The 285545-nt window shown below is 35.3% G+C and overlaps 5 protein-coding genes across 5 annotated transcripts in view; 2 read left to right on the top strand and 3 right to left on the bottom strand.

Moving 5' to 3' along the window:
• Positions 1-8637: 8637 nt before the first annotated feature.
• LOC148949163 (uncharacterized) lies at positions 8638-36795 on the bottom strand. The gene is made up of 6 exons (XM_089092852.1): positions 36693-36795; positions 24698-24748; positions 21818-21976; positions 14644-14863; positions 11951-12053; positions 8638-8948 (listed from the first exon to the last, which is right to left on the bottom strand). The coding sequence occupies exons 1-6, from the start codon at positions 36767-36769 to the stop codon at positions 8746-8748; spliced, it is 813 nt and encodes a 270-aa protein (XP_088948978.1). The 5' UTR covers positions 36770-36795; the 3' UTR covers positions 8638-8745.
• Positions 36796-37685: 890 nt separating this feature from the next.
• LOC148949162 (uncharacterized) lies at positions 37686-38078 on the bottom strand. Its single transcript, XM_089092639.1, has one exon. The coding sequence runs from the start codon at positions 38076-38078 to the stop codon at positions 37686-37688; it is 393 nt and encodes a 130-aa protein (XP_088948765.1).
• A 1275-nt stretch (positions 38079-39353) lies between these two features.
• Positions 39354-40936, bottom strand: LOC148949161 (uncharacterized). Its single transcript, XM_089092638.1, has 2 exons — positions 40021-40936; positions 39354-39889 (listed from the first exon to the last, which is right to left on the bottom strand). Exons 1-2 carry the CDS (start codon positions 40934-40936, stop codon positions 39354-39356), a joined length of 1452 nt encoding a protein of 483 aa, XP_088948764.1.
• Positions 40937-61174: 20238 nt separating this feature from the next.
• Positions 61175-194257, top strand: LOC148949160 (uncharacterized). The gene is made up of 17 exons (XM_089093214.1): positions 61175-61418; positions 88587-88844; positions 101174-101274; positions 106595-106704; positions 112077-112369; positions 119663-119961; positions 124629-124945; positions 134067-134260; positions 142307-142417; positions 144508-144630; positions 153420-153543; positions 169417-169596; positions 178522-178685; positions 181861-183447; positions 187960-188174; positions 190602-190711; positions 193876-194257. The coding sequence occupies exons 1-17, from the start codon at positions 61299-61301 to the stop codon at positions 194190-194192; spliced, it is 4623 nt and encodes a 1540-aa protein (XP_088949340.1). The 5' UTR covers positions 61175-61298; the 3' UTR covers positions 194193-194257.
• An 11049-nt stretch (positions 194258-205306) lies between these two features.
• The window catches only part of mIF2 (mitochondrial translation initiation factor 2), a 196561-nt gene continuing 116322 nt past the window's right edge, over positions 205307-285545 (top strand). The window contains exons 1-9 of the mRNA XM_089093213.1: positions 205307-205431; positions 214736-214862; positions 221359-221464; positions 239803-239894; positions 242937-243025; positions 246649-246809; positions 252743-252919; positions 257148-257197; positions 272385-272599. Of these exons, the coding sequence (XP_088949339.1) occupies positions 205403-205431; positions 214736-214862; positions 221359-221464; positions 239803-239894; positions 242937-243025; positions 246649-246809; positions 252743-252919; positions 257148-257197; positions 272385-272599 (1046 nt within the window). The 5' untranslated portion in view covers positions 205307-205402. The remainder of the gene's footprint in view (positions 205432-214735; positions 214863-221358; positions 221465-239802; positions 239895-242936; positions 243026-246648; positions 246810-252742; positions 252920-257147; positions 257198-272384; positions 272600-285545) is intronic.

The following is a 285545-nucleotide window of genomic DNA, read 5'->3' as shown; positions in this document are numbered from 1 at the left end:
GATAGTCGTAGTCAGAAGTAATCATAGTCGTAAGCGGTTGCAGTCACAGTCGCAAATAGTCGCACCTATTAGTGGTCACAGCTGAAGTCGCGGTATGAAGTAGTCACCATTACAAATAGTCCCAGTTGTAATCACAAGTAGTCGCAGTCACAATCAGTCAAAGCAATAACTAGTCGTAGTCACAGTCAAGAGTAGTTGCCTTTGCAAGTAGTCGCAGTTGTAGTCACGAGCAGCCAAACTCGAAAGTAGTCACAGTCACAAGTAGTCGAAATGGCAGTTTAAGCAGTCATAGTAGCAATAGTATTACTGGCAGTAGTAGTAGCAGAAGTAACAGTAACCATGAAAGTTTCGACCTCATTCCCTTAGTCGTTCCTGGACTATTGCAGATACACCCTTTTGATGTCTTGGATACACATAGTGTATGTAAACAATGGATGAATTTCCTGTCATCCCCCGAGGCGTAGTTATTGAAACTTTCGACTATTTGGACAGAATAGCTTTGTCAAAATTCTAATCAGATGTCTTTGGAACAACAGCAGCTAAAAAGAACGAGGGAGGGGGACTGACTGCCATCCAATCATTTTCAGCTCTTAAAAAGACTCTAGAACTTTCAATTTACAATCAAATGAGCCACGTTTAAAACCTCCAAAGTTTCTACGACATCTACTTCCATAGGAATTGCCAAGAGAAAAAAAATACATTCAAGGCATATCGCTCTTTGCATAAGCAGCGCTATTGCACTGCCTAAGACTAAGAAATAATAAAACTTTAGCTACATTGTCAAACTGGGCTTTGAAATTTAGAAGTAAAAAGACAATTTGAGAGGCTTCAATTTGATTCGACATCAAACATGCCGTGGAATAAACATAAAACTGATTTACACCACAGAAATCACAATCATCGAAAGCAAAACTGGAGGTTTTGCAGCCTTTTTCTTGAAAAACCAAGAATGACGTTTTAGCAAGGGTAGTATTGATGTATCTCCCCCTTTTTTCTCTTTCCACCAGCACTAACAGTTGACTGGAATATAACAGAGGGATGGCTAATGTCTTATTTGGAATGTAAGGCCCATATTACGCGCTTTATATCAATTTGTTTAGGTAGCATCAGAGTCAAGTGCGATGCAGCACCAAAATGCCACTTTTTGATATTGCTTCCAGAGCATGGAAGATTAAGAAACAAAAGTTACATAATTGGCCCTTTACAAGCTTAGCTTCTTGGGCGTATATAAATTTTAAGTTTGTAATTGTATTGTTTTTTTTTTAGTATTAATAAATTGATTGATTGATTGATTGATTGAAATAGCCGTTTGTTGAAAATCTTTTACTGCGGGTTTGCAGTCTCCCATCACAGTTTTATCACTAGCAGCAACCTTGTGAAGAGCAAAACGTGGCCCATGCAGACCGAAAATTTTAAAATGTATTTTAAAAAGAAATGTCTAGAGCCAATAAATTATAAATCCACGCAAATAAGAATCTAGTGTCTAATGCAAGGATTCAAGAGAAGAATAATTTAAATTATGAAAATTTTTGTTATAAATTTCAAAATGAGACTTTAGTCCTTTGAACATACCGTAGCACCAAATTGAAATAAAAGCCGTAAATTGCCGAACGAAAATTGCCGTTATCGTTGAACAACGAAAATTGCCGTTATCGTAAATCTGTTGGATAGTGATTTACTGTCCCCTAGGTTAAAAAATATAAACAAATGTATTTTGTGTTGGCTGCACTGATTGTGTCCCACTTTTTCTCCAAATACTAGGAGGACACTGGAAAATCATGGAGATGAGTTAGAGGTAGATGATTTGTTTTTGTCTTACATATATTATCAGTGACTGGCTATTCTAACAGGCTGTTCAATTTTTTTCCAAGTTTGCTTTTTTGTGCACTTTACGCCTGACTAAAATGTTCCTGAGAAATGTTAGCTAACAATTTTTGTTCGGGAGCACATTTATTTCTCCGGGCAAACAGAAGAAAAGGGTTCACTAACCCTGACTTTCAAGTAAAACAGATTGGCGTTCTTGACTCAGCTATTTTTTCTGAACAAGTTCTCTATCAGAAATAGTGACATCCAGGTTTATTACCCAAATTCTGTATAAAAACCTGGTTTATAAGATCTTATTCAATTCTAATTCAGATTTATATCACCAGCTTTTTTTTGGCAGGTGGAGGGGGAAAGGCTCTTGGATTTAATAAAAAGGCAAGTCACTAACATACCTTTGCTTGCCAAGAATATTGATTATATGACTTTATTGCTATTGTTATTATTGTAACAGCTCTACTGCTTTCGGTAATCTTAATGGAAGATTTTTTTCTCAATAGACACTACATAAACAAATTCTTTCTTCCGTTCATAAAACTTCGGTTTATATAAATCCCAGCCTCCCCCTTACTGCTTGGATATAGTCTCATTCTAAAACTAAAATTTACTGAGTTTTTTTATTATATAGTTTTTTTTCTTACTTATTTTTCTCTTTAATCAATCCAATTGTTATTGGGGAAAGTTGTTGTAGAATTCTAAGTGCACCGTTCAAAAACTGGTTATTGAGCCACGCAAAATGATCAATTGCCTGTGATGAACGAACCACGGCCCCTATTAACCAAAAATAAAAAGACACTTTTAAAACAAAGGAGCTAGTGAGAAAAATTGCCATTTGTAGCGGATTAAGGAATGATAACTATTATTTTGATTAGTCTTAATGGTAAAATGTTATTCTGAAAACCAGCTGATGAAAATTTCGAAAAGACTTTATCCCCTCATAAAAAAACACCGAATGGAAACAAAAAGTACCCTGTTGGAATCAATATTACCGAAAACCCCGTAGAGAAAAATTGCAGCCCCCATGAAAAACAACAAGGAAAATCGTTTTTCTCTGCAGTTGTAGTACGATGTGTCTCTTTTTTTTTTCGTCACTGCGAGCAAGGACCTGGAACACCTGCGAGCAAGGACCTGCGAGCAAGGACCTGCGAGCAAGGACCTGGAAGGAATTAAAGACGTACTTGACCCAACACTTCAATATCTTGTGACTTTTTAATTACAAAAAACTTAATAATTAAAATATAATAAAATTTTTGACCGAAAACTGCATTTTCATACACAAGATAATATGACACATTCATTGTCTTTTGAGAAGAGGAATATACTACTACTGGGCATGCTACTAACAACTCACCGCGGCACCACACCACCTGAGACTAACACAGCTACGAACGGTCCTCCTCCCTCCTAATGTATTCAAAGCCTCCCTCTTCACACCCTCCCAAGAAGTTCTCATTTCCCTTCATAATTAATTGATTCTGCTACCTAACTGTCTTAAATGTCGTCAAGCATAATTTCAAATGACGCCATATGTGGTAGATCAGAATAATAAATATTATATTTATTTATTATATTATATATATATATATTATATTTATATTATATACATTATATTTATATATAATTACTATATTATATTTATTATATTATATTATTATATTATATAATTTATAATATTATATTATATTTCAATAACCAGCTCCTATTTAAGGAGGAGGACTGCAAGTCTTCTGTACGGGGTTTTGGGCAACGGTGATTGGTTTGCTATAGATATAATAAGTAATTATATATACTCTCTTTAAGCGAACAATAATTATATATTATATGCATAATTATATACATATAAACATATATTAGACGCGTATGTATAATAGTATAGCATAATTATATAATATTTTTGCTGAAAACGCCTCCGTGATTTTTTTTTTCTTTCTGAAAATTGGCAAACTAGCATATTTTGGCCTGAAGAAATGATAGGTGGGAAAACAGATGCCTTGGGAAAGTTCGTCTAGAAGTTTGCCATAGTGTCACAAAAACGTTTTTCATTGAAATGATGACACATTCACATACATTTAAGCAGCAGCTTACATCATTTTTTTTCTCAGGAGGTGATCGTATAATTTCTAGTATCTATGACCCATCAAAAATTAATATGCCGATTGAACCCGAACAACTAAAGTAAAATACATGGTATAAAAATCTGAACTAAGGGTGAACGAAAACGAAGCACAACAAAATCTTCTGTTAGAAAATAGTCGAAAACGACCATCCCACTGACCACGCCATATATAATAGCCGACCACACCATCCCACTGATATGATTTTTTTTAATCAGTTGAATCAGTTTGACGTTATGATATATCTGGATATTATACACGAAGGTTATGTTTTCTATTATATCTTAAAGTAAATACTTATAATCTTAAGATTCAAAATAATAGTCACCATTCCTCAATCAGTTGAAATGGCAAGTCTGCCTAACTTAATGATTTCTTTTCAAAATGCTTTATTGAATTATTCTAGTACAAAGATATACAAGTAAAATAGGCGTGAAGCACAATAATTGAGAACTAACACACGACACAGGCAACAAAAGAGGAAGAGATACAGGAACGAAGGAAAGAAGGAATATAAAAACAAGACAGGGATAAGCACAAAACACAACACACGAGCAAACAAAGGAACAAACACATTCACCACAAGTGCTACCGTCTTGTGGTGGCGCAATGGGTTTGATCTCAGCTTGGTAATACGAGACCCAGAGTTCGAACCACGCTGTAGCAGCAGACTGCAGGGCCAACGCTAGGACCTCAGTATTCACAAAGTGTCCTTAATTAAATTCAGTTAAATGCAATACAAGAAACTGTTGTTGACATGCAATCATCAGCTGAAACTGAGATTGTCTATTAAAAACGAGCGAAGAATACCAGAAGCTCTCCCATTTAAAATGAAGCAAGAAGGTTGGCTTCATTTTCTCTTCAACTTCACAAAACTCTTCCAAGCTTCTTTCGTTAAAAGTCTTCTTAATACAAAACTAAATGACATTTTTAAAGAGGTAACTCCGCTGCCCATCACTAAACAATGCTTTGGTCGTAACGCTTTTGGAAATTTATTTTGCTTTTCCGAAGACTTATTGATATATAGTAAAATATTGTCCTGTTTTAACTTGACTCGCTTTAGGACAAATGCTATTAAAATAAATGCCAAAAAATTGTTTGAATTCTGGGAATTGCTAATGCCCTGTGAAATTAATTAAGCTAATTAAATTAATTTATACAGAAGCATTGGAGTCACCTTTTAATAAGTATCCAGAATTGTAAAATACTAGCTTTTCCACTTATTTGAAAAAAAATTGTCATAAATGAAAGTTCAAATAGGGATAAAATCCTTTTAATAGACAGTGTTCACCAACAGTGATAGAAATTCACAAAAAATACCAGATATTTCGGTCACATATACAGTGACTGTTTGTGGAACACTGTCTATTAAAAGGATTTTATCCCTATTTGAACTTTTATTTATCGACATGAAAAGGCAGTGTGGTCTCTGAAATTATCTAAAAAAAAATTATCAAAGAAAATCCTAAAGAAATTCACCAGTAAAATTCTCTCTCATGATAAAATAGTAAGGATTACGTCAGAATGTTCCCTCGCTGCGATCTATTAAATATTCAAATGCAGGCGATGCCTAAAGGAAACATACAAGTATGTTTCGAAGCGTGACCATATTGGCTTATTTCCTGCCAAACTTGCTTATTTTGATGGTGACTGGCAGAAACCTTTTCCTTCACGACCGGCTTAAAACTTGGCTTTTTTTGTGACATGACTTATTTTTTGGCGTGAACTGCTTTTTCAGGATGGAGCTATTTTCTTGTTTATAAAAGTTCTCTTAAAAATGTTTCTGACAGTGGACGACATAGTCCCAAAACTGAATCGCCTGAGCCTGATGGAGAAGAAAACGAAATAGGTGTAATATCACATGCATTCAGGTTATACTAATAATGACCAGAAGCCAAAGAAAGATTTGGTTTATTATTACATAAAGTTATAATTGCTCTATGTGCAAAGTATAGTGTGCATATGTAATAGTTACTCACTTGAAAACAAACCGTTTTATCAATACTAACCACCAAGCTAGAAAAAAATTGGGAAAGGGACTGTTTTGTCCAACCAATACACAAGGATAACCCATAATTCACACTGATATGATTTTTTTAAATGAGCAACGGATTCAGGAAAATTGCAAAAATGCTGTCACAGAAACGATTCATTGCAGCCATTGAAACGTGTAAACTAGTGTTAAAACTAAATAAAAATAAGTATTTTCAACTAAATGCAAGGAGCAACACTAAAACTGAAAACAAAGCGGATTTATTCCGTCTTTGGGGGTGGATGCCTACTCCCTCAATCCTCGTTCTTTACGCTTAAAACTTCAAGCTCTTTAAAAGTACACCTCATTCAAATTCAATGGACCTTCTCTTTGAAGTCTTTCTTAAAGTATTGTGACCAAAAATCTAATTTTAGTATAAAAAATGGGAGAGGAGGATGGGGCAGCCCCCCTCATATACAGAATAATTTCTGTTTATTTTAAGTTAAATTTAATTTCTGACCGTTTTCAGATTATGCCCGGATTTCACATCTTTCCCCAGGGTGAGACTCCTTTCATTTATGCTGAATTAAACAGTTATATCGAAATTTTGATCAGATGTGTTTGGGGAAAAGGGGGTGTAGGAGGAAGGCTAGTTGCCCTTTAGTCTATTCGATCAGTTAAAAAAGACACTATAAGATTAATCTCCGTTGAAATGAACCCTCTTCGGATTTTCAAGGACCCTTGCTTGATACGATCACCCCTGGGGAAAAAAACAGTAAATGAAGACGAAACGAATCTGTCATCTTTCTTCCCCAAAAAGACATAGTTTCACATTTTTATTAGAAAAGAACTTGAAATCTCTACAATAAGGCTCTCTAATAGGCTGTGGATGATTTCAGATTAAGATCACTTAACTTCTTTTGGGAGTCACCCCCCCCCCCCTTTTTTGAAAATAGATAACAAATTCTGAGGGTCGTAGCTTTTGACGCATTATATTAAACTGAAGGGGGTCAACCTAACCATTGTAGCGGAACTTAGGTTGACTTGGCGAGAGTGTCAAGACTAGGGGATCTCTTGACACGGGCAGTGAACGGGAATGAAAACACCTTATTTCGTTCTCTGTCTATGTGTTTGCCAAGCTCAGGCAGTAATTTTGATCTTTTTTGGCGACCTATACGTGCCCTTCGGGTACCCACACTTAAATTGAATCAGGCAAATCGTATAAAGTCAAGTCTTTTGATGTAGAGTCCGTGCAATTTTGAATTAAAATCAATTAGTTGCAGGCATCAAGCCATGGCTAATTGTAGAAAAAGCCAAGATAGGTAGTCCGAGTGAGTGAGAGGCAAATCTGGGATAAGCCATTTTTAGGACTTTTTTAAGTTTTCCTATTTGGGATCAGCATCAATTCTATTGATGTGTTTATTGTTGTCAAAATTCAGTTTTTTAGAGTTTCGGTTACTGTTGAGCCGAGTCACTCCTAACTTACAGTTCATTACCACGAACCAGGGGTGCAGCTAGGGTTTTGAGTTTGGGGTGCAGCTAGGGTTTTCAATATAAAGTTTTTAGCTACGGTGATTCCAATGATGCTGTGTTTATTTCGACCCAACACCATGTTTGAAGGGTTTCAGACAATTTTTCAAAAAACATACCAATAAGTTAAGTCGAAGTAACAGTTACCACTGCTGAATCTGCTTCCAATAGAACTTCTTCCTCACTTTATAGTTTCTTTTTCGCAACGCAATTTAAAATTTTAATGTGTGCCTGACACCACAACCATGATTAGAAAATGAGCTGTATTGTGAAACAGGCCGCATAAACTCAAAACTTTTCAATTTTCAGCAGAGGCCTCAACTATGCCGAATCCTATAATCACACAGGTTTCCCAGCTATAGAAGGAAACAAAGCAAATGAACAACAATATTTTGGGCATTCAAAATTATCAAAAGAAAAAAAATTCATCGATCAACTGCTTCTTCATTTGAACCGAAATTCTCTCCCTGAAGCACCTTTCTCATATCTGGAAAAAGTGAGTAGTCATTGGAGGTCATACTTGGATAGTATAATTGGCAGGGAAGCAATTCAAAGAACTATTCATACAATTAAACCATTGCTTTAATTTATTAGTGACAGACAATTTCACTTTCAGAAATTTCCAGCTTTTAATTTTACTAATTTCATCACCGAAAGTCAGCGCCTTTTGGAGTGAAAGCGATAAAGGTGAGTACTTCAAAACATTTCCCCGAATGTAGTTTATGTTCGAATGTATTTGTCCGACTCGTAAAAACGTAACAAAAATGAATATAAACAAATTTTTATGCATTTTATTTGTGCCCCCCCCCAAAAAAAAAACTTTTGTAACAACCCCCCCCCCCCCAAAAAAAAAAAAAAAAACACAAAAAAACTGGATAAGGCCCTGGAGATGACACAATGATTTCTAGTTTCACCAACTTGGTCTACTTGTACATATATTTAACAAATAAAAACAAAGTAAAGATGTAAAAGATGTGTAAAGCCTATGTGTATGTTCTGTATCTATTCTTACAAGTTGTATTAAATCAACTAAAAAGAATAAGCCTTTGATACATGGAAATGGCAATTCAATAAGTTTCACGACCATTTCGACCTCTGCGCAAAAAAATTAAAACTAATTTTGGTTGAATCGGCTCAAAACTTAAGAAAACGTGCCCAAATTACGTTGCATAAACATGTGAAATTAAACTTCAGTCTAGCAGAAGCCTACAAATTCCAAAACACAGCCTTTATTACCGTTTTGTTACAATCAAATTTACTTCTTAAATCATAAATATTCCAGGATTTTTTAGCGATAAAGCTCGTCGGTTAAACTTTCTGTACTTCACTTTCTGCTTTACTATGCATTTTCTTATTTTTCTTCGTCATCTGTGCCTTTACTTCCGTTTCAGTTTCTATTTGAAGAATTTGAAGTGGGCGATATTGAGATTTGGATTCACTCTGCCCCAAAGGATCATGATTTTCATCAAACTCCAGAGAGGATGCATTCCTCTTGCCAGTTATAACAATATCTACAAAAAGAGGAAAAAATTGACAATTAAAGGCTGAAACACGAGATCAACCGGGCTATTTATGAACAAACAGAATAACTTTAGCACTAACTTGTAGCAAAACAGTAACGCTACAAAAAGGTGTATCCATCAGGTGGACCTTTTTCCAATTTGGAAATTTTGAATTAAAAGCTCCTTAGCCTGCTTGGAAAAATATTTATTGGTCTGTAAATTTCTTATTGGCCAATAAACACCCAACACTCCACCAAAAAATCTTTCAAGAGCTATTACACTTAACTAGCATGACAAAAATTCAGTTTTGTTAAAGTTTTAACAGAAAATTACATTTACATGAGAAGAAGAAGAAGAAGGATTTATTGAAAAAAAAACATATCAACAAAAAATTATTGCTGCCTCCCCTAAAAAGCAAAGCTTGTCCGTGGGGGAGATGCATTCTCAAACAACCAGAAACTCCAAAAGACCCCAATTTCAGAAAAAGAACAACTTCATAAAAACTACATATTAAAATATTCATTACAAAAATATACAACTTGTAAATTAAAGCCGACTCTTTGGCCGCCATGATAGTCATTTCATTTTGAGTTTCTAAAGTGTATATACAAGGCGTAGCAAAACTCTTGACGTGGAAGAAGAAGGATAAAAAATTTAAAATCAGCATGCCTGTTTAACCCTAAACAGTTAAAATATCGAAGTTGACAAATTTTCTGTCAGAATTTGTTCCCGAGTGTTATCTTATCACGCAGAACAGTGGATGATTGAAAAAAAATATTAAGGCAGTAAACTAAATCCTATGACTAATTCGATTTTGTTTAAATTTTAAAGTAATGTTGTATTTTATAACATTTTCAAGAACCAAAGGTTTTGAACTAAATAGAAACTCAATTAAAAGCGAAGTTGTGTTTAAAAAAACACAACAATTGGGTTATTGAAAAAGTTATGAAGCCATATAATAAATCCGACAAGAATAATTTATTTACTGGAAGAAATGAAAATAAAAAATCTCATCTTACAGACATTTATTAAAGTATTTGGAATATAATTTCTTACGATACACTTCTTGTTGAGCCATTGTAGCTAATATAGTCGAATACTTGATTTAATGAATACTTTATTCCAAAACCACCTCACAACTTCAAATGACTGAAATGGCGTTTTTGTCAAGTAAATAAAAAGATTCAAAATAATACATTGAATTTGACATTTAATTTGAATTACAGTGATTTGAATTACATTGAAATACAGCGAATTTGACATTTTTGGCTTATTGCCTGTAATACTAAGAAAAATTAAAGGGGGAAAAAAAAATAAAGAGACAACCTGTCATTTCATACTATCTGCTTGCACTGTACCACTTGATAAGGGTGGGCTGGGGAGATAAGAGTGAGTGGATGGGGAAGGGGGAGTTGTGCGTTGATAAGGACGGGGATTAGATTTACAATTAATATTTTCTTTTATATTTTTATTTATTTAATATTATTTTTAATTTAGTTTTTTCTAATTTTGCTTTATTTGTAATAATTCAAATTAATTAATTGAATTAACGTGCAGGTAATTACCTAGACTTTCGTACAACCACAAACCTCACAGTTTTTTTTTTCCAGAAACAGAAACAAAAAGAAAAACGTCAGTTTTCTCCAGGGCGAAATTACTGTTTTTATTTATTTGTAAATTTTATGGAGATTATGGAGATAATGAGGAGATAATGCTGAATGTGGTTTGTTTTAAATTTTTGTTGAGTAAACGAACTCTGAACAGCACAGTAAAGAAATAAAGATATATTCAGAAATAAATATTTATTCAGAAAAGAAATAAATATGTATTCACATTAAACAAGCTGGGCACCAAAGCAATTAATTCCAAATTGATTGATATGCCATTTTTTGATCCCAAATTAATCAGCAAATTTAATATCATCAATAGAAAGATCAGAAGCCACACAGAAAGGGAACGGTCTCGACACTACAGTAAACCAGGACCATAAAAAAGCCGAACAGGATTTGAACACAAGAAATATTGAACACTGGACATAGGAAAGACAAAACACTCAAACACAAAAGACAAAACACCACAAAAGATAAACACAAAACACTTTCCTTTATTTGCATGAATATATTTGGGCTAAGCGGGCAAAGTGAACCTTCCATATATTGCAGAAATTTTTTGAGCACAAATAAAATTTGTGAGCACAGAAATTTTTTGAGCACATTCCCTATAGTGAATGTCAGTGCATAAAAAGGGGCGTCTCAACAATGCAATAAAGAAAGGTAAAAGGTTTTAAACAAAAAAAATATTGGATAGTATTACATAGTATAATATAATATCATTAGATAATATAGTATCATATAATAATAGCAAATACGCATATATTACATATTATAATATATAATATTGGGTTTAGTATAGGAAAACACTCAAATTACGAACATACTAGATGCATGCCTCCATTGCTTTTGCAATGATTAAACTAATTATTAAACTAATATCCGGCTGTTTGAATAGTTTACAGCTTCCGAACGTAGTTCATCGTCGTGGGGGTATTTCAAGCGTAACTTTTCCCAGTTTTGAGCCTCTCGAAATTCAGGGGCGTAATTTTCTATGGGGCAGGGGAGAGGGGCGACTGCCCTCTCCATACCCCAGTTTGGCCCCCACCCCCAGCTAAAAACTCAGTTTCTTCAAAAATCTAATCAAAACTAAGATAAGCCTGCATAATTCAAACATACAGAGAAATGGGTCAGTTTTCTTTAGTATATCTTTGCCATTATGATAATATATGGCTCGTTTTTCACTGTCATTGTCACTTGATTTGGAAAAATTGGCTCCAAATTTGGAGCCTCCCCCCCCCCCCCCCACAGGAATTTGACAAATTTACGCCACTGTCGAAATTAACTAAAGGGAATACAGATTACATGACACCAATACAGCAAAGGTTTCACTAGGAAGAAAAAGACAGAGCAAAGAAAAGTGATAGAGCATTAAAAGTAACAACCCTACATTGAACTTACCTTCAACAGATTCCATTTGCTCGGATTTGTCCTCAACATTCAGAATTTTTAATATTTCTTTATAAAGTTGGTAGAGAACATTGTCAGGATGTTTTACTTCTGTCTAAATGAAATAAAATAAAAAATTAAAATAAATATTGAATTTCTTTTAGAAAGAAGAGAATATAAAACTCTCTCAAAAATATATTTGACTGCAAACCACAAGCATAATAAATGTTAAATTTAATTTTGTTCCAAAGTAAACCTTCTCTAAATTTTAAATTTTTTTCTTTTTCCTTTACAGAGATTTTGCAATTAATATTTTAGATGAAAAATAAATCAGGCTGTTTCTTCACTTTTGTATTTTGGCGAACTCTATTGATGAAACTTAATAAAATGAACCGAATTTATAAAAAAAAACATATAAAGAAGGACCAAATAACTATTTACGGCCCCTCTGCTAAAAAAAGAAGCTTTTTGACAGTCAACCGCGGAGATAAAATTAGAAAGAAATATAAATATTTCATATTCCTTGAAACAGTTTTTTTACCTTTTTTCACAATTTTATTTTCTGTTTTCTTTGTATTTCCGATTTCATTCGCTTGTCAGTTTTTTGTTTGTGTGTTCTTTTTCCATTCTATTGGCTGCTATTGATGAAGGAACTCAAGAGTCAAATCACTAAAGGATCTTAAAGACCTTAAGGCGGGTCAAAATACACAGTACTCTTATATTTATCTTTTTCTGCGTCATTAAGATCCTTATTTAAAAAAAAAAAAATCCTCGGTCATCAAAAGACCTCGTTTTATTTTCATTTTCAAGGAAAAATCGCAATGAAGTAATTTAAAACACAAGTGTCCGACATAGACTATTGGTTTAATTATTCGAGCAAACTGATCTTCTATTTCGCTAATTGCCTTTTTCCAACCCCTTTAACCATTTTGCAAGTTCAACAAATAAAAAAAGATGAAATAACGATTGACTTTATTGGAGATAAACTTTATCAGCCTTATCACTACGAATATACCACAAGAGTTGAAGCCGAAGCTCGGAATGCACATAAGAATCGAACGGAATATATATATATATATATATATATATATATATATATATATATATATATATATATATATATATATATATATATATATATATATATATATATATATATATATATATATATATATATATATATATATATATATATATATATATATATATATATATGTATATATATATAGACTATTTTTTAAAAGTTGCGGCATCAAGATTCCCTAAAGACTGGGAGCTAGGTCCTTCAATTTCTTTGATATTGAACAAGGTCGTAATTTGACATCAAAAGTCCCTATAATATACAGCAAAGGTCTGCTATTTCTTTAAAATCCAAGATGGGCTCTAATTTGATGACTGAATTTGGCGTCTCTTGATCGTTCTTCACAATGAGTTACACCAGTGAAACATTTCATGAAAAAAACCCACCGTCGACTAAATATAGAAAAAAAAAAGTTACACTAGTTATAATCTGTATGTCTTACATAAGGGATACAAACATAAAATTTGCTATTTTAAAAGAAATCATTCCCATACCAGGACCATGACCAGCAAATCGTCTTGTTGTTTGGTTTTTGGGACGGGGGTTAGTGGCGTGACTCTGTAAGCTCAGAGTTGACCCAACTCTAAATGGGTACCTGGAGAATTCTGGGGAAGGCAAGCAAGAAGGTTGTGCGAAAGCACAGGAAGGTTGGGACCCAGCCCCCCACATGCATTTGCTGGCTGAAGGACCTTCGAACGGAAATCAGCCCCACCGGTTTTGACAATACACGGGAAGCGTCAGATGATTTACCCCCAACCAAGCATTGCGCTACCGGTTGAAGGCGTCAAAACAGGAGATCAGTACCTTTGCGACGCACACCATTGATCGTCTCGTGAAGTAGTAGTAGTAAAATGTAGCAGAGACTTTTCCACTTCCCGATATAGCTTATTTTGCCGCAATTATCAGCATCTCTGATTTTAAACGAATGAGTTGAGTCTCTATGCTTGTGAATTGTGGACGAATGAAATAGACGAGCAGTGTCGCCTAGCCACCTCTGAAACCAATTCCCTACGAGTATCATCTACCACTACAGTCTCCAACTCTAAGCTTTTAGCCAAATAAAATTCAAATTAATATACATCAACGCAGGGAAAATATTACTAAGAAGAAAAAGATTACTAGATTCCATTTAGCCAATGGAATCTTTTTACGAAATTAGGGTCCAAATTTGAGATCTTTTGTCAAACTTTCTGGAACTTCATAATTTTAGAGCTGGATAAAAGAAAAACTCAGATGGCTAAGCGATACACAACGCATGGATAGAACTTGCCTCCCAAAGTTAGTCTTCGACTAAAAATTAAATCCTTCTTGTCCCAGAAGTCCCCCATAGAGGTGAAGAGAACTTTTCATCCTACAACAGCCCCTTCACCTAGCCGAATACAGAAGCTCTTACATAAAGCTTACCAGTAAACTGGTGAAACAAGAGGACCCAAAATGACCTTCGAGGACGGTAGGGACTTGAATCAAAAAGAGATAAATTTTAATTTATGCACAGTCTATTTTAATATTATGTTGAAAATACATTCAATTCTATTTTATGCTCTGGAACAGGCGTATTAACGTTTCACATAGAGGATGAATTTAGCAAAATGTCAGCTAAAAAAAAAGAGTCAAGGAAACCAACCTTCAGTCCTAAACAGCTGCATCTGTTCAGATTTAGAGTTTTCGACATACATTCAGACAGCCCTCTTACTGCTACCACAAGAGTTTTATACTTCTTGCAAATAGGCACTAGCAATTTGGACAGAGGGATAGGATCACAGCTTTTTTCCAAAATTACGACGGTGATGCAGCCAGTTGGGAGTAGGCGCTGAAGGCTAGCAGCTCCAACAGTCAAAGAGCTTCTGCAAAGAAAATCACAAATTTATTGTGTCCTATTAATTTCATTGCTACTACTAACAACTCACTCTACCACAAAGCCGCCTGAAGCCAACGCAGCTGCACAGGCACCTCTTCCAGTCCAATCTATTCAAAGCCTCACTCCTTACCCTTACCCTTGAAGTTTCATTTTTTTTTAAATCCTTGGTTATTACTTCTTCTTACCCCATTACGAAATGACCTAGTTTTCACTTGGCCCCAGTTGGAAGGCAAAAAAGCATAATTGATCGTAATCTGTCATATTTCGTTCGTATATATGTACAAATATATATTTCTCAAAACCAAAAAAAAAAAATGCGTAAAGAAGAGAAAACGAGGATAATAAAAATAGAACAAAACTATGCAAATAGTTGGGTCGAAACCTCAGCTACACCCTTCTTGCCACAGAGGCTAAAAAGGCAGAAATGAATGCATCAACACCACAACCCCCCACAACAGTTAGCATTCTTTTTGGTGAGTGATAAGAAAATTCTCACTGTTCTACCATATTCCTAAATTATGTGACGAACCCCGATGAATTTCAAGAAAACGTAACCTTAATGTCACTTTTAAAAATTTCAACAAAAATACAGGGCTTTTTCAACAGGGACAAGGATAAAACCAGCCCTATTCTAGGTAGTGGTGTTTATAGAATTCCCTGTTCTTGTGGCTGTTTCTATATTGGGAGGATCCACCAGTAATTGGGGGAGAGGTTATCGAAACACAGGTCTTCAGTTGACAAGGCCATGGGGCTACATCAAAAGCCAGAGGCTTTTGATTCCGTATTGGCTCAACACGTCTTTGACAATCCACATCAGTTCATTTTGTTTGATAAAACATCCATTATTGCCCCCGTTAAAGGTCTCATACAAGTTTCCAGAGAGGTTATCGGACTTGACTGCACAAAAGCATGTGCCCAGTGTCATGGTACCGACTGCCAAAATTAAGAAAGCATTGACCCTAGCTGCGCGTCAATGAAGTGTTTGTTAAAAACTTATTTGGTTTATATTCATTTTTTAGATTTGTTTATCCTACAATGGATGAGCTGTCAGAGCAATTGATTGATGTAATGGCTCATCCAACATTTGTGTTTCTCAAAAAATTAAAAATATAATAATAAGCATGAACTTCCAATAGGGTCTTCCAATAAATATACCATTCCAACGATTTTCAGCAGTTAAAATTCCCATTTTGTTTTGATAAATCATTATAAACAATTTTTGTTAAATCTCAAACAGTTTACTTTTCACTGTGTACTGTTGCCGGAAGGAAACGCTGAAAAATAATACACTGCAAGAATATTTTGTAAATAAAAAAGTATATCCGCCAAAAGGTCGCCCTTAATAGAGATTAATTTTAAAAATCTTTTTCCAAAAAACGAGTTTTTCAAAGAAAAATAAAGAGCTCCACTAAGCCGAAAATGACCAGAAAGAAAGACGAAGTACCTTCCAAGCGTACAACTTCCACAAATCACCATCAATAATAAATGAAACTCAAAACGAACAGAAATTACAATAAATGACCAAGTCAAATTCAAAACGAGCAAAAATCAAATATATATATATATATATATATATATATATATATATATATATATATATATATATATATATATATATATATATATATACTGATATTTATTCCTTAAAATTTTAATGATTTTTTTATTATTTATTAAGCTAAAAAAGATGAAAATATTTAAGATCTATTTTGTTTTCAGTAACGTGCAAGTTATGTTCTGGTTTTGAGAGGGCATGGGGGTTGTCAGGCCTACTCATGTTAATTTTTACCCATTTTTAAGCTTGACTCGGTTATTTATTGTAATTTCCGTTCGTTTTGAGTTTCACTTATTTTTTTTATGGTGATTTGTAGTAGCTTTATGCTTGGAAGGTTATTTGACTTTATTTCTGCTCATTTTTGGCTTAGTTTTGTTTGAAGAGCTTGTTTTGTGGAAAAAACTTTTTAAAATTAATTTCTGTTTGTTTTTAATTGACATAGTCTTTTAATGGATTTTATAGTTTTCCGTTTTTTTTCTATAAGAATTTATAGTTTGCTTGCTATTAGTATGTTCGAGAATTTTTTTTTTTAACAATTTTTAATCCTGACACAAAAAACATTGTTAGACTAAGGTAAATGCTTTCTGGGACCGACTTGAACAATAGAACTTGAAACCCTTACTAATGTATTATGCCTATCGCCATTGAAAACGTGGACAAACCTGGACTCTTTTGGTTTATTAAACTGAGGTGCAGAAGTAGTAGTAGCCCCGAAAGTTTAAAATTAACGCCCCCAGTTGTTCTCCATCCATTGCTGAGGTTTCTTATTAGCAAACATACACACAGTGCCTTTTGATTTATTTTTAAAGATACATTTAGTTATAAACTATAATGGGCCAATTGCATAATTGTGGCGGGTTGACACACCCAATATCCCTAGAAACATAGCTGCTGGACTGTTCTACTATGCTGAACAAAATGACTGTCTCATAATTTTGATTGGATGTGTTTGGAAAATAAATGGGCTTTGGGAGAGCCAAAGGTTGCGAAATATGATTTTTTGAACAGGTATAAAAACGATCGGAATTAATAAGTTCATTATAAATGGGGCTTAGATAAGTTTCTCCACTATCGTTAGCATCTTAATAGCGCTGCCTAAGTAACAGTGATGTGGGCACAATGTATTATTATTATTATTTTTTTTCTTTAGACCAGGGCACTTCGTATAGCAGGGGCTGTCGTAAAAACTCAGTCGTATAGCAGGGGCTGTCGAAAAGGGCTCATTCGATTGGAAATTGAGAGGGCTAGTGCCCTTTTAAATAGTCGAAAGTGATTGGAGGGCAAACAGCCCCCCCCCAGCATAAAGCTCCTATAAAAAGGTCTTCAGGGTTGAAATAGCCCCTCGGAACCTGGAGGCAAGACTCCTAAGTTATGCCCCGAAGGCATATAAGGTTTTTATGGAATGGGTGATTGTTTAAACTTTGGATATGTTTCAATTTGTTGGAAATTGGAAGTTATAGTGCTCTTTTTAGGAGTCAAGCGTGAATTGAGGGCATCCAGCCCCCCCACCTCCCACGACAATCATTTTCCAAAAACAAACAGCCAATCAAAATTTTGTGATGTCTGCTTTCTTCAGCATTGTTGAAAGATTCTGTAATTATGCCTTTGGAGAAAACAACTCCCTCGCAGCCCCCAGAACATGGGCCGTTGGCTAGGCAATTCGTTCACTGTTACACATAGTATATGTTATTGAGAAAGGTATGTATGTTTGACCTTTACTTTCCAAAAAGACAAAGGGCTTTCAGGTGAGCCTTTCAGAGAAGGTTGAGGGGAGTGTTGAACTATATCAAAACACGTTATGTGTATACAGGCTGTCAACAGGGGCGTCCCGAGGCTCGTTTCATTCGGGGGCGATCTTCGTAAATTTTACCGAATTGCTACCTGATTTATGCGGAATTTTCTGCAGAAATAAAGAATTTTGCCAAATTTCGGCCGGTTTTGCAATACTACGCCACCCAACTTCCAATAAAATTAAGTAAGGAAATTTACAGAGACCTATATTATAGATTTGCTTCTTTTTTTACAGTTTTTTTATTTATATATATATAAAAAAAACCTTCACATACGGGAAGGGATTTTGGTGTTTTCAGATTGGTTTAATTATTTCCATATTTAGTTTTAGCTCTTAATGATAGTTTATGCAAAAAGAACACTAGCACTACTTATGCTAATTTTTTCCTAAACAAATTTCTTATTGTTTTTTTTTTAATATTTAAGTTGTCTTTTCAATGTCTATTTCTTATTGGCGACTCAGTATATATCTAACTGAGACCCTCTTAGATATATTTACCGAAACTGGGCTCTTTTATATCCTCGCTTAAAACGGGGATCCACTAGAAAAAAAAAAAAAAAAAAAAAACTGGATTACACATAAACGAAGGTCCAAATTCAGTCTTGTAAATACTTAAATACATACGTAGATCGTATGTATTTAAAATATCAAAGGCAATAAGAAGCAACTAAACCACTAAAATTAGAACACTCGTCCAAATCATGAACCACTTCGTTCTGAATCGTTTGAATTCTTTTGTTATTAGTATAAAAAAAAAACTTCCAAGATTGCTTATCCATGTTCAATAATCCAGGTTGAATAATCATACTTTAAATAATCTTTAATACAGACATCGGGAACAAATTGCTTTCTAGAAATAAACCTAGGCTCCTGTAACCTTAGACAATGTAGCTTCACAAGGCTTCTTCCGATTTACATTACAATAAACAACAAATTCCAGGTACCTCGTTTCACAAACTTGATTAATTACAAAACCAACGAAAGAAATATTTTTCAAAGAATTAATAATGACACGAGTATGGTTAAAAGTCATATAACTGACTGAAGAAAAGAAATAATAATACAATGTATTATTATTATTTTCTATTATAATTTTTTTTTCTTTAGATCAGGGCACCTTGTATAGCAGGGGCTGTCGTAAAAACTTCGAAAAGGGCTCAGTCGATTGGAAATTGTGGACAGGATCTTCCAACTTCCTAAGGCATTATTAATGTTCCAAACTAAGTTACGCATAGCATGTCTTGTCAAGTGACCTTTTCTGTATCCAAAATGACTATGCCACAGTTGCCCAACAACTGGAGGCCTTCTATACAATCATTGATGCAGTGGTAGCTGCTACCCAGTAGAGAACGAACCACGGCCCATAGTAACCAAAAGTTAAAAAACGCATTTTAAAAGAACATGACTAGTGAGAAAAATTGCTATTTGTAGCTGAATCAGAAATGGTAACTATTATCTCGATTAGTCTTAATAGTAAGACATAAAACTGGTAACTATTTTCAGAACATTATCATCATCTGGTAACATTATCAGAAATGGTAACTATTATCTCGGTTAGTCTTAATAGTAAGACATTATTCAAAAACAAATTTATGGCCATTTCAAAAAATAGCCTGAAAACGGCATCGGATCGAACCAAAAAGTACACCATTAGAATATTCATGTCCAAAAACTTTGTAAAGGAAGCTGAATAAATCTAATAGTGGTACTATAATGAATTAGTCCTTTCCTTACGTTTATGTTCTAAAATACATTAGAAAAAAAGCTGACTGCTGACAAAGGAAATTTCTCCTTCTAGTTTTCTAATTCTCTTCTTTGAAAAATCAATTCTCTTCTAATTCTCTTCTTTGATTTTTCCAATTTTTCTTCTTTGAGTTTTCTAAATTTCTCTTCTTTGAGACAGGAAGCGTTGCCGAATATGAGAGGAAGACGCCTCTCAAAAATTTGAAAGGAATGCTCGCTCGTCTTCTCTAGAAACTTACATGATTTTTATACCAATTTTGAGGTTGATTTCTAATATAATTTTTGAATTTTGGTTCCCTTTTTTTTCTTTCGAATTTGATGAATATTATGGCACCATTGCCTATCTCATTACATATCTCCATTCCCAAAGAATAATGCTGTCCTCATCATGTTAAAAGGATGGTATTTTGAGGCAAACACAGCTACGCACGCTCCTCCCCCATCCGAATCTATTCAAAGCCTCTTTACTCCCTCCCAGGAACTTCAAATTTCCCTTAAATATTTCCTTACGCCATCCTCTCACCCCAACAAAAGATCACCTGCTTTTCGTATAGCCCTAGACGGTTGACTGAAAAGGACAATCTTTGGCAATTTGTCATCCTTCTTCCGCAAAACATGCCTTAGGCATGCCAACCTTTCTCTCATTGTGGCCCTAGACAGCGGGATTGAACCACACTTCGTACAGCCTACTGTTTCAAATATGGTCAGTCAGTCGGGTACCCAAAACAATCCACAAGAAATTTCTCTGGTAAACATCTAGTAAATCTTACTCCGCTATTTGGAGCACCTATGCTTCAGAACCGTATCTGACCACTGTCATCACTTTGGCTTTCAAAATTCTAATCTTGGTTCGTAGACTTACCATCCTCCATCTTTACTAATAATACTATCAAGGTAAGTGAAGCTATTCACTTGATCGATCCTTCCGACACCTGAAGTCACATTTTCATCTTCACTTATTCCTTACCTTTGCGGCTTAGTCTTCTTAACATTAACTGCCAAACCTATTCTGGTACCCTGAAGTCGTAAAACCTCTAACAGTTCATTCATTTTGCTTACACTTTCATCTAGTGAGCTTAAATCATCAGCATAACCTAAGTCCAGGAGACTTTTTCTTCCCCATTTGATTCCTTGGTCACCCATTGTCTTTCCTGTGCTCCTTAAGACAACGTCCATCAAAATAATACATATAAACGAGAATTGAACACAGACTTGCTTAACTCCTGATTCATTAAAAAACCAGCTGCTAACCTCATTTCCTACCTTAACCGCAGCAGTGTTATTCTCCTACATAGCAGAAATCACTTTAATGTGTTCTTCTGGTATACCATACAAGGATAAGACCTTCGCTAAAGATCTTCAATCAGCTGAACCAATGCAAGTCATTTTGACAAAAACAAAAAAAAAACTGCATCTTCAAATATAAGATGATATAACGCATATATCTTTTGACAAGAGATAATATAATACAATTTCCTGTGCATTGGAAATAACTGGACGACTAATTTAAGGCGAACTGAATGCTCCCCTTATATTACATTAATGGAAGGTCTTATTAATAATTAAAAGAGACGGGTCTAATCAATTTGAATTTATAATAAAATTATTTAAGATTAATAAAATTACATTATTTAATTCAAATTAGTAAAGGGTGCTATTAATGATTATAAAGGGGAAATAAGGGTTTGCAATTCGTCATCTCTTGCTTATTTCCATCTTTTGGCAGGGGTATGACTCTTTCCTCCTTAAGAGAGTCCGGAAACTGGTATTTCTCTAAAAAAAAAAAAAATCAAAGATAAAATACACGGTAATAAATAACATCTAACAGCTGCAAAAGCTACAGAAAATACCTCAATGCTGTTCTTTTGGACTCCAATTCTTCATGATTTGGTTCGTCCTTTGACAAAATCTCTTTCTTGAGTTGACGACGGCGTTCTCTTCTTTTTTCTTTTGGTGTGTTTTTAGGAAGTGGGATGTTAATACTGGGTCGTCGGAGAGCACTTAAATGCCTGTAAATAAAAGATATGAAAGATAGTTTTTGAACGAAACGCAAAATTATGTTCAAGAAGGACCGAAAAACTCATTATATGTCGAGGAGCAGAATAACTTCGTTTTTTGCTAGTTGATTTTTTCTGATCAATTCTCTTTTCTTCCTGATTTATCCTTTTTGTTAAATTTTAATGCCCGATTAGTAATCGAATTAGATTACAAAACACTTTTGACTCCGGGTCAGGATATAGCAATTCATTTCCTGCATAAATCTCAATTCATACAGGGTAATTTCAACAAGTAGTTTTTTACGAAAACTAAAATTTTGAATTATTCGCACATATTCTAGTAAGTTCTTTGAATTAAAATCAAGTTGGTGGACAGTGATGAAAAAGTTAAGAGTCATGGCTAATTGGAGAAAACGCCGGGATAGATAGTCTGAGTGACAGGCAGAGCTGGCATAAAGCCTTTTTCAGAATTGTATAAAAATGATCTCATTTAAATAGTTGATAGATAGTCTATCATCCATCCATCCATCCTAGGGCCGAACTAAGGTAGATAGTCATGGAATAAGGGTAATTCAAGTAGTCTTTGACTTTCTATGAGGCATCTGATATGAGATTTATGTTTGATATGAGAGCCAAAGCCGTTATCTATTTAACTTAATTAATTAAAAAAAAAAACTTTCCGAAAAAGACGTTTTTCAAAGAACAGTAAAGGCCATATTAAACTTAAGATCAGAAGAAATAAAAACCTACTATAATTAAAACTCAAAACGACCAGGAATTACTGTTAAAGACTATATGAAACCCAAACCGAACAGACATTAAATAAACAATCACTAAGAAAAAAACATACAACAGCTACTAATATAAATGAATAAATAAATCTTAAAACGAGTAAAGCATTAATTGAATATGCAAATAAAGCTTAAAATAAAGTTTAGAAAAACCATTTAACTTCTCGTGTTTTGTGTTGGATAATTCCTTTTAATGAAACTTGCACCATTAGAGTGTGAATTTTGTTTTTTGTTTAAATGGATCAGAATAATTTTTTTTTAATTTCAGGAAAGGGCAGTCCCTAAAAATGTTCTAGCATGACTGCTAGAAAAATGCTAAAATCAATTCAAAGGGATGATTATTTGAGCGAGTCGGCCCCTTTGGGCGTTCCCTGTGATGTCACTTGCTTTGAGTGACAAGCTCGCCGAAAAAAGGGTGTGACATTTTACTGTCTTTTCAGTCAAATTTCGCATTCAGCCACAAATTTTCGACAGCTTTCAATGATGGCTAGCCCTCTGTCTGAAAGAATTCCTTTTAGGCAGTTTGTCTTTATGATGGTCAGCCAACGCTGAAGTTCGCAAGACAAGGCCGTATCCAGGGGGGGGGGGGGGGGGGGGGTTTACCCGTTTTGAACCCCCCCCCCGAAATTTTTGACCGAGTCAAGAATAAGTCGAAAATTAGTAAAACCTAGGTAAAAATCAGTAAAATTAGTCGAAAACTGATTCAAAAATTAGTAACCCCCCCCCCGAAAAAGTCAAAATTAGTAACCCCCCCCCCCCCCAAAAAAAAAAAAATCCTGGATCCACCCTTGTCGCAAGATAATTTTTAAGGTAACCCTTCTAGGTAACTTTAACCATTTATAAGTTTTATGGAGCAATTTCGATTTTCGGATATAAATCAGCTCTTAAATACTCTCAATTAATAGGAAAATACTCTTAATTAAGTGCCTGTGTTTTTCTCCAGTCGAGATTCTTTTAGATTATCTCAGCCTATTCCAGTTGTGTCAGTTCACAAAAATTCAGGTGGATTTTCTTTTCAAGATCTACAGGGGGGATACTTTTGTTGTTTTTCATTTTTTTTTCAATGAAAAAAAAACGAAAAAGACATTTTTAGTGAATATTCAGAAGATACACTTCTTGTAATTTCATTTAAAAAGGCCGAAAATAAACAAAAGTGCCTATGAGATAAATTATTTCTTTTCCCTGACATTATTCACTTTGTGTATATTCAGTCAAATATAGACATCACATTAAGCTTTTTAAGCTTTTGATTTTAAAACTTGAGATTCAGGATGGCGATCCCAAATATATTTTAATGTTTACGATTTTCCCAATACTTTTCCGGAATCCCAACATTTCTGAAATTTTCTGTAACAAAATAATTGGCGATGTCTGTAAACTCTGAGCTCTGAAACAATCGTTTAACATTATACAGCTGAAACCAATAGTCCATCCAACCAAGCAAATTTTTCTTGCTAAATTTTTTCTCACTTGATTTGCTTCTTGAAAAAGACAAGTAGACAAATCTTTCAGAGCGTTAACCTTCTGAACGTTTAAGAACGTATATATATTGAAGATAAACTATCTTTGGAATATTACAGCAAGATTAGAACGTTAAGAATATATATAATTATGTAAAATTACTAACAGTTCACTGCAGCACCAAGCAGCACCAAGCTGCCAGAGATAACACAGCTCCGCATGCTCCTCCTTCGGCGTCAGGAAATAGTGAATGAAGCTAGTTTTAAGAAGACAGCAGGATTTGGGAGCCTTTAAGGAATTTAATTTTTATAAGAAAAACTCTTCTTGAGATAAACCCTCTTGAAAGTTTTAGAAATTGATAACTAAAGAACTTAATCAATTGGAAAGAAATAAAATCAAAGTTTTGCTCCACCTACAAACTCTGTAAATCCAACTAAAGGTTGCTACAACACACAAGCAACATAACCTAGTCTCAACTTACCTTTTCAAAGTCTCAAGGACGGCATTTTCTTCTGTTACTGAGAATGCTGGCCTAAAAAAAAAAAAAAAATATTAAGACTAATTTATAAACAGAGTCATAATGTTTCAAAAACAAAAAAGTTAGAACAAGACTAGCTTTTCTCAAGAACAGTTTTTTAGGACCTGGCTGCACTTTGTTCCAACAGTCCCCATGTTGATCTACTCTACCTCCTATGAATTGAATGTTCCCCTGAAAATAAATCAAGTAAACAACATGTTTTGGAGGGACTTTAGGAGCAAAAGAGCTCATGCTCCAGAAAATAAACTCAGAGATACTCTTATTAGTTACAGAAAAAATTATATCAAACAACCTTGATATTTTCATTTTAAACCTTGATATTTTCCTTATAAATGGACTCGGTCGAGGGCAAATCTGGGAGAAGCTCTTTTTAGGATTGTTTAAAAATTATGCCATTTCATTTGTTAATAGATAAGATAGATAACAGAAACAACTTGACATTTTTCTTCTTTTATCATTTAATATATTATATTATCATGTATTGATGTATTATCATGTAATATATTTAATATCATTCATTATCATGAATTATATTATCATATATTATACATGAGGTATAATATAAACAAAATAACATTTTAATCAGATACAAAATAGCAACCCCTATCTCCTCAAGAGAAGGGGAAAGGGACATACCGTATAAAACTCAAAATAAACAGGGCAAGAAGTCGAGTAGATGAAGAATGCACTGAATAACCAACAAAACTTAAAATGAAGAATATCACTTATACCTTGTTCGAAAAAAACCCAGCAATAATCAAAAGACTTTATACTGCTCTAAGCCATCCCCACCTTCAATACGAAATTTTAGCTAAATCATCTTAATATATTAGTGAGTGCAATTTATGCCAGGATCTAAGCTAGAACTGGAAGAACACAGTAGAGTACTTAAAAAGGGAAAAACTATTAAGATTTTATACCTTAAAAACTTTTAAGGTTCTATCCGTATTACTCCTCTCTGATGTTATCACAGCCACTCTTAGAAGCTCCCCCCGGCAAAGGACGTCCACCTCTTCCCTATCCTTCTTCTCGCTACCTATTCTTCTTCTTAGCTATTCTCTTCTCTAACCTCAATTTGTAAGGCTTATCTGAAAAAAATTTATGGGCCGACACCATTGAAAAAGGTATTAAATCAGGGTAAAAAAAAAAGAACTGGTCGCTGAACCGTTAAAATTTTCTTTCTTATCAAACTTGATTGAACTTAATTTTTAACCTTCAATTAACTGTGTTTAATCATTTGAAGCCAGGGGAGAATCTCCAGCATTTTTATTGGGGGTGCAAGAAGGGTCCATATCTGGACCCTTCTTGCATGTAAGGGCATGGGATGTATGATACTTTTTTCTCCACATTATTGGAAGGACAACTGCCCCCCACTTGCCACCCTCAAACAACGTCCCTGTTTGAAGTTCTATATAATTAGTTATAGTGGTATATAGCTGTGTATCAGGTAGCTCAGCAAGGTCGTTTTTATTTTATTATTGTTTTCACTTTACTGGGTGTTTTGTTTTTGTGACCATGTGGAGAGTTGAAGGACCACCTCTTTATTCCAGCATTTAGAGATTGTGCTATTTACTTTTATTGTTGATTGTATAGCCCATACACAAGTTCATGTCACAGTGGGTCATTATTTAAATATTATTGCAAAAAAAAACTTTTTGTGGATATCAAATGACTTGAACTTGATGACATAAAGATTCTTTGTTTTGTATTTTAGACCAGCCCACCCTAGAAATATTTTAGGGGGTGCATTTTTTATGGGGCAATCATCATTTTGGGATTATTTAAGCATCGTTATATAAATACTAAACATATAAAAACAGGGATTGAGAGAACTGGGACGTTGCAGCCTCCCTCACATTTAAGAGAACCCTTGACCAATTAAGTTTCTCATAATAAACCTTAATTCAAAAGTAACCCTTTTCAAAACAAAGCAAAACTCTAAAAAACGAAGTTTGAAATATAATATTTGCTCTGATGGAATCTAATGTTTATGGTTATTTGAATTACGGTATGCAAAATTCATTTATTTTAAATTTGCCATTAAAAGCTATTAGCATACAAAGATGCAATAATTTTAGAAAAAGAGATGCGATCTTGATGAAAATTAAACATTGAAAATCAAAATCTACAAGCTATTCTATAGCAACTATCTATAAAAAGATGAAACAGAGCAATTTCGGCCCGTACTGGTGGTAGTGGTAGTAGTGTGCATATAGTGTTTAGATGTAGCTACTCCTAGATAGTATGCACATATTGCCTTTGGCTGGTTGAACCTCCCTTTAAGCATGCCCTAGAAGTTTCGACTTAATACTTTAAGCTGTTCCTGACATATTACTGATATACACTTCTGACGCCTGCATGCAAATAGTGTGTTTTGACTTAGTTAAACACCCTCCTAAACATTCCATGAAAGGTTCACTTTAATACCCTTTGCCTCTGTAGAAATAGTAGTATACACATAACATCTTTTGTTTAGTTCAATATCTCCCTCACCATTCCCTGAAAGCTTCAACTTACTGCCCTAGGCTGTTCCTGTGATTCTACCGACATGTCCTTTTGGCAACCTGCATGTATAGGCTACAGTGAGTTTTGATTTAGCTAAACATGTCTCTCAACATACCCTTAAAGTTTCACCTTAACATCCTCAGGCTTAGTAGTAGTAGCAGTTGCAACAGTAGCAGTAGTAGTACTTGTAAGTAGTAGTATCAGTAGTAGTAATGAACATAGTAGATTTTGGTTAGCTCAACATCCCCCTCAACATGCCTGGGAAGAATCATCTTAATACTCTGAGCCTTTTGGTTATTTCAATGTCCCTCTCACTAGGCCCTAAAAGAAACAACTCAATACCCTAAGCCATTCGTGGAATATTGCTGATATACCCTTTTGACTGTCTATATACACATAGTAGGGTATGTTTGATTTAGTTCAACATCCCCTCAGCATTTCCTGGAAACTTCTCCTTAATACTCTTACCCTTAGTACAAGTAGTACCGTCAAACGGGGTTACATTGAACCTTGTGAGTTACTTTGACCAAAACAATAGTTCCCTTGTGGCATCTATTGGCAAAGCATACAATCTCTGTATGTCATCCACAAGTTGTCATTCAAACCTGAATAACATCAGGTCTGATACATTCCAGTTTTTTTCCAGTTTAGCACGCGTATTGTTGTCTAGTGCTGATGAGCACTAGACAGCAACATTTTTCCCATTTGTGCATAGTTTGTAAAAAGTGATATACTTATTTTTAGAGATGTGCAAGGAAGTTTTAATTGGTACTTATGTGTTATATAATACACACTAGAAAACTTGTATCGCGTACATGAGACAGTATCCGGTTTTCACGGTGTTTATACCAGACAATTAGCTTTGGCTCGGTGGGAAACTACATTATAGCTATATTTTAATTAAATATTTAGTTGGTATTTTGATTAGGTTAGGTTAGTCTAGGTTACGTATTTAACATAATGTGCTCTGGGCGGCCCCCCTTCCATAATTCTTTGTTGTAGTTTTCATAATTTTGTTACTAAAGTACTGCAATTTCATCATATTTTGTTTTCTTTCATTAGCATTTACCAAACTACACTTCACGAGTGTGTATGATATAACACATAAGTATCTTCTAATTTTGTAAACTAATAGAAAAATATATAATGTTTAAGACCAGGCTGTTATTGATTTGCTATAAGGCCAATTTTAACAAAATTTCCATTTGTTAGCAACATTTTCCATTTATTTAAGTCTGATTTTCTTACTGAGTATCTAGTCCCAATTGATTTCTTCCAATTCTTTAATTTGATCTATTTACTTTTTACAAGCTTATCAACGTCTGGAAATAAGAAGACATTGCTTTTTTTTGTTTACCAGCAAATTGAACCCATTTCTTGCAACTGCTTGATGTAGAATTCTCTGGACTGACTAAACGAATCCGGAGCAGAACTTTTGAAGAATACAAGATGAAAAACTCTGCCAAAAAAATCAGTCCAAAAGGAGGTGTTTCCAAGGCTCTTCTGGGAAGAGCTGATAAAGGATGGCAATCAACCTTTAAAATGGGTTCACATCATGCTTTGACAGACAGCATTGCATCAAAATTCCTGATATGCGATCAAATAATGAAATCCATGGTGCAGTTGGTGATTTTGTCATAACTGTCTTTCAAAAAAGGCGGTTTTTCACTGTTGGTAATATATAATGTAAGTAAAATCTGGCAAAGCTAAAATGAAGCCAAATAAAGAAAAGGGAGCTGGAAAAAAGTTACAATAATCCCTGAACCTAGACCTTATCTGGGATGGGGAACAGTGAACATGAGGGCGATGACAATTCTTCTTTTAAAAAAGACTCAGGTCTCCCAATCAAACTGTCTGACTACTATGCTGTTTTCTATGAGAAAGATTTCTTTATTAGGCAAGGAGAAGACTTTCATGATGAGGGGATGGTGAGGTTCAAATTTTTGAAACATATGAGCAATGCTGACTTCAGTTACATTGTTAAAAAAAATATTTTTCGCTGGATCACTCGTTCACAAAGGACTTGGCCCCTTCCAAATTGCAGGGCACTGTGAAGATATAAAGTCATGCAAAAAACTTTGTAAAGAATAAAAGTTCAAGCCTCTGGTTTTCCTGGATTCTTTTTCGAGTCATGTTTTTCAACATGATCTTAGTCTAATTTTCTATGTTTTTTTCTGAAGTGTTCAATAGAAGTGACCTTTTTTATGTTGAATCTAAGAGAAACCCAAAGCATGACCAACTATGAACAAGTTAGTAACTTACATGAACAGGACATAAAATAAAATAATGTTGTTCAAAGTGTGGGTAACTTTGAATAAAATTTTCAAAAAAAAGAAGAAAATCATGGCCACTTGGGAGGGGATGACAACGCCCACCCTCTTCAGCAGTCCGAAATAATATGGAAATAGTTTTATGTATAAGTAGTAGGTAGTATAAGTAGTAGTAATAGTATGCACATATTACCTTTTGGCAGTTGAACACCCCTCTCAGCATGCTCTAAAAGTTTCAACTTTACAATTTAAGCTGTTCCTGAAATATTGCTCAAATGTACTTTTGAACACCTGTATGCAAATAGTGTTTTGACTTGGTTAAATATCCTCTTAAAAATTCAATGAAAGTTTCACTTTAATACCCTTAGCCTCTGTGGTAGTAGTAGTAGTATGAACATAGCATCTTCTGGTTATTTCAATATCCCCCTCAAACTAGCGGATCCAGGGGAGGGGGTGGGGGCGACCCTTTCCCCCTCTTGGAATGGGCAAGAAGTTCTATTATTAGGTTTGTGACTTGATTGCGAGATCAACTCTTGGATCAACGCATGTTTGAAAAGGGTTAACGACACTTCATCTGCCTGCCTTAAGTCTTTAGCGAACTGTCAAGTGTTTGGTGTCATTCAAGCTTACAAGGCATTTTGTAGCTTGTCATCACTTAAATCGTTGAAGCTTGAAAAAGTGTTCATATCAAAACCTGTTTCTTTTTCAGTAACTAAGCAATTTCTTGAAATGACTGCAATAACAGACACGCCTTATGGTTAGTTGCAACTCTAGAAGGATTCGAACAGTATAAAACTTTTGGATAATATTAACCAGTTATGAGGTCAAAGCAAAGACATCAGTCAACTGTAGACAACTTTTTTGGTTCAAAAGCTAGGCCATTGGACAGTTGATAGAAATAGCTGAAGATAGAACTAATAAGAATTTCAGTGTTGATGGTAATTCCAACGCAGTGACGAATAGTGAAACTATGGGTGATTCGTTAGCATCAATTGCAGTGAATAGCCCCAAGCCTAACACAAACAACGAAAATATAAGGGCTTCCTTCAAAACGATACGGTAAGCTATATTGATAGAATTGACCCTATTCAGTTCACAAGGAGCAGGGCAGGACAAAGAGATTTTTCAATTGTACTCACTTAGAAGAATTCCATTGGCTAGTACTCTCAAATAAGATGAGAGGCTTAGCCTATTCCGTAAAAATTGCGTTTTGTTTAACGTCCGAGGGGTTGGAGGCTCCAATAATATGAAAAAGTTGGTAAAGAAGCCCCTTGTAACTTTTGCTAAGCTAACTGGAAAAGATGGCGACCTGGTGTCTCATGAAAATAATCAGTACCACCGTTGACGCAGAGAAACATTTTCTTCTAAAAGATAATAACCCTGAAACCAGTATTTCAATCCTGGTAGACGAACAGCGCTGCCAACAAGTGAATGAAAACAGAGCGAGATTGAAGCAAATTGTAGAATCAAATATTTTCTTGGGGCGAAAAAATATTGCTTTTCATGGCCATAGAGACGACGTAGAATTATTAGCAGAGAAGGGCGCATTGACAGATGAAGGGAACTTTCGAGAACTTTAATGTACTGTGTAAATAGTGGCGACATTACTTTAAACAACATTTGGAAAGTTCAGGTGCAAATGCTGCTTATATAAGCAAAACAGTGCAGAATGAATTAATTGAGTGTTGTGATAGAGATTCTTAAAAAAATTTTTGCACGAGTTCATTCTGCCAGGTTCTACTGGTTGTTGATGAAACAACAGATGTGTCACACAAGTCACAACTAAGTATATGGAAAATAACAAACAACAATTTGCTGATATGAGCCATGACTTATCAGCGTGATAATGGTCAGCAGTCAATTTTTCCCCTCTCAGTTGGTTTGTGAATCTACCCTCACCAGAGAAGTGAAAATATGAAAAGCTTTATGGGTTTGTCTAAAAGAAAGCAATGCAGGCACATGTAGAATACCTGAAACACTAGAGGAAACTTTACAGAAACACAACTGCAATGCTTATATTTTCCCAATATTTCAGCGGTTTTTCAGATCCTCCTAACCCTATTTGTCAGTGTGCCGTATGTTGAACAAAGTTTTTCTACCTTGAGAAGATTGAAAACATAGCTAAGAAATAAAATGATGGTGGAAATCTCGCTGGACTTGCCCTTCTCCATGTTCACTGTGATATTGTAAGAAGTATAGAAAGCATTATTGATAGATTTGCTAATAGTGGAAAGAGGAGGAGAGAATTCATTATATAATATTGATAGTTTTTCTATAAATGTGGTTTTATGGATAGCTTTACAGAAATGACAGCTAAATGATGAATAGACACAGAGGCATGTAGCTTTCAATATGAATAGGTATGTATGGTTTAATTTGAAATGAGAATTTTTTGCAACAAGCCCCCCCCCCCTTCTTAAAATCCTAGATCTGGTACTGTCCCCTCAACATTCCTGGAAAATTTCAACTTATTACTTTAAGGTATTTCTGAGACACTGCTGATGTGCCCTTTTGACAACCTATTTACACAGGGTGTGTTTTGATTTCGTTCAGCCCCCTAGACATTCCCTGTAGTTTCAACAGAATACCCCATAGCCTCACTAGTAGTTGTAGTCATCATAGTGGTAGTGGCAGTATGAAAGGTTCAACAAAACAGTCTAAGTAGCTACTGCTAGCTTCAAATACTTGCTCTTCCAATGTAATATTGAAATTACATGGGCCATCCAGGGTAGTGTGAACCCTCATAAAGAACATGCACAAACTCCCAGCAGTATTTCTTCCATACAGGGGTTGTGAGTCTGGGTCCTTGATTTTTGGTTTTGTTAAGAAGAACTCTATTGTTTTGTATGAGCCTAAGAAGAACAAAACAGTAACTTTAACCTCTTCAATGTGCAATATAAACACAATAGATTCAAACTCAGGCAAGCTGGAGATAGGCCAATTTTACATTGTAAACAAATCTGGCAGTTTAAGTCAGATATATGCTGACTACCCTTTTGGCTGTTGAAGCCAGGGCACTTGCAATCTTCTTTGCAATGGTAATCTAGCACTAAGGTAGCACGAGGTAATCTAGCACTAAGTTTAAATTAAAGGCATTTTCTGCACCAAAAAAAGACTTAGCTTTGTCTTTGTCAGTGCTAGGGATTAAACTCCATGACAGCTTAAATTCAGATGGTTCCTGACAAACTCAGCACTATTGTTACTTGACAGCAAGGTTTATAGCAGAGAAGTGCACAATTTAATACAAACACAATGAAAACATTTTATATTATAATTAGGGTAAAAGACCTCTTTTGGGGAAAGACCACTTTTAATTGGCATTTTGGAAAAATAGAGATGGGTTTTTTGGACTACCCCTATTTGACTACAGCATGATGCAATGTAAGGGTAGTAGCAAGAGCCCCACCTTCTTGGAGAACTTTCACCAATAATTTGTCAGCATAAATTAAAAATGTGGTTTCTGTTTTGACAAGCAACTGAAAAGAAAAAAAAAAAATTTAATATTTGTGATTTATGGAATAAAAAACAAGCTATAAAAGTTACATTTTTAGAATCAGAAGAAAATCAGCTTTCTGTTAATGTTTGAATAAAAATGAAACACTGCAAGGATATATACATCAAAATATGATGGTTGGTATTTCTGAAGAGGTCTTTCTAGATAAGCCAATAAACTAATAATTTCAAGGGTTTGATCTTAAATAATTTTAATAATAACCATATTGATGCATAGCTTTGGTTTTTAGCTATTCATTGATATATACAGTTCTTCTCAATGCCTATTTGGTAATGTAAGAGTTTATGCTTTACATAATTTTGCTCAATTGGATACTGGTTTTTTACCCCACTTATTGAATGTAGAATTTTGTTGTTATAAATTGGTTTGGAGTAGGCTACATTACTTTTGAAAAATTGATTAATAAAGTAATGGTATATTTTTAACCACTTTCCAAAACCTGTACAAGTTTTGAAAACTTTTTTGTGTGGTTACCAAAATAAGATATATTTTGGGCCTCTTTAAGGGCTCAAGGTGCAATTTGCCTCAGAAGCCATTATTGAGTTGTGAATGATCATAAAAAAGGCCATTAAGTGATATATTTACCTTCATCCTAGCTAAATTTTGTTGCAAAATGCAAATTTACCATTCAAAGCAAGGAGCTGATGATGCTAATTTTGTTTATCTAGGAGGTTTCCTTTAGAAGTGACCAACTACTATAGATTAGATCTTTTGGTAAAATTTAGACAAGTAGCTTGTCTAAATTAGACAAGCTTCTTTTTAATATGTTAAAGCGGGTTACGCTAGGAAAATAAAACTTTCACTAATGTTTACACAGCCAAAAAATACTCTGGGAAGGTATTGCCAAGCTACTATGACTCTTCTGAATTCTGTGTCTTAGATATTTGCCAACTTAATAGGTCTATAACCATTGCAAAGATTTTTAAAAGTCATTAGAGGTCAATGCCCTTGACTTCTAATGACAAGTAGCTTGTCTAAATTTAGGTAAGCTTCTTTTTGCTATGGTAGAAGGGGGTTAGGTTAGAAAAATAAAACTTTCACTAATGTTTGCAGAGCCAAAAATACTCTGGGGAGGTATTACCAAGATACTATGTTAACCCTCTTCTGATTTCTTTTTCAGTAAATTTTCAGAAGTTTATGTTATTGACTTACAAATAAAGTGAACATACTACTTTGTCAGAAATGAATTTTACCCCCACCCCTATATATACCAATTCAGGGTATATATTTTCACATTAGGGAGGAGGGGGTTAAAGTTTAAACTTACCTCTCATTTGCATCAGAAATAAACTTTACCAGAACCCCTCTAATGTGCCAATATATACCCTGAATTGGTATATATATATATATATAGGGGTGGAGTAAAATTCATTTCTGACAAAAATGATTGTTATATTTGGAAAGAGCATAAAAAAGATATCTAGTAGTATGTTTACTTTTTTTGTAAGTCAATAATATGAACTGCTGAAAATTTACTTCTGTGTCTTAAATATTTGCCAACTTGATAGGTCTATAGCCATTGCAAAGATTTTTAAAAATCATTAGAGGTCAACACCCTTTAGAGGGAGGAGTGGAGGTAGGTAGGCATACTTCAAAACACCTTCCATGACATAGGAAGACATAAGAAAGTCATGCTTACTCCCCTTATTTACCCATGCCCCAGCCATTTAAACATTTGCCTCTCAATTACTTGGACTATCTGTCTTGGCTTTTTCTCTTCCTACAGTTAGCCATATCTTGATGCAACCTACTGGATAACTTCATCTTGGATTGAAGTTATCAAGTATTTTGCAGCAGGTTCTGCCAAGACATGGCTAACTGTAGAAAGAGAAAAGCCAAAACAGATAGTCCAAGTAATTGAGAGGCAAATGTTTAAATGGCCAGGGCACAGGTAAATGGTGGGAGTAAGCATGACTCTATTATTGGACACATACTTGTTTGTTAGTTTTAGGAAAAGGCATGCCTGCCTAGAGTTTTAGGCATATTGACAGGAATTGAAGTTATCAAGTATTTTGCAGTAGGTTGCATCAAGACATGGCTAATTGTAGAAAGAAAAAAAGCCAAGACATATAGTCCAAGTAATTGAGTGGCAAATATTTAAATGACTGGGGCATGGGTAAATGGTGGGAGTAAGCAAATCTCTCTTATTGGACACTTACTTGTTTGTTAGTTTTTGGAAAAAACATGCCTACCTAGAGTCTCAGGCATGTTGACCAAGAATTTAAAATTGACATAAGACCATTAGATTGCCTGTAATGAGAGGCAAACCAGGCATGCCTGCCTATGGTCTTAAGAAGGTTGACCAAAAATTTAGAATTGGCAGGCAGGCCAAAGGCCTTGGTAAATTTTTACCAAATCATATTATTGACTTATAAATAAAGTAAACATACCACTCAATGCCTTTTTTATGCTCTTTCCAATTATAATAATCTTTTTGTCAGAAATGAATTTTACCCCCACCCCAATTTATACCAATTCAGGGTATATATTTGGACTTTAGGGGGGTAGGGTAAATTTATTTCTGATATAAATGAGAGGTAAGATTAAACTTTTTTCACCACCCCCCTAATGTGCAAATATATACCCTGAATTGGTATATATAGGGGTGGGGGCTATAATTCATTTCCAATGAAAATGATTATTATATTTGTGAAGAGCATAAAAAAGGCATCAAGTGGTATATTCACTTTATTTGTAAGTCAATAATATGATTTGGTAAAAATTTACCAAGGCCTCAACCGAGTCTGTTGATTTTGAATTGAAGTTATCAAGTATTTTGCAGTAGATTGCATCAAGACATGAGTAATTGTAGAAAGAGAAAAAGCCAAGATAGATAGTCCAAGTAATTGAGAGGCAAATGTTTAAATGCCTGGGGCACAGGTAACTAGTCTATAGTCTGTTATAGTCTCTATAGTCTGTAAATTTATCCCTGAATTTTATTTTCCTAACCACTTTCCAAGATGAACCAGATATCAAACATTGCTGCAGCAACACGCCTCAAGGCCAACGCAGAGACCATAGTAGTCAAGAAACATCCTTAATCCAATTACTTTACTTACTACTTCTTGACACCGATGTCAAACAGACTTGTATCTTGGCAAGAATTTGCCCTTTCCAAGGCATTCTAAACTTTTTTTTTTCAATACTTTGAACCATTCCCCAAGATAGGCTAATTTCTTGTCAGCTTGATTCTTTACTTTATTACTAGCCAATTTCACAGCACCACAATAAAATAAGCATGGAAGTGTGGTCAATAGGCTATCTACCAAATCATATTATTGAGTTAGGAATAAAGTGAATACACTATTTGATGCCTTTTTTTATGCTGATTATGAATATAATAAGCATTTCTATCGGAAATGAATTTCAGCCCCCGCCCCCCCCCCATTCAATGCCTTTTTTATGCTGATTACAAATATAATAAGCATTTCTATCGGAAATGTATTTCAACCCCCCCCCCCTATATAGGCTATACCTAACCAACCCCGGAATGGACATATATAGGGGGGGGCTGAAAGTCATTTCCAATAGAGATTCTTACCATATCTATAATCAGCATAAAAAAAGGCATCGAATTGTGTATTCACGTTAGTCGTAACTCAATAATATGATTTGGTAGATATTGACCTGGAAGTGTTATCTCTTATACCATTCATAGTCGAAGGGATTGACTAAATAAACATGTTTAAGTTTTTTCTTGTTATTCATTTTGAAGAAAATGATCATGTGAAGTATACTTTGAATTCACCCGTATGTTGAAGATGTTGAGGATTAAAAAACAACTCAGAAAGGCCGAATTTGTTTTGTATCTTGAAGTAAATCCGCAAATGGCGACAAGATGGATGCTTGGTGAAAAATAGCACGGGGTGGGCAGTATCTAGATGAAGAAATGTTTTAAAGAATTAGTGCTGTATTTTTTGAAAAACTGATGCAAAACACAATTTTCATGTGCACAATCGTTTCATGCTTAGCTTCCTAAATAAGCAGAATATGGCATTTTACTATCTCATAAAAAAAATATCCACAAGGCTCTTTTTTAAATAGATGATGATGATGATGAAAGTAGAATACTCCCCTCTCACTTCAGGACTTGAGAGGCTTTACTTCATCTGAATCTAACTGACATATTTTACTATAGTGTATTTATTCGGTTAATGTCTTTTATGAACTTGAATATTAATTTGAGACCTTCACCAAAGTCTTTTGAAGATCTTTCACTACGTAGTAAATGGTCTGGTACCACTATTCTTCTTTCTATCATGAATTTCCTTACTTGTTTTCTTTTTTCCTCCGTTTTCAGACATTGAAACACCATATGATTCACGGTCTCCTCTTCTCTTCAATATATACATGGTCCATCTTCACCTTAAAATTTAGCTCTATATGCTCGCGTTGCTGCATGACCTGATATTAGTCTAAATTATAGTCTCGCCTCCGGCTTAGTCCACCACACACTGCTTCATTAAATCGTGTGTGATTCCTGTCCATTATGTATCTATATTAATTGAAAATGCCTTTATGTCTTCGAATGCCTTTTCATTTAATAGCTTTATAATTTTAGATATTCTATTTACAATCTTTGGAGTAATGGTTTGCAAGACACGTCCATATCCTTCTGCTGCACTTTTCGCCACTTCGTCTGCTAATTCATTTCCCTTATATCTGCATGCCGTGGCACCCACTCAAGCACAATTTCGATTCCCTTATCCAGTACTTTTTTTATTTCACTGTGGCAATATATAATTTCTCCAGCAACCGATTGAGACGTATAAATATTTTTCAATGCCTCTAGGCCACTCTTAGAGTCCAAACAAATTCTATTGATTTCCCCATTTAACCTGTTCTCATTCACATATCTCAAAGCTTCGGCGATAGCTAATACTTCAGCTTGATATACTGTTGTTGAAGAGTCGAACTGCATCATATTCCTCACATTCCTTGAGGGAATGACAAAGGCCGCTCCAACTTTTTGATCTTTCTTGGATGCATCCGTAAATATATCCACTGCTTCGCCATATTTTAAATCTTTCGACATTCTAAAGGACTTCGCCACGTCAAGACCATCCCATAATTCAAACTCAGTTTCACAAGGGAATGTTCTAGCTTTCCATTACGGGACAATCTTAAGATTCAGAATTCTCAGCATTTCTGTCACACTGCACTCATTTGTGTACCGGTCCCCAAGGCCCTGACCTGTTGCTAATCCATGCATCGTTCTGCTTGGACACCAAAATCGTCCTTCTTTAAGAAGCCTGGAATTAATCGAATTGCAGTTGTCTGCAATCCAAGTCTGTCTCCAATATTTTGAAGCTAGGACTTCTCTCCAAGCAGATAGATTGACAAGTCCGCTTTCTGATAAAAGGAATGACCTTGGGGTGGTTTTTCTTGCAGAAAAAGCTATTCTGATCGCACTGTATTGAATTGTCTCTAATTCTTCCAGCAATGACTTACTGCCTGCGCAGTATATCAGGCTACCATATTCCATCTTGGTTCTTATGTATTTTAGATAAAATTCTACCATGAATTGTGGTTTTGGACCAAAATTAGCACCAGAAAGCATCTTCATGATATTTATCCGTCTTTCGCATGCCGTCTTCAAAGTTTTTATATGGGGTTTGAAAGTTAGGTTTTTATCAAAAGTCACACCGAGCCACTTAAATTCATTTACAAATTCTATTTGTACGCGGTTCAGCATTAAGTTAGGTAGTGAAAAGTTCCTTTTCCTGGTTATCAGCATTGCTTTGGTTGTCTGAGTTGAAAATTTAACACAGTTTTCTCCTGCCCATATTTCCAACGAGTTAAGTGTTTCTTGAATAGTCTTTTGTCCTTCTTCTATGCAATTGGTGATAACCCACAAACCATTATCATCAGCAAATATACCAGCTCTTTCACCACCAATGTCCAACGGGATGTCAAACTCACTAATATTATAATAATCAGGCCCCAAAGCCGAGCCTTGAGGGACCCCTCTAAGCCTCAATATTCTCCTCGCTGATGTTGCTTTTCCTATCTTCACATTTACTTCTCTTTTCATTAGAAAATCATGTGAAAAACCAAGTTAACGTCCTTTAATCTTTGCTTCTAGTACCCCTTCCAATATATGTCTGTGAACCATGTTGTCAAATGCCATTTTCACAACAAGTAATACTGCTATTAAAAACTTCAAATTGTCAAAGGCAAATTATGTGTCATTTATAAAAATTGTAAATACTTCTGTTGTAGATATTCGTTTTCAAACGCCACTATGATCTTCCTGTAATATCTATGAGGTATCTCACACCCAGTTTAGTCGTACTGACTCTCTTCTCTACTAGGCTTTACCTAATAAAAGCCGTATAGATATCTTTCTGTAGTCTTTACCTGTGGTTGAATTTTTTAATTTATTTTTGATAATAGCAACTATTTGATCTTTCCATATTTTTGTGAAACATCCTTTGTCCCAAACAGTATTCATGATATCTAATAATACACTTGCCCATCTCTCATCCAACTGTTTGACATATTGAGGATAAATTCCATCGTTTCCTGGTGCTGTTTGTGGCAGTTTTTCAAGCACTCTTTTCAATTCTCCAAATGTAAATGATTTGTTGTATTCTTCTTCATTACCTTTCTCAGTTAGTCTCTTTGCTTTGGCAATTGTTTGTGCTTCCTGGTTACTTAATTCATCTTGATTGCCTATCACCGACTCCACATATTCTGCTGCTCTATCCGCCTTCTCTTGATCTTCAGTAACTATCACGCCATCTACAATCAAAGGACTGTTCTCAGTGTTTTCATTCTTCACATTAATTAAATTTTTCACCACACGGTAAACTTGATTTGCAGGTTCTCTGAAATCCAATCTTTCTAAAAAATTTTCAAAAGATGTTTTCTTTGTTTCAATGATTTTTTTTCTAAATGTATCACATATTCTTCGACACGACTTGTAATTTTCAAACTTTGGTGCGTGGTAATACATTTTCCTTGCTTTGGCTAACTCTCTTTTTGACATAGTACAGTCTTCATTCCACCATAGGCTAAATTTATGTCTTTTTGTCTTCCTCCTGTCTTAGGGATCACCTGTTCTGCAACTTCTCTCAGTTCATTTTGGAATGTCTCGATTTTAGCTTCAAAGTCTTTCTGACAATTCACTTTACTTCTAATGTCTATATTTTTCAATTTTTCTTTAAACAAATCCCAATTTGCTTTCTTTAGATTCAGCTTCCTATACGTCTTGTTTTGAATTCTTGTAGCATTGTAGGAATACAGCTCTGTGATTATTGGGTAGTGATCACTATACAAACATGACACTTTGTCATTCTTTATTTCTACCTTTGAGGCTAAGCTCGCTGATCCTATAACGAGATCTATTGTTACTGTTCTTCCTGTCCTTCCATTAAGTCTGGTTGGCAAATCTTTGGGAGTCAAAAGAGAAACTTCACCATTCTCTAACAGGAAATCTGCTAAAATTTTTTCATTTCTGTTTTCTAGTCCACAAGTGCACCATGCTCTATGATGAGCATTAAAATCTCCCATTATCATCACTTTCTCTCCTTTAGGTACTAAGTCCAGTATTTTTTGTAAGTTTTCAGGTGTTTTCAAAGAATTTCCATCGGGAATATAGACATTAAATATATTCACTTTCAATGATGGCGACAGATATAACTTACATTCAACTACTTCCATCTCACAAAGATCATAAAGATTAAAATAGATAGGAGTGTAATTGAGTGGCTTCTTGATTCCAATTATGACTCCTCCACCATCTTTATCCGATCTGTCTATTCTAACTACTTTGTAGTTCCGAAACATAGGATTCATATATGGTCTTAAGAACGTTTCTTGAATACAGAAAATATAGGCATAAACACTGGTACAATAGTCCAGCAGAAGATCTTTATTCACTTTAACCATAAATCGAGCATTCCATGAAATAATTTTCAGCCTTTGTCTCAAAGTGATTTGCCTTTACACTGTTGAATTACTGAACTACAATCCAGCTCTGCAAGTCCTAGGTTTTTGATAAACTTACATAATTTTTCAACCCTCTCTTTTAACAATAAGATTGCCATATCCAATAATTCTGGTGATATCAAAAGTCCAATAAAAACTTTGTTTTCAGCATTGTTTATAGCTTGCTTAACTCTAAATTGTGACACATTGTGCGCTCTCACTGAATGTTCTTTGTAAACATTCTTATTGACAACTTCAGCATATGATCTGTATACAGTTTCTGTTCTCCCGTAGCTCATCTGGTGTTTCTCTGCCACTTTCAACACTTCCAAATTACTTCTTCTAACACTACATAATGAGGAGGTAGAAGGATGGTTTCTTTTGCAATGAACACACCTGAAATAGTCTGCTTTCTTTTGTTGTTCTAAGTTATTCAAAGGACAGACAGCTGACTGATGTTTACCAATATATCTCAGATAAAGATCTTCTTTGGCTCTGTACTTGTTCTTGATATGTCCATGTATTTGATATTTGCGGCACTGGCTTAGTTGTCTATTCTATTCTTGCACAATTCTTTTCATACCACACATCCAAACTGCAAGTGGCAGGAAGTTACTTTCAAAAGTTAATAAAATTCCGAAGCTGTCCTCTAGCTTCCTTGATTCACGATTGATCCGCTTTTGTCTTTTTGCACTTATGACTGAAATTTGACTGTCAATACTTTCAATTACCTTTTGTTCTGACAGTTCCAAGGGGATACCTTTGATAATTCCTCTCACAGTACTGCTTCTTTTCTGAATGCCCACATTTAATCCTCCAATCACCTTTATACTCTTCATTTTTTCACAACCTTCTTCTGTTTTAACAAATATGATCATCTTTTTTCTTTCGTTGAAAGTTTCAAATTCAAATCGATCACCTTTCAGTATTTCTTTCAGGCATTTACCAAGGCTGATGTCTTCTGGAAGTGTCTTCGATGTATCTACTTCATTAAGCTACGCTATCAATCCAAATCTGTAGAGATCTTCTTCTGGGACTTCAAACTCCTGATTTACAGTGAACTTCTCCTTTTGGGGCATCTTCTTGCTGGCATCAGCATGTGAGTAAGTCACTGAATCTATTCTTTGTTTCATTTGGGTAGCTCTCTCGAACTGAGGTTGTGCACCGACTGATTCAGATACTCTTCTTTTCACTGCTATCTTTTTTGGGCTATTGACAATGCCTTCTGCTTCGTAAGGGCTTATGCAGTTCTCTAAACTCACATCCAGATCACAAGGCAAAGATGGAAATTCTTGGTCATATAAAGGGGTATATCGGTTTTGAGTAGCAATCATTGGCACATAAGGTGATGAACTAGGTATACACAGATTTGGATGATGTAAGTTTACTGGGGGGCTGCTTGGTGCCTGAATTGGTACAAAAACTTGTCCATATTGATTGACCATATGGATACCCTGTGCAGCTTGCATCATGTATGGATTATTCAGCAATGGAGGTGGAGCCACTGGCTCCATTCCTCTAGATTCTGATTTATCTCCACACCACTTTAAAAGTCTGTTTAAAACTCAACTAAAATATCCAATTACCACCAATAATCACAAAAATAACACAAATATTCTCACCGATGACTATCTCTAAGCTCCACTAGGATTGAGTTCAATTTTGAATTTATTCTTGTAGGCCATGACTATTTGGTCTCTGATTAAATTTACCAAAAGTGTCTGCCTCTTCATTTAGAAAAATGTCCAAGCCCTGAGCAACACCTGCCAAATTTCAGGTGCCAGATTATGTCTATTATGTTACAGGCTACCATAAATTAGTAGGGTATATGCTGAACTGCAACCTGAGAAATGTAGAACACACTTTTTGAAACTATTAAAAAGACAAAAGACTTAATAAGTTCTTATGAATCACCAATACTCACTAAAAGATTTTAAACTTGAAGTAAAGAATTTATCCAACGGTTTAATCTTTCTTTTAAATAGCTTCACATGAAATGTAAGGTTTCAAACTGGGAGATTAAAATTTATACGATGCCAAAAGTAATTCCGTTGAAGACTTGATGTGAGGCGCAAAATTCACTGAAGAGCTTAAATAGAAAAATATAAGCATTATCTGTGTACAGGATGTTTTTAACAATATAAAATCTCTTTAAATTAGAAAAAGTTGTGAGGCGCAAAATTCACTGAAGAGCTTAAATAGAAAAATATAAGCATTATCTGTGTACAGGATTTTTTTAACAATATAAAATCTCTTTAAATTAGAAAAAGTTGTGACACCAAGCTACCCCAAGGAGGTCAAAAGAATTTCAAGAGGGATAAAATTAAAAAAAAGGTGGCTAAGATCTAAATAAGCTTATTAGCACTATTGTGGATTTGAAAGTAATATCTCTTATTAACTGGCAGAAAATTCCACGGCTGTTAATCACAATTGAAAAAAATAAGGTGATCTAGGAAACTCCCCTTTGGAGCAAAATATACAGAGTGGTAAAACAGACTATTAGTTTCTAAAAACTTTTTTTTTTACACAACAGAACGTTAAGACAGTCTGAAATCCAATGCCGTGTAACGACCACTTTTGAACGGCAAATCATTGGAATACATTTTACTGAGAAAAAAGGTATTTACCCTTATTCTCAAAATCTATTCGAAATTTATTGCATTTATTACGACTAAATTTACAATATGTGTTAAGACCAGAGCTACCACGTGCTTATTATAAGATGACTCAGCCATTATAGCGAAAATACCCACTAATTACACAATTTTTCAAGCAAGAACTGCGCTTTTCGCTTCAAAATTTGTCTTAAAAAAACAAGAAGATTTGAAGAATTCTATCCACAACAACCACCTAAAATGCCTGAGCGATGCACATGCGCGTACGTAGCTTCTTCTCTTGGGGGGAGAGGGGGGGGCAGCTCATTCCGTGACGAAGGGTAGGGGGCTGAAGTTATGTTGCCAGTTCACAAAACCTTTTATTGCCAGTAAACTCTATCATACCTATGAAATCTTTATTAGTAACTTTTCACCAAAAATTATAAATCATCACTAAGCTTCAGTATAAATCAATCTTCTTGGACTAGAGGTAAATCTTTCCAAGACATTGTGGATAATTGCTTCTTGTTTGACTTTTATTCTGTCATTCGAACTGTTTTATTCCAGCCTTTTGAACCTTCCACCCTTTATCAACTGCTTTTTTAACCATCTACCTTTTTTCAACTGTTTTTTTTCAACCATATCCAGTGTAAATTTGAAGTTTTAGGGGAGGCAGCTGCCCTCCTATGCCCCTTTTCCGGACGCCCATGGTGATGCAATCGTTGACAGGACTAATTGAAATTGGAGCATCAGTAAAATAATGTTAGTGAAGATTCTTCCTTTCGCAATGGGATCTTTTGGGACGTCTAGAGGTTTTTTTCCGTGACAATATAAATTCTTGATTTACAATCTAGATTGGAAAAATTGCGGTTTCCGTGAACATCCAGGTTGCCAAATAAGGTTTTCCAAATCAGGATTGTTGCTTAGATAGTCAAAACAAGAATCTGGGTTTGAGAGCAAGATTCTCGACTGAGACCAGAAAAACACGCAGTAAAAATAAGAACTTTTGATCATAGATTGTGATGTAACCTTCAGAACTTGTTGTTTCTAAAACTATTTATCATAAATACTGGTCTACCAAAAATGGCAGTTGTTAATGACAGTTTTGTTTTTGAGAATACATCCTACTCCATATGCTACGGTAGGAACTGTCCATCCGAATATAAAAATAACAGTTCCTGCAGTATCATATCCAAGATGATTACTCATTTGATTGGAAATTGAAAGTTGTAATTCACTTTTTAAGAGTCAAAAGTGATTGGAGGGTGGCTAGGATCCCCCACACTCTATTGATTTTTTTCCCAGAGGCATTTCATATAGAATGGGTCGTCGTATAAACTTCAAAGGGGGCTCATTCGATTGGAAAGTGAGAGTTCTAGTTTTCTCTTTAAGAGTCAAAAGTGATCGGAGGGCAACTGATCCCCAAGCCCTGTTTCCCCAAATACATCTGACATCTGATAAAAAATTTGAGGTAGCAATTTTGATAAAAATAGTTCAAAGATCAGATAACAAAAACTATTTTACGCATGGCCATTTCGTTAAAAATAGTTCAAAGATCAAATCAAAAAACTCCTGTGTCGACAAAACACTCCCAGGGCCCGGGGCAGGCGTTGTAAATATTTTGCTGGGGGCATATATGGTTCTTATGGAAGGTATGCTCGTATAAACTTCGGAAGGCTCATATGATTGGAAATTGAAAGTTCTCGTTCACTTCTTAAGAGTCAAAAGAGATCGGAGGGCAACTAGACCCCCTCTCCACACCCTTTTCTCCTCCAACCCATTCGATAAGAACTTTGAGAGAACCATTTTTTCAAAATAGTTCGAAGGTCAGATATCAAAAACTGCTGTATCGACATATCCCTCAAGGGCCTTGGGGGCATGCATTGTAAGCTATGTCCTGGGGTCGAATGCGGTTCTTATGAAAGGAATGCTCGTATAAACTTCAGAGAGGGTTCATTTGAATGGAAATTAAAAGTTGTATTTTGTTTTATCAGAGTGAAAAAGATCGGAGGGCAACTAGCCCCCCACGCCTTTGGGTTTATCGGATGGATAAACCCATCCGATAAAAATTTGAGGTGACCATTTTGTTAAAAATGATTCAACCATCAGATACTAAAACTCCAGGGTCGAAACAACCCCCCAGGGCCCAGGAACAGGCGTTGTAAATTATACTCTGGGAATATATTGGTTCTTATAGAAGGGATGCTCGTATGAACTTCAGAGAGGGCTCATTTGATTCAAAATAGAAAATTCTAGTTCACTTTTAAAGAGTCAAAAGAGACCGAAGCTTAATTAGTCCCCCCAACGCCCTTTTCCCCCAAACCCATCCGATAAAAATTTTGAGATAGCAATTTTGTTAAAAATAGTTCAAACATCAGATAATAAAAACTTCGAGGTTGACACAAATCTATTTTTTTTACTTTGATATTGTTACTATGATACCAGTTTTGATACTTTGATGAATATTTAATTTTTTAAAAGTTTGATTTTGAAATAAGGAATTTTTAAAATCTTGAAACTTTTTGCAATCAAAAACGAACAAAAATTATATTAAAAAAACTTTTTGAAAAATAAGTTTTTCAAAGAAAAGTAAAGGCCATTTTAATCTTAAGCTAAGCAGATACAAATACCTTTTAAAGTTCAAAATCAATGCGACCAGAAATTACTATTAAAGAATAAATGAAACCCAAAACGAACAGAAATTAAATAAACAATCATAGCAAAAACATACAACAAGTAATAATATAAATAAATAAATAGATTTTAAAGCGAGTAATGCTTAGATTGAATATGAAAATCAAGCTTAAGACGAAAAAAATATTTTCCTATTGAAGTTCAAATGAAACTTACAAAGCGAACAGAGATTAAATAAACAATCAATGCAAAAAAAAACATGCAATAGATATTAATGTAAATTAATAAATAAATCTTAAAACGAGTGAAACTTAAATTGGATACGCAAATCAAGCTTGAAACGAACAAAAATCACTAAAAACAAGAGATTGGGTATGACCTCCTTCTCTCAGTGTAAAAGTCTAAAACCTACTGCGTCATTGGCGCTTTACTGAAAACTATATGCGTCTTGAACGGTGTGCGTGTAACTGAACCACCGTGTAACTGCACCACAAGCAACCGAACCCATGTAACTGAACCACCGTGTAACTGGACCACCGTGAAACTGAACCCCCGTATAACCAAACCCCCGTGCAACTGAACCCTCGTGTAACTGAACCACCGGGCAACTGAACCCCATTTAACTAAACCCTCGTGTAACTAAATCCCCGTGCAAATCAACCCCATTTAATTGAACCCCCATGTAACTAAACCCCCGTGTAACGGAACCACTGTGCAACTGAACCACCGTGCAACTGAGCCACCGTGTAACTGAACCACCGTGAAACTGAACCCTCGTGTCACTGAACCCTCATGCAACTCAACCACCGTACTTACATTGGGTAAAACACAATAGGGGTATGAGCCGTAGTTATTTAACTATGGTATAGTTATTTAACCTTTAAACTGTTTTAAATAAAATGACCGTCCCAAAATTTAGAACGGATGTATTTGGGGGAAAAATAGGGTGGGATGGAAGCCCTCCGATCACTTTTAACTCTAAAAAATTGCACTGGGAATTTGGATTTCCAATCGAATGAGCTTTCCTCCCCCAAGTTCATACAAAAATTTTTCTACAAAGACCTTATGTGTTAGCAATGAGAAACTACTTTAACTTACAGCCCTTGCCCCAGATGCTGCTGGTGGGGTTGTTAACCCAAAAGGCATGGTTATTTGATCTTCAGACTATTTTGAACAAAATGTTGACTTTTATTTTGATCGGATGTATTTGGGGGGGGGAGATGTCGGTTAAGAGGGAAAGGATGATTGTCCTGTGATTACCTTCGATTCTTCAAAATTGAACTTGAACTTTCCATTTCCAATCGAATGAGCCTCTTTCACAGTTTTTTACGACCATCCCTTCTTTAAAAACCTTAAATTTTAACAATTGGTAACTTGGAATAACATACAGATTGCTGATATAGGTGCATCAGCAATTTTTTTTGGAACAGCTTAGCGTATCAAGATGAAACTTCTGGGGCATCTACCTGCTACTACTGCTATTAATACTGCTGCTACTACTGTTGCTACTACTACTAATTCAACACTATTATTACTACTACTGCTCCTACTACGAGCTCTGCTACTAATAAACTAGCACTATTGAGACTACGCTAATCAAGTTGAAAATTTGACAGAATGGGGTATTTGAGGTGGAACTTGAACTAAACCAAAAGACACTATGTGCATGCAGATTTTCAAAATGGCGTAACTAAAAAAGGGATTTGTGTATTAAGTTGGAGCTTTTAGAGAGTGCTTAAAGGGAAAGTCAATTCACCAAAAGGAAATATGTGCGCGCTCAGCCCTGGATTTACCACTACACCCCTAGGCCCGGACCTTGGGGCGCATAATGCCTGGGGGAGCAATAAATTATCACTGAGTAATTTTTTCCTGACAAAACTGGACTGATGGGATTCATCGTCGCCAGGTGCATTCTGTCGCCTCGCTGCCCATTCACAGAAAAGTAATTTTAAAACAACACAGGAATTCCATGGTCACTTATAAACTGTCAGATGTCTCCCAAGAATGGAAGCTGAGAGTTCGGTATTACCCCTCTCTTTCATCACTTTTCACTCATCAGTTGTGCTCTGTTAATTGCTTTTATGAGCCCCGAATTTTCGGGAATAACCCCGAAAATCTTGCAAAAACGGAGCGGCAAAAACGCTTGGTTCTTAAGCGTCAAAGCTTTAAATCCGGCCCTGTGCACGCTACTGCTAATGCTATTACTATTTTAATTACATTCACTACTATTGCAACTAAGACAAGTACTACTACTACTAGTTCGACTGCTGCTTCTATTGGCACCACTTGTAAGCTAAAAGTATTAAGATGAAAATTAAGCAACTGCATGAACATATAGGTTATCAAAAGGATATATCGGCAATGGGATAGCAACAGCTAATTGTATTAAGTTGAAACTTCTAGAACGTGATGAGAGGAATCTTCAGCTGACCAAAGGGTAATATGTTAAAAATACTGCTGCTACTAGCATTAGTGCTATTACTATTAATGCTACTACTAATACTATTTCTGGGACTACCATTACAGCTGTACCTAACGGTAATGAACGGTGTAAAGGTGGAATTTCCAGGAAATATTGAGGGCGGGAGGTCAACTGAATCACATCACGCCATCTGTATACAGGTTGCCAAAGGGCGCATCAGCAATATCTAGGGACAGTTTGGTGTAGTGAAGAAAATAAAAGGTGCTATGTGCACACTGCTACTAATTCTACTACTGCTAATACGCAAGCTAAGGGTATTAACGTGAAGCTGTCAAGGAAAATTTCAGTGGATATTAAACTGAATCAAGTTGACTATGATTGTCCACATTCTCAAAAGGGTTACACAGAAATATCTCAAGAACGGCTTCTATTAATAAGTTAGAACTTTCAGGATAAGTTGTGGCTGGGGGACTTCAAACTAGCCAGAAGGTTCCTTGTATATGCTACTAATATTACTAGTAGAATTGCTGTAACTAATAACGCTAAGAGTATTAAAGTGAAATTTTTAAGGAACGTTTAGAGGATGTTTTAATTAAACAAAAATATCATTTGCACGCAGGTTTTCGAAAGGGTATATAAGCGATGTCGGTACATGTCAATTAGCTGAAACCACGCGATATATTATATAGGGAAGATGCTTAAGAAACTAGTCAAAAGGGGGTTTCTTTCAATAGAGAATTTGATTGCAGACCATTGTTTGTCACTGCGTTTACAATATTTAAACTTTTGTTTTTTTGGGGTTTAGGGGCAAAAAATGTACCGAGTTAAGTTAGGTTACGCATTTAATATATGCTATGCTTTACCCCCCACCCCTAATGTGCAAATATACAGCCAAAATTTGTATCTAAACTATTATATTTTCATCCTATTGTGTTTTATTTCATTAGCATTAACCAAACTTCACTTCTTACGTGGGTTTCAGCTCATTGGCATTTACTGCGATATCCTAAATATCAGAGGCAACGCTGTAGAGTTGCCTATAGTAAAGGCCATACGACTCCACTGTTTTATTATTTATTAATAATTTTTCCCCAGAGGCACTTCATATGGAAGGGGTCGTCGTAGAAACTTCAGAGGGGGCTCATTCGACTGGAAATCGAGAGTTCTAGTGCCCTTTTAAGGGTCAAAAGTTATTGAAACTCCGGGGTCGACACAAACCCCAGGGCCCAGGGACAGGCGTTGTAAGTTATACTCTGGGGATATATATGGTTCTTATAGAAGGGATACTCGTATAAACTTCAGAGAGGGTTCATTTGATTGAAAATAAAAAGTTCTAGTTCACTTTTAAAGAGTCAAAAGAGACCGAAGGTTAATTAGAAACCCCCCCGCCCTTTTTCCCCAAACCCATCCGATAAAAATTTTGAGATAGTCATTTTGTTAAAAATAGTTCAAACATCAGATAATAAAAACTCCGAGGTTGCCACAAACCCATTTTTTCACTTTGATATTGTTACTTTGATTTCAGTTTTGATACTTCGATGAATATTTGATTTTTCTTTAAAGTTTGATTATGAAATAAGGATTTTCAAAAACTTGAAACTTTTTGCAATCAAAAACGAACAAAAACTGATTAAAAAAACTTACCAAAAAATAACTTTTTCAAAGAAAAGTAAAGGCCATTTTAAAGTTAAGCTCAGCAGATACAAATACCTTTTAAAATTCAAACTCATAACGACCAAAAATTAGATTGAATATGAAAATCAAGCTTAAAACGAAAAAAATATTTTCCTATTGAAGTATAAATAAAACTTAAAACGAACAGAAATTAAATAAACAATCAGTGCAAACAAACAGACAATAGATATTGATGTAAATTAATAAATAAATCTTAAAACGAGTGAAACTTAAATTGAATATACAAATCAAGCTTGAAACGAACAAAAATCACTACAAACAAGAGTTTGGGTATGACCTCCTTCTCTCACTGTAAAAGTCTAAAACCTACTGCGTCATTGGCGCTTTACTGAAAACTATATGTGTCTAGAACCGTCTTGGAAAGTATAAACAACATCAAACAGAATATTTTATGTATAATGATATTAATTGTTGAAAGATCCATCAGTTCAAGAATTCATGTCACTGTAATTTTATTTTTATTTTCGATGGTGTAAGAACTGGAAAAGAAAATATTTGTAATATAATTCGTTTTCAGTTAAGCGCCAATGACGCAGTAGGCTTTTGGTTTTTATTTACAGTTAAGAAAGGAGGCAGTATCCAAACGCTTGTTTGTAGTGAAACTATATCCGTCTTGAACAACTTTAAAAAGAGCTAATAAATTAAACTAAATATTTGATGTATAATAATATTAATTGCTGAAAGTTCATCAGTTCAAAATGTTATTATAATTTTAATGCTTATTTCCAATATTAAGTACAAAAGAAAATATTTGTCATAAAATGGGTCTTCATTAAAGAGCCAATGACGCAGTAGGTTTTAAACTTTTACAGTGAGAGAAGGGGGTCATACCCAAACTCTTGTTTGCAGTGATTTTTGTTCGTTTCAATCTTGATTTGCATACTCAATTTAAGTTTTACTCATTTTAAGATACATTTATTAATTTACATTAATATTTATTGTATGTTTTTTTTGCATTGATTGTTTATTTAATTTATGTTCGTTTTAAGTTTCATTTATGCTTCAAGAGGAAAATATTTTTTTTTCGTTTTAAGCTTGATTTTCTTATTCAATCTAAGCATTACTCGCTTTAAGATCTATTTGGTCATTTATATTATTACTTGTTGTATGTTTTTGCTATGATTGTTTATTTAATTTCTGTTCGTTTTGCGTTTCATTTATTCTTTAATAGTAATTTCTAGTCGTTTTAAGTTTGAATTTTAAAAGATATTTGTATCTGCTGAGCTTAAGTTTAAAATGGCCTTTACTTTTCTTTGAAAAATTTGTCTTTCGGAAAGTTTTTTTTAAATTAATTTAGATAACAATTACCCGCTTACGAATCTCCATCGCGGCATTCATTCAACTGTCTATAGCCGTTGTGTACCATTAAGCGAAACAGTACCGCAGTTTCTTATCATTTTGGGTTTGAATTATTATAGGAATTTATTTATGCTAGTCTTTGGTTTAATATGGCTCTTTTTTTTTATTTGAAAAATTGTTTTCGAAAGAATCTTTTTAATTAATTTAAACAAAGTGCAAGAAGAGTGATTTTTTTTTGTTATCTAAATTCTCAAAGTTCCGATATTTTCAGCACAGATTTTTATTACTCATCGTTCAGGAAAGGCCTGATACATCTACGTAAGAAAAAAAAAATCAAACCAAAAGTTCCCGAACACAAAGAGAAAGTAGCTTTTGTGTCAGCTCCACCGAAGCAGGTAATAAAACTTTTTCAAACTAAACGATGAACAACTACGAGCTTAGAAAATACCACAAAATGAAAACAACAAAATAAGCAAAGTGGTAAAAAAAAATTACAGTATGTAGACGGTGAGAGCCACCATTCCCCCCCCCCCCACCAAAAAATATGCCTTAAGGAAAATACCCCGCAGAAAATAACACCTCACGGAAAATACTCCCCTCCCAGAAAATACTACCCGTGGAAATCCCCCCCCCCCAAAAATACCGCTTGTGGTTGGCTAGTCTCCAATCACTTTCGTCTTATAAAAAAAGACTAAAATGCCTGGGGATTATCAAACAATTTGTACCTCCATCCTCCTGTCGTCTCTCTCTTAGAGCTGATTCGGTATTTATTTGAAGGCTCAATGAGAGCTGAGATGTTTTGGCATCAAAATGCACCCTTTGAGGTATGTCCCTCTCTTTCTAGCTACAAAACAATCAGATAACCCCATTGCAGAAGTTTCAGTTCCTTTTTAAGTTTTTTTTTATTTGTCTATTGCTTACAGATAGTATTTGTCATTGGGAAACACACGGAAATTTTTTGTGTGGGGGTTTGTTGGAAGATCTTTCATGGGAAGAAAGTATTTGCAAGGAGGGGAGGGGGGCAAGATTTACACATAAATTCCACTTTTCCACTTCCCTTAGAACTTCTCAATTAAACTAAAAAATAACACGACTGAAAGAAGATTTTTAAATTTTGAAAACCATAATTTCCGCCCGGGGGGTATTTTCCAGGTGAGGGGGTTTCCGTGGGTGGCGGAGGGGAAATTTTCCACGGGGGAGGGGGTAAACGCTTAGACCCATAGAAAGTGACAGGGTGAAGGGAACCCCCATTAACAGACATAAAAAAGAGAAAACCTGTATTTAAGAGTATATGCCGTCCGATTTTCTTTGTTTTTGTGACAACAAAACAGAGCATTTTTATAAATCATCTTGACAGTAATTTATATATAAGACTTAAAAAAGCAAACAATTCCAACAAGGTTGAACATGTAAAGATTCTAACTTGTGTTTTACCCAATGTAAGTACGGTGGTTGAGTTGCACGAGGGTTCAGTTACGCGAGGGTTCGGCTGCACGGTGGTTCAGTTGCACGGTGGTTCAGTCACACGGTGGTTCAGTTGCACGGTGATTCGGTTGCACGGTGGTTCAGTTGTACGGTGGTTCAGTTGCACGGGGGTTGAGTTGCACGAGGGTTCAGTTAAAGGGGGCTCATTTGCATGAGGGTTCAGTAGCACGAGGGTTCAGTTGCACGGGGGTTTAGTTGCAAGGGGGTTCAGTTGCACTGTGGTTCAGTTGTACGGTGGTTCAGTTGCACGGTGGTTCAGTTACAGGGGTTCAGTTGAATGGGGTTCAGTTACAAGGTGGTTCAGTTACAATGGAACAGTCTTTGAAAGTATAAACAAAATCAAAATGAATATTTGATGTATAATGATATTAATTGTTGAAAGATCCATCAGTTCAAGAATTCCACTGTAATTGTAATTTTATTTTCAATGCTGTAAGAACTAGAAAAGAAAATATTTGTAATATAATCCGTTTTCAGTTAAGCGCCAATGACACAGTAGGCTTTTGGTTTTTATTTACAGTTAGGAAAGGAAGCAGCATCCAAACATTAGGTTGAAGTGTAATTATATTCGTCTTTAACAACTTTAAAAAGAGCTAATAAATTAAACTGAATATTTGATGTGTAATGATATTAATTCCTGAAAGCTCATCAGTTTAAAATGTTACTATAATTTTAATATTTATTTTCAATATTAAGTACAAAAGAAAATATTTGGTCATAAAATTGGTTTTCAGTAAAGCGACCGTGACGCAGTAGGTTTTCGACTTTTACAGTGAGAGAAGGAGGTGATACCCAAACTCTTGTTTGTAGTGATTTATGCTCGTATCAAGCTTGATTTGTATATTCAATTTCAGTTTTAATCGTTTTAAGATTTATTTATTAATTTACATTAATATCTATTGTATGTTTGTTTGCATTGATTATTTATTTAATTTCTGTTCGTTTTAAGTTTCATTTATAATTCAATAGGAAAATATTTTTTTTTAGTTTTAATCTTGATTTTCGTATTCAATCTAAGCATTACTCGCTTTAAGATCTATTTATTCATTTACATTATTACTTGTTGTATGTTTTTGCTATGATGGTTTATTTAATTTCTGTTCGTTTCGTGTTTCATTTATTCTTTAATAGTAATTTCTGGTCGGTTTGAGTTTGAATTTTAAAAGGTATCTACTAGTATCTGCTGAGCTTAAGTTTTAAATGGCATTTACTTTTCTTTGAAAAACATATTTTTCGGAAAGTTTTTTTAATTAATTTCGGAAAAATGGATAATTATTTACTGATTCCACGGCGACAATCTAGTCAGTAGCTGCACTATTGAAGAAATTGAACTGACAACGTGGGACGATCAAGTGCTTAATTTTCGTCTTTACTGAATGATGGAAGTTAATGAGGCCGTTCGGCGTCTTTCAGTAAAAAGAGAAATTAAGCATGAACGGCTAAAGTAGCGGTTTTTATTCTTAATTCCAGTCAAAATTGTCGTTTTTTTCAAGTAAAATATCGAAAAAGATATTATTCATAAAAAAAAACACCTAAAGGTTTTTTCAAAGTTGAAGAGGGGGAGGGGAGTGTTTCTTTTCAATTCATGCCAATGTTGGACTCTAGATCTAAACCTAAAATTTTATTCAGCAAGCTCAACTAGTTTCTAAGATAGTAAAAAGCATTCAAACGAGCTTTGTCTAAATTTTCCCCTTAATAATTCAAATGATGGCAAGAATAATATTCCAACAAGTGATAAAACCAAGTTTAATCTATTTTAGCTCAAAAACTAAAACCCTAAAGCTGATGAGGATATTTTTAGGCAAATTCAAACTAAAGCATGCAAATTTATGTGATTGCAAAGTTATTACATTTGTATACTGAATGTTTTATTTGGCTAATTATGCAATATCCTACTTTCCTTTTTGAGGAGAAACTTAAGTCATTTTAGACAAAAGGTTAATTTAAAATTAGCCCATAGGCGAATCCATCAGTTACCCATAACTCTTCCTACAAGACAAGGGCCAGTCCATTTTTTGTCTTGTACCTAATACTTTTCATGTTGAAAAGTATCTCCAAACCTTTATTTGGAAGTAGCCTTTTTCATAGTGTAAGACTTCTAGCTCCTGGTTACCCATTTTATTGTCTAAATTATATCCAGTTTGATTTCAAGATGAACTTTCAACGTCCTTCTTCTTCTTCTTCTTCTATTTAACAGCAGGTGGGCTTTTCAGTAAAACTATTTAGCCCTTTTCCTTCTGCTTCACTCTGTGGGCTACAGAGCTACTGGCTTGATTGCCTCATATTTATTAGATATATTCAGATATCTTTCAGCAGATCTTTTGACTCTAGGAGTTCAAATATAAGATGATAGATGTCGATTTCTATGCTCTGTGTGCAGGTATAGTTGGCTAGGCTCTTGACTGATAGTGGGATTTTGTGGTGTTTGAAGTATTTTAACTGTTTAGAAAGCAAGGTATGTTGTGCAGACATCAGCATATTACATTCAAATAGGCAATGGTCAATTGTTTCATTATTCATATTACAATGCCTGCAAAGAGGGGACAGGGGAATTGAACCGCTTGAATTAGAAATCTTATATGAGAATGCAAGGAAATTTAGTCTATTTGTTCCAGAACGAATTCTATGATAAATTTTAGAAAGATACTTATTGGGAAAGGGGGAAAGGATACGATTAATCTTATTAAAATTAATATCTGACAGCCTCCATCGGTAAATATCTCTAATTGGGATTGGTCTCCCACTTGGCTGGTCAATATTTATAGCAATTTTTGCTATTTCATCAACCTGATGATTACCACTTATGCCAGAGTGGCTAGGAATATACTGAAAGTAAGTGTTTATGCCACTTGAAGCAAGATTATCAATAATACTGAGACAATGATAAGTGTCAATGTCCAACTTATATTGAGGAGCTGAGGCCAGCAACTCAAGGCTTGATAAAGAGTCGGAATAGATGATAATATTATTCAATTTTTCAATCAAAGATTGGTTTTGCTTAAGGTGTTCTAATGCCATGATTATGGCATTTAACTCAGCAGACATTATAGATAAATTATTGAATAATCTCTCGCCCATTACAATTTTCAGGTGAGGAAGGAAAACACCACTTGCAACCTTCTCGTTCATTTTTGACCCATCAACAAACATTTGGAAGTGATTTTTATAGGTAATTGTATTAAGTTCTGCAAATTTTTTCTGAACAAAAGCAATGGGGGTTAAATCTTTATTCCATTTTGAAAATTCAGTATTTATTATGGGAGATGACCAATTCCATGGAGGTGATTGGGGGAAAGTAGGTGCAATAGACTTTGCTGGTACAGGGAACTTCTTTTGAATATTGGCATACTCATCTGCAATACCTCTATACATGGCTGGATTTCTTAACCAATTATGTAATGTGTGTGAGCTATTTGATTCAATTTTTGTAAGATGTTTTATCAAGAGAAAGCTACGTCTATCCCTTATTGTTGTTAATCCACTCTCCATAAGCAGGAACTTGGTGCTTGTGGGTTTCCTAAGACCAAATATGAGACGTATTATATCATTTTGTGTTGTTTCAATTTTTTGCATCTGGGTCTTTGCACATGCACCATATACAATGAGCCCATAGTCAAAATGGGGTCTTATATGTGATTTATTAACTGGAGTAAGGTTTTCTCCTTACAACCCCAGGGTGTGGAAAGAAGTCTTTTTAGTATATTTGCTTTTCTATAACATTTTTTTATTGTGTTTGAAATGTGGAGGTGGAAATTAAGTTTTTGGTCAAGCATGAGACCTAGGTAATTAATATTATTATCTTCTGGAATGGTTGTTTTATTTAGAGTTAGTTTTGCATTAACATGGTTTCGCTTCCTGTGAAATTGGATTATTTTTGACTTGGTGGGTGCAATGGGCAAATCTGAATGTTGAGAGAATTTTTCAAACTGGAAAAGTGACTTCTGCAGATTTGACTGTGCTATCTGAAAGGTGTTGCCAGATGAACATAGCACCAGATCATCAGCATATTGTAGATTCGTGTGGGGTAGGTTCATGTCCCAGAGATATAGGGCAAATAGGAGGCAACTGAGGACTGCTCCCTAAGGTAGGCCTTTGGATATTGTTTTTTGGGGTGAAGAGGCTGAACCAACACAAACAATGAAACTTCGCACTTCTATGAAGGATTTAATAAAGGATACTAGCTTGGGAGGTACTCCAAGGTTTGCAAGTTTATTTAAAAGGATTTGGTGGTTCACACTGTCATATGCTCCTTCAAAATCAAGGAAAGCTGCCACTAGGATATTATTTTTTGAGAAAGATTCATTTATTGCATTTGTTAGCAAAATGAAAGCATCTGTTGAGGAGTGGTATTTCCTGAATCCAGTTTGAGTGTGTGGGATCATGTTATTTTTCTCAACAAACCAGAGGAGTCTGTGATAAATCATTTTCTCCATTATTTTCCCCATCACAGGTGTAATCATTATGGGCCTATAAGACTCAGGGTTATCTTTTGGTTTATTTTTCTTTAGGATTGGTAGGAGGGACGAACATTTCCATATATTGGGGAACCTAGAGGATGCCCAAGCGTGATTATAACAATTTAGCAGTTCTTGTTTGTATGAAGGTGTGAGATTCTTTATCCATGTAGGGTGTATATTGTCATAGCTGCTGCTAGTTTTGGACCTAATATGATGTATTGCATTATTCAATTCCTGGATTGAAAATGGATTAGTTATGTACTCGGATCCTGGGCGTGGTTGGTAACTAGGGTTCATAGGAATTGTGGACAGATTGCTTTGATTGTTTGATGTTAGCTTATTAACAAAAAGAGTTGCAAATAGGTTAGCCTTTTCAATATCATTGTCATAATGGGTATTATTATGTATAAGCTCATACAGGAGTGGGTTGGGAGAAGTCTTTTTCCCGCATATGTGGCTTATGACTTTATGTATAATTGGCTCATGCGTTTCTCTGGAGAGATTATTTGCAAAATTATTCCAGTATTTATATTTAGCATCTATTATAGTCCTTTTTAGATTAGATTCTGCTTGTAATTTTTTTAAATATGTAGTAGGTGTTGGTTTTTTTATGAATTCTGTCCTAGCTGCCTTTTTTATCTTCCATTTATTTAGGCACTCATTTGTCCACCATGCTTTAGGAATTTGTTTAGGGAATGTTTTCTTAGGTGTTGTCCTGGGGATTGTATGATTAGCTGTATTTATTAGTAAAGATGTCAAGGCTTCAGCATGTGTGTCAACTGTTGTATTAGAGATGCATGAACTTTTGGTGAAACTTGTAATTTCATCATTTAGCTTATTTTGGAAAATAGACCAATTTGCTTTAGTGTTGATATATTTGGAGGTATGAGATGAAGTTTCAGCAGGTTCATTTAGGGAGCGAACTATAGCAAAGTGGTCTGTACACAGACTATCAATTTTATTTATGTAAATTTTGTTCAAAAATTTAAAGACACAATTTGTAGGTCAATTGTGGAGAATTTGGCACTTTTGGGGTTAAAATATGTATTTAGGTTTGGAGGGGTAGCAACAGCTAATTCATTATTATTTGAAGTCACATGCTCAATAAATTTACCAGCTTTATTTGCTGGTTTATTCCCCCACAAAAGGCTGTGGGCATTGAAATCACCACAAATAATGATGTTTTTTAACATATTAGAATTATTTATATAATTAAAGAAATCCTTGGCATCTGAAGTTTGGCCATTAGGGTTATAGCAGCTTATTATGTAGGTTTTTAAATTATTCAGCCAAACACTTATACCAATTACATCAACATCATTTTCAAAATCTGGAAAATTGATGCCACAAAATTTTATATTATTATTAACTAATAAAGCTACGCCACCTCCTTTTCTCTCTGAAGATCTATCCTTTCTCAGGATAGTGTATCCCAGAGACTTAATTTGTTGATTTTGGGTTAAATTTGTTTCCTGGAGGCAAGCAATATTAATGGAATTATTATTCATAAATGATATTAGTTCATTTAGCTTATTTTCTGTGAGTGATCTTACATTCCATTGGAGTATTGATAAATGTTGTGTTGTTGATTTATTCTTCATATGACTGTGTATCAATGTTCAGCTTTGTTAAAAGTAAAGCAAGATCTTTTTTTGCTTGAATGAGCATATCATCTGGGATGTAGATTTTTGCCAATTCTGCAATAATTTTTGTTTTCTGTAGTTGATGTATGTTCATGGCCTGAACTGCATTACAGTTTAGAATGAATAAGCATATATTTGGGGATTGCATTTTTGGTAGTGCATCCTGTTTGTTAGTTAAGGGATTGATTCCTGGTAGTGTTTCCGGTTTGTTTCTTCTTGGGAGGGAGGGCCAGGCTGGCCTCATCTCACCGGAAAACAAGGCTTGCTGGCTTGGTGATTCCTTCTGATTGGGATTTGAGCTAGGGGGCTTAGAAGATGTTGTTTTATATGGGGTGCTTGATGCATTTGGGGCATTTGACTTGGGGGTTTTGGTTGGTTTCATTACAGGCTTTATTTGGTATTGTTGGGCAGCATTTCCTTCCATTGCTGCAAAGGGGTATGGGATGGCCTTCTCTGTTGATATTTGGAGTGTTAGAGCTCTTTTCTTGTATGCAGGGCATAATGATTTATTTGTAGATTCATGTGGACCTTTGCAATTGATGCATGTAGGCTGGGTGTTTTTGCAAGTTGTCAGCTCTTTAGGATGGAAAGATTTACAATTACTACACTCTTGGAGAATTTCATTGCATTTGTTTGTCGTGTGTCCCAGTTTGAAACACTTCTGACACTGAATAGGCTTAGGTTTGTATTCCTTGTGTGGTTTGATTTGCCCAGATAGGAATAATTTTTCTGGGATATCAATTTTATCCTTTAGTGTGAATAAGAAGAATCTAGTAGTTTTTATGCCATTAGAGTTAGGTTTTCCAAGTTGGGTAACATCCTCAACTGGGATTGTGTTTCCAGCCCTATCTGAGAGGCCTTCTTTTAACTCCTGAGTAGATATCTCTGGGGGAACATTATAAACTACAATTTTTGTTGGTGATTGTTTTGGGTTCCAATTAGATGCAATAATTGGGATATTCAGAAGGGATTTAAGGTTAATTATTGTATCTGCTGATTTCTGATCTTCTACAGCTATAAGCAGAGATCCATCACGGTTAATGTTAAGAGAGAACATTGATTTTAGCAATTTAAAAATTGCAACTCTTATTGCAGTGATCATTTTTATTTCAAAGGGGGTAGTGGGAGTAATTTTAAGGTAAATTCGTAAGTTCTTGGAGGGAGGATCTTGGGCAGGGAGAGGGGAAATGCTTTTAATTGGGGAGATTTTTTTCCTTTTTTTAGAGCTTCTAGAGAGGACCTCTTGAAACCCAGTATCATCATTTATGGTTGCATTAGGACCTACAGTTATCATTGTCCTATTCTCCGAATTGGAGCCATCATTAGAACTTTCAGATAATGTGCTTGACCAGCCAGGATGGGTATCTTTCACTATGGAATTTGATTTGGGATCTGGGGGGACGTTTTTTTTGGAGGACTTCTGAACATTGCCTCTTGGAAAAAGCTTTAAACACAAATATAAAACTAAAATAAGAAGGGAAACTAGATGATATCAAACCGTCTGCACTATACTATGGGAAGGATAAACACCACAGTATAGCCCTGAGGATGACTTGAGCAGGATAGGTTTGGTACAACTACTGATTAGAAGCGATAATAATCAAGAAAATATATTTCGATTTTCTTGTACGGTTGCTGTTGTTGTCCTTCTAATCAAAGCTCAACGTTCTATTGCTTTTCACCGTAAATGTTGGACATCGTCGTTCCGAGTTTTACTCGAGCAAACACGAAAATAAGCACAACGGTGAACTTGCCGGCCATCAAAAACGGATTTTAAGCAAAACGGCGTCCAAAAACAACGCACAGCTCAGGTTCTGTTCTTGCCACCTTGCTCATTTCCGTGTTTACCTGAGTTTTGTTTTTCGATGTTTCTTATGTCGTCCTGATATAATTGGCAACTAAGCAAACATTTTAAAATTTTAAACGAATTTAATAAATTCAACGGCAAAAATATTCTTAGGCCTATTACATTCAACAGGAAAAAACTAGTGTTTAAAATTAGTAGATGCTAATGCAATCGCGACTACTGCTTTAAGTGTATATCGTTTATACTTAGAGAGCTAAATCGTTAAGAGAACTGTTGACTAACTTAAAATGGAAAAAACTTATTTGGAGCAAAAACATGCTACCTCTGAGATTACTTTCTCTAGTATTTTCATAGGAAACCCAAAAAGGAACATGAAAGAAGCTTTTGAAGAGGCAGAAAAAATTAAGGTAAGTCAAACTTTAGTGCTTTTATTTGTTGAAATCTTATGGAGCCTAGACATATTGCCAGATTCCAAGTGGCAGCCTGTAGACTAGACTAGTATATTACTAGTATATTAAGCTAAAACAAAACATTTGTCGTAATTTTTTAAAATCATACTTAACCTAGGCTTTTTCCCTTGAGAAGGAAGGATTATAGCCTAGGCTAGATCTAATAACAAAAGAGAATGAAACTCAAGAATAGCAGTTCTTCAGCAAGAGACATGCTAGATTTAAAAGATAGACATTTTGGTAAATTTTGTGTTGTTCATATTATTGACTTATGATTAAAGTAAATATAGGGTAAAAAACCAGTATCCAGTTCAGTAAAATTAGCCTATGTAAAACTAAAACCCTGACATTTTCTTACCAAAGAGGAATTGAGAAGAATTGTAGGCCTATATGTCAGAGAAAAGCTAATAATCTAAGCTATACATTAATAAGGTTCTCACTAAGATTATTTAAGATCAAATACTTGAAATTAGTAGTTTATTGACTTACCTACAAGGACCCCTTTTTGGAAATACTAATTAGGCTATCCCATTTTGATGTATATATCAATTTTAGTGTTCCAGTTTTATTCACATATTAACTGAAGGCTGATTTTCTTCTTGTTCTAAAAAATTAACTTTTATTGCTTGATATTTATTCTATAGGCCTAAATTGTAAATATTAAATATAATTTTTTCTTTTCAATTGCTTGTCAAAACAGAGACCACATTTTTAATTTATGCTGACAAATTATTGGTGAAAATTTGACCAAGAAGGTGGAGTTCTTGTTACTGCCCTCACATTGCATCATGCTGTAGTAAAATAGGGGTGGTCCAAAAACCCATCTCTATTTTTTCAGAATGCCAAAGAAAAGCAGTCTTTCCCAAAAAGAGGTCTTCTACCCTACCACTTGATGCCTTTTTTTATGCTCTTTCCAAATATAATACTCATTTTTGTTGGAAATGAATTTTACCCCCACCCCTATATATACCAATTCAATGTATATATTTGCACATTAGGGGGAGGGAGAGTTTAAACTTACCTCTCATTTACATCAGAAATAAAATTAACATAACTCCTCTAATGTGCAAATATATACCCTGAATTGGTATATATAAGGGTGGGGGTAAAATTCATTTCTGACAAAAATGATTATTATATTTGGAAAGAGCATAAAAAAGGCAGTGAGTGGTGTGTTTACTTTATTTGTAAGTCAATAATATGAACAGCAAAAAATTTACTGACATTTTTCATTTCTCATTTTTGTAACTTCCAAGTTTTGTTTGCATTTTCACAGTTTATCCCCTGTCCCCCTTTAATGGTCTCATTTAGGCTAGGCCTAGCCATAGGCTATAGAAAGAAACTTATCAAAAAATGATGTAATTCTCATTTGATGATATGCATCAATCATCAATGTATCAAATTTACTTGTTTTTTTTTTACATTTTATTTTGAAATTAGAATAGGCTATAGTTTTCCTTATATTCTTTAGATGCATTCTGTGAGACTCTACACACCAATAAAACAGTTTGACATTGACAAGAATTGCAAAAAGTATGGACATTTTCTTTTATATCTATACCACAATTTAAAATGTATTTTCTAGTCATTTATAGGGATTAAGTTGAAAACAAAATACATTATAAATACATAATAGTATCTGCACATCAGAGAGGGGGGGGGGGCCTGCACAAAAATTATTTAAGTGAGAGGTCAGATAAAATAAAAGTAATGTAAAGATACAACATAAAATTGCAAAGAAAACAAGGACAATTAACAGCCAGTGAAAAAATGATGCAAATATTTCAGTCAAGACCTCTTCTTGACCATTCTCAGTGTAGAATAAAACTGATAAAAATATAAAAAAACAAGTCTTAAAATAAAAACACAAAACTAAAATTGGACAACCCTTTCTCAGTAATGGTGAAAGGGTAACTGAATAAAAAACACAATTCTAAATGGCATTTCACAATTTCATTTTATGTAAAGCACTCTTAAAGGCCAATTGCTTTCCAGTTAGATTATTATTGGAGATTTTATTTGATTACACAATATAATTTTGTGGATGTATGTAAAAACGATCAGAATGAATAATTTCATCATAAATGAGACTTAGAAAAGTTTCTCCAGTATCTCTTTTTAGAGCTACATTTTGGTGAATGTGCTTTTTTATTTCAACTGCCTCCCTGAAAACTTGCGTGAGACCTTTAACGGGGGCAACAATGGAGGTTTCGTTAAACAAAATGAAATGGTGTGGACTCTAATACACATGTTGAGCCAAGGCGGAATAAAAATCTCAGGCCTTTGGCATAGCCTCATGGCCTTGTTGATTGACAACCTATGTTCAGATAACCTCTCCCCCAATAGCTGTTGGGTTCTACCAACATAAAAACAGTCACAAGAACAGGGAATTCTACAAAAACAGCTACCGAGAAAGGGACTGGTTTTATCTTTGCCGCCGTTGAAGAAGCTCCGTATAGTAAGTGAATTTTTAAAGGTGACATTAGGATTATGTTCTTTTAAGGATTCTTTTCAGTTTGTCACTCAATTTTGGATTGTAGGATAGAACAGTGAAAAGTTTCTTATCATCCACCAATGGGACAATATCTGTTGGGGTTTGTGGATTTGATGCACTCTTTTCTGCCTTTTTTTGTCTTTTTTCTATGATGGTCTCAAGTATTTTTATGGGGTAGGCATTGCAAAATAACTGCCCCTTACTCACCCCCACATCCACCTCTGGGTTGTAGAAACTTCAGAGGATGCTCATTCAATCAGAAGTTGAGAGTCTATTCCTTTTTTTATAAGTCAAAAGAGATTGGAAACCACCATGCTGGGAGTTATTTTCTGGGGGGGGGGGGTAAACGCATAGACCCACTTAGGGTACTGGGGCAAAATTTGGGAAGATGTTGAGGGGTATGTTGAACTAAATCAAAATAAACTATATGCATCCAAGTTCTTAAAAAGGTGAATCTGCAATATCTTTGGAACAGGTAAATGAGTTAATTTGAAATTTTCAGGGTTACTGCTACTATTGTGGCTGCAATTGAGACTGGTTGCGACTTCAACTGTGACTAATTCCTACTGTGGAAACTTGCAGCTGTGACTGCTACTGCTACTACATTTATTTTTTACTACTACATTTATTTTTTTACCCTCCTCAACGCCTCACTCTTTAACGCTAAAGTTTGACTTTCTCACAACACTATTTTTGTTAAACAATAAAAACCTTTAGCGTAAAGAGCAAGGCGTTGAGGAGGGGACAGCCCCTTTCATATACGGAATAATTTCTGTTCGTTTTAAGTTTTAATGTTGCTCCTTACTTTCAGTTTAAAAAAACTTTATTTTTTTATTTAAAGGCTGCAAAAGCAGGGGGTTTGGGGGGTGGCAGCCCCCCAACTGTACCTCCTAATCCTTGTACGTTTTAAGGTTCGAACTTGTGACTTACAAGTTCGAACTTGTGACTTACAAGTTCGAACTTGTGACTACTTTAGCATTAGTCAAACTTAATTTCTTAAACCACATAGGCCTGACATCACATAAAGAAAGAAAAACGAGCAAAAATGGGGTTTGTATAGGCCAAATGAAGATACTGAAAAAACAAAACGAATATTTTGAGAGGACAAACGCCTCTCTTCTTCAGCGCGAAACGAAACGATGTATCAATAAAAGCTAAAAAATTAAAAGAATTAAAACCAACTACCTCGCTTTTATGGTTGTTAGGTAGTTGGTTTTAATTCTTTTAATTTTTTAGCTTTTATTGATACATCGTTTCGTTTCGCGCTGAAGAAGAGAGGCGTTTGTCCTCTCGAAATATTCGTTTTGTTTTTTCAGTATCTTCATTTGGCCTATACAAACCCCATTTTTGCTCGTTTTTATTTCTTTATGTAGTCAAACTTACGCTAAAGTTTGACTTTCTCACAATACTATTTTTGTTAAACAATAAAAAACTTTAGCGTAAAGAGCGAGGCGTTGAGGAGGGGGCAGCCCCTTTCATATACGGAATAATTTCTGTTCGTTTTAAGTTTTAATGTTGCTCCTTACTTTCAGTTTAAAAAACTGTATTTTTTTTATTTAAAGGCTGCAAAAGCAGGGGGTTTGGGGGGGCGGCAGCCCCACAACTGTACCTCCTAATCCCTGTACGTTTTAAGGTTCGAACTTTTGACTCAGCCTCTTTAACTCTTTAGAAAACGTAGTTTTTTCAAATAATTTCCAGATAGAAATTATGGTTTTGAGGAGGACACTCCCCCACAGCCCTCAGGGCAAGGGTTGTAATTTATGCCCTGGGGACATGTAAGGTTTTTATAGAAGGCTTTGTTGTAGAAACTTCAAAAGGGGCTCATTCGATTGGAAATTCAAAGGGCTAGTGCCCTTTTTAATAGTCGAAAGTGATTGGAGGGCAACTAACACCCCTCTCACGCCCACCTTTTCCCCAAACACATCCAATCAAAATTTCGAGATAGCCATTTTGTTCAACGTAGTTGAAAGTACTGCAGATTAGGTCTTTGAGGATGACACCCCCCCCCCCCCCCCCCCCACAGTCCTCAGGGTAAGGGTTGTAAGTTATGCCCTTGGGCATATAAGATAATTTAGGTCTCATTTGATTGGAAATTTAAATGGCTAGTGCCCTTTTTAATAGTCAAAAGTGATTGGAAGGCAACTAACACCCCTTCCATGCCAACCATTTATCCAAACACGTCCAATCGAAATTTTGAGATAGCCATTTTGTTCAAAGTAGTTGAAAGTTCCGGAAAATATATCTTTGAGGATGACACTCCCCCCACAGCCCTCAGGGTAAGGGCTGTAAGTTATGCCCTGGGGGCATATAAGGTTTTTATTGAAAGCTTTGTTATAAAAACTTGAAAAAGGGCTCATTCGATTGGAAATTGAAAGGGCTAGTACCCTTTTTAATAGCAGAAAGTGATTGGAGGGCAAATAACCCCCGTCTCACGCATAACTTGCACCCTAACCCGTTCAATAATATTTTGAAATGTCCGTTTTGTTCAACAAAGTTAAGTGTCTGGGGATATTAACCCTCATAGAGCTTTCATGGAAAGGGGTGTTACGTATACCTGGGGGGAATATTTATAAGGTTTTTATAGAGTGATGTTGTAGAAACTTCGAAAAGGGTTCATTCGATTGGCAATTAAGAGGGCGTGTGCCCTTTTTAATAGTCGAAAGTGATTGGAGGATTGGAGGATAACCCTCTCATACCCACTATTTCCCAAAACACATCCAATCAAAATTTTGAAATATTCATTTTGTTTGACATAGTTAAAACGTCCTGACATTATGTTTTTGAAGATGACACTCCCACCACAGCCCTCAGGGCACGGGTTGTAAGTTATGCCCTGGGAGCATTAAGTTTTTTTTTATATAGAAAGTATTGTCATTGAAACTTCAAAAAGGAATAATTCGATTGGCAATTGAAAGGTCTAGTGCCCTTTTTAATAATCGAAGGTGATTGGAGGGCAAGTAACCCCCCTCTCACGCCCACCATTTCCCCATACACATCCAATCAACATTTTGAGATAGCCGTTTTGTTCAACGTAGTTGAAAGGTCAGGAAATTATGTATTTGAGGATGACAACCCCCTCACAGCCCTCAGGGCACGGGTTGTATGTTATGCCCTGGGGCATATAAGGTTTTTATAGGAAGTGTTGTTGTAGAAACTTCAAAAGGCTCATTCCATTGGAAATTGAAAGGGCTAGTCCCCTTTTTAATAGTCGGAAGTGATTGGAGGGCAACTAACCCCTTCTCACGCCCAGCATTTCCCCAAACACATCAAATCAAAATTTTGAGATAGCAATTTTGTTCAACATAGTTGAAAGTCCTGTAAATTAGGTCTTTGAGGATGAAAACCCCCCCCCCCCGGGCAAGGGTTGTAAGTTATGCTCTTGGGGCATATAAGGTTTTTCATTGAAAGGGTTTTTTGTAGAAACTTCAAAAAGGGCTAATTCAATTGGCAATTAGAAGGGCTAGTGCCCTTTTTAAGGTGAAAGTCGCTAAATTCATTGCAATGTTAATTTTCCTATGCTACGAAAAGAGATCTTGCTCTCTGACCCGACATACCAGCACAATGGAATTTTGCACACGTGATCTTTGAAAAAGGATTTAAAATTTGGTCGGTTTCTTTTCTTGTGAAATTCCCAGGTAATAGAAAAAAAAATCTAATATGAAACCAGGTAGCTTTTTTTTTAAAAAAGGTCTGGAGCCTCAGAAATGGAAAATTTGAAGCAATCGAAAGTACTCTAAATTCAGAAAAAAAACTTTTAAAATTAATTGGCCGGATTGAAAATTCTAGATTCTTTTAATTTATTCCTCCACGATTGTTTTTGAGTTTTTATATTTTGGACTCTTGCATGGCATGGATGAAAGCGAAAAAGTCAATATTAACTTCAAATTGTAGCTCTTTTTTATATAGTTTATTCCACACTTTTCAGCTTTGTAATCCGATTTGTTAATTTTATATATAATTATAAATAAAATAAAATTTTTACTATGTTTCTCCTGTCCTACATAACCCCACTTTACACCCCCTGGCTGGAAACATACCCAAGGCTAGGACAGGTCATACTCATACTTGCGTTTAATTGTCTACTTGACTTTAATTGCATTGGAGTTTGTCTGCTGAGAGCAGGGTTGCCACTGGTGACACTTTAGTGTCACTTTTGACACTTTTTTTTAAATGGCACCTTTAAGGACACCTGACACTATTAGGACACTATTTAGCAAAAGTGGCACTTTTTTTGCTAAGTAGCACTATTTTATAAAAAAAGATTTTTTTCAGACAAAAAACCGGAAGGAAAACTGTCAATGTAGATATGCATCGATATCATTTTTCTGTCAGTTAAGAATCTTATCTTAACTCCTCGCTCGGCAATTATTGGATGCAAGAATCTTTCTGTGTGGTGAAAAACATAAACGTGTTTGTCTCTATCTGTGTGTGAGAAATTTTTATATTCTTATTCTTATCACTGATAAGCAAAGATCATCCAGTGATCTTCGGTACGAAATACTTGGCAATGAAGAGGACAGAGATAGACATTTAACTGCAATGTGGTGGAGAAGCCTTCAGTTGTTTAGTTCAACTATTTTGTGTTGTTGCAATAATTTGTAGGCTCATAAACGATAAGTCAGTCAAGCAGTTTGCAATTCTTGAGTGGGTCCGAATTCAATTTTTATGTTTTATTAGCTGAGGGCGGACTACAATTCAAAGAAGAAAAGCTAAGAGTGTATTTTTGCGCCACTATGTTAATAGCTGTTACTATGTTAACCAGTCACTGGGCCAGTGACTGCTCAATTTTGCGCATCTTGACATCGATGTCCGTGACTGGAGCTCTTGAAGCCCAGTGACTGAAGAGCTCACTGGTGATATCACACAACGACTCAGCAACGCAAAGACATCCACTGAGCTCACTGGTGTTCCACAAGAATATCTAGTGACTGGATCAGTGATGCAAAAATGCGCTCTAACATTTCCGTTCATATTTTTCATATTTTTTCTTTGAACTCTTGGCAATGGACAAATGAATATTCATACATAACCATCATTCTAAAAAAAAAAATTGATACCAAAACTTCCATTATCTTAAATCCTATGCAATCATTAGCAAAATCATAATCTAATTTCACTTTTTTTTTTCTTACTTAAATTTATGGTACATCACTAAATAAATTGAATTTGAACGCACTTCCTCATTTTGTTTATTTTATTCCCACTAATATTTTATTGTAAATGTGTTTTCACGCTGATATACTAAATGCTCGTGTTTTTTTTTATAAAGATGCTTTCATATTGATACTTAAAATGTTAGTTGACTGTTCCTATGTCCTAGTCCCTGGAGACATCTTAAAAAAAATTTAATGGGAGTGGCGAGAGTTCTCGTGAAACTTATTCTATTCAGGTTGTGATAAATAGATTAGATGATATAGCTGTCTTATTGATTTTTCACTAGTTTTTGCCAAATAAATTATTTGAAAGAGTTAGTGTCTGAGCCACTATTGGTTGTGTTTATCATAGGGTCATCAATAGCTACTATCTATGTTCGTGGCATTCTCTACAGCATTTTCGGAGAAAAGAAAAGTTTCAAGCACCTGAATGCACTGTAATAATCCAGATCATTTTATGGAAAAACTGGATGAAAAACTCTAAATGTAGATGAGGATTGTTGTCCTATTTTCCGTTTTCTCAAAAGAAAAAAAACTGAAGGTTTTTCCTCTTTTCTTTTTCCGTTCCTTTTCACGCTAAGAATAAAGACTGCTCAGTAAAAAAAGAGAAGAAAGTACTCTGTGGGACGAGTTCCCATTTTATACAGTAAGCACCATTTGTGCTGTAGCGGGTTTTTAGGAGGGGGGCTGGAAAGTTGACAAGAGTGGAAGTGCTGCGCAAAGCCGGAAATTAGTACCAACTGAGTAAAATCAAAATTTCTTTTTTATAGTTGATAGATGGCATTAGATACGACATTTCATGTTGGAGAATTTAAAGATGTGGGAAACCGCGCGGGGATGATCCCAAGCGGATTGGCAAATATTTTTAATATGAAAAGCTTGTTGAAATGAGCGCGAGCGTCGCGAGCCGCAAATTTATGGAAAATGACACTTTTTATACAAAATTGACACTATTTTGCCACCCAAAGTGCCACCAAAAAAACTGGCCGAGTGGTAACCCTGTACGTTTATAGGTAGTTGAAGGAGATGATTTTTTTTGTCAAATTGATCTCAAATCATAACATCTAAAAAAAAAAGATCAGACGAGTTTGGTATTGGAAAATTTTTTAGTTTCCCTCAAATGTCTGCAGTATTCCAAGAATGATGAGATGCCAAAAAAAAAAAAACAAATAGAAACGTATCCATGATCAATATCCTAGAAGAAAGGTACGAGTCCATATCTGTTCTGATGGGCGATCATAACCCACACAATAGCATTTTCTGACACGCCGAAACCGGAGGTCTGATTTGCATTAGGATTTGTTAACTTTTTCGGAAGTGTTCCTTTCTTTTTAGAAAATCGGGCTCCCTGTTTTCAAAATCTCTTAATACACCCAAATCCCTTTTTCTTCTGAGGCTTGGAGCCTTTGGTGAGTAAATATTAAACGCAATGAAATTTATATATTTGCAATCTGCATAAAAACACAATTGTTATCAAAACTCCATTTTTGAGTTTCGGTTACAATTTAGCTGAGTCACTCCTTAATTACAGTTTAACACTATGAACTGTTTGATAAAACTTATTGGGCTAACGTCCTATTTTTTAAATAATCCTGTAGCAAACCGGAGTTTTTGAAGCACGATTCATGCTATTAAAGTGTAAAGTGGACTCAAATCATGCTATTTGAGTCCAGTTGAAATGTGCACTATCTTAGAAAATTCTCTTTTTTGGGGAAGCTTTTGGTTCCTTTACGTGTACGTAAAGGACTGAAATACCCTTACAGGCGCCTTCTTTTCTTCGATATATTCTCTTACTTGGTTATTCAGCGTGAGCAGCAAATTTATGGCAAATCCAGGGCAGAATTTTTTTTGAAACGCTTTTTGGGTCTCATTACAAAAAATTACGTTCATCGCATAAACATAAGTTGTTCCCATAAAAGGATTTTCGTTATTAATTAGAAAAAATTTAATTCAGAAAGCAATATATTTTCACCGTTAGTACTGTTAGATTTAGGGTAGTATTAAGATTAGGTAGAAATGTTCTACCTACAGAAACTCACAAAAAATGTATTAAAAAAAGCGATTGTAAAAGTTAAAAGATAATTTTTGTACATAAATTGCTGCGTGTTCATTTTGCAGACAAGAAAGCTCAACTTATTTCAAAGTAAAAATATGTTTCCTTATTTTTATAATTATCTTTTTATACTCAAAATTCAATTAGCATTTCCCTTTTTCTGCTATAATTTAAATATTTGAATTGAACTTATACTGAACATATTACTTTCAATGGTCCTATAATCAAATTTAAAATGATATTCAAGAAACTTAAAACTACTCTTGAAGTTCAAACCGTGCTGATTGATATAACCTATTTAGGGTGAAACCTTTTGAGAAATAGCACAAAAAGTGCCATTTTGGTGCCATATGACACTTGCAGATGGCAGAATTTACAAGAAGCACGTAGATATGAGAAATAGCTTTTGAATGAGCCATTAAGTAGATCAGTGCTACCGATGCAAAAAGTAATTTTCCTTGCTCTTGCAGGGAGGGGGACTGTAACTTCCTTGTACAAGGTGTTGACCATTTTGATTCTAATCAAAACCACCATAAATTTCTTTTCGCAAAAAACTTTTACTTTTAAGACGAACAGAAATAATAGTTTACGTTCCTGAGTCAGTGTCAGATGGAAATTTTTCTCACTAGGCAGTTTTTTTTTGTCAAAACACGTTTTTTAACTTTTGGTTACTATGGGCTGTGGTTCGCTCTTTACTAGGTTGCAGCTATCGCTGCAACCATGATACCTTTCCGGGACATGCATTGAAATGCATTAAAAAATGAGCATAGAAAATGACAGAAAAAAACAACAACAGCGGATACCGATATTCCCGATACGATACATGTGATACCAATACGCCCGATACCGATACGCGCGATGTCGATACCACATACAGCCCTTCCCCAGGGACTATGGAGGGTCATATCGTCATCAAAACCATATATATTGGACCTTTGAACTATGTTAAAGAAAATGGCTATCTCAAAATTTTTATAGGGCTAGTTGGGGAGAGGAGGCCTGTAGGGAGGGGGGGCTATTTGCCCTCCAATCTTTTTGGTCCCTTACAAATATAATTCCCTTTCGAATGAGCTATTACACACCTCTCTATGATGCTCTGGCCACCCCCTAGCTCTGCTAGAAAAAGGGAGACAGATCAGTGCTACCCATGCAAAAAAGTCATTTTCCTTGGTGTTCAAGGTGAGGAACTATAATTATCCTACAAAAGGTTTTGGGCCATGCTGATTCCAATGGTGCACTTTTTATTTCGATCTGCCATTTTCAAGGGGTTTCAGGTTCTTTTTGGAAATCACCATAAATTCCTTTTCGCAATAAACTTCTACTTCTAAGATCAACCGAAACAATAGTTACCATTCCTGATTCAGTGTCAGATGGCAATTTTTTTAACTAGACAGTTTTTTTGAAAACACGTTTTTAAAATTTTGATTACTATGGGCTGTAGTTCGCTCTTTACTAGGTTGCAGCTGCCGCTGAAACCATGATATATTAGTCACCTTCTCAAATTTGGTTAAGGTGCTTTGCGTGTTTCCTCATGAAATTCCCAGTTCTGTAAAATTGAGCAGACACAGAGAAAGAATGACAAATAAAAATAATGAAGAAAAGAAGAAATTTTGGAATATTCTAAAATATAGGCAGAATATTTGATGTGGAGTATTTACTGGCATTTATTTTTACCATTTATTTTATTTTATTCGTGTTTCTGGGGGGTTGACATATTATAGCAGGGTAGTAAAAGATTAACACTGGGACTGTGGGAGTGGTATTTACCCTGAAGGCAAAATTTTTAGACATTTCAAGGTTTTTTGAACAAAATAAATGTCTCAAAATTTTGATTCAAAATAATTTTTTTTATTTATAATAAAAATAACAAATAAAAAAACAAACACACACAACACATCTTTGCACGTGTACAGTGGTGTTGTTTGGGGGAAGGAGGGCACTTACCCCCCAATAATATGGAGAGTAAATTGTTATATAGCCCATGTCCCTTAACCATCTTGACGCCTCTTTTAACCCCCATCCCAATAAAAATGCTGGAGCAAGGGGTGGATCCAGGACCATTTTTAGGGGGGGGGGCGGCAAAATAGGTTGATCCGATAAAATTGCATTAGGAGGAAGTTTAATTAACGCAAACTTGCGTTAATTAAGTAAATTACATTACTTTAGACGACGTTAGGGGGCACGCACCCCCTGGATCCGCCACTGGCTGGAGGTATGCCCTTGCACGTGCACAGATACTTTTTTGGGAGGAATATAATAAATATCCTTGTATAATATGATAGAATACAATAATATTAAAAAGTTCCTGACCAATAATAAATAAAAATTTTATTCGGTAACTAAATAAGACAAGCTAAAAATCAAACGAAATTTAGGATTTCTTGGGACCTTGTGAACTTCATCGAACTCATCAAATAAGGCAATTTTATGAAAACTTAGAGCCCAAAAATTCTAGAGTTTTTTTTATTCCTAAAATTTGACTCAAACGAGACCCACTCCTTGAAAATATTGACCCGAAACCGCAATTTGTGCCCTAGATCATATAATTTCTCTGAAGAAGTTACGAAAGTGGAGAAGCCCTATATGGCCGTTTCTGGCAGCATATATGTCACAATTCATGTTACAATTTATATGTGTGTATTTCAAAGTGGCTAAATATATATACAAAAGGGAACTAATTCAATTAAAAAAAATACTTTCTAATTACGAATTCAAACTTCGTATCTAGAAATGATTGTTATCAACTAGGTCAAAAATAAACATTTGAAATTTATACATTATGCTCCTTATTGACTTAATAAATCTTAAAATGAAAACATCAAGTCCTTCAAATTAGCTAGATTTAAATTTATTAATACAACTTATTTAAAAAAAAAAACAAATTAAGAAAAGAAACACTTAATTGTTAAGTCAAAAGTGGTATAAAAGATTTTAGACAAAGTTAGTTCAGTCGTTAGTTCATTACATTTTGGAAAGTTGTTTAGGGTGATCAAATAAGAAGAATGCCTTGTTCCGAGTTAGGAGAACCAGAACGCAAGGCCCCAGTAAGCAAATATTTTTGATTTGGTCATTTTTTGTTCAAGTTTGTATTAGTGCAAAGATTTCATCTAGCGTAAGAAGAAAATTACAACTGATTTTAAAATGTAAAATAAACTGGATATACTATTATTTTATATTCTGTTTTTTTTAATGTTCCTTATTTTGCTTATTCCAATACCATTTAAATTGTCTTTACGGAATACTGATAAGGGGATTCAGATTTGAAATAAAATCCCTCACTGAAAGTAAAAAAATTAGATATTTAGAAAGCAATTTGTAAAAATTTATGGCATTTCAGCATGGTTTCAGGTATAAATATACAAAGATGGGTCGTTGGCCAAAAAGTGTTTTTTTTTCATCTCCTTCATACTTTAACAATTAAGAATGGCTAAGCATACCTTAAATAATTGCGACTAATACTATTAAATGACTACATCTAAAATTTGCCTAGTTTGGGTTCTGAATAAGTGCCGCATGGCACTAAAAACGGCACTTTAGGTGCCATTTATAAAGTGGAAAAGCTTGGAAGTATAAAACAGATACCAATGTAATATTTATGTGTCCTAAGCTCTTCACTGGAAGTTTAAAAATCACCCCTTCCAACCTCCTTAGTAAGTTTCATAAATCGTCTGCTCACCAGCTGGCTGCTGCAACATTAGCAGGGCTAGTAAGCTACCACAGCATTGTAGAGATATGTTTAATGGCTCATTTTATAGCTATTGCTCATATCTACGTGCTTTCTATAAATTAAATAAAAAAAAAGTTCTTTCACCTGAAAGTAAGGAACAACATTAAAAGCTAAAACGAACAGAAATTATTGCGTATGTGAAGGGGATTGCCCCTCCTCAACAACTCGCTCTTTACGCTAAAGTTTTTGAGTACTTATAAAAAAGCTTTTTATTTTTCTAATTAAACGATCCTTGTGTTTCACGAGTCGTTCTTAAAGAATTGGGACAACATTCAAACTTTAGCGTAAAGAGCAAGGTGTTGAGGAGGGGGATATCCCTTTCATATACGTAGTAATTTCTGTTCGTTTTAAGTTTTAATGCTGCTCCTTACTTTACCCTGAAAAAAAAACTTGTTGTTTAATTAATATCTGATCGTTTTTTACAATGCAAGGAAGTCTGGCCTAACCTACAAGGAGAAATCACCCTCCCCACGGAAATATCCTCAAAACAATTCAATTCCGGTGAAAATTTACCCCGGATAATTACCCTTAACTACTCTACGTATAAAATTGAGACGAAGGGAGAAGTCCTAGTTGCCCTCCAAATTTTTTTGTCACTTAGAAAGGACACTAGACCTTTTAATTTCCGTCCAAATGAACCGTCTCACGATATTCCAGGACCGCTGGATGTATGATCACCCCTGGGAAACACACAGACAAAAAAAAGACGCATCCGTGATCTTGCTTCTGACAAAAAAATACAAAATTTCACATTTTTGCATCTAGAAGCTTGAAACCTCTAAATTAAGTTTTTCTAATACGCTGAACCTGATGATGTAATTTTCATTAAGATTATATTACTTTTAGGGATGTTTCCACCTTTTTTCGAAAATCAGACAAATTTTCTCAGGCTCGTAGCTTTTAATGTGTTAAAACTAAACTTTATGAAACTTATATATTTGAAATCAGCGCAATAAGACAATTCTTTCGATATATCTCTTGGTACCAAAATTCCGGTTTTTAGAGTTTCAGTTACTATTGGGCCGGGTCGCTCCTTACATACAGTTCGTTACCACGAACTGTTTGATTCAACTATCTGTAGCTGCCAAATGGCACTCTTGGTCAGGGACAGATCTACAGAAAAATCTCGGAGGGGGGAATGAGACAAGGGCACCTATAAGTTAGATTTTGGGGAGGACCAAATGTGACAAGTGCGCTAATAAGCACAATTTTGGGGGAGGACCAAATGTGACAAGGGCGCCAATAAGCACAATTTTGGGGGAGGACCAAATGGGACAAGGGCGCCAATGATAAAAATTTTGGGGGAGGACCAAGTGTGACAAGGGCGTCAATAAGCAAAATTTTGGGGGAGGACCAAATGTGACAAGGGCACCAATGAGCAAATCGTTAGGGGAGGACCAAATGTGACAAGGGTCAATAACTGACCATAATTGACCAAATTGACACATTTATTTAAAAAAAATAAGTAAAAAACGGAAGAAAATAACAAGGAATGAAGGCGCCAGAAAAATCTTGCTCCCCCCCCCCCCGGCCTCCTGAATCTGACAGTATTTTTGGTGTCGTGTCTCAATTGGAAAAGCTGGGACTAGTGGGCTACCAGAAAAAACATAGAGATGTTTAATGGCTCATTCAAAAGCTATTCCCAATTTCTGGGTGGTTTTTATCAATTCTACCATTTGTAAGATTCATCTGGTATAAGATTCAACTACCATTTGTAAGATTCAAATTTGAATGGCTCATTTAAAAACTAATGCTCATTTACGTTTAAATAAATTCTAGCATCTATAAGTGCCATATAGCAACAAAAATGGGACTGTTAGTGCCTTTCATGCCTTTTTTTTGGGGGGGGGGGGGTCATCTAGCGTTTGGTGACACTGGAATTTTTTCAGTGTATTACTAAGAATAATTAACTGAATTTGTGTAGCTAGTAAAATTAGTGTAGTAATAAGTGCCTGATCTCAGATACTGACAGAAAATACGATTACAGAGCTTGAAAACGAAAAATATCGTCAAACCCTAGATGGCCACGGGTTGCAGGGTTGCCACTGGTGACACTTTAGTGTCACTTTTGACACTTTTTTTTTTTAAATGGCACTTTTTGGGACACCTGACACTTAGGACACTTTTTAGCAAAAGTGGCACTTTTTTTGCTAAGTAGCACTATTTTATAAAAAGAGAATTATTTTCAAACAAAAAACCGGAAGGAAAACTGTCAATATAGATACACATTGATATCCTTTTTCTGTCAGTTAAGATTCTTATCTTAACTCCTCACTCGGCAATTATTGGATGCAATAATCTTTCTGTGCGATGAAAAACATAAACATGTTTGTCTCTATCTGTGTGTGAGAAATTTTTATATTCTTATTCTTATCACTGATAAGCGAAGATCATCCAGTGATCTTCGGTGCGAAATACTTGGCAATGAAGAGCACAAAGAAAGACATTTAACTGCAATGTGGTGTAGAAGCCTTCAGACGTTTAGTTCAACTATTTTGTGTTGTTGCAATAATTTGTATGCTCATAAACGATAAGTCAGTCAAGCAGTTTGCAATTCTTGAGTGGGTCCGAATTCAATTTTTATGTTTCATTAGTTGAGGGTTGACTACAATTCAAAGAAGAAAAGAGCAAGAAAAGTTAAGAGTGTATTTTTGCGCCACTATGATAATAGCTGTTACTATGTTAACCAGTCACTGGGCTAGTGACTGCTTAACTTTACGCGTCTTTTCATCGATTTCCGTCACTAGAGCTCTTGAAGCCCAGTGACTGAAAAGCTCACTGGTAACATCACACAACGACTCATCAACGCAAAAACATCCACTGAACTCACTAGTGTCCCACAAGAATATCTAGTGACCTCTTCAGTGACTGGGCAAGTGACGCAAAAATGCGCTCTAACATTTCCGTTCATATTTTTCATATTTTTTCTTTGAACTCTTGGCAATGGACAAACGAATATTCATACATAACCATCATACTAAGAACAAAATTGATACCAAAACTTCCATTATCTTAAATCCTATGCAATCATTAGAAAATCACAATCTAATTTCACTTTTTATCTTACTTAAATCTGTTATATCATTACATAAATTGAATTTGGACGCACTTCCTCATTTTAGTTATTTCATTCCCACTAGAGCCGGAAATCAGCACCGACTAAGTAAAATCAAAATTTCTTTTTTTATAGTTGATAGATGGCATTAGATCCGACATTTCATGTTGGAGAATTTAAAGATGCGGGAAACCACGTGGGGGTGATCCCAAGTGGATTGGCCAATTTAAAAAGCTTGTTGATAAGATTTTTGGAAAATGACACTTTTTATTCAAAATTGACACTATTTTGCCACCCAAAGTGGCACCAAAAAACCGGCTGAGTGGCAACCCTGGCTGAGAGAATCACATATAGTGTAGTCGCTTAGTCAAAGGTTCGTGCAAAATTGGAAAAAAGTGTGAAAGTTGGTCAACAGGGGCAGTTTGATGTGTTCTTTTGAATGAAACTGAGACACAAGTGATCCGAACACTTTAAGAGGGGGGAACAGGGGATAAAAGCCACCCAAAATAGAGAAAAGAAAAAAAATTCTTTTTCCCTATTTTAGCTTGATATTCAGTGTGTATACTCGATATTTGACAGAAATTGAAGCACAGTGATGGAAAAGATGCTTGGATTGTCCCACCATCAAAGGGAGGGGGGGGTGGGGGGGTGAAATTCACCTAACAGGAAGGAAACGAGAAATATTTGTTTTGGTCCATTTAAAATTGGTATTCGGTATGTTTATTCAATCTTATATAGGCACTGATTTAATGCCATGATGAAAGTGCAGAGGATTTCCTGGGAGGGGGGAAACAGGGGTAAATATTTCCCCCAGGGGAAATGCTAAAGAATGTAAACTTCTGATCTGCTGTCTCTAAGTTTGTTCTCGCCATTTCAGGAGGCATTCTCAAGATCGAGTGGTACCGTATTACATCCTAAATCCTGGATAGGGGAAATGGGGGAAACTGGGGGGGGGGGGTAGGGAAAAATGTCAAACTGAGTTTCTTTTCAATTTTGGCTGTGGCGGTTATGATGACTCTACTGGGAGTAGATGGCAAACACTGGGCAAAGGAAACCGGGGATGACAGCTTTGACACGCAAAACTACAACTGCCTCCCCCCTCGTTTCCCCTCCTTTATGAGTCAAATGCACTACTATAACTTTCGTTTAAAGATATGACTTTAATCACTGAAGGAAGAAATAAAAATAGGTAAAAATAAGAAAAAAAAAGAAAAGTGGTATGCAATTGGTGCCCTGGTTCAGCAGCCTATTCGTTGCTGGGGTTAGATCTGTAGCAGACTCCATTACAGGCACACAGATAAGTGCACGGTAGTGAAGCCTTCATGCACTTGCATGATGGATTGCAGGCTTTCTTGCAGCTACATTTGACCAGTTCTTTGCACGCCTTGGAAGCTTCGGATAGCGTCGTCCAGACAGAATGCCACTCATCATTTACGAGCTTCCATCAAAATTCAAAGGGGGAAGGAGGATTCTGAATTGGGTCGGCTGCTCTTCCCCAAATTCAGTCAGCCTAAAAGTGTGCATGTCTGGTGTGCTGAAGAAGGGCGACGGATATTGGGGGGATGCGGTCAATCTGCCGTCCCTTGGAAAAAAGCACTTTTCTCGCTTCGTCAACACTCTGGACTTCGCTTGTCCTCTAATAACATAAAACTACAAATCTGTCCAGTAGCTCTTGCGTTCGCGGTCTCGTGGCAGACGACAAATCCAAGAACATGTCAGTTGCATTGGGATAACTTTTCCAGACATTGAAGGCGTTATTCTTTCCAGTGCCAGAAAAGGAAAATAGTGTATCGCAGCCTGTAAACGCGTAGAAACCAGGTTAAGCTTTTGACTTTTGAGGCCTGTAAGTGAAAAAAAATCGTAAAAAACTATCCTGATTCTCCCACAACAAGTGTAAAAGACTATTTGACAATCTTTACAGACAGCAAGCCTAAAGGAATAGGAGAGTGCTATACCAATGTACGAGGAGACATGAACTTTGAGGCTGCGTGGGGTGTTATGGGGACAGGTGGAGGCTACGCCACGCTATCTGAAATATTTGGCGTCCTAGGCATCTGCCCTATGCCAAAAGAGACTTCCATGAAAACTGAATCGGCAATTGGCACCGTATGGATGGAAACGTTGACGGAAATCTTACAGCAGAACGGAGAGGAGTCACTGAAAATGGCTGTTCCCGAAAACAGGTTTCTGAATAGTTCCTATTGGACTACAAACAGTAGTGTGTGACGGGGAGTGGAACAAACACAGCAAGGGCCATGACTACACAGTCGAAGGATGTGTAGGGGTCATTATTGACACTTTCACTAAAAAAAAACTATTATATGTGGGGATAAAAAAATTAATATTGTTATATTTGCTTCAGCTGTGAAAAAGGGCAAAAATCCTGCCAGTTATGTATGCTTCATAAATTATAAGGGTCCATCTAAAAGTATGGAGACATACGTTCTTGTTGAAGGTTTTCGCATTAGTGAAGAGATGCTCGGGTCACAATATCTTTGGTGCATTGGTGACAGAAATTCTAGCGTTTTTAAACATTTCGTGGTAACGAACTGTAAGTAAGGAGCGACCCGGCTCAGTAGTAATCGAAACTCTAAAAATCGGAATTTTGATATCAATAGATGCATCAAAAGAATCAGATTTTAATGCTGATTTCAAATATATAAGTTTCATCAAGTTTAGTGCTACGCATTCTTTAAATTTATTTATCGCTTTCAGAATTGTAATTTTCTATAAGTTACGTGCCTGAGAAAATTTGCCTGATTTTCGAAAAAAGGGGGAAGCAGCCCCCTAAAAGCTATAGAACCTTAATGAAAATCACACCATCAGATTCAGCATACCAGAGAACCCTACTGTAGAGGTTTCAAACTCCTATCTGCAAAAGTGTGGAATTTTGTATTTTTTGCCTGAAGAAAGATCACGGATGAGTGTTTATTTGTTTTTTTTTCAGGGGTGATCCTATCAACCCAGTGGTCCTAGAATATCGTGGGAGGGCTCGTTTGAGCGGAAATTAAAAGTTCGGGTGCCCTTTTTAAGTGACCGAAAAATGGAGGGCAACTAGGCCCCCTCCCACACTCATTTTTTTCCAAAGTCATCCGATCAAAATTTTGCGATAGCCATTTTGTTCAACATAGTCGAAAATATAATAACTATGTCTTTTAGGATGACTTAATCCCCCAAAGTCCCCAGGGTGGGAGGAATAAAAGTTTGGAACTTTACCCAATGTTTGGGGGTCGGAGGTTATGTGGGAGGATCTTTCCACGGAGGAAGTTTTCATGGGGGAAGGGAAATTGCTATGAAGGGGGTGCCGGGTTTCCCAGCATTATTAAAAAAAACGATTAGACATTAAATTAAAATAACAAGTTTTTCAACTGAAAGTAAGGAGCAACATCAAAACTTAAAACGAACAGAAATTATTACCTATATGATTGGGTTCGCCCCCTAGTAAATACCTCGCTCTTTACGCTAAAGTTTTTAGTACTTTCATAAGAGCTATTAATTCTAATTAACGGCCTTTGTGATTAAGGGGTCATTATTAAAGAATTGGAACAAAATTCCAACTTTAGCGTAAAGAGCGAGGTATTGACTAGGGGGCGAACCCCCTAATATACGTATTAAAAATATATGAATATAGAAGTTCGTTACAAAAGTTAATTCGTAAGTTACTTATATTTATTACTAATAAAAACGTTCGTAAATAAAATTAAACAACTTTCGAGAAAGCCATTTAACCACATAAAAGTAAAATTAATATGTAAATTTCGTTTTAATTATTCATGTACGGTGAACCAAAATCAAAACCTGCATTAACTCAAAAACTTTCAGAAATTAAATTAAAAAAACAAGTTTTTTTTTAGCTGAAAGTAAGGAGCGACATTAAAACTTAAAACGAACAGAAATTATTCCGTATGTGAAAGGAGCTGTCCCCTCCTCAACGCCTCGCTCTTTCCGCTAAAGTTTGACTCTGTCTCACCACTTTATTTTTTAAAACAATAAAAATTATTAGCCTAAAGAGCGAGGCGTTGAGGAGGGGACAGATCCTTTCATATACGGAATAATTTCTGTTCGTTTTAAGTTTTAATGCCGCTCCTTACTTACAGTTAAAACAAACTTTTTTTATTTATTTAATTTATATACTGAAGCAAAGCGTCCCTTATGGCTCGATTATTTAAAAAGAAGAGTGGGCAAATCATTGTGCAAAAAAAAAACCATACAAAATACCTCCACGGCCTTGTAAAATATACTTTAATGGCAAAAAAATAGCGTATAGAACAGCGAAAAGGCCGTTCGAACAGTCAGCGTACAACAAAAAACTATGAAAATAACTCCTCGGCTGAGTGAAACCATACGATTATCTTCAGCTAACCTCACCTTAGCAGGTCCTCACCCAACACACAGCACCGTGGATCCTAATTGTATCCTACCAAGTTCGCTGGCTGCAAAAGATGTCCTTATTTTTTTAACAATAAAATTTATTATGAAGAAGTTTTATGTCTTTTTTTGTGTACTATATTTTTGAGCCTATCAGTTTTTTGTTGGATTAAAAATATAATTATTATCACTAGTATTATTCTCTTGTAATAGATTCAATTTCTGATATGTAATGTTGGCCACGATCAAGCGAGTACCCAGACCCCTTCATTCAAATCCTCGGTCTTAGGATCGAACTGTTATCGATAGATTTTTTATAGAAATATCAGATGTCTCAAGGCTTTGTTGTTTACTATTCATTGAAAATTTATCGCTGCTCCACGGCAAAGATGGTTCTAGACGTTTACCCTGACAACTTATCAAATATCAAGACGACTTACCAACTAGTATCTCAAGAAAAGCAAGTGAAGAACACATTGATTTATCAGAAGATACATCACTGACAAATTGAAATTCTGGCCTTCAGTTGCTTATAACAATTCTTGCCGGTTTGATGAAGCTATGAAAGTCCTCCTTCTCTTCACTAGCTCATATCTATGTGAGGCCAGATTTTCGCCTGATTTACATTCAATCTAAGTACTGACATAAATTGGATATATCAAACTCACTGTAATTAAAAGTAACTTAAGCTGAAGTTTATGTTGAAACTGTAATTAATAAAAATCGGAAACAAATACATCCGTCCCATTTAAATAACTTTTGTAAAAAAAAAAACTAAAGCAGGCGTAGTTATGTAAGCAAAAAAAAAAATATTTAAGTCATTTTTCTTATGTTAACTGTCTTTCATTAATATTGGTAACACTTGTATTTTTTTTTTCATTTCAATTAGAAAAAATAATTTCTACTCGTCGATACGGAATCTGAGCATTACCAATATTAATGCTCGCAACCGCGGTCCACTTAATATTCGTTTGCGACCCACGTGTGTCGTGATCCATAGTTTGGAATTACAAGCTTAGTGTATTAATTTAGAACTTTCAGTGAACGCTTAAGGGGCAGATCAATTCACCAAAAGGCAATATGTGCATGCTACTACTAATATTAATACCCCTACTAATTCTATTACCACTACTACTACTGCTGCCAATCCAGCTACTACTTCTATTGCAACTAATACTAAGCCTAGGAGTAGGATGTTAAGGTGAAAATTCTAGGAAATGTTGAGGGGGAAGTCAAACTAAACTAAAACAGCATGGGCATGAGGGTTGTCAAAATGGGATTTTCAGGAATGACTTAGTGCATTAAGTTTGAACTTTCAAGGTATGCGTAGGGGGGATTTCAGTTGACCAAAAGTCAACATGTGGATGTTACTACTAATACTTATTCTACTACCACTACCGCTACTACTACTATTACGACTAATACTACGACTAGGGGTAGGCTATTAAGGTGAAAGTTTTCAAAAACGCTAAGGGAGAAGTTTAAACTAAATTAAAACACACTATGGGCATACAGATTATCAAAAGTGATTATCAGCATTATCATAGCAAAAGGTTGTAGTAATAAATTGAAACTTCCAGGGCTGGATGATGAGGATGTTCAATTGACCAAACGCAGTATGTGCATACCACTACTGCTACTAGTGCTAGTATTACTACAAATCTAACTTTTGACTACTACTAGTAATATTCATTCCATTACTACTGTCAATGCTGTTATAGCTAAGGCTAAGGATATGAATGTGAAGATTTCAGGGAGGGAATATTGAGGGGGAAGTTGAACTGAATCAAAATAGGCTACACTGTGCCTACTGGTTTTCAAAAAGGTGTTTCAGTGGTATCTTAGGAATAGCTTGAAGTATGAAGTTGGAACTTTCACGGGTTGTTGTTGGGGATGTTGAACTAGCCAAAAGGCAATATGTGCTATGATACTATTTCTACTGTTATGACTACTACTTCTACTTAGGCTAAGAGTATTGACGTGAAATTTCAGGGAACATTTAGGGGGACGTTGAACTAAATCAAAACACACTGTGTGCATTCAGGCTCCCAAAAGATGTATGGTCAATTTCCCAGGAATATCTTAGACTATTAAGTTGACACTTTCAGAACATGTTGAGAAACATGAACTCACCAGAAGGCACTCTTTGCATACTTCTACTACTACTGCTGCTGTTACTTCTGCTACTATTACGACAACTACTAGGCCACTGAACCTAAGAGTAGAAAAGTGAAAGTTCCAAGGAGTGTTTAGGGGAGTTTTGAACTAAGTCAAAACACACTCTATGCTTGCTGGTTAAAAGGTATATCAGCCGTATCCCATGAATGGTCTAGGCCAAGGGTATTAATTTTAAGCTTTCAGGGCATGTTAAGGGGAATATTAAACTAGTTAAAATGCACAATGTGCATAGCCTACTGCTGCTACTACTACGACTGGTACAACTATGATGTCTGCTACTAGTACTTCTGAAGCTAGGGGTATTACAGTGATCAGGAAATGTTGAAGAGGATAGTTAGACAAGTTGAAATATGCTATGTGGATGCAGGTTATTAAAAGGGAATAACAGCTGTATCCCAGGAACAGCTTAGAGTGTTAAGTTGACTCTTTAAGTTGATGTTGAGGAGAATATTGAACACCCAAAGATACTATATGCCTACTACTGCTATTTCTAATGCTACTGTTTAAATTAAGGGTATTAATGAGAAATTTTCAGGAAATGTTGATGAGTATGCTGAATTATATGAAAACATGCTATGTGTATGCAGGTTGTCAAAAGGTTGTATCATCAGCATGTCAAGAGCAGGTTAGAGTATTAGATTAGAACTTGCAGGGCATGTAAAGGGGTAAGTTGAACTAATAAAATGCAATATTTGCATACTGCTTCTAGTAGTAGTACTACTACTGCTATTCATACTAATATTACTAAGGCTAATAGTATCAATATAGAGCTTTCAGGAACTCTTGAGGGGGGTGTTAGGCAACATCAAAACACATTATGTGCATGCAGGTTATCAATAGTGAATATTAGCAATATCTCAGAAATGGCTTAAAGTGGGGAATTGAAACTATCAGGGTATGAGGAGGGGATTTTGAAATAGACCAAAAAGGCACAATTTGATTACTATTACTGATTACTACTGATACTACTGCTGCTATCACTAATACTACTTAGGGTATTAGGTTATGGCTTGGCTTCAATCATTGTACATGTTTTCTACTATTACTTCCTCTACTATGCCTACTACTATTGTTAATGCTAAGAGTATTAGTTAAACTTTCAGAGAACAGTGAGGGCAGTGTTGAACTGAATCAAAACAAACTATATATACCTGCGCTATCAAAGAGGTGTATCTGCAATATCCGAGTAACAGCTTAGGGTATTTTGCTGAAACTCCCAGGGCTAACTACCAATATTACTACCACGTATGTTGCTACTTCTGCTCCTACTACTGCTACTTTTGGACTAGATTAAAGTAACTTAAGTGCATCCATGTTGTCAAGATATCCAGGCGGGATGTCTTTGGACTAGAATAGGGTATAAAGAAATTTCGCAGAAAGCTTGTGTTGCTTCAAAATTAAATCAAAAGGCACAAAATGTATGTGGGTTATCAATAAGACGTCTCAGCATTATCTTTAGAACAACTGAGGGAACTTCAAATTTTTGGCTTTTTGAAGGGAGGGGTGAGGGGAACCATGGGTGCTTTGTCCTTTATTCCCTTGATTTGTTTTACATTTTCAGCTCTTGTGGAACTCAAAATTGAGTCGTGTTTAACTTCTAAAACACAAGTTCGAATTTTTCCTGAAGTCCCCATAGTCCCCATATTTTTAGTTTCTTTTCGTATTTATTTCTGCTTTTTCAGCTTTATTTATATTGGGGATGGGTGGTTGATCATACATCCATACACACAGAAATTGCAGAAATATTCTTAGTTTGAAATAGAGAAGCACATTCTGCAGCACAAAGATGGAAGGGGTGGGGTTGTTTGACATGCCTTGAAAAGCTTTGACATCGCAACCTGAAATTTTTTTTTTTTTTTATATATTTTAGACCCCTTCTCCCCTCACAAAAATTCAAATGGGAACACCTTGTTCAGGCTTAGTTGTTGTTTCTGAAATATTTTTGTGATTAACATAATCTTACCTGAATCACAAAGCTAATTGAGTCTCCCTCAACTAGATTGATTATAAATTTGAGTCTAATACTGCTCAAAAGTAATGCTTGGCTTCTATCAAATGTGGTATTCTTTAGCTTTGTGATTACAAATCTAAGGCTTACATAAAAACATCATTTTGAATAAAAATGCACTAAAAATTTCATTGAAAATCATGTTTCATTCTACGGATTTGAATCTTTATTATTAGAGGACACAAAGCAGAGCCCCTGGGCCCATGTCCCTTGTGGTGTAAGTTCACCAATTTTTTATTTTTTTTTGGGGGGGGGGGCAAACCTGGGTTTTTAATCTGTTTCAATAAAATTACCAAAAGACGCATTTTCTTTGAAATTCCTCCCCCCCCCCAAAAAAATGTTTTGTTCAAAATCTATGGGACAGTTCCCCCAAATTGATATCAATGCTCGTCCTTTCAGCTCCACTCTTTCCATGTCTAGGTTTGCTAGTGTAGGCCAGCAATACCTTTGTCTATTCACTAATGTTTACTGAGGTCAGTGTTTATGATGTTTTTATATGTGCACTGTTTTTTGTTCTACAGTTCAATTGACTTCACTTTAGGTGTGCTGGATCCTACCAAGCATAAATAAAGCAACAACAGCTGAGATTCTACCTGATGCTGCTTTATAACCAAATTACATTAATGTTGTTTCTCTGCATTGAAATTTTTCAGTTTGTTGGAAAAAAATGCTGCTCCAATATGTCTCAGTAAGCATCCTTGTTATAAAAAGGATTGTCCATACATTTGGCCCTTATCTATAGCAGAACATAATAAATGTTCACAAATTCAGGAAAATCTAGGAATGGAGGGGGAGCAAATTTGTTGTTATTTTGTTGTTTCCAAAGAAAGATGTTTTTCACCGAAAATAACAAAAAAAGTTATTTTTTCAAAATCTGGAGGAGAAATCGGCCTCCCACCTCTCCTTCTCTTCCATTAGTACCTTTGACCTAGAACTATCTATGGTGGCCCTTCAGCCAGGAAGGCCCACCACAGATGCCAGCCAGGAAGGGCACCACTCCTGGCTGAAGGGCCACGAAACGGAGATGAGCACCGCCGGTTTGGACCTTAAGGGTCTAGTGCCTTCATACTTACTTACTTTTTTATCTATGGTGGGTAAATTGTAACATACTAAAGTATGGTAAAAAGCATGAATTCGGTTGATTTTCTTATGCAGCAAAACAAAATTATGCTTGATGGATTTCATTTAAGTTTCATTAGCTATTCTTTTTGGAGGTTTGCGGTGTTTCAGGTCTTTTTTTTTGGGGGGGGGGGGACCCAAATTTTTGTCATCATATGATCTACCAGAGTGGGTTATGGTATACCAAAAACTACCCATAATCAGTAGTAAGAAGAGCAAATCTGTGTTTGTCTTTTTTGGGGTTCATATCCAATCCAACATTTATAAGGGCGTCTCAAATCCTTGTCAGAAGGATATGCACCAGAAATATTTATTTGATCTTGACAAAACAAGGTTGAAAGTAAGAAGTGATGTCCTGGTTATGTTGTTTTGCAATCATTGAGGAGCGACCCTAAAGTTTTTCGCATCAGGAGAACTTTCTGAAGTGCCAAATTTTATAAAAGTAAGGGTTTGGGCCTTATGTATGCCTCCTGAAGGTCAATACCCAATTTCCCACTTGTGGTGGGAAAGACTTTTAATTCTTGTCATCACACTGACGACTTTCGAAACTACATCGCTCCGAAAGCTTACTGCCATTACTTAACTAAACAGAGTATCAAACGAACGGCTACTGTCCTCCTTGAACTGTCCTTAAACCATCATACAGACCATCCCACTCCAACACATTCGATGGTTAGGACATGTTCAGCGTATGTCCCCAGCCCAACTACCCAAAATCGCCTTTGAAGGAAGAATTAATTCGTCTTGCCCAAGAGGCCGACCTCCCAACCGCTTGTGGGAAAAATTTCTGACCACCACTTCCCAGTACTGCAGAGGACTGTGACAAACACCGAGGCTTCGACTGATTTAATTTATATATGTTGTATAGTTTTTACACTCCTACGCTCAATTTTAATCCGATTTAACCCTCAAATTCATCTTTAAAAAAATAGTATCACAAAGATTGATGTGTATTTTTACTATGCTTATAGGTATTTGTCAGAATCAGACCAACCAATGAAATCAAATCAAAGTGCCTTCAAACACAAGGGAATGAAATTTCGATTCAGTCACAAGGGAAGCAAAGAATAAATCGGTTCAACTTCAGTGAAGTGCTTCCAGATACGACCAAGCAGAAAGAAGTATTTGATAAGACCGTTTTAGAGCCTGTAACCGATTTTTTACATGGAGAGGATGCATTAATATTCACATATGGAGCAACAAGTGCTGGGAAGACATTTACAATGCTGGTAATTAAATTTAACCTCATTTAAAGGGATAGAGCATAGGGAGGGAGGGAATAAGAAAAAAATCTTTATATTGATGTCATGTTAACTAGTCAAACTTAGCTGAGTGACAGAAGGAGTGAAGGGGAACGAAATTTAATCTCAATTAGAGGGAGAGGACTGGAAAGAGTGAAAGGAAAGGGACATAAAGTCTCCATTTTGTATTGATGCCAGGATAGGTCAATATCTTTAATTTGTAACCCATATGTTGTAACTCTTATGACATTTTGATGTCAAATTGATGACATTTTGACATGATGACATTTTGATGTAACTCTTTGATGCCAGGATAGGTCAATATCTTTAATTTGTGACCCATATGTTGTAACTCTTTGACATTTGTAGTTGCAGCACACTTTAAGTAGTAAGGCTTTGCCTGTAATTTTTTTTAAAGTTATTGTTTTTTTTTTTTTTTTTTTTTTTTTTTTTTTAGGCTCTTGGACGGGACAAAGAGGTTTGGGAAAGGTGGGAAAGCATGCTTTTTTTTCCTAACAAAGGACAGACCTATGAAATTACTCAGATGATCATTTATTCTAGAATTCTGACTGTTTTTATACACATGATCGTTTCCTTTAATTTTCGATCTTAGTGATTTTTTCACACTATCCTTATCTTATTGACGCATTTCTTACATTAACCTTATTGAGGTATTATGTACTTGTTGAAGTACTCCTAAATTAGGTAGACACTTGACAAACAAAACCTGGTTTGACCATTGTAATCTTTTTGATGATTTTGTTGGTTTTAAATTAAATTTATTGATAATGATTGAGCTTAATCACAGCTTTGCCCTCATTTTTTATTAGTTTACATTTAATGCTTAGGGGGAACAGTATAGAACAAGACCTGGCTATTTCTTCCGTGTTGAAATTTTTTGTTTATATGACGACAACAAAAGCATGAGGGCGTTGATTTTGGTTTCTATTTATTGCCCAGTTTCTACTTATTGCCCAGATTATTATTGCCCAGTATCTATTTATTGCTCAGATTATTATTGCCCAGTATCTATTTATTACCCAGATTTATTGCCCAGATTAAGTACTATAAGCTGCGTTTGCTTCTTTTCTTTTTTACTCAGTTTTCTAAATTAAGTTTTATCATGATAAGTTCACGTCCATTCGTATAAGAAAATGGAATATACAAGTTTAGTGATTTTAACATGGACTTGTTGAGATTTTGAAAAGAAGAATTTGGCCCTCTCATTACAATTTTTATCTAATTACATCCAAAAAGGGCGTTTTCATTAATCTGTATTTTACTACTGCAATTTATTACCATCAGTTTATATTGGAGACTCCTGAATGATTGAATAATTAGCTTAGATAGGCGGTTCATACATTCAGGTAGAATAATACTACACCCACTTTGGGGATGACTTGCTTTTTGCACTAATTTTCTAATGTATTCATCTGGTATGCAGTTTTTAATCTTTTAATTTCTCAGTTATTAATCTAAGAGTGCAAATTTGGTCAGCACATTCTCTACTCTTCCTAGACCCACAATGTTCTTCTCTTAAAACTTTATCTATAGCATATCTAGGTCTAAAAAGCATAGTCATACTAAGTAATTTGATTCCTAGAGAAACCAGACAAATAATTACCACATATATTCTTATTGCCTTTCTCAGAGAAGGGCTAAATAAGATTTTTTTTTTTTGAAGGGCTAAATTGCTAGGTACTTCTCCTTTAAAAAAAAAACATATCCATAATCTTTGGTAACTTATATCTAAGTTTTTCAAATAACATATTTGAAAAACTTATTTACCACACTGAGAATCTGGGGCCTTATTATTTTTTAACCCTTTTAATACCCTGATGAGCTGAGTCACCATCATCTTTGACTGGCATCTACAGGGTTTATCTTCACTGCTGACAAGTCTAATTTAAGGTAATACTATCATCAATTCTTTCTCGCACAATAAATCTTCCTTCAGGTTCTAGGCGAATACCCCCCCCCCCAGACGAATACCCCCCGGAAAATACCTCCCCGCGGAAAATACCCCCCTCCCAAAAAAAATACCCCCCCCGTGGAAAATAAGGCTTTACAAGTCTTAAAATTTTATCTTAGTTCTATTTTTTTAATTTCCTTTGGGCGATGGAATTTTGGTACTTATGTATTATGCGCCACTCACTCAAGTTTACGCTGTGTAAAACTCGAGAACACACCGTTTTTTTTTGTTAGTTTCTTCGTTACTTTAGAAATAAATTATTTGAAAAAAAACTACGTTTTCTAAAGAGTTAAAGAGGCTGAGTTACAAGGTCGAACCTCAAAACGTACAGGGATTAGGAGGCACAGTTGGGGGGCTGCCGCCCCCAAACCCCCGCTTTCGCAGCCATTCAATAAAAAAAAAGTTCTTTAAGCTGAAAGTAAGGAGCGACATTAAATCTTAAAACGAACAGAAATTATTCCGTATATGAAAGAGGCTGTGCCCTCCTCAACGCCTCGCTCTTTACGCTAAAGTTTGACTTTCTCACAACTCTTTTTTTAAACAATAAAAACTTTAGCGTAAAGAGCGAGGCGTTGAGGAGGGCACAGCCTCTTTCATATACGGAATAATTTCTGTTCGTTTTAAGATTTAATGTAACTCCTTACTTTCAGTTTAAAAAACAGTTTTTTTATTTAAAGGCTGCGAAAGCGGGGGGTTTGGGGGGCGGCAGCCCCCAACTGTGCCTCCTAATCCCTGTACGTTTTAAGGTTCGATCTTGTAACTCAGCCTCTTTAACTCTTTAGGAAACGTAGTTTTTTTCAAATAATTTCTGCACGTTTTTGTACAGTTTATTACTTATTATTGCTTGACTAACTGTTAGCTGATCGTGTCAGGAGTTAAAGTTGGGGGGCGGCCCCCCTCCCAACACCCCGCGCGTGATCCTTATTGTGTTAAGTCTTTTAATTACTGTAACCTCCAAAAACCGCGTACATGGTGCCACCGAATACCTGTGCGTTTTAACGTGCGAACTTGTGACTCAGCCTCTTTAACAGCCCCCCCAACTGTGCCTCCAAATCCCTCTACGTTTTAAGGGTTGACCTTGTAACTCAGCCTCTTTAACTCTTTAGAAAACGTAGTTTTTTTCAAATAATACACATAAACAGGTTAGACATGCTTTGTTATGAACATTGACGCGCAGATATTTTCATAACAAAGCAGGTCTAACCGGGTTATGTGTATTATTTGAAAAAAACTAAGGTTTTTCGTAAATGTAAATTTGGGGGATAATTTTTTCGGTCTGAAAATATCAAAAGGCCCTAACAGGTCGAATTCTGCTTCGAATGAGTCCTCATTCAACCGGATCCGTTGCCAACTGTGGCCTGTAGGCGTGGCTAAGAAAAAAAAGAAATGATGATGAATTTTAAGTGGCTATATTTGGTTTTTTGAAAACAGGGAAGGAGTGATCGGATTGAGCTGAAATTTCGAGGATAAGCTCCCGGGCCCTAGGAAAGCTTAACCTCTAAATTTCAGCCAAATCGGACAACGTTGAAGGGGGGCTGTGGTGGGAGGGTCCAAACTTCCGGCCCAGTTTACCCCATGAAGATAAAGTCGGAGGAGGATGAAATTTTGCAAGTTTCTTAGTTTGAGCTTGGGCTACAAAATGCGATTACCTCCGTCTCTCTGCGACCTCTAGGACCTGAAATCTCTTAACATTGTGGTGGGTCGCCTCTTTATAGAGGCACAAGTGTGCCTCCTTGATTTGCGCTATAGATTTGCACATTAGGGGGGGGGGGATAACCATAACGGGTCTGCATGCAAAATGTGTTTGGTACAACTATTCTGCATATTAGATTGATAAACAAATGAGTGTATTTTAAAGCCAAATATAAGGCCATGAACATAGTAAAATAACATAAATGAATATAGTAAATGGGGTGTGTGTGTTTAACCCCCCAAAAAATGCCCTCCCCATAGAAATATCCTCTGGACAATTCAATCCTGGCGAAGATTTACCCCGTAGCATTACACCTAACACCTCCACGCGTAAAATTAAACCGGACAAGACAAAACGATACAAAAAAACAAATTTCGTATATGACTTCTTGCAGGTTCACCCAGCTTAAAATTTCTTCTTAAAATTTCATCTCCTGGAAACTATTTAAAATATTCCCAGCCACTATATTCATTTATGTTATTTTACTGTGTTCATGGCCGTATATTTGGCTTTAAAATACACTTATTTGTCTATCTATCTAATATGCAGAATAATTGTACCAAACACATTTTGTATGCAGACCCGTTATGCTTACCCTCCTCCTAATGTGCAAATCTGTAGCGCAAATTTATTTATAAAGTAACGAAGAAACTAACAAAAAAAAAACGGCTTGTTCTCGAATTTTACACAGCGTAAACTTGAGTGATTGGTGCATAATACAAAAGTAACAAAATTCCTTCCCCCCTACGGAAATTAGAAAAATGGGAGGGCATTTTTTGGGGGGGTTAAACACCCAGCCCCCCCCCCCCCCCCCCCATTCACTATATTCATTTATGTTATTTTATTGTATTTATGGCCGTATATTTGGCTCTAAAATACACTTATTTGTCTATCTATCTAATATGAAGAATAATTGTAGCAAACACATTTTGCATGTAGACCCATTATGCTTACCCCTTCCCCCCTAATGTGAAAATCTATAGCGCAAATTTCTTTCTAAAGTAACTAAGAAACTAACAAAAAAACCGGTGTGTTCTCGAATTTTACACAGCGTAAACTTGAGTGAGTGGCGCATAATACACAAGTACCAAAATTCCATCCCCCTACGGAAATTAAAAAAATAAGACTATTTTCCAAGGGGGTATTTTTGGGGGGGGGGGGGGGGGTAAACGCCGGCCACCCTTCCTTCACATCCAAAGTATCACAGATTTTTTATTCTTTTCTATATCTTTTCCTGTGAATCTATCATGGTTTAGCATATTCTCAAGTTATTCTGCCCATCTCTCTTTAACTCTTTCCTTATCATTAATTGTGGCCCTACTCTGATCTTTAACTGGGACAAGTCCAGATTGACTATTCTCTCTCAATTTATTAACATGCCAGTACAATATTTGGTACTTGTCTAAAATATAAAGCACACTCGAAACTTGCATTGCGAATACCCGGTTGTTCACGCTGTCTATGCTAAACAAGAGACTTCGGTTCGTTGGGAAACCACATTCTGGTGTTTTTTAATTAAATATTTAGTTGGTATTTTGGTTAGGTTATTATAGGTTACGTGCTCTGGCCGTTTCATATTTCTTTCTGGGGGTTTTCATAATTTTGTTACTAAAGCATTGTATTTTCATCATATTTTGTTTTATTTCATTAGCATTCATCAAACTTCACTTCTCGAGTGTATTTTATATAATAGACAAGTACCCAATATTTTACTATTATGCTTTATGGCTGCGTCTTCTAAATCTTGGGCAATTTTATTGATGGCCTCTACTTCACATTTCCTTAATTCGTATTTTAATGCTTTCTCGACTTTTATCACCCAAATATTTCTTGTGTAACCCCCCCCCCCCGTCCCTAATGTACAAATTCCATCATTAATTATTCCCAATGCATTATTCCCAATTATTATTCCCAAATATAATTATTCCCAATACATTATTAATATTCCCAATGCATTTTGTCATGTATTACTATTATGTTTCAATTTAATCCTCATAAATGACTAGAAAGTGCATTTTAAATTTTAAAAGGAATTTTAAAAAGGAAAAGAACCTTACTTTTTGTCAATGTGATTTGTATCAATGCCAAACGGTTTTATTGGTGTATTGAATCTATTCCAATAGAAAATCTAATATGTTAACAATGGGCAACTTGCATAACTTGTAGCGCTTGCCCCGAGTGCTAGGGGGAGGGTCAACCGCAGTGGGATAGTTATTTTACTTCTGGACTATTTTGGGATAAAAAGGGGACGTGTTGCCCTCCGATCGCTTTTAAATCTTAATAAACGTTCCTGAACTTTCAATTTCTTATCGAATAAGTCACCTGTGAAGTTTGTACGACTATCGCTTCCGTATGAAGTGCCCCTGTAAGAAAAATAATAACAATACTTTTACAGTGATGTTTACATTTAGCAGATTTTCATTAGCTTGACTTTTATTAAATTATTTATTAGGTCTACATCAAAAGGATTATTTTCAAGCTTGCAAAGTCAAGGCCCAGTGAGATGAAATATCTCAAATATAAAATTTGATTGAAGTCTATCTAGGTCATCGCCGAAACATTAAGATTCTTACCAATAACAATTTTCAGTATTTATTCAAAGGATTAAGAAAACACAGATATCCAATTTCTCAACATGTATTGTTTGGATAATCCCCTGAGCACGGAAAAAGAAAATAAATTACCATGCAATTTGTTAAATAATATTCCATAATAACTGACAAAACCATCATTGATGCATTAACGATGTAAATTCGGATTCATGAAAACCCAGCTGAAAAAAAAAGAATCAAGATAAGCATCAATATAACAAGATGTATTTAAATGAATCACATATTTCTTTGGTGCAAAGAATTTATCTTTCGTATGCGAGTTTCGCGTGTTACTATAGTTCAGGATTTGTGAGGGGACTCCCCCCCCCCCCCTGCATGTGTCCCTGCTCGTTCGTCTTTTAGACGATCTTTCGTCTGGGACAATCGGAAACTTTTCTTGATATTTAGCTCTAATATAAGAGGACCAAATTTTCTAATTCCTGAGAACTAGTTGGCGTAGCCGTTATGCTCCCTCTCCAAGAAAAAAAGGTGTTATATCAAATTTTGTGATGCTATAAAGTGCTGTTAGACAAATAAAGCGGTTTTAGAAAATATAGAGAAAACATACGGGTTTGATATTTAGCATACTAGGATGATAGTAAAACGATTTCTTCGTATGAAGGAATAGATGGCGAAGCTCTGAACGAAGTTGGATTGAATCGGAGTGAGCCTGGTTGTGTTGACCTCAAGCGGCTTGCTGCTGTTTTGAGTTGTGAGTTGTAACACCTTGAAATACAAAATCATTAATAAAAGAAGATAAGGAGCTTAGCAGATAATTTTGAATATAGTCCGGTATGAAACAAGGTCAGTAGTCAAACAGTTCGTGGTAACGAACTGTAAGTAAGGAACGACCCGGCTCAATGGTAACCGAAACTCTAAAAAACGGAATTTTGATACCAATAGATGCATCAAAAGAATCAGATTTTAATTCTGATTTCAAATATATAAGTTTCATTAAGTTTAATCATACCCATCAAAAGTTACGGGCCTGAGAAAATTTGGCTGATTTTCGAAAAAAGGGGGAAAGACCCTATAAAAGTTATAGAACATTAATGAAAATCACACAATCATATTCAGAGTATCAGAGAACCCTACTGTAGAGGTTTCAAGCTCCTATATACAAAAATGTGGAATTTTCCATTTTTTGCCAGAAGAAAGATCACGGATGCGTTTTTGTTTGTTTGTTTGTTTGTTTGTGTTTTTTTTTTTTTTCCAGGGGTGATCGTATCGACCCAGTGGTCCTAGAATATCGTGGGAGGGCTAATTGGAACGGAACTTAAAAGTTCTAGTGCCCTTTTTAAGTAACCAAAAAAAATTGAGGGCAACTAGGCCCCCTCCCACGCTCATTTTTTTCCCAAAGTCACCCGATCAAAATTTTGAGATAGCCATTTTGTTCAGCATGGTCGAAAATATGATAAAAATGTCTTTTAGGATGACTTGATCCCCCAAAGTCCCCAGGGGGAGGGCTGAAAGTTATGAACTTTACTCAATGTTAACATATAGTATTGGTTATTGGGAAGTATACAGACTTTTTCAGAGGAGATTTTTTCTGGTAGGTGGGGGAAGGAGAGGGTGGGGGGCTATATGGAAGGAACTTACCATGAAGGCCGAGTTCATGGGGGACGGGACATTGCTAGGAAGGGGGCGCCGGATTTCCCAGCATTATTAAAGAGAAAGATCAGGAATTAAATAAAAAAAAACAAGTTTTTCAACTGATCAACTGATTGTGATTAAGAGGTCATTTTTAAAGAACTGGAAAAAAAAATTCGAACTATAGTTTAAAGAGCAGGGTATTGAACGAACTGTAAGTAAGGAGCGACCCGGCTCAATGGTAACCGAAACTCTAGAAAACGGTATTTTGATACAAAAAGATACATCAAAAGAATCACATTTTAATGCTGATTTCAAATATATAAGTTTCATCAAGTTTAATCATACCCATCAAAAGTTAGGTGCTTGAGAAAATTTGGCTGATTTTCGAAAAAAGGGGAAGAGACCCCCAAAAAGTTATATAACCTTAATGAAAATCACACCATCATATTCCGCGTATCAGAGAACCCTACTGTAGAGTTTTCAAGCTCCTATCAAAAAAAATGTGTAATTTTGAATTTTTTGCCATAAGAAACATCACTGGTACTTTTTTTTTTTTTTTTTTTTTTTTTTTTTTTTTTCCAGGGGTGATCGTATCGACCCAGTTGTCCTATAATATCGTGGAAGGGCTCATTGGAATGGAAATTGAAAGTTCTAGTGCCCTTTTTAATTGACCAAAAAAAATGGAGGGCAACTAGGCCCCCTCCCATGTTCATTTTTTCCCAAAGTCACCTGATCAAAATTTTGAGATAGCCATTTTGTCAGCATGCTCGAAAATATTATAAGTATGTCTTTTAGGATTACTCAACCCCCCTCATCTCCCGGGGAGAGGGCTGAAAGTTATGAACTTCACCCAATGATAACATATAGTATGGGTTATTTGGAAGTATAAAGGCGTTTTCAGGGGATATTTTTACGTGGAGTGGGGGGGAGGGGTGGGTCAGGGGGTATGTGGGAGGATCTTTCCATGAAGGAAGTTTTCATGGGGGAAGGGACATTGCTAGGAAGGGGACGCCGGACATCCCAGCATTATTTAAAAAAAGATCATAAATTTAATATAAAAAAACAAGTATTTCAACTGCAACAGCAGCAACGTCGAAACTTTAAACGAACAGAAAATATTACATATATGATTGGGTTCACCCCATAATCAATGCCTTGCTCTTTAAGCCAAAGATTTTTTAGTACTTTCAAAAGAACTATTTATTCTAATTAACGGCCTTTGTGATTAACCGGTCATTTATAAAGAATTGGAACAAAAGTTGAACATTCGCTTAAAGAGCAAGGTATTGACTAGGGGGTTAACCCGCTAATAAATGTATTAAAAATATATGAATATAGAAGGTCGTTACGTAAGTTAATTCGTAAGTTACGTATATTTATTACTAATTAAAACGTTCGTAAATAAAATTAAACAAGTTTCGAGAAAGCCATTTAACCAAATAAAAGAAAATTAATATGAAAATTTTGTTTTAATTATTCATGTACGGTGAGCCAAGATCAAAACCTGCATTTATTCAAAAACGTTCAAAAATTAAATAAAAAAAACAAGTTTTCTAAACTGAAAGTAAGGAGCGACAATAAAACTTAAAACGAACAGAAATTATTCTGTATATGAAAGAGACGGTCACCTCCTCACCGCCTCGCTCTTTACGCTAAATTTTGACACTGTCTCACAACTTTATTTTATAAAACAATAAAAAACTTTAGCGTAAAGAGCGAAGCGTTGAGGAGGGGACAGTCTCTTTCATATACAGAATAATTTCTGTTCGTTTTAAGTTTTAATGTCGCTCCTTACTTTCAGTTTAAAAAACTTTTTTTTTTTATTTATTTGTATAAGGCCTCGAGAAAAGTAGTTATGAGAATCGCAGCGGGATTGCAACATGATGTTCTACTTGGATAATGCTGACGATTTTTTTGGGGGGGGGGGGGGCACATAAGTGTAAACGTTGTCTTTATGCTCGTAAAAAGTAAGGTACTAAGCTAGGCGTATGAAAATAACGCAAAATGCAAATAACACAAAGTATATTGGAACAGGAGGTCTTACCTATAGTGCTATGGAGGGGGGCGATGAAACCTTTGAAGGATATAAGCTTCTTTACCTAAACAGTGCTATATCTGTCCAGTGGCTTCAGTTCATGGACAGCTTCACTTACCTAGGGAGATTTATTTGTAAAGACGGTGTGTGCAGTGAATATGTTGGAAGTAGAATAGCAAAGGCCCAGGTTTTTTTTCACAGTTGAAAACAATTTCGAGGAATAAGAAGATAAGTCTTTGAACCAAGATTAGAACATTGGAAGCTACAGTGATGACAGTGGACAAGCATGTTTCTGAAGCGTGGGCGCTCCGAAGAAGGGAGGATGACAGATTGCCAGAGATTGTAATTTTCGGCCAGCGGTTTAGGGTAAAACAAAAAGTAGGTCGTTCCCAGTTGCGATGAGAGGATGTCGTAAGGTAACATTTAAGGGAAATGGGAACATCCTGGAAAGGTGCAAAGAGGGAGCCTTTGAATAGATTGGGGCAGAGGAAGAGCGTGCCTAGCTCTGTTGGCCTAAGGTGGCTTGGTGCTGCAGTGAGTTTGTTAGTAGTTGTATAAGTTGAGCCAATTTTGTTGTTTTTCTCCACAAAAAATACCCAAAAAAAGACATTTTTGATTAAATTCCAGAAAATGGTATTTTCTAGACCTAGGGAAGGGGAGGGGAAATCTGGGAATGCACATATCCCCCCTCTGCCTTCCTCTCTCCAATTGACGCCACTCTAGCTATTGATGAAGGTTATTGGGAAGACGTAGAAAGTAGAGTAGTAAACGCAACAATTTTTTGGGCTTAGAAGAAGGTTGAGTTGTATTACTGCAGCTGTCCAGTGCCGTCTCATCACTCTTCAGTCTAAGTGGCTTCGGACAATCGAGGGAATCCGATAGACAGACTTTATTAGCAGCGACCGCCTACGTAGTATGACTTCCCAGTCACCTTTGTCACACCTGGTTGCCGAGCGGACACTTCGTTGGTTTGGACATGTTTTGTGATTGCCTCCTGACACTCCTGTGCGGGTTCTTTACGACTTTGAACCAACCAGTAGTGGCTGGAAGCGTCCTAGAGGAAGACCCAAGTTCCGGTGGGGTCATAGTCTCGGGAATTTCCTGGACCAATCTGGAATTTTGATGTCTGATGCAGAGGCCCTTGATGCAGACTACCCCATGTGGAGAAGCCTGACGACGCTCTCAACGCCATCCCGGTATGATGATTAAGTAATTAATAAGTAAATATGAGTTCACCTGGTTGTTGAGTTTTAGTAATGTAATTTTTTTTTAACTCGTTTTTTTTATGTTTAAATTAACTAGCTCACCTTTCTCATTTTCATATTCTTTTCGTTCATGTTAGCAGGGGTAAAGGCGGATCTAAAATTTATTTCCTCCTCCCCCCCCCCCTTTTTGGGCTGTCTTTTTCCAACAACTTCTATTAGTTAATATTTTTCCACTGTTTTAAGTTACACTTTGTCATAGTTGATTGAAGTATAACAGAATCAGTTAATCGATCGTTGAATAGCCAAATATAAAAAGCATAGGAATACAAATTCTTTCTATTGGATCATAGACCAGAATCATGACAAACAAGGCATAGTATAAACACGTAAATTAAAGTAAATGCAATAAATCAAGTAATTAGTATTTAGAGTAATAATAAGGTAATTAGAGTGATTCGAGGATCATAGACTAGAATCATGACAAACATGGAATAGTGTAACACGTAAATTAGAGCAAATGAAATAAATAAAGTAATTAGATTAAGAATAAAGTAATTAGAAGATTGTAGACCAGAATCATGACAAACAAGGCATAGTATAAACACGTAAATTAAAGTAAATGAAATAAATCAAATAATTAGTAATTAGAGCAATAATAAAGTAATTAGAGTGATTAGAGGATTATAGACTAGAATCATGACAAACAAGGAATAGTATAAACACGTGAATTAGAGCAAATGAAATAAATAAAGTAATTAGTAATTAGATTAAGAATAAAGTAATTAGAAGACTGTAGACCAGAATCGTGACAAACAAGGCGTAGTATAAACACGTAAATTAGAGTAAATTAAATAAATCAAATAATTAGTAATTAGAGTAATAATAAAGTAATTAGAGTGATTGTTCGAAGTATATTTTAAAAACTTGCATGCTTTTACTTGTGCTGTTTTGACGCAAAATTCAAATTCGGCAACCATGCTGTGATAGAAATTTTTAAAATAAAATTCTATTCTATAAGCTTATCTGATAACTGGATAAAAAGTTACTTTTAAATTGAAAAAGGGAAGCGACGTAAGGGAAGGAAATAAGAAAATAAATTCTGTATGCACTCTGTTGTCTGTAATTTGCATTAATACAACTTCTTTGAACTTTTTACTTACACTGATTGAAGTGGTAAATTTGTTGAGTAACTGTTAAATTAGTATAGTTAATACCACATCTATTACAGGGCACTAACGAAGATATTGGCATTCTTCCACGATCAATTGACGTTATTTTCAACTCACTGAAACCAACTTTGAGCACCGGACAATATATAAAACCAGAAAGGTAAAGCATTAGTTCTATTGAAGCCAAACGTAAATGGTAAGCCTGAAAGCGCGCAAGCAGACCGATAAGTATCGAGGTCATTTTAACAGTTATGTCAATTAATGGTGGCAAATTTTTTTCTGCCCTCCTCCCACATTTGAAAAATAACTTTGTCTAAAAGATGGCTTTGTTTGGTGTTTTCATTGAAAAATTGAAAAACAAACAGCCTAAAACCCTTTTTTGGGGTCCTTGTCGGCCAAGCGGAAAGCAGCTCGTCCCTAAATGGAGTGCAAAGATGACATAAGGGACGTTTTGAGGGAGATGGGAACTTCTTGGGAGGGTGTAAAGAGGGAGATTTTAAATAGATTGGGATGGAGGAGGAGCTTACGTAGCTGTGTTTTTTCTACCCCCGCCCCACATTTTGAAAAATAGCTTTGTCTTTTGGTGTGGTCACTGAAAAATGGCTTTGTTTGGTGTTTTCATTGAAAAATTGAAAAACAAAAAGGTAAAAATCTTGTCAGCAATGGGATTTTTTGGGGGAAGGGATACGGTTTATAATCTGCTCATGTAGCTTCTACAAAATTGTTTATAAAGCTGTATTATAATATAAATTTAATATGGTATTAGTATATTTAAATTAATATATTTTATTGAAGTTTTATGATATACCCACTACCACTCAAGAAGTGAAGTTAGGTTAATCCTAATATATACCTAAGTATGATAAATATAATACTTTATAAAAAAAATTCGGGCTATATATTTGCACGTTAGGGGAGGGGGGGGTAAAGTACAGTGGCTCTGCATGTAAAACGTGTTAACTACAATTATTCTGCATATTATGAAGTAAGAATTGTTTTCTTACTTCACACTGTCCATTTACTTTACCCTCCCTCCCCCTTAATATGCAAATATATAGCCAAAACTATGTATTTCCGATCTATTCTGTCACTTCTCTTTGTCTTTTCTCACGCTAAGGTGAAAGAAACTAGCAGAAGAAACTGGTTTACAATGCGTCGATACATGTACAAGATGAGTGGTAGGGGGCAATGATGCAAGTACCATTTTTTAAATAATATATTTTAGTCATATCTACAATATATATTTTAATAGTATTTATATTTAATATATTTTAATATTTTTTTTTTTTTATTTTAGTATAACTTTAACCGCCTTTATGTTAGTTTTAATGGAATCGGGAATTCCAGAAAAAAAAGTTAAACTTGACCTGAAGCATTCAAAATCGTGGATAAAAGTCAATGAAGGTCACATAAGCTAGGAACTATTTTGAAAGTTAATAAAATAGGTTTTTAAGCTGAATAGTTCCTTGATTTTATTTTTAAAGAAAAGTCGAGACAGTGATTGCTTGAGAAACTTGAATTCTTTAGAACATTAAATGTATGAGTGGAAGACAAGCAGGGGCGAATCTTCAACTTTTTTATTGGGGGTGGGGGCGAGGGGTCCATATCTGGATAGTCAAGTGGCATGGAATATGTAATAATTTTTTGTTCCACATTAGTGGGAGGGTAACTGCCCCCCCCCCCGTGTCCTCCTCCAAACGACGCCCCTGATGACAAGCCTTGCGACTTGGGAGCTTAACTTTTTGAAAAAGTGAAGTAGAGTTTAAAAAAGGGTGGGGTAGAGTTTTATAAACTTCTTTTTTTTTGCCTCAAAGGTTTTTTTTTGTTAAAAATAGCTTTTGTAACAAATCCATTTTTTTTCATTTTTGCCATTGTAGCGTTATCTTATGATAACGAATTGAATTTCTTTGAAGTTTTTTAACTTTTTAACCTGCTTTTACGAAAACATATCTGATGATACGAATCCCCGAAGGCTTCCAAAGAGTAAATTAAGGGGACAGAGAGATCAGTGGCGTCAATTGTGGGTGGGGGGAAAAAGAGAAAAGGCATTTGTCCCCCCCCACCACTCGATTTTGAAAACACATTTCATGGGTATTTTCATTTAATTGTTTTTTTTTTATTGATTGAAAAAAAGAAAATCAACAAAATTGACCATCCCCTCCTCCCCCACAATTTGAAAAAATATCTGTTGTGCGCACATGGTGCTTTATAGTACAAATAACCGCTGTACGCTTTTTAGTAGGCTGCAGCTACTGCTGCAACTATTGATAAAAAATAGAAGACAGAGACAAAATCATCAAGATGCCGAATATTAAGTTTGAATTGAGTGCAAAACAGGTCATTAATTGGTATTTTTTTGTTTTTTTTTTAATGTTAGAGTTTTATAACATTGTTTCTAGTTAACAAATTTGAAACATGTTTTCATAAATTTTTAATGTAAGTTTTTTGTGTTGTTCCGCAAAGTTTTTTTTTGTGTTTGGGTCTAAAAAATTTTTATTTTTTGTCTAAAACTAAAATTACTGGAAACATGAGCGGCAAATTTTACATTAAAAAATTTAGTTATCAGTAATTTGGTGTTAGTAAAGCATTAATTGCCGCCACTATTTTGTTTGTATGCATAAGATGCCAGTTCGATGATAAATGATGTTGTAAATTTACCTTTACACTAGAGTGAAAGCTTACAAGGCTGTAGCGTAAATCACCTTAATTTTTCCTTTAATATGAATTTTCCCCTTAATTTTAAGGGAAAACTGTTGTTATTTTAATTTTCCCCTTAATTTGAATTATATAGTAAATAAATACAACTAAATTTATTTCTAAAAACTGGAAAAATCAGTAATTCAAATTTTCATTTAAAAGAGTTTTTGGTAGTAGCCATTGCAAAAAAAAAAGAACATTGGTAACACATCAGCACAAAACAAGCTAATTTGTACATATGGCACCAAACGAATATGGCACCAATGAATACATATGGCACCAAACAGCGTAAGAAGGTGTAGCTTGCTTTCGGAGGGTTCCGTCTTTGGGAATAAACAGATTGTCAGTGTTTGAATTTTTACGGACGACCGGTCACGCGTTCCCCGTCGCTTGTTGATGTAATCTCTAAACAAAGGAAATTAAAGGAAAATTTCTTCACGTGAAATTCACCTATGTGGGAAACTTCTCCGCTGAAAATCCCCCCGCAGAAAATTCCGAAGTGGCAAATTCTCCCCGCGGAAAATCCACCCCCAGCTTATTAACAACAGTAATATTTATTAGTTTAAAAGTATTTGGAAAATTCCCTTCGTGGATAATTCCATACTCGGAAAATTCCCCTCTCCCATGCAGATGTCCCCCTATGAAAAACTCATACTCCGTGGAAGACTACCAACCTTGGAAAATTTTATCCTTAACCCCCCCCCCCGGGAAGAATCGTCCCACTGAAAATTCCCCTTCCTCGTGGAACTCCCCTATCTGACAATCCCCCCTCCCCCATTGTGAAGTCTAGTCCATAAATCGAAAAATACGATGATGCACTAAATCGATATGCGAACATTGATTTTTTTTTTCCTGTTTTCCATAAAAGCGTCTTGCTTTCCATAATGGAGTTAATCATAGACTTAATTTATTTTTCTCCACATCTATGTAAATTACCTGATTAATTCAATTTGGTTACATATGCAAAAACTTGGAAAAAGATATACAAATCACATTAATTTTAATTTGATACATCCCCCATCTCAACAAGATTCCGCGACCCCCATCCTTCCCTGTGCTTAATTCCCCTTCCCCCAGTCCTCTGAATATTCGCCCTAAAGATCCCCTCGGAAGTAAAATAATGATAGTATTTTTGAATTTAAAAGTAGGCATATTCTAAAAATTAGATGTCAAACGAAATGTCAAGTATTTATTTTCAACGATCTGTAAATTCAGTCTGCGCGAAAAGAATTAAAAGGACATATGGAGAGGGGAAATTTTGTACCAGAAATTGTTGCCATAATGTACTCAATAACTTCTTGAAGTTTCTTGGTGATTAGATGAACAATGCAGTAATCAAACAGTTCGTGGTAACTGTTAACGTGTTAAGGAGCGACCCGGCTCAATAGTAACCGAAACTCTAAAAAACGAAATTTTGATACGAATAGATAAAACAAAAGAATCAGATATTTTTATGCTGATTTCAAATATATAAGTTTCATCAAGTTTAGTCTTACTCATCAAAAGTTACGAGCCTGAGAAAATTTGCCTTATTTTCGAAAAAAGGCGAAAACATTCCCTAAAAGTCATAGAATTTTAATGAAAATCACACCATCAGATTCTGCGTATCAGAGAACCCCACTATAGAAGTTTCAAGCTTCTATCTTCAAAAATGTGGCTTTTTTTTTGGCCAGAAGAAAGATCAGGGCTGTTTTTTTTTTTTTTTTTTTTTTTTTTTTTTTTTTTTTTTTTTTTTTCAGGGGTAATCGTATCGATCCAGCAGTCCTAGGATATCGTAAGAGGTCTAATTCGAACGGAAATTAAAAGTTCTAGTGACTTTTATAAGTGACCACAAAAATTGGAGGGCAACTTGGCCCCCTTCCACGCTCATGTTTTTTACCTAAGTCACCCAATTAAAATTTTGAGATAGCCATTTTGTTCAGCATAGTCGAACATCTAATAAATATGTCTTTGAGAATGACTTAATCCCCCACAGTTCCCGGGGGAAGGGCTGCAAGTTGTGAACTTTTCCCATTGTTTACGTATAGTATTGGTTATTGGGAAGTATACAGACGTTTTCAGGAATGATTTTTTTCTGTTGGGGAGGAGTTTGTTACGTGGGAAGATCTTTTCATGAAGAACGTTTCCTTGGGGGAAGAGACATTTCTATGAAGGGGGCGCCGGATTTCCAAGCATTATTTAAAAAACAATAAGAAATTAAATAAAAAAACAAGTTTTTCAACTGAAAGTAAGGGCAACATTAAAACTTCAAATGAACAAAAATTATTCCGTATATGAAAGGGGCTGTCCCCTCCTCAACGCCTCGCTCTTTTCGCTAAAGTTTGTTATTGTTTTAAAAAATAGAGTTGTGAAAAAGAGTCAAACTTTAGCGTAAAGAGCGAAGTGTTGAGGAGGGGACAGCCCCTTTCAAATACGGAATAATTTCTGTTCGTTTTAATTTTTAATGTTGCTCCTTACTTTCAGTTGAAAAACTTGTTTGTTTTTTTTATCTAATCCATACAGGACAGACAGACATACATTGGAATTTATGTTTCGTAAATAAAGAAAAAAAAGCATCAAAGATTAAAATGAGGATAATTTGAAAATGATTAATGTCACAGAAGCGAGAACTGATTTCAAATAGGTTAAAACTGTTTTTCTTCGGGTGATATAACAAACTTCAAAAAAGAGCCGAAAATATTGGCTGTGGCTTAAGACTTTGGGGTAGGGGTGCTCGTTTCTGAATGCTGTCCTCCTCTTGGAAGACGTACCTGAGCTATAAATATTCTTTTTTGTGTTTTTAGGGATAATGGCTATAAAATACTTACGGAGTTGGAAGCCTTGGAAGAGATCTCTTTGTTCTCGTCACTTTTGAAGCCAATAGAAGATTCAAAATCGAGATCTCAGTTAGCAGGTGAGTTTAACAATTCATTATCAAGAGTGCTCTAATTTTGTTCTCTATATCTCTATATCAAAGAAGAAACATAGGGTCATAGAAACATACAGCACGTTGACGATATTTAAATTCCAAGTATAATGAAGATGGAACCTGACTATTTGATTTGGTTAAGTGGAAACTTACGTATTCAGGGTGGGGCGTAAAAAGAGGGACAAAAGTAAAGACTCGTATTTCTTAGAGAAAAAAATTGCTTCTTTTCCCGGTTAGATACAAAAAGGACTTGTAAGTTTTATCTGACACCAAGATGGACCACTTCGAGAATTTTCAATGGAAGAAAAGATAAAGATTGTGAAACTAGATTTTACAAGGAAATTATCTATTCTTGTTCAGAAGCAGTTTTGACCCGAATATTCCGAGAAGAAAATTCCCCTTGTCATAGGATTGCAGATAATTGAAATGTTTTGTAACACTGGAAGTGTGTTCCACAATAAAAAAAGCCATTGTGGCTCTAAATTCATAGCAAGAACGCCGGCTTGTGTTCAAGACGTCAAGAACCTATTACAACAATCGTCCCACAAGTTCGCCAGATAGCTGCCCCAGCAAGTACTTCCATGAAACCTATGCGCCGAATTATCCACAGTAATTATTATCTATTCCCCTATAGACTGCAGACTCTTAAACTGCAAACTAAAGCCAACAAGACTGAACGCCAGTAGTTTGGCCATACGATAAGCGAGTGTATTATGAACGAGAAATACTTTCTATGTAACCGATTAATAATTCGGTGAGGAGCAATAATACATGGCCACCCTATTCCTCAGAGACCTATTTGACCTCCATCGCTTTTGGCTCTTAAAGGGGAACTAAAACTTCCAATTTCAACCAAATGAGCCACCTCTAAAGTTTATGCAATCATCCTTTCCATAAGAACCCTAAATGCCCTGGGGGTATTTAGGACCAACAATGCATGGTCACCCTATTCCTCAGAGACCTATTTGACCTCCATCACTTTTTACTCTTCAAAGGGAACTGAACCTTCCAATTTCAACCAAATGAGCCACCTCTAAAGTTTATGCAATCATCCCTTCCATAAGAACCTTAAATGCCCCTGGGGCATTTAGGAGCAACAATGCGTGGCCACCCTATTCCTCAGAGACCTATTTGACCTCCATCACTTTTTACTCTTCAAAGGGAACTGAACCTTCCAATTTCAACCAAATGAGCCACCTCTAGAGTTTATGCAATCATCCCTTCCATAAGAACCTTAAATGCCCCGGGGGCATTTAGGAGCAACAATGCGTGGCCACCCTATTCCTCAGAGATAACATCCTCTGGGGTTCCTTAAAGGAGAGACTATGAGGAAAATCCACAATTGATAGACTGAAATAAACCTCAAGAGAGCAATCTGAATGGAAAATTGGGAGCGTCGTGGACAACTTCAGTGGCCGAATGACAGACGTCATCCAGTGACTAAACACTTATCAATTTTAAATCAATTTAATGCCAAATTTAAAATATCAGTCAATTTTGGATATTGGATCTTAATTCTTGTAACATATAAATAGAATCAGACAAACAATAATAAAATTTTTTGCTTTTGTTATTCTTCTTATTGCAAAAAAACACAATAAAAAAAAAAAAAAAAAAAAAAACAATAAAAATATAAATTTTGATTAGGCTACTCTTTTTATGTGCCCCACTGTATAATGAATTTAAACGAATTTAAATATAATGAATTTAATGAAAAAAAAGTCCTGGATTCTATATTTATTGAAAAAAACTCTCATTTACATTTATGTATTTTTCAGTAGTTATGTTGCCAAATTTGACAAAAAAAAAGTAGACAAAAAATTATTGAAGGTTATGCTAAAAAAAAAATACAAAATACATACGATAATATATAAAAACTATAAGATGGTGCAGCTTTTCCATGAAGGTGTAATGGTCTCTGGGTGTCAATATATTGTAAATGGTGGACTTTTTACGGGCGGGAACTGCTATCAGATTTCATTAATTACTTTGTTTATCTATCTTCCCGGTTCAAAGTGGCAACGCTGACGGAAATGAAGTCAGGCTCTAAGTCGATATACGCTTATTTACAGTCATAACCATGTTTTCACCAGGCCAGATCTGGTATTGTACTACCTCCAATATGTCCAGTATTGCTCCGCCTTTGCAGTTCTTTGGATTCAAGAGATCTGAAAGACCCTTCATCGCCTGGATTTCCCAGTCTTTTGAATCTTCTTGATTAGACTGTCAATTAACGTCTTATTATTGAATAGCGTCTTTCAATTACATAAGCTAGCAAGACGTGGTACCAGACAGCTTAAGAAGGTGTAGCTTCCCTTTTAAGGTGCAGTTGTCTTGGGAATCAATAGATTGTTAGTGTTTGAATTTCTATGATCAAAAAACTTTGTCAAATTGAACTCACCGCTTCTGCTTATTTTCACGATTCAACATGGCAACACTGACGAAAATGTAACAATAACGTAATAACCTCATAATTTTGAACAACCAAAAGAGGAATTTTTTAAAAACACGGTTTTCAGGTATGAATAGACATAAGATAAGTTGGGGGAGGGGGGAGGGTGTTTTTAATTTGATCTCCTTGATGCTTTAAGAATTCTTTGTTCAGAATTATTAACCTTTAGCAGGAAATTTACAAGTTATTGTGTACCAAATTTAATACTTTAACTCTTTTCCTGAGAATTATCCTCTTATATCTTCAGTTTTTAATTTTTTCAACGGAATCATTTTGGTTTTGATCAAAATGCTTTTTTTGTACTTTGTCTTTATTTTAACGTTTTTACTTTTTCCCCAAGATATTTTCAATTACACTCGAAAAATGAAAAATATGTTGAAGTTTTAGTAATGAATCACTTTTTAGTTTAATTTAGTTTTTTCTTAAAGGGACTCTAACCTATGTGTTGATCCATAAATTTAAAGATGTGTGCACAATTTTAGGAATTTATAGGCTATTTCAATCTATTTTCTATAGCACTAAGTAAAAAAGATCCTCTTTCACAGTCCCTCTGATAGCCATTTTTTGAGTTTAGTCTATTTTTGAGGGACAATCCAGGGTTGCCACACATGGCACAAATATTCCACCTGTGGTGCTGGGCTATAGTACGTTTTTGTCCTGATAAAGTGAGCTTTTTGTATGCCGTGGAACGTGTTTTAATCACGGAGAACTGGGATCTAGAACTTTTTTTCCTAGAGATAAAAAGGTTCCTAGAATTTAAAAATGTTTTAATCCCCGTAAAGTAAGTTTTTCTATGACGTGGAACGTGTCTTAATCATGGAGAACTAGAATCGAGGAAATGATGAATCTAGAACCATGAATCCAGAATTAGAACTAGAATAATGGAGATTAGAAACCAGAACTGATCACGGAAAACCTGGAAATGGAATCTAACTTCCATTTCAGTCGTTAGTATCTTATTATGCGAGTATAGTAGATTGTACAATTATTGTGTATAAGTCCGTTGTAAAATTTGATTGCTGAAAATCTCTTCTCAAATGCCTTGCACTGCCACATTCTTTCAAGCTGTTCATGCAGACGTATAGTAGACGTAGACGTAGTAGACAAGTAGACGCTGACATATAGTAGACGTTGACGTATAGTAGACGTAGACGTGTAGTAGAGCTCGATAAGCCTGATTTCTAACCTCGATATTACAGGCTTTTCCCTAGGTTAATTAAAAAAAAAAACGTTTTCCACAAAATAAGTTTCTCACGGAAAATTAAAGAACTCCATGAAACCAAAAATGGGCAAAAATAGAATCAAATAATCCAGCAAATATAAACTACTTCAAATCACCATCAATGAATAAACGAAGCCCAAAACGAACAGAAATTACAATAAATAACCGAGTCAAATTGAAAACGAGCAGAAATTGACATGAGTAGGGCTAAAAACCCCTATGCTTTCTAAAAGCCTGAACATTATTTGTACTTTACTAAACAAATGTTTTTTTAATGTTTTCACTTTTATAACTTTAATAAATAAAAAATAGTTAAGATTTTAAGAAATAACCTAGAAAAGTAAATCCGAAAAGTCGATATCGTAAATCCGAAATTCGGATTTCCGTAAATCCGAAAAGTAGAAAAGTCGATACCTTTATCATAAATCTTTTGTCCCCCCCCCCTCTCTAATTCTGGAGAACTTGGTATGGTAGATTTTTTCATTATGATGGTATGGAAAAAAAATGTTGGGTGGTAAACACGACTATAGCCTACATTTTCTATAATTTCGTTGTAAAAAAAAATTGAAGTTCATAGTAAAAAATTCTAAATGAGAGCTGTTAGAGTTGAGCTATCAATCTGTTATAAAGGTCTAATGAGAGCTGTTAGAGTTGAGTTATCAATCTGTCATTCCAAAATTATAAGTATAATTCTGGAATTTACTGCTAAGTCAATTTAATTGTAGCTAATACTTGTCAATTAGTCACCTAGATCCCAGATTCGATTAGTTTATTCCTCTTCTGTTTGATAAGTAACAATTTATATTTTTTTTAGTACCGTTAATAGCCAAAGATGAAATCTCCTAGAGTACCTCGGATATGACTCAGAGTTTTTTGGTTTTCCTCTTCTCAAATAGGGAAAGGGATATCTTCTCTAGTTCTGTTAATAGCCAACCGCTAACTTCTCCTGAATTACAAAGATACTTTTCCCATATTCCGTGTTCCATAATTCCATAGTTCTTTTTCTAATGTTATTTGATTTTAAGTTTGTTCTTTTGGAGATTAGTATCCTTTTGTCAAATGCCCTAAGTAGCAAAATCGTTTTCTTTTCTAGCTTTGTTAATAGCCAAACACCAAATCTCTTAGAATACCGTAGATATATCTTAGAAGTTTTCCTCTTCTCAAGCTCAATTAGGAAAAGGGTTTTCCCCTCCGTTTTTCTTTATAGCCAATCGCTAAATTTCCTAGGATTTGATAGATGTTTCAGACGTCCTGTGATAATGGAAGTGAGACTAATGTAAATGAAGCGAGACTAATGTAATTGCGTCGGTTATAGTCGGTTAAAAACCGATTGTGTGTTCCAGTTTGGAGATATGTTATTAAAATCAAGGGTCAGTAGTCGGTTAAGAACCGATTGTATGTTCCAGTTTGGAGATGTGTTATTAAAATCAAGGGTCAATAGTCGGTTAAAAACCGATTGGATGTTCCAGTTCGATCGTATGTTGTTAAAATCAAGGGTATTCAATTTTGGATTCCCTCGTTTAAAGATAAGTTTCCTATTCTCAACCTGACTAATAGAAAACTATTTTTTCTCTCTAGTCCAGTTAATAACTAAATACCAAATTCCCCAGAATCCCGTGGATTTATTGCAGAGATTTCATTTTTCCCAATTTCAATAAGTAACAAAATTGTTTTCCTTTCTAGTCCCGTTAATAGCTAAGCGCCAAATCCCCCACAACTCCATAGATATATCTCAGAGGTCACGAGATAGTGGGAGCGTAACCTTAACAACCGATTGGACATCCACAGTTTGGATTTCAGTAGTTGAAATCTACAATGATCAGATTTACGATGTATTGGCAATGAAGAAAGATAAACAAGAAAAAGTGGTCACAGCCCCACTGAAATTGGCAGAAGAAGGGAAAGGATGTTTCTTCATCAAAAATGTGCAAGAAATACTCGTACGCAGCGCTGATGAGGCGTTCCAAGTTATTCAGGTAAAATACCATCTATTGCACAAAATGTACCATCTTAAAGCCTGGCATTGCCTTTAGGGGCTAATCAAGACTTTGCCCCTAGCACAAGAAAGGCCAGAACCGCCACCGCTTTTATTGTCATTTACTATTAGTTTAGCTTATTACAAAAATTATTATTACATTAACATATAGTAATTATAATAAGTAAAGATATAGTAAATAAAGTAATTTTATAATGTAATCATGATAATTACTAATTATGTTAATTATAGTATATAGTAATTTCCAGGAAAATTATGAGACTTGCTTTGGTAAGGACTTAGTTCATCAAATGGTGCTCACATTCGTATAATAACCATTCCTTTGATAATGATGCAAAGTCAGTGGTTGTACAAAAATGGTTGATTTACAAAGTCCAGGAGTATACAAGGTCTAGTATCAGAGTCACATAAAACTCTGACTAAGTCACAAACAAATCAGAACATCTTCATTATAACTGATATGAAACTAGACTCAAAAACACCTAACTTAAACTTCGTATACATACGGACTAATCTAGTACAATAATTCGCAATCGACCTCTGGTTTATTACAAGCTGTGGGTCAATTGCTTTTACAATATGGGAAACTAGGTGGTCTTAAAAATATGTAGGTGTCTCTTGCTGTCTCTTGACCCCAACAATAAGACAAATATATGTTCTACATCAAGTATGAATAACAAAGATATTAAAGTTCACAATTGAAAAAAGACCACAGATATAAATAAGGCAGTGTCAAAAGTAAAATAAAAGAATATATACAATACAAGTAGAAAAAAGTCCAGAAACTAGGGGAAGGAGGGGGATAAAAAAAGTCTGAAAAAAAAGTTGCCCCCTATTCCCTTCCCCTACCATTGCTCCTAAATGCTCTTTAATCAAACAGCCCATGGTAGTGAACTGTAAGTAAGGAGTGATACTGCTCAATAGTAACTGAAAGTCTAAAATTGTAATTTTAATATCAATAAATATATCAAAAGAATCGGATTATTAGCCGATTCTTTTCGGGTCCTAGAAGAGCTCACTTTGGGAGGTGGCTCATTTGAACGGAAATTAAAAGTTCTAGTGACAAAAAAAATTGGATGACAACTAGACCCCCTCCCCCGACCCTTTTTTCCCCAAAATCATTCGGTCAAAATTTCGAGATAGCCGTTTTGTTCAGCATAGTTGGAAATCCCCAAAACTATGCCTTTGGAAATAAATGTCCCCCCTCCCCCTCCCCTACCAGCCCCTTGGGATAGGCCGTTTTTGTTACAAAAATTTTCTATTGTTTACGTACAGTATTTGTTATTGGGAAGTATACAGACATTGGTGGGGATTTTGTGCTTGGGGTAATTTTGCGTGTGGAGAGAAATTTTCGGGGGTGAACTTTCCAAGGGAAATTTTACACTGGGGAGGGGGGAGGTTGACAGAATTCCTATACGAAATTCTTTTTATTTGCCTTACTTTCTCTTTGCCTACTCAATTTTGCATGCGGAGATGTTCTGGGGGAATTGTCCGAGGGAAATTTTCAGCGTATTTGGATTTTCGGGAAATAATTTTCACGGAAGGGAGTATTTCCGGTGGGATCGTAAAAAACGACTAGAACTTAAAGTCTTTCTCCAATGATAGTATGCTAAGGAGAATTTTTAAGGCTGAATCGTCTGCAAGAAATTTTACGGGGGGGGGATTTTTAGCGAGGGTGAATTTGTACAGGGGGGGGGGGGTGTATTTTACGTTGGAAAAACTTTGCACGGAGAAGTTTTTGTGAGGGGAATAAGTTTTTCATGGAGGATGAGCCAGATTTACCGGCATTATTTGAAAAATGATCAGAAATTAAATAAAAAAGTTTTTTTTTAACTGAAAGTAAGGAGCAATATCAAAACAATCAACGACCAGAAATTATTCCGTATATGAAGGGGTTGCCCTCCTCCTCAATACTTTGCTCTTTACGCTAAAATTTGACTGTCCCAATTTCTTAAGAACGACTCCTGAAACACAAAGGCCGTTTAATTAGAATAGGAAGCTTTTTTAAAAGTGCAAATAACTTCCGTATGAAGAGCAAGGTATTGAGGAGGGGGGGGGCAACCCCTTCATATACGGAATAATTTCTGTCCGTTTTAGGTTCTAATGGTGCTCCTTACTTACAGTCGAAAAAAAACTTGTTTTTTGTTTTGTTGAATTCCCTTTAAAGTACCGAGGACAGTGACAATGGATCTGAGTGTTCGAATCAGTTAACCAACATAGACACCCACTGGCAAACATAGAACCATAGATAGACACAGACAACCATTGACAAACATAGACAACCATACACATATACAACGTACATGTATATGACATACACAATATAACGTACACGTATATAGCATACACAAATACACATAGATAACCATGCATAGACAACCATATATACATATGGTGAACAACCATATATAAATATCTGTGAACTCATCATCAATAGCTGGGAATTTCGCTCGTTTCAAAATATCAAGAAGCTCATCTTTCCCTGCTCTCCCGACTACGTTATAGACAAATATAGAACCATAGATAGACACAGACAGCCATTGACAAACATAGACAACCATACACATATACAACGTACATGTATATAACATACACAATATAACGTACACGTATATAGCAAACACACATACATGTATACATATACACACGTATGGTTGGTTAACATAGTTAACCAACCATATACACAACCAACCATGCAACTAACTAACCATGCATAGACAACCATATATACATAGCCATCCATAAAGAGAATTAGGGAAAATTGGGTAATCAGTTTTTCAAAGAATTCTTGCCCCTGTCCACTTTTTTATATTATTTTAGTGTGTCATTATATTATTTATGTGTTTATTTCCCTCAAAATCGAGGAGTATATAAAATACATAAATAAAAGAGTTTGAAAGACTTTTTCGAAGAGTTTTTTAGTGAGTTTGATTCTTCCTTGCTTCTTTTTTTTTATTATTTGAGTTATGTTTTGTCGAAGACGACTTTTGGCCATATAAGCGAAACATTCCGTTAGGCTCAGATGTCACATAAAACAGCAAATTTTGGAAAATGATTGTGTAAAACCAATTTAATATTAGTGATGATATTTCTAGTGAAGCTTCTTTTAGTATTACACAATTCGATGAGACAAGGCCGCATCTTGGGAGGGGGAGGGTTTGGGGTGTGACCCCCTCCTTCCTTGAAATTTTTGTCTGACTTGTAAGTCATAACAAAAATACATGCCTACAAATTTTTGATGCGTTTTTTTCAATGTGTACCCCCGCCCCCCACTAAGAAAAATCATTGATATGCCCTTGCGATGAGAATACATCTTCAGTTTCCTAAAGTGGAACTGCAAATTTCTTGGTAGTATCTGATAATATAGTCTTTCGTGATATATTTACATTCTACATTGCAAATCTATCCCCTACTCTACTTAAGTGTCTTAAATTTTTATACCAAATATACCATCCTTTTTGCATATACATACATTTTTTTTTTACCTTTATTAGAATATTGTATGCTTTTCCTGTTTAACTTTATAACCTGACTGGGGGAAATGCCCAAGTCCGATTTTATGGATTGATTATAGGCTCATGGGCACTGGCAGGGAGGGGGGGGGCAGGGGGCCATGCCCCCCTGGAAATTTGGGACTATAAAGTAATTATAAGGAAACCAAAGGAAAAAGAGCAGAATAAGGAAAAAACATGGAAAAACGTGTGTTGCGCCATTGTTGACTATCTGCCAATAGATTTTGACCCTTAATAAGGAAAATATAAGTTCTAATTTGTGACTGAGTGATCTCTTTCTAGTTTTTCACAAACATTTTTTCTGTATGATTTGGTTGGAGCAAAAAAAAAAACAACAAATTATTCATGGTGATGAATGGTAAGTAAACAACGATCCTTGTCAATAACGAAAGCATAAGAGCCTTACTATTGATAACATTCAATCAAAGAATCAGCTTTTTATTTTGATCCTAAATATGTATTTGTTTATTAGTAATTAGTGCAGCTATTAGTACACAAGAAACTTCGTATAATTTAAAGAAAACACAAGGAAAACAACTTAATAAGGGGCAATTTTGGTAAAAATATGGCGTCAACCTTTGCTTGCATTGCCAGAGTACCCATGAGCTGATATATTAAGCCACTAAAATCAGGAATATTTCCCCTGAACAGAATGCTGGGAATTTTCGTATTTTACCCCTGAATGGATACGTTTTTGTGTTTTATTATCATTTTTTTCCACAAGTGATGGTATTTATTTAGTTGTCACTTTGAAAAGATTTAATTTTTTAAAGTTATGAAATATAAAGGTGTCAAATATATTGGCTTTTGATAGTCAAAATTAAACTAAAAATAATGAATTAAAAATTTTATTTGATTTTCTTAATCTCAGTTTTAATGTTTTACTTTGAGCTAACTTCTTTGATAATGCGTTACTTTTTATAAACACTGAGTCTAAAGGCATTAGATATTTTGGGGTTCGATAACCAAGTTCAAAACTGTCGATATTGTAAAAAAAAAAAATCCGTCCAACGCTTCGGCATTGTTCAGCAGAACTGAATGCTGGGATTTTATATCTTAGCTTTTGTAAGTAGGCTATCGTTTTGTATATTTTTTGTAATTACTTACTTTTTTGATTTTATATACTTTTACTTTAATTGACATACTTTTTCCATTGCCTTTAGAAAAATGTTTGTCTCTAAGCTTCATTAAATTAAGAGAAAAAACTTTTAATTGAAAGTAAGGAGCAACATTAGAATTTAAAACAAACAGGAATTATTGCGTATATGAGAGGGGTTGTCCCCCTACTCAACACCTTGCTCTTCACGCTACAGTTTTTCAGCAATTTTAAAAAGAATTACTTATTATTCTAATCGACCCTTGTGTTTCAGGAGTCATTTTTAAAGAATTGGGATAAAATTTAGATTTTAGCATAAAGAGCAAGGTACTGATGAGGGGGCAACCGCCGTCATATACGTCATAGACATCCCCCTTCATATAAAGAAAATAATCTGTTCATATAGGTTTCAAATCTGTTCCTTGCTTTCAGTTGAAAAGCTATTATTTCTTATTTAATTTCTGATTGTTTTCCAAATCATACCCAGGCCTAACCAAGATATAATTTGAGGTATTTGTCCCTTAAATTCCTGGTCAATTGCTTTTAAAATGTGTAAATCAATAATTGTACGTTGATTAGTACCATCCTACGTTTAAATTTGCTATTTCAATTTTGGACGAAATTTGAATATACTTGAAAAATTGGTGATGAATAGTAATTTTGGTGAAACGTCCTTGTTAATATTACTACTAAAGAATTTCGGTTCGATGAAAAGGAGTATTATTGTTTGGATAGATGAAATTATGTGAGACTTCTGATCTTCTACGAAACTGAAGCCATCACTACCCCTATTATAGGATTTTCTCATCGATAAATACATTACATACATTTGTTTAAGTACATTGAACTACTTCATATAAATTGAAAAAGAAAAATATTACCGTTTAAAATTACTGAAAACTAAGTTCCTAGCAGTATTTGCTACCCCAAAGAAATTTCCTGGTGGGGCTGATGATCACCTGCCTTGCCTTTCCCACCTCTGTGCTGGTAGATTGGGGAATGTAACAGTTTAGCTGTATAGAGAAACATTTTAATTAATTCCTTCTCCCCCCTCTTTCAACATATATCTGAAGCCTCATGAAAAGTAAGTAGTTTGTCCATTAGAATGAACTTTTGCCCTATACTACGCTTATTAGTTTGGTGCCCTATACTACGCTGTCATCAAACCACCACTGCTATTTTGGCGTCCGCCCCCTCCCTTGGGAAATTTTCTGCCGGTGCCCTTGTACCGGCTCTATATAGTTGTTATTGACCAGAGAGCTCCCTTATTGTGTTTTATACGTTTTTCTATATATATATATTTTGCGTCTTAAATTGATCTGAATTTATTGACCGACCTTTATTGTTTTTATTTATTTCTCTTGTTTTAAAGATATATATTCTCAAGTGACGGTCGTCTTGAAAAAAAAAACTCCATTCTATCTGAAGCCCACTTTTTCAAAATTCTCAAGCGGGGCTAAAAATTTTGCAATACGTCGTTGCAAATCTAAACAGCTGCAGTTCTCGAGCGCATTTGGTGTTTAAAGTTCGATATTTAAATATTTTCCATTCGACATTTCTATAATTTCGACACTCGATCCCTCGATATTTCAATTCTTGACCAACTTTTATTGTTTTCTTTTGTCGAGCTCAGTCGATTTTTTTTTGCATTTCTTGTTATTTTTTTTTTTTTTTTTTTTTTTTTTTTAAAAGGGTTTGTTAGTTAGGGTCAGTGTGAGAATAAAATTTTATCTTGTCATAAACTTCCTTTGTCTAATTTTCAGATGGGAATGGAAATTTATGATGTGCCCTATACAGATCTAAACAGCAGCAGTTTCTGATCGCATTCGATGTTTAAAATTCGATATCTTGATAGTTCATATTCCATATTCGATATTTTCATGTTTCGAGTTTGACATTTCGAAATTTTTACTGGCATTTATTGTTTTTATTTATCTAGATTAGCACATTTTCTATAGCTTTTTTATTCCTTTAATTTTTTCGACGCTAAGCACCAGTTTGGCAATGTTTGCAATTGAGCGTTATTTTGAGAACAAAATTTATCTTGTCTTAAACCTCCTTTCTCACAATTTTCAGATGGGGATAAAAATTTATAATGTGCTCTATACAAATTTTTGCAGCAGTACTTCCTGATTGCGTTCGCTTTTTAAAATTCAATATCTTGATAGGTGATATTTAATATTAGATGTTTTGATGTTTCGAGTTTTACATTTTGATATTTCGAGTTTTACATTTTGATATTTTTGACTGGGATTTTTTGTTCTTATATATCTAGATTAGTGTATTTTCTTGCAGCTTTTTTGTTGATTTAATCTTTTCGACACTAAATACAAGTTTGACAATGTTTGTAAGTGATGGCCATTTCGAGAACAAACGTTTATCTTGTCCCATATCTCCTTTACCACAATGTTCAGATGGGGGATAACAAAGTATTATGTACTCTATACAAATCTAAACAACAGCACTCTCTGATTGCATTTGATATTTTGTTGTTTCGAGTTTGACATTTTGATATTTTTGACTGGCATTTATTGTTTTTATCTATCTAGATTAGTACATTTTCTTGCAGCGTTTTTGTTACTTTAATTTTTTTGACGCTAAACCCAAGTTTGGCAATGTTTGTAAGTGAGGGCCATTTTGAGAACAAAAATTTGCAATTTTTCAGGTGGGGATAAAAAACTTGCGATATGCTTCTACAAATCTAAACCGCAGCAGCTCCCGATCACATTCCATATTCCAAATACGTGTCGTTCGCCAATCAACGAAAGATGGCAGTGTTGACAAAATTCATCAAATTGCCTTCTGTGACCTGGCGGGAGCTGAAAGAACAGCCAAAGCACAATCAAAAGGAGAAAGGCTGCAGGAAGCGTGCATGATAAATCTGTCATTGGCTACGTTGCACCATGTAATGGACGCTTTGAGATATAATGCAAAAGCCAAAATTAAAAAGCCCCTGAGAATAAGGTGAGTTTCAAAAGCCTTCCCATCTTTTTATTATATATCCCCTCGTTTTATTAAGCTTTCCCATCTTTTCGTTAAGCTTTCCTCTCTTTTTATTTCCCCTTTTTTTATTATATATTTATCATGAATCATTATCAATGAATATATTAGTAGAATAATCAAATTTTTTTTTATTAAAAAGAGAAATCTAAAAGGGAAAGAGACACTGCTTTTCTTAATACTACATTAAAATGGCGCTTGAATGAGGGTATACCCTTACATGATTGCCAAACCAAGAAAAATCTGGCAAAAACTGCGGTAAAAGATTCTTTTTATCGAACAATTTTCTAATTTAAAAAAAAAATATTTTAATGAAATTATATAACAAATTTCTAAATATTCTTTTGAGGACTTTGCAAAAATTGTTTTAAAAAATAGATTTAAATAATTTTTTGAACGGTTTTAAAACGAGTATCTAAATATTTTGGAGAAAGTAATACAGCTGAGTGAATGAAACTTTCTGGTATCAGTTCTAATATCAATTCCGGAAAATATCCGAAATTTTATTCCTTAAGCTCAATTACTTTCTTTAGAATATTGAAGAAGGTTTGTTCAGAAAGCGACAGTCTATCATAACAAAATATCCACAGATCCTGATCCATGATCCTGAATAGTAAGTGCAAATACACTTAATTCAAGCTGATATTAAGGTCTCTTGGCTCAATTTTTTTATTTGTATCTGGAATTCTTTTTCATTGTGACTTGCTGCCATTTTGAATTCCACAGTCATTAATACGCAAGTCGTTAATTCGTAGTGACTTAGATTGTAAGTCTTAGACAACCGTTGACGAATTAATGACTGTTATTAATGACGCAATGAAAAATTTGTTCTCATTTAATAGTCATTAATGACTTAATGATATTAGACAGTCGTTAATAAGTAATGACTCTTCCAGAATTATCCAGCCAAAAGGACCTAATCTTCATGTTTAATTGCCCATAATCAGTGAAAATAATATTTTAAATATTTTTAACCACATTGTGAGATATTTTTATCCAACTCTTAGGTATATCTACCCACTAAATTTACCGTAGGGAAGAAAAAATATATCATTATGTTTCTAGAACTTAGAAAAAGGAGCTAGTTCTCATATTATTATATCAAATTAAAAAAAAAGAAAAAAAGGTCAAAGTTGAGTATAACGATTTTGCATACAACTGTATTAAAATGAACCAGGCCAAAGCAAATAACTGTCGAAGTATGAACTCGTTAAGCTGTGCTATACTCAGGGGAAGGGGTTCCCTCTGATGTTTGCAATATTATTAAGAAATAAGTACCGAGGGAACTCGGGACTGGGACAAGAAAAACTAAATAACTTAAAAAGAGACAAATTAAAATGGATATAGGTTGATGGGAGGCAGATAAAGGTACGCAAAGAGCTGAGTAAATCAAAGGGAGTGAGGTCTAGTGTGGGATAGATTTCTTTCTTTCTCTCCTACCTTATTAACTGAGTCCTATCTATTTTTAATTTATGAAGTTGTTTAAGGTAGCCATTGAGGCAAGAGGTATTTATACCGCTACTGTTCCAGTCATGGCTCCTCCTCCTCATCTCCCCCCCCCCCCCCCTAATGCTTTTGCAAATATTACTGGATAAATAAATTTCTCACTTAGCATCTAATTTATGAAATGGCGATTTGGCATGACCATGCATTTGCTAATGGACAGCCTAAACATAAACATTGTAAAAACGCCTGTTGGTTTTGTATTTACAGATATCTTTCGATATTTTACGACTGTTTCTTTTGACACGATTACTCCTGAAAAAAAGTACGCATGAATAATAATCTTTTTTAGGAAAAATTAGGAATTTCGTATTTTGCTTATATTAGCTTTAGGGTTCTCGTCTTATGGTGAATTTCTTTCAACAATTCTTATTTACAATATAATACGCATTGTAAACTTCAACAATTTATAACATATAAACAGGCATTTGCAAATTGTCTTGGATATGCTATTTTTGCAAATATTGGTGCCTTTGCAAATACCTTTCTTGCTTTTTTTTTAAATTTCTTGAGATATAGCCGTTCATTTTGGCATGACAATACATTGGCTAATGGGTAACTTAAACATAGATACTGTCCATAACTTAAACCACGCAATTATTAAATTAAAAACTGATATTTTAGTATTGCTAATACTAGACTACGATAGACTGTAGAATATTTTAAGATTAGTTTTCAAGTATTTAGACGAGGGGCTGCCACCTTTGTAAGTCAAAACGTGGGGATCAAATGGAAGTTTGAGGCAGTGATATTTTCATTTTATTTTTCAATTTTTTTAAAATCCAGTACAAATTATTTCACTTGATAACAAATCATTTTTGACCTGTTTCTCGGTATTTTTGGTCATATCCAACACGACGCTGAAGTGTTCTATTTGAGAATGGCATTTCTTTGATTCTCTGAATTACTTGTTGTTGTTGTTGTTTGCTTTTTTGTCAAATCTTTAAGTAAGTGTTCGAAACAATTGATGAGTGTATCTTCCAAAAAATCACTGTTTGTAAATGATTTCCTGTTGGTACTAACTCTAAAAGCTATAACAAAGCTGGCCGATGATGCACGATTGTAGCTGGTAACAAAACTTTAGGAATTATTTTACTGTGTAAAACTTCATACTTGTTTTGCAATGTTATCAGATCTCTTCGCTTAAAAGTTTGCTTACATCTTTATTTGAAGAAAGGTGTCGCTTAATATTGTAAGTCCTGACGTTGATTACGGCTGTACAATAAGTACACATAAATTCTTCACCATTTTTCATACATCCATGCTTCTCACCAAAAACTAAGATGCGCCCCATTTGAAACCCCCAAAAAAACTACCAAAATCGAAATGTTGATGCCCTTTCAACGAAGACGAGCTAAAAAAAAGCAAATGAATAACCCCAATGTCAATAAAATGAATTATGGACTATGTGGGTTATTATAAAACGTGCCTTTCTCAAAATGTGTATATTATAAACTGTTGACCTGCTATCCTATTCTGTAACCGATATAGACCTCCAAGAAGAGGTCTCTTCCCTCTCGAAGAGACCTCCAAGAAGAGGTCTCAATCCCTCCCTCGAATACACATTTTGAAATAACCTCTCTTATGCTTTTTGTTTATCCGTGGTAATATTAGTTTTGAATTGTAATAATTATTTCAGTAAGGTAACTGCGTAATAATTTTGTTAGCTGGGTAACCGTTTCACTATCCTTGTGCTACTGAACATTTCCTACTCTACAGCTGAAAGAACGACCCGCCACACACGGTAAAAACCCACGCCAAAATCCACGCCATACGCCTAATATCGGTAAAATTTATTGGGAGAATTTTGCTCTTGGTATTTATTTTTTTTTTTCTCCAAATATTCATTTCATGTTAGCTTTATAAATTTATTTTTGTGCATTATAATTTTTTCTGTGTTAAAGTTGGACTCTTGAAATTAGTAAAACGGTGCTTGGTGACCCGTGGATCGTTGTGGGTCATGGGTTTCCGATCCCAGGCTTAGATTATACAAGGCTATAGATTAGTTCGAAGAAAAAAAAATCATTTATACGATCTGTAATTCAGGTTAATTCCAAGCTCTTAAATTCATTGTCTTTATTTAGAAGCATTTTATTGAAACAAAAAATCGCAAAGAAGAGAGAAACGAGGACAATAACAGCCAGTGAAAAACACAAGAAAAAAATAATGCAAATATTTCGGTTGAGACCTCATCTCAACCATTCTCGGTGCAGAATAATAATAAAAAATTCAGATAAAAGTCCAAAGTACAATATGAAAACTAAACATCAAAATACACACTAAAATTAAAATAAGGACCCTTTAAAAGCAGTGATAAAAGGGTAACTGTATAAAAAATATGAAGTTTGTGTTCGCATAAGGGGTGAAAAATTGTGGACAACCATTTTTATAATCTGGCAACCGGAGAGCTATAAGAAGCCACAAAGGCGTAGAGTAACCCCCTTTTTTTTTTTTTTTTTTTTTATTATTTTTTTTTTTTTAATGATTAGCCAGTGTGGTCTCAGAAATTATGTAAGCATTTATTTGACTGTTTTTATAAATCTATAAATAAATCTATAACCCTATTGTAGCACAGTGGATTGATGCTCTGCTTGGTAATAAAGGTCCCAGGTTTCGTTCCCTGGACCCCTTGTAAAAAAAGGGCCCAGAAAAAAGGTGTACTTGTCCCTGTAAAAAAAGACCCAGGAACTGAAACGGTTGACTCAACGCCCCATGCGTCAGCAATGGTTCTGAAAAATCCTTTCTCTCATGGGCGCCCATAAGGAGGGGAGCAGGGGGGCGCCCCTCCCCCCTGGCTGACTGATGTTGCCTCATTTTTATATTTTTGTTCTGAGATTTCTATTATATAGCATTAAAAGTGCCAATTAGACGAGGTTGCCCCCCCCCCCTGGAATTCAGCTTATGGGCGCCCATGCTTTCTCTTATAGATTTCATTTATAGATTAAGATATTTTTTTATAGATTAAATAACTAAATTATAGATAAATTAGATTATCTTTTATAGATTAAATTTGAAATTAACTTTCTTTTATAGGTTCATTACTATGAAAACTAAACAAAAGATACGTAGGTAGATTCTCGGAAATTTACACTTTAACTTACCGATTTAAATTTAATTATTTTTTTCAGAGATTCAAAGTTGACATGTGTTTTACATAGATATTTCAATGGCGACTCGAAAACCACAATGATTGTCAATATTTCCCCCGACTCAAGACTCATTGAGGAAACAATGCACGTGCTAAAGTTTGCTGCTTTGGCCCAGAAGGTAGAGATTCCCAGAAAAAAGCTGCAGATGCTACTAAATCCAATTAAAAGGAAAAGGGTATCCAGTTTGCTTCAGAAGAGACGATCCATACTACGGTCCTTCAACCCTGGTTTCAACTCCTCAGCGAGACTTGGCTCAACAGAAGGGGCTTTCAGCTTTCGACCAAGTGTTGCTTCAGGTATTTACTTGCTCTTAAGTGAATAGAAAATATGCCAGCATTTATTAGGAGAAAAATTATGACATACCCTTGATAGATTTAGAAGGAAAATTTGCCAATCAACACCAATAGGGGTTAAAATCCCTCCTCTCCCTCTCGTTCCCACCAGTAAGAAACGGAAATGCGCATAAAAAACAAAAAATCAAACAGTTCGTGGTAACGAACTACAAGTAAGGAGCGACACGGCTCAATAGTTACCGAAAGTCAAAAACACGGAATTTTAATATTAACAGATATACCAAAGTATTTGGCTTATTGTGCTGATTCCAAATATCTAAGATTCATTACGTTTAGTATAATCCATCGAAATCTACGAGCCTGAGAAAATTTGCTTGAATTTCAAAAAAAAGGGGGAAACACCCCTTAAAAGTCAAGGAATCTTAATGAAAATCACACCATCCAATTCAACGTATCCGAGAACTCTATTGTAGAAGTTCTAAGCTCCCATTTGCAAAAATGTGGAATTTTATATTATTTTTTTTTTGTCAGGAGAAAGATCACAGATGTGTGTTTATTTTATTTATTTTTTTTTTTTAATTTTTCAAGGGTGATCGTATCGAACCAATAGTCCAATAATATCGGGAAAGGACTCATTCTAACGGAAATTAAATTTTCTAGTACCCTTTTTAAGTGACCAGAAAGATTGAAGGGTACATAGCCCCCCTCCCAGCTCCTTTTTTCTCAAAGTCGACCGATAAAAATTTTCTGTATTTTGAGATACGCATTCTGTTCAGCATAGTTGAAAAGCTCAGTAAATACACCTCTGGGGATGAAATGACCCCCACAGCCCCTGGGGAAAGGTCTGTAAATCATTAAATTTGCCCATTGTTTACGTATAGTATTTGTTATTGGGAAGTATACCGACACTTTTTTTTTGGGGGGGGAGGACTTTCTTGTTATGTTGAAAGAACTGTCCGTGGGGGAAGTAATTTTCCATGGAGGAAGTAATTTTCCATGTAGGGGGAGCCAGATTTCCCGGTATTATTTAATAACAATCAGAAATTAAATTTATAAAAGGCAAGTTTTTTTGCGACTTAAAGTAAGGGGCTATACCAAACTTAAAACGAACAGAAATTATTACGTATATGAAAAAGAACGGCCCTTCCACAATACCTCGCTCTTTACGCTAAAATTTGAATTTGTGTCCGAATTATTTAAGAACGACTTCTTAAACACAAGTACCCTTTATTTTTAATAATAAAGAATTTTTTAAAATTATATAAAATAAGTTATATTCCATTGCGACGTCTTATCTGTTTCATATATAAAAATAATAAAAAAAGCGTAGGGTATCCGGGTGCTTTTAGGCTCTGTATGATGGCGTTAATGCGTGCTAAAAGCCAGAGAACCTGAGGATAAATGAGCACAAGCACAAAACTGATTGATACCATAAAAATATTTCAATTGGAAATAGCTTTGGTGAATCTTGACTCAGTTTTCGGTTGATTATTCTTATCTTTAATTGAGAAGCAATCATATTCCTCATTATGAATTTATTTTATATCCTTCATTATAAATTGCCTCAATTCAAAAATATGGACCTAGTTTTGGCAACATCAAAGAACTCTTAAGATGTTCGGTACCAAAAATGTCATTTTGCAAGTCTTAGCTTGAGGGATCATAGATGTGTCAACAGTTCGAAAAGCTAACCAGAGGCTAGTTCAAAACAAATGAAACCTATAGATAGATAGATAGATAGATATTTATTGCAATAAAAGCCACTTTGGGCCATGGCAAAAAAGGAAAATCACACAAAATAATAACATGATTATAACACTTATAGCAAAGTATGGTAGCCTACATAACAATAACAACGCAAAATTACAAAACATTCCAAAAACATAATAAAGCACACGATACCATTAAACTAACATAAATAGATAGATGTATGTTACATCTATCAAGGGCCTGACTACAAAAATAACAAACAAGAAAACAACATACACACATACAACAATACTTTCCACACTCACCCCACCCCTTTTACAAAAATCTATCTCTATGTGACATACTCAATTTTATATACTTTGCTATCATTCTTATTGTCCCATAATTTTTTGATCCCATTACTGAAACCAACCACTCACTTGTCCCCACATTAACAAAAAATAAATCTTTCCTTAGATCCTGTAATTCGGGACAAAGGGCCATGAAGTGAAGCAGATCCTCCCCATTTTCTCCGCACATAGGGATTGAGTAAGGACCCTCCTTTACCCTTACCCTCCCTAAATATTTCCTCCTTTCTCCAAGTGCTAGAAAATTACCCATCCCTGATATATACCACTTAATTTCTTCACTATTTAAACCCGCTTTAAAATAATTATCGTATCCCCAGACCTCCTTCCATTGCCGGTAAATGCCGAGGGACACCGAGGCTGCGACTTCACACTGCCATTTCTGAATCTCCTGATCTTCAAGCACTCCCTTTACTAGTTTTGCTACATTTCCTAATTCCAGCCCTATCCCCTTCCCTTCATTCCAAACACCTGATAACCCACAACTATTTAAGATTGATTTCACCTGGGAAGCCCATGAACATTTCCTTCTATCCTGCAACACCTCCAGATAAGCTGCATTTACTAACCTATTATTCTGTAAACCAATCACCTTTTCCCAGTATCCTATCATTCTAACCAATCTTTTTATTCTCAATGAAAACAATCCTAGATCACCCTTTAACTCCAGATTATTAAATTTCCCGCTTAGCCCTAAAAGTCTCCTGAAATGTCCTAAATAAATTCTCTCTATTTTTTCCCCTTTATCAAAACCCCAAACTTCCCCACCGTAACTCAATGCTGGGCCTACCTTCGTCTCAAAAATTCTCTTCTGTAGCTTAATATCTGTCGGTCCTAGATGCCTAAGGGGACTCTTCAATAATGCCCATGAAGCCTTCTGACCCTTCCAACTCGCTATTTGCACCTGATCACTCCATTTCCCTGAACTTGTGAACTTACATCCCAAATAAATATAATCCTTAACTTCCTTCATCTCTTTCCCTTTAAAATAAAACTTATTCTTTTCCCTATCATCATTTCCAAAAACTAATATAACTGATTTTTCAATATTTAAAACTAATTTTATACTCTCCAGATAACTATTCAAAATCTCTAACATCTTTTGCAAATCCGGAGCCGATTTCGCAAGCAATACTATGCCATCTCCAAATAATAAACAAAACAGCTCCAGTGACATTAAGTTCAACATAGGGACATTTGTATTTCTAAAATACTGCCCAATATCATTAATAAAAAGAGAAAACAAACGCGGTGATAGAGTGCATCCCTGCTTGAGGCATACAGTACTTAAAACTGGCCTAGAATAAGAAATACCTACCTTCACTACTACTTTAACCACTTCATACATTTTCATTATAACTTCTACTAACCTAATTGGCAATCCTAATTTCACCAACACCACTTTCAACAAACTCCTTGAAACTTCGTCAAATGCTCCCCTAATGTCCAAAAACGCCGTATATAGCCTATTTTTCCAATGCCTCGTATATTTACTAGCTAAAGCCTGTAAACAAAATATTTGATCAATTGTACTATAGTTTTCCCTAAACCCTGCCTGACATTCAATTAATATACCTTTATAATGCAACCATTTATCCATCCTACTAGAAAGGACTCTAAAAAATAGCTTACTGATAGAACTTCCTAAACTTATCCCCCTATAGTTCTTGTGTAGGTTTCTTTCTCCTTTCTTAAATAATGGGATCATAATCGATATCTGCCAATTTTATGGCCATTGAGGTGTACTTAGAATTGCCGAGAATATCAATGCAAGCACTGGCAGTATCCATGCTCTTGACCATTTCAGCAGCTTAGTTGGTACTCCGTCGATGCCCGGAGCTGAATTCCCTCTCATGCTTTTCAAGGCGTGCCATATTTCCTCCTGTCCAACCGGTTCCAGTAGTTTAGCGTCCTCTGAATCCAACTCAAAATTGGCTGTTTCTTCTAAACTATTCATCTCCTCATCAGCTCTCTCTTCGTCCTCTTTGGTGTATATCTCTTTATATTTTTGTTCTAAGTATTCTGGCCAGGTATTGGTGTGAGGGACTGAATCAGTCAACCTTCTATTTTCTGTTGATTTCCTAATTAACTTTCAGAACTCCGTTGAATCATTCACGCTAAATTTCTCCCGTATTTTTTGGCTCTCTTCCTCTTCAGAACGTCTCTTCTTCACTTAAGTAGCCTTTTATATCTCCTTCGCTTGTCCCTTAAAACCTGCAAATTATTTTCCAGATCAACTGTACTACTAGCCTTTAGCAATCTAAAAGCTACTAAAACCTCCTTCTTCTTTTCCTCACAATCCTTATAAAAAAAACTCATCAAACCAGTACTTCTGCCATTTTTTCTCCTGCATGCCACCTTAGTTCCAATCTTATACAAAACCCCCGACAAAAAATCAGCAGAACCTGCTATATCCCCTTCCCTTGCCATATCCTCACTCTTCTGAATAAATGAATCCAGCCCTCTATCTTCAGCTAGTACCTTTTTCAACTTCTTCTCACTATCTTTATCAAACCTTAAACCTTCCCTTCAATCAAGCTCATTACCCATCTTTCCCTTAGCCCCAAACTTCTTTTTCCGGCTCTCAGCCCATCCTCCCCCTCCTAATTCAACCCTAATAGGCACGTGATCCGACCCAGCAAGCGCCATCACCTCAAAATCCACACAACAAGAAAGAAGCCCCAGACTAACAACCCCATAATCTACAACACTTGTAGATCTACCCGAAAAACATGTAAAATCCCCCACTCCTTTATCCTTCCCTGTCCTCCCATTCAAAATAACCAAATTCTGCTTACCACAAAAATCCAATAATTTTTTCCCCCAATTATTCTTTCTCCGATGACCGTCCTTACTCGTCCTCCTCCTAACCGACGGCTCAATCATATAAACTCCATTAGTTTTTCCTAGTTCGAGTCCCACCTCCTCCTCACGGGCTCCTTCTTCCTCCCCTGTATATCCGTTAAAATCCCCTAAAAAAAAAATAATCTGACGGAAACTGTTCTGAAAAACGATCCATATCATTTTCTAATATCTCCCAGGTATCCTCATCACTAAAAGTGCTAGTTTCCGGCGGTAAATACACTGAACAAAAGATAAACGAATTACTACCTAAATGTACTCGCACCCATACTAGATTACATGAAACACTTTTCAACCGAGATAAGTTTCGCCATCTATTCGTTATCAATAATGCCACTCCTCCATAAGTTCTACCATTCTGCGATCGCTTTCTTTGTGATCCAAAATAAGAAAAACCTTTTATTCTCTCCTCATTTTCCAGCCACGTTTCTACTAATGATACAACTGAAAAATCACAACATTTAAGAAGACACTCTAATTTAAGATACGAAAAGCCCTGAACATTCCAATGCGCTAAATGACACTCGTAAATTGCACCATGGCCCTGCTTATCCTATCCACTAATTGAGCCAATGGGTTGTGACGAGTTAAATAGCCGCCTTGGCTCCATTTTATTAGGGTCGTCAGCTCTAACCGACTTGCTCTTCTGTCTTAGGTGGTCATCTGGGCTAATAATTTGTTGGCTGTCACGTTTGGGAGCCCCCACAGGCCTGACAAAAAGTTGATGTGGAGCCTTTTTTAATAACAGGAGTTTCACTGTTCACCCCATTTATTTCGTTATCACTACTATGCTCCTCCACTACACTAAAGAAAGATTGAATTGAGGATGAAGATCCAGAACGCGATCTTAAATTGCAAGGTTCTTCCAGGTTAAACCGATTATTTTCAGAGACAAAACTCTTTTCTAAACTTTTTTGTGGCACTGATAAAGACCAGGTTCACGGAGAAACTTTTGCCCAAAATTTTTCTTAAAATGGGTCATGGTACTCGCTGATGACTCTATATTAGGGGAATTCGTAACCTCAACTACAGACTGCTTATCAAAGCTATACGTAAAACACTGTTGACCAATATATAACTTTGTCCCTCTTAGTCTTGCTTCTCTATTTTCTCCTCTAGCCCGTTCAAGAAAAGGCTTTAGGTGGTTACGAATAGACAATTCACGCTTTGTATAATCGGGACTAACACCAAGACCCGCCCTTTTCAGGTGCGTACTTGCACGCAATATAGTATCACGAATGTAACCACTTGTAAACTTAACCAGTACCGGTCGCGTGCCTTGTTTAGCGTATAGCCGAAAAATGTCTCTAATGTCCATCATTTTCAGCCCTAAGTTTGGCACATGTAAGTTGAGTGCTCTCATTACATCTTCTCGTAACGAAGAACCTTTGTTTGTAGGATCGAAATTATACAGGACCAAATTACACTTTTTAGACTCATTTTCTAGTCTTTGCAATTTTACGTTAGTAGCCGACATTTCTGCTTGCAAACTTAGGTAATCTTTCTTCAATTGTGACGTATCCTCCGAGAACTTGTCTACTGTCGAATCAATTCGCGATGAAATAGCAAATAGGTCGTTTCTCAGTTCTTGAACCTGAGATGAAACTATTTCTATTCCGTTCAATTTTTGATTAATTTCTTGTAGAGTTTCAGAAAAATTAACAGAAGTCATAATTAATCCGGAAATATAGTTATAATAATTAGAAAGAGTACTTATCTTTCTTTGAGGGCCGAGCCTCACAAATGCATCCGAGTGACTATTCCAGTGCCTGTAATTATTCACACAAAATTTCTACTTAACATAGCAAGTTTTATAAAGTAAGATTTCCACTTAACTTAACAATTCTTGTCAATGGGAACTGTTATTTCAAGTTATTTCACAGCCTGTGTACTTAGATGTAAGCAGAATGAATGCTGATGAAAATGATCCCCTACAAATTGTGAATCTCTCTAATCAATGCACGCACAGCATAAGTGTGCATTCTGTGTCCACAAGGATATCCATCAAGGCAGTTATCACAACAGGACACTTCAAAAGCTGTAAAATTATTCAATGTGAATTTATTTTATATTATTTATAATGTTTTATAAGCAGGTACAATATAATATTATTAGAGACTACATTTTACTTAACTCTTAAAATAAAAATCCACTCAGTTGAATATAAAAAAGCTTTCTAGTTACGCAAGTTTCATTAAATCTGAATGTCTATATCCTTTGCACAAAACGAGATATATTAAATGGCTTTTCTAATTTGCGGTAATTTTCCGGAAAAAGTAGGGGTCGCTTTTAGTTTTCTGTCGTTTATTGGGATCTTTTATCCAAGCTATACAAGTTATGCAAGACCGCTCAATCAGTTCTAAATAGTTTGGCCATATAAACTATAAAAGCTTGTTATAGACAAGATAGGATGCTTCTCTAAGGTACCGAAGAGCTTCAAATTTTTGGTCATTTATGATTTCAGAGGAGGGAGGGGGACTCAAAGTTGTATCCCCTGTTCATATTTCTGGTCATTTGCATATCTGGACTATGGGAGACTTGCAAAATTTTGTTAAGGAGTTTTATATATTATTGGCAAGGCCAACTTCAAAACAATTACCCAACAAACTTTTTCAATGATGCTTAACATTTGATTTCCTCCTTGAGAAAAATTGAAAGGGAATTTATTAGATATTCAGATACACAGATATACCAGATATACATTAGAAATACCAGATACACAGATACACATTGAATAAACATCACTCTGCATCCATATACGTCCATATCAATGTATGGATATTTTATTGAAATCGATCAACAATGGGCTAGTGCAGCTCTTTGGAAGGGAATTTATTAGATATTCTGGCACACAGATCTACCAGATACACATTAGAAATACCAGATATACAGATACACATTGAATAAACATCACTCTGCATCCATATACGTCCTTCTCAATGTATGGATATTTTATTGAAATCGATCAACAATGGGCTAGTGCAGCTCTTTGAAAGGGAATTTATTAGATATCCAGATACACAGATATACAGGAGACTCATTAGATATTCCAGATATACCCTAAAAAAATATCCCTGTCTGCACCCTTATACGTCCATCAAAAATGGGCTAGTGCAGCTCTTTGAATCAAGCGAAGGTTAGGTTTCTTCAAGGGACGAAAAGTCGTTAGACCTAAAATGTCCTAATTCATTCACTGGGTTACTAAACAGTAATAAACGAAACAATGTCTTTTGGTTGCTCCAATATCAGCTGAAAAATGAAATCTTTCCCCAGAATCTGAGCTAAATCAAGGGTTAATTCTCAAGATTTGAAAATATCCAAAAAATAATCTCTTAAAACCATTTTTGGATTATATTGCATATGAGGAAGATTTGCCAAAACTGCTTTACTTCATTTAAATCAAAAGGTCGTCTTTTGACTGTGAAGTTCTTTTGAATATTTTTAACTACAGTTATTCAGCATATTTGAAGTAAAAAGTGTTTCCTTTATATGTTTCATTCTCAACAACCCCAATTCTAGGTTTATACCAATAAATATCTGACGAAGATAATTTCTTAAACCACATTGGCCTGCTATAATATAAAGAAGAAACCATCAAAAATGGATTTTTGTAAGGCCAAACGAAAATAATGAAAAAAAAAACACACACAAACACATGATGGCAGTTCAAATTTTTGAATTTTTGCAAATCGTGGATATTGATAAATGACTCGCTTTATGGTTGTTAGGTATTTGGTTTTAATTTCTCTAATTTTGGCTTTTATTGAATTTTATTCATCTTTTAATTTTTTTTTTTTAATTGGTTTTTATTGGTTTTGTTTTTTCACAGTGAGTTTCCATGTTTGATTTTTTTTTTTTATTTGTCTTTTTTGTCATTTTCCTTAAGTTTATTTATTTGCTCGTGCTGAAGAAGAGAGGCGGTTGTCCTCTCGAAATATTCCCTTAGCGTGTTCTTTTCAGTATTTTCGTTTGACCTTACAAAAAAACCATTATTGATCGTTTCTTCTTTATATAATATCTGACAAAGCTCTACTCGTTATTATACCCCTTTCTTAACTTTCTTAATTAGTTTCTGTTATGTATCATTTCTCTTTTGTTCCTGATCTTGAATCTTTGCCTTATTTTCAATTGTTTTCAGTTCTATTTGGTTTTGAGTATGTAATTTTAGTGAATAAAGTATATTTGTTTCAATTTATTTTCACAAGTTACTCTGGCGGAACTCTCTGAAGAAACTGAAGAAAAGCCAAGCGCTGGAGAGCTTACTTATATCAAAGAAAGTGAAAATGAAAGTGAAAGCGAGTCCGAAGATGAAGAATCGAAAGTAGAAACAGCTGTCAGACAAGACAGTGTAGAAGCTCTCAAGAAAAAGGTCTTGAGTTTAGAGAGGAAAATTAAGGAAGTGAGTACAACTACTTGTTAAATAACTATAAATTAAATAAATAAATAATTTATTAAATAATGATTATATCATAACATTTTATTCATTATTTATATAAGATTTTTCAAATAAAAATTTATATAATATAAATAGTACATTATTAAATAATAATATATAAATATATAATACTTAAGTCGCATCCATCCTCATGGGACGTTATGGGGCCACTCCTTTCGAAATTTCATGGACCAGTGCTCGATTTCCTGTTCGGTCAGGTACAGTTCTGGATAGTTGGGTGATATGTTGCCTATCAAAGTTGTCAATCCACGTCTTACAAGGTCTTCCCCGTGGTCGACGCCCTTCAACAGTCCCTTCGAGCAAGATCTTGGGTAGTCGAATAGGTTCCATTCTCTTGACGTGCCCAAACCAGCGTAGTTGCTGTCTATTTAAATTTGTTTAGGATCTTGTCTGGTGACTTTAGTCTTCTACGGGCTTCTACATTTGTGACACGGTCATTGTATTTAATTTTCGCTATCAGGCGTAAGCATCTCATTTCGAATGTAAGGAGGATTCGCTCGTTTTCAGCTTTTATTGTCCATGTTTCACACTCAGACACAGCAATGGATATGATCAGGCTGTTAAAAAGGTGAGGTTTCAGATGGTTCGAGAGGTGGTTGGACTTATATAAATTTGCTAGTCTTCTGAAACTAGAGCTGGCAAGGGCTAGGTGGCGTTTAGTGTCGGCAGTTTGGCAATTATCAGCCGTTAATAGACTACCAAGATAAAGAAATCGGTCTACTTTTTCCACTTGCTCACCATCAATTATAATAGAGGGAAGTTTGTGGTGTCCTGGTCTTGGCATGATGTAAACTAGACTTTAGTTTTGTTTTGCATTAATCTGCATCCCAAACGACTTCGTTGCTTTAGAGATGCTGTCTGCCTGTCTTTAGAGTTTTTGGGGGTCGTAGCTAGCTGGTTGATTTCATCAGCGTACGCTAGTTTGTCGAGTAGGATCCCACCTATTTTCGCCCCACGCCTAGTGGGTGTCAGGGAGAGGATGGCATGCGGGATTAGGTTGAATAGATGTGGGGATAGGATGCATCCCTTGAGGACTCCGAAGTTGCCAAAAATTCATCAGAGAGGCCATATGTAGTCGGAATTTGGCTTTTGAACTTGATGTACATGTCCTCAACGAATTTGACGATTTTGTCTGGTAAATCGTAGTGTTTTAAAATATGCCTAAGAACTTTCCTCCATATGAGATCTAAGGCCTATCGGAAATCAGTGAATAGCTCTCTATTAAACTCAGGGTAGCGTTCCGTCAGTTGGTGCACAGTAAAGATTTGGTCAATAGTAGATCGTCCTGGTCGAAACCCAGCTTGATACTCGTCGATAACATGAGTGGCGATTGCTCGTATTCTATGGAGGAGGATCTTAGTCAGGATTCTGGTTTGGTGGCTTGTTTTGCTTGAATTTCCTTTTAGGCTAACTCTTGTTTAATTTTTAATTTTTGGTATTGTTTTATTGAATTGAATTTTTTAGTTTATAATCAAACCTTAGTTAAAAATTTAATGCATTAAATTGATTTCATTTCTCGTCTTACATTGTGACTAAATCCTTAGTGCTAAGTGTACTTCAGTCGTTTGTGTGGTCTTATTATCTCCTAGAATCTGCAGAGGGTCAATTCAGTAACTTTTGGTTGTTAAAGCTCTACCTGAAGGGATTATTTTAAACCTAGGGGCTATTTTGTTTCCAGTAAGGTACATCTGAGTGTCAAGACTTTTTGAACACTTTATAAATTTTAATTTCAGTTAGACGGACGAGCATTGATCCATAAAGCAACACTGTTTGATCATAGCTAAGTGGCTAATCGTAGCTAAGCTGTTCTTGCTAAGTGGTTGGCGCACTGGTTTGGGAATCCTTTTTCCAAGGGGACCGGGTTTGATTCCTGGCGTGGCCGGTTATTTGTTTTGGGACGGGGGTCAGTGGCGTGACAGCAAAGTTGTGTGACAGTGTAAGCTCCAGCTCTAAAGTGATCTAGAGTCGATCCAGTTCAAAAGTGGGGACCTGGAGAAATATAGGGAAGGTAAGCAGGAAAGGTGTGCAAAAACACAGGATGGCTGGACCCCGACCTCCCATTGCACTTCCTGGCTGAAGGGTCACGAAACGGAGATCAGAACTGCCGGTTTGGACCTTAAGGGTCTAGTTCCGTCATACTTACTTTACTCACTGTTCGTTCGTATTTTAGTGACTAAATTTGTCTTATTCTGTCAAAGCTTTGTTCACTAATTCAAAGAAATCAGATTCTTCTGATAAAAGAGAAAACTTCATAATAGACCCCGACGCTGCGCCGCCTATGAAAGACACGCCTTCGCGGGGAAATATTTTGGCGGTGCGTCGGTGTGCCGGCTCTACCGTTGGCGCGCTAGCGTGCCGTTGGTCTGTCCATATTTAGGCTTCTCTTTTTGCAGTTATCTGTTGATTTGGTTGTACTAAGTAAGCTAGCATGCTAATTAATTTTGTAAAATCTATCAACTTTGGCGAAAAAAGAGGAAAAATAAAATAGGTCGAAGTAATGCATAAGCTGTAAATTTGGTAAGCGAATAACTTATTTTGGGTCAAAAACAGATTTTACTCTCTTAGTTTAAATTGGGGGGATTTGGCAAATGACGAGAATGCAAGTTTAACGGATTTTGTAGTTTACCATGTCCATTCCAGAAAATTCACTTGGATTTATGAAAGAAGAGAGGAATGTGATTAAAATTTTACGGAAAATTCAACCAAATTGTCAACTTTTTCGAATTTGCGGAATGATTTTAGATTTTATCTTTTACAATATTTAGTAACTAAACATATCACTACCAGACTTCCTTCCGAGAATTAATAAATTGTACTGTTCAATTTTGGGTCTTCTCTGCTGGATCTTGGAATTGGTAGAAATCGAATTGAAATTTTGGACTCTCCGAAATTCTGCTGTAACTACTCTGTTTTTTCTCTGATTCAGTGTAATTTTGGACTTTTAGTCCAGATTTTACCGAATCTCAAAGTTTCAGGTTGTCCCCCTCCGTTGCGACGCCCCTGCCTGCTAGAATGGAGACGAAAAATAATAAAAAATTTGATTTTGCATGCATTACGGCTTCCATTGTTAAATTTTGTCTCAGTTAAGGCCTCCAAACAAGGTCTAATTTAACTACTATAAGGTATTTGCAAGACTTTATTGTCTTGTTCTTCTTCCTCTTCCCTCAAACGAAATGAGTCCTTAGCATCATATGTTTATTTCTCATCATAATATAGATGTCTTCGCCTCTTGTGAAGTATTTTTAAATGATTCGACAAAGACATTTATTAATAAACAGGATTATACTTTTTTTTCATAAGAATCAGATTAATGAAAAACAGGGAGGGTAAGTTTTTTCGTTAAATCAACAATTCAGTCAGATCTAGTGAGTGAATTTGATCACCTTTATCTTGAAATGGCGTTTGAATTTTTGGCAGTTAAAATAGATGTAAATGGTATGAAAAATTTGTGTTGTGTTTTTTGTCGGCCTCCAAGTTCTCCTGCTACAAAATTCATGGAACTTCTTGATGATTTTGTGCTTATTGCTTTGAAAAAGTACCCGAAAATTGTTATCATGAGTGACTTTAATATTGATTTATATAATTCTAATAGTTCCAATGGTAATTTCCATGGAATCTCTTCTGACGGGGCTGATTTGTTATCTGTTTGCCTGTCCCGTGGTCTCTTGTCAGCTTGTGGGGCCTAAACAATAATAACGAAAGATTCTGCTTCCCTTAATGATAATCTATTTCCGAATCGGAAACTATACTCTATTGACGCGGTTACTGAATATTTTTCAGACCATTTGATGCTTGTGACCGACCTTCACTTGATTACAGAGTTTAATAGGCCTACTAAAAGAAAAATGAGAATGACCAACAGAGACTCCTTAAGTAACCTTAAAACATTGCTTTCTTCTTGTTTAGTGTCTTCGGACCCTGATTTTGCTGCTGAATTTTTGTGAATCAATTTAAACGTTGTTTCAGTAATGCTTTCCCTCTCCGCCAAATATCAAGAAGAAATAGTATAAAGCCGATTAAGCCTTGGATATCTCTTGGAATGCTGGTATCAATAAAAAATAAGAATCTTTTATATAAGGCATACTTGATGCATCCATCTGAAGTTAAATTCGCTGAATTTCGCAGCTACAAAATTTTTTTAACAAAAATTTTAAGATCAGCATAATGTCATTGCTTCATCGAAGCATTTGTTGAAGTAGAAGGTCCCCCATAGAAGATATAGAAAATAACTAATAAGCGCCTAGGAAAGCATAAGACCTCGAATCTTCCTGGTGAACTAGTAGCAGAAGATAGAACTAAACTTGCTACAGGGAAGTGGAAGTTATCATTGCATTAAATATACACTTTGCAAAAATTGGCGAGGGAACCGCATCAACTGCTGGAGACAACCTGGCCCGTCATCTGGACAATGAAACTGGAGAGGACTTTCAATCATATCTACACCCGCCTCTCAATTGCTCCATTTTTCTTACTACTGTAACCCCAGATGAACTTTTACTTACAACAAACCTTTTAAAGAATGGATCTTCGGAAGGGATTGATGGGTCATCGACTAATCTGATTAAGTGCATAGCACCAAATATTGTAATCCCGCTTTCCCATGTGCTCAACCTCTGTTTTAAAACCGGAATATTTCCTTCTTGTTTCAAGTCTGCAAGAATTATCTCTTTGTATAAAGGAGGAGACCCGAAGAACCGAACAAACTATCGGCCGATTTAAATCCTGTCTACATTTGGGAAGTTGCTCAAAAAGTGCCTATATAACCGTACAGTCAGCTTTCTAATGAAATCTAAATTTTTAGCCCAACGCAATTTGGGTTCCGGAAGTCTCCCTCTACTGAACATGCTAATATGGCAATGACTCAGTTTGTTCATGACACCCTCGACAAAGGTGATATTCCTGCTACAAGTTTCATTGACATTAAAAAGGCATTTGATACGATTTAACATAAAATATTGCATACTAAGCTTGATAACTGCAGCATAAGAGGCCCAGTTAATGACTTAGTAATGTAATACCTAAAAAACCAAAATCAGTATGCAGACGGAGGTGATACTGCTTCCTCATCAGTATCTTACTCTCAGTCAGTTCTGGGAAAACAGCACCGGAAATTATGATGATTAATATTCAAGGCCTACCCATTGAAATTGAAAGAGTTGATGATATTAAATATCTCGGGACAAAACTGGATTCAACTTTATCATTTAAGAGCCATGCAATTTATCTTCGAATGAAACTGGCAAGAAATATTGAATCATGAATCATCTGAAATTTGTTCTGCCGTTTTTTGTCCTGAAATCTCTTTATCATTCTCTAGTGCATTCATATATAAATTACTGTCCCATTATTTTTTTGAATACTTTTAAAACTCATATTCTTCCTCAACCAGAGGCAACAAAATAAAGCTCTGCGTCTATTGAAAAATTGCCTACCTAGCCCGTTTTCTTACCCTGGTAAATCGTCAACAAAAAGAATGTATCAAATTTTAAATATCCTTCCACTGGATCTTTTCCCTTCTTTCCAATTTGTTCTTTATATGATTAAACACCTTCAAGGTCTGTTGCCTGAGTATTTTTATTTGCATAATAAATTTTTTTTCAGGATGATAATCAGGTTTTGCATGCATATTGGACCCGTGGTAGTTCTGTAGTCCGTCAGGCTTTAATAAAATCTGAAAGGTCCCCTTTTTCACCAAGGCATAGTATTATATATAATTGGAATAAATTTCATAGTTTTGTAGATTTGAATATTTCGTTAATAATAAAATTAGATTAATGAATCACTTAATCAGTAATTATTAATTTTATTTATTTTCTGGGGTGGATGCTCCTCATTTCGCTTTATTTATTTGGTTATTTTGATTTTATTCGGATTTTGTTTGTTGTTTTCATACGGAGAGTTGAAGAGCAATCTTTTTATTCCAGTATCCGGAGATAGTATTATTTATGTATTGTTGAGTGTATATAAACCCACACACGAATTATTCTCACTGTGGGTAATTAATTTGATAGTTTTGTCAAAACATTTTTATTGATTAATAAAGAACTTGAACTCTGCGGCACACGAAAAACAAAAGCTGCTTCACCGTTACGACACACACTGGCTTGACAGATATAATACTGTGTTCACTGGACTTCAATGAGTAAAACAAAAACACAGTGAAACACAATGAAAACGCAGACACAGAGAGAAGCGAACGCTACCGTTTATTGAGTAGGAAAAGATTAAAGAGTTTGAAAAAAGACTCTTGATCATACAGATTTTCAAGTGTTGTTGTTTTGCCGTGTTTTCCTCGAATTTAGATATTTCATTATGTAGTACGCGCCCTTGGAGTTCTACAGGGCTTTAACAGACTTTTCTCTTTATTCGAATTTAAACGATATATCGCTGGGGACGTTTTGAACAGATTTGAAACTCGTTCCTAATAAGAAAAAAAGTGTCAGCTGGCAGCAAGCTGCCGGGGAAAAATCGGTGGCTTGCCACAGATTGCCGCCGTTTTGCCTAAAAATCAGCTATTCGCCACCGAAAAGAAAATCGACTTGGTGCCGGGGTCTACTTCTTAATGTAATTTGTTTTTAGAGAAAGTTTATTTTTTTCGCTTAAAATGATGCTAATGGTTATGACTGGGATATGACCTCTATCTCGGCCTTAAAAACCAATAACTATTTCCCTAGATAAATGGTCTCTTATGAGATATATTAGTGTAAATGGTGGCCACAAAGTAATATATAGCTTGGTCCTTATAATTCACTTCAAATAGTTTGTGGTAACGAACTGTAAGTAAGGAGTGACTCGGCTCTATTGTAAAAGACTCTCTTAAAGACAGAATTTTGATCACAATATATACATCAAATGAAGTGGCTTTTAATGCTCATTCCAAATATATTTATTAGGTTTAATTTTACCCATAAAAAGCTATGAGCCTGAGAAAATTTGCCCAATTTTCGAAAAAGGGGGAAACACCCTCTACAATTCAATTTATCTTAATGAAAATCACATCAGATTCAGTATATCTGAGAAATCTGCTGTAGAGGCTCCCACATTTAAATATGTGGAATTTTGCTCTCTTTTTTCGCCAGAAGAAGGATCACGGATGCATTTTTAGTTTTTATTTATTTATTTTTTTTTATCCCAAAAGATTGGAGGGTAATTAGTCTCCCTACCATGCGCCTTGTTTCCCGAAGACCTCTGGCCAAAATTTTGAGATAGCAGTTTGATTCAGCATAGTTGATAGTTCTACTAACTATGCCTTTGCGGTTAAGTTCCCATATTCCCTGGGGAAAGGGCTGTAAGTAACGCAATTTGCCCATTGTAATTTTCCAGGGGAAATTTTACACGAGAAGGAGGAAGGCGATTTCCTGGCATGATTTGAAAAGCGATCTGAAATAAAAAAAAAAAAATTCAACTGAAGGTAAGGAGTAACTTTAAAGCTTAAATCGGACAGAAACCATTCTATATATGAGGGGGGCTGCTCCATTCTCAACCCTCACTCTTTAGGCCGAAGTTTTACTTTTTGTCAATTTTTTTAAGAAAGACTGTTGAAATGCAAGGGCCGATGAATTTGAATGAAATAAATTTTTGTGAATGAGCGAGGTTTGAGGAAGAGACAGCTTCTTTCACATATGGAATAGTTTATTTTTCGTTTAAGTTTTAGTGTTGCTCCTTACTTTCAGTTGAAAAAACTTTTCTTTTTTTTTATCCTAAATATATGTTTGTTTTTTTTCGAAGACCACACTGCCTTTCTGTGACGAACAAATACTAGTTCAAATAAGTCCTTTTGTTAGAGAGTGAAAATAAATACAAATCACTTCGTTTAACACTTTAGTTTATCTGCTTATAACGATCAAAATATGTGATAAAATATATATGATATGTGATCAAAATATACAGAACTTTTTGTATCTGTTTTCACTGTCTAATAAAAGGATTTATCCTTATATGAACCTTTATTTGTTTCTTAATATATTTACTTGGTTTTGCTTATTTTAGATGGAAGAAGAAAATGAAAACCTGGAAATTGACTTGAGAGAAGAAATTAGTAAAGAGTATGAAGATATATTTGCTAAACGAGAAAAGGCCTTTACAGAATATGTGGAAGAGGTAAGTTTTAATTTGAGTGTAAAGTACAGCTAAACTCTTAAGTCCCACTCAGAGGGTTATTTAGCAAGGCCGTATCCAGGGGGGGGATTACCCGGTTTGAACCCCCCCCCCCCCGAAATTTTTGACCGACTCGAAAATAAGTCGAAAATTAGTAAAACCTAGGTAAAAATCAGTAAAATTAGTCGAAAACTGAGTCAAAAATTAGTAACCCCCCCCCCAAAAAAAAAAGTCAAAAATTAGTAAACCCCCCCCCCCCCTGAACAAAAATTCTGGATACGGCCCTGTTATTTAGCTAGGTATACAATATATAAGCATAATAATTATCGACTTGTCATAATTTGCTTTTTCTTTTACGAGTAGTTCTGAATGGGAGCTGGCGTTTACCCCTCCCCGTAAAATACCCCCCCTCGAAAATACTCCCAGGGATTTGTCTAAATTGACTGTCTCTAGACACTGAATTGTAAATAAGCAGGCATGAGAAGGTTTGAGCATTTGGGTTGAGTTCTGATCTCCTAAAAAAAAGTACTCTGAATGCTTTTCCTTATCCCATTTGCTGAAAACGGATTGACTTTACAGTTTTCAAATTTAGAGTTCCCAAAATGTTTTTTTTTTTACCTTAAAACATTGGATGCCATGACATTGGAACTATAAATAACACAAGGCAATACTATTAATTAGAACTTAAAAGTAATCATAAATATAAAGATAATCCCGATCGGTATTTTTGTACAGAGCGAAATTGAAAACCATAGACAGTTTGCCTTGATATTGGATAGTCATGCAATTCTACCTACTCATAAAAATGCTGCTGTGTTTGTAAATGAAAAAATTCTTTATAATTTATTTGAATTCTTCTTCTACCTACGTTGACTAAAGTACGAAAATATGAAAGTGAAATTAATGTTTGAAAGTATATATGTATGTATGTATGGTATGTATGTATGTGTGGTATGTATGTATATATGAAAATATGTGTGTATATATGAAAGTATGTAATATGTGTATATATGAAAGTATGTAATATGTGTATATATGAAAGTATGTAATATGTGTATATATGAAAGTATGTAATATGTATATATATATATATATATATATATATATATATATATATATCCGTATTCGGCAAACATCTTTAGTGTATTTTTTAAATTCGGGAATTTTTTTCTAAAAATAAGGAAAAATATCCTTAAAAATCTGGAACATTCAACAATTCAATTTTTTATGAAAAGTAACTATTTGCATTTAATGCGGTTTTTGGTAGTAATGGGCGCCAAGTTAAAAAAAAGGTACTTGGGCTTAAATCAGCAAAAATGCAGCTAAAAATATAAGGGACTAAATAGCTTATGAGGGTTCTTGCACGAAACAACAGATTGTAACTAATTGAATTGTTGCCGCAGAAAAATGATGGTGAATTTAATAATCTTGCTTTGTCTAATTGTTTTCACGCTCCAATTTGGCAACACTGACGGAAATATGATACTACCCTAAAAACTTCATAATTTTGAAGTAACCCAACAAATATTTTAATTTGTCTTTTTCATTTGCGAATAGTCAGAAGGGTCCAGTTAAAAAAAAATGTTTTTAATTTGATGTCCTTTGTTCTAATATTCTTTTTCACTTGGTTATTATTTGGCCTTCGTATGCATGGGGTTTTTGTCTTTTTATGCTTCAAAATGTGTTAAATCCAACCTACACTAATCTTTTTCTTTTTATTTTTATTAAAAATATCCATAAGTCATTTTTTTTCTCGCTCATTTTTGTTTTTGTTTGTGTTATATTTAGTATAAATGATGATGATCAGCTAAACATTTGTTTTTCATTTTCCAAGATAATATAGAAAATTTTATGTAGAGAAACTCCCTATCTAAATTTTGCATTATCTTTTTTGTATAATATCTTTTTTCTTTTGATTTGTGTTGATTTTTTCTACTTTGCTTATACTTATATAATTTTTTTATGGTTTTGTTTCAGTATGTTTTAATATAAATTTTTTTAGGACATTTTAAGTTTAGATCATAGGAGTAACAGAAGAAGGGCCTAAGTTTTTTTTTCAATCATTAGTGTAATTATGTTATATAAATTTCAAGCTTCGAGAAAGCGCCGAGGAAACAGCAGGAAACCGTTTACGATCGCAGCAGGAATTCATGAAGAAAAGGAGAAAAGATCCAGTAGTTGATGTTAACCTTGTGAATGAAAATCGGACGTTGAAGGTACCACCTCCTTTTTTGTTCCTTATAATTGTTCATCATCCGTCCTGCTTGGACATAAAGTTTGTCTTTTTTATATTTAAGAGTTTTATATTAATATTTTTGGTTTTCCAGATTAAAGCTAAAAGTTGTTTACTAATTTTTGTCTTTATTGGGATGGATTGTGCCAAACAGTGCGGTAAATAATCCAATCTCGGATTTTTTCCATATCGGACAATTAGGTTTTTTGATATCAATGTCTACCTCTTAGTAATCAACAGAGACAGTCATGGGAAAAAAAAATTAGAACTGAAGACAAACTAAGAAAAAAACTTCGAATCCTTGCCCATAAGTTGAATAAAGCGGTGAAAAGCTTTAATGACCTTAGACTTCCGTATTTCAATTTCAATTTATTATTCGAATAAAAACATAACACAAACATCAATAACAATAAAGATCCTAGAAGAGAACTTGTTAAACTTTTTAAAAACAATTAAAGTGACACTGAAAAAAAAAGATAGAAGAATAAAATATGGGTAATTAAAGCAAATTGGTTAAAATTTGAAAGATTAAATTAGAGTATAAGTTTTGTTACATTGTTGGACAGCGTGAAGAAATTTGTGACTAGCTTAACCCTGGAGGGTATTTTTGTCCTTTGAATAATAGATTTTTAAATGGGATATTGCTGGTCAGCAACAGGTTAGTAGTTGAGGAGGAATATTATTGTGGAAAGCAGAGTAAGCAGGCGATAAGTTTAGTTTCTGTATGATTTGATCTAGTGGAGCTGTACCATAATCTGAGTACAAATCACGGGTTGGATATAGACGGGGTAGCCGAAACGCTGCTTTAATGGCACGGTTTTGGACAAATTTTAGTTTTTTAGTGAAGGACCGGTTTGAATTTCTCCAAACTGATCCGCAACAAGGAAAGTAAGGAAAAATCAAGGAATAATAGAAGGTAACTAGGATGTCAGGAGGAAGAAAATAGTTCACACGGTTAATCATAGCTACTTTTCTCAAAATTATTTCTATGATGTAAGAAATATGATTAGAGATCGACAAGCATGAGTCAATAAATACACCAGGAAGCTTGGCAAACTCCACTTGTGGGAGGATGTCGGATGTACTTGAGACCAAGATCAGGTTGGATTACGTCTTTGTTGTAGAGGGTTCTGAATATTACTACTTGACTTTTTTTGCTATTAATGGTCATGTTCTTCGTAAGGCACCACGCCTGGACTCTGTTCAGAAGTAATTGGGTAGAGGTTATTGCCGTTGCTAAATTGGTGCAAGTGATGAATAAGTTGTTGTAATCAGCAAATAGTAATGTATAGACTGAAGGGCCCAGGTCCATAACAAGATCATTTATATATATGAGACATACAATCGGGCCGAGAACTGAGCCTTGTGGGACACCACTGTGGTCAGGTCAGGATTGAGAGGATACTCCACTTAAGCGCACACTCTGTAGCCTTCCAGATAGATGAGAGTCAAACGAAGAGAGGAAACCACCACAAATTACATAGTTGTTTAATTTATTTATTAAAATACTGTGATTGACCGTCTCAAACAACTTAGAGAAATCCAAAAATAAGCCCAATAATGTTTTTAAAGGTCGAGTTGTGAGCGTATGAACTGTGTGGCGTCAATTAGAGCATGAGAAGTGGAATATTTTGGCCGAAAGCTGTATTGGTGAGGAAAAATAAATGAAACGGAGTGTTGACTGCTGAACAAAAAGGTAGCAAGATGTCTGAACATAATTCTCGAGCAATTTGGATATAACAGGAGGATATGAAATTGGATGATAGCTCAGTTGGACGTATCTTAGTTGCATCACCCTCTTTAAGAACTGGAATAACAATGGCTGACTTTATTAAATCAGGGAAAACTCCGTGGGTTAAAGATAGGTTGGCAATGTGCTTGATGGGCTCGTAAACAAAGGGAGATACGGTCTTCGGAAGATTATTAGTTAATCCATAACAGTCAGACACTAAACTGATAGGGAGGAGGATATCAAATATCACGTTGCTATCAGTTGGGCGGAAAAACATGGATCTTGAATTAAAGCATAAGAGTACAGCCTGTAAGGACGAGCGGGAGCGAGTATGAGGAAAAATAATTATTAAATGCGTCAGGTGCATGTAAAAGGTCAATTAATCTGCCGTCTGTGTCTTTAAGGCGAATAGGTATAGACTTTGATTTTCTATTTCTTGAGAGTATATCATTAATGGTGGACCAAATTTGTTTCCTTTGCAATTGAGAATTGTTGTATAATATTAATTTTTCTTTGTTTCAAGGATGAGTTTATTGTATAAGTTTTTATAATTTTTGTAATTTGATAGGTCAATATCACTACTGGTCTTACAGGCTAACTTATATAATTTTTTATTACGATATGAGGAGACAATGAGGCTCTGTGACATCCAGGGGCATATAGGGATAGTTTTCCGGCTAGGTTTACGAACAGGAAAAGTTGAATGGATAATCTCACTTAGCCTTTGCGCAAAACCATTTGTGGCAGAATTTACCTCTTGACAATTTAAAACATGGGACCAGTCACTGGTTCTTAGGCAATCGATAAAATGGGTTGTATTTGTAGAGCTGAAATTTCTAGTAGGTGTTGGGATTAGACCCCGGTGCCGCGCCGATGAGGAAAGACCGGTGGCGGCGGGGCGCCGCCGCCGGTAAGATGTCGGCGGCATTCCGCCGGCGCGATCAATTTTGACCGCAAACATTAATGTTTTCATCAGTCTTTCTCAAATCACAGCTTAAATTTAGGACAGATTTGAGCTTATTCATGAGTTAAAAAATTCACAAGTCGCTGGCTGGAAACTGGTCTTCTTCGTTATACATCAAGAGAAGTAGAAATCTGGTAGAAACGAAATGGCTGTGGCGTTTCAGAACCCTTGCATAATACGAGTAGTTGAAGTATCTATTAGCTATGTATTCTTAAAAATAAATAATTATCAAAATTAGTAGATATTTTTTCATCGAGCATTACTGCATTAAAAACTTTAAATACCGTATCACAAAATTCATCAGTTATCTGGATAAAAGCTTTGAATATAGCTTTGAACTTAGAAGCTTAATTTTTTCATACTGCTTTTTGCCCGTATCTGTTTTGTCACCTTTAAAACATTTGAAATGGGCGACTGTGATATTGATTGGTTTTTTTTTGCTCTTTTAGATTCCTAAAAAGCCTTCTTGTATTAAAAACTGGTTTTTAATAACAATTTAAAAAAATGCATTTTAAAGTTTTTTTTGGCTTCTTTATAGAATATATGTCATATAGGCTAAGGCTCAACTGCTGCTGTTTTTTTTATTGCTTTTGGCTACTCTCTTGGATATTATTCATTTTTTCTTTTGGGGATTCATTCCAAATTATAAACTCGTAAATACCTAATATCAGTCAAATTATAAACTGTATCTAAAAGGACTAAATTTATCAAATGGAGAAATGCATGATGAACATTTCCAAATGCTTACAAAAATTACCAAATTTAAGAAAGTCGCAACAATAAGTCATCTGGGGTCAAAATACTCAGACTCCCCTTTCATGCCCACCCAGGCTCAAAGCTTCTGCTATGGTTATATCCATGAAAATCTCCTAAGAGTTTCAATTTTAAATAGATTTCAAAAGGAGTTTGTGATATTTAGACTGTTTTTATTTTATTGGATTTATTTAAAAAAGTTTTATAATATAAAAATATTTAAATTTGCTCTTTTTGTTAATATTTTTTGTAGCCATTTTTTGGGGTGATTTCATTTTTTAAGCTACTCTAGATACGTAAGAACCTTGCAACATCTAGTACCCTGAGGTCACAAGACTGTCAAAGAATCCTCCTTGAACCTCCCAAATTGAAAGCTTTTATTATGACCTGGCCTTTTAATGTAACTTGGGCACTCGACCAAGGGCGCCATTGCCACTCGAGCGCAACGTTAGGTGGGGATGTCGGTATCGCTTTCGCCACAACAATTTGTTTTAGTGTGAATCTGCCTGGTACTTATGAATGAATGTTTTCAAAGTATACCCGTTTCATCAATAAGAAAAAAACGGGTTGGACACATTTGTCCCTTTCCCTTTGAACAATAAAACTATACAAGTGCTTTATCAAGTATAACTCAGTAAAATCTTTTTAATCTTTGTCAACTTTTCAACTTTTTGGCATCCCTGCTTTCAATAAAAAAATCAAAGTACTATCAGTTAAGTCTCATCACTCCCTATACCCCCCCCCTGGATTTCCTTGAAATAAAAAAAGAAAAATTCCTTGAAAGGTACTATCAAGGAATTTCGGGGAAATACCCGATAATTCGGGGATACTGCAACCCCTGCTTGATTTCTAATCAGGAAAATCGAAATACTAAACCACACGAGAAGGAAAAGCTCCGACTTTGCGGTTGACGCAATAAAGAATTGCCGTAAAATTAATTTAAAGTCAACCGAACGCCGCCACCTCTGGTGGTGGCGGCGCGCCGGCGGCGTTGCGTCATTTCGGTGGCGGTTGACCGGGCCTCTTGTCGGCGGCGTTCGGTCGATCTGCCGGCGCGGCGTCGGGGTCTAGTTACAAAAAATTAAACAAGAAAAACGGGTTTTAATTTCTATAAAGCAGTGAATACAAAACACTTAATTAAACAAAAATACTCCGAATATTTCGGCGCCACATCCGGGAGCCTTTCTCAACGGAAAAACAAAAAAATTTCTTACATCAACATAAAAAAAAAACATACTAAACAAACAAAAGAAAAAATATAAATAAACGGGAAAAGAAAACTCACATATTAAATAAACAATTCCATTCACTGGCGCATAAAAAAAATAGAAAGTTTATATCAATTTAATCACACCTTATCGCAGAATATACATTGTAATATATTAAAAAAACAATTTACTTCACTGACGTATAAAAAAAATCTAATGCTTATATTGATTGGACCTGGCATTCTCACAGAATGTACATGGAAATGTGTTCAATAAATAATTTCCTTCTCTGGCGTATATAAAAAACTAAAATCTTATATTGACTGAACTTCGCCTTATCGCATAATATAAATGGACAAATATTAAATAAACAATACAATTCACTTCCATTCTAGTTGGGATATTAATTCTAGAGCGTAGAGGTAGTGGTTGCGAAGGTAGTGACAAGTAAATAGGAAAGTGGTCTGACAGATTCGAAAACATTATATCTGAGGACAGGCCATTTCCCAGGGAAGTAGATACAAAAATGTTATCAATTAATGTTGAACTTGATCTCACAGGATCAACTCTAATGGGTAGAAGACCACTCGCGGTCACTGATTCAAAAAAAGTATCAGATTTAATATTTTTACCAACATTGAGTAGGTTACAATTAAAGTCCCCAAAAGCTATTGCCTTTTATGGGGTAGATTAATAAAACTAGAGAAATCATCAAATAGATTACAAAAATATGGGGTCGGAAATGGAGGAGGTTTATAAAACAAAGAGAGTATATAGGAAATTTTGCCGATAACTATGTTAGCAATTATTGAATAAATACATCTGAGATTTATTTGTGTAGAGAAAATAGATTCGCACTCTGATAGCCTGGTAAAATTTACATTCGAACGGATGTAAAGTGAGATACCCCCAGAACACTTAGTCAATCTCCTGGGCATATGGATTATTCGGTAACCAGGGAGTGGAAAATCACTAGGGTCATCATTATCGGAAGGCCATGTCTCTGTTAATCCTATAACGTCAAAAGGGCAGACACCATTGAACGAAATTAAATCTTTAAACTAGAGCCACTTTTCTTGGATGCTTCTGATGTTGAAACAAAGAACATTAATGGAATTATTGTTTACTGGTTTTGGCTTGACATTGGTAGCAAAAACCATAATATCAAAGTATTTACGATTATCATGAGTTATGGTACCATAAGGACTGATTATAGGGTTGGCGTTATGCTGGTTATAGGGTTATGCTGGTCACTTTCTATATTGGACTAATTAAAAGCAATGTTTTTAGACAGGGATATAATAATATAAATCATAACTTTTGTTGTTTTGGACCTTTTCCAGCCTTGAAAAGTTATATTCTTTGCTTCAGTCTTAATTTTTCCGTACCTCCCTCAACATTTCCATCATCACCTCATCCATCTTCTTACAAGTATAAAACTGATGAGCGCAATAGCCAAAATGTTTCACTTTCTATGAGCTAAAATCCTTTTACTTAGGGAAACGAGACAAATTTATCATTTAACACTTCTAACATCTTGATGTTCCAATATGTACTGACTCTCCTACTACTCTCCTAACGCAATCGGGTACACAATGACACACAAAAATCCAACCCCTGAGTCAGGTCAGGTGATCAACCTGCGACCAGTTCGGACATTAGATTCTTTATTAAAGATTCTTTAAGATTATTTAATATTATTATTTAATTATTATTATTTATTATTATTTAATTAATTAAGATTTATTTAGTTAATATGATTATTTAGTTAAGATTTATTTAAGATTATTTAAGATTTATTTAAGATTCTTAAAACTGTTAAGAGGTCGTGGTACGACAAAATATTCTTTGATCATAGATTTTGCTCTTGTTTCTTTTCTTCTTCTTTTTTATTCTACCTTTATGTTCTTTTTGTGTACATCGGTTATAAATAAGTTAATGTTAAGCTACAAAATTCACATAATCCTATAAAATGTCTTAGAACCTGAAAACTGAATGTGTCTTCTTAAAAGTATTTCGAAAAGTGGCTAGTATAGCAAGCACAGCTTAGGACAAAAAAGGTTTATTAAAAAGCGGGAATCAGATAGGAAAAATAGATTCATGTAATTAGATTCGGTATTCAATGATCTTTCCAAATATAATAACCACTCCTGATTCAATTAGATCCCATAAAACTGCATTGAATTTCTATCTTTTCTTGGTGGCAGTGCGGAGAGAAGAAGGTAATTCCCAAGGAAGAGTCCACAGGATCATACAGACATTTTTTTTTTAATTTTGGGTTCAAAGGGTTTGATACCCCCCCCCCCGCCAAGGTTTTATCCTTTCTGCAGAATAAAAGCAAATATATAAACTTCGATTTAAAAAAGAAACAACACGCATCCAAGAGTATTCATTCTTTTTATAAGCCCCTCAAAATATTCTTTTGGTAAATTTCATTTGATAATTTGGCTAAAAAACCCATAGAAATCTAGTAAATTTAGGATTCTTGAAAGGGAGGGGAGCTGGTGGGTCACAATGCCCCTACCCCTGCATACGTCCCTGATACATCCCTTTGAATTTTGAATTGGGAGGAAGAGGGCAAAAAAAAATTTCTCTGGTCCTGATAAAAAAAAGTAAAGCTACGTTTTTTTTCTTTATTTATGGCTGTCTTTGACAGGCTCTGTTACTAGTTTATTTAGTTTAATTTTGTTTTAGCTAATTAAGCTAGTTAATTAGTTTATTTAGGTTTTCTCTGAAATATCGGGTTATTGCAATGCATTATATTTTTTTTTTGAAAACCTTGAGAAAATGCATTTGGTTTTATGTTGCCTTTGCAGCGGGTCACTGCAGACGCTGCAAACCCTTGTAACATTGTGATAGGCTGTATGAGGACAAAAGGAAAAATTGCTTAGGTTTGCCACCAGATTGAAGCACTGTAGTACCAACCGACAAATTTTAAAGCTTTTTATGTGATGGGTGGTGAAGTTCTCGGTGCAGTGAGTTGACGGTTGTGCGGACGCTCAGGTGTGACTTGATGAGGGATAGACCCAAACTAATCTAAGTCTGTCTTTTCTGTGTATCATTTTTACGCTTTCTATTAGTGTTGAGAGTATACCAGTACTCAGAGGCCATCGCTGAGCTCGACGTATTCAGGCGTAGAGAAAATCTCTGAGATCTCCGTACTTAATGTAGGATGTTGAAGGCACCATTTGCCTGTCCTATTCTGGTAATGAGTGCTTCTCACCTACAGCTATTCTGGTGAGTACTTCTCTCACTGTCGAGCTGTGTTCTCGATGATACTTCCTAGGTATTTGAACTGGATAATTTGTTCAATATCTTGGTCGCCATATTTATAGACAGAGGAGAGTCACTTGTTGCCATCTGTTTGGTTTTCTCAGCATTCACACGTAGGATGAGATGGTTTGCTTTTACCGTGACCTCGTCTAGTGATTCTTGAATCTTGAAGTATAATCGAAAATATAAGGTCCGCTCATGAGGGATTTGGCCGGAAGCCATACTGTTTGTCTTGGAGGTGTCGATCAAGTTGTGTTTGGATCCTCTGTAGGATAGTGTGTAAGAGCATCTTCCCGGGTAATGACAGTAAACTTATACCCCGCCAGTTACCTGGCTCGGTGGCGTCTCCTTTTTGAATATCCGAATAAGTGTGTTGCCAGTCGGATGGTACTTTGGTTGTTGTTCAAATCTGATTGAAAAGTAAAGACCAAAGGGAGATACATGTGGATGTTGATGCCTCATCATCTCTGCAGTCATGCGGTCCAGTCCCGGTGATTTTCTATTTTTCAGTTTCTTTGCTGCTTCTTGTATCTCACTGGTAGAAGGTGGATTCGTTCTTATTTTCTGGGGACAACCGTCGCACTGGACTTTAGTAACAATCGTTTACAGTTTATTGCGTGTTTCATTTATCCCCCACCCCCTTGCTGAAATAAATCAATACGTGTTTCTCTAGTTTTTTGTCATTGCAATTGTTACATGTAACCTGTAATAAAAAAAAAAAATTGATGTTGTTGGCTTGTATGTATGTGAGTTTAAAGCAACTCCTGGCTCACGTCTTTCAAATAATATGTTTTTAATTAAGAATGTACGTTATTTTTGTTTAGTTTTTTTTTTATTTTAAGACTACTAACCAAGACTTGGAGGTGCAACTAAAAAAACTGCAAAACACTCTTGATGACCATAAGAAAGCCTTAGCTGATTCCCAAGGGGAAATAATGAGGTTAACCTATAGCCAAGCATTGCAAGGTAACTTATTTTATGTTTGATCTTTTTCCTTTTTCTTACCATATTTTCCATTATTTCTCAGCCTCTCAACCTCCCAATTTTGTCTATTTTTTCACTTCCTTAATTTTATTTTATTTCTGAAGGGGAAATAATGAGGTTAAAATATAGCCAAGCATTGCAAGGTACCTTTTATTTTGTGTTTGATCTTTTTCTCTTTTTTTACTATATTTCCCATTATTTTTTAACTTCTCAACCTCCCAACCATTATTTTCTTTGTTTCCATACCTTTATTATTTCTGAAGAGGAAATAATGAGGTTAAAATATAGCCAAGTATTGCAAGGTACCTTTTATTTTATTTCTGATATTTTTCTCCTTCTTTTTTTACCATATTTTCCATTATTTCCCAAGCTCTCAACCTCCCAACCATTATTTCTATACTTCCATTATTCCACAAGGAAAAATAACGAGATTCAACTATAGCTAAGCATTGCAAGGTACTTTTATTTTATTTTCGTGTTTTTACTATATTTCCCATTGTTTTCCAACCCCTCGGCCTCCCAACTGTTATATCTATGCTCCCATTATTATCCAGTGGGCAGTAATAAGGATAACATTTAGCCAAGCATTTCAAGGTACCTTTTATTTTGAACAACTGAAAGCCATAAACCTTAAATTTGATTACCATAAGCCTTAATTTGGTTTAAAACTTTAATCATAAACCGTAAGCAACGGAACTGGAGTTCCTGGGATTTTTGAACAACTTAAAACCATAGTTTATTACAACGGTTTTTGAACCGTTCTTTATTACAATAGCAATAAAATACAGAATTTTACATATTTTTCTGTTGGCGGGAAGCAAAGCTCGTATGCTTAAAAAACTTTAAATAAAAACTTTATCGCATGCTGACCAATGGTTGGCGTTGTGCAGGTGCCGATGTCCTGATTCACTGCTTTCGGCTGAAGTGCAATGGACGGATGTGGGTAAATCATCCGACACTTCCCATGTTTTTCTCCCAGATTTCTCCAGGTGCCCATTTGGAGCTGGGTCCAACGAGAAAAAACAATACATTATATTACTGGAATAAAAACAACTATATTTGCCTGTATTTCTTATTATTAATTGAAAAAAAAAAATTCCGAAAAATAAGTTTTTCAAAGAAAGTAAAGGCCAATTTAAACTTATGCTCAGCAGACACAAATACCTGTTAAAATTCAAACTCCAAACGACCAGAAATTATTGTTAAAGAATAAATGAATCCCAAAACAAACAGAAATTAAATAAAAAATCATAGCAAAAAGCATACAACAATAAATAATGTATATTACTATATATACTGTGAAGCGAGTAATTCTTGGATCTAACACGAAAATCAAGCCTAGAATAAAAAAAAAATATTTTGCTATTGAAGCATAAATGACGCCTAAACCAAGCGTATTCTGAACGAACAATCGAAAGCTGCAAGCATGCCAAAGATGATTACGTAAATGAATAAATAAATTTAAAACGAGTGAAACTTAAATTGAATATGCAAATCAAGCTTAAAACAAAAAAATCACTACAAACAAGAGTTTGGGTATCGCCTCCTTCTTTCACTGTAAAAGTCTAAAACCTACTGCGTCATTGGCACTACATTGACTTGCCATTAAATAACATTGACTTGCCACTCAACATATCACCAGCACACGTTCGTTCGAGAAAATACTAATTATAATGCTACAGTGGGCAGGGAGTGCAGAAAGACCATAACAAGATTACAATGGCAATATAACATAACAATAACAATACCAATTTTCAGGCTACAGTAGGAAGGGAGTACAGAAAAAATATGACAGTATAACAATATAATATAACATATAACACAACATAACAATACCAATAACAATATAACATAACCAATTATCAGGCTACAGTGGGCAGGGAGTGCAGAAAGACCATAACAAATTTACAATAACAATATAATATAACAATACCAATAACAATATAACATAACAATAACAATACTAATTATCAGGCTACAGTGGGCAGGGAGTGCAGAAAGACCAGAACAATATAACAGTATAATATAACATATAACATAACATAACAATACCAATAACAATATAACATAACAATAACAATACCAAATATCAGGCTACAGTGGGCAGGGAGTGCAGAAAGACCAGAACAAGATTACAATAACAATATAATATAACAATACCAATAACAATATAACATAACAATACTAATTATCAGGTTACAGTGGGCAGGGAGTGGAGAAAGACCATAACAATATAACAATATATAAAATATAACATATAACATAACAATATCAATAACAATATAACATAACAATACCAATTATCATTCTACAGTGGGCAGGGAGTGCAGAAAGACCACACCCAAACAATGAAAAAATAATAAATACAAGACACCGTCCTACACCAAAATAAATTTTTAATTTTTAAAGTTCTTAAGGACACGATTAGCCTTATTCTGAATCTTTTGAAGTGGAATAATATTAGACTGAAATGTATTTAGGTAAACCAACTCCGCATAATCAAAATGAGATTGTCCTAAAGTAAAACAAAGTGACTTAAGTGCAGAGTAAGGAATTAAATGTTTCAACCGGTTCATAGTACCAACGCCACGTGATGCTTAGGCACGGACAACATTTATGTGATATGTGATCATATCACATTGCATTATGTGATCCTTCCATGAAAGATTCTCTTCGATAACCACACCTAGATAACAAATATTTTACGCTCTTTCAATAGACGATAAACCATCTTCACGCATGTTGGTCAGTTGACGCAAATGTTAGTCAGTTGTGGAAACCTGCACCCAACTCTACGAAGAATAATAAGTTTATTTTTTTCTTATTAAGCACAAGTTTATTTGCATCAATCCATTTCGAAATACGACTGTATGCATGGGAAATACTTATTTGAAACTCATTTAAAGATTTACCACACGCAGAAGCAGTTGTAAAATTCATAATTCAGTTTAAACCATTAACCATAAATTGTAAATAAAGGAATTGGAGCTCTTGGCATATTTTTTCAATATCAAATTTTGAACAACTGAAAGCCATAAGCTGTAAATTTGGGTTAAATCACGAACTATAAATCGTACGCCAAATCGTAAGCATTGGGGCCCTTGACATAATTTTTTAATATCAAATTTTGAATGACCATAAACTGTGAATTTTGTTTAAGCCATTTACTGTAAACCAAAAACTATAAACCGTAAAGTTCCCATAACATTTAGTTTAAGCCACTAAGTGCAGACCAGAAATTAACCATTAAGTTCCCATAAAAATTTTTTCAGCCATTAACTGAAAACCAAAAATTATAAACGACAAAGTTCCCGAAAAATTTTATTTCAGCCATTAACTGTAAACCAAAAATTCTAAACTGGAAAGTTCCCATAAAATCTTGTTTAAGCCATTATCTGTAGACCAAAAATTATAAACCAGAAAGTTCCCATAATATTTTGCTTAAGTCATTAACTGTAAACCAAAAATTAAACCTTAAAGATCCTTTAAAATTTTGATGAAACCATTAACTGTAAACCAAAAACTATAAATCGTAAGGTTCCCCTAAAATTTGTTTAAGCCATTATCTGTAGACCAAAAACTATTAACCAGAAAGTTCCCATAATATTTTGCTTAAGCCATTTTCTGTAGACCAAAAACTATAAATCAGAAAGTTCCCATGATATTTTGGTTAAGCCATTAACTGTAAGGCAAAAACTAAACCGTAAAGATCCCATAAAATTTTGCTGAAGCCATTCACTGTAAACCAAAAACTATAAACCGTAAATTTTCCACTAAATTTTGTTTAAGCCATTAACTGTAAACCTAAGACTATAAACCGTAAAGATCCCATAACATTTAGTTTAAGCCACTAAGTGCAAACCAAAAACTAACCATTAAGTTTCCATAACAAAAAATTTAAGCCATTAACTGTAAACCAAAAAATATAAACGACGAAGTTCCCGAAAAATTTTGTTTCAGCCATTAACTGTAAACCAAAAATTATAAACTGGAAAGTTCCCATAAAATCTTGTTTAAGCCATTATCTGTAGACCAAAAATTATAAACCAGAAAGTTCCCATAATATTTTGCTTAAGTCATTAACTGTAAACCAAAAATTAAACCTTAAAGATCCTTTAAAATTTTGCTGAAACCATTAACTGTAACCCAAAAACTATAAATCGTAAGGTTCCCCTAAAATTTGTTTAAGCCATTATCTGTAGACCAAAAACTATTAACCAGAAAGTTCCCATAATATTTTGCTTAAGCCATTTTCTGTAGACCAAAAACTATAAATCAGAAAGTTCCCATGATATTTTGGTTAAGCCATTAACTGTAAGGCAAAAACTAAACCGTAAAGATCCCATAAAATTTTGCTGAAGCCATTCACTGTAAACCAAAAACTATAAACCGTAAATTTTCCACTAAATTTTGTTTAAGCCATTAACTGTAAACCTAAGACTATAAACCTTAAAGTTCCAATAAAATTTAGTTTAAGCAACTAAGTGAAGACCAGAAACTAATAATTAATTGTCAATAAAAAAATTTTCACCCATTAAATTAAACAAAAAAAATATAAACCACGAAGGTCCCGAAAAATTTTATTTAATACGTTAATTTTAAACTTAAAATTATAAACTTTAAATTTACCATAATATTTTGTTTAAGAAATTATCTCTAGATTAAAAATTATAAACCAGAAAGCTCTCATAATATCTTGCTTAAGTCATAAACTGCAAACCAAAAACTAAACCGTAAAGATCCCATAAAATTTTGCTGAAGCCATTAACTGTAAACCTAAAACTATAAACCTTAAAGCTCCCATAAAATTTTGTTTAATCCATAAACTGTAAATTCAAAAACTATAAACCGTAAAGTTCTAATAAAATTTTGTTTAAGCCATTGTATATAAAACAAAAGATATAAACAGTAAAGTTCAAATAAAATTTGTTTGATAGATTAACTTTAAATAAAATAATATAAAAAGAAAATGTAAAATAAAATTTTTTTTAAGAAATTAACTAAACCTAAAGCTGTAAACCTTAAATTTTCCATAAACTTTTGTTTAAGTCATTAACTGTAAACCAAAAACTACAAACCCTAAAGCCCCCACTCAGTTATGTATTAGCTATTAACTATAAACCAAAAACTTTATTAACTATAACCAGCGAGTAACAGCGAGTAACCAGAAACTGTATTAACTATAACGAGGTAGAGGCCGAAGGCCTCGACCGAGTCCGTTGATTTTGAATTGAATTTATCAAGTATTTTGGGCAATCGGTTGCATCAAGACTGGGCTGGGTAATTGTAGACAGAGAAAAGTTCCCATAAAATTTTGTTTAAGCCATTAACTGTAAACCAAATACTACAAACCGTGAAGTCTCCACTCAGTTATGTATGAGCTATTAACTATAAACAAAAAGCTTTAAACTCAGAAGCTCCCTTATAATGTCGTTTAAGCCCTTAACTGTAAACCAGAAACTATAAACCGTAAAACTCCCATATAATTTTGTTTAAGCCATTAACTGTAAACCAAAAACTATAAACCGTAAAGCTCCCATATAATTTTGTTTAAGCCATTAACTGTAAACCAAATACTGTTAACTGTAAACCAAATACTATAAATCGTAAAGTTCCCATCAAATTTTGTTTAAGCCATTAACTGTAAACCAAATACTATAAACCGTAAAGTTCCCATCAAATTTTGTTTAAGCCATTAACTGGAAACCAAATACTATAAACCGTAAAGTTTCATTCAGTTTTGTATGAGCTATTAACTATAAACCAAAAACTTAAAACCTTAAAGCTCCCATATAATTTTTTTTAATCCATTAACTGTAAACCAAAAACTATAAACCGTAAAGCTCCCATATAATTTTGTTTAAGCCATGAACTGTAAACCAAATACTATAAACCCTAAAGTTTCAATAAAATTTGTTTGAGCCATTAACTGTAAATCAAATACTATAAACCGTAAATTTTCAATAAAATTTTGTTTAAGCCATTAACTGTAAACCAAATACTATAAACCGTAAAGTTCCCATCAAATTTTGTTTAAGCCATTAATTGTAAACCAAATACTATAAACTGTAAAGTTACCATTATGTATGAGCTATTAACTATAAACCAAAAACTTTAAACCCTAAAGCTCCCATATAATTTCGGTTAAGCCATTAACTGTAAACCAAAAACTATAAACCGTAAAGTTCCCATAAAATTTTGTTTAAGCTATAAACTATAAACCAAAAACTATAAGCCGTAAAGCTTCCATATAATTTGTTTGAGCCATTAACTGTAAACCAAATACTGTAAACCTTAAATTTTACATAAAATTTTGTTTAAGCCATTAACTGTAAACCAAATACTATAAACCGTAAAGTCTCCATTCCGTTATGTATGAGATATTAACTATAAACCAAAAACTTTAAACCCTAAAGCTATCTTATAATTTCGGTTAATCCATTAACTGTAAACCAGAAATTATAAACCGTAAAACTCAGATAGAATTTTGTTTAAGACATTAACTGTAAACAAAAAACTGTAAACCGTTAAGTTCCCATCAAATTTTGTTTAAGCCATTAACTGTAAACCAAATACTATAAACCGTAAAGTTCCCATCAAATTTTGTTTAAGCCATTAACTGTAAACCAAATACTATAAACCGTAAAGTCTCCATTCAGTTATGTATGAGCTATTAACTATAAACCAAAAGCTTTAAACTCTAAAGCTCCCATATAATTTCGGTTAAGCCATTAACTGTAAACCAAAAACTATAAACCGTAAAGTTCCAGTCAAATTTTGTTTAAGCCATTAACTGTAAACCAAATACTATAAACCGTAAAGTTCCCATCAAATTTTTTTAAGCCATTAACTGTAAACCAAAAACTATAAACCGTAAAGTTTCATTCAGTTTTGTATGAGCTATTAACTATAAACAAAAAACTTTAAACCCTGAAGCTCTCATATAATTTCGGTTGAGCCATTAACTGTAAACCAAAAATTATAAACCGTAAAGCTCCCATATAATTTTGTTTAAGCCATTAACTGTAAACAGTAAATTTTCCATAAAATTTTGTTTAAGCCATTATCTGTAAACTAAATACTATAAACCGTCAAGTTCCCATCAAATTTTGTTTAAGCCATTAACTATAAACTAAATACTATAAACCGTAAATTTTCCATAAACTTTTGTTTAAGCCATTAACTGGAAACCAAATACTATAAACCGTTGAGTCTCCATTCCGTTATGTATGAGTTATCAACTATAAACCAAAAGCTTTAAACCCTAAAGCTCCCTTATAATTTCGTTTAAGCCATTAACTGTAAACCAGAAACTATAAACCCTAAAACTCCCATATAATTTTGTTTAAGCCATTAACTGTAAACCAAATACTATAAACCGTAACTTTTCCATAAAATTTTGTTTAAGCCATTAACTGTAAACCAAATACTATAAACCGTAAAGTTCCCATCAAATTTTGTTTAAGCCATTAACTGTAAACCAAATACTATAAACTGTAAAGTTTCCATTATGTATGAGCTATTAACTATAAACCAAAAACTTTAAACCCTAAAGCTCCCATATAATTTTGTTTAAGCCAATAACTGTAAACCAAAAACTTTAAACCCTAAAGCACTCATATAATTTCGGTTAAGCCATTAACTGTAAACCAAAAACTATAAATCGTAAAGCTCCCATATAATTTTGTTTAAGCCATTAATAGTAAACCAAATACTATAAACCGTAAAGTTTCCATTCAGTTATGTATGAGCTATTAACTATAAACCTAGAACTATAAACCTTAAAGCTCCCATAAAATTTCGTTTAAGCCATTAACTGTAAACCAAAAACTATAAACCGTAAATTTTCCACAAAATTTTGTTCAAGCCATTCACTGTAAACCTAAGACTATAAACCGTAAAGTTCCCATTAAATTTTGTTTAAGCCATAAACTGTAAATTCAAAACTATAAACCGTAAAGTTCTCATAAAAATTTGTTTAAGGCATTGGCTATAAACCAAAAACTATAAACCGTAAAGTTCCAATAAAAATTGTTTGAGCGATTAACTGTAAATCAAATACTATAAACCGTAAAGTTCCCATCAAATTTTGTTTAAGCCATTAACTAAACCTAAAACTATAAACCGTAAAGTTTCCATCAACTTTTGTTTAAGCCATTAACTGTAAACCAAATACTATAAACCGTAAAGTTTCCATTCAGTTATGTATGAGCTATTAACTATAAACCAAAAACTTTAAACCCTAAAGCTCCCATATAATGTCGGTAACTGTAAACCAGAAACTATAAACCGTAAAGCTCCCATATAATTTTGTTTAAGCCATTAACTGTAAACCAAATACTGTAAACCGTAAAGCTCCCATATAATTTTGTTTAAGCCATTAACTGTAAACCAAATACTGTTAACCGTAAATTTTCCATAAACTTTTGTTTAAGCCATTAACTGTAAACCAAATACTATAAACCGTAAAGTTCCCATCAAATTTTGTTTAAGCCATTAACTGTAAACCAAATACTATAGACCGTAAAGTTTCCATTCAGTTATGTATGAGCTATTAACTACGAACCAGAAACTTTAAACCCTAAAGCTCCCATATAATTTCGGTTAAGCCATTAACTATAAACCAAAAGCTTTAACCTGAAAAGCTCCCATGTAATTTCGGTTAAGCCATGAACATTAAATCAGATAATATACCCCGTAAAATTCACATATAATTTAGATTAAGCCATTACCTGTAAACCAAAAACTATAAACCTTAACTTTTCCATAAAATTTTTGTTTAAGTAATTAACTATAAACTAAATACTATAAACCCTAGAGTTTCCATAAAATTTTGTATGAGCTATTAACTATAACCCAAATACTATAGACCGTTAAGTTTCCATTCAGTTATGTATGAGCTATTAACTATGAACCAAAAACTTTAAATCCTAAAGCTCCCATATAATTTCGGTTAAGCCATTAACTGTAAACCAAAAACTATAAACCGTAAAGCTCTCATATAATTTCGGTTGAGCCATTAACAGTAAACCAAAAATTATAAACCCTAAAGCTCCCATATAATTTTGTTTAAGCCATTACCTGTAAACCGTAAATTTTCCATAAAATTTTGTTTAAGCCATTATCTGTAAACCAAATACTATAAACCGTAGAGTTTCATTCAGTTTTGTATGAGCTATTAACTATAAACCAAAAACTTAAACCCTAAAGCTCCCATATAATTTCGGTTAAGCCATTAACTGTAAACCAAATACTATAAACCGTAAAGTTTCATTCAGTTTTATATGAGCTATTAACTATAAACCAAAAACTTTAAACCCTAAACCTCCCATATAATCTCGGTTAAGCCATTAACTGTAAACCAAAAACTATAAACCGTAAAGCTCCCATATAATTTTGTTTAAGCCATTAACTGTAAACCAAAAACTATAAACCCTAAAGCTCCCATATAATTTTGTTTAAGCCATTAACTGTAAACCAAATACTATAAACTGTAAATTTTCCATAAACTTTTGTTTGAGCTATTAACTATAAACCAAAAACTTTAAACCCTAAAGCTCCCATATAATTTCGGTTAAGCCATTAACTGTAAACCAAAAACTATAAACCGTAAAGCTCCCATATAATTTCGGTTAAGCCATGAACTGTAAACCAAAAACTATAAACCGTAAAGCTCCCATCAAATTTTGTTTAAGTCATTAACTGTAAACCAAATACTATAAACCGTTAAGTCTCCATTCAGTTATGTATGAGTTATTAACTATAAACCAAAAACTTAAAACCCGAAAGCTCCCATATAATTTTGGTTAAGTCATTAACTGTAAACCAAAAACTATAAACCGTAAAGCTCCCATATAATTGTGTTTAAGCCATTAACTGTAAACCAAATACTATAAACCGTAAAGTTCCCATCAAATTTTTTTTAAGCCATTAACTGTAAACCAAATACTATAAACCGTAAATTTTCCATAAACTTTTGTTTAAGCCATTAACTGTAAACCAAATACTATAAACCGTTAAGTCTCATTCAGTTTTGTATGAGTTATTAACTATAAACCAAAAACTTTAAACCCTAAAGTTCCCATATAATTTCGGTTAAGCCATTAACTGTAAACCAAAAACTATAAACCGTAAAGGTCCCGTCAAATTTTTTTTAAGCCATTAACTGTAAACCAAAAACTATAAACCGTAAAGTTTCATTCAGTTATGTATGAGCTATTAACTATAAACAAAAAACTTTAAACCCTAAAGCTCCCATATAATTTCGGTTAAGCCATTAACTGTAAACCAAAAACTATAAACCGTAAAGCTCCCATATAATTTTGTTTAAGCCATTAACTGTAAACCAAATACTATAAACCGTAAAGTTCCCATCAAATTTTGTTTAAGCCATTAACTGTAAACCAAATACTATAAACCTTAAAGTTTCATTCAGTTTTATATGAGCTTTTAACTATAAACCAAAAACTTTAAACCCTAAAGCTCCCATATAATTTCGGTTAAGCCATTAACTGTCAACCAAAAACTATAAACCGTAAAGCTCCCATATAATTTTGTTTAAGCCATTAACTGTAAACCAAAAACTATTAGCCATTAACTGTAAACCAAATACTATAAACTGTAAAGTTTCCATTATGGATGAGCTATTAACCATAAACCAAAAACTTTAAACCCTAAAGCTCCCATATAAATTCGGTTAAGCCATTAACTGTAAACCAAAAACTATAAACCGTAAAGCTCCCATATAATTTTGTTTAAGCCATTAACTGTAAACCAAATACTGTAAACCGTAAATTTTCCATAAACTTTTGTTTAAGTCATTAACTGTAAACTAAATACTATAAACCGTTGAGTCTCCATTCAGTTATGTATGAGTTATCAACTATAAACCAAAAGCTTTAAACTCGAAAGCTCCCATATAATTTCGTTTAAGTCATTAACTGTAAACCAAAGACTGTAAACATTAAAGTTCCTATAAAATTTTGCTTAAGCCATTAGCTGTAAATCAAAAACTATAAACCTTATGGTTCCCGTATGTTTTGGGCACGATCGACTAGAGACAGTACGACAGCTCTTTTAGTTTGTGGGGGGTGGGGGGGGTGGTTTGATTTGAAATGTAAATATCTATTGTTACGTGTTGGTTTTCTGTAAATAGTAAAATTTAGTTTGTATAAGCTACGAATCATTAAAACATCTAGGAATTGGATTTTATTTGTAATTTCAATTTCTAAGGTAAACTGTATATTTTGTAATATGTATTAAGGTGATCTAAAAACCCAAGTTCATTTTCCCCATAATCCCAAAGTGAAATTGCGTCATCCATGTAACGTCCCCAAAAGATAAGTTTCAAAAAAATGCGAATCCAACGCCCAATTTGAAATGGAAAGGCAGTTTGGTCTTCGTCGCTATTTATTTTGTTTAAGACATTAACTGTAAACTCAAAAACTATAACCTGCAAAGTTCCCATAAAACTTAGTTTAAGCCATTAACTGTATACCAGAAACTATAAACCGTAAAGTTCCCATAAAATTTTGTTTAAGAGTAAATCAAAAACTATAAATTTCAAAGTTCCCATAAAATTTAGTTTCAGCAATTAACTGTAAACCAAAAACTATAAACCGTAAAGTTCCCATAAAAAATTTTTTAAGCCATTAACTGTAAACCAAAAACTATAAACCGTAAAGCTCCCATAAAATTTTGTTTAAGCCATTAACTGTAAACCAAAAACTATAAACCGTAAAGTTTCCACAAAATTTTGGTTAAACCAGTAACTGTAAACCAAAAACTATAAACCGTAAAGCTCCCATAAAATTTTGTTTAAACCATTAACTGTAAACCAAAAACTATAAACCGTAAATCTCCCATAAAATTTTGTTTAAGCCATTAACTGTAAACCAAAAACTATAAACAGTAAAGATCCCATAAAATTTTGTTTAAACCATTAACTGTAAACCAAAAACTATAAACCGTAAAGATACCACAAAATTTTGGTTAAACCATTAACTGTAAACGAAAAACTATAAACCCTAAAGCTCCCATAAAATTTTGTTTAAGCCATTATCTGTAAACCAAAAACTATAAACCGTAAAGCTCCCATAAAATTTTGTTTAAGCCATTAACTGTAAACCAAAAACTATAAACCGTAAAGCTCCCATAGAATTTTGTTTAAGCCATTAACTGTAAACCAAAAACTATAAACCGTAAAGTTTCCACAAAATTTTGTTTAAGCAATTAACTGTAAACCTAAAACTATAAACCGTAATGTTTCCATAAAATTTTGTTTAAGCCATTAACTGTAAACCTAAAACTAGAAACCGTAATGCTCCCATAAAATTTAGTGTAAACAATTAACTGTAAAACAAAAACTATAAACCGTTAAGTTCCCAGAGATTTTTGTGTAAACCATTAACTATAAAACAAAAACTATAAACCGTAAAGTTTCCACAAAATTTTGTGTAAGACATTAACTTTAAACCAAAAACTATTAACCGTAAAGTTCCCATAAAATTTTGTTTAAACCATTAACTGTAAACCAAAAACTATAAACCGTAAAGTTTCCATAAAATTTTGGTTAAACCAGTAACTGTAAACCAAAAACTATAAACTGTAAAGCTCCCATAGAATTTTGTTTAAGCCATTAACTGTAAACCAAAAACTATAAACCGTAAAGTTTCCACAAAATTTTGTTTAAGCCATTAACTGTAAACCAAAAACTATAAACCGTAAAGATCCCATAAAATTTTGTTTAAACCATTAACTGTAAAACAAAAACTATAAACGGTAAAGTTTCCATAAAATTTTGTTTAAACCATTAACTGTAAACCGTAAAGTTTCCATAAATTTTTTTTTAAGCCATTAACTGTAAACCAAAAACTATAAACCGTAAAGTTCCCATAAAATTGTGTTTAAACCATTAACTGTAAAACAAAAACTATAAACCGTAAAGTTCCCATAGAATTTTGTTTAAACCATTAACTATAAACCAAAAACTATAAACCGTAAAGTTACCACAAAATTTTGTTTAAGCCATTAACTGTAAACCTAAAACTATAAACCGTAATGTTACCATTAAATTTTTTTAAGCCATTAACTGTTAACCAAAAACTATAAACTGTAAAGTTCTCATAAAATTTTTTTTGAACAATTAACTATAAACAAAAAACTATAGACCCTAAATTTTCCGCAAAGTTTTTTTTAATAAATTAACTGTAGACCAAAAGCTATAAACTTTAAAGCTCCCATAAAATTTTGTTTAAACCATTTACTTTAAAACAAAAACTATAACGTAAAGTTCCCATAAAATTAAAGCTCCCATAAAAATTTGTCTAAACCATTAACTGTAAACCGTAAAGTTTCCGTAAATTTTTTTTTAAGATATTAACTGTAAACCAGAAACTAAACTGTAAATTTCTCATAAAATTTTGCTTAAGCGATTAAAAGTAAATTAAAAACTTTAAAGTTCCTATAAAATTTTGTCCTAATTAAATGGAAGCAAAGTATTGTTTAACTAAGCTTGTTGTTCAAATCAAATTTTCAATCAACGTATTTGATTGCTAGCTTTTGATAGATATAACTGCAAATCAGCAAATGGTCTTACCTGCAAATGAAATTACAATATTTAGTCCCCCGCTTACATCGTGTCACTTTTCTGCAATCATTTTGAATAAAGGCTTGTTCAAAAGCTAAATGAAATCCCATTTATTTATGTTTGGCAATAAAAACAATCCAGATGTCAAATCGATTAAATCCATAGTAAAAATGTACTTACCTTGCACTTAAGCATGCTATCCAAACCATATCACTTGAAAAAACTCAAATTCCTTCATGATTTCTAGTAGCTGATTTAGACGCTCAAAAACAGCAATATGTTATATTTTCAGCTTTCTTCTCGTATCTGCTGTCTTTTTCAAAATGTGTGCTCTCTTTTTAGTTTCCCTCTACTCTCTACTGTCATTTTCAAAGTGCGTGCTCTTTTTGGTTTCCCTCTACTCTCTACTGTCATTTTCAAAGTGCGTACTCTTTTTAGTTTCCCTCTTCTATATACTGTCTTTCTCAAAATCTGTGCTCTTTTTATTGTCCCTCTACTCTCTACTGTAATTTTCAAAGTGCGTGCCATGTTTAGTTTCCCTCTACTCTCTACTGTCATTTTCAAAGTGCTTACTCTTTTTAGTTTCCCTCTTCTATATACTGTCTTTCTCAAAATGTGTGCTCTTTTTAGCTTCCCTCTACTTTCTACTGTCATTTTAATAGTGCGTACTCTTTTTGGTTTCCCTCTTCGATATACTGTCTTTCTCAAACTTGGTGGTCTGTTTAGTTTCCCTCTACTCTCTACTGTCATTTTCAAAGCGTGTTCCCTGTTTGGTTTCCATCGTCTCAAACATTTCTTGTACCTAGCTCTTGCTCTTTTTAGTGATAATGTAACCTAGCCTTTTTTTCTAAAAATGGTGGATCTTTAAATTTTCAAGAAACTTTCTAAACTCATTATCAAATTTCATGCTCTTTTTAGTTACACTCTACTGTCTCCTTTCTTTCTCAAAATTTTTGCTCTTTGTAGTTTCCCTCTACTCTCTAATGTCATTTTCAAAGTCCTTGCTATTTTTAGTGTCCCTCTTCTATAAACTGTCTTTCTCATAATGTGCACTCTTTTTGGTGTCCCTCTTCTATATAATGTCTTTCTCAATAAGTGTTCTTTTTTTAATTTCACTCCACTCTAGTGTCATTTTCAAATTGAATGCCCTTTTCAGGGTCACTCTGCTTTAATATAAAATTTGGGGTCACAATTTTTTCATAGGGTCACTCTTCTGTCTTTTTTGGATTTTAACGATATTCATTCTGAATTTATCATCTGTGACAGCGTTTTAATTATTATGGTTCTAACTAAAAATTGATAGACCTCTTGCCAGGGACACAGATCCCCTCCCCCTTCGTGCGTCTCTTCTCTCGTTATTAAGTTTTTAAGGCTTTCTAGGTTTTTCTATAATTCAAGATAAAAGACTCTAAACCAGTTCAGAAGAACTAGAATGTGGAAAATGTGAATATGTCATCTTAAATTAGAGGTGAAAAAATTGATTTTTCACGTTCGGAAACCCTTTTTTTATGTACAAATGACTTTTAACGATGCTTCCCGAAAACTGGCAAAGAGGGACTGTGAATATTTTATTAGAGTAAATCTGAGCTAATGGACTGAGGGGGGGGGGGTTGTAGATATTCCCGCCCTAAACGTCTTTTAGAATTCCGTATAAAATTCTGTGAACCAGTCCAGAATAAAAATAAAAGGGAAACATGTGTCATTTTTAATTAAATGTAAAAAAAAAAATCTATTTTTTTTATTTTTATTAATTAAATTAATTTTTTATATTATTTTATTTAATTAAAGGTAAAAAAAAATTTTTATTATTATTATTAGATCCCACTGGCGAATCCTGAGGGGGGGGGGGTACCCCTACCAACATATTTTCTGGCTGAATCATTCCTTTTATTTTGTTTTTTCAATTTTTTTTAATAAATTTTTAAATTTGGTCAATTATGGGCCCCGTTGTCCCCCCCCCCCCAAGATTTTGCTCTACATCCGCTCCCATTGCTATTCTGGACTTGCCATATGTGCTAATAACTAATTATTGTTGTGTTTAAAAAATTAATGATATACTTGTCATAAAACAAATAAAAATCCAGTTTTTGGAGTTTCCCGTAAGTCCCAGAGTTCTTCTCTGACTAGTTTCAGAGATGTATTCGTACATTGAAATTGTTCTTACGACATAATGAAACTTACTATAATACTAGACTTGGTTCTTTTTTTTCTTCTTTTTTTTAAGAAAAAGAATGAAGGAAACATGGATATATTATCTTGAATTACAGGTGAAAAGAATTTCGATTTTTCACGTACGGAAAACCCGTTTGATATACAAATGACTTCGGAAGAAGCAATACAAAAACTTGCAAAGAGAAACCGTGACTATGACGAGTTAAGGCAAAAATATGACGACACGGCCAAAAACTTGGAGGAGGTGGTTGCTGAACTTGATGAGCTTGAAACAGGTAAGTAGATTTACACTTTAATGGTAGTGCTGAAACTGTATTGAATAAATAGAACGGGCGGGGGGGGAGAGAAGGAAGGCATGTTACCCGCATTAGCGTATCTTGGGGGTGATAATAGTAAATAAAAAATATTGGACAATGAGAGCAAAAGGGTATGCTATTATGCTGTTCCCGGAAAAAACAACAGTAGCTACAGTAGCAACCAAAGTGGCTACTTTAACAAGAAAAGAGTAATTCTGTTTACTCTTTTGTAGCTATAATGGCAACAACAGTAGCTGCAATACCAATAAAAAAAATTACACAACAACAAAATAGTAATTCTGTTTACTCTTCTGTAGCTACAATAGCAGCAAAAGTAGCTACATTAACAAGGGAAGAGTAATTCTGCTCACTCTTTTGTGGCTAGAGTAGCAACAGAAGTAGCTGCAATAGCAATAACAGTAACTACATCATAGGAAGCGCAATAGCGCCGCCTAAGTAAAGAACCATGTTGGCACAATGTATTATTATTTTCTGTTTTTTGGCCAGGGCACTTCGTTTCGAAGGAGTTGTCGTAGAAACTTCGAAAAGGGCTCATTCGATTAAAAATTGGAATGGCTAGTGGCCTTTTCAATAGTCGAAAGTGATTGGAAGGAAATTAACACTCCTTCCAAGCCCACCATTACCCCAAACACTTCCAATCAAAATTTTGAGATAGCTATTTTGTTCAACGTAGTTGATTTCCATAGTTGATGCCCTCGGGGCCTATAAGGTTTATATAGAAAGCTATGTCGTAGAGACTTCAAAAAGGGCTCATTCGATTGGAAATTGAAAGAGCTAGTGCCCTTTTTCATAGTCGAAAGGGACTGGAGCGCAACTAACCTCCCTCTTTCACCTACCTTTTCCTCAAACACATCCAATCAAAATTTAGAGATAGGCACTTTGTTCCACTTAGTTGAGAGCTCTGTAAATTAGGTCTTTGATGGTGACAACCCCTCCCCCCACCGCTCACAGGGCCCGGGTTGTAAGCTATGCACTGGGGGCATAACAGTGTATTATCGAACGCGTTACCGTAGAAGCTTCAAAAAGAGCTAATTAGATTGGAAATTGAAATGGCTAGTTCCCTTTTTAATAGTTGAAAATGATTGGAGGGAAACTAACCCCCTCGCAAACCCCCCATTTCCCCAAACACATCCAGTCAAATATTTTGAGATATCCATTCTGTTGAACGTAGTTGAAAATTCTGGAAATTTGGTCATTGAGGATGATAAACCCCTTAGAGCCCTCAGGGCAAGAGTTGTAAGTTATGCCCTGGGGGCATATAAGGTTTTTAGTGAAAGTGATGTTATAGAAACTTAAAAGAGGGCTCATTCGATTAAAAATTGAAAGGGCTAGTGCTCTTTTCAAGTCGAAAGTGATTGAAGGGCAGCTAACCACCCTCTGACACCCCCCGTTTCCCCAAACACTTCTAATCAAAATTTTGAGATATCCATGCTGTTCAACATAGTTGAAAATTCTGGAAATTCCGTCATTGAGGATGATAACCCCCTTAGAGCCCTCAGGGCAAGGGTTGTAAGTTATGCCCTGGGGGCATATAAGCTTTTAATGGAAAGTTTTGTCGTAGAAACTTCAAAAAAGGCTCATTTGATTGGAAATTAAATGGTCTAGTTCCCTTCTTAATAGTCGAAAGAGAATGGAGAGTAACTAAACCCCTCTCACTCCCACCGTTTTCCCAAACACATTCAATCAAATTTTAGATATAGCCATTGTGTTCATCGTAGTTGAAAGTCCTGGAAATTGTGTATTTGAGGATGACGAACCCCCCAGAGCCCCCAGGGCAAAGGTTGTAAGTTTTCCCCTGGGGGCATATAAGGTTTTTATAGATAGCTTTGTCGTAGAAACTTCAAAAGGAGCTCATTCAATTGAAAATTGAGAGGGTTAGTGCACTTTTTACTAGTTGAAAGTGATTGGAGGGTAACTTAACCCCCCTCTCACGCCTACGATTCCCCCAAACACATTCAATCAACGTTTTCAGATAGCCAATTTTTTCAACGTAGTTGAAAAATCTGGAAATTTGGTCTTTGAGGTTGACACTCCCCTTAGAGCCCTCGGGGCCATAGTTGTAAGTTATGCCCTGGGGGCATATAATGTTTTTATTGAAAGCTTTGTCGTAGAAATTGGAAAAAGGGATCATTCGATTGGAAATTCAAAGTGCTAGTGCCCTTTTTAATATTCGAAAGCTATTGGAGGGCAACTAACGCCCCTCTTTCACCCACCTTTTCCCCAAACACATCCAATCAAAATTTTGAGATAGGCATTTTTTTCAACGTAGTTAAAAGTTCTGGAAAAGTTTGTTGTCGTAGAAACTTCAAAAGGGGCTCATTCAATTGAAAATTGAGATGGTTAGTGCACTTTTTAATAGTTGAAAGTAATTGGAGGGTAACATAACCCCCCTCTCACGCCCACCATTTCCCCAAACACATCCAATCAAAATTTTGGGATAGGCATTTTGTTCAACGTAGTTAAAAGGTCTGGAAATTTGGTCTTTGATGATGGCACCCCCTCCCCCCCCCTAGAGCCCTCAGGACAAGGGTTGTAAGTTATTCCCTGGGGGCATATAAGGGTCTTGTCGAAAGCGTTGTCGTAGAAGCTTCAAAAAGGACTCATTCGATTGGAAATAGAAATTGCTAGTGCCCTTTTTAATAGTTAAAAATGATTGGAGGGAAACTAAGCCCCTCTCAAGGCCCCCATTTCCTCAAACACGGCCAATCAAATATTTTGTGATATCCATTCTGTTGAACGTAGTTGAAAATTCTGGAAATTATGTCATTAAGGATGATAACCCCCTTAGAGCCCTCAGGGCAAGGCTTGTAAGTAATGCCCTGGGGGCATATAAGGTTTTTATTGAAAGTGATGTTCTAGAAACTTCAAAAAGGGATCATTCGCTCTTTTCAATAGTCGAATGTGATTGAATGGCAGCTAACCACCCTCTGACACCCTCCGTGTCCCCAAACACTTCCAATCAAAATTTTGAGATATCCATTCTGTTCATCGTAGTGGAAAATTCTTAAAATTACGTCATTGAGGATAAGAACCCCCTGAGAGCCCTCAGGGCAAGGGTTTTAGGTTATGCCCTGGGGGTATATAAGGTTTCTTTAGAAAGGTTTGTCATAGAAACTTCAAAAAAGGCGCATTTGATTGGAAATTAAATGGTCTAGTGCCCTTTTTAATAGTCGAAAGTGAATGGAGAGCAACTAACCCCCCTCTCTGGCCCACCGTTTTCCCAAACACATTCGATCAAAGTTTAGAGATGGCCATTTTGTTCAATGTAGGTGGACGTTCTGAAAATTAGGTTTTTTAGGATGACAACCCCACCCGAGCTCAACTAGCTAAGGTTTTAAGTTATGCCCTGGGGGAGAAAATATTTGTGTAGATAGTTTTGTCGTAAAAACTTCAACAGGGGCTCTTTCAATTTGAAATTTAGGGATCTATTGCCCTTTTTAGTAGTCGAATGTGATTGGAGGATAAGTAACCCCCCTCTCCCGCCCACCATTTCCCCAAACATATTCAATCATCATTTTCAGATAGCCATTTTGTTCAACGTAGTTGAAAGTCCTGGAAAGTTGGTCTTCGACGATGACACTTCCCCCAGAGCCCTCAGGGCTAAGGTTGTAAGTTGTGCCTTGGGGGCATATAAGGTTTTTGTTGAAATCTTTGTTGTAAAAACTTGTAAGAGGGCTCATTCGATTGGAAATTCAAAGGGCTAGTGCCCTTTTGAATAGTCAAAAATGATAGGTGGGCAGCTCATACCCCTTCCAACCCCAAAATTTCCCCAAACACATATAATAAAAATTTTTATATAGCCATTTTTTTCAACGCAATTGAAAGTTCAAGACATTATTTCTGACCCGGCCCCCCCCCCCCCCCCACAGTCTTCAGGACAAGGGTTGAATGTTATGCCCTGGGGGCCTATAGGTTTTTATTCAAATGTGTGTCTTAGAAAAATGAAAAAAGGCGCACTCGATTGGAAATTCAAAGAGTTAGTGCCTTTTGTCAGTGTCGAACGTGATCGGAGGGTAACTAACCTCCCTTTCGCGTCCACCCTTTCCCCAAACACATCCAATTGAAATTTTGAATAGCCATTTTATTCAACGTAGTTTAAAGTTTTGTAAAGTAGGTATTTGAGTATGACAACCCCCCCCCCCCACAGCCCTCAGTCCAAGGGTTTTAAGTCATGACCCTGGGCTAGATACTGTTTTTTATAGAAAGTGTTGTCGTAGAAGCTTTCAAAGGGGTGCATTTGATTTGAAGATGAAAGGGCTATTTCCCTTTTTACTAGTCGACTGTAATTGAAGGGCGGCTAGACGCCTTCTCACACCCACCATTTCACTAAAAAAGGCAATTATAATTTTGAGATAGCCATTTTGTTCACCGTAGTTGAAAGCTCTGGAAATTATGTATTTGAGGATGACAAACCCCCCAGAGCTCTCAGAGCTAAGGTTGTAAGTTATGCCCTGGGGTCATAAAGAGCTCGTTCGATGGGTAATTGAAAAGACTAGTGCTCTTTTTCATAGTCGAAAGTGATTGGAGGGCAACTAGCCTCCTCTCACACTCGCAATATCCTCAAATACATGTAATTAAAATTTTGAGATTGCCATTTTGTTCAACGTAGTTGAAAGGTCCGAAAATTATGTCTTTGAGGTTGACAACCCCCCTACAGCCGTCAGGGCAAGGGGTTGTAATTTATGCGCTGGGGGCATATAATGTTTTTATACAAAGCGTTGTCGTAAAAATTTCAAAAAGGGCTCATTCGATTGGAAATTGAAAGGGCTATCGCCTTTTGTTGTTTGTCTTTAGAAGATGCTCAATCTTTTTCCCTGAAGAAGACTATGTCAATGTAAAACGAACAGAAATTAATCAAAAAAGTTTTAGTCCCTTTTCGAGATTCAGAGTTATCGGAGGCTAGATCCCCCCTTCTCCCCCCCCCCCCGACAGAGACACACACACACACCCACCACTTAATTTCCCGAAATGAATATAATAAAAATTTTTAGTTGGGTATTTTTTGTGGTAGAAACTTCGAAAAGGGCTCATTCGATTGGAAGTTGAGAGGGCTAGTGCCCTTTCTAATAGTCAAAAGTGATTGGAGGGCAACTAATCCCCCTCTAATTTCCCCCATTTTCCCAAACACATCCAATCAAAATTTTAATCCATTTTGTTGAAAGAAACTGATAGGTCCGGAACTTAGGTCTGAGGATGACAACCCTCCACAGCCCTCAGGTCAAGGGTTATAAGTGATGCTCTGGGGGTATACACAGTATATGTAGAGAGGGTGATCGTATAAAGTTTGATGGGGGCTCATTGTATTGGCACTTAGAAGTCCTAGTGATGTTTTTAATATTCAGATTTATCCCCGGGTGAATACACCCCCCCCCCTTCCCCTACACCTCCTATTTTCCTGGAATACATCTGATGGAATTTTTAGCGGGCCAATTACTGTTGTAGAAAATTCGAAAAGAGCTCGTTCGCTTGGAAATTGAAAGGACTAGTGCTCTTTTTTTTATTATTATAAAGTGATTGGAGGGCAACTAACCTCCCTCCCACACTCTTCCTTTCCTCAAACACCTCCAATCAAAATTTGGAGATTGCCGTTTTGTTCAACGTAGTTAAAAGGTCTGGTAATTGCGTCTTTGAGGTTGACAACCCCCTTACAGCCCTCAGGGAAAGGGGTCGTAAGTTATGCCCTGGCGCATATTAAGGTATATATGGAATGGGTAATCATATAAACTTCGGAGGGGGTCATTGGATTGATAATAAACAGCTCCAGTGTCCTCTTTAAGATTCAGAGTGATCAGAGGGTGGATACCCCCCCCACACGCCTCAGATTTTCCCACAACGCATATGATAGAAATTTTGAGATGACCCTTTGTTGTATTAGAAACTTCGAAAAGAGTTCACTCGATTGAAAATTTAAAAGAAATTTGACTTTCTCTTAGTCAAAAGTTATTGGAGGGCAACTAACCCCCCCCCCCATGCCCACCATATCTCCAGACCCATCCAATCTTAATTTTTAGTTTTCCATTTTATTCAACGTAATTTAAAGGTCTGGAAATTATTGAGGCTGACTACCCTCCCCCCCCCCAGAGCCCGCAGAGCAAGGGCGGGTAGTTGTGACCTGGGAGCATTTAAGGTATATGTTGAAATGTCGATTATATAAAATTAGGGGAGGGTCTCCTTGGACTCTTAATAAGAAGCTATAGTGCTCTTTTTAAGATTAAAAGTTATCAGAGGGTGGATAGCCCTCCCCCCCCCCCTGACCCCGTGTATTTCTTCGTAATGCATCTGATAGAAATTCTTAGATGGCTATTTGTCGTCGAAGAAACTTTGCAAACTGTTCATGGGATTTAATATTTAAAGAGCCATTGCCCGTTCTAATTGGAGAAAGTGATCGGAGGGTCGCTAACCCCCCTCCCACTCCCACCATTTCCCCCAAAAAATCGCATACAGTTGTTATATAGCCAGGTTGTACACCGGCTTGGACCTGACAAGAACTTTTGTTTTTGATTATGATAACCCCCCCCCCCCCCCCACAGTCCTCCGGGCCGGGAGTTTCAGTTATACCCGGGGGGGGTTTACGGGGGCTATATAAAGGGTGTTCGTCTAAACCTCAGAGGGGGACTCATTGGTTTCGTAATCAGATGTTCTAGTGCCATTTTTAAGAGTCAGAGTGATCGGAGGGCGGATACCCCCCCTCCACACCTCGTATTTTCCTGAAATGCATCTGAGAGAAGTTTTGAGATGGTCATTTGTCGTTGTAGAAACTTGAAAACAGCTCTCTCAATTGCAAACTGAAAAAGTCAGTGTTCTTTTTATTAGTAAAAAGGGATTGGAGGGCAACTAATCCCCCTCTCTCGCCGACCATTTCACCAAACACATCCAATCAAAATTTTGAGATAGGCATCTTGTTCTACGTAATCGAAAGGACCAGAACTTCTGTCTTCGAGGATGACACCCCCCCCCCCTCCACAACCCTCAGGGCATAAGGTGTATATAGAAAGGGTGATCGTATAAACTTCGAAGGGGGCTCGTTACATCCGTAATCAGAAGTTCTAGTGCCCTTTTTCAGATTCAGAGTGATCAGAGGGTGGATACCCCACCCCCCCCTCCGACACCTCGTATTTTCCCGTAATGCATCTGATAGAAACTTTGAGATGGCCATTTGTTCTCGTAGAAACTTCGAAAAAGGCTCATTCGATTGGAAACTGAAAGGGCTAGTGCCCTTTTTATTAGTCAAAACTGATTGGAGGGCAACAGGCCTCCCCTCCCCCCACGCCCCACAGTTCCAAAAAAAAAACTGATCAAAGTTGTTATAAGTACATTTTTTTAATTGTCTTTGGAAGGTCTGGAAAGTATGTCTTTGACAGCCCTTGAGTTCTTGAGAAGGTATGGACCTTCTCAAGACCAGAACATAATTGGAACTTTACTTAAAAAAAAATAAATGACTGTGTTGTGTCAGTTTAGATTTAATCTACTGATATATATTGCTTAAAGTTCTGATAACTTTTAATTTATTACATTTAAAAAAGTTGAAACATTTAAAGGTATTTTGTTTATTTAAAACGTACAATAAATAACCGAGTCAAATTCAAAACGAGCAAAAATTAACATGAGTAGGGCCGACGACCCCCACGCCTTCTCAATACCAGAACATAATTTGCACTTTACTGAAAATAAAATATATTTAGAATGCTTTTACTTTGTTTTTACTTGTTTTAAATGTTTACTTCATTTGGGAAGGGGAAGTCCTCCTCTTTGCACTCAAATTACATCGCGATTGTCTGTGCAATTTTTCATATTTTTGTTTAATAACTATCATCTAATTATAGCGTTTGTATACACTTAGCATTTTTTTCAATATTTGTTATATTTTTTTTATCTATATTATTTTAGCATTTAAACATATATAAATAAGTTTTCTTATTATTACATAGTCGAATATGACAAATGTTCCTAAACATTAGATTGCGTTAAAATCTTTTTTGTCTTTAAACCTTCGCTAACTCTCTTCTATTGGCTGAATTACGTCTAATAATTTATAACGATAAGGACTTCCACCAAATCTGATGATTCAGACTTATCACTCATTAATCTAAGAGCTAGAATTTGATCGATGCATTGGTAAACTTATTTGGCAAATTATAGGTCTTTGTTGAAAGATCTATTTGTAAAATTGAATAGCCTATTAAAAGTCCCATCCGGTAAAATTTAAAAGCTAAAATTTAAGTGTCCAAAAAGTGGTGTGTTACCCTAAACTAAAGCTTTCGAACTTGAACAAATCTTCTTTATTGCACTTTCTTTTTTCATGATATTAATTAAAAAAACTTTTTTCACAAAATAAGTTTTTCAAAGAAAAGTAAAGAACTCCATGTAACAAAAAATGAGCAAAAATAAAATCAAATAATCTACCAAGCGTGAAACTACCACAAATCAGCATCGATAAATAAATGAAACCAAAAACGAATAGAAATTACAATAAATAACCGAGTCAAACTTAAAAACGAGCAGAAATTATCATAAGTTGGGCTCAAAACCCCTATGCCTTCCCAAGGCCAGAATATGTTTTGCACTTTACTAAAAAAAATACAAATGTGTTTATTTTTATAACTTTACTAAATCAAATAATATTAACATTTTGATTGCTAAATATCAGCATATGTATATTAATCTGACAATGAAAATTAATTTGTATTTTTTTCAGTAAAGTGCAAATTATGTTATGGAAGCATAGAAAGTTTATATGAACTAGAAGAAAGTTTCTTTATTGCACTTTATTTTTTAATTATATTGTGGTTGTGTTTTATAAAGGATGGAATACTATTTCTTTTGACAAGCCTTTTAATTGCATGTTTTGGAAAATTGAGTTTTTAAGCCAATCTTTTTTTGTAGAACAACGGAAGCTTAGCGAAGAGTTTGAAAAGTCAGAAAATACTCGCCAGATCATGGAGGCCGAAAATAAACAATTGAAAGAGGAGATTACTGAACTTGAAAATTTCAAGGTGTTGTATCTGCAATCTAAGGAAAAAATTGATGAGCAAGATTCTGTAGACACGGTGTGTTTCATCAATGTCTCTTATCGTTTCCTGTCTTTCTGTCTTTCTTTATTCATTACTTTTAGTTCATAATTTTAGTTTTTCTATGTTATTACTTTATCAATTATGTTGTGATGAAAAACTCTAATAAAATTGTCATTTTAGAGAGTCTTGCAGAAACTATTTCATTTCCTTTTTTATTTTTTAGTTTTTTTTCATAAATATGTTTATCTATTAATTGGGTTTTGTTTTTAATCTTCATATATCTTATTACTATGTTCCTAGGGTTGTGGCAATATATTTGATGGAAGCTTTCATTCTAGATGACCTTTCGGGGACTGTTCACTTTTCTGTTCTTCTCTATTCTATTTCTTTTCTTTATTTCTATACTTTTTTTTTGTAACAAAAACAAGTTTAAAGAAGAGAATCTTGTGTTGACTTTTACCAATTTTTTTATCTATCCGTTTCTTTCATAAATAAATTTATCTATTAATTCTTTTTAGTTCACTGTTATTGTCTATGTATTTTGTTACTTTTGAGAGTAGAGTTGCGACAAAATATTCGAAGGAAGCTCTCATTCTTGCGAACCTTGCGGGGGCTGCTCCCATTTTTTTCTGTCGATTTTATTTTTATAAAAACCCTTCTCAATTCGTTTGTTTTAGTTTTTGTCTTTCCTTTCCTTTCTATTCTTCTATATTCTTTCTTTGCATACTTTGTTTGGGATGAAACAAATTGAAGAAGATAAGCTTGTGGTGACTGTTCCCTATTTTTTTCTCTATCAGTTTATTTCATAAATAAATGATTATAGTCATTAGGGGTAGTTCTCTGTGGGTGTTTATGTATTTTATTCCTATTGAGAGAAAAGATCAGACAAAATATTAAAAGGAATTTCTAATTCTTGCGAACCTTGAGGGGGCTGCTCCCATTTTTTCTGTCGGGGTTATTTTTATATAAACCCTTGTCAAGTCGTTTCTTTGAGTTTTTAGTTTTTGTCTTTCCTTTCCTTTCTATTCTTCTATATTAGTTATTTGCATAATTTGTTTTTGATTAAAAAAATTGAATAATTGAATCTTGTGTCGACTTTTCTCAATTATTTTTTATGTTTCAGTGTATTTAATAAATAAATATTTCTATTCGTTTGTTTTCATAACCAGTTTTTTTCTCTTTATTGTACTCCTGTATTAGTGCGACAAATAATATTCGAAGTAAGCTCTCATTCTTTCTGACCTTGCGGGGACTGTTCTCATTTTGTTTTTTGTCAATTTTATTTTTATAATACCCTTCTCAATTCGTTTCTTTTAGTTTTTAGTTTTTGTCTTTCCTTTCCTTTTTATTCGTCTCTGTTTCTTATTTCAATACTTATCTCGGTAACCAACAAACTGAATAAAAGAAGATTGTTGTGGCTGTTTTATATTTTTTATTCTGTAAGTTTATTTAATAAACAAAGTTTTATAATCTTCAGTTTTAATTAAAAGTTTTTTCTATATATTTTACTTCTTGCTTATTGTGACAAATAATATACGAAGTAATTTCTCATTCTTGAAGACAGTTTGTGGACTTTTATAATTTTTCTGTAACTTTTATCTATAAAATTCAATTCTAAAAGATGGGATGTTATGGTTTTTTTTTTGTCACTCCGGTCCTAGGTTTTAGTCTATTTTCTTTCTTTCCTTACTTATTTTTTGACAAAAAAAAAAATTAAAGTATATAATATTATTTTGACTGTTACTAATTTTTTTTTTCTGTCAGTTTTTTTAATAAATAATTTTATTTTTTAAATCATTTTAGACACCAGTTTTTGTCTCTGTTTTGTGCCTTTGTGAATAGAGCTGGACGAGATTTTTGGTGGAAGCTCTCATTCTTGCGAATCCTGCGGGGATTGTTCCCGTGTTTTTTCTTCATCTGTCAATTTGTTTTTTTTTATGAAAACTTTTCTCTATTTGTTCCTTCTAGTTTCTAGTTTTCGTCTGTCCTTTCTATTCCTTTATCACTTCTATTTCGACAAAAAAAAAAATCGAAAAAAAAAAACTTGCAAAAACCGTTCCAATTTCTTTTTCTTTGTTTTTTTTTTTTTTTACATAAATACATTTTTCTGTTCATTCGTTATAGTTCCTAGTTAGTGTGCATGTATTATACTCCTATATATCGTTAGGGTTGTGACAAAATATCAAAGAAACATGTCATTTAAGAGAACCTTAGGGAGACTGCTCCTTTTTATCATTTGTTTTTATATAAGTACGTTTCTCTATTCATTCGTTTTAGCTCCTACTTTGTTTCTATCTATTCTGTTCCTTTAGTCTAAAACAAAAAAATTCATTATACCCTCATCGCTCTTTTCTCATTGGCAGCGCTATCGCGCTGCCAATGAGAAAGGAATCAGTAACCCTAGGCGCACCCATTGCGTTTCTTGTCTCTAAACCTTTCTACATAAACGTTCCTACTGTGATAATTAAGCTTTTCAAATAAGTCTCCAAAATACATGAGAGCAGTGGTACATCCCCTCAAAGTATGTTTTTTCTTTGATTCACCAAACTTTGGTAATTGCTCAGAAAATGTTCCAGTCCACCCCAAATACTCCCCGCGAAGAGATCTGGTACAGCTGCCTCCCGAGCCATCCTTTCATAAGACTCGGTGTCCCTTGCGCAGTGGCATGTGGACAGGCATGATTTTGGAGCATGTCTCATACCTACTTTTTTTAGTATGTATTTTTCTTTTTCAGTCCTTTATATTCTTTTTTCCATCTCATTTGTTAATTGTTTTTGCTAATTTATCTTAACGAATGATAGTTTTTTTGTTTTTTTTTTGCATAATCGTGTATGGTGTTGTTTTGTTGTTGTTTTTTTTATTCTTGTCCTTCTGTTTGATTTGAGTGATATTATTTAATGTAATGATTAGTCTCACACTCTAACTGGCCTAAGAGTCTTTTTGAGGGTCTAAAGCTTAGTAATTTGTCTATGTTCTCTTTAAATAAACTGATAGATTGATTCATCTAAACCCCTCTTTTTTAGGGAGACGGTTCTAGATTTTATTCTTTTCTGTTATCCGATTTCTAGATTATTATTTTGAGGCGCATCACCCGTTAGGCAATCAGAGCCCTGTGCAGGCCTCCATTTTCCTCTTCTTCTTTTTCTGAAGCTCCGTTTCTTCCAATAAATCTCCTCTTTTCGATGTCTTTAATTTTCTCCTATTTTTTCAGGAACAAATTTCTACAATGAAGCAAGACCTGCAGGCCAAAGAAAAGCTAATAAAAGAACTGAGAGAAGCCAGAGAAGATCTGGAAAAGAAATTTGAACTCCAATCCCTTGAAATAATTCAATTAAACGAGGAGCTTCAACACTTTCAAGAAGCCCCAGAAGCTGCCAAAACAAAGACTCCGAAGAAACCTTCAACTTCTTCAACCAATCTCAATGAGTCGGAAAATCTTATCCATCAGATGGGAAAAATCAACATCGAGTGTGCAGATCTCAAGAATCAGCTTTTGGCAATGAGTGAAGAACGGGATTCTCTTCTCAGTAGGTTACAAGAAATGGAGAAGACAGATGTGAATCTTGACCGAATTTTAGGTGAAAAGAAACAACTTGCTGACGGTATTGTCTCTTTAAAAACTGACTATGATAAAGTTGACGCTCAACTTGCAGCTGCCTTATCTGACGTTTCACTGTTGAAAGAAGAAACTACTAGATTGCAAACTGAAAAGGATATTTTATTAAGGGAGAATGAACGACTCGCTAATATTGAGCATCAGCTGAACATCACTCTCAGTGAAATGACATCGCTAAAGGAGGATGCTACTCGATTCAAAACGGAAAATGCACTACTTTTGGAAGATGTGTCTCAGTTGAGGCAAGCTTTAAGTGAAGTATCAGTATTGAAAGAGGAAATTGCTCAGCTGAAGACAGAGAATGACAATTTTCTGAAGGAGAAGAAAAAGCAGATTTTGGATGATGAGTCTCGTATAGTTGAAGCTCAGCTTGTAGCTGCTTTATCTGACATGTCACTGTTGAAAGAAAAAATTGCTGGATTGCAAACTGAAAAGGATATCTTATCAAGGGAAAATGAAAGACTTTCAAATATTGAGCATGAACTGACAATCACTCTCACTGAAATTACGTCGCTAAAGGAGGATGCTACTCAATTCAAAACGGAAAATGCACTACTTTTGGAAGATGTGTCGCAGCTGAGGCAAGCTTTAAGTGAATTTTCAGTACAGAAAGAAGAAATTATTCAGCTGAAGACAGAGAATGACAATATTCTGAAGGAGAAGGAAAAGCAAATTTTGAAGGATGAATCTCGTCTCAAAGAAGCTTTGCGTGAGGTGTCGTTTTTAAAAGAGGAAGCTGCTAAGCTGAAAATGGAATGTAGTCGAATTTTAAAAGAAAAGGAAGAGACTGTTACAAAAAATGAAGAAGAGACTTCATGTCTGAAGTCTTATATTGGAGATCTCCAAATAAAAATCAACGACATGGAAATAGCTTCAGAATGTCTCAAGCAAGACGTTGAAGACAAAAGCCGCTTGATTGACACTTTAGAAAAGAAACTTGTCAATGTGACAGAAAAAGAACGTGAAATTATGAAGCAAATTGATGAATTAATGTCACTTCGAGAGAAAGTATCAAAATTGGAAAGCGAAAAAGATGAAATTTTAGCAGAAAAAAAGGAAATTTTAGCAAAGACGAGAAATGAAATCCATTCTCTTAAATCTGAAATCATTAGATGTGCTGAAAAGGACATAGTACTAAAAGAAGATATAAGAAGACTGAATATAATCATTGAAACTAATAAAGTAAGTGGACATTTCCTTCTATGGGTACGCTACCCACCGGTCAGGTCCCCGGAGTAGAAGGGTGGATCAGAAAATTTCTTGTGAGAGAGGTAGGGAAGAGAAAATTGAAGGAGCGTGCAGTTTTGGCTGCTATTTTTCAATTTTAAGTAGGAAAAATATCAGAGGGTTAAACAAAATTTTTCAATTGTACCACTTGACTGATTTTTGTCTAGCTACAAAACTATGTGCCCTAAGTGTGTAGTCAAGTTAGAGGAACCTAAACTGAATAACAAAAACATTGTATTTTCTTATTAATAAATTCAGCTTTTTAAACGCTGTAACATTGAGCTGAAGTTTTGCGTATTGATTTATGATTGTGACACAGCATAGTCAGTCCTTGACACCTCCCTCCTCAATTCCAACACCAGTTGTTTTTTGTTGCAAAGCAGGTATGTTGTACCTTTTTTTTTTAACTAGAAGGTTAATCTGTCTTATTGAGCCAGTTAATTAATTAGTATGTGTTCTTTTTTGTTTCTCTCTGCTTTTCCTAATTAATTTTAAAATAATCAATTTGATCAATTAATATTTAATTGGTTAGTTTGTGTTGATTTAATTAATTAATTATACAGAAGAGCTTGGACTGTATTATTGAAGGATACTCAGTTTGCAAGATTCGGGAACTGAAGTGGACCTGTGTCCCATTCAATGTATTTCTTTCTGAAAAAATGCTCATTACCTAAGTGTTATGTGTAAATGCAACACTAACTTCCTCATTTGGCCATGCTTATCCAAGGGCGTATCTGGGATTTTGTTCAGGAGGGGCGGGGAATTTTTTTTCGGGGGGGGGGGGTATTTTACAAAAAAAAATGGTATAAGAACTTTTTTATATCAATTTTTTTATACTTTTTTAGGATTTGGACATAAATTTTTGTTTGAGGGGGGGGGGGGGGTTGTGTCAAAACCGGTATATGGCCCCCCTGGATATGGCCTTGTGTGTAGTTTCCGGTTGTTTTTTTTTTCACGTTATTTCAAGTTCTATTGTTACTTTGAAAAAAATGTCTCTTTTTTCTAAGTTAAAACTCTGGTTGAACTAATAAAACTAATAATAAACATATAAAGGCATAATGGCGGGGTAGAAATTGCATTGTAGAAACCTGAGACGAGTTGAAATTATCGTACGTAATAAAACATACGTAGACGGCATACGGTAACATGTTTTTATTGTTCAACATCTTTTGATTCAGCTTACTACTATTGCTAACAACTCACCGCATCTTCAAGCCGCCTAAGGACAACACAGCCACGCACACTGCTCCTCCATCCCAATCTATTCAAAGCTTCCCTCTTTACACCCTCCCATGAAGTTCCCGTTTCGCTTAATTTTTTTCTTAGCATATCTTCCCACCCCGTTTGAAGACGACTTGGTTTTCGTTTAGCCCTAGATGGTTGGCCGAAAAGGACAATCTTTTCTAAACTGTCATCCAATCTGTCGTGTTGAACAGCCACGTTTTTGACACGTTTCGAGATTTTGGTGAGTGCAAAGTCAACCTGTGAACACAGATTAATTATAAACAAATGACTTAATACAGAATAAATCAAAATTAGGAGCCAATGAATATGAACCCGTTTCCTAAAGGAATACATGATTAGCAGCGCAAAAGGCAAATATTGAAATAAGGAATTGTTCCAATTTTTAATCTAACCAAGTAGTAGGAATGAATAACTCTTTTTTGTCAGTTGTGATTGAAGGCAAGGTGAGGTGAGGTAGCTGAGGCTCTCAAAATTTATTTTAAGATTTTAGTTTTAAAATTTATTTCATCGCTTAGATTTTTTGAGTACATATATTTTCTTTTTATTTATTTGTATTGTATTTTGGTATGAAGTTTTACAAACGAGATTTATTAAGATATAAATTGTTCGACCTGCGTTTGTATGAAACACGAAAATATTAATTATCTCTCTTAACAGATTTACAAAAGAATAAAGAGAATGAAAAACAGAAACCAATTTTAAAATTAAAAAAATATTCTTGAAAATAATAAAAAATATTTAATCAAAAGAAATCATACACCGACACTTTCTACAGAGTCTAACTAAAGGCAAAACTATGATTAATATTGTAAACCCAAATATAAAGGTGAAAATGACAAGTCGTTATTTAATAGAAATAAAAAAAAAACATTCTTTCGAAGAGACACTTAAAAGTAGTTGTCAGAACAATGAATATAATATTTACTTTTTGCTTTGATTGCAAGTTTCCTTCTGGAGGTTTGTGAAAATGTCACAAATCTGGAGTCTTTTGTCACAAATCTTGGAGTCACATTACTGGAGTCTTATAACTGTTATTCGTCGATTAAAATAAGCCAATAAGAGCAAAAACTTAAACATAATAAAAGACGAGGACATTTTCCGCCAGTGAAAAGGCGAAATTGCAGTGCAAATATTTCGGCCCAGACCTCCATTCAGCCGTCCTCAGTGCATAAATAAAAAATAGAAGACCATAAAACAAAACCACTAAAATAAATAGAAACAAACCGTAAAGAAACAAACCACTAAAATGAAAACAAGCCTCTCCCATGTAATGTTGAAAGTGTAACTAAATAAAAAATCTGGTATTGAATGGCAATTCAAGAAACTAAATCTAAGTTCATTCTATATAATGCCTTTTTAAAATTTAATTGTTTACCAGGCCTCGTATCGTCTGAGATTTTATTTGGTTGCGAAAGATTATGATGTAAAATTGAAAAATCTTTTTTAATTAGTTCATTATATATAGGACTAAAACGAGCTTCTCCGGTACCTCTATTAAGGGCTAAGTTTTTATGTATATATTTCTTAGTTTCGACTGCCTCTTTGAAAACTTGCAATAGACCTTTAACAGAGGGAATCACGGAGGTATTTTCAAACAAAATGAAATGGTGTGGGTTGTCGTACACATGTTTGGCCAAGGTGGAATAAAAATTCTCGGCCTTCGTTGTAGCTTCATGGCTTTGTCGATTCAAGATTTGTATTCAACAACCTCTCTCCCAGCTGTGGGTGGGTTCTATCAATATAGAGACGACCGCAAGAACAGGGGATTTTATAAATACCGCTCCCCAGTATGAGGCTGGTTTTACCTTTCCCACAGTTTTAAAAGGCCTGTAGTTTTTCTGAGCTACTGAATGCTACGTTCATACCCTTGATACCCCCCCCCCCCTTCCCCTTTCCATCACTAGCTGTTTTTTGTTGCAAATTAGGTATGTTGCACCTTTTTTTTAACTTAAGGTTTGTCTGTCTTATTGAGCCAATTAATTAATTAATTAGCATGTGTTCTTTTTTGTTTCTCCCTGCTTTTCCTAATTAATTTTTGATTTAATTTTAAAATAATTAATTTGGGCCTTTTTAAAATCTTTTCAGCTGGTCGCCCAGTTTTGAAAATAGGACAAGATTGTAAAAAAAAGAAGCTTGCAATTAGAGATTGTGTTGTTTCAGTATCCTTTGCTGTTTTTTTTAACCTTATCTCTAAAATTGATTCCAATAAATTTATGGCATATCCATTGCAAAATACAATGTCCTTTATTATTATTATTTTATTCAACATATGAGGAAGCCATAGGCTTGTTGCTATGTGTGCTTCCGAACATGTCCGTATCGTACGATCAACCGAGGAAATGACCACTCCTTTTTTTACACAGGGGGAGGGGCGGAGAAATGCAAATATTTATAATATTGTGGGGGTTTCTATATGTCGACAACTGAAGGTTTGGAGACTTCTAAATTTAATTTAAGGAGTTTCCTAAATTTGGAGACAGCTAAATTTAAGCCGCTTAATATAAGCCACTACGCCAACTAAGAAAGAGCTTTAAGCACGTACATTTCGTAAAAATGTGTACATTATAGGTATGGCAGTTACAAGCCGTCGTGCTATTGTTAGTTTGACGAAGAGGTAGGTGTGGTCTTGGTATGAAGTTTTACAAACGAGATATGTTAAAGTATGAATTGTACGACCTGCATTTGTATAAAATACGAAAATATTGATTTTGCCTCTTAAGAAAAAATAAAGGGAATCAAAAACAAAAAGAAATTTTAAAGTTAAAAAAACACTTGTCTGCAAATGCCCTAAAGGGTAGGAAACAAACTAAAAAACTTAGGGTCGGAAATGCCCTAAAGGGTAGGAAAGCTGCAACACAATCACTTTAGAATTTAAAAAACAAGAACGAAAGTGTTGGCCAGTCATTAAATATCTATTACTATTTATGGACGAATTTCTATATCATGATTTATTTGGTATATTATTTTGGCTATATTTATTTGGTATCTTAAAAATTTAGGTTTTTCCAGGCAACAAGGGAATAATTACTTTTTGACTTGCGTACACTTCCATAATTGACACAGAAAATCTGACCGTCTAAATACAATACAATATTCTAATGAGAGAGCCAACTAATAAAAAAATGTTTTCAATTCTTAACTTAATGTTTTCATTTGTCTTGTTTTACTTCATTTTGTGTTATTTTCTACAATTATTCGATTTTATGAATTTATTTTCTTTAGGAACAGCTTGAGGACTCGAAGCAGAAAGCAGAAAGTAGTGAATCAGACGTTGCACGGCTGAAGGGTCTCGTTTATAAAATCGAGAAAAAGATCACATTATCCCCTGAAGAAATTCTCTATTTTCAAGAGGTGACAGAAACCGAGGAAGAAACCGAAAATTTTATGAGCATATCCATGCTGCCGAGTGATGTCTCTATAAGAGTTACCAAACCGAGGTTCGTTTTCTTTTTTTATACTAAAGTATTCTAGGCACGATCGTAATTATTTTTTTCCGAAACTGGGAGAAATTTAGGATTTCGTAAGATTGGGCTCCTAGACTATCTTTCAACAAGTGAAAATTACATCATTTTTATGTAATCCTGAAAAAGGCTTATCTCAGCTTTGCCCCTACCTCAGACTATCTGTCTTGGCATTTTTCTCCTATCAGCCATATGGCAACTTCATTTTAATTCTTGATTAAAATTGACTTTACTATATATAAGTATTTAAGCTACTAATATATATATATATATATATATATATATATATATATATATATATATATATATATATATATATATATATATTTACAAGTGCAAAATGTATGTTTGTCTTGTTCACTGACAAGATTCTGATATCCGGTAAGAGCATACATGTTGACTGACGAATAGTTGGGACCAACGAAAAAAATTTTAAATTGAAAAAAGTGGGAACACCCAGTGTAAACAAATATTTTGAAATATTTCAAACACGTGGAGCATTTAAAACAAGCTTAAAACTGCAATACTGTAAAGTACAAATCAATTCATAGGCGTTTCTTAAACGACGACATTGCGAAGTTTTAGTTATATTTTGAAAATTTGAAACTCTGCGCTTGGGATTCATCAGCATTTCTCTCCAAAATTGCTTTAGTTCTTAATGTTGCAGAAAATATATCCATCATAAGAAGGTGGTAATGGGACTGATTTTACTATTAGCCTATTAGTAGGGGAGGGCGGGGGGAATAAAAATGTTTATAAAATATGCTTTATTCTAAAGTGGTTTTGTATTTTATTATTACCTTTTTCTTCTTTGTTCCATGACTAACCAATTCCTTTTGTCTTTTCTGAGGAATTTTTTGGAAATTTTACAAAATTTCGGAAATTGAATTGAGTGTGGGTTTTATGTGTATTTTTTTTTTTTGAACAATGTTTGCATGTAAAGAAAAGTGAACCGATTTATTTTGAAGTGGATTTTATTTTATCGTCTTGTAATTTCTTTTTAACTTATTCTTTGATACCTTTTTTTACTGTTTTAAGCTTTTTTTTTCTTCTTTTATGGCTCATTTATTTTTATCAATGATCTCCATATGGGTCTGTGAAGGAACAGCGTGTGTTTCTGTGAATTTTGCCAGAACAATTGGAGATTTTACCAAATTGACAGTCATTTTGAAATTTGGCTTACCAAAGCTGAGAAGAATAACTTAATATTACATCTATATGTAAATTTTATATTATATTACAATATTAGTTTTATCTTAAATAATCTGGCATTATATAAATTTGAAATCAATGAACATTGAAATAAAAAAAACGTAACCAATGAAACTTCAAAATTAAGTGTAAAAAGTGTTCAAGTATAAAAATGTGTAAAATATTCATGTGTCGTTTATATGTCTCAGGAGAGTAGAGGGGAGGGGTGAAAGAGTAGGTGTAACTTACAAGAATTTGAACTGGCGCTAGTGTCGACAGAAAAAGTCAGCACCATCTAGGGTTTAGTGACACCTAGCATTTTTTTTTAGTTGGAAAAATTAGTATAGTAGAAAGTGTCTGATTTCAGTTCCTGACATAAAAACGATATTACAAAGCTTGATAAAAGGCCAATGATCATCAAATGCTAGATGGCGCTTTTTTTTTTATCTGACACTAGCTCCACCTTCTACTCTTATGAGTTAGCCATACTTTTTTGTTTGGGGGGGGGGGGATAAAGCTCGTAAACAACCTTTGAAACGACCATTTGAACACGTACAATTGTTTTTGTTCCAATTCGCTGTTTTTTGGTCTACAAAACATCCTTACAAAACCAATTATTTTGCTATTATGATTTGGTCCAGTTGTATGCAGTTAAAGTTAAAATGTCGAGCAATCCCACCTCATCCCCCTTAGCATTCTCTGAGTGTTTCAACCTAGTACCTCCCAACATAGCTGCTCGTAATATATTGCAGATATGCCTTTTTGACAACTTGAATGCAAGTAGTGTCTTCTGGTTTTTAGCGCCATGTATTCCTTATATAATTACTTAATTATGACTAAATCTTATTTTATTTTATCTTGTCTAGAAGAAAAAAAACATTTTTATTTGAAGAAATGGAAAAAAAATCCTTAACCTGATCTTGTTGTATGCGGTTAACGTTAAAATTCGCCACTTATTTTTAGCTAGCTTTTGATCAAAGTAGTAGAAAAGAAATGTCCCACGTTCGTTATATCTAAAATCTTTAGTATACATATCGTAATCCCAATAGATACTGCTTTTTACTTTTAATTGGAAGATTTTTTTTCAATTAAGTAATTACGGCTTGTAGGTTTTCAATGTCTGATTTACTTTATTATCTTGTCTTTATTAGTTAAACCTCCAATAAAGTCCGGAATTTTGATAAAATATCTGAAATTCTTTCATTTTTACAGTCCTGCTCGTAACTCATCCAAAAGTTGCAGCAAACCCTCTCGCACCAGACGAAATAAGACACCAACCCGGAAAGCGATTGAAGCAGACGATGACCTCATTCCTCCCACTGGTTAGTTATGTAGATATGTAGAAATATAATATATGTATAATATAATATATGTAGAAATATTAATATATGTAGAAATAAAATATATCGTGTTAATATATGCAGACATATAATACGACCTAAAGGCGGATTTGCTTACAATAACAAAGCCATAGAATAAAATCTTGAAAAAAACGGGTGAATAATTTGGCCGGTGAAACCATTCAAAAAATCAAAAAATTTGGCCGGTCTAAAATTTGGCCTGTATGTATCACGAGATCCTGAGCGTTAAGAAAGCAAGAATTTGAAACATAACTTAAAAAATAAAAAGAAGAATTTGTCTTTAATTTCAGATTTTTATTATAATTTTTAATTTGTTATCTTTTAATAACACTTTAAAACACTTATCGGTATTTGTTTTATAAGGTAATGCGTTATTTTGGAAATATTTCTAGCGTTTTGAATTGTTCTATAATAAATATTTTTCTTACCATCCCAGCTACCCAGATGGGCTGGACAGACAATGAGTTTTCAGGCTAAAGACGGTCGTGTTAATTCAAAAATCTGAATTTTACGCCAAGTAAGGAACTAGAATTTCTTTAATGCTCATTTTGAGCGGTTTTTAAGGTTTTTAACTGTTTGATCTGTTTCTTGGAATTTTTTATTATAAGACGTGTGGAGTTACTAGCTCATTTAATATGCTACCTCATGGATTGACCCAGTAAATTGTTGTCATTCAATGTCAATATTTTTGAAATTTAAAATAATTTGCCAAGAATACTCAACCTTTTCTGCGAATAGGTCAGCTTATTATTCGCACGAATACGCCGTTGAAACGCTTAAAATCGTTCAACAGGTACGTAAAAACTGCCTGAAACTAGAAAACTTATGATTACTCCTATGTTTTTGTATGTAATGTGTGTTCAAATTATATCTTCTTTGCATAAAAGCAAGTAAATTTTGTCTTATGTTCTAAAAATTAAAGCACCTTTTTTTTAATGTCATTCTAGTTATCTGATTTTCAAATCAAAACTTCACCCTTTTCAGAGTTTCATGTGCCTGTATTTATTTGTCAAACTTATAATCGTCAGATTATCGTTCTAGCCATCCCCTCCTCTGCCTCGGGCCATCCCCTACTCTACCCCGGAGCCATCCCCTCCTCTATCCCAAAATCACACATTTTCTTGAGTTTTTAGGCACTTCTTATTCAAACTGCCCAAACCTTTTCGTATACACACTATTATCATTAGGTCCCCCGAATGTTTTGTTGCTCCCCCGGAAAAAAAGGAGACCTGTGTGACTATCTCTGGTATAAAGCAGATTTTCCTTAGATTTCATTTTGAAAATGTTTGTTCGTGAAATAAAAATATTTACTTCTTAATAGTCAAAAACAAAAATTTAAGCTTTCTAAAGATATTGACGGGAATGATGCACAGTTGGCACCACTGCTAACGAAAAAACTCAAGACTAAAGAAGACAACTAAGATAAAAATAGTTCTTATAAAGCTATTAAAAGATAGAGTATATGATAAAAGATAAGTTTTTAAGATAAAGTTTTCAAAACTGGTCATTTTCACGAGAATAACACTCGTTTGGCAACAGTGCTAACGAGTAGACTCAAGGTTAAAGAATATAACTAAGATAAGAAATTCAAGCCCGCAAATATTTTAAACTGACAAGATTTTCAAATCGGATGTCTTTTGGAGTTGTATTTTCTCTCTTTTCATGGAGTTTAATTGAGCTATATTGATTTGTGTTTGACAGAGGAACTCAATGAGTAGTGGTCTGCTATGGCCTTTGTATTCTCTATTGAGAACACAAGTTTGATAGGATGGGTGCAGTAACTCAAAATGTGTTATATTATGCTGTTTAGAATGTATAGGAAAGCAGAAAAAGCGGATAAACTGAAAAACGTCAGTCAAGTTTTTTTTTCTCTTATTAGTTACGAGTTGTTTATACAGGTAAAATGTTTTATTCTGTAAGATAAGGCAAAAAAAATATCTTGATTTGAAAAGATGGTGTTCTCAATCGCTTATGCAAGCGAGAAAACACAAGTTAACCTATTCTGAAAAAAGGCCCTTCAAGTATTTTGATTGCCAAGTAAGATACAAGAAAACTTTCCCAATGTTATTTTTCTACATGACTTGAGAAGCGAAAAATCTATCGCAAATATTCCAATATAAAAAGGCACTATTCTTTATATCTATGTATTATATACCTATTCTATATATAGAATAGGAATGTACGGAGGGTATTGGAGCGGAGTTTTATTCTTGAATTCCTAAATTATCTTGAATTTCTCGCCACTTCTAAAAGATGAACATTTTCATTTATTTGCTGGATTTTTTTTTTTTTTTAAGAGAAATTTTCTACGGATTATTTTGGGTACCCGACTGACTGACCGTATCTCAAACAATAGACTGTTTGAAAAGTGTAGTTCAGTCCTGCTTTCTAGGGATATAATGAGAGGAAATTTGAGATGGCTAGGGCAGTTTCTGCGGATGAAGGATGACACATTGCCAAAGATTGTCCTTTTTGGCTAACCGTCTAAGGCTTAACGAAAAATCCCCGGTTGGGTTGGGAGGATGTTGTAAGGAAAGACTTAAGGGAAATGGAAACTTCCTGGTAGGTTGTAAAGAGGGAGGCTTTGAATAGATTTGGATAGAAGAAGAGTTTGCGTTGCTGTGTTGGCCTCATGCATCTTGCAACTGCGGTGAGTTGTTAGTAATAGTAGTAGTTGTAGTCTAGTTAGAATCATCGATAAATTTGCTTTTTACCATTGGCCATCGCTCCAAAGAAAAGCACCTGTGTACATATCTGGTAAAGACACAATCTTTTAAAATCCGTTTGGACCTGCCTTAACATGCTCAGTGTTTTAGGTGAGTTTTGAGACGTAGTGAATCTGAACCTTCTTTCGTTTTTATTTGAGAAGATTGAAACTTACAGGATGGAAAGGGCTTATATTGAGAGTCTAGAAAGTTATTGTTTCCGTTTTTTTTAAGAAATACCAAGGACCTTGTTAAACTATTGACTGATTACAAGCTCAAGAGGTTTGTATTAAGAACTAAAGAACAAGCTTAAGAACTAAATGTAAAAAGTTGAAAATTGATGATCGAGAAAGATTGAATAAAAAAAGTGATAATTGAGGAAGGTTGAGCCTAATTTAATCCAGATTTTGTCGTTTTTAGTAAGACGTTTAAGACCAAGAAAGAAAAATGAAGAGGACGTTTCTAAAGTGGAAGCTAGCGAAGAAACGAAAGAAAATCAAGGCGATTCTACTGCCCAAACAAATGAATTCCCTGTTTCACCAACCCCAACAAAGAAGCCCCAGGGCCAGGTTCCTAAGTCATCAAAGAAGCTATTCACTGCTTCTTATGACCCTTTAGATTGTTCTCCAGTCTCTTCTGTCGCAGAAGAACCGACCCACCGTCTAGTTGAGAAGAAACTGACTCGAAAAGCTCCTAAAAAGGATTGTGATACATGTGTGACTTCGTGCCAAAAGTGACTTTTATTGTTGTTGCATTGTTTATTTGAATCTGAATAAGTGTAATAAAATATGATAATCTGCAATATTGTTTTCTGATCTATCTTTAGTAAATTCATAGGCCAATTTTGTCAAGTCCATCAAACAACCGATAGAGAAAACTCAATGACAAGAATCATACTTTGTTTTGATTCTAAGTCGCTTATTGCCTGATGGGAATCATTATCCAAAGTCTTAAGTCTTAATATTTTTCTGCTGATTGAAATTAGAGATCCTGAACACAAATACTTGACAGTTGCTCGCGTTCACACTATTCACATCTGGATATTGATTATCCAAAAACACCCGACATGTAAGTTAACAATCCTGACCTGATTTTTCAAAAATATTTAAATCTGTTTCAAATACTTTTAAATTTGAAAATACGATCGTTGTTAAGACACAGGAAGGGGGGAGTCTATTTTTATGTGGGACATGGATATTTCTTTCTTTAGAGAATTACAGTAATATGTGACGGGGAAGAGGTCGAGCAGGAGAAGTGTTGGCCTCAGCCGTGTTGGTGCCGCAGTAGTATTTAGAAATAAAACAAGAGCTGGAGCTCTTTCAGCCTCAGGCAAGCTGTTGCTGCAGTGATTTGTTAGTAGTAGTAGCATTCTGAACTCATATAATACGATGCAGTGAGAGGTTTTTCTTAGGATATTGATTAATAGCTTGAATATCTGCTTTTGCCCTGGGTCTTGTAGGAATTTCCGCGATCATATTGATCTCTAGAAATTACTGGCTTTAATTTCAAAAGAAACTGGGTTGAATTTTGATAGGTTTGAACTTTGATGGTTCCATGCATATAGACAGTATGTAGTGAAGGTTTTTGTCAGTTAGTTCATGGAACACTGAATAATGTAAGGCAGTAAATTATATCAGACTTAGTGACAAATGTAGCAGGGGGGGGGACTTGAGGCCTGGGCTCCCCGAGATCCTAAATTTTCCAAATATTTTATTAGGTCCTATTCAAATTATCAAATAAAAAAATTATTACCCCCCCCCCTAAAAAAAAGTCAGGCATACGAGCCTCATCAGATTGTAAGCTTATTCCGTGTAGGTCATAAGGAGGAGTCGTGATTCATTGGGAGTGTTAAGACCAATATCAGACGACTTGTACTATTTATGTTACTGACATATTTCTCATGTTATTACTCATGTTATGGGTTCTTATTCCCTATAGCCCATTAAAACTTCTCTAAATTTGCTTAAACCTTTTTAAGCATATCTTTCCTGTATATATATAGAACGTTTTCATTCTTTACGATATTTACTAGAAACACATCTGAAAAGGTTTCCCTTATATTATTACAAATATATTATCAAAGGATTCCTATGAACATGATAGTTCATTCTTAAAAAATGAACCTCGAGATGTGAACTTTTTGGTTTTGAAATGACGTCTATGTCATTTCGTCATTGTTAAGTCAAACTATGTCCAAGTTATGACGAAACCCAGTATATGGCAGTTCTTTTATATAGTCACTTTATATACATATTAGACAACATATTGCGGCAGCTGATTCAATATTCAAAAAGTAAACTATTTCCTTTCAAAGAAGCAGTGAGTCAAATCTACTTGGCTGTTTTGTTTTCCAGCTTATACCACAAGGTTATCTTACTTCTTTTTCTTCTTAATACATATTAAGAAAGTGAGTTGTTGACCTGAGCTGTCTTTAAGAGGATTATAAATTGGAATCTAGTTTGCTTTTTAATTTGACCTATATTTCGATATTCATTAATTCAGTGTTTTTTCTTGAATTATACTGTGACTTTTTAATTTGTGTGGTGATGCCGATAACCATGAAAAGCACTGACGAAACGCCTGAACTCGTATATCCTCCGGTGCTGAATTTTATTCAAAGCAGTTTGCTAAGCGGAATTGAGGAGGATATTGTAAAAAGACATGATATGGAGTTTTTTGACGTGAACATAGTCAAAGAAGCTAAAGTTTACAGTGGCAAATAAGTGCACCTGAATGGGATTGCCCAGTATGTAAGGGGAACAATGCACTTTCTAGTCATTTTAGTGACATTATTTCTCTGTTAAAACCTCTTGACAGTAGCCACACTTTTGTACCTATGTTTGTGATAAAGCGACCTACAGAGGTGCAATGTCTCCCTGCAAATGCTTATGCTTCTTTACTCTCTAATTTAATGAGCTACAACAAGTGGTTGTTGAAATGTCAGGGAAACTTGAAAAACATCAGTTGAATTTTCTTCAATTACCCAAACCTAACCCAGTAACGGACACTCATACGACAGTTATGGTCTCTAAAGTGCCTTCAAAGCTGTTTTATCTGATTAAAAGCAAAACTGTCATCGATCAAACAAAGGGGCATTAATTACTTGGCTGTTTGAAATCTGTTAATGACAGATGAGATGCCAATGATGATAAGTCTGTAAATAAAGATGTTTGTACATCAGTTCATAAATTTAGTTCTAGTGCAATAGTTAAAGCACAATCCAAGCGCTTCTTTGGGATTCTCATAGGTTTTCTAGTTCATGTCGACCTTTCAGTTATTAATAGACTGCAAGGTATGAAAAGTGCAAATCGATTGGGCCAGACTATGTCAGTCAAGCTTGAGTTTGAAAACTCCTTCACTCAGTCCGCTTATTTCAAAGAAGGAATTAAAAGTTGAATATGAATTTTTTCGAATTTACGAATTTAAGGAAATACCTAAATGCTGCTTCAAATGCCGGTCATACGATCACTTTCAAAGCGCCTGCACCAGCAATGTGCTAGGCCACATGTTTCTTCTATGGATAGTCATTGTAGTGCTGTTCCCATGTGTTCTAAATGTAGCAAAAGACATGCTTCTTATAGTCTGTCTTTACCAGTATCGAAGGAACTAATGTTGGGCATCTCCATTCCGCAATGGCTTTGGTGTTTTCAATAATATCGTTTAATATTAATAGTACAAAGGATAAGGACTTCGTTATTCATGAGCGCTACAATGATTTTGGTTTGGTATGTCTACAGGAGCTTCTTCTTACAGAATTTAGCATTAACGTTTTGAGTCGGAGCCCTCATCATGATGTGTTTCTACTACTGCCAGAGCCACAAAAGGCCGCCCATCCGGTGAGCTAGCTTAGTGTTTTAAGCGCAATCCCAATTTGGTTTCGCCGGTGATTTTTTACTCGGATTAGTTTTTTTTGCTGTTCGTATGGGCACTACAGTTTTCATTAATTCTTATCTGCCTTATGATGATCGTTCTGCCAGATCGATGACTAGATATGCTAACGCTTGCAACTCGTTGAAGTTTTTAGCGGAAGAAATTCTTTTTTATTTCTCTAGATTATATGATCATTGGTGACCTCAATACGGATATAAATTATTCGTCAGTGAGAAGTGATTTTTTGTTAGATTGCCTTCCATCATATCATATTATACCCAAAACTCATCCGTTTTCTTACATTCACCATTCAGGCAGTAAGAGCAATATTGATCACATTATTTGCTCACCTAGTATTGCTACATCAATAGTGTTTGTACATGCTGAAGAACAAGACTTAATCATCTCCCTATTTCACTTACTCTTGATATAAACCTTGCAAGTGTTTGTAAAGTACCCCGGTTTTCAAAATGGTTTGAAAAAAGTAACTGGAAGGGAGCTGATGTTCCTCTCTATGCGTTTACACTAATAAACCTGCTGTCTGCTATACGAGTTCCCTATCATCTGCTCCGGCGCTCTATACAAGTGAATTGCAAAAAGGACCTGGATTGCTATTATTATCAAATAATTGAATGTCTAAAAGTTGCTTAGGTAGTTGCAGTACCGTTGCAACGTGTTAGTTGTGGTATGCAAAAACATTTTGGTCTTTAGATCCTAATTTAAAAACTTTGAAAAATAAAGCAAAGCTTCGGTTGAGAGTATGAAATGAATGTGATAGACCGCCTTGTGGAATTGTATCTGACCTTAAGCGTAAGACGCGCAGTGAATATAAAAAATATCTTAAGTCAATACATTATCGTGGTATGGATTTTCCAGTGTCAAAGAGAAAATGCCGAAAAGTTATTAATTCTGAGTCGATTAGAAGTGATGTGCCAAGTAGTGATTGTCTTCCTGCATCTGCTTGACATAGCCATTACTCGTCTATTTTTTATAATTTTAATTACCGTGTGCATTGTTTGTATACTCATTCTCTTTCTGTTATTTCTAGTACCCCCCCCCCCCTATACCTCAGCGTCTTTGTATTCCCATTTCTCTTTCATCCGTAGTTGAAGCAATTAAGAAACTTAAATCAGATAATGTTGATAATGATGATATATCTAGATTTCACCTTTTATTAGATTGCTCCCCCCTTATTGACCATCTACACCTACTTTTCCAGATGTGTATTTGTACTTCTAGTGTATCGGAGAATTTTTTGTGTGGTACTGTTTCTTCATTTTAAAGAAGGGAAATTCTTCTTTAATTTGCTCTTCTTACCGACCTATTACTGTCTCTGGTACTTTTAATAAAGTTTTTGAGCATGTATTACTAACTTTTGTGACTAATAATATGCTTGAGAGAGATAACCAGTTTGGATTTAAGCCTGGAGTAGGCTATCAGCATGCACATCGTGTAATATCTTCTTTACTCCTTGAGAATTCCTCTAAGGGAAAGAGTATATATATTTGTGCTATAGATCTATCAAAAGCTTTTGATAGTGTATGTCATAGTCAGCTTTTTTCTGCTCTTCACGGTTGCGGTGTCAATCTATCGGTTATTTTGCTTCTTCGGTACTGGTACTCTAATTCTTTTCTTCGGCTGAAATCGGCGCCAGCTTCTATTATTAAAGTGAAAAGAGGTTTAAGACAACGTGAAAATTTATCTCCGACCCTATTTAAATTATGTATTTCAGGAGTTCTGGCAAAGATATCGGCTACCTATCGCTCTGGTTTTTCTGATGTTTCATACCTTGCCTACGCTGATGACCTGCTTCTTATAAGCCGTACTAAAACTGGTCTATCTAACATGGTTTCTCGTGTTGCTACTCCTTTTTCGAATATAGGCCTTTCTCTTAATGTAAATAAGTGTACATCTCCTTCTTTTAGTACCAATTCTAGTACTCACCTTCGTTGTAGTGGCTTTGCTATCCGTGTCGTTGATTCTCTTCGATGGGTCGGTATTTCTATTACTAATAGTCTTCCAAGCTTGCGCCAGCGCACAGTCTCAGATATTAATATGAAAATTCAATTAGGATATGTTAAGATTGTTGCCAATAGAGGTAAATATAATAAATTCGCGTTGGTCAAGCTCTACTCAACTTTTTGTGACCATTCAGTTCTTTTTGCTTCTGGAATTTTCCCCCTCCTTAAGATCAATGAGTTAAAAAGAATCTGGATATATTTTGTAAATTTTTATTGTTTCTTCCACCTTGGACTAAAAACCGGGTAATTATTAATAAATTTCTTGTTCCTTATATTACTGTAAAACTGGAAGCTCTACACAGAAAACTTTCAAATACCACTTGTATCCGTTTTTCTCCGCACCATCACCTTATCAGGTTTTTTCAATCGTAAGTTATTTTTCCTTAATTTTTTTTTTGTTTTTCTCTCTTTGGTCACTCCACATTTTTTAGTATTGTAAAGAGAGAGTAAAACTCAAATAATGATAATAATAATAACAGCTTGTGTCCATATTTCTGTATATTACTGCTTATTAGATTCTGTAAGTTGTGAGCATTTTTTCTCTTCTTCTTTTCCCCCTCCTTTCATGTTATTTTTCTTTTGTTTTAGTTTCTTTTAAATTTTATGTGTTATTCTGTAACTGGTAATCTTTGATTTCTATATTGATTTGCGTTGTATTTTTATGTGTTTTTCTTCGTGATACTCCACGTATTTTCCTGTATAGTGGGGGTTAGAAATAAATAATAATAATATGGGTTTACCAATAGTGAGACTGTTATAGCTATTATAATTTGACCTATATATATATATATATATATATATATATATATATATATATATAATATATATATATATATATATATATATATATATATATATATATATATATAGACTTAAAGAATTTTCTCTCGACACGTTTATGTCGTGTATCGTCATATATATATATATATATATATATATATATATATATATATATATATATATATATATATATATATATATATATATATATATATATATATATATATATATATATATATATATATATATATATATATATATATATATATATATATATATATATATATATATATATATATAGTTGGTTTCCTTTTATAGTGTTTGAAGTTGGTTTCCTCTTTTCTTTTTGTTGTGCTCCACTATAATCTTTTTGTAGATGGTGGGTAATTAAAATATTATTATTATATATATATATATATATATATATATATATATATATATATATATATATATATATATATATATATATATATATATATATATATATATATATATATATATATATATATATATATATATATATATATATATATATTAGACCTATCTAAGTTGGAACTTAAGCTTAATGGTACTTATAATAGTTATACTATTATAGCTAGGCTATTTTTATTAGACCTATAAAATTAAAATTTATATAATAGTTTAGCCGCTTCTGTAAGTAAATCATCAGTTTTGTCCATCTAACTGTGTAGCCTCTATCTTCACAGTTTCTTCATGAGCTGGGTTCACTTCAGTTTTAAACTAATCTTTCCATTTATAAATGTAGGTGAACAACTGGAATAAATGTACTAATCTCCCAGTTGTAATGAATTTATATGTCAAAATATTTCTCAATAACTGGACTATCTCTAAGTTCCCATATCCTTCATAAAACATAAAGCTAATGAAAAGAAACATATGTCATAGGAGGACAAAATAAATGTTTTGATGTTCTTTATTCCTAAAGCATAACTAAATCCGGAATGGTGTAAAATCAATTCCAAAGTTTTTGTTAACGTGGTAATATTGTTAACTATGAGTGGACTCGCCAAACTGAGTCGAGGCTCTGGGCACATTGGCGCACACGAGGCGTTAACAATAAAAGTGAAAAAAAAACCTAGGAAAAATAATACAAAAGAAGAAACGTATCAAAAATACACGCAAAAAAAATGCTGAGTTTGCTCCTGTTTGCTCCAATAATTAAGGATAGAAATTTTGAGAACAGTGATGTAAATTCACATAAGTGCGTTTGGGGGGCGGTCACTATTTTTCTAAATGAAGATAAAAAAAGGTGTTTTTTTTTCAGAATCCAGGACGGATTTAGTTATTTCAATTTTTTTTAATGAAATAAATTGAATTATAGTTATTAGATCTGATTTACATGGACTTGGGCTATTCTTGTGCTTTGACGTTCCAGAAACAAATCGGACAGTTTAATTGTTTCCTTGTTCATCGTAAACCACTGCATTGTCTTAATATTCCCTACAAAGAAGATGTAATATCAGCAGTGAAGAAAAAAAAAATTTCTGGTATTGGTGGGGGGGGGGAGTGGCTCGGAGGTTATGTGGGAGGATCTTTCCATGAAGGAAGTTTTCATGGGGGAAGGAACACTGCTATGAAGAGGGCGCCGGATTTCCCAGCATTATTTAAAAAAAAGATCAGCAATTATATATATAAAAAAAACAAGTTTTTCAACTGAAAGTAAGGAGCAACATCAAAACTTAAAACGACAGAAAACATTACGTATATGATTGGGTTCACCTCCTAGTCAATACCTCGCTCTTTAAGCCAAAGATTATTTCGTACTTTCATAAGAGCTATTTATTCTAATTAACGGCATTTGTGATTAAAGGGTCATTTTTAAAGAATTAGAACAAAATTCGAACTTTTACTTAAAGAGCAAGGTATTGACTAGGGGGCGAACCCTCTAATATACGTATTAACAATATATGAATATAGAAGTTCGTTACAAAAATGTGGAATTTCCATTTTTTGCCAAAAGAAAGATCAAGGATGCGTGTTTATTTGTTGTTTTTTCCCAGGGGTAATAGTATTGACCCAGTGGTCCTAGAATATCGTAGGAGGGCTCATTGGAACGGAAATTAAAAGTTCTAGAGCCCTTTTTAAGCGACCAAAAAAATGGAGGGCAACTAGGCCCCCTCCCACGCTCATTTTAACCCAAAGTCACCCGATCAAAATTTTAAGATAGCGATTTTGTTCAGCATAGTCGAAAATTCAATAAATATGTCTTTTAGGATGACTTAATCCCCCACCGTTCCCAAGGGAAGGGCTGTAAGTTATGAACTTTGCCCATTGCTTACATATTGTATTGGTTATTGGGAAGTATACAGACATTTTCAGGAAGGATTTCTTCTGGTGGGGGGGGGGGGCTGGAGGAGGGGGTTATTCGGGAGAATCTGTCCGTGTAGGATGTTTCTTTGGGGTAAGGGACATTTTTATGAAGGGGTTGCCGGATTTCCAAGCCCTTATTTAAAAAACGATCAGAAATTAAATAAAAAAACAAGTTTTTTCAACTGAAAGTAAGAAGCAACATTAGAACTTAAAACGAACAGAAGTTTTTACGTATATGAGGGGGTTCGCCCCTAAGTCAATACCTCGCTCTTTACGCTAATTTTTTTTTTTTAGTGCTTTCAAAAGCGCTATCTATTCTAATTAACGGCCTTTGTGATTCAGGGGTTTGTGAATTAAACAAAATTTTAACTTTTAACGTAAATAGCGTGGTATTGACAAAGGGGAGAACCCCCTCATATACGTAATAACATATACGTAATAAAAAAAAAAATACAAAAAAAACAAGCGATATGGCTCTATAGTAATCGAAACTTTTAAAAACGGAACTTTGATGTCAATAAATGTATCAAAAGAATGGGCTTATAATGCTGATTCTAAATACGAGTATATAAATTTTATTAAGTTTAGTATTACTCATCAAAGGCTATGAGCCTGAGAAAATTTACCTGATTTTTTAAAGAGGGGGGAAACATCCCCAACAAGTGAAAGAATTTTAATGAAAATCACACCGTCAGATTTAGCCTATCAGAAAACCCTATTACATAGGTTTCAAGCTCATATCTGCAAAAATCTGCAACTTTGTATTCTTTGCCAGAAGAAAAATATACGAATATAGAAGTTCGTTACGTAAGTTAATTTGTAAATTACGTCAGAACCAAATTTAGAGACAGCCATTTAGCAAACGAAAAGTAAAATTTTTATGCAAATTCTTTTTACTTATTCAATAACGGTGAGCCAAAATAAAAGCTGTATTAACTAAAAAACGATCAGAAATTAAATAAAAAAGAAGTTTTTTAAACTGAAAGTAAGGAGCGACATTAAAACTTAAAACGAACAGAAATTATTCCGTATATGAAAGGGGCTGTCACCTCCTCAACGCCTCGCTCTTTACGCTAAAGTTTGACTTTCTCACAACTATATTTTTGCTGAACAATAAAAAACTTTAGCGTAAAGAGCGAGGCGTTGAGGAGGGGACATCCTCTTTCATATACGGAATAATTTCTGTTCGTTTTAAGTTTTAATATCGCTCCTTACTTTCAGTTTAAAAAACTTGTTTTTTTTACTTAATAAATTGAACAAGAACTAACTTCATTTAAGGTAATATGTTCACACCAAAAGCATTCTTCCCTTAGAACTAGACAACTATATATTCTCAATATTTAAGTTCTTGCCAAAGGGAAAAAGGCCTAAAGGTTCTGTTCAAATCAATGATCTCTAGTCTTTTAAAACTAAAACAATTTATCAAAATCTGCAGCACAAGTCGCTAAAGAATTGAAGTAAAAAGTGCACATAATTTCTCTTTTGTCTTCTCCTTATTGCTTTACTGTTAGTTTAAAAAAGGTCTCCTCCATTACATAAACCCTTTTAGGCAATCTTTTACTTATGTATTTGATAATCATAATTTTTTCACTCAATCGACTAAACTTTTCTTCTTTTATTTCTATTCCATTAAAAACATTCTTAAAACTCAGATGCAATAGATAAGCACAAACGTGTCTATATAGTTTTCCCCCAAACATTATATTTTGGGTGGAGGAGGAGTGTGCGTCTTTGTCTCAAGTGGCTCTCTGCTGCACTAACCTATTAGTTAGAGCAGCAGTAACCGATGAGTGTCCTACGTAAAAACTAAGGCAGAATTCAAATCCTTAAAGTTCCATCACTTTCTATTTTATGAACCTGGCCACAGGTTTCCCAAGATGAGAGGAATCTTATATTTTTAATAGGATTTCAATGTTGATGATAATGTTACAGTAAATGGTCGGAATAAAGAGAATCAAAGAATTTTGATAAATTTTCTGCTTTTTATAATACATAATACTCTCTTTTTTTTAATCTTAACATCAATTTTGCGCAATAGCTATCCTTACTTTACCTATTCAAGCTGAAAGTGAATTTTTAGGCTAAGGCATACAGCTAGAAAAAAGAAAAAGAGTATAGATTATGCCATTTCATGGGCATATTTTGCAATAACACTAGGTCCAGCTAGGTGGTCCAGTGGTGGTCTATTGGTCCAGCTAGGTGGGACAAGGGTGACGACAGTCCTTGGGAACAACTTCAGATGGGGCGCCGACCTGAGTGTTTTCTTTTACCTAAAAATGAACTATATTTTATTTACTTATACTGTGGTAGTAATGGAGGGGAGATGGGACTGGCACTGTCTTCAGGCACTAAAAACCCTGGATACACCTCTCACTAACACTGTATCATGTTGATTTTGTAATAGAATACTTAGCAAAAACTACTTTGAATCTGGATTCTATTCTATTTTCTGTATTTGTGCTAAACTTACACCACAAATATAGTTCAATAGCCTATGACAACCTTAAAATAGAACCTTGACTTGCATAAGCTTTGGTCCCTGTAGTTGCAAAAAAGATAATAGCCTTATATTAACCTATAAGTAATTATGAAGCCTTGACTGTGATTTCCTTCTACCAAGCCGAGGGAGGTAAGTGAGCTGGCTTATTTGGGGGTCATTTCCATTTGTAACATATAAACTAAGGATAGTGATGCTTCAATATGCTTGGTTTTCTTTCGAAAGGATAAGTGATGCTTTAATATCCTTGGCTCAACTTAAAGTTTTTGTTTCCAGAAATTTAGCTCACTTTCCGCATTTTTTAGAGTTTATCGACTGAATGGTATTGTACAGTCATGAAGCTAAACGCAATAAATTTCGAATTTTTAGGTCGTTTGTGTGTGGATTCCAACCAGAAAATAGACGGAAGACAAACACTGATAGAATAATAAACACATGAGACAAAGCAATGAACATTTCTACTCTCCTTTGTACAAGGTGAAAGAGAAATTATTTTAAAACTGAAGGTGTAAGCCTAGAATTGTGGCTGTTGAGAAGGAAAGGTGTTAAGAAAGCAGTCTTACTTCATAGGCTCTAATAAGGGCCATTTTTTTACTCATCTTTGTGCTAAGATCTTACAACTTTTGACAAAGAACGCTTAAAAGTGAAATCTTAGCACTAAGATCTTACATCTTCTAGTGCTCTTTTACAAATGTCTTATCATTCTGCTCTGACCAGCAGTCTAAGAACAATGATGAGTATATCATCAAAGTTCTAATAAAACAAAAAATCCCGAAGAAAGGAAGAAAACAAGGACAACTAACAGCAAGTGAAAAAATTTAAAAATTATGCAAATATATTGGTCAAGACCTCCACTTGACCATCCTCAGTGCAGAATAAAACTGATAAAAATATAAAAACCAAACCTTAAAATAAAAACACCAAACTAAAATTGGATGACCCTTTCTTAGTAATGGTGAAAGTGTAATTATTTACATCAAAGTTCTCTCATCATTGTTCTATATGGCAGAAAGATGGCATCTTTCATACTTTTTGCTAATATCTGTGAGCTGTAAGATCTTAGAACAAGATGAGTTAAAAGAACAGAAATCTTTGCTGAAAGATGTGAGATCTTATATGTAAGATCTTAGAGCAAAAGAACAGGCCTATAGGCTATGCAGAAAAATTGTAGCCTAACTAACAAATTTCAAAAGTGGTTCCACTGTGCTTCACTCAAAACCTTTCAAAGGTGCAAATATGTAGCACAAATTATTAATTTCTGGTAAATATCTAAGGGGTGCAATAACTTAGCGGTAAAGTTCTATGAAATCATATTATTGAGTTAGGACTAAAGTGAATACACCATTTGATGTCTTTTTTTATGCTGATTACAAATATAATAAGCATTTATATTGGAAATGAATTTCAGCCCCCCTATATATGCCAATTCAGGGTTAGGTTGGGTATAGCTTATATAGAGGGCGGGGGCTGATATTCATTTCCAATAGAAATGCTTATTATATTTGTAATCAGCATAAAAAAAAGGCATCAAGTGGTGTATTCACTTTAGTCCTAACTCAATAATATGATTTTGTAGAACTTCACCAACTTAGCTAGGGTGAATGTGAAAACATCATTTGATGCTTTTTTATGCTGTTTCATAATTCAATAATTGCTTCTGTGGCTAATTGCATCTTGAGCTCTTAAAGGGACCCTATTTTTTTCTATTTCTTGATTTTGTCAGTGTTGGTTCAATTCACAGGTAGCCTAAACAGTTTGAAACAAAAGCAACACATGACAAATTACTAAAATTGTATTACTTCATTAAAGCCCATCCCTTCTAACATATGAATGAATATGAAGGGTTAAATACCCAGCAGCTAGACAGCCAATCACAACTTAAGACAATTAAATCACTATAAAATCTTAGTAAATATTAAGAATTTCATATTATTGACCTAAAATTAAAGTGAACATGCCATTAGGTGCCATTTCTTATGCTCTTTCTGAATATAACAATGGCTTTTTTTGCAAATTCAGTTTTAAGCCTTTTTTTTACCCTTCAAAATGATAATTTCTTTCTATTTTTTTGGTAGCCTATAAAAAGAGTTAAAGGCTTTAAACTAATTATTTCATTATAAAATCCATTTTGTTAAATATATGAAATCCACAGGTATTGATTTGTCACAATTGAGTTGGTTAAAAACTTCAAAATAATTTCTCCATGTTTCTTCTCTCAGCTTTGATATTTTTTAACATATAGATGAAACAGCAGTTTTTAAGCACCCTAACAGAATAAGAAGTAAACATGGCAGATTTGTTTTTGAATTTTTCTTATTCAAATTAATCTTCAGAAATCAATGTTTATAAATTATACAACTTTTATAAAATAGATTTGTAATGAAATATTAGGTTTGAAGCAAATGTTATAACTCATTGTTGTATAAAAAAAATGTAGAATTCAATTATAATTTTCAAGGGTCCTAAAAGGGCTTAAAATTGAATTTATAAGAAAAGAAATTATTATATTTAGAAACATGGGCATTGGTAGCATCTTGTGTAGAGGAGGGCAGCCACTTCTGTGATGAACAGGGGAGGGATCTTACTAATACATCCCAAGGTCCTTTGAATATAGGTCTTTAGAAACTAGTCATTCTACATTTCACTAAAACTCGGCCTTTAACATTTTCCATGTTCTACTTTTCCTGCAACAGAATAATAAAAGCTCTGACAGACGGCAGTGTATGTTTTTAAAATGTCTGACCTTAATTAATACTTTTACCAAAAATATCAAATTGGATCAGGTTTTATGGTGATTAATTCTGGAATTTTGTTCAATTTTGTCTGAAAAACTATGCCTAATTACAAATACTAGAAAACTTGCATTATATTCTCTTATTATTTGCCTGTTTTTGGCAGCTTCCAAGACATGCCATCTTCACCAGTTTGCTGTTAGTATTTTTTCATCCTGTGGGATAGTGAACTTCCCTGTTCAGCCACAATACCAAGGGTAAATTCAGCATGCTGTACCATAGTGTCCAAAACTGGGCTATGCTTGTAAAAGCTGTGTAAACAGCATATTTAAAGGTTGAAGGCAAGCTTAAAAGCCAAAACTGTGTTAATTCTGGCGTTGTTTAATCCTGTCAGAACAGTAGGGGAACTGAAGCTCTATTTTTTCCTGTTAAATTTCATTCAAGATAAAATGATTAAAAGTAAAACAGAAGAGAAAAGAAAGAAAGGTGGCTGTGATCCAGAAGAAAACAAAATAGCAGTTTTTTCTGTCTTATTCTACAAGAAGTCAGTTGGATTCTCTGGAAGTACCATGGGTGTCCCTAGAGAAACGCTGCAAGACTATATAAAAAAAAATGTTGAGAAGCTGAATATCCCTCTAAAAAGTCTGCACCTGAAATTCTTTACACCTTTTTACAACACATGATAAATATTTACAGAGGAACAAGAAAAAGGACTAAAAACTTACTTGAAAACAATAGCTGATATGGTTTTGATGTATTCCTCTAGAAGCATGTAAATTTGCTTACACTTATGACATTATTAAGAGCATAAAAATACTGGATAACAGAACTTCAAAGACAGTGGAGGAATTACACGTAAAGATTGGTACTGTGGTTTAATGGATTGCCTTAAAACTCTATCAGTAGGAATGTCAAAAAGTACAAGCCTATGATGGACAACTGCTTTCAAGTGTCACAGTGTAGGAGCTTTCTTTAACAACTTGGATTGAGGCCTATATAAACACATGTCCAGACCACAAGACATTTGAAGTTTTGACAAATCAGGTCTGGAAAAATGCACAAGCCTGGTAAAATTATTGAACAGCAAGGCCAGAAGTAAGTAGGGAAGGTCACATCAGAAGAAAGAGGTCAGTTGACCACAATTTGTGCTGTTGTTAATGTGTTGGGAACACAGTCCCTCCTCTACTTATTTCCCCACAAAAACAGTGTCTGGAAATTTCACTCAGGGGGGCTTTACCAGGAACCATCACAATCAGCTCAGAAAATAATTCCGGCTGGATGACTGCCTCTCATTCTTTGCTTTACTTGCAGCATTTTACCAATCAAGTCAAACCCAAAAAATCAACAGGAAAAATTATGAAAAAGCCAGAAATGCTCACTGACACCCACATGAAAGAATGCATTGCTGCTAGGATAAAAGCTGTATCTGCCAAAAAGCCCTAGTCCTGGAACGGAAGAAAGACAAACAAGTCAAAAGACTAAAAAGCAAAAGGGGTGTCTCTTGCAAAAAGAGTTAAAGTTAGAGAGACGATTCTGACGTAGATGATCCTGTATACAACAGCTCTTCAGACACCAGCATATACATTGAAGATGAGCCCCCTACCAGCTACTTGTAATTTGACGCTGAGAAAGTCAAGGCGGGTGATTACATTCTGATTGAGCTGAAGAGCAAGAAAGGGAATTCTGTTCACAATATTATCATTATCAAAAAGTAGCTAGTGAAGAACTAAAGGTCCACTTTTGAAATGAGACTGGAGCAAGATACTTTGCGCTAACTAACGAGATGGATTGTGTCTTAAAGACAGAAGTTGAAATAAAATCGCCACCACTGGAAGGCAGAACACCAAGATTAGTAGAGCAGCTTACTTTTGATGTTGATCAGTCAATTTATTATTTGAAATTAATACTCTTTAGTTTTTTTTTAAACTTAATGAAATTCATTTTGTAATTTCTTATGCTGACCATATTCTTTCTTAATTTTATAGCCAAAAAACAAGCTTTAATGTTCCCCTGGTCACTTTTCTTTTTCTTTTGTCTGGTGGCCAAACATAAGCCAAATTGCTGGGGTGGCCCAGGTTTGGCACTCTTGCCCACTTGGATAGAGAGGCATCCAGGTGGAAAAATGGCGGAGTATTTCTAATTGTCTTCTTCAAGGATGGTGTTGAATGAGTTATTTTCGCTTTGGCATGCTCAGCAACTTCTTATCGCTTGAAGCAAGTCATAGAGAATTAAACAAGTCAAAATCAGCCAATCGTGTGCCAGTCTCCTACCTATATATCAGACTGAAAATCAATATTGAGGATCAAAGCGTAAATGTTGATATCACAAACAATATTTGGAAATTTCTGTTTATTTCTAGCTTTTTTAACCATCTACCAGGTAACATCCAAAAAAAAATTCCAACATACAAAAAGTTCTCACTAACATCTATAGTAAATTTGAAGTTCTAGGCGGGGCAGCTGCCCTCCCCTGCCCCCTTCCCTACGCCCATGTTTAGAAAGAGCATAAAAAATGACATCTAGTGGTATGTTCACTTTGTTTGTAGGTCAATAATATGAATTGCTCAATATTTACCAAAATCTCTATTATACCACTTATAAAGTTGATTGTTTTGTGGTTAAATTTGTCTGAATTTTATTTGTAATTATGTGACTAGCTTGCTCATTTTAACAATATTCATCACTGACAATTTTAAATGCACTGATAGATTACAGACCCACCCCTTAAGTTTAACCCCTAAACTTAGAAAATGCTACCAAATCCTAGACATTGAATTTTAAAGTTAGAACAAACAAATCATAGCCAGTTTGTTCAAATGTTAAGATCTTATGTCCAAGATTGGGCAGCATTTTCCAGGTTTAGGTTCAAGCTGATCTGAATCATAGACAGACTCTTTTGTGTCTGTATTCAATCTAAGACCAGTGTTTTGAAACAGAATAAAGAGGTTTCTACAACAACCTGCATTTTCATGGGAAACAAGTGCCAGTTGCAAAAAGCTAATGAATAGAAAAGCTGGCTTATAAAATAGGCTAGTGAAAATTATAAGATGTGGCTTATAAGGCTATATGATAATATGGCTTGTAAGACAGACTAGTCTAAACTAATGACTTAAAGAGCAAGTTGTTTGAAATTTGACTATTTTTCCATTATTATAATCATTTTTTGTGTGTTTGAACCAGTGTTAAGAACATGGCTGAGCCATTGCATTACAAAGTTTTCAGTAATGATGTTCATTTCTTGAAGAAATTAATAACAAAATGAAGAAAATTGTCAATATTATAACTTCTAATTAAAACCATAAGGGTAATAATTTGAGTTTAGTGGAAAAGACTACTAGCTTAGAGATCTTTCCACTTGAAGGCTGGATTTATTATCCAAGTCAAGTCAATTCTTTTTTTCTCAGAAATAGCAGTCTGGTAGCTTTTACTATTTGCCAATAATAGAAATACTCTCTGGAAAGCAAGGCTGGTTGTGTTTTCCAGCTTGCCAAAAAAGCCTTAATTGTATTTGAAAAGGATAGGCTGCAATGGTGACATTTGCTTATGTTTTAATATTGAAAAAAATGTTTTCTAGTTTCCAGCCAGATTAGCTAGAGAAATGCTCACATTTTGAAATTCAATGTTTTATTCACCTTTTGAAATTCAAAATATTTGCTGTTTTGAAAATATTTTAGCTTTAAAGATTGTATGTTAATATGAATTCTTTTATATTCATTTGTTTTGCTGAGGACAGACCTTGGATATAGGGTTGAAATATTCATTTAAAGTTGCATTCCACTGTCTTATATAAAACTGTCCCTATTGTTCTACTTGTTGTTTATGCTCTTGGTCATACTAGTAATATCCTTCACAATCCAGAATGTTTGCAAGTTGTGTTGTTTCTGTGAAATACTGCACCAAAGTAATCCATCTCAGGAGGGTAAATCTGACACCCAGGTGAATCCTATGTATGCAGAGATAAAAATTGTATCATCCTGAGAAATGATAGAGGATTCCTCTTTGTACATGAAAACCATACAAAACAGAAACTCTTGTTAATAGTTTGTATTTGCCACAGTGGAACATAAGTTTTCTGCTTACCATGGAGTAACTCTGCTAATGTCAGTTTTATCCCATACACAGGGGAAGTCACTGAGAACAGTATTTTTTCTTCAAATTTTTATTGTAAATATGAAAAAGGGAACACCATACTTCACGTAATGGAAAAAAAAAATGTATTTTCAAATAGTATCAGAAGGAGTCAAGAAAGCAACCTTTTGATCTCTTGCAGGCCTTAGTGTGTTTCTTGTACAGCCATTGATTAAATGCCAAATATGGAATGATGGTACAGTAAAGGGGCCAGCTCCAGAAAGCTTCGATGGTCCAGCAAAGATGTAGTCTTTTTTGACTTCATAAATATCATTTTTTGGCCAGCCATATGAAAAGACAGCTAGGCTCAGGCAGGAAAGATATTTTATATGAGCAAGATTTTTGTCAAGAAAATCAAGCACCCTTACAATATACTAGCCTTGTTGATTATGTTTGGTATTATATGCTACAGCATAGTACTCATTTAGCTGTATTTTTAGCTTCTTTTCTTCCTCTCCTTCATGCTCACCGTGAACAGTATAACAAATGTCTATTTGATCAGTTGGAGAACCCAATGAGACATCAGTGCCAGAGTCTTCACTGGAAAGGTCATCTTTCTATTTCTTGTTCAGTTTTGGCTTGAGTGTCTTCTGTTTTGCTTTCCTTTTTTGTTCTTGAGATTTTCTTTTTTCTCTTTGTTCAAACACTCTCAAAGTCTCCACAGATTGATTACTTCAGCTTCCCAAGCAACACTCTGCCTACCGGTTGTACTGAATGCTAAGACATCAAGAGAAGGGCATTGTGCTGAGTCCAAGAGAAGTTCTTCAAATGATTTGTCATGCATATGATTCGTTTTTGACTAACCAACACTGAAATGGTATCCTGATCAGTTTCAGTAGTCACTGTGGTTGTCACTCTTGTTGAATTCTGAGTCTCTGCTTTCTTTCTCTCATCATATCATTTTAACTTGGCTGGATCTAACTTCACCTTGTCAATCACATCATGGTTGATATGTACTGGAATAGTGAAATTTTAAATTCCTGTTGTTTGAAATAATTTTTTAATCAGTGAAAAGGTAAGGCAAGTCTCCCAGATCTGACAAAATTCTCACAAGTCCTTCTTGTGTTAAGATGTCACCTGGGTGTGCTTGTTGGATCTTTTTCTGCCAGTAATTTTAAAGCTATTGGGCTTGCAACAAAATGAAGTTTCACCCAAGTTGAACCAGCATTTTGGTTTGTCTAAGATGTCAAGCTCTTCTGTTGTTTTTTAGCAGATCATGAAATACTATAGTGATAAAAGGGTCTGCCTGTTGCACAACCATCAGCTTTCAATCTGTTTAGGTTCCTTAAGCAAGAAGTTGTTTCTTTCATTAAACCCAAGCCACTTGTTGTCACCTAGCCATTTGTTTGTGAAACAAATAGATCTTTTTCACACTGATAAATTTTTGCACCTTGTCTAGGAAATATTGTTTGGTAAGCCCATTGTCCCACTTTTCCCTGACCTTCAGTGAATTTGCCATAGTCTGGTCAACATAAGGAAGCAGTTTTGGAGCTCTTCCATGAGTAACAGCAGGCGAGTTGGGGAAAACTCTTTGCTTCAAATATTTGATAAAATCTTGAAACATTGGTGAATTATGGTTAAACAACAGGGAAATTGTGTAAAATCTGAGATATCAGGAGAGGCTCAGGAACAAAGGCCCCTGGGGACAAAAACTCCCCATCTTTTTCACATTGCTGACATGTCTTGTTTGCTTATAGATGTATTTTGTATTTATTGTAATATTTGCCAGTTTTTTACTCTTGAATTTTTGATATTGTAACAACAGTAAAGCTTATAGGTTACAGCAGACCCATCATGGAAATTGAGAATTGTTAACATTATGAATAGTTGACAAATACACTGAAATCTAGGCTAGAATTGCAAAGTACAGGATAAATCCCCCGCCCTGCATTGGAACTTACCCTGTATTGGTTAAGTCTGACATGTCAGAGTTACCCCAAAAGGGGTTTTTATGAGATAAGTCCATTACCCCTTGTATCTCATGACTGGCTTGAGAATTAGATACTAATAAATAACCATAAATATTTAAACTATCCTATTAACTCATCAGCTGTTTCGAATCATTTTATTGTCTCTCGATTTTTCTGCACTATCACTTAAAAATTGCTAGCTACCTCATGGCCAGAAAAAATGCCCTCCTCAAAGGTGGCCAGCAAAAATGCCCCTCTTGAAGTTTCAAATTTCCTTCACTAGAAAAGGAATTGAGAATGGTGGAAATACTGAACAATGTTGTCAAGTACGAGGCCAAAGGAAGAAAATGGAGTATTGAACCACATACATCTGTCATCACTGAGCTAGATAAGACAGGGTATCAGAATTACCACTGTTTTGGGCTTTCCTGAGTTCACTCTACATCATTTTTAGTATCCATTTTTGTGGAAGATCCATCTTAATCAAAATATTTCACCAAGATTATGCACAGTGCAAGCACTGAGGGTTTTACTCTACAGTCACTATAAATATTCTCACATTTTTTTCAAAATGATATGATCCATCAGGGGGAGGGTGTAAAGTACAGAATTAAATTTTTTGAAATTAGATGACCAAGTTTTTATGACTGTTTTAAAGTTATGATATTTATGATTGTAAAAGTTGGTAGGATAACTACCAAGTATAACTACTTTAGTATAACCAAAGTAGAATAACTTTTTAATTTTTAACTGATTGTTTCTTTAAATTATTTTTGGAAGACCCAAGGCAGCCTTATATCTTCGCCCTTGAAGAGGCATGTTCCAGACTTTAGGACAAGCTGGATCCAGGGAAAAATCAGAGCATACATTCAAAGTTTGTCTCCCCTGAAGGTCAAATGTAGATTGCAAATTAGACGTAATAGCCACTACAGAATTGAACCACGTAAATAGAGGTTTACTAATAGTTTCATCAACATAACTTGCATTATGATATTACTTTTTTTTATTTTAGGCTGTTTTTCTCAAAGATGGGATTATTTACAGCTGTTCAGTTGTCAAAACAAGCCAAAATTCCTAGCTGCTCTTTTTGTTTATCATCATCTTTACATAGAAAGCCTAACAAGGCAAAGGACTACAAGGTATGTATTGTAGAGTAAAAAATGTATAGAAAAATAAATGCTTATTCTCCAAGTTTTTTCACATATTCATTTTTGATTATTCTTATTTCAAAGTTGGTATTATTAGAAAAGAATTCTTTTATCCTCTAAATACTGTTCATAGGCTGATCCAACCAACAAATTAAAGGTCATGTTATATAGTGTAAAGAGCAAAGTATTGAGGAGGGGGCAACCCTTCATATACGGAATAAAATCTGCCAAAACTAATATGCAAATTTCGGTTTAAAGTGTCATGTACTGTGAGCCGAATTCGAACCTGTATTATTTGAAAAACGTTCAGAAATTAAATTTTAGAAAAGTTTTTCTAACTGAAAGTAAGGAGCGACATTAGAACTTAAAACGAACAGAAAATATTCCGTATATGAAAGTGGCTGTCCCTCCTCAACGCCTCGCTCTTTACGCTAATGTTTGACTCTGTCACAACTCTACTTTTTAAAACAATAAAAACTTTAGCCTAAAGAGCGAGGCTTCCCTGATTACCTTTTTTTATCTGATTGTATTTTGTATCATCTATCAAGAAATACAGATCAGACCATCATTGCCTGCAGATGGCCTTACACCTACGTTTGCCACAATTTTCCTGCTCAGGTTCACCTGGCTAAGGTATGGTGAACCTGGACTGGTGAAACTGCGCTATCTTTCATTTTTAGATTGTACCGTTTTATTATCTTTTTTTGTTCTGTATTTTGTACTGTTCTATATTTTACTAGTTCTGTCTTGTATTTGTTTTTCGGACATCCCGCGAACCCTGAAACCTGCTACAGAAAGGGGAAAAGATGGGGTAGAGCCAAAACTACCTCGCGAAGCTGTTCTAGAAGTAATTCGGAGTCGAGTTCCGAAGGCGATAGCTGCAAGAAAATACCAGGTTCCTTCTGCAACTTTATAAGATTATTTGAAGAAAAACAGCAAGAACGACCTGGAGGTTGGGTCAAACTTTAGCGTAAAGAGCAAGGTATTGAGGAGGGGGCAATCTTTCATATATGGAATAACTTTTGCTAGTTTTTCAAATAATGCTAGTAAATCTAGATCACCCTGTATGAAATATACCCTTCTTCCTCACGGAAAACTCCTCCGCGGAACCTTCATTGAAAGTAAAGTTCACCCCCCCCCCCATCAATTTTCCTCCAGATAGTTCCATCCTCGCTGAGAATCCCCCCTCCCTGTAAAATTGCTTGCGGACGATTCAGCTTCGGTTTCTCGATCGCTCCAGTAATGCTCCCTTCCATGGAAATTATTCCCCGGAAATCAAAACACGTGGAAAATAGCCCCCGGGTAATTGCCCCGGAGGATCAACACATGAAAAATTTGGCAACGAGAATGTAAGACAATTAAAAACAATTTCATATAAAATTGTTTAAAGCATTGAAAAATAAAATTGTTTTTAAACTCCTAAATTGTAAATTTTTTTAAACTACTAAATTATTTAATATTTTTATAGATGATGTTGTTGATTTTCTAGAGAATAGATGGGCTCCGAAAGTTAGTCTAGGGACCCATGAACTATCAATTTTATTATTTGCAGATGATATTGCTTTGGTGGCTAGTACACCGCAAGATCTGCAGACGCTTCTGAGTCTCATAGAAGAATATTTGTAGATGAAAAAATTAAGACTGAACGTTGAAAAGAGTGAAGTTGTTATTTTTAAAAAAGGAAAGTAAGTGGTGAAGATAATTATAGATTTAAATTTAATAATAAAGAGAAGAATAAAATATAAAAGTAAAAGAATAAAATATTTAGGATTTGTTTTATCGGAAAATAGAAGTTTAAAGAGTCATGTTGATGAAATAATTAATAGAGGCAAAGTGGCCATGTCTGCAGTTTTTAGAAACTCGACGATAATGGGAATTAAAAACCTAAAAATGCATAAAAGAATATTTAATACAAAAGTTTTACCAGTTATAGAATATGGAGCAGAGATTTGGGGTGGAGAAGCGGCACAGCAGTTGGACTCCCTCCAGCTCCAGTATTATAAAAGACTGTTTGGGTTACATCAGATAACTCATCCACAGATTCTGAAAGGTGATATGGCCCTGTTTTCGTTAAAATTACATAGGTCTATTTTGATGCTTAGAAACTGGTTGAAGCTCATTAGGTGTAACGAAGATAGTCTAGTAAGAGTAGCTTATTATCAGATGTCGAATTATGGTTTGAAAACGTCGTCACCTTCCCAAATTAAGTCATTACTAGAAAGAGTGGGAATGCCTTACTTATGGAATGATGGTCTTGGTTCCCGTTATCTACCAACAGATTTAGAAAGCCAGGTACAATTTGTCTTAAAGGGTTAAAAATTTAGAATTGGCCAGGGCTGGCTGTAAATTCTACAAGATTCAATCATTATAATCAGGCTAAACCTAATTTTGGAGAGGAAGTTTATTTTAAATTTAATTTACCGCCTGTGATTTTTTGTCGATGGGCGAATTGCTTTCCAATCCAGAGCAGGCAAAAGGTGTTCGACAAAAAGATAGTTGGTCCCAAAGGTCGGTATATGCTCTTTGTAAAGATGAGACGAAGATTTGGACCATTTTCTCTCGAAGTACCCGGGGCTTTCTGATTTAAGGGGAAAATACTTACATGGGATCGATTTGCTGTTTCCTGGTATTATACGAAATTGTAACACAACCATAATATTCCATGTTGATGTGTACATAGAGAAAAGCTTAAAAAGAAGGAAAAATTTATACAATTAATTATTAAATATTATATGGAATTACAATAATTTTCTCGCTAAATTACCATTAGGTATTTTTTCGCTATGTATTATGTTTCTATGTGCTTTATAATTTGTTCTGTTGGTGATTTCTTTATTTTCATAATTTGTTGTGTGTATATGGCTCTTGGGCTTTTGAATAACACGATCTATTTATCTATCTATAGTTATTCTGTCAGACCCCCCCCCCTCAATATAACATTTCACCTGGAAAATTCACTCCCCAGAAATTTTCTACCCCAATAAAGATTCTTCCTATAGAAATCTACCCCAAGCACAACCCCTCCCCCCTCCGAAAGATGTCTGTATACTTCCCAATAACAAATAATATACGCAAACAATAGGCAAATTTCATAACTTACAGGGTTCTCCTCATGGACTGTGGGGGGTCATTTTACACCTGAATACATATTTATGAGACCCTTCATCTATACTAACAACATTGGCTATCTCAAAATTTTGATCAGATAACTTTGGGGAAAATGGGCGTAGGAGGGGGCCAAGTTGCCTAACAATCTTTTTTGTCACTTTAAAAGGGGACTAGAACTATTAATTTGCGTTCGAATTAACCCTCTCCCGATCTTTTAGGACCTTTATTTCAATAACATCACCCCTGAAAAAACAAAAAAACAAAAACAAAAAAACAAATGAACACGCATCCGTGATCTGTCTTCTGGCAAAAATAGCAAAATTCCACATTTTTGCAGATATGACCTTGAAACTTCTAAAGTAGAGTTCTCTGGTACGCTGATTATGATGGCGTGATTTTTATTAAGATTTCTTGAATTTTAGGGTGTATTCTCCCCCTATTTAAAAATCAGGCAAATTTTCTCAGGCTCGGAACTTTTGATGGGTAACACTAAACTTGACAAATCTTGAATATTTGGAATCAGCACTATAAGCTGATTCTTTTAATGTATCTATTGATATTGAAATTCAGATTTTTATAGTTTCGGTTGCTAGTGAGCCTAGTCGCTCCTTACTTACCAAGAACTGTTTGATACTTTTACAGTATTATATTTGGAACTACCGCTGAAAAACGCGAAACATATGATATTCTAAATCGATATAAAAAGCACAAATCAAACGCTAAAGAGCAAAACCATGACGTGATGTCAACTGCAAGTCGACTTTCTAATGAAAGGGAAAGGGAAATTGTAAGGGAAGTATTCTTCCCTATGAATGAGCCGTTTGTTAATAAAATGGCACCCTTTCATAGCTTTGTTTGCAAGGTGGTATAATACCATCTTACCCTGTCCCCCTAAATGGCGCTGCTCCTAAAAAAAACAACAAAAAAACAATGAAACAGTTGTTGGAATTTTACTATTTTCTAAGGAACCAGATTTGAATCAGATATTAGTTTCTTCTTGTTCTTATATTGCTTAGTCTACAGATCCTTTCTTTGTTAAGTTGGTCGTGTTTCAAGATTTTCAATCCGAATTCTTATGAACTGTACAGATTGCTCGGAGGTTCCAGCACATGAAACAACCACAGGATTCCCCACGTTTTAGTAAAAACCGTATAATGAATAAACGAGGAAAACGAGAAAATAATTCAAAGTTCGGTCGAGACGCTCAGCTGTCTTTGGTGCAAAAAAAAGAAAAATATAAAAGAATAAAGTACGCAAAAGGAAATAAAAAGACGAACCTTGTTTCGTGGTTATTCTTTTTACATTTGTCTTTTATTTTGTTCGGCGTATTTTATTTTCTTATACATTTTTTTCTTGTATCGGGGACGGTTGAGAGAGGAGGCCTCCTCCCTCAAGGAGTGGTGACTTTAACGTAAATAAAAACAAGAAACTGACTTAATTTTATGCTGGTATCATGATATCGGGTGACTTCAGGTCGTGCTGAGTTGGTAGCAGTAGTATTGATATTAGTCTCTATTGACAGACTTTTTGTTTTTATTGTTATTTTTTCTATTTATTATTTTATTAAAATTTTTTGATTATTTGTCTTTATTAGAGTGCTTGTGACACCCTTGCTTAAATTTTTTGTGTGAAAATCAATAAAAAGGTGTGCGTTTAACTCAACCCCCGTGCAACTCAACCACCATCAAACTTGACTGCGTTTAACACAAGTCCCATGCAACTGAACTCTCTTTCAAACGAAGCCCTTTTGAATTCAACCCCATATAGTTCAATCCCCATTTAAATGAACACCCATGCAACTAAATTCCCATTCAACTCAACCCTCATGCAACTAAATTCCCATTCAACTCAACCCTCATGCAACTAAATTCCCATTCAACTCAACCCTCATGCAACTAAATTCCCATTCATGTCAGCCCCCCTCAAATTCTCCTCATTTAACTCAACCCACATGCAACATAATTCCATTCAGTAAATTTGATGTGGTTGACTACTTTAGAAGGAAACATTAATAAAATAAAAGTAGTACCAATAGATTGTTTATTTTATGCTCTTTCCGAATATCATAGTTGCTTTTCCGAGAATGCAACAGCCCCCCTCCCCCACCGTGATGGTCCCATGTATAACCCTAGTAATGGAATGGTACTACTTCGTAAATGGTACAAAAAGGAATGAAGGGGACTACTTTCATTTTATTAGCATCCCTTTAGATGGAGTCAACATAGCAAATACAAATATCCTCCCCTCCCCCCTTCAACCTAACCTCTTGTATGGGTTTAATTGAATTTGGGTTGTGTTAAACGGGGTTGAGTTGCATAAGGGCTGAGTTAAATTGGGTCAGTTTAAGTGGAGGCTGAAGGGGGTTGATTTGGGGGCTAAGTGGGGGTTGAAAAATGTGGATAACAATAGATAACAATTATAATGTGATTAATAGAAACATGCTGCAATTAAAAAGTAAAAATTTGAGTGTTTAAGTGTTTTCATATATATTTTATGTATCCTTGGGCTACATCTAGGACCATCATGGGATAGGGGGAGGGATGCAATGTCAGAAAAGCGACCGTGATATGGAGTCAACACAGCAAATACAAATACCCCAACCCCTTCCACTGACTCAACCTTACCTATTGCAAGGGTTTATTTGAATTGGGGTTGAGTTAAACGGGGTTGAGTTGCATAAGAGTTGAGTTAAATTGGGTCGATTTAAGTGAAGGCTGAAGGAGGTTTATTTGAGAGGGTTGATTGAAACGAGGGTTATGGTGGCTTGAGTCAAGCGGGGGTTGGGTTGAATAGGTGGGGTTAAGTTGACCGAGGGTTGAGTTAGACAGGGGCTGAGTTACGCGGAAACCAAATGAAAAATATAAATAACATGGACTGGGTGAAGAGCTTAGGAGTTCTCAGGTTAATTGAATTTTGAGGTCGTCTTACATCGAACACGATTTGTGAAAATATAAAAATAAGCCCGCAGGGGACGCCCTTATATAAGATATAGGTCTTCAGATTATGACCTCGTATCTCTAAAAAATTGGTCTCTAATAAGGGACCAGTGTCCGATTCTTAACTTATTTTTCATGTTTTAGGGTCTTCTGAAATAAGATTTTTATTTCGGGCTGAGGCAATTTTTTGATTGCGGAATTTTTTTTAAATTGACATATTAAAATGTATTTTATTGCATTAGTAGCACATTGCAGGACCAATGCGAAGATCCTAGTAGTCAAGAAACGTCGTTAATCCAATGCATACATACATACAAATGCATTGCATTCGAAAATTATAAATGGTCCGTCAAGTTCGAGCCCCCCCCCCCTCCCTCCCCCTAGTCTCTTGCCTATATGGGAATATGGCCATGCTTTTCACTCATTATGTATATATTTTTTAGGTCACCAAAAAAGTTGCAAAACCAAAAGCTAAGCCCGACAAGTTGGCAACTGTGTGGAAAAGTATGACAGTGAAAGAGCTAGCTACTGCTATTGGAACAGACCCAGGTTAGGTTTTAGAATTTTATTTGCTATGTATGCTCTTCATTATACAAGAAAAAACATACAAAAATTAAACGAGGATTTTTTTACTTCCGGGTTTGTAACTCAGTGGCCCTTTTGTAGTTGGTGTGATTGTGTGGCTCTTTTCACTTTTTTGTTGTCTTTTTTATTCTGTTTTACGGATTTTATTCCATTTATATTTTTTTCTTTGTTTTTGTATTGCGAGAGCAACACTGGTTTTCTCCTGTTTTTTTTTTTTCTAGTCTGCCAATTTCAGCTTATTGCTAGAAAGTGGCAAAGGTCTAACCCTCCGCGGGTTTTACGGAAAGCGTGGGCCTCAGGCCAGATTGATGAATATGACATTACATTTTAGAAAGCTGAATATAACCCCTGCCCATGGCCGAAAAGGAGGGTTTTCGCTATTAATTGAGCCAGAGCCTACAATGTGTGAGCAGAAGTGGAGTTTTATGGTCTGTATAGGAGAGGATTATCTTAAGTTATGCAACCAAACTTTTGGGTACTTGTATAAATTATCCCCTACCTAATCAGTATTCTCTGAATACTGATTCAGTGAACTCTGAATCAGTATTGATTCAGAGTTCATGGTGTGAAGACCTCTTTTTGGATTTTGACATAAGGATTATAATGTGTATAAACGGATTATTTCGCTGGGTGATAATTCCCTTGGGAACGGTGGATACTTTGGATTTTCATATTAATATTGTTATGATCAGTGACCTATATTGGAGAACAATAGAATAAAAATAATATCATTGCCCCGGGGCATGTTTTTGAAATGTCTGAAAAATTCAAATTCAAATTAATTTATTTAACATAAAAAAATTCAAACAAATTTACAGCGGCCATCTATAAAAACCCGAAGGTTTGTTTACGATGGCTGCAAATCCATTATTATAAAGCTCTACATCCACATAAAAACTATCTCTTTACGGGGAAAAATCAGCACTTGAACTGAATCAACATAAAGAACATCTCCTACTCTAAAAGGATTACACTCAAGAAATCGCAAGTGAGAAATATCACATATCATCCTTAAAACATACACTCGAAAAAAAAAGAATAAAAAGAAAAAAAAAAAAAAAAAAAATACATCTAACTAAATCAACTATGACAAAATCAATAAGTATCAGCTATGCTATAGAGCCGACTCCGTGCGCTTTGGCTGGGTAATTTCGCGAAAATGCGACCATTATCTGTCCAAACAATTTTCAAACCAAACATTAATCAAATTCAAAAATCTAATCATTCAGATTATAACCCAAAAGGTAACGCTTCAATCTACTCTTGAGCTGGCCTACATTATCAACTTGTCTAATAGCATCCGGGAGGGAATTCCACACCCCCGGTCCCGCAAAACGAGGCAGAAATGCAGCACGTTGAGTATTCCGAAGCTCCGATGCAGGGTCATTCGCATTTCTAGTCTCATAACAGTGATAAGATGAGTTAGCTTTAAAAATTTCCCAAAATACCTCCGGTGAACACTTATTCAAACATTGATAAATAAAAATTGCTAACTGGTAATCCTGTAACTGATAAATATTTAAAATGTTCAAACTTGTAAAGCAATTCAACGTGCTATTTTCAAACTGAATATAATTACCTAAAATACGAACTATTTTATTCTGTAAAATTTGGACCTTTCTAAAACTTGAAATAAAACTACTAGTCCATAACATGCAACCATATGATAAATAAGGGCTAACAATAGAATGATAAAGTAAAAGTAAAACATTTGACTGTAGTTGATTTTTCAGTCTTCTTATCACACCCAACCCTCTTGAAATCTTAACTGCCACAAGATCACAATGTGATTTCCAACTTAAATTAAAATCAAGACTCAAGCCCAAATATTTAACACTATTTACATGCTTTAAAAATTCACCGTTAAAAACAATTTTATTATCTAAAACACTTGAAACTCCATTTCTACAAAATGTCACGAAATTTGTTTTTGAAATGTTCACTACAAATTAACTGGAATTTGTAAAATTTATCAATTCAGCGAGGGCCTTATTTGTCTTCTCAATTAACTGGTTCAGACTAGTAGCTGTAATCGTAAACACCGTGTCATCAGCAAAAGACGTTATAAGTGCATCTGATATATAAAAACGCATGGTATCAACGTAAATTAGATAAAGAAGTGGGCCAAGCACTGAACCCTGAGGCACACCAGAATTAACGATAAAAGTTTTTGAAATAGAATTTTTAATAGAGACTCGAATAATACGCTGGTTAAGATAAGATTCAAACAATTTCAGAATAACCCCTTGGATCCCTAAACGGCTTAGCCTATTTAATAAAATTTTATGAACCACCGTGTCAAAAGCCTTTCTAAAGTTTATAAATACTGAAAGTACCAGTACACTTTTTTCGAGAGCAACATTGATGAAATCTGTTAGGTGCTGGACTGCATGTATTGCAGAGTGGTTTTTCCTGAATCCAAACTGTGTATCACTAAGAAAACCGTAGGTAGTCAGATGGTTATAAAGTCGTCGATGCATCACTTTTTCATACAGCTTAGCAAATAGGGGCAATATTGAAATCGGCCTCCAATTAGACGGATCAGTTTTTGAACCCCCTTTGTGAAGCGGAATAACTTTAGCCTCTTTCAGACGAGTAGGAAATTCACCTTTCTTCAAAGAAAGGTTAATCAAATAAATAATACAAGGCAACAAATATACCATAACATGCTTGAACGCTTTCAGATTAATTCCATCATTCCCTGGAGAACTTGATTTTACCAATCCTATTATCTGTTTTAATTCTTCAACATTCGTTTCATCTGCAGACATTTCCAATCCAACTCCCCTTTCATCACTAAACGTCTCAATAATTTCATTATTTTCATCGTATGGATTCTCACTTATTGATTCACCAATCTTAGAAAAATATATTAATAGACTATATTAATGATGCAAAACCGATCCTATGGGAAGCAGCTAAAATCAGCACAAGAGTGTCTATTAAAGTAAACCCGCATGACAACGTGATTGAAACAATTCGAGTCTTTGAGGACTGCGATAAAAGAATATTGATCTTTCGACGTTTTTCATCGTAGAACCTGTTGAGGTCCCCTGTGTTCATGGCAAAGTGTCCGCCGTTCTTACTAGACAAATAACCCAGATGTCAAACATGTTAGATGCCTTTATGAATCGTGAGAATTCAGATACACCCTCCCTGACCCCAACTATAGATGATCCTGAAAAGCCATTGTATGCAATTATAGTGAAAAATCCTCCTCGTGACCAAGACGAGCCTGATCTCAGAAAGGAATTTCCTGAAAAGGTATGCGGGAATACTTGTGATAAAATTGTCGAGCTAAAGCCGAATAAAGTAAACTGGTGTGTCATCACTACCTCAACAGCAGATGCAAAAGCTGTGATACAGGCTCTTGCGAGCGGTAGCCCAAACGTCGAGGCCAAGATTAAAAGTAGTGCCTACTTCGGAATCATTAGAGGTATCCCGGTTGATTTTACAGAAGGGGATTTATAAAGCCTAATTCCTAAAAGTTTTATTGTCAGGCAAACTAGCCAGTCCTGTTCGTCTAGGTTGCACTTCGAGTCAAAACTGATCTAATCAATGCTATAGCAAATCCGCAAACGATTGGTTTCGAGAAAATTCGGGTTCCAAAGTTTTTCTTCCTTCCTCCAAGGTGCTACAAATGTCAAGCCTACGGGTATATTTATGGCAGGTGCAAGAACACCTGTATTTGTTCAGTTTGCGGCGAAAAAGGACACTCTAGTTCTAAAATGATCCCTGCTCTAAACTGACAAAATGTGAACTATGTAATTCTACTGATCATCCCTGCTATAGCTACAAGTGTCCCGTAGCTCAATCTCTGCTAAAACAGATTTCGAAATAATGCTTCGTTCAACTTCGATTCTATCATGGAATGTAAACGGAAAAGTTTCTGATAAAATTCCTATTTTGACCCAGTTGCTCAAGGAATATGATATTTTTTTTCCCCAAGAACTTTTTTTTTGTCAGCAGACAAAAAGGACTTGATTGAAATCTCGTCGGATTGCGAGTGTTTTTCTCTCCGGCAAACATAACAGCAGCTTGTGGACGCCCCTCCGGCGGCTTCGCGATTTTGACTCGCTTACCCTGTAAATTGATCGAAGTAGGGGACCATATTTTTGCAGTTTCATATCTGAACACATCCATAATGAATGTTTACCTACCAATAAACTATCGTAACGAGAAATCTGAGGCGAAGTTTATGGGGGCTTGCAATAAACTCTGTAAGCTGATCAAGAAAAACGCAAAATCCGCAGTCACGCGCTCGATTTTAATAGGCGACTTTAACTGTGATTTGACTGAGAAAACGCTCCCCAGAAGTCATCTCCTTTGGAGCTCCATTCCTCCTTCGTATTCACTAGCTGACAAAAATGAATCTTATACCTACGTTGGGCCCAGCTCTTCAACTTCGAACCTCGATCAAGTTGTTTCTTCCTTTTTGATCAAACAAGCCACTGTACTTCATAAGGCTACTACTCTGACCACTTACCTATTTGTGCGACAATTGAGTGCAATGTCGAAAGCAAAACCCCGCAATAGGAAAAGTGGTTTTATGTTCAAGACTGGAGTCACGTTGATCGTAAATTATTCATGTCCGAGTGTGACACGTTACTAAACAAAATTCAAGTTCCTTTTCACCTACTTAGTTCAGAATGCAAGCCTTATATTACTGAGTACGTGATCAAAATACAGCTTACGATTTATCTTGCAGAAATCAACTACGCGCTTCGATGCGCAGAAAAGTATGCAGTCCTATCCAGACGCGTTCGCAAAAAGACGGAAATCACCGACTGGTCTAAAAATCAAAGTCTTGTTGCAGCTTGTAATGCAGCTAAATTGTGGCTCTTAATCTGGAACCGACAAACCACGCTCCGATAGAATAAACAAACTGTATCTGAAGAGAAGTATAGAGTTCACAAGAGCTCTTAAAGAACATAGAATGACTCTAATCAAAAAAAATGTCGACACGACAGCTAGTTATCCTTCACTTTTGTAGAAAAGTTTTAAACGAAGTGACCGGACTTCTGTCGGTAGTATTCCAGAAAAAAGCAGGATTGATTATTATAAAAGTGAGTTTTCGTCGCTTGACCTTGTTGCAGAAAGTAAATATGAAAAAGAGCTTGACCGTTTGCTTGCTAATTCTATTCGTTCTTCTTTTATAGTGACGCCGTTTGATATTGAGTTTACTCTAATATTGAGTTTACACTTTGAACATTGTAGTAGTCTTTTGTTGCAGCACCTTTCGTTACTTTTTCAAATGTCTATTTCTTCTGGTATTGTGCTTCAAAAATTTTGTATAGGCCAGATTAAGCCTATTCCGAAAAAAGGGAAAAAGGATCTCGATGATTGTCGATCGTATCGGCCGATCACAAGCACCACTTTTAAAATATTTGAGTCTATTATTCTTAGAGATATTTCCCAAAAGCATTCTGTGCCTGCGCATCAGTTCGGTTTCCGGAAAGAACTTAGTCGTGAGCATGCTCTTTTTTCCCTTTTTACGGTTTTCCCTTTTCCCTTTTTAGGTTCCAGGAATTTTATTATTCTATGTGCACTGGACATTGCCAGAGCATTTGATTCCTGTATTTTTGCCCAGATTTTGGTAGAAGCTCTAAAGGGAGGGGTTGACTTCTCAGTTATAAGGTGTCTTCGATACGTGTATAAACATCTTCATGCCAAAATGAAGCGCGGTTCAGAGCTTTTTAACGTGCTAAAGGGCGTTAGACAAGGAGGTTTCACTCCCCCCGCGCTTTTTAATAATTCAGTCATTCCAGCTCAAAGTTCTATTGAGTCCACCTGTATTTACGGGGGTTTAGACGTCTCTTTACTTACGTATGCTTATGATATCCTGAATCTGAGTCGCACTTTCTCTGGTTGTGAGAACGCTTTCTCGAAGTGAGCGCTTTCTCGAAGTTAAAAGTAGAATGCCAGCAGATTGGTTTAAGTTTTAATGTTGATAAAATTGTAGCTGTCGGTTTCAACCTCAAAGGATACTCTGATAAATCCCTCCAACCTACTAAAATTTGAATCTCCTACTCTAAAAACCTTATTTATCTCGGAACGTCAATTAGAATTTCAATAAAGGAAACTGTTAAGCATGCCATCTAATATCTTGAAAAAAAGACAAGGATACCTTATGCGTCACTTGTCTACAATATTAAACACCTTAGTCGTTTCCATCTTTCTAAACTTTATAATAGTCTAACTGTGCCTCATCTTCTTGCTCTGTCTCCTATTTGGCAATTTTTTCCTGCTTAAAAAAAAAACTTGTTCATCGGATTTATTTTAAATTTGCTAAATTCGTTTTACATATGGCCTCTTGGACTAGTAACTCTTTTTTGTCCCAAAAATTTAAGCTCATTTTCCCTTCGACAATTATTGATAAAAGAGTAAAAGATGTTAAATCTTGCGCCAGTAAACTAAATCCTGATTGGTCCTCTTTATTTTTATGCGTTTTTTTTATGTCTTTTGATTTATTTCTTATCTTGTGATTATGGAATATGATTTGTGATTATGTCTACGATTATTATGATTGTAAAAACTACTTATTTTTGCTAAGTGTATAAGTTTTCTTGTCTTTTTTCTTTTGGTTCTCTTATGTACTCTGTCATTTAGGGGACTTGCGCCCTTTTTTGTTTTGACAGGTTATAAGTAAATTGAATTGAATTGAATATTCTTCATATGTTTCTCTGACGCTCAATCCTAATGAAATACACCAAAGAAAGATTAAATTATAATACTTTAGAAACAAATTTGGGCTATATATTTGCACATTAGGGGGATGGGGGTAAGTTATAGTGGGTCTTTTTCTCTGACGCTCAATCTTAATGAAATATCAAAAAATGTGATGAAAATATAATACTTTATTAACCAAATTATGGAAAAGACAGAGGTACTTTACCCCCCCCCCTCCCTCTCCCCCTCCCCAGTGTGCAAATATATAGCTCAAATTTGCTTGTCTAAAAAATATCGACAAAAAAAACAGTTATACTTAGGTTCTATTTAGATGAAGAATATTAGGTAGGGGGTATTGAGCCATGTTTCCGCTTTCGATTGGAAAAACCCTTTCTAGTAGACAAACAGGCTGACATCAGCTTTAAATTGAAGTTGGAGTAAAATCAAATAGTGTTTAAGATGCGGGACGGTTATCTTGTATCATCTCACAAAAAAGTTAGATTTCCCTTTGCTCCTTCCAAGTAGTGATATTAGAAAGCTGTCCTGCGGCAAAAAAAAAGAACTTTTGAACCTAGACAGATAGATGTTTTGAGCAATCCTTGATCAGCTGAAACAGGTATATGACATTAATCTTTCCGTAGAAAAATTCGTTCGTTTGATATAACATCTTAAAAATTTCGAGGTTTGAAAACTTGAGTGTTGTTTCAAATTTTACAGTAGAGAGAAAATAAACTAAAAAAAGTCCCGAAAATCGCAATATGGTTGAAAGGTGTTTACAAAACAATTATCTAGGCAAACTTTGCCTGCTCTTTCCAGTGACAATGTCGTAATTAGTCTATTGCTTATAGTTTTTTAGGAAATAGAGTGAGCACCTCTAAGCATAATATGATATTGCTAGAAAAAAAAATATTTCGCAAAAACACGTTCAGTTCGCCTAACTAATATCCTTTTTAAAAACAAAAGTAAAAACTTGGCAAGGGCCAAAAATCAATAGGGAGTATAAGGTAGTAAAAACGACAATTTTTGTGTGTTTTTTCTCGTCATTTTGACGGAATAAATGAGCACATATATATAAGCCGAAAACTAGAAGAACAAGAAGTATCAGGCTCATTGCTCTTTAAGGGGCTCTGATTCTTGAGTCACGAAGTCTAGCCTGCTGATTAAGCGCCTTACATGAGTTGTTTATAAAAAGGATGATACTGTTCATCAAATAGTGACAGTAGCGACATAAGGTCATCGTATTTTGATTCACTGATTGATTTCCCATTCGGATATTTGGGTCTAAGCACTTTTGCTATTGTGTTTCTTCTTTTGCTTAAGTCTACTACCTGAACAAGAATAAAAAACCTGAAACGGTTCTTCATATTCCAAGTTTGCCTTAAACTTCAGAATTCCAAAAATTTTCTCATACCGTATCCAACGTAGTCTATGTCTAGCTACAAAAAACTGCGTTTTCTTGTACCGACGCTTCGTTTGGTACATACCTGCTTAAAAGATTTGCCCCAGTCAAGTAGTTCTTCTTTCTTCATTTCGTCTGCAACCACTGGAATCTTATCTCTTGAGCACCGCACAAGGTTGGCCGAATTTTCTGGAATTTCGACAAGGATAACATAAGTTTTCTTTGCCTATTCGGTTCGGGCATGGTCGTGGGTATGACATGGCTCAAAGAATTCCTGATAGATATGTGACAGGTTATTACCAGCCAAGTGAGACATGTAGTAAGAAAACATATTTGGTACAAAAGTTTTGTGAGCCACAAGTGTCAGAATGAAGGGTTCACAGTTTCTAAAGACTCAGCAAGATTAGAGGGGCGGAGGAACAAGCATAAGGCTACCTCCCTGGCCCCTTTGTCTCCCATTGCTTCATGCCAGAGTTAGTTACAGGACCGTGTTTTCTTATGAGAGAAAACACCAACTGCGAGATTATAGATCCAAAGCTGCCGTTTATAGAACACAATTTTTGTTTTAAGATCTGGTGTTGGTGAGCACTGTTGCAGGCCAAAGTAGCAGACCTACTGTTTTCCTTCTCTAATTTTTGATGATGCTATTTCTTAGAATGGTAAGCCTTAATGAAAGCAGAGTCATGGGTGGCTTTTTCTGTTCTGACTGCTTCTTCAGCCTCATCATTGGTGGCAGATTTTTCCTGAATAACAAATTTTTCGCATATACCACAAGAATTCGTTGCTGGTATTTCTTCCACAATCTCTGAACACGTTTTATTAATTGCTTCTCTCCGATGAGTGGAAGATATTATGCCCTTTTCAGAGCCTTTAGATTGTGCAGCTCCCAACTTTCTTCTTGTCAAACAAAAAATTGTCATAAAGCACTTCTGGCAAACCTTTTTTTTTTTTTTTACATTATTCATGCAAAAATTATTGGGCCTTTGAACGCTTTCAAACCTGCTTTTGCATCAACGATATGAGGTACTGCTGTTGCAGTATTTTGTCTGCATTGTCCCAGAATGACATGAACAAATCACTTTGGGTATTGTTAGTTATTAATTAAAAAAACTTTTTCCACAAAATAAGTTCTTCAAAGAAAAGTAAAGAACTCCATTAAACAAAAAATGAGCAAAAAATAAAATCAAATAATCTACCAAGCTCAAAACTACCACAAATCAGCATCGATAAATAAATGAAACCCAAAACAAACAGAAATTACAAAAAATAACTAAGTCAAACTCAAAACGAGAAGAAATTAACATAAGTTGGGCGCAAAACCCCTATGCCTTCCCAAGGCCAGAACAAAATTTGCACTTTACTGAAAAGATATAAATTTTTTTACTTTTATAACTTTAATAAATCAAATAATATTAACATTTTGATTACTAAATAACAGTATATGTATACTAAACTAACAACGCACATTCATTTGTATTTTTTCAGTAAAGTGCTAATTACGTTCTGGCCTTGGGAAGGCATTTGGGTTTTGCGCTCTACTTAATTTAATTTCTGCTCATTTTGAGTTTGACTCGGTTATTTATTGTAATTTCTGTTCGTTTTGGGTTTCATTTATTTATCGATGCTGATTTGTGGTACTTTCGAGCTTGGTAGATTGTATGATTTTATTTTTGCTCTTTTTTTGTTTAATGGAGCTCTTTACTTTTCTTTGAAGATTTTATTTTGTGAAAAAGTTATTTTTAATTAATTCCTGTTCATTTTATATTGACACAGCTTATTCAGGAAAAAAGAAAATAGTGATTTACAGATTTTCGTTTTTTAAAATTCAACAATTTTGCATTTTATTTCTAAGCTAGTGAAAATTTTTCTGCTTTTTATAGCAGAACTAATCATTTTAAAAAGCTTAAAACAAATAGTGAATTGTGATATAATTTCATATATCCTCTTGTTGACCTGAAATGGAAAACTTGATACCATTCGCAAAAAAATCTGTTTACTTTCTTTGATAGCTTTGATACACTTACACTATTTTGATTTGGTTATATTTTAAGAGCAGAAGTAGCCTCGAAAGTTTGAACATAATACCCTCAGTCGTTCTTGGGATACTGCTGAGATGGCTTATTGGGAATTAGCATTATCACAGTTTATTTTGATTTAATCTTAAGGCAACATTTAGTTTTTAAACATAATGAGCAAATGGGAGGGTGGGAGTTGAAGGGGGATTATTTGCCCCCCAACCACTTTCGATTATTAAAAATGGCATCAGCCCTTCCTATTTTCAATAGAATGAGCCCCTTTCGAAGTTCCCACGACAACTCCTTCGATACGAAGTGCCCTGATCTAAACAACAACAACAACAAAAAATATTACTAATCATTTTCGACTATTAAAAAGGGCACTAGCCCTTTGAATTTCAAATCGAATGAACCCTTTTCTGAAGTTTCTACGACAGCGCCTTCTATAAAACCTTATATGCCCCCAGGGCATAACTTAAAACCCTTGCCCTGAGGGCTGTGGGGGATTATCCTCCTCAAAAACCTATTTTTTATCTGGAAATCAACTACGTTGAACAAAATGGCTATCTCACAATTTTGATTGGATGTGTTTGGGGGAAAGATGGACGTGGGGGGGGGGGGGCTAGTTGCCCTACAATCACTTTTGACTATTAAAAAGGGCACCAGTCCTTCGAATTTTCAATCGAATGAGCTGTTTTTGAAGTTTCTACAAAAACGCCTTCTATGTGGGCATAACTTAAAACCCTTGCCCTGAGGGTTGTGGGGGATTGTCCTCCTCAAAAATATATTTTCTATCCGGAAATCAACTACGCTGAACAAAATGGCTATCTCAACATTTTTATTGGATGTTTTTGGGGAAGACTAGGGGTGGGGGGGGGCTAGTTGCCCTCCAATCACTTTAGACTCTTAAATAGAGCACTATCCCTTTGAATTTCTAATCGAATTAGCCTTTTTTGAAGTTTCTACGACAACCCCTTCTATAAAAACCTTATATGCCCCAGGGCATAACTTAAAACCCTTGCCTTGAGGGTTGTGGGGGAGGGTCCTTCTCAAAAACATATTTTTATCTGGAAATCAACTAGCCTACGCTAAACAAAATGGTTATAATTTTGATTGGATGTGTTTGGGTGAATGATGCACGTGGGGGGGGGGCTAGTTGCCCTCCAGTCACTTTTGACTATTAAAAAGGGCACTAGACCTTTGAATTTCCAGTCGAATGAGCCTTTTTTGAAGTTTCTACGACAACGCCTTCTATTAAAAACCTTATATGGCCCCAGGGCATAACTTAAAACCCTTGCCCTGAGGGTTGTGGGGGAGTGTCCTCCTCAAAAAGATATTTTCTATCTGGAAATCAACTACGCTGACAAAATGCCTATCTCAAAATTTTGATTGGATGTGTTTTGGGGAATGAAGGGCGTTGGGGGGGGGGGGGCTGGTTGCCCTCCAATCACTTTCGACTATTGAAAAGGGCACTAGCCCTTTGAATTTCCAATCGAATGAGCCTGTTTTAAAGTTTCTACTACAACGCCTTCTATAAAAACCTTATATGCCCCCCAGGTCATAACTTAAAACCCTTGCTCAGAGGGTTGTGGGGGAGTGTCCTCCTCAAAAAGATATTTTCTATCTGGAAATCAGCTACGCTGACAAAATGCTTATCTCAAAATTTTGATTGGATGTGTTTGGGGGAATGATGGGCGTGGGGGGGGGGGGCTAGTTGCCCTCCAATTACTTTTGACTATTAAAAAGGGCACTAGCCTTTTTAATTTCCAATCGAATGAGCCTGTTTTGAAGTTTGTACGACAACGCCTTCTATAAAAACCATATGCCCCCAGGGCATAACTTAAAACCCTTGCTTTGAGGGTTGCGGGGGAGTGTCCTCCTCAAAAACCTATTTTCTATCTGGAAATCAAATACGTTGAACAAAATCTAGGCTATCTCACACTTTTGATTGGATGTGTTTGGCGGAAAGATGGGTGGGGGGGGGGGGCTTGTTCCCTCCAATCACTTTCGACTATTAAAAAGGCACTAGCCCTTTGAATTTCCAATCGAAAGAGGCTTTTTTGAAGTTTCTACGACAACGCCTTCTATAAAAACCTTATATGCCCCCAGGGCATAACTTAAAACCCTTGCTCTGAGAGTTGTGAGGGAGTCTCCTCCTCAAAAGCACATTTTCTATCTTGAAATCAACTACGATAGAAGAAATGGCTATCTCAAAATTTTGATTGGATGTGTTTGGGGGAACGATGGGCATGGGGGGGGGGGCTAGATGCCCTCCAATCACTCTCGACTGTTAAAAAGAGCACTAGCCTTTTCAATTTCCAATCGAATGAGCCTGTTTTGAAGTTTCTACGACAACACCTTCAATAAAAACCTTATATGCCCAAAGGGCATAACTTACAACCCTTGCCCTGAGTGCTGTGGGGGAGTGTAAAAACCTTATATGCCCCCAGGGCAAAACTTAAAACCCATGTCCTGAGGGTTGGGGGGGAGTGTCCTCCTCAAAGACACATTTTCTATCTGGAAATCATCTACGCTGAACAAAATGGCTATCTCAAAATTTTGATTGGATATTTTTGGGGGAATGATGGGCGTGGGGGGGGGCTAGTTGCCCTCAAATCACTTTCGACTGTTAAAAAGGGCACTAGCCCTTTGAATTTCCAATCGAATGAGCCTTTTTTGAAGTTTCTACGACAACGCCTTCTATAAAAACCTTTTATGCCCCCAGGGAATAACTTAAAACCCTTGCCCCGAGGGTTGTGGGGGAGTGTCCTCTTCAAAAAGTTATTTTTTATCTATAAATCAGCTACACTGACAAAATGCCTTTCTCAAAATTTTGATTGGATGTGTTTTGGGGAATGATGGGCGTTGGGGGGGGGGGGGGGGCTAGTTGCCCTCCAAACAATTTTTACAATTAAAAAGGGCAATAGCCCGTTGAATTTCCAATCCAATTAGCTATTTTTTAAGTTTACACGACAACGCCTGCTATAAACACCTTATGTGCCCCCCAGGACATAACTTAAAACCCTTGCTCCGATGGTTGTCGGGGAATGTCCTCGTCTAAAAGATATTTTCTGTCTGGAAATCAACTACGCTGACAAAATGCTTATCTCAAATTTTGATTGGATGTGTTTGGGGGAATGATGGGCTTGGGGGGGGGGGGGGTGCTAGTTGCCCTCCAATCACTTTCGACTATTAAAAAGGGCACTAGCCCTTTGAATTTCTAGTCGAATGAGCCTGTTTTGAAGTTTCTACGACAACGCCTTCTATAAAAACCTTATATGCCCCCAGGGCATAACTTAAAACCCTTGTACTGAGGGTTGTGGGGGAGTGTCCTCCTCAAAAACACATTTTCTATCTGGAAATCATCTACGCTGAACAAAATGGCTATCTCAAAATTTTGATTGGATGTTTTTAGGGGAATTATGGGCGTGGGGGGGGCTAGTTGCCCTCAGATCACTTTCGACTGTTGAAAAGGGCACTAGCCCTTTGAATTTTCAATCGAATGAGCCTTTTTTGAAATTTCTATGACAAAATCCACTATAAAAACCTTATTTGTTCCCTGGTCTTAACATAAAACCCTTGTCCTGAGGGTTGTAGGGGAGTCTCCTCCTCAAAAACATATTTTACATCTAGAAATCATCTACGCTGGAAAAATGTCTATCTCAAAATGTTGATTGGATGTGTTTGGGGGAATGATGGGCGGTGGGGGGGGGGCCTGGGTGCCCTCCAGTCACTTTCGACTATTAAAAAGGGTACTAGCCCTTTAAATTTCCAATTCAATGGGCTTTTTTTAAAGTTTTTATGGCAACGCTTTCTATAAAAACCTTTTATGCCCCCCAGGACATAACTTAAAACCCTGGCCCCGAGGGTTGTGGGGGAGTGTCCTCCTCAAAAAGATATTTTCTATCTGGAAATCAGCTACGCTGACAAAATGCTTATTTCAAATTTTGATTGGATGTGTTTGGGGGAATGATGGGCGTGGGAGGGGGGGGCGCTAGTTGCCCTCCAAACACTTTCTAATATTAAGAAGGGTACTAGCCCTTTGAATTTCGAATCGAATGAGCCTTTTTTGAAGTTTATACGACAACGCCTTCTATAAAAACCTTATATTCCCCCAGGGCATAACTTAAAACTCTTGCCCTAAGGGTTGTGGGGGAGTGTCCTCCTCAAAAACCTATTTTCTATCTGGAAATCAAATACATTGAACAAAATGGCTATCTCACAATTTTGATTGGATGTGTTTGGGGGAAAGATGGGTGTGGGGGGGGAGGGCTAATTGCCCTCCAACCACTTTCGACTTATTAAAAAGGGCACTAGCCCCTTGAATTTCCAATCGAATGAGGCTTTTTTGAAGTTTCTACGACAACGCCTTCTATAAAAACCTTATATGCCCCCAGGGCATAACTTAAAACCCTTGCTCTGAGAGTTGTGAGGGAGTCTCCTCCTCAAAAGCACATTTTCTATCTTGAAATCAACTACGATAAACAAAATGGCTATCTCAAAATTTTGATTGGATGTGTTTGGGGGAACGATGGGCACGGGGGGGGGGGGCAAGTTGCCCTCCAATCACTTTCGACTGTTAAAAAGAGCACTAGCCTTTTCAATTTCCAATCGAATGAGCCTGTTTTGAAGTTTCTACGACAACACCTTCAATAAAAACCTTATATGCCCCCAGGGCATAACTTAAAACCCTTGCCCTGAGTGCTGTGGGGGAGTGTAAAAACCTTATATGCCCCCAGGGCAAAACTTAAAACCCATGTCCTGAGGGTTGGGGGGGAGTGTCCTCCTCAAAGACACATTTTCTATCTGGAAATCATCTACGCTGAACAAAATGGCTATCTCAAAATTTTGATTGGATATTTTTGGGGGAATGATGGGCGTGGGGGAGGGGGGGGGGCTAGTTGCCCTCAGATCACTTTCGACTGTTAAAAAGGACACTAGCCCTTTGAATTTCCAATCGAATGAGCCTTTCTTGAAGTTTCTACGACAACGCCTTCTATAAAAACCTTGTATTCCCCCAGGGCATAACTTAAAACCCTTGCCTTAAGGGTTTTAATGAACCCTTTTCTGAAGTTTCTACGACAACACCTTCTATAAAACCTTATATGCCCCCAGAGCATAACTTAAAACCCTTGCCCTGAGGGCTGTGGGGGAGTGTCCTCCTCAAAAACCTATTTTCTATCTGGAAATCAAATACGTTGAACAAAATGGCTATCTCACAATTTTGATTGGATGTGTTTGGGGGAAAGATGGCCATGGGGGGGGGCTAGTTGCCCTACAATCACTTTTGACTATTAAACAGGGCACCTTAAAGTCCTTTGAATTTCCAATCGAATGAGGCTTTTTTGAAGTTTCTACGACAACGCCTTCTATAAAAACCTTATATGCCCCCAGGGCATAACTTAAAACCCTTGCTCTGTGAGTTGTGAGAGAGTATCTTCCTCAAAAACATATTTTCTATCTGGAAATCAACTATGCTGAAAAAAATGGCTATCTCACAACTTTGATTGGATGTGTTTGGGGGAATGGTGGGCATGGGGGGGGGGGTGGCTAGTTGCCATCCAATCACTTTTGCCTATTAACAAAGACACTAGCACTTTGAATTTCAAATAAAATGAACCTGTTTTGAAGATTCTACGACAACGCCTTGTATAAAAACCTTATATGCCCCCAGGGCATAACTTAAAACCCTTGCCCTGAGGGCTGTGGGGGAGTGTCCTCCTCAAAAACATATTTTTTATCTGGAAATTAACTACGCTGAACAAAACGGCTATCTCACAATTGTGATTGGATGTGTTTGGGGGAATGATGGGCATGGGGGGGGGTGCTAGTTGCCCTCCAATCACTTTCTACTATTAAAAAAAACTAGCCCTTTGAATTTCCAATCGAATGAACCAGTTTTGAAGTTTCTACGACAACACTTTCTATAAAAACCTTATGTGTCCCCAGGGCATAACTTAAAACCCTTGCCGTGAGGGTTGTGGGGGAGTGTCCTCCTCAAAAACACATTTTTTATCTTGAAATCATCTACGCTGAACAAAATGGCTATCTCAAAATTTCGATTGGATGTGTTTGGGGGAATGATTGGCGTTAGTGGGGGGGGCTAGTTGCCCTCCAATCGCTTTCGACTATTAAAAAGGGCAATAGAACTTTCAATTTCCAATCAAATGAGCCCCTTTTGAAGTCTCTACGACGACCCCTTCTATATGAAGTGCGCTGCTTTAGAGAAGAAAAATAATAAACTGTACATTGTGTCAACATTGATCTTATATGCCCTCAGGGCATAACTTAAAACCCTTGCCCCGAGGGTTGTGGGGAAGTGTCCTCCTCAAAAAGATATTTTATACTAGGAAATCAACTACGCTGAACAAAATGGCTAACTCAAAATTTTGATTGGATGTGTTTGGGGGAATGATGGGTGTGGGGGGGCTAGTTGCCCTCCAATCACTTTCGACTATTAAAAAGGGCACTAGCCACTCCGATTCCCAATCGAATGAGCCCTTTTTGAAGTTTCTACGACAACTCCTTGGATACGAAGTGCCCGGGTATGGATAAAAAAAAAAAAAAAGCGCCCAAATCGTTCTTTACTTAGGCAGCGCTAGCGCGCTGCCTATGATTCTTTGCTTAGGCTGTAGTCTACAGTCTTTTAGACTCTGAAACTTTCCGGCGTCGTGATTTTTGTATCTATACCTTGTGTACTTATTTCCTGAACATTTTAGTTTCTTTTCCTCCTTACGAGTGATCCCTTTCGGCTTCCTCCCTCTTCTCTTTAGTTTCTCGATTCTTTCGTCACACCCACAGATTCCTGAATGTTTTCTACCAGCATTTCTTCATCACTGTCAAAGACAGGTATATATTCTGAGCCTGGTCCACTCAGGCTCTGTTATTCCGGTCCATTCAGGTTTATATTCTCTGTTCAGTCCAGGGAGGTGGTTCAATTTACTTGACTGGCAAAAATATTGGAGGCCAACTAGGCCCCCTCCCCCTCTTCGTTTTCCCAAAATCATCCTATCAAAATTTTCAGATAGCTATATTATTCATCATAGTTGAAAAGCCTAATGGCTATGCCTTTGTATATAACATGACCCCCTCACATCCCCAGGGAAAAGGTCTTTAAGTTATAAGATTTGCCCATTGTTTACGCATAGTATTTGTGATTGGAAAGTGTGCATAAATTTTCTGCTGGGGAAAGAATTTTCTGCTGGGGTTTTTTCCACGGGAAGGGAAGTTTCCTACGGTGAACTTGTCAGGGAAAATATTACACTGGGGGAATTTGCCAGAATTCCTATACAAAAATTCTTTTTATTTGTCTTGCTTTCTCTTTTCCGTCTCAATTTTGCGCGTGGAGTTGTTAAGGATAATTGTCCGGGGTAAATTTTCACCGGGATTGAATTGTCTAGAGGATATTTCCATGGGGAGGGGAGTTTATCCGTGGAGGCGGGACTAGATTTCCTGGCATTATTAAAAAGAAGATAAGAAATTAAATAAAAAACAAGTTTTTTCAACTGGAAGTTGGGAGCAACATTAAAACTTAAAACGAACAGAAATTATTACGTATTTGAAAGGGCTTCCCCCTCCTAATCACCTCGTCCTTTATTCCTAAAGTTTTTTAATACTTTGGAAAAAGCTTCTTATTGTTCCAATTAAACGACCCTTGTATTCCAGGAGTCGTTCTTAAAGAATTGGGACAAAATTCAAACTTTCGAGGTGTTTAGGAGGGGGCAGCCCTTTCAAATACGTAATAATATCTGTTCGTTTTAAGTTTTAATGTTGCTCCCAACTCCCAGTTGAAAAACTTTTTTTTTTAAATTAATTAAAGAAAAATTTCCACAAAATAAGTTTTTCAATGAAAAGTAAAGAACTTCATTAAACCAAAAATGAGCAAAATTAAAATCAAATAATCTACCAAGCGCGAAACTACCACAAATCAGCATCGATAAATAAATGAAACCCAAAACGAACAGAAATTACAATAAATAACCGATTCAAACTCAAAACGAGCAGAAATTAACATGAGTAGAAATAAATCAAATAATTTTAACATTTTGATTACTAAATATCAGTATATGTATTTTAAACTGACAATTCACATTCACTTGTATTTTTTTAGTACAAAACCAAATTTTGTACAATAGCTATAGGAGATTCGCTATAAAAAAGCGTACTATAATGGAAAGTTTATTTTTATAGAAGTATGACCATTATTATTTTTTTCTCAGACAATGTTTTTGAAGCGATGCTGTTGTCCAAATTAAATACAGACCAGTATTATAAATTGTCAAGCAAAATTGATGACATGGCTGTTATTACTGTAAGTTTAAGCTCTTTTCCAATCTTTTTTTTTTTTAATGGAAATATTAGAAATATAGATACATAGAATTCGATATAGATAATGTATACAGAAATATAGAAGTCTTAGAAAGAGAGTTGTTGACTTGCCGTGTGGTTTCACAGTGGAATTGATCTCTGCTTGGGAATTTGGGAGTCGAAGATTGATTTCAGCTGAATGAAGTCGAAGCTGATTTCAGCTGAAGAAGCTCTGATTTCAGCAGAAGCCGGTCGCAGGGCCCGGAATTCGATTCCAATGATGGAATTATGCGAAAGTATCTCCATGATAATCAAAACTAGGAAACGAAGAAGGAAATAGTCAATTTATTTTATATTAAGCCCATTTTGTATTATAAAAATTCGAAGAAGAGAAGGAAAAAACAACTTATTTAGAATGAAAGTATTGGTGGGACTTTACCGGCAAATAGGTAGGATAAAGTTAAAAAGTAAGTGCTTAACTATTTCTTACATGAAAAATGTTGGAGTAAAAGCTGTACATAGGTTAGTTAAAAAATTAATGTATCAAATTAATTAAATTTTAATTAATTACCAGCAATATAAAACAACAATGTTATTTTAATTAATTAAATTATATAAACGTACGTTATTCCTAAACATTTATGTTTCTTAAAAAATTAAAATGTATTCTGCAAATAGTTACTTTAAAGAGGAATGCCTTATTAAATAATTTAATCATATTAGTTATCTATTATCTAAAATTAATGGTTATATTAAATAATTCCTTTATATCAAATAATTAAATTATATAAATTAATTTTGTTTGGAAAAAGTGTTATTGTATTAAACTGAAAGGTATTTTTTTATTAAACTGAAAAACTTTATTAAACTTTTTTTTATTAAAAAAAAGTTTTTTTTTAAACCTTTTTTTTATTTAGAACTTTTTTTATTAAACTGAAGGTATTATTGTATTAAACCGAAAGGTAATTCTTTCATATCAAATAATTAGATTATACAAATTAATTTTGTTTGGAAAAAGGGTTATTGTATTAAACTGAAAAGTATTAAATCAATTGTTATATTAAACAATCAGATTATACCAAATGATTATAAATCCTAAATTAATAGTACTACTAAATAATTAAATAATATTAATTTGATTGCTATAATATATAATTGTCATACTAAATAATTAAGCTATATTAAAATAATGGTTAATTTAAATGGTTAATAAAGTTGCTATGCTGTATACCTCTTTTTAGGCGATGTTGACGTTAACAATGACCTGACGTTAGATGACGTCAATGACGTGTTTCCTTCCCCAATAGTTGCCCCCGTTGGGGCAACCTAGTAAAGAACCCATAGCCCATTGTAATCCAAATTTAAAAATACGGTTTAAATTATCTGAAAGGGCTATGTAATAGTGTTTTGAAAGTACAAGCCAAAACAAGTGGTTAATTAGAAACCCTTGTTACGAATTTACAGGGTTACACTGCTCTAGAGTTTCAGGGTCTTTGCAAAATAAATGACGAATTGTACTGTTGCATTTACCTCGGGGGGGGGGGGGGGTCGGTTTGGAAGAAGGGGGTCTGTTGGTATGATTGTTAATTTCTTGCTGTTCAAGGTGTTTGATCATGATTTCTGTCATTATGATCATGATTTCTGTCATTATGATCATGATTTCTGTCATTACAACAAACTATTTGAATTTTAATAGTTGACACCGAAAATATATGCTTAAAGCTGATTTTTGGATGTTTTCTTATGTCCTTGCATTTAATGGATATCCATGCATTTAATGGATTTATAACGGTGATTTGGCAAGGTGGCTTGCCGATTTGTGCCTTTGTAAAATTTAAGCACAATTTTTGTTCCAGGTAACATGTTGCTCTGAAACGGTCGTTTGGTGAGCTGGTTTGTGTGTTTTAAGATTTAAGCACACTTCTTCTTCTAGGTAATATGTTCTACGGAAATGGGGGTTTGGCAATGTGGCTGGCCGATTAGTGCCTTTGTAAGATTTTAGCACACTTAAGGTTCTAGATGATATATTGCACTGAAACGGTGGTTTGGCGAGGGGGCTGGCTGACTTGTAAGATTTAAGCACATTTTTTGTCCTATGTAACATGTTGTACTGAAACGGGGGTTTGGCAATGTGGTTTGCCGATTTGTGCCTTTGTAAGAGTTAAGCACGCTTTTCTCTCTAGGTAATATGTTGCACTGAGACGTACTACTGTGTCGTAGGAACTGATCCTTCATCTGCTTCTTCAACTGATCCTTTTTTTTTCTTTTTCTCTTTTAAGAATCTCACTTCATCTCCTCTTAGTGTTTACAACACCAAAAAAACAAACAAAAAAACTTATATGTCACCGACGGTTTGATTATTTAGCACTACTGTCAGAATTGAATTATCAGCCTATCTGAATACACTTCGTGCTACCATAAACTAATAAAAGCAAATCAATAAAGAATAAGGCTTGCCTTATCCATAGTAAATAGCACTCCCCATAACAGGCCCTTCTTATGGTGACTTTTTCTAACCATCTCTTATTAATCTTTCTAAAGGTGAAACGTTCTGTCTAAAAAAGAAAAGAAGAAATTCTATCATCATAGCTTTCGTTTAAAAAAACATAGTGATGTTTGACTACCAAACGACGGACTGCCAAAGATCGTCTTTATAACCATCCATCCTGGACCAAACGAAAATCAGGTCGTCCCGATTGGGGGGGAGGGGGAAAGGTCGTAAGAAAGGATTGAAAAGAAATAGGAACTTTTTGGGAGGGTCTAAAGAGGGAAGCTTTGAATAGAATGGAATAGAGGAGGGGCATGTGCAGCTATATTGGCCTCAAGCTGTTTGATGCCGCAGTAAGTTGTTAGTAGTAGTATTAGTAATTAAAAGAAGCGAAGGTTCCCAACTTTTGTTTGGATTTTCTTTTGTTTAATGGAATTGAATGTTTTGGTGTTTTAATCTTACGTACAAATTTGTGAGGATTTTCGTTAAGTTCCAACTGTTTTGTTCTCTCATGAACATAGTGTTTGCCGGACTATAATTAATATATTGATTTTTCAGAAAGTGGTACAAAATTGTGGCCGGAAACCTCAAGTAGTTGCCAATCCCGCTTTGAAAGAAAGTGAAGAAGACAAAGATGCTTATAGAAGGTATGGCTAATTTGACACTGGGAAACGAGGTCATAGCTAGGGAAAGTGGTGTCTCACATGGGGAAGAGCGTCCCTCCCCTCAAATGTGTAGTCTAGTTCGAAAAATTTTATGAAAAGAGACTCGAGATATGGTGATTTTGAACAGAGGTACTGCGTCATAGCTAGGATGTGTCTATAAAAATTAAAAGATTCTCATAAAAAATTCTTATAGAATGTTTGCCTAGTTTGACGCGGGGAAGGAGGTCATAGTTAGGGAAAGTGGTGTCTCACATGGGGAAGAGTGCCCTCCCCCCCCCCAGATGTGTTGGTTAGTTTGAAAAAAAATCTATAAAAATAGATTGGAGGTATGGTAATTTTGAAAAGGGGAACTTCGTCGAAGCCAGGACGAATCTATAAAAATCAAAAGATTTTTACAAAAAAATTCTCATAGAATGTATGGTTATTTTGACGCGGGGAACGAGGTTGTAGTTAGGACGAGTAGTTTCGTGCATAAGTGCGTCCTTCAAATTTGTCTGTCCAGTTAACAAAATCATAGGTCTGTAAACAGATGCTTATAAAATGCATGTCTATCTTGATACGTGGGCCAAGATCGCAGTTTTTATGAGTTGTGTGACATATGGGGAGGAGACACATGCCTCGTGTCCTGACAATAGGCAAAAAATTAGTCTACAAAAAGATAATTGCAGAAGGGATGGTATTTTAACACAGAACTTTGTGACCTGAGCTTGTCAGTTCTATAGGTCCACCCGTGATAGAACGAGTCATGTCATATATAGGGTGAGAAGTAAACCTCCTAAATATATCTGGTCAATTGGCGAAAAATTGTAGCATTAAATACGAAGAGTTTTACCGAAATGTCGACTCTAGTTGATAAATACAACGGTATTGCCGGCTGGAAAAATTAGGTGTTATGGTCGTTATTAGGCAAAGAGTGAAAAAAAGCAATTTCCCTTGAGTGTGAATAACCAGTCGATAAAAGGAACCGTCCCCGTCTCCGTAAAGCGTGGAGTGAAGCAGGGGTCAATTTTAAGCCTTTTATTATTAAATACTACACTTAGAACGACGACGAAGAATATCCCATCTTATATTATTGATTAATACATAGACATTAGTGTCCTTTCGTAGGCAAATGACATACTTCTTCTTCTCAAAGATCGTTTATCAATTGAAAGTGCTGTTGAAGATATTCAGACTAGCTTATCTATTATTGGCCTCGCAGTTGGTCCGCAGAAGACTGAGTTTATACTGAGTAAACAATGCAGAATACTCACACTCAGATTACCCTAAAGCAGGGCCGATTGCTGATCCTATGTCTGGTTACGGAAATACTTGGCTGCTTCCTTAGGCGATATCGGCAAGAGCCAGCACGTACTCTTGCTGTTACTGCGCTTAAAGAAAAACTTCGCAAAAAATACGGTTTTCATTAAGATGAAATCTAAATTTGTATAGATTAAAAATATAATTACACAAAATTATTCAAAAAATAATTCTTCTAAAAATGATAGTTCTGATCCTTATAATTTGCTACAGATCTCAGTGGTTGAACCGTTTGAAAGAAGTATAGATTTTATTATTAAAAGATAAATTCTGAGAATAGATGGAAATTTGTATGTCAAGTTTTGATATTTGACAAAGTTATGTAGTTTGATAGTTGAGATATGATAGTTGACCTAGTCAACTATCTTCTATCAATGAGGTAGTTGATAGTTTACCGAAACTTAGAAGGGAAAGTTTTTGGTTGTGTTAATCTTTATTCGGTCATGTAGAGAAGCGAATTTTCCAGCTGTGACCCGAAACAAGAGCGAATCAAATATTCGTCCAAAATCAGATGTTTTCTTCAAGCAACCTAAACTACGACTAATAACTTAAAATTCGAGCTCCAATCAGAACTTAGCTGAAGAAATTTTTTTTCGAAATAGACTTATCGTGTCGAAGTATTCTGAGCTCGAATTAGCAAATTATCAGCATGTTTGGTCGAAATAGCTCTAAGCTTATTATATCTCGAAGTCATATTTAGAATGAAAGTAAAAGCCCCAAGCTTTATTATTACGAAAGCATTAAATAAAATGTCGAAATAGATAACGTGAGTAAGTCGTAGTAGCAGTATTGTCAACAACCATATCAAATTGAGCGTTTTTTCCCTTTAACGTAAGCTTGAGTTGTTGACATCAAAGTATAATGCCCAGGGTGGATCACATTATGGATAAAGTGAAAACTGTGCATCATTAAATTGTCATTTTGTAATTTTTTGCTAGTATTTTTTCGTTCACTCTATCCACACCTGTGGCTAAAAGGGAAAGCTATGCGCGACTCCATCGCCAGTTTCGTAATTTTCCTATTCCGTTCGTAATTTGTCGAAAGGAGCAATATCCAACTTTTAAAGCCAAAATTAATAATTTACCAATCAGAATTAATATTGAAGGCAACATTTTTTGAAATTAGAAAACATTGAAACTCAAAACAACATTTTTACTATCTAAGGAATGTGACAGAAGACTCAAAGACATAATGCTACGCCAATCACTTTCAACTATTAAAAAGGGCACTAGCCCTTTCTATTTTCAATTGAATGAGACCTTTTCGAAGTCTCTACGACAACTCCTTCGATACGAAGTGCCCTGGTTGAAAAAAAAAGAAAAAAAAAACTATTAAAAATGTCAACCCTTTCAATCACTTTCGACTATTAAAAAGAGCACTAGCCCTTTCAATCGAATGAGCCCTTTTTGAGTTTCTACGTCAACGCTTTCTATAAACACCTTATATGCCCCCAGGGGATAAATTACAACCCTTGCCCTGAGGGCTGTGAGGGGGTTGTCATCGTCAAAGACCTAATTTCCAGAACTTTCAACTACATTGAACAAAATGGCTATATCAAAATTTTGAAAAAAAGAAGACATAATGCTACTTGACAATATTAATAGTGGTATAATAAATTATACTTTTAAGAATGTTAATAACGATTGTAATATAAAAAGTGTGCTTTATAGTATATATAATAGCCTGAACTATATATTAATAGTGTGCTAGTAGGAAATAGTTGGTAACAGCATAGTGTTGATAGAAAGTTTTTCAAGTCAAATTCTTGTCACTTTAACTGTCCGCTTCTCTATTACGAATGTGACGTTAAAATCAAGGAAAACACGTATCATTCATAAGTCCTGTTTTTTATCGAGAGGTGTGAATTTCTTCAATGTTTTCAGTAAAGTAGCTGAGTCAACTACCAGATGTTTCAGAAATTGAAATTTGACTGATTTATGAAAGCTTCCTTTTCTGGAAGCATATTATAAAAGGGAAAAGCCAATCAGGTTAATCGTTTCCCAGACAGTATTTTCTTCAACGTTTTCCGTAAAGTAGTTGAGCTCTGTGAATTTAATTTTCAGAAATTAATATTTGAGCCGATTTTAGAAAGCTTCCCTCTCGTAACTCAACTACTATACTAAAACATTGAAGAAAGTAGTGTCCGAAAAGCAGTTGCTTAACCTCTCTTTCTTCTACTTTTTTCTTCTTACATTTTATTCGCTGTATACCCCATATAAGTATTATTTTACTCCTCCCTACTTGTATTTGATCTAAACAGTCTATTCCCTAGCAACTAGAAACTCTTACCTGTATTTATTTTCTAGGCCTCCTCCTGACCCATCCTATTTGGTCAAAAGACCTCCGGTGGTAACTGTGATGGGTCATGTTGATCATGGGAAAACTACTTTATTAGATGCGCTTCGACATACGAATGTAGTTGCTTCTGAATTTGGTGGCATTACTCAGCATATTGGTGCATTCTCAGGTATCAATTTTGCAATTTCTGTTAAAAGAGTGGTTTATAAATTTAGGCTCTAAAAGGAGGCGGATGTTTCTCTGGTGACGAGGTTTCACCTCGTCATCTGACGATAAAATAGTCTTCATCTGTGCGAATATTTGTTTCTTTTCTGTTTTGTATCAGAATTGAAGAACTCGTTTCTTCAACCAGCAAAGTTGTATTTAAAATGCCGTATCGTGCTGATGCCTGGGGTTTCTCATCATTTCTCTTGATATGAAGTGCCTTGCCCCTACCATTGTAAAAACAATGTCAGTCAGCTCACGATCTACTACTACTATAACTACTAACTACTCAATACACCAGAAAGCCGCCTGAGGCCCACACAGCTATGCATACTTCTCCTCCATTCCAATCAATTCAAATCCTCCATCTTTCTACTCTCCCAAGAGGTTCTAATTTCGCTTAAATCTTTTTTTACGACATTCTCCCACTCCTTTCTGGGACGACCTGCTTTTCATTTGAACCTACATGGTTGGTCGACAAGGATGATATTTTGCAATCGGTCATCCTTCATCTGCAGAAAGTTTCCCAGCCATCTCAACCTTTCTCTCATTGTAGCCCTAGGAAGCGGGTGTGAACCCCATTCTTTGTAACGCTTAATGTTTGAAATACGGTCTGTCAGGCGGGTACCCAAAACAATCTGTAGACAGTGTCTATGAACAAAAATTTAACAAATCTTCCTCCGTCTTTCGGAGCGTCCAGGTTTCAGAATCATACTTGTCTATAATATTTGAAGCAGTTTAGCTCATGCATAAATTCGCTCTAACTTTGGCCTTGGCTGGAATGCTGACGGCAGTATCAAATACTGCCATTGGTAAACAAAGCAGAACTGGTTGCCTCACAGAAAAAGCCCCTTTCAGAAAGAGACAGGGTAAACACCGGGAACGTTGCGAAAATTGTTAATAGAATATGGGAACTGGGGAAAAGCATTTAGAGCGCCTATTGCAATTTTTGGTAAAGTTATTCTGTGGCCTGGGTTACCCAGTACTTGAACCTGATTCGACTCTTGTCTGGACGTCTTGTATGCTTGACAGTCTAGTCTGTAATGCTTAAGCTGTAATTCTTCTGTTAATACAGTTCAATTCCATTCCGGTCAAATCACTTTCGTAAAACCCTACAAACGTAAACTTTAGTAAACTTTAATAACTTTAGTCTTTTAATTTAGTAAACTTTAAGTAAACCTAATTTTTTTCGTAAACTTTAGATTACGGGGTGTGCCAATAGACAAAAGGCTCCCAAGACAGCAGGGTATATCTTGGGGTTTTGTAAACCTACTTTGAAAATAGTCGGCATAGCAGCCTGTAAAATTTGGAATAAGAAATAACTATTATAATAGCCAGAGATTTGCTTAAAATGACTTGGAGATCTTAAATTTTTCAAAAGTTTGATACTTAAAGGCTAACGAGAGCTTCGTAAAAACAAATATACAATCTCTTACGTTTTAGTAAAGTACTTTCTATTCAATTTACCTGTAACTTAAATCACAGAAAAATACCTTTACTATAGGAATACAAATAAGAGGGAGGGGTAGCCCATTACTTGAAAATAACTTCTTGAAACCTTATTTAAGAACAAGATCCTACTTTAATAGTTTTATTTTTGTTGTATGTTGAATAGAATATGTTCGCTGACATTACGATGGAAATAATTTCTGAGACCACACTGGCTAGTCATGATAAAACAAAAAATCGCGAAGAAATGAAGAAAACGAGGACAATTAACAGCCAGTGAAAAAATTGAAAAATTATGCAAATATTTTGGTCAAGACCTCCGCTTGACCGTCGTCAGTGCAGAATAAAACTAATAAAAATATAAAAAACTAACCTTAAAATAAAAACACCAAACTAAAATTGGACGACCGTTTCCTAATAACGGTGAAAGGGTAACTGAATAAAAACACAAGTCTAAATGGCATTTCAGAATTTCATTTTGCGTAAAGTACTCTTAAAGGCTGATCGCTTTCCAGTTTGACTATTATCGGAGACTCTATTCGATTGCACAATATAACTTGGTGGAGGTATGTAAAAACTATTAGAATTAATAATTTTCCGATTTCGAGAGGAAATTAATAATTTCCTCCTCATATTTCCGATATAATAATCAATTTTTCACCCAAATTAGGGGTTTACCCATGGGTACAAGTCTTTCACCATTTTTGGCAACTTTTTATATGGAATTCATTGAAATCTCTGCTCTGGAAAATTTTACTATGAAACACCGGTTTTGGGGTCGGTTTGAGGATGACGTTATTTCTGTGTGGGACCATGGAGGAGAGCCACTTAACTCCTTCTTAACTCATCTAAACACTTTGGACTCTAACCTTCAGTTCACTTTAGAACTAAAACATAACCACAAACTTCCTTTTCTAGATGTTTTAATTTTCAATAAGTCTCCTGGCCTTGAATTTTCTATTTATAGAAAGCCTACGCATAAAGATAGGTATTTGCATTTTTCCTCCAACCACTCTCCCTGCATAAAAAGTGGAGTTGTTTTTTCTTTGGTTGACCGAGTAATAAGAATATGCTCAGAGCCTCACATAGACTCAGAATTGAACTATATTAAGGACATTTTATTTTGCAATGGCTACCCTATAAAATTACTTGAGACCATTATAGAAAAAAGACGAAAAAAGGCAGAAAAGGATGCATCAAATCCACAAACCCCAACAGATACCTTCCCATTGGTGGATGATAAGAAACTTTTCACTGTTCTACCCTACATTCCAAAATTGAGTGACAAACTGAAAAGAATCCTTAAAAAACATAAACTTAATGTCACCTTTAAAAATTCAAATATTACACAGAACTTTTTTAACAACGGCAAAGATAAAACCAGCCCATTCTGGGTAGTATTGTTTATAGAATTCCTTGTTCTTGTGGCAGCATTTATGTTGGCAGAACCCAGTTGAGATTGGGGGAGAGGCAACTTGTACATAACTCCTCAATTTATAAAAACATGGGGTTATACCAAAGACCGGAGGTTTTTGATTTCACCTTTGTACAACATGTGTACAAGAGTCCACATCATTTCATTTTGTTTGACGAAACTTCCATTGTTGCCAAAGGTCTCACGCAGGTTTTCAGGGAGGCAGTTGAAATAAAAAAGCACATTCACCAAAAGGTAGCTCTCAATAGGGACACTGGAGAAATTTTTCTAAGTCCCAATTATGACAAAATTATTAATTCTGATCGTTTTTACATACATCCACCAAGTTATATTGTGCAATCAAAAAGAGTCTCCGATAATAGTCAAACTGGAAAGCGATCAGCCTTTAAGAGTACTTTACGCAAAGTGAAATTCTGAAATGCCATTTAGACTTGTGTTTTTTATTCAGTTACCCTTTCACTGTTACTAGAAAAGGGTCGTCCAATTTTAGTTTGGTGTTTTTATTTTAAGGTTTGGTTTTTTATATTTTATCGGTTTTATTCTTCACTGAGGACGGTCAAGCGGAAGTCTTGACCGAAATATTTGCATAATTTTTCAATTTTTTCACTGGCTGTTAATTGTCCTCGTTTTCTTCATTTCTTCGCGATTTTTTGTTTTATTACGATGGAAGCTGACACTACTATCGAAATAAGAATAGCTATAGGCTATAGTTATAACTAGCCTGAAACAGTCTGAAAGACCTCAGTGTTGGGATCATCCCCAATAGTTGATATCAATCCTCATATAGCTTAAAACTAAATCTTAGTACAGCACTAGGGAATTGGGTCTTAGGCAACGTGACTATAAACGAGTGGAAATTACATCTGGAGGTGAAACTCCTTAAAACCCCGATGCAGTACCTCCTGGGGATGTTCCCTGCCAAGGAATATCAAAACTTAAATAGCAGTGAAAGATGAAAATTCTGTTGGATTATAATTAAATGATATCAATATCAGTATGATTTGATAAGATATACTGAGAAAATGTAACCCATCCTTTGGAGGACAGAAACGCTGAGCTTTAGTGACGTAGCTAGGCTAAGCCATGGATGACGGATTATGCATTTTACGAATAGCGATGTGTTGTGTCGTGTTAGTAAATTGCGTAATAACAAATTATGAATAGTAATTTTTTATGATCTCTAGACCATGAAAAATTTATAAAAAGAAAAGGTGATACTTGAAAGTTGATTTGAAGAAAATTGGTCAGTGCTATTTAACTCTTCTCGCCTATTTTATATCATTTCACCAGTTAAGTGCTATTTGTGTAATTTTTGCCAAAAAAGATATTTTCTGTTTTGATCCTGGGTGAAACGGATAAATATTTTTCTTCGTTTCTGCATTACTGGTTTCTTCTCCTGTATTTCGAATGTTTCTAAAGAGGACTTTGATTCAAAGTCGGATTTGATTCAATTCAAGCTTCATTTACATCTTGTAATACACACATTGCCTAAGAGAGGGAATTGGGGGGAAATTAACAAGGAGGAAAATGGGATATTTATCTGATAAATAATTGGGCCTCCTACAACGTCCAACATAGTACAATAATTTTTTTAATTGGTAAAAGGTGTTTTCTTTTCTTCTTCTTTTGGTTATAATATATATGATGAAGATATTTTTAATTTAATGCATAAAGATCAAAATTATCCCACAAAACATCTTTGTAGTTCACAAAAGTTCTTCAGAGAGAGTAATCTTGTTAAAACGAAATAATTAGATAAGGTAAGATATTTAGATAAAATACTAATTTCCAAAAACCCTAGATGGACCAATTTCGCAATTCAGAGTAAAAAAAAAAACAACAAAAAAACAGAAGAGTAAAAGAAAAAACAGCAAAAGCAAAATGAAGAACAGGGAAATAAATTAAAAAGAAGGTAAAAGTATTCGACGTAAAAAACATAATAATTAATTTAGTGCCTGTTAGTTTACTAACTTATTTGAATTTACATTCACTTTTTTTTGCCTTCTTCCCAAATCTGCCTACTATATCAAGAGTTCGTTGAATGTCAGTTTCAAAACTATATACATTTACTGCCCTATATTGTTGCCACGGTTGAGATAATATACAGTAGCGCCAAGTCCTATACTCTCCATTGAAGATTTTTGACACACATCTAAAACCACACAAGTTTCATGACCCCGCCTTTCGTGCACGCGCAATGACAAATGTTTCCGATGGAAAACCAAGTAGCAACTGAACTCTGACGAATATACTTCAGCTGACGTATTGCTTTGACGGTCCGTCAAATTGCCTAATTACGCGCTATGAAATGTTTATCATGTTTGGAGAAACATTTCACTGCTGGTATATACTTTTACTGTGATCTTTGACGATTTTGCCCTCTATGACTAATTAGTGACTTGTCTACTTCCCTTCAAAACTAAGAATTTAGCATTTCCTAATTTTTGGGAATGTTTTTATTGTTTTGTACCTTGTTATTCACTTTGCTCTGTTTGTTTGTAATTCTATATATTATCTGATTTTATTCTATACCACTTTTATACTGATTGCAAAAGGTGTAACCCCTAAAGGGCTTAAACGAAAAAAAAAGAAAAATCAGGAAAAATATATCTAATGTTGTTTCACGGATAAATTCTTAAAAAACAGAAGTAGAGTTTATATTTTGAAAAACTAAAAAAATACCTAATGGTCACTTCAGACAAATTGTAAAAAAACTGAAAAAAAAATATTCAAAAAACTACCTTCAGTTCATTTTAGTTTATTTGCCTTCCATAGGGTCTGCTTTCTTAGGTCAAACTTAGAATGAACATGAGGTTAAAGATTGATGCACAATGTTGTCTCAAGGGCCTTGTGAATCTTATTCACCCAGAAAATAACTTTAATCTTTGGAGGACGTTTCGTCTTTGTCTCACAAAATGTCCTTTCCTCTTGTCAAAGTTTTAACCCCACCCTGTATAAGAAACTTAATATATACATTAGATAATTTTAAATGTATTTATTATCTTGATTTTCAGTTAAATTATCAAGTGGGAATCAAGTCACGTTTTTGGATACACCAGGACATGCGGCTTTCAGTTCAATGCGTGAACGCGGTGCCAACGTGACTGACATTGTTGTTTTAGTTGTTGCAGCAGACGACGGAGTCATGGATCAAACAAAGGAGTCAATAAAGTACGCAAGACAAGCAAATGGCAAGTCTAAAAGGGTTAAGTTGTTGAGCTGTACAGCTCAACGGTTTGGTTTCATTGTTGATACCCTTTTAAAATGAATATTTAGGGATATAAAAGACATCTTGTGTTATGGGTATTTTTAATAAACCAAATCAAAACTTGTTAGAAATTGAAAGTGATTCTTAAGCAGTTGTCAATACCAGTGTTCTTTCATTTTTTTTTATTTATAAATTGTGTTCATTGAAGGTCAGGCGAATAATTGGTTTTTCATAGAGTTGGTATTTATAGTTGAATACTAACATACTCGTATGGGTGTTTGGGGTCACTTCAACCTTCAAAACTGAAACGTATTACAAATAAAAAGCTATATATTCAGCAATTATACAAACTAGTATAAAAAGCTCATTAAAATCTCAAAACAAAGAGTATTGCGGTGAGGGTGGGGGGTTGATTTGATTGGTTTTTCATGGGATTGTTGTTTTTAGTTGAATACTAACCTACTCATGTGGGAGGTCATTACAAACTTCGCAAAACCAAAACGTATTACAAACGTTAAAGTTTTACAACGTTAAAGCTACAAACGCTAAAGTTAGCGTTAAACGCTAGTTTTAAGCAATTTGTAAAAACTAGTGCTTAAAGGAAAGATCATTACAAGTTGTAATTAGCGAACATTGAAAGGAGGTTGGGTGGGGATATCATTTTTTTTCGTGGCGTTGATGTTTTTAGTTGAATACTAACATACTAGTACAATACCAAACATACAGTAGGAGTTGGCGATCCGAGAAGCCCAATCTACGCATACTTTTTGAACGCTAGAATCAGTAGTAACCTTTGCCTGTAATATTATCTACATGCAGTTTAAACGAGCAATAACCTGTAGATGTTACACCTAGGATTGTTGCAGAGAAAACAGTTGGAAACGGCACATCCGGGATTGTAATGTCCACTTTGAGTAGATTGAATCGTAGAACTTTCAATGTCTGTTCCTTCACTTGTAGGCTATTTGATTGACACTGGGTGATGAAGTCCGTGAAGAGAATCGAGTCAAACTGCAGCTTTGCTACTGTATTCTTGACTATGTACTTGAGAAAAGCAGACAAATCGTCAACGAACTTAAAACACTCCTCGGAATCTGCTTCGATCGGAATCTGCGTTGATGACTGCAAGGAATAAAGGAGCAGCTAGTTTTGTTCCGTGGGGATAGCCGCAGGTTATTTTTGACCACTCAGAGCCTGTATCTTCGGCAAACAAAGGATAAACTAATTATCGTCTCTCCCGTAGAAAACTCTCACTAATAGTAGTATTTAATTTTTAGCTCTCATTTCTTTTAGATTTGTTAATGTGGTCAGGTTTTTTTAAAGGTCGAATGCTTTCCTGTAGTCCGTCAAAAGTAAATCGACAATGCTATTAGAAGTGTCCAGCGACTTGACGATTAAGTGACCCATTCACTTTAGATATCTTGCCATACCGCGTCGTATGCAACCATATTGGTACAGATCTATCGAAGGCGTAATTTGTTGTAACAGAGAGCGGTAGATAAAACCCTCAAATACCTTCGCTAAGTTGAGAGTTATCAATAAGAGTATCAGTTGATCACAGGACGGTGGTGACTTAACGTGACTTAGCGAGTGGTCCTAGGGAGACTGATGGTTCGTATAACATCTCAAGATTTGTTAGTAAAAGGGCTAGTGTGTTTCCACTTTCATTAGTGGGAACATCGACCACTTGTTTCAGATCTAATACACGGGAAATCCACTTTTTATCGGTTAAGTTATAATCTCAGCTATGATGATAGCTGGATTACTGAATTGTTTCCGAAAACTAGCAACTTGATCCTGCAGGAGCGTCACTAATGGACGTCTGTTACGGGCACCTTCAGGATAATATACTGCTGCTAGAATGATGCAAGTGTAAGTTCTTTGTAACCGTTTCGGCTTGCACCACAGCCAGGTTGTTTCGTGATACGATCTGAGGGGTTGCTAAGTTGTCCGGTTGACAAATCTTCTAGGCAGTAGATACCTAATCCACCTCCGCGTCGTGTAACTTTTCTGTCAAGCCTGGTATTGAAGAAGTTTAGATAGCCTTTAATAGCGCCTGTTTTCGTTTTAATATCCCAGCACTCAGTGATTATTGTTAGTAGTGTCGAGTTGATGAGTAAGACAATCTCTAACTCGTATACTTTGTTCGTTATTGATCTGGAGTTGCATTGAATCATACTTTGGAAATGCATTTTGGCAGTTCGAGCGTCAAGTTTTTAGTACAGGAGGGAGGTTATCCGAGTTGTTCAAAGCTTCTTCGTAGTAAGTAGGCCTCAATATTGGTATGGATTTGGAACGATGTACAGTAACTATGGGTGTCACATATTATTCATTCCTTCGCTTTTTCGTTCCGATGTCATCGCAAACTAAAGAGATTGCTTGTATACAGTGGTCGCCGTTTTAAAGTTCACAGCAACCTGCGTTCTTGGACTCTTCTACCTGCGTGTTTCTCGCGCCATCTCCTCTTCACTATTGAAGAGGAGATGTAGATGGCGTTTTGCTTAGATGAACAGTTGCCACGTCTTCATAAAGTTTGCACGGCTAATATGCGATTAAAATTCACTTAAAATTCAAAGGAAACTTTCAAGCGATTTTTAGAAAGATAAGATTAGATTTATTAATAAAAAAAAACAATACCAAAACAGCCCCCCCCCGCAAGGCTTTTCTACCGAGAATGCATGGAGAAAGAATAAGACGAAACTAAGGTAAGACAAAAAAGGAGACAAAAGCAAGAAAAATAAAGACGCAAAAGAGAGGGATTATAAAGAGGCAAGAGACAAAAGAGGATACAAATAAAACATACATACTGAAAAGGGAAATAGCAGTCAGTAGCCAACGGATTACTTGCCAAAAACCAAGCAGGAACAAAGGGTTTTGTCCAATAAACGAAAAAAAAAACAATTCTAACTTGGACCAGAGACATTAACCACACCACAGAAGACACCCACCCGACGATATAAAAAAAGCAACAACTTATTAATAAAACTTTTCGTTTCAAGGATAAGGCCCCATGCTTTGCCTAATTGACAAGCTTAACCCAAAGGTATGTGCGGGTATAACTTGAAGCGATCATACTAGCATCACCATAAATATGTAGATATTCTGTTTACGTTTTTATTTCCCATATTCAAATAAAATTCAGAAATAACTTTCAATTCAATAATTTTGTTTCATAATACTAATTAACCATTATTGTTACAAGGGTCGCTTCTAGGGTTGATGGCACCCGGAGTAAAATTAATTACAGCCCCCCCCCCTGGCCCAAACATAAATAAAAAAGCCAAGCCGTGGTGCCTCCCAGCCATGGTGCCTGGGGCAGCGTGCCCTGGTTACCCCCTTCCCTTTGAACGGCCCTGATTGATACTGTCTTTTTTATACTTATTTATTTATTTACTTATTTATAATTAACAGTTTCCTCATCCGTATCTACTGTTTTTTTCATTACCGAAATTACTTTCTTGCAGTATTATTATTTGTTAATTATAGCAATAATTTCATAAAAGGGTATTCAGGGCATAATAAATGGGTATTCTAACATTGACTCTTATTGGCGAAATAATAAATCTTAATTTTAGTAGCCGTCGACAGAAATGATGGCAAAAATATTACGGTATTATGGACCAAAAGATATTTTGCTCCAAAATGCTCCAAAAGGAGTATGCGGCTTATGCACTCAGAGATTCTTTCATTCTGTTGGTCATCTTTCATCCCGTGGTCCTATGTAAATTCTCTTTTTAATTTTTCTCTTGTACGACTTCAAAAAAAAAAAAAAAAGAAAAAATTCAGAGGAGAAGAGTACACCCCACCATGTTCCTTTGGTTGCCCAGTTGTTTGGTTGCCAGTAAATGTTGTTTTTTTTTTGTTTTTTTTTTGTTTTTTTTTTTTTTTTTTTTGTTTTTTTTTACACCTTTCCATGTAAAGCAATCGCTGATGCCACACAGAAATGATGGCAAAAATATTACGGTATTCTGGACTAAAAGATATTTATTATAGCTTATTTTGGTTTAGAATTGTTTATTATCATTATTGTTATTATTAATTTGTTGCTGTTATTATTTTTTTTAGTTTTTCTTCAACAAGTGTTTATTATCCAGGACCAATTTTGCTGCCGTCTGCGAAACTCAAGGCAACAATGCTATTATTTATCATTTTTTTATTTATCGCTTGCTGTTCTTTTTATATATTATTGATAATTTAGTTTTATTTTCCAGTACCCATTGTCGTCGCCATCAATAAAATTGATCGTCCCGGTGCTGACGTGGTAAGTTTTAATTCTTATTTGATGTCAAAAATTAATCATCAAGTTTGCAGCTCTGGTAAGGTCGTAGCAAGGTATGTTAAGGTTTGCAGTAGTGGTAAATCATTTCTTAGACCTTTCATTTTGTAATTGAAATGAAATGAACATGACAACCATTTTCATTGAAATGAAAATGACACCCCCCCCCCCCCACAGCTGTCAGGGCTAAGGCTGTAGGTTATGCCTTGAGGGCATATAAGGTTTTTATAGAATGTGTTGTCGAAGAAACTTCAAAACGGACTCATTCAATTGGGAATTGAGATGGCTAGTGCCTTTCTTATTACTCGAAAATAATCAAAGGGCAAATAATCAAAAGGGCAAAGGGCATACTGAAAAGGGGAAGCAATTTTTATAAGGCAGTGAAATTTGACAGAAAAGAGCTAATATTTTAAGGATATTTATTTTGAAACCTTATGCGGAAGATTTTTAAATAAAAAATTCTTTCATTTCATTAGAATCTCATATGAGCAGAGAACTCGGACATCAAACAGTTCGTGGTAACGAACTATAAATAAGGAGCGATGCTGCTCAATTGTAACAGACACTCTAAAAAATGGAGTTTTGATATCGTAGATATATCGAAAGAATCGGCTTATTATGTTGATTCTTAATATATAAGATTCGTTAAGTTTAGTGGTACGCACCAAAAGCTACGAGCCTGAGAAAATTTGCCTGATTTTCGAAAAAGGGGGAAACACCCCCTAAAATTCAAGGAATCCTAGTAAAAATCAAACCATCAGATTTAGTGTATCTTAGAACCCTGATGTAGAAGTTTCAAGTTTGCATCCGCAAAAATGTGGAATTTCGTATTTTTTGCCAGAAGAAAGATCACGGATCTTTTTTTTTTCAGGAGTTATAGCATCGATCCAATAGTCCTAGAATGTCGAGAAAGGGCTCATTCGAACGCAAATTAAAAGTTCTAGTGCCCTTTTTAAGTAACCAACAAGATTGGAGGGCAGTTGGACCCCCTCCCACCCAACTGTTTTCATAAAATCATTCGATCAAAATTATGAGATAACCATTTTGTTCAGCATAGTTGAAAAGCCCAGTAACTATGTCTTTGAGGATAACATAACCCCCCACAATCCCTGGAGAAAGGTTGGTAAGTCAGAATATTTGCCCATTGTTTACGTTTAGTATTTCTTATTGAGAAGTATACAGACATTTTCCGGGGGGGGGATTTTCTGATGAATGGATTTTCAGCCGGGATCGTTCGCAAAAAAGTCCCAGGGGTAATTTTTGGCTAGAATGGAATTGGTTGAGGGGAATTTTCCTGGTGGGGGGGGGGTATTTTAAGTGGGAAGAAACATACCTATAGGGATTTTCCGTGAGGGGAAGGAATTTTTCAGGGAGAGGGTAACCAGATTTCTCGGCATTGTATGAGGGGACTGCCCCCCCCCCCCCCACACACACACATAATAAATAATTGTGGCTTTATACGGAGAGATTTTCACATTGGGAGAATAGGTTCTGGAGGTAAACTTACCAGAGGAAATTTAACACGGGGAAACTTTGAACCACTGAAAACCAATTTTATGGCAAATGTCTTCTTTTGTACCTAATATTGAAAATAAACATTAAAATTATAGTAAAATTTTGAACAGATGAGCTTTCAGCAATTAATATCATTATACATAAAATATTCAGTTTAATTTATTAGCTCTTTTTAAATTTTTTAAAGACGAATATGGTGTCCCTACAGACAAGTGTTTGGATACTGCCTCCTTTCCTAACTGTAAATAAAAACCAAAAGCCTACTGCGTCATTGGTGCTTAACTGAAAACGGATTATATTACAAATATTTTCTTTTCCAGTTCTTACAGTATTGAAAATAAAATTACAATTACAGTGAAATAAATTCTTGAACTGATGGATCTTTCAACAATTAATATCATTATTCATCAAATATTCAATTTGATGTTGTTTATACTTTCCAATACTGTTCATGACGCATATAGTTTTCAGTAAAGTGCCAATGACGCAGTAGGTTTTAGACTTTTACAGTGAGAGAAGGAGGTCATACCCAGACTCTTGTTCGTGGTGATTTTTGTTCGTTTTAAGCTTGATTTGCATATTCTATTTAAGCTTCACTCGTTTTAAGATTTATTTATTAATTTAAAGTATTATCTATTGTATGTTTGTTTGCATTTGTTGTTTATTTAATTTCTGTTCGTTTTAAGTTTCATTTATACTTATATAGGAAAATATTTTTTTTCATTTTAAGATTGATACTCATATTCAATCTAAGCATTACACGCCTTAAGATCTATTTATTAATTTATATTATTAATTGTTGTATATTTTTGCTATGATTGTTTATTTAATTTGTGTTCGTTTTGGGTTTCATTTATTTTTAATTGTAATTTCTGGTCGTTTTAAGATTTAATTTTAAAATGTATTTTTATATTCTGAGCTTAATTTTAAAATTGGCTTTAATTTTCATTAAAAAACTTATTTTTCGTAAAGTTTTTTTAATTATTTTTTGTTCTTTTTTATTGCAAAAAATTTAAATTTTTTAAAAATTCCTTATTTCAAAATCAAACTTAAAAAAAAACAAATATTAATCAAAGTATCAAAATTGATATCAAAGTAACAATATCAAAGTGAAATAATGGGTTTGTGTCAACCTCGGAGTTTTTATTATCTGATGTTTGAACTATTTTTAACAAAATTGCTATCTCAAAATTTTTATCGGATGGGTTTGGGGACAAAGGATGTGGGGGGGGGGGACTAGATTAAGCTTCGGTCTCTTTTGACACTAAAAGTGAACTAGAACTTTCTATTTTCAATCAAAGGAGCCCTCTCTGAAGTGTATACGAGTATCTCTTATATAAGAACCATATATATCCCCAGAGTATAACTTACAACGCCTATCCTTGGGCCCTTGGGGTTGTGTCGACCCTGGAGTTTTAATATCTGATTATTGAACAATTTTAACAAAATGGTCAGCTGAAATTTTTATCCGATTGGTTTATCCATTCAATTCACCCAAAGGCGTTGAAGCCGGGGAGGGCTAGTTACCTTTTGATCTTTTTCACTCTGAGAAAATGAACTACAACTTTTAATTTCCATTCAAAGAACCCTCTCTGAATTTTATACGAGCATACCTTCCATAAGAACCATATATGTCCCCAGAGCAATACTTACTACGCCTTCCCCGGCCCTGGGGGGGGGGGTGGTGTTCACACAGGAGTTTTTCTTATCTGATCTTTGAACTACTTTTAACAAAATGGCTACCTCAAATTTTTTATCAGATGTATTTGGTGAAAAAGGGCTTGGGGGGCCATTTGCCCTCTGATCACTTTTGATTCTTAAAAAGGGCCCTAGTACTCTCGATGTACAATCGAATGAGCCCCCTTTGAAGTTTATACGACGACCCCTTCTATATGAAGTACCTCTGGGGGAAAAAATGGAGTGTGGGGGGGGGGCTAGCTGCCCTCCAATCACTTTTGACTCTTAAAAAGTGAATTACAACTTTCAATTCCAATCAAATGAGCCCTCTAGGAATTTTATGCGAGCATCCCTTCCATTAAAACCATGTATGCCCCAAGGGCATAACTTACAACGCCTACCCCCGGGCTCTGGGGGGCTGTGTCGACACCGGAGTTTGTTGTTATTAGAACTTTGAACTATTTTTAACAAAATGCCTATTTCAAAATTTTTATCTGATGCATTTAGGGAGTGGAGGCGGGGGGGGGGGCTAGTTGCCCTCCGATCTATTTGACTCTTAAAAAGTGAACAAGGACTTTCAATTTCAAATGAAATGAGCCCTCTCCGAAATTTTTATAAGACTCCTTTCCCAGAAAATCATACATACCTATAGAGCATTACTCATAACGTCTGTCTCCGGGCCCTCGCGGTTTGCGTTATTACAGAAATTTGTCTCATTTAACCGTAGAACTATTTTTAATGAAATGGCTCTTTTAAAAACTTTATCGGATGGGCTTGGGGAAAAAGGGTGCGTGTGGGGGGGGGCTAGTTGCACTCGGATATCTTTTGACTCTTAAAAATCTAACTAGAAATTTCAATTTCCAATCAAATGAGCCCCCTCTGAAGTTTATACGAGCATCCCTTTCATAAGAACCCTATACGCCCCCAGGACAACACTTACAACGCCTATCCCGTGGGCTCTGGAGGGGGTGTGTGTGTTTTTTGTTATCTAGTTTTTGAACAATTTTCAAAACACTGGCTATCTCAAAATTTGTAGGGGGCGGGTTTCGGGGAAAAAAGAGCGTGGGGGGGCTAGTTTAACTCTCTTGGCTCCTGAAATGGTAACTAAAAGTTCAAATTTCCAAACAAATCAGCCCTTTATGAAGTTTATACGAGCGTCCCTCTCATAAAAACCGTACATGCCCTTAGGGCATAACATAGAACGGCCTCCTCTATGTCCTGGAGGGTTGTCTTGACACCGGATTTTTTCTTATCCGACCTTTGAACTATTTTTATCAAGATGTCTATCTCAAAATTTTCATCAGATGGGTTGGGGGATAGCTGCCCTCGGATCTCTTTTGACTATTAAAAAGTGAGCTCGAATTTTCAATATCCAATTAAATGAGCCCCCTCGGAAATTTTTATACGAGCATCCCTTTCATACGAACAATATATGCCCCAGGGCACAACTTACAACGCCCGCCTTCGAGCCTGGGGGGGTTGTGACGACACCTGAGTTTTTGTTATCTGACTTTTTAGAAAATTTTTAACTTAATGCCTATCTCCAAATTTTTATTGGATGTATTTGGGGAAAAGGGGCGTGGGGGCTAGTTGCCCTCCAATATCTTTTGACTCGAAAAAACTCAACTAGAACATTCAATTTCCAATCAAATGATCCATCTCTGAATTATTTACGAGCATCCCTTCAATAAGAACCGTATTTTCCCCTAGGGCATAACTTACAACACCTGCTCTCGGGCCCTGGAGGGCTGTGTTGACCCCTGAGTTTTCGTTATATGGTCTTTGAACTATTTTAAAAAAGGCTATCTCAAAATTCTTATCGAATGGGTTTGAGGAAAAAAGGGCGTGGAGGGGGAGGGGGCTAGGTGCTCTCCAATCTCTTTTGACTCTTAAAAAGAGATCTAGAACTTTCAATTTCCATTCAAATGATCCCTGTTTGAAGTTAATACGAGCATTCCTTCCATAAGACCCATTAATGCCCCCAGGGTATAACTTGCAACGCCTGCCCCCGGGCCCTGGGGGGTTGTGTCAACACCGTAATTTTTTTTATATAATCTTTGAACTACTTTTAACAAAATAGCTATCTTAAAATTTTTATTGGATGCATCTGGGAAAATAGGGTTTTGGGGGGAGGGAAGCTGGTTACCCTCCAATATCTTTTGACGCTTAAAAAGTGAACTAGAACTTTCATATTCCAATCAAATGAGCCCTCTCTGAAGTTTATATGACAATGTTGTCCATACAAAACCTTATATGCCCCCAGGACATAACTTACAACCCTATCCGTGAGGGCTGTGGGGGAGTTGTCATCCTCAAAGACTTAATTTCCAGAACTTCAAACTACGTTTAATAAAATGGCTGTCGCAAAATTTTGATTGGATGTGTTTCGGGAACAGGTGGACGTGAGAGGGGGTTTAGTTGCCCTCAAATCACTTTCGACTATTAAAAAGGGCACCAGCCCTTTGAATTTCCAATCGAATGAGCCTTATTTTAAGTTTCTATGACACCGCCTTCTATAAAAACCTTATATACCCCCAGGGTATAACTTAAAATCCTTGCCTTGAGGGTTGTGGGGGAGTGTCCTCCTCAAAAACATATTTTCTATCTTAAAATCAACTGTGCTGAATAAAATGGCTATCTAAAAATTTTGATTCGATTTTTTTGGGAGAATGATGGGTGGGGGGGGGAAGCTAGTTGCCCTCCAATCACTTTTGACTATTAAAAAGAGCACTAGCCCTTTGAATTTCCAATCGAATGAGCCCTTTTGGAAGTTTCTACGACAACGCCTTCTGTAAAAACCTTATATGCCCCCAGGGCATAACTTAAAACCCGTGCCTCACGGGTTGTGGGGGATTGTCCTCCTCAAAAACATATTTTCTATGTAGAAATCAATTACGCTGAACAAAAAGGGTTTCTCAAAATTTTTATTGGATGTGTTTTGGGGAATGTTGGGCAGGGGGGCTAGTTGCCCTACAATCACTTTTGACTGTTAAAAAGGGCACTAGCCCTTTGAATTTTTAATCGAATGAGCCTTTTTTGAAGTTTCTACAACAACGCCTTCTATAAAAACCTTATATGCCCCCAGGGCATAACTTAAAGCCCTTGCCCTGAGGGTTGTGGGAGAGTGTCCTCCTAAAAAACCTATTTTCTATCAGGAAATCAACTAAGCTGAATAAAATGGCTGTCTCAAGATTTTGATTGGATGTATTTGGGGGAATGGTGGGTGTGGGGGGGGGGGGCTAGTTACCCTCCAATCACTTTCGACTATTTAAAAGGGCACTAGCCCTTTGAATTTCCAATCGAATGAGCCTTTTTTGAAGTTTCTGCAACAACGCCTTCTATAAAAACCTTATATGCCTCCAGGGCATAACTAAAAACCCTGCCCTGAGGGTTGTGGGGGAGTGTCCTCCTCAAAAATATATTTTCTATCTGGAAATCAACTATGCTGAACAAAATGGATAGCTCAAAATTTTGATTGGATGTGTTTGGGGGATTGATGGGCGTGGTGGGGGGTTAGTTGACCTCCAATCATTTTTGACTATTAAAAAGGGCACTAGAACTCTTGATTTCCAATCGAATGAGCCCCCTTTGAAGTTTTTACGACGACCCCTTCTATATGAAGGTGAAACATTGAAGCCATAAAGAATCCTTAAATTACAACCCTTTCCCTGAGGGCTTTGGGGGAATTGCCATCCTCAAAAACCTAATTTCTAGAACTTAAAACTACGTTGAATAAAATGGCTGTCTCAAAATTTTGATTGGATATTTTTGGGGAAAAGGTGGGCGTGAGAGGGTGGTTAGTTGCCCCCCCCCCCAATCACTTTCGACTGTTGAAAATGCTACTAGCCCTTTGAATTTCCAATGAGCCTTTTTGAAGTTTCTACGACACCGCCTTCTATAAAAACCTTATATGCCCCCAGGGTATAACTTAAAACCCTTGCCCTGAGGGTTGTGGGGGAGTGTCCTCCTCAAAAACCTATTTTCTATCTGAAAATCAACTACGCTGAACAAAATGTATATCTAAAAATTTTGATTGGATGTGTTTGGGGGAATGATGGGCGTGGAGGGGCGGGGGGGGGGGGGGCTAGTTGCCCTCTTATCACTTTCGACTATTAAAAAGGGCACTATCCCTTTGAATTTCCAATCGAATGAGCCTTTTTGAAGTTTCTGCGACAACGCCTTCTATAAAAACCTTATATGCCCTCAGGGCATAACTTATAACCCTTGCCCCGAGGGTTGTGGGGGAGTGTCCTTCTAAATAACATATTTTCTATCAGGAAATCAATTACGCCGAACAAAATGGCTATGTAAAAATGTTGATTTGATGTATTTGATGGAATGATGGGCGTGGGGGGGGGGGGGGGCTAGTTGCCCTCCAATCATTTTCGACTATTAAAAAGGGCACTAGAACTTTCGATTTCCAATTGAATGAGCCCCCTTTGAAGTTTTTACGAGGACCCCTTCCATATGAAGTGCCTCTGGAAAAAAAATAAAACATTGGAGCCGTAAAGAATCCTTAAATTACAACCCTCTCCCTGAGGGCTTTGGGGGAATTGTCATCCTCAAAGACCTAATTTCTAGAACTTAAAACTACATTTAATAAAATGGCTGTCTCAATTTTGATTGGATGTTTTTGGGGAAAAGGTGGGCGTGAGTGGGGGGTTAGTTGCCCTCAAATCACTTTTGACTATAAAAAAGCACTAGCCCTTTGAATTTCCAATCGAATGAGCCTTTTTTAAGTTTTTACGACACCGCCTTCTATAAAAACCTTATATGCCCCCAGGGTATAACTTAAAACCCTTGCCTTGAGGGTTGTGGGGGTGTGTCCTCCTCAAAAACATATTTTCTATCTGAAAATCAACTACGGTGAACGAAATGGCTATCTCAAAATTTTGATTGGATGTGTTTGGGGGAATGATGGGCGTGGAGGGGGGGGGGGGGCTTGCTGCCCTCTTATCACTTTCGACTATTAAAAAGGGCACTAGCTCTTTGAATTTCCAATCTAATGAGCCTTTTTTGAAGCTTCTACGACAACGCGTTCTATAAAAACCTTATGTGCCCCCAGGGCATAACTAAAAATTCTTGCCGTAAGGGTTGTGGGGGAGTGTTCTCCTCAAAAACATATTTTCTATGTGGAAATCAACTACGCTGAACAAAATGGCTATCTCAAAATTTTGATTGGATGTGTTTGGGGGAAGGAGGGGCGGGGGGGGGGGCTATTTGCCCTCCAATCACTTTCGACTATTAAAAAGGGCACTAGCCCTTTGAATTTGTAATTGAATGAGCCTTTTTTGAAGATTCTACGACAACGCCTTCTATAAAAACCTTATATGCCCCCAGGGCATAACTTAAAACCCTTGCCCTGAGGGTTGGATCTCAAAATTGGCCATCTCAATGGAAGAAATGGCCATCTCAAAATTTTGATTGGATGTGTTTGGGGAAATGATGGGCGTGGGGGGGCTAGTTGCCCTCCAATCACTTTCGACTATTAAAAAGCGCACTATCACTTTAATTTACAATCGAATGAGCCTGATTTGAATTTTTAACGACAATGCCTTCTATAAACACCTGATATTTCCCCAGTGCATAATTTAAAACCCTTGCCCTGAGGGTTGTGGGGGAGTGTCGTCCTCAAAAATATATTTTCTATCTGGAAATCAACTACGCTGAACAAAATGGCTATCTTAAAATTTTGATTGGATATGTTTGGGGGAATGATGGGCGTGGGGGGGGGCTAGTTCCCCTCCAATCATTTTAGACTGCTAAAAAGGGCACTAGAACCCTCGATTTCCAATCAAATGAGCCACCTTTGAAGTTTCTATGACGACCCCTTCCATATGAAGTGCCTCTGGGAAAAAAAATAATAATAAATAAATAATAAAACATTGGAGCCGTGTGGCCTTTACTATAGGCACCGCTACAGCGTTGCCTCTGATATCGCTCCTTACTTTCATAATTTTTTTTTTTTTTTTTAAATAACGTAATAGTATATAGCAGCCAGTAAGAAGAAGTCAGTATGGTATAGAAGTCACCCTGCAAAAGTCAATAAGGTATAGACTTCTATACGTCACGTTGGACGTTGGACTTCTATCAAGTCACGTTGGACTTGTTTGAAAACAGTAAAATAGCACTATAAAATACCTCTTACTTTAAGCAAAGTGTCCTTATAATAAAATATCATGATTGAAGGAGTGGCTTTAGTTTTGGAGGTTTTACTTTGTATGCAAGGGCCATAATGTAAGGGCCCTCTGAATTTAAATTTTTATTTAAGATCCCAAAATCGCAGCCTTTTTCGATCAAAATGGGAAATTCGTAATCATATCTCAATATTGAAAAGTTCTACGCCAGAATCTGAACTGAATTTTATTTTTCTAGTTTAACCCTCATTTTGAGTTGTTTTTTTTAATTGATCTATTTAAAGTTTAGAGATAATATAAATCTTTTGAATAATTTCGATTTGGTTTGTCGTATGGGTTAATAATATAGACTGTAGTATGGGTTTGTAGAGTGTGCTGCTCTAGATGTTTAGATTCAAGCAATTTTGTTTAACAGATTGGCCAAATTGACGGATTTGGCTCATTGACGGCCAAATTGGCTCATTGACAACTAAACGAATTTCCTTGGTCAAACGTTCATCGAGGGTTCATGTGTTACAGTGTTAGTCCTTATCTACATGTTAGTGTACCTAATTTAGATATCTGCCACATTAGTTATGTATCTCCTTCTTGTCCATTTGGTCGATTTTTGGGATTTTTTTTTACAAAGCCCAGGGAGTTTTATTTATAGAATCGCCGATTTGAAGTCCAAAAGGAGTAATACTAAAGCATTTAGATTTTGTACATATGAGGTATATTTCATTCAATTTGCATGGTGGCTGGAGTATTTTTCAAACCCCAAAACTGTACGGAAACAATTCTTAAATAACAAAAAATGAAGTCAACAAAATGTTTTTTGTAATTTTCAAATAAGTGAATTTCAAAAACTAAGTTTTGAAGAGCGCTGTTATAATTTATTGAAAACCAAAAAATTGACAGCTATTAGCAGCTACTTAGGGTATATCATTTAGGGTATATCTTAGGGTATCTACTTAGGGTATATCATTTATAAGGAAAGACCTTGCACTTTTTATATTTAACCTTAATATTTTTTCTCATGAAGTTTTTCAAAGAGAATTAAAGAGCAACATTGAAGCTCAGGACGGGCCGACTTCCTAAAATAATTCAAGCCTAAAACGAACAGAAATTAAAATGTATAATCGATTCAAACTTGAAAGCAACAGAAGTTACCACAAAGACTAGCGGGGCTACCCCCCTAAACCTTCTGAAGGCCATAACGTCATTGGCGCTTTACTGAAAACAGTTTATGTTTTGAGCAATGTGTTTTTTATTTTCGATAATGTCTGCAACAATAAAACAAAAAATAGGAAATATCACAGGACTAATAAAGGCTTACAACTAAGAGTGATGCTACATCTTCTCCTTCTCAAACCCTCTTAACAGTTTGAGTGTCATTTGCGTTTTAATGAAAACGATATGTACTTAGAAAAGTGTGGTTTTTATTTTCCTACATATAAATAAAAATTTAAAAAAAGTATAAATAAAACCATCTAATGAAGTCACTAATGAAGTAGAATTACTAAAGTTTAATGTGTAATGATATTAATTCCTGGAAGTCTGCAAATTTTGATTTGTCAATTTTATAATTATTAAAAGAAAATTTTAAAGATTGTGTTTTCAGTAAAGCTCAAATGACACTGTTACCTTAAAAGGTTTAAAGGGTCGTAGTCTCACTCTTGTTTGTGGTAATTTTTGTGTTTATGGGAATTGACTCTCGTCCAACAGAGGGCTCATAATGCCAAGGATTTTAAAAACATTGGAGACTAAACATTAGGCCCTTTCCTCTGCACCCATCCTGGAAATCAAGATTTGAGTTCCCCCCCCCCCAACGCTCCCTAAAAGTTTCAGCTTGATCCCAAAGCCACTCCCTGAATATTGCAGATACGCTGTTTCGTATCAGGTGACATAACATAATCTCTTTTTATTCACCTTGCTACCTAATAGTGAACAGATTATAGGTCCCATAGAATATTATGCTGCAAAAACGTTTAGGTGGATCGGAGAAAAGACATTTCTAGGCCTTCCAAAGGGGGCTGCTAGCGTAAAGCATTCAGATAGGTCGGGGATAGTAGTTTTAGCCGCCCCCTCCCGCAAATCACAATTTAAAGACAGTTGGCCCCACCCCTACCCACTGCAATTAGTCTGAACCACATCGCCCAAGCTGTTCCCAAGATTTTATAAATAGGCTATTTGATAGCCAAAATACACACAGTGCCTTTGGATATACCTCTGTACCCTCCCCCATTTCAAAATTCGAGGTCCACTTGTCTCTCCTCTCAACACTCCTTTATAGCTTCGACTTGATATCCTAAACTAATACGGTATTTCGATAACCTGGTGACACATAGTGTCTCTTAATATATTTCGCTTCTTATCCGTGAATAGATTGTAAGTCTTATAGCAGCTTATAGTATGAAAATGTTTAGGCTGACGAAAGACAAAACATATTGAGCCCCCTCAGTTCAACACAAGTTGTGTTGGTGGTCTGTTTCCCTTTCGCAATTACTTCTCCTAAACTACCTGAAAGTTTCAACTCTATCCCCCGAGCCATTCCTGAGATATTGTAAGTATTGTAATTTTACGAACTCGAAGCAAGTTGTTAATCTTGAATTATCTCTACCTTCTCCTTCAAATCATAGCTCCATGTACACTTGCCTATTCCCCCTTTTACGCTCCCTGAAGTTTTCAACTTGTTACCCCAAGTCGTTTCCGAGACATTGCAGATATGCCATTTTGATTAGCTTATAACGCGTAGTGTCTATATAGTTCAAACGCTTTCTGGATGAGACAATAAATTAAAATCCTTCCCTCTCCCTTCGACTGTATAAGATAAAAATGAAATACCCCTCGGCTCAAAATGTACAGCGATTCAAAAATTATAAAAATTTGCTGGTTAAAATTTTTGGAACAAGTGAACAAATTTATTATGAAAATTCATTTAAAAAATCTGATTCACCTCGGACTATATAGAATTTAATCAAGGAAAAAATTGGAAATAATACTAAGACACCACACCCTGAAGCGATCATAAATGAAAATGGTGTTGAATTGAAGGGGAAGGATATTGTTGCATATTTTTTTTTTTTTATTATTTTTCTCATATTAATACTACTGTTGAACTGAATTCCTCGGAATCTCGGTTTTATTCATGTAAAGATTATCTCCCGCCATCTGAAAATTCTAGTATGTTCCTGGCCCTGTTACTTTCGGTGAGTTCCAGAAAGTAATTACGGATTTAAAGAGTGGTAGTTCCATAGGTCTAGATGGACTCTCCACAAATACTCTGAAAGAAAATGCTTTTGTGTTCCATGTCCCCTTGCTTCACATTTTAAATGCATCTAATATCATCAGGGATCTTTTCAGAAGTATGGAAATCTGCACGGGTTATTCCAATTCCTGAGAAAGGTGATAAGAGAGACAGAGGAAACTATCGCCCAATAGCTGTTCTTTCTCCAATATCTAAGGTTCGAGAAAAAAATTATTCAAAAAAGAATTGTTTCATATTTTGATAAAAGGAATTTATTTACTAAAAATCAGTTTGGATTCAGGTCGGGTCATTCTACTGAACAAGCTATTGCTGCGCTAATTTTAGAGATTAATGATTCACTAAATGATGATAATCATTTGTCCACTCTAAATATTATATAAAAGAGGCATTTGATACGCTAAAACACGAAATTTTGCTTGAGAAAATTAATAACACAGGTATTAGAGGTAAAGGCATAGATCTAATAAAATCTTACCTGCATGGTCGAAAAATTCAGGTAGAAATAAATGGGCAGTTGTCAAGCCATATTGCTATTGATGATATTGGAGATCCCCAGGGATCAACATTAGGACCATTATTATTTTTGATTTATATAAATGACCTTCCGAGGTGTTTACCCCAGAATAGTAGCTTAGCAGTAATTTTTGCAGATGATACAGTGGTGACAGTAAAAGCTAAAGCGCCATCTTTGTTGGTTGAGAAAATGGTGATAGCAATGAAATCTTTGAATAAATGGTTTGCATGTTTTGCATACCTAGCTCCAAATTTTTCTAAAACTGAATTCATGATTTTTGGGCGGTCACAGCGGACAGTAAATAAAATTACCATAGAAGAGTTAATTGTAAATCAAAGTAGGATAAAAAGAGTAAAATTATTTCGTTACCTTGGGATTATTCTCGATGAGCTTTTATCCTTCCGTAAACATTCTGATTATTTGAGATTGAAACTTGCCCCTAACTTAGGTTGTCTTCATAGATTGAAACATGTGTTTCCTTTTTCCATCCTTAAAATTTTATACCATTCTCTAATTTAATCATATCTTAATTATTGCCCTTTAATCTATTTCAACACATTTACGGTCAACCTGCAGCCTCTTCAAATAATTCAAAATAAGGCATTTAGAGTTATAGTTACTTTTGTTCATCGCCCACTAAGGTTTCAGAATCTTTCTGAAGCTCAAACTTTATATGTCTTTCTCAATATACTTAATCTTAAACAACTGAAATACCTGCATAAAGCAATGTGGTATTATGGTATTCAATCTTCAACAAATTATTTCCATGATTTGGGTGTAATTGAGACTCCCATTTCTCCTGCCCACCCCGTCCGCTCCAAGAATTATCGCCTTACTCCAATTAAATCAGAAAGAGCTTGATTCTCAATCAGATACCAGATTCCTCATATTGTAAATAAACTTAATTTAGTAAAAAGGTTCCCAAGTTTCAAGAACAGATCTTCTTTGGAAAAACATATTTCAAAAATTGTTCTTTGTCTCGATGATGGGATTGATGAATAATTGATATTAGTATGAATTGTGTTGTGGTGTTCTCGCGCTGGGGTGGCCTCCTCTGTTATCTGCTACCTTGTATGTTTTTTTTATATCCTGTATTTGTTGTTTCGGGATTTTCTTATATTTGTTTGTGGCCGACTCATCGAGTCCTGCTCTCCCTCGACCAGTTTAGAAAGTTATTTGTCATGTGTTTTTGTCAATAAAAGATCTTGTCTTGTCCCTTCCAATATAAATCTTGGAAATCCCCTTGCCTCACCACCCGCCACCCTTTTCCCAAAATTACCTGAAAGTTTCAACTTCTTCCCCGAGCCGCTCCTGAGATATGGCTGATATGCAGTTTCGATAAACTGGATGTACATAGTGACTTTTAATTTCTCTCTGTCCCCTTTCCCAAGCCAAATTTGAGGTCCACCTGTCTCCCCTCTCAACACTCCCTGTAAGTTTCAACTTAATATCCCAAACAGATATGGCATTTTGGTAAACTGGCAGCACATAATTAGTCTAAGAAACCTGTGTAATAAAAAGTAATAAACTTCAAACAAATTACTATAAAAATTATTCTTTCACTTACCGACCAAAAATTATGCGCTGATTTCGAATCAGAAAAGTCTCCCGCTCTAGCTCTTTCACAAATTCGAGTTTTAAGGTGAACTTGAGGTTAAAGCAAAAAAAAAAAAAAAAAAATGCCGGGAGTAAATACCAGCAAATGTGATCAGATATGTCATTTCTGCGCTTTTTTGCTAATGAGCGAGAACCTAAATATTTGGAGCCTTTCTATCCTTTCTCTCATTATAGTTCTATAAAGATGGATTGAGCCACATTATTCGCACGGCCTACTGTTTGAGATACGGTCAGCCAGTCGGGTACCCAAAACAATCCGTATGCAGTTTCTCTGGAAAGCATCTAGTAAATTCTCCTCCGTCCTTTAAAGCGCCCGCGAAAAATTTCATGAAAGGTTGGAGTCACCCCCTTTCTTGTACGACCACATAATAAATAATAACAGAGGCAGTCATTTTAGATAACAATATTTCTTCTAATTTCAGTTTGGAATAACTTGAAAATTTGTCAAATCATATTTAATTACAGGAAATGACTAAAAACGCCCTATTAGCCAATGGAATCCAGCTAGAAGATAGAGGGGGTGATACAATTGCTGTACCTATTTCGGCTTTAAAGCGGATAGGTCTGGAAGCCCTTGTCGAGTCAATAGTTCTTCAAGCTGAATTATTAGAAGTTTCTGCGGACCCCAGAGGTCCTGTGGAAGGAGTTGTTGTCGAATGTCAGGCAGACCTTAATCGAGGGTAAGATCTTTGTTGAATGTTTTTGCATTGCCAAAAAAAGGGGGAAAACTAGGTTCCACATTATATATTGGTATGATTGTTATCGTTTATCTTGGAACTGAAAGATTGGAGATTTAATTTTTTACCTGTTTATTTGATATTCTTTTTACAACTAATCTTTGATTCTTAAGTCTTCTTCTAGACGAACCGTTTCTATCCGCATAGGTCAACATAGGTCTGACTTTTTAGGGGGGTGGTGGGTAAATAATTTTTCTGCTTATGCCACTGTGTGCAAGGGAAAGATACTAACACTTAGGCGCAAAGGATGCTCTGAATAACTGAAGGAAGAAACGTACAAGAAGGGGTACTTTTTTTCAATGGAGACATAATTTATTCACAATAAAAATCAACAAAAGAAAGCACGAAGCGCAGTAACCTGGGCTTATATTGCCACTCTAATTTACATCAGTTCATTCGGGTTCCCATTTCACAAGAAAACAAAAAAATATAAAATGTATATAACTACTTAGAAAAAAAAAAAAAAAAAATCAAAATTAATAAATCGGTCGGGAATGGTGTCTCAACTGCTCATGGAAGCCAGGCCTTTCAGCAATATCCCTAAAAGAAGATGGGGTCTGAGACCACAGCACCGGAAGAATATGATGAGTAGAGAAAGCAGACCTCGCAAACACTCTAATCGCCCTTCTATACATACCAACCTGTGTCGTTAGGTGCCCATGGACATCAGCAGCTGTCTGAACATATGACGAAGACACATTGGAGAAATATTAATTAATAATATCATAACTTAGTTGAAGCTTATAAAATAAGCACAACTCTGGAGACGGTAAAATATGGATTCGTGGATGAATATTTCTAAGTGAAGCAAGTCTGTCAATTCCACAAATAGCATGCAAAGCTGAATTCTGGAGAACACGCAAAGGTTTCAGGTGAAATAAACCAAAACCCCGTTCGCTGTAATTTACTTTCAGCTTTTTTTAGCCTCAGGCATTTCTCCACTTTTTCATATCATTATTCAGTGTGCCTAAAGGCTAAGCTTCGGTCTGCTCCGCAGCTGAAAAATTCGTATCATCAGCAAACAGTACAAGAGATTTCCTAGGTTTATTCGTTCTCCATTTCCAACATTCGTTGTCAAATCACATATTGCTTGGTGGATGTCATTAATATATATTGAGAAAAAAAGGCCCGAGAGGGGACCCCTTGTGTACACAGCAACGAACATGGTAATCATTTGATTTCATATCTTGCAGTTGCAAATATATGGTTTGGTAAGAAGATTCGGTAACTTTTTCAGAAGGATCACATGGTCCACTATGTCGAACGCCTTCAGAATGTCTAGGAATGTAGTCACCGGTTTCAACTTCCCATCCAAAACACCATTAATCATAGATATCAAATACTGAACTGCATGCTCCGTAGAGTATCCTTTTCTGAAACCAAATTGGTTTGCATAAAAGAAACCTTCCCTCTCCAGGAACTCAGCCTTTCGTTCATATAATATTTTATCAAAAATTCGAGACAGAATAAGGAGTAGCTAAATAGGTCTATAATTGCTGAAATCTTCTCGGTCACCACATTTATGCAACGGGGCTATGGCATGTTTAAATTGATCGGGAAATTCACCTTAAGACAACCATTCATTAAATCAAATTAACACGGCCATAAACAACCATTCATTAAATCAGATTAACACGACCATATACAACCATTCATTAAATCAAATAACACGGCCATAACACGGCCATATAAAACCATTCATTAAATCAAATTAACACGGCCATAACACGGCCATATACAACCATTCATTAAATCAAATTAACACGGCCATAACACGGTCATATACAACCGGCCATATCACGGGTAACGCGGCCATATCACGGGTAAAACATACTTCACTACTTTCAGAGACAACATATCCGCTCCAGCGGATATGAAAAAATCAGCGGATGAGGAAAATTTCGCATTTCACTCACAATTTCTGTCACCTCCTGCTGACGAGTTATCCGAAGAAAACGACTAGTATCACTGAGGTCAGGCACGTACTGCTCAAAAGAACTATCTTCTGGCCGGTTTCAACTGCCAATTTAACTTTTTCGCTAATTTCCGAAAAGTGATGAGCCATTTCATTGGCAATTTGACTAGCTCCGCGATTTCCACTCATTTCTGGCAATACCACTTTCTTTTTACCAATAGCTGATCTAATAGTCTCATGTCTTGGCTGGGTTTCCATGGTTTTCTTGAAATTCGTTTTTAAAATATCCATGTTTCGCTTTCCGTAGTAGCTTATTTAGAGCAATTTTATATTTCCTGTAGATTTCATGGTCAATATCACAATCACTCAAAACATTTGTGTATGTTTTATTTACAGAATTCACAAGGCCTTTCGTCATCTTGACGAATTTCAAGGCCTTGGAGTATCTTTCTTCTTTTTAGCATGACCTACCTTCACACAAGTTTCTTCATGAAGTGAAACCATTCTCCTATACCACTCGTCCATTTTGTCGACATAGGAATAACGCTCATCTAGAGAGGTCCAGTCGGCTTTTTCTAATTCAGATTTAAATTTAGGCAACGACTTCTGGTCAAAATACTTTCTAGGGTTTTGAGATCCACGAGATTGTGTCGAAGTTCCCTGCTGCTGGCATGAAACCATGACGGCACAGTGATCAGACTGTGCCGTTTGCCGATCAGACTGTGATTTACAAGTACACGCGGGGTATGGATCCTAAAATTCCGCTTCATATTCATAAAAATATTATCAATGAGCGTCCCACTAGTTACAGTTATCCTCGTGCAAATATTAATAGATGGAGTTCAGAGTTTTTCAGATTTTTTATTACACAATACATCCACAATCCAATCACAACACTCCTAATCCCCCTCGAAATAGATGGGAATCAACTATGACTCAATATACCATCACAAAAAAGACGAGAATCTACATCTACATTTACATTTACAAAATATAAATGTTCTTATTCTTATAACTTTAATAAATCAAATAATATTAACATTTTGATTAATAAATATCAGTATATTTATAGCAAACTGTCCCTTTAAAATCTCTTGTATTTTTTTCGGATGTTTGCAAATTAAGTTCTAGCCGGTGGAAGGCAAAGGGGTTTTGAGCCATACAAATGGTAACTTTTGCTGGTTTTGAGTTTGACTCAATTATTTGTTGTTCTTTCTGTTTGTTTTGGGTTTGTTTTATTTATCATTGCTGATTTGTGGTAGTTTTACGCTTGGTAGATTATTTGATTTTATTTTTGCTCATTTTTTGTTTAATGGAGTTCTTTACTTTTCTTTGAAAAACGTATTTTGTGGAAAAAGTTTTTTTTTAATAATTTCTGTTCGTTTTATATTGACATAGTCTTTTTAGGGAAGAAGAAAATAATACTTTAAATCTTTTCATTTTTTTAAGACTTTATAGTTTGGTCTGCTATTTCTATGCTGGAGAAAAATTTTCAGCAATTTTTAACAACAATGCACCCTTTTAAAAATCTGGACACAAACAGTAGTGTTTAATTTCGTTTCAAACTTCCTCTAGTTGACCTGAAATGGAAAACTTGACACCATTCGCAAAAAAAAAAATCTGCGTACTTTCTTTGATAGATTGGATACACTTGCGCTATTTTGACTTGGTTAAATTTTAAGAGCAGAAGTAGCCCCGAAAGTTTGAACATAATAACCTCAGTCGTTCTTGGGATACTGCTGAGATACCTTATTGGGAATTAGTATTAAAACAGTGCATTTTGATTTAATCTTAAGGCAACATTTAGTTTTTAAACATAAAGGAAAATGGGAGGGTGGGCGTGGGAGGGGTATTAGCCCTCCAGTTACTTTCGACTATTAAAAAGGGCATCAGCCCTTTCTATTTTAATCAAATGAGCCATTTTCGAAGTTCCTACGACAGCTTCTTCGATACGAAGTGCCCTGGTCTTAAAAAAAAAAAAAATCATACATTATACTCTCATCGATCTTTACTATAAAAAAATTTCAAGCCTTCCAATAACTTTCGACTATTAAAAAGGGCAATAAGCCTTTCGATTTCCAATCGAATGAACCCTTTTTGAGTTTTTACGACAACGCTTTATATAAACACCTTATGTGCCCCCAGGGCATAAATTACTGCCCTTATCCTAAGGCCTGTGAGGGTGGTTGTTATCCTCTTAGACATAATTTCCAGAACTTTCAACTTCGTTAAAAAAACGGCTATCTCAAAATTTTGATTGGATGTCTTTGGGGAAATGGTTAGTCGCTCTTCTATCACTTTCAACTATCAAAAAAGGCACTAGCCCTTTCAATTACCAATCAAATGACCCCTTTTGAAGTTTCTATGACAGCGCTTTCAATAAAACCTTATATGCCCCCAGGGCATAACTTACAACCCTCGCCCTGAAGGCTTGGGGTGGGTTGTCACCCTCAAAGACCAAAGTTCCAGAACTTTCTACTACGTTGAACACAATGGCTATCTGAAAATTTTCACTGGATGTGTTTAGGGGAATGATGCGCCTGAGTGGGTGGTTAGTTACCCTCCAATCACTTTTGACTATTAAAAAGGGCACTAACCCTCTCAATTCTCAATTGAATAATCCCTTTTTGAAGTTTCTACGACAATTCTCACTATAAAAACCTTATATGCACCCAGGGCAGAATTTACAATCTTTGCCCTTGGGGCTCTGAGGGGTTTGTTATCGTTAAATACATAATTTCCAGAACTTTCAAGTACGTTAACAAAATGGTTATCTCAAAATTTTGATTGGATGTGTTTGGGGAAATGGTGGGCGTGGGAGGGGGGTTAATTACTCTCCACTCACTTTCGACTATTAAAAAGGGCAATTTCAATTTTCAAACAAATGAGCCCTTTTTGAAATTTCTACAATTTTCTATATAAACCTTATATGACCCCAGGGAATAACTTACAACCCTTGCACTGAGGGAACTGAAGGGGTTATCAACCTAAAAGACCTAATTTCCAAAACTTTCGACTACGTTGAACAAAATGGATATCTCAAAATTTTAATTGGATGTGTTTTGGGAAATGGTGGGCGTGAGAGGGGGTTAGTTGCCCTTCAATCACTTTCGATCATTAAAAGAGCACTAGCCCCTTCAATTTCCAATTGAATGAGCCCTTTTTGATGTTTTTACAACATCGCTTTTGATTAAAACCTTACATGCTCCCTGGGCATAACTTACAACCCTTGCCCTGAGGGTTGCGGGGGAGGGGTTGTCATCCTTAAGGACATGATTTGTAGAGTATTCAATTATGTAGCATTAAACAGCTATCTCAAAATTCTGACTGGATGAGTTTGGAGAAAAGGTAAGCGTCAGAGGGGGGTTAGTTACTATCAAATTACTTTAAACGATTAAAAATGGCACTAGCCCTTTGAATTTCCAATCGTAAGATCTCTTTGTCAAGTTTTCACGACAAAGATTTCAATAAAAAATTATATGCCCCCAGGGCATAACTTATAACCCTTGCCCTGAAGACCATAGGGGGAGTGTCCTGCTCAAAGGTATAATTTCCTGAACTTTAAACTGTGTGGAACAAAATGGCTATCTCAAAATTTTTATTGGATATGCTTGGGGAAATGGTGGGCGTGGAAAGGGGTGTTAGTTGCCTTCCAATCACTTTCGACTACCAAAAAGGGCACTAGCCATTTCAATTTCCAATCGAATGAGCTCTTTTTGAAGTTTCTATGAAAACGCGTTCTATAAAAACCTATTATGCCCCCAGGGCAGAACTTACAACCCTTGCCCTGAGGGCTGTGGGGGAGTTTCCTCCTAAAAAGCATAATTTCTATGTGGAAATCAACTACGTTGAACAAAATGGCTATCTCAAAATTTTTATTGGATGTGTTTGGGGGAATGATGGGCGTGGAGATGGGCTAGTTGCCCTCCAGTCACTTTCGACTATTAAAAAGGGCACTCGCCACTCCAATTTCCAATCGAATGAGCTCTTTTCGAAGTTTCTACAACAACTGCTTCGATACGAAGTGCCCGGGTATGGAAAAAAAATAATACATTGTGCCAACATCGTTCTTTATGAAAGCGCTATAGAAAGCGTATAGTAATTTATAGAAAGCGAACCCCCCTCTCACGCCCACCATTTCCCCAAACACATCCAATCTAAATTTTGAGATACTTATTTTGTTCAACGTAGTTTAAAGCTATAGAACTTAGGTCTTTGAAGATGACAACCCCCCCCCCCCCAACCCTCAGGGCAATGGTTGTAAGTTATGCCCTGCGGGCATATAAGGTTTCTATAGGAAGTTTTGTCGTAGAAACTTCAAAAAGAGCTCATTCGATTTGAAATTGAAAGGGTTTTGAGATAGCCATCTGGTTCAACGTAAAGCTCTGGAAATTATGTCTTTGAGGATGACAAACCCCCCACACCCCACAGGGCTATATAAAAACATTCAATCAAAATTTTGAGATAACCATTTTGTTCAACGTAGTTGAAAAGTCCGGAAATTATGTCTTTGAGGATGATAAACCTCAAAATTTTGAAGTTTAATAGCCAAGAAAGACTATTAAAGCCTTGCTTTGATATATCTTGACAATAAGGTATAATCGAGTTTTTTTTAGGTAATGGAAGACCAAAACTTATATTCTGTATACAATTCGGCTTTCTCTTTTCTTGTTTTGTAAAAACATCAGGGATTATGATTTTTCTGGAACGCCAGCCTTCCTTGGCTTTGGTATTTCTGGTAAAAACATTAGGGATTGTGATTTTTCCTGGAACGCCTTGAGGTAATGGAAGACCAAAACTTTATATTCTGTATACGATTCGGCTTTCTTTTTTCTTGCTTTGTAAAAATATCAGGGATTATGATTTTTGCCGGAACGCCTTGAAGTAATGGAAGACCAAAACTTATATTCTGTATAAGATTTGGCTTTCTCTTTTCTTGCTTTGTAAAAACATCAGGGATTATTATTTTTGCCGGAACGCCTTGAGGTAATGGAGGACCAAAACTTATGTTCTGTATACGATTTGGCTTTCTCTTTTCTTGCTTTGTAAAAACATCAGGGATTATTATTTTTGCCGGAACGCCGTGAGGTAATGGAAGACCAAAACTTATGTTCTTTATACGATTTGGCTTTCTCTTTTCTTGCTTTGTAAAAACATCAGGGATTATGATTTTTCTGGAACGCCAGCCTTCCTTGGCTTTGGTATTTCTGGTAAAAACATTAGGGATTGTGATTTTTGCCGGAACGCCTTGAGGTAATGGAAGACCAAAACTTTATATTCTGTACACGATTCGGCTTTCTTTTTTCTTGCTTTGTAAAAACATCAGGGATTATGATTTTTGCCGGAACGCCTTGAGGTAATGGAGGACCAAAACTTATGTTCTGTATACGATTTGGCTTTCTCTTTTCTTGCTTTGTAAAAACATCAGGGATTATTATTTTTGCCGGAACGCCGTGAGGTAATGGAGGACCAAAACTTATGTTCTTTATACGATTTGGCTTTCTCTTTTCTTGCTTTGTAAAAACATCAGGGATTATGATTTTTCTGGAACGCCAGCCTTCCTTGGCTTTGGTATTTCTGGTAAAAACATTAGGGATTGTGATTTTTGCCGGAACGCCTTGAGGTAATGGAAGAACAAAACTTTATATTCTGTACACGATTCGGCTTTATTTTTTCTTGCTTTGTAAAAACATCAGGGATTATGATTTTTGCCGGAACGCCTTGAGGTAATGAAGGACTAAAACTTATGTTCTGTATACGATTTGGCTTTCTCTTTTCTTGCTTTGTAAAAACATCAGGGATTATGATTTTTCTGGAACGCCAGCCTTCCTTGGCTTTGGTATTTCTGGTAAAAACATTAGGGATTGTGATTTTTGCCGGAACGCCTTGAGGTAATGGAAGACCAAAACTTATGTTCTGTATACGATTTGGCTTTCTCTTTTCTTGCTTTGTAAAAACATAAGGGATTATGATTTTTCTGGAACGCCAGCCTTCCTTGGCTTTGGTATTTCTGGTAAAAAAAATTAGGGATTGTGATTTTTGCCGGAACGCCTTGAGGTAATGGAAGACCAAAACTTTATATTCTGTATACGATTCGGCTTTCTTTTTTCTTGCTTTGTAAAAACATCAGGGATTATTATTTTTGCCGGAACGCCTTGAGGTAATGGAGGACCAAAACTTATGTTCTGTATACGATTTGGCTTTCACTTTTCTTGCTTTGTAAAAACATCAGGGATTATTATTTTTGCCGGAACGCCGTGAGGTAATGGAGGACCAAAACTTATGTTCTTTATACGATTTGGCTTTCTCTTTTCTTGCTTTGTAAAAACATCAGGGATTATGATTTTTCTGGAACGCCAGCCTTCCTTGGCTTTGGTATTTCTGGTAAAAACATTAGGGATTGTGATTTTTGCCGGAACGCCTTGAGGTAATGGAAGACCAAAACTTTATATTCTGTATACGATTCGGCTTTCTTTTTTCTTGCTTTGTAAAAACATCAGGGATTATGATTTTTGCCGGAACGCCTTGAGGTAATGGAGGACCAAAACTTATGTTCTGTATACGATTTGGCTTTCTCTTTTCTTGCTTTGTAAAAACATCAGGGATTATTATTTTTGCCGGAACGCCTTGAGGTAATGGAGGACCAAAACTTATGTTCTTTATACGATTTGGCTGTCTCTTTTCTTGCTTTGTAAAAACATCAGGGATTATGATTTTTCTGGACCGCCAGCCTTCCTTGGCTTTGGTATTTCTTGTAAAAACATTAGGGATTGTGATTTTTGCCGGAACGCCTTGAGGTAATGGAAGACCAAAACTTTATATTCTGTACACGATTCGGCTTTCTTTTTTCTTGCTTTGTAAAAACATCAGGGATTATTATTTTTGCCGGAACGCCTTGAGGTAATGGAGGACCAAAACTTATGTTCTGTATACGATTTGGCTTTCTCTTTTCTTGCTTTGTAAAAACATCTGGGATTATGATTTTTCTGGAACGCCAGCCTTCCTTGGCTTTGGTATTTCTGGTAAAAACATTAGGGATTGTGATTTTTTCCGGAACGCCTTGAGGTAATGGAAGACCAAAACTTTATATTCTGTATACGATTCGGCTTTCTTTTTTCTTGCTTTGTAAAAACATCAGGGATTATGATTTTTCTGGAACGCCAGCCTTCCTTGGCTTTGGTATTTCTGGTAAAAACATTAGGGATTGTGATTTTTGCCGGAACGCCTTGAGGTAATGGAAGACCAAAACTTATTTTCTGTATACGATTTGGCTTTCTCTTTTCTTGCTTTGTAAAAACATCAGGGATTATGATATTTCTGGAATGCCAGCCTTCCTTGGCTTTGGTATTTCTGGTAAAAACATTAGGGATTGTGATTTTTGCCGGAACGCCTTGAGGTAATGGAAGACCAAAACTTTATATTCTATATACGATTCGGCTTTCTTTTTTCTTGCTTTGTAAAAACATCAGGGATTATGATTTTTCTGGAACGCCAGCCTTCCTTGGCTTTGGTATTTCTGGTAAAAACATTAGGGATTGTGATTTTTGCCGGAACGCCTTGAGGTAATGGAAGACCAAAACTTATGTTCTTTATACGATTTGGCTTTCTCTTTTCTTGCTTTGTAAAAACATCAGGGATTATGATTTTTCTGGAACGCCAGCCTTCCTTGGCTTTGGTATTTCTGGTAAAAACATTAGGGATTGTGATTTTTGCCGGAACGCCTTGAGGTAATGGAAGACCAAAACTTTATATTATGTATACGATTCGGCTTTCTTTTTTCTTGCTTTGTAAAAACATCAGGGATTATTATTTTTGCCGGAACGCCTTGAGGTAATGGAAGACCAAAACTTATATTCTGTATACGATTTGGCTTTCTCTTTTCTTGCTTTGTAAAAACATCAGGGATTAGGATTTTTCTGGAACGCCAGCCTTCCTTGGCTTTGGTATTTCTGGTAAAAACATTAGGGATTGTGATTTTTGCCGGAACGCCTTGAGGTAATAGAAGACCAAAACTTTATATTCTGTATACGATTCGGCTTTCTTTTTTCTTGCTTTGTAAAAACATCAGGGATTATTATTTTTGCCGGAACGCCTTGAGGTAATGGAGGACCAAAACTTATGTTCTGTATACGATTTGGCTTTATCTTTTCTTGCTTTGTAAAAACATCAAGGATTATGATTTTTCTGGAACGCCAGCCTTCCTTGGCTTTGGTATTTCTGGTAAAAACATTAGGGATTGTGATTTTTGCCGGAACCCCTTGAGGTAATGGAAGACCAAAACTTTATATTCTGTATACGATTCGGCTTTCTTTTTTCTTGCTTTATAAAAACATCTGGGATTATTATTTTTGCCGGAACGCCTTGAGGTAATGGAGGACCAAAACTTATGTTCTGTATGCGATTTGGCTTTCTCTTTTCTTGCTTTGTAAAAACATCAGGGATTATGATTTTACTGGAACGCCAGCCTTCCTTGGCTTTGGTATTTCTGGTAAAAACATTAGGGATTGTGATTTTTGCCGGAACGCCTTGAGGCAATGGAAGACCAAAACTTTATATTCTGTATACGATTCGGCTTTCTTTTTTCTTGCTTTGTAAAAACATCAGGGATTATTATTTTTGCCGGAACGCCTTGAGGTAATGGAGGACCAAAACTTATGTTCTGTATGCGATTTGGCTTTCTCTTTTCTTGCTTTGTAAAAACATCAGGGATTATGATTTTACTGGAACGCCAGCCTTCCTTGGCTTTGGTATTTCTGGTAAAAACATTAGGGATTGTGATTTTTGCCGGAACGCCTTGAGGTAATGGAAGACCAAAACTTTGTATTCTGTATACGATTCGGCTTTCTTTTTCCTTGCTTTGTAAAAACATCAGGGATTATTATTTTTGCCGGAACGCCTTGAGGTAATGGAAGACCAAAACTTATGTTCTGTATACGATTTGGCTTTCTCTTTTCTTGCTTTGTAAAAACATCAGGGATTATGATTTTTCTGGAACGCCAGCCTACCTTGGCTTTGGTATTTCTGGTAAAAACATTAGGGATTGTGATTTTTGCCGGAACGCCTTGAGGTAATGGAAGACCATAACTTTATATTCTGTATACGATTCGGCTTTCTTTTTTATTGCTTTGTAAAAACATCAGGGATTATTATTTTTGCCGGAACGCCTTGAGGTAATGGAAGACCAAAACTTATGTTCTGTATACGATTTGGCTTTCTCTTTTCTTGCTTTGTAAAAACATCAGGGATTATGATTTTTCCTGGAACGTCTTGAGATAATTGGAAGACCAAAGCTTGTATTCTGTATACAATTCGGCTTTTTCTTTTCTTGCTTTGTAAAAACATCAGGGATTATGATTTTTCCTGGAACGTCTTGAGATAATTGGAAGACCAAAGCTTGTATTCTGTATACAATTCGGCTTTTTCTTTTCTTGCTTTGTAAAAACATCAGGGATTATGATTTATCCTGGAACGCCAGCCTTTCTTGGCTTTGATATTTCTCGACGATATACTAAAACCTATACTAACTAATGCTAAAACCTATAGCTAAATCTATACTAACCTGTACTAAACCTATAACTAAACCTATACTAAAACCTAAGCCAATACTTGACCACTAAAACCTGTACTAAACCCTATATTCTCTATACGAGTCGGCTTTCTCCTTTCCTACTTTGTGAAAGCATCAGTAATTTTGATTTTTCCCGGAACGTCTTGAGGTAATGGAAGACCAAAACTTATATTCTGTATACGATTAAGCTTTCTCTTTTCTTGCTTTGTAAAAACATCAGGGATTATGATTTATCCTGGAACGCCTGCCTTTCTTGGCTTTGATATTTCACGACGATATACTAAACCCTATACTAACTAATGCTAAAACCTATAGCTAAACCTATACTAACCTGTACTAAACCTATAACTAAACCTATACTAAAACCTAAGCCAATACTTGACCACTAAAACCTGTACTAAACCCTATATTCTCTATACGAGTCGGCTTTCTCCTTTCCTACTTTGTGAAAGCATCAGTAATTTTGATTTTTCCCGGAACGTCTTGAGGTAATGGAAGACCAAAACTTATATTCTGTATACGATTAAGCTTTCTCTTTTCTTGCTTTGTAAAAACATCAGGGATTATGATTTATCCTGGAACGCCTGCCTTTCTTGGCTTTGATATTTCACGACGATATACTAAACCCTATACTAACTAATGCTAAAACCTATAGCTAAACCTATACTAACCTGTACTAAACCTATAACTAAACCTATACTAAAACCTAAGCCAATACTTGACCACTAAAACCTGTACTAAACCTTATATTCTCTATACGAGTCGGCTTTCTCCTTTCTTACTTTGTGAAAGCATCAGTAATTTTGATTTTTCCCGGAACGTCTTGAGGTAATGGAAGACCAAAACTTATATTCTGTATACAATTAAGCTTTCTCTTTTCTTGCTTTGTAAAAACATCAGGGATTATGATTTATCCTGGAACGCCTGCCTTTCTTGGCTTTGATATTTCACGACGATATACTAAACCCTATACTAACTAATGCTAAAACCTATAGCTAAATCTATACTAACCTGTACTAAACCTATAACTAAACATATACTAAAACCTAAGCCGATACTCGACCACTAAAACCTATACTAAAACCTATATTCTCTATACGAGTCGGGTTTCTCCCTTCTTGCTTTGTAAGAGCGTCAGGGATTATGATTTATCCTGGAACGTCTTGAGGTAATAGAAGACGAAGACCAAAACTTATATTCTGTACACGAGCCGGTTTTCTCCCTTCTTGCTTTGTAAAAACGTCAGGAATTATGATTTATCCTGGAACGTCTTGAGGTAATTTAAGAAGAATACCAAAACTTATATTCTGTACACGAGCCGGTTTTCTCCCTTCTTGCTTTGTAAAAACATCAGGAATTATGATTTTTCCTGGAACGTCTTGAGGTAATGAAAGATGAAGACCAAA

Source organism: Artemia sp. Qi Xiang Cuo, chromosome 8, assembly GCF_049724085.1.
Source record: "Artemia sp. Qi Xiang Cuo chromosome 8, ASM4972408v1, whole genome shotgun sequence".
Classification (NCBI taxonomy): Eukaryota; Metazoa; Arthropoda; class Branchiopoda; order Anostraca; family Artemiidae; genus Artemia; species Artemia sp. Qi Xiang Cuo.
The sequence above is the reverse complement of the archived record's forward strand: the minus strand, read 5'-3'. Positions and strand labels throughout refer to the sequence as shown.

Bases quoted from the DNA above. Each gene is read 5' to 3' on its own strand.
- LOC148949160 (XM_089093214.1), top strand. From the start codon at position 61,299: ATGGAAAAAACTTATTTGGAGCAAAAACATGCTACCTCTGAGATTACT. The intron at 142,418-144,507 runs GTAAGTTTTAAT...ATAAATTTCAAG, and splicing joins TTACAGAATATGTGGAAGAG to CTTCGAGAAAGCGCCGAGGA. The intron at 178,686-181,860 runs GTGTGTTTCATC...CTATTTTTTCAG, and splicing joins AGCAAGATTCTGTAGACACG to GAACAAATTTCTACAATGAA.
- LOC148949163 (XM_089092852.1), bottom strand. From the start codon at position 36,769: ATGATCATTTTCTTCAAAATGAATAACAAGAAAAAACTTAAACATGTT. The intron at 21,977-24,697 runs GTAAGTTGAGAC...TTTTATTTACAG, and splicing joins GTCCTTGAGACTTTGAAAAG to GCATTTAAGTGCTCTCCGAC. The intron at 12,054-14,643 runs GTTGGTTTCCTT...TATTTCATTTAG, and splicing joins GCAGCTGTTTAGGACTGAAG to ACAGAAGTAAAACATCCTGA.
- LOC148949161 (XM_089092638.1), bottom strand. From the start codon at position 40,936: ATGGTTAAAGTGAATAAAGATCTTCTGCTGGACTATTGTACCAGTGTT. The intron at 39,890-40,020 runs GTTAGCCAAAGC...AAAATTTTTTAG, and splicing joins TGTACTATGTCAAAAAGAGA to AAAGATTGGATTTCAGAGAA.
- LOC148949162 (XM_089092639.1), bottom strand. From the start codon at position 38,078: ATGTCGAAAGATTTAAAATATGGCGAAGCAGTGGATATATTTACGGAT.